Consider the following 241,628-nt stretch of genomic DNA (forward strand, 5'->3'; position numbering starts at 1 on the left):
GTCAGGAGATCCTGTGCTGGCGCCCCTGGTATTCCCTCCCCCCACCCCTCGGGGTAGCCTGGGCTGTGCGCCTGGCCCCGGCCTCCTCCCCTCTTCCCCTCAGGGTAACCTGGGCTGGGGGCTTGGCCCTTCCCGTAGCCCCTAGCACTCCCCCAGCCCAAGGACGTTTATAAATATGTGCCTGTGTGTCGTTGACTTTGAGTTCCTTGGTTGGTTTGAAAGGCAGGGTCAAGATATTTCATGTTGACCAGAGCTGCTGCTCCACACCTGCCTCTGCATCATCTTCAAGTGGAGTTTGGGGAGCTCTGGAAAAAAAAAAAAAGTCGGGCTCAGGTTGGGCATCCAGTCAGTAGCCACTTGTGAAAGTGGTGGCCCTGAGCTGCAGAGATGAACTTGGCAGGGGAATCAGGTGGGTTGTCTTTGTCCTCTGATTTGTGGCTTATTTTGTTGTTTACTACAAAATGCTTAAATCACCCTCAGGCTGTGTCTATACTGCAGACCCCTGGCAGCAGCATATAGGCTACGGGGAGTATACACGCTGCAGTGAAAAGCAAGCTGTGTCTACTTTGGTATGCCTACACTGCAATTAAAAACCCATAGCTGGCCTGTGCCTGCCGACTCAGGCTTGCTGGACTCAGGCTCAGGAGCTATTTAATTTAAGTGTAGAGGTTCAGGCTTCCCAAGCCTAGGCTTCGGGACCCTCTAACTTCATTGGGTCCTAGAGACTGGGCTTCAGCCCAGTCCAAATGTCAACTCCAAAATTAAACACTCCTTATCCTGAGCCAGCTGGCATCAGCCTGCCACAGTTTTATTTGCAGTGTAGACATACCTACTGTAGTGCATAGCTATAGATGGCAGTGGGAAGCTTCTGGAGCCTTTCCCCAACCACCTCCCAAGTGCATTTCCCTGCAGGACACTACACTGCTAAACACAGCAGCATAGTGGGGGAGGCACTGCTTAAGGGTGTAGAGACCCATGTAGAATATATGCAGGACCGGCGCTTGGGGTTTTAGCGCCCTAGGTGCATGGCAATTTTGCCGCTCTGCACCCTGGTCCCGCGGCTCCGGTGGAGCTGCCACAGTCATGCCTGCGGAGGGTCCGCAGGTCCGCGGCTCCGGTGGAGCTGCTGCAGTGGTGCCTGCGGGAGGTCCACCAGAGCCGCGGGAACACCCAACTGTCTGCAGGCATGACTGCGGCAGCTCCACCGGAGCTGCGGACCAGCAGACCCTCCGCAGGCACGACTGCAGCAGCTCCACTGGAGCCGCATGCCGTCCCCTCTGGCAAAATGCCGCCCACCAATAATCCTGGCGCCCTAGGCGATTGCCTAGGCCGCCTAAACGGAAGCGCCAGCTCTGAATATATGCCAGCAAGGTTTAGGCCTGTCTTTAAGTAGTTCCTCACTGTCTACACTGCTATTTATATCGGGGGCGGGCGGGGGACATGCTGTAAGATTTGTGAAATGTAGATGTACCATAAATCTTCATTACATCACTCTTTTACATTCCTTATTCTAGACTTACTGGGTCAAATTAATCCCCTTATTAAACTTCCAGATATTTCCCTCACTTCCAAATCCAATCTGGCACTGCAGACTGAGGACAGGGATTGCAAATTCTAATATTCAAGCACAGGTAGTTGAACTCAACTGCCAAATCCCAACTGCCATGGAACTTTCTGATCCCAACATTCCAAGCACTGGCAGTTGAAGTCCAACCACCAGGCCACCTTCCTTTCACTGTATTCCATAACCTTCTGGTAAAATATATTATTTTTACATTTATAGCAATGCATAAGATCTAACCACCTGAATCCTAACCCATACTTCTAGTTAAAATTAATGTAACATCTAAATACCCTTTGGGAAATTTTGTACGCCCTACAATTGGTAGCAGATAAGTTAGAATCAGTAAGTACTGTAGTGCAGCAGACAAAAAATGTTGATGTTTAGGTTTTCCACTTCTCACATTTGTCAACTAAAGAGGTGTGTCTGTTCCCGATCCCTTCTTTGAGTCTCTCTTATTAAAGCTACCCTCACCAGAATTTCTCCAGCTCCATTCAATGCTTTTCCAGCTTAATGTTGAGAATTTTTTTTTAAATAGCACAGGAATAAGTGTACATTTTCTATGTTGTGTTTAAACTATTCCCACTCTTGCTATACAATACTATTAATACTATCTTATTAAGTTGTAAGGAATGTACAAGGGAACCTACTCAGAGATTTTCCTTAGGATTTCAGTTAAATCAGCTGAGAGTCACTAGAGAGTGGGAGAGGTGTCTATTGTGGAATCACAACTCTATGTCGTAGTTCTGTGACTCGCTATTCACCCTCTGTAAAATGGGCTTACTCCGTATCTCTTATGAGGTAAACACTCATGAAGTACTTCACAATTTGTTATAAAATTTGCACTTGTATAATACTTTCCATGGAATAATTGCAATCCGGCATATTGTTAATAGTGAAACCGAGTAAGTTTAAAACTGAATGCATCACATCATTTACTATTACTGAGGTACGATGTATTGTTCAATGATCTTATTAAGCATTCACACTGTGGTTTTGCCTAGAGACTGACCAGGTCAAGGCCCCATTTGATAGGTGTTGTATAAACATCCTGACAGTCCCTGTCCCAAAGAGCTAATAATTTAACAAATAATGAAATTCCCACGCCTGGAGTTCTCCTGTGTGTGGATTGCAGACTATGTTGTGAAGAACAGCTTCGAAAATAATTCTGGGACCACTCACTTGATCTTACATCCAAAGACTGAGCTAAAGGTCTCAATGCCCTGCCTTTATGTATTAAAATACCCTTTCTGATTGCTTAGGAGATTTGTATACTACTACTATTTAGCACTTAAACAGCACTCTTTGCCTGAGTGCTTATCCAGTTTTTGTAAGGCATCATTATTTCTGTTTTATAGAAGGAGACAGCAAAGCACAGAGAGCTGAAGTGACTTGGCAAAGGTCACACACTCACAAAAGGGATTCAGGAATCCTGGGTCTTACAGAGCTACAAAGGTACTCTTTGTGCCACAGAGAGCTTGTGGGTATGGAGAGGTGTAAGTGAGAAAAAGAAACATGATACTGTAGTTAAAGTAAGAAAACCTGAAAATACGAATGCACTACTAGGTAAGGATGGCTTACTTGCATTGGCTATAAAAGGCATGAAGGGATTGATTTTCCACCCCATGCATCTTCTGTTGTTCACACTAGTGCAGAGTGTAAAAATGCTGTCCTTCTGATTTGGTAGCATTTTATACATAAGTGACAACACAAGAAATCAGGCCCTAAACATTTTGTTTTCTTAGTTCCTCTCTTCATGCTTCTCCTGATCTGTAGGTTCATTAATTTAGCTATATTTAATACATCAGAGGGCAATGATGGAGTCTATACAAACATGACCATTATTATACCTTTTTTTAAATTTGTACTTCATTTTTTAAACAGAGGTTACCAAACCAGAGAAATCAGATTAGTAACTTGAAGCTTCAGATCACATTTCCTGGGACTACAGGTTCCTAGCCCAGCAGAGTTGACCCAGCCCTTCATCCTTTCCCAATAAATAAATCAAATATTTAGTTTGACGAGACATGGTCTTTTGGTCTTGTCTGCTATATATGAGCATTAAAGCTCCCACAGCACCTGTAAGAGCATGGTTTGCCTTTAATTTTTTTTTCCTATCAAATGACTTACGCCCCACTGTTGTGTAATATGTTATGCATTGGTTGGTTGCTGCCCTCCACCACAGAGGGGGTTGCATCTCAGTACTTCTGTGTATATCTAACATCAAAGGCCATTTGGGTTAAAAGCCCTGTATAAGAAAAGAGTATTAACATTACTTTTTGCTCAGTTGTCTTTTACTTATGTAAGCACACATACAAAGAAAACAAGTACAAAGAACATTTTTAGTATTTCTCAACATACAGTACTGGGATTGTTCAAGACAACTAATTGCAAAGTCATAAGTAATACCCACATAAAGGTTTTAAATTAACTACCATGTCTTACTTAGAAAGCTGGTTACCAACAGGCATCAAATGTTTCCTCTCCCACCTCTTCAAACAAGAGCTTTTCAAGGCTCTGTAGTTTAGTCTGTGGGGGAATCTTAACTGTAAAAATATATTTGGGGTCAGTGTTCAAAGCCTATGAAAGAGCACAGCTCTACACACATAGATTACATTATCTAGTAGCTTTACTTGTAAGTGCACACAGTTTTGGTTGAACCACAGACTATTAAAGCAGCATAGTTAATCCCTAGTTTAGACTCCATTTCCCAAAATAAATTTATTTTAAAACAATTGTGTTCTAATTTATAAGGCTAATGCAAAAATCTGAAGTGGACTAATATCTGGAAAGGAGAAATTAATAGCATGAAGAAAACAGCTACAGAATAGTTAAGTCTGTTAGTTGCTCTATTCAACACTCCCTTACTATAGCTCTGTGAGCGATAATTGTTCTGATAAACAAGACTTTAGTTCTCTTTAGAAGTTATATTCAAAGTGGGCTGTCTACTACCATTTTGGATTCCCTAGGTGCAATTTTGGGGGATTATGCTGCTTGCAGAATTGTGTGTGTGTTTACTACACAATTTCACAAATGCTTTCCGTTGCCTGTAGTGCTATTTTTAGCTTTAATAATGCAATTAAGTTAAAATAGCAAATCCAGCATTCTTACTTCCTTTGTGATTTTAGGTATATACAAGACTGCTTTTAGTCCATTGTCTCTCTAGCCTGCCCCTCTTTTACATTTTACTTTAATAGAAGAGTAATTTTATTGAAACATACAATAATCCTGCACACTGATGCACCAAAGTCTATTAATGCATGTTCGTATACATCACATCCACATTTTCAAACAGCAAAAAGCGACCCCAATGTGGGTCAGACCAAAGGTCCATCTAGCCCAATATCCAGTCTTCCGACAGGGGCCAATACCAGGTGCCCCAGAGGGAATGAACAGAACAGGTAGTCATCAAGTGATCCATTCCTTGTAGCCCATTCCCAGCTTCTGGCAAAGAGAGTCTAGGGGCACCATTCCTGCTCATCCTCCATTAATTTATCTAGTTCTTTTTTGAACCCTGTTATAGTCTTGGCCTTAGCAACATCCTCTGGCAAGGAGTTCCACAAGTTGTGCTTTGTGTGGAAAAAATGCTTCCTTTTGTTTGTTTTAAACCTGCTGCCTATTAATTTCATTTGGTGGCCTCTAGTTATTGTGTTATCAGAAAGAGTAAATAACACTTCCTTATCTACTTTCTCCACACCAGTCAGGATTTTATAGACCTCTATCATATCTCCCCTTAGTCATCTTTTTTTTAAGCTGAAACGGCCCAGTTTTATTAATCTCTCCTCATATGGTAGCCATTCCATACTCCTAATGATTTTTGTTGCCCTTTTCTGAACCTTTTCCAATTCCAATATTTTTTTTTGAGAGAGAGAGAGATGGGGTAACCACATCTGTATGCAGTATTCCAGATGTGGGTGTATCATGGATTTATATAGAGGCAATACGAAACTTTGTCTTATTATCTATCCCTTTCTTAATTATTCCTAAGATTCTGTTAACTTTTTTGACTGCCGTTGAACATTGAGTGGATGTTTTCAGAGAACTATCCACAATGACTCCGAGATCTTTCTTTAGTGGTAACAGCTAATTTAGACCCTGCCATATTTATAGTTGTATAAATATATAGTTTATATGTATAACCCTACAAGCCCTAGCCTAGCAAAAAGCCACTACTACAAAACCAAGCATTGGCCTTTTAAAATAAACTTAATTTGATCTCCAGTTGTTAGAGGACAAACATCTTTTACTTTTACCAAAATATTAAAATTATAATATTGTCTACCTACATTTTTTCCTCTAGCTTATGTACAATAAACTCCAACTTGGAAAGAACAAACCCAACAAAGTTAGTTCTTTTACTTCTTTTCCTAACTGCGGTCGTTATAAACCTTAGGATTTCTCTTTCCATCCCAGCCTCCTCTTGAGGTGCTGAGCTTAATTAGAGTCAGCTGTACTTAATTAACTCTCAGCTGGAGGTGCTTCCCTTCGCTGACCCTGAACCCTTTCTGGGAATGAATGTACAAAAGCTCAGGCTGCTGTTTGATGTAGTGGGGTCTTTACATAAGGGGATAATAGGGATAGAATTCAGGATTCCCTCCCAAGGGCACTGAAAGATCTGAACATCCCATCACAGAGGTGCACCTTTAATTCTGTGCCAGAAATATACCTTTGTATGTCTTAGAATAGGGATGAACCATTGTAACCATCCAGCATTCTTAATGAGGTACAGTGTTTGGCACAGAAATAGAAGTGTTCATGCCACCCTCTTCATAGTGGCTTTTCTATAGTATATTGTTAGCCAAATAGTTGTTTCCATTTGTTTCTGTTATTGTTACAGAACAAAATTGTGTTCTTACAAAATAGAAATTAAAATGGAAGGTTTTGCATAAAAAATATATCAGGTAAAAAATTCAATAGGCAAATGAGGAAAGGATTGTCAGCAGTCTTAAGCAGCGCTAAGTCTAATGCCGTGTCTACACTATGTCAGCAAAAAACACCCTGTTGAGCACCGTTAAGTTTTGACAGCATAAGCACTCATGCACAGATGCTCTCTCGCCAACATAGCTACCGCCACTCGTTGATCTGGTTTTGTTATGTCGATGAGAGAACTCTCTCCTGTCGTCATAACACAGCTACATGCGCACTCTTACTGTGGTACTGCTGTATCAGTACAGTTTATAAGTGTAGACATGGCCTAAGGCAGAGCAGCCCTCCTTGGAAAGCTGTGGGATGTAGCTTGAAGTTGCAATCATTGAGCTTTCTAGGTGGGAAAAACATTGATCCAGGGGTGGCGGAGCCATCCCAAAAGTGGGGGGGGGGTAGGGGCTTCTGCCCCCCAGAGGCCCTGCCCCACCCTTCCCCTGAGGCCCCTCTTCTCCCCCAAAACCCCACCTGTGCCCCCTCCTTTTTCCCCAAGGCCCCTCTTCTTCCCCTGGAGGCCCCACTCCCTGCCAAGTCGGAAGCCAGAGCAGGGCTGGGTGGGGCCGAAAGTAGCCCCCAGCCCTTGTCCCCGCCCCCAGACCTCCCGCCCTACAGCTGCCTGCACAGCTCTTACCCCAACCCAGCTCCGGACAAGGGGCAGGGCCTAGAGCTGCAGCCTGGCAATGGTAAGAGCTACACAGGCAGCTCTGAGGGGCTGGTGTGCTCCACAACTGCCCAGGCACTTGGGCTGGGCTCCACCAGCTGCTGGCCTGACTGGGGCGTAGGTTGTCAGGGGGAAGAGGAGGGGAAGGGGGCAGGGTCCCATGGTGAAAAGTGGGAGGGCCATGGGCCCCTGCCCTTCCCTGTTCCAGTGCCCCTGCATTGATTTGGTCTGGCTAGACAGCCACAGAAGTATCTTTTCACATAGTGTCCAAAGGCAGTGAAATGTTTAAACATCTAGCTTTTCATGTCCATCCAGGATAAGATGCCTGACGGGTAGTCCATAGTTTATAAGGAAAGGAAAAGGGTTTAAGGATCTAATTTTAGCAAAATTTATTCTATTTATCAGAAACAAATTTTCCTGTGAGCTCAACAAGGGTGAAATTCATGAGTTGTGAGATACTAGGTGTTTTTCTTAAAGCTCCAGCTCTTACTGTCAAGGGAACATGGACAGGATGTAGCACATTGTGGGCATAATTGTACTGTAAATAATTTTACTAATGTTAACAAAAACATTAATTTTAGCCCATCTCCTAATGACTGAACCACCCCATGACAATATGAATACATTCACTAGTTTGTTTTATTTTTGTAAAGGAACACTGGAATTGTTGTACCAGTGGTTCACCTAATCCAGTACCCTGGTTGATAGTGGTCAGTATCAGATACTTCACAAAAAGGTGCAAACACTCCCCAGCAGACAAATAACCTGCTCAGAGGGAAATGCTTCCTAGCTTCATCAGTTAGGGGTTGACCTGTATTCTGAAGCATGAGGGTTTAATATCACTTATAATGTTTTTAATTCCATCTAATGCAAGCGTGGATGTTCTTATCATTCATATAAATGTCCAATTCCTTTTTTGGTCCAAGTTTTGTATTAATTATAACACAAAGTGAAGAAAATATTATTTTATCGGTAATATAAATATTTAAAAAAGAAACAGAACAAGTATTTTATTAAAATATTTGGTTGATATGATGAACCATAAAACGTCCTTATGAAATGTTAAAATCATTTCTGTCTCAATATAAGATTAAAAACTATTAGTGTTCTGATGCTAGAAGCCCACAGACTTAGACTTTGATACTTCTGAAACATCTTTACTTCCAGAATTTTAGTAACATGTGCCCTAGTTTCTCTGTATATGTGTGTTTAATATCCTACTTGGTGTGTTTGCTTGATATGCCAAAATTCCAGATTATATTGATCTGGGGGGGGGGGGGGAAGAAAGAGAAATGTTTTTCCTGTCTCTGTGGTGTCTTATTGATGGACTTTTTGTAACAGGGACTTATTTATTTAATTGATTGATAGTTTTGTTTCTGATGATTCTCTAATCACAGTTATTTATCTTGTACTCTAATACTCTGGCCCCAGTCCTGCAAAGATTTACATGTGTGCTTAACTTGAACCATTGTATTCCTGTCTTAAAGTTAAGCCTGTGCATACAACTTCAGGACTGGAGTCTTAAGGTATCAACTGATAAATATGCATATTGATATATAATAAACATCACAATACCTCACAACTCTTCATGTATTCATCCACATAACATCTCTATGGGCAAGAAAGACCTATCATTTCTAATTTTATAGATATAAGCTTTCCAAAAGAGACAAAGCTACAGATCCCCAAAGATATTTAGGTATTTAATTCTAAACAAATCAATGGGTGTGAGGGATCCTCAAACGTATTTAGGTGCCTACCTCCCAATGATTTAAATGGATGTTGGATGCTTACATTCCTTTGAGGATGTGGGTCTGAGTGACTTGTCCAACATCACACAAGAAGTCTGTGGTGGATCCTGGAATTAAACCTGACTGTCATGAGTTCTAAGCCACATCTGAACAGTCTTTCCTCTGGTCATTTGCCACAGTTCATTGAGTCTTCAGTCTTTCTAATTAGACTGCCACCAAGGCCTATCATGTTGGCTTGGTGATGTGTTAGTTATGTTTTGCACAATATTTTAATCTATCAATTAAAGTGTTAATTAACTCACTATGTACGCATAGGCGCTAAACAGGAGTCTATGTGAGTGACTGCGTTCTGTTGTGTAGAAGTGCACAGAAACAATAAAGAATGAAAATCTATTGCAACTAATTTTCTAGTCTAAATCTGTTTAATTGGTCTGGGAACAAAGCTATGCAGAATTACAACTTAATGTCTGCTTGTGAGGTTTCTATTGGCTTCTAAATTGGTCTGTGTGTTGTTTAGATCCCTTACTCTTTGGAATCTTTTTTTGTGTGTTTTTGTTTTATCTTGATAAAGGTTAAGCATTTTGTTAAGAAACGTCACTTAAGATATTTGTAATTCCTCGGTGTGCAACAATGTGGACACCTAGGAACTGATCCAAAATGTCTGCCTTGTTTTACACAGACCTCCAAACTGCCATCAGAGGATAATAACATTTGATCATTATCAACCTAATCCAAATTTGAAATGGTGTCTTAGATGTGAAAAACACTGGTTCCCTTACCAATCCTAGCATTAAGCAGACACCTAGAGCACTGGAAACCCAAAGGCTGAATGGATCATAAGTTTGTTAATATGAAATGGAGCCTTTTAGCACTACTTGAAATTCAAATCTAGCTTAATTCAATAGTACCATACTTGAAAGTTTTCCTGTGACAGTGATTTAGTAGCCTATATTAAATAATTTATTATGTAAGGAAATTATTTAAATACATTCTACTACAAAAAGGGTGTTTCAATCTCATAAAAGCATTTTAATAAAGCCAGCAAGAACTAAAAAAGAATAGATGCTACTGAAATAGAGCTAAAATAAAACCCATCTTTTTTATTGTGTAATCTTTTCTTTGTAGCATATAGACTACACCTTCCAAGACCAGAATTAATTAAACCTTCTCCCAAAGGACAAACATGTCGAGTTCCAGAATCTATAGAACTGTAACTGGGCAGCAATTTCTAAAAAACACATGCCCATATGACAGAAAACTTTAAATACATTAGTGCAATTCCTTTTAAAATAAAAGTGAGCAACTTGTTGCTTTTTTCACTGTCCTTGTTTCTTTATTGCCACTGTTCATCTCTTAAGAAAGCAAACTTCTGTGGAGACAAGCATAGGTTGATGTTATTTTATAGAGAGAGTTATGTGTGACTTTCTGAGTGTATGTTTCACATGCATCTCACATTTTTGTATGCTTTGTGCATGTAACGTTTTATGTGCATGTCATGCACCCTGCCTCTGTGCCTCGTCTGCAAATTTATCTCCATGTGTCTAATGTGCATGTTCCCACGTATGTGTCATGCATCCTAGGTACATGTGATTTTGTGCATCTTTCTATATGTCTTTTGTGCATGTGTCTAGGGATAGGTCTGTCTGTATGTTTTCATAGCTGGATCAGTGCTGTGCATGTCTGCATGTGTCTGTGTTGTACATGTGTATATGCAGGTCCCTGTATATGCATATTCTGTGCTTAAGCGTATCTGTACACCTGCGAATGTCTTCGTATGTCTTGTGTGCAACTGAAGGTCTCTGTGTGAGCCTGTGTACTTTGTTTTCTCCTCATATTACGGAGTGGCCGCTGCTGCCTCCAGTCCCTTCCAAACCCTGACACTCCAGCTCTCCCCATAACAAACAGCTCAGTGAGTCAGCGCCTGCGTGCAATGCCTGCTGCACACTCGTGACCTAACAACAACACACCAATATGAGCAGCCAGCCAGCGGCGGCGGCGGCAGCAGCGATCTTTAGCGCTGGGTGCAATCTGGTCCCCCCCCCAACCCCCCTCTGCAGCCGCCACATCCCCCGGGCCTCCCCCCCTTCCCCGAACGCGATCGGCAACAATGTTTACGTTCCGGGGATTATGACGCCTGCGCCCCACTCAGTGTCTGAAAATGGTTCCTTAGGACTTTGCAAAACGCATCGACTCCCCCTCCCCTTCCCTTCCCCTTCCCCCAAAAAGTGCTGGTGCAAAATTGCAAAACTTTAGAGAGACCTGGATGGCTTTTGTTTTTCCTCCTCCCCATTTGGGCCAAAAAATGCAGGACAGGAACTGTTGACAATTAAGAGATGAAACTCTCCAAAAAAATGGAGGCAGAGAAAGACTCTGGAAGAAGATTGGTGTGTAGCTGGCTTCTGTCTATTTCCTATTTGTACATTTTAATTGATTTTGCTTAATTATTTGCAAAGGGAGAAATGCATGTAAATATAGGCAGCAGAGCTTCTTAGTTTGCAAGAGATCAGCTTAAACACTTGGGAAGGGGGTGGAATTTAAGTGAGGGGAAAGAGAGGGTGGGACAATACTCTTTTTTTTCCTGTTGGTAAAGGATTGTACGGATGAAGTGTGTGTTTTTCTAGAACTAGCTGCTGGGGGGATTTTAAATATATGTATAGCGAGAGGGAGATCTGGATTGTAAAGTGTTCGGAACTGAGCAACCCCAATGGAGGCAGCTGGTGTATTTGGTTCCCAAAGGGAGCTAGCTTTGTGTATAGCTAGCGCTTCCTTTTGCAGGCGGGTGTTTGCATGCAGAGTGTGTTGTGTGTGTGAACGTGCGGTTCTGCCTTGTGTCCCTGCCGGAGAACCAGGGGCTGGTGTTAACAAGTTACACGCTGGCTCTGGGGGAAGCCGCAACAGCAGCACCGGCCTCTGCTGTTTTCACCCGGGCCTACTCCATACACACCCCTCATCGTGCATTTAACTCATTCCTGCCCTTTCTCCTCTGAATCCCCCCTTTTTTTTGTTCTTTAAACTGCATAGCCTGTGATTGAACAGAAATAACATGTGGATCATTGCAAGGGGGGAGAAGCGCAAATAAATCATTATGTTACATAATGCAATTTGTTTTTAAATCGTGGCTTCCGGTGTGACTATGGAAACACTTGGATTATGTAAATATTGCAACCTGAATAGCGTGTATCAGAGTAAATGGAGAATTTTATGCGAAATTATTTAGTTGTATTTTACACAAATAATAACATATGATCGGAGACGCGATGTGTTAACAAACAAATACTGCCTGCATGCCGTTCACTTTTTTACTGTCTTGCAAAGCGCAGCAGTGCTGGGCTTTGTGAATTAGTGATTTGTGTAAATCTCTTCACTTGTTTGGTGTTTAGAGATATCCCCCTCCCCCCCAAAAAAATAGTGCAAGGGTCTCCTGCAGCCAGACACCTGTTACTTTGGATTAGTACGGTGTTATAAGGAGAAAGGGAGTGGAGAGTCTTCTGTACTCAAGCTCACGTTGTATAAAGTATTGTTAATTTTGCAGCCTTTATCATTATTTACCCAGACCATGTTTATCCAAATATCCCCTAAGTTGATACATTTTTCCTTCCCCAAAGTCCACTTCCCACCCCGTCTATATTATTTGCTTTGTTTTCTAGCGATCTATTGGTAGAAGGAGATACGATGAGAATGAGGACCTCTCTGACGTGGAGGAAATTGTCTGCATCAGGAGTTTTAATTTGGAGGAGAAATTAAAGAGTCAAAAGTATCATGGGAATTTCGTGCGTGACATGGAAGGAAAAGGTAAATGCCTGGCTGTCTCAGGGATGAATGTGTTTGAATTAGTGGGAGTGGAATGGATGGGTGCCTCTTCTTTGCTTTGATTGCTCTAGAGAAGCTGGTGGTGTCTCCACGTGCAGTTTGTGGTTTGTTTCGTATTTCCCGCCTGCATCCCCCATTCCAGGGAATCCGGTGACGAATCCAGGCCGAGCAGCAGGGGAGGGGGTAGTGGGTTGGGTGTTGCACACTGGGGCCCTAGCCTGGACCTAGCCAGGAAATAAACACATGTATGCGTTTCTGTGTGCATTGCCTCTGTAGCTAGAGGTGGGTACGGGCGTTGGGACTGCTCACATCATTCCCATGTAACCTGGTCACGGGTGTGCAACTTTTGCTTTGACAATGACATGAGTGTATCAGGATGTAGCTTGTAGAGAAACCCCAATGTCTCCCGCCCCTTCATCCCAGCCTATCAGCGTGACCCCAGTTCAGCTTCCAATATTTTAGGGAATCAGGTTCGTAGAAAGGAGCCGCAGAAAAACCCCAGCCCCCACTCAGCCTCAGGGTGATTCTAGCTTCTCCCTCTCCGCCCCCTATTGAATCAAGGTCCCATTTGCTTCCAGTTTGTCAGTTTCAAGGGATGCAATTGATTATCCGGTTCTCTAGCGTCAGGGGGGTTTAGAGTAAATAACTTCTTTGTGTTTATATCATATATTAAATTACAGCTGTCCCTCCAAACTACCTGGATTTTCTTATGTGATTTAGCAATGAAGTAACAAATAATTGAAGCCAGCCAGTACAGCTAGCAGCTCTCTTGGCTTCTGGGAAGGGATGTGAAGGGGATTGGTTTCTTAGGGGGATCAGATGGATTGAGGGGTGCTGTTGCAACTGGTCAACATTATTTACTGCGCTGTTACTAAAATTAACACCAAATTGCACTTCTTCCAAAATCCAACCTCACTGGGGACACCACAATCTGAACCAGTTATCTCAGGAATGTCCAATTATTAGCTTTGGCTGTATTTCTCATCAGATGGCAACAGTAATCGAACCACTAATTTAATTTAGAGTATTTTCTTCTTTTTCCAAAGCTTAGCCTTGCAATGGACACTTTTAACTTGCTTCAGAAGGGCCACTTATGTGGTGAGGGAAATCCATGTCTGACTTCTTGATAATTTATTATTTTGTGGAAAAGTCTCCCCCTCCAACACCTGTTTCTTAGCTCTAAAAATGTTCAGTAATTTTCCAGAGGGGGATTGGATTCTCTTTTTCTCTCCCAAATTCTTAGGTTGCTTTAATTGCTACTTGCTAATAGTATTATAATCCACTATTTCTCTTGCTTAGCAGCTTTGAGACCTTTGGGTAGCTTCTCCCCTTCTAGGGAACTTGAAAATAAATGAGTGTCTTTTGTTACTTTGTTTTGGTCTATGTCTACTTCGTTCAGCCCTGCAAGATATTTGAATGCTTTGTTGGGTCTTTCTAAAGACTTTTATTTGCTCCGTTTTCATTTGTGCCTCTTTAAATTTTCTATAAAATCAAGAATTGAATGTAACCAAGGCAAAAATATTAACCTGCTGATCCTTTTGCTGAGTGAGAGTAGAAATGTCAAGATATCTTAACACATGGAATCGGCTGAATATTCTTAATCATCTGCTTCCTTGTTTTTATTTTTCATGGTAGCACCTCTTTGATCACTGGCCAGGACTGTGGGTTGGAGGTTTTCTTCAGAGGTGCTGCAAAGCTGCAGTGTGATTTTTGGCCTGAACACAGAGCCTACCAATGCTACTTGTTCACTAGCGTAATATGCTATGTATCTGCTGTCTGCTTCCTGAACTAATATTTGTCCTTGACATGCCTCACCCACTCAGATTTTGTCTTACATGTGGCGTCCCCTACTCAGAAGGGTTTTTTGTGTGTTTTTAGTTAATTTGTTACTAAAGCCAAATGAATTTTTTTAGTATTAATACATTGAGTAATAAATTATGATATTTTTGCTAATGGAGAAATGCTTTTTGTGTCTTCCATTAGTTGACTGAAAAATAGATTACAGAAGCTGTAGTCTGACTGTTCTAAAAACAAGTGCAATTATTAAAAGTTAGTAAAATAACACTAAGATAAACAATGGTCTAATTTGACAGCTCTAGGTGGGGATGCTTTAGCCACACTTCTTGTCATTGCTAATTGAATAAAAGAGGAAAAGTGTTGTAAAAAGAGAGGTTAAGAAACAAGTAAAAAGGGGTATTTAGTACTGATTTCCCTCACCCCCTTACAGTTGTTTTGATAGTAAACAGACACAAGGTGTATAAATCTGAGGATGGTAAATCTCATGCAGAGTCCCATGAAGGATGTTCTTAGATAATGAAATTACCTAAGCAATTAAAAGTGGTTATGTATAAATTGGGTGTTTAGAACTGTTGTATTTGGATTGCTGAGGAGTCAAACTATAAGTGTTTTTATTTTTAAGCTATTTACGTATTTATTATATGCAAGGCATCCTTTAGAGATGCTGCATAAGACTTACTCTCATTTATGGAAGGAGGATTACAGATCACAGATAGGTGTTATGCGGCCACTTCAAGATTTAATTTCACTTCTATGCTGCAGAGTCCAAATAGATTAAAAGTACCCCTGCCCCCTACCCCCAATCACTGCTTGTCACTTTTTCACTAGTCATTGAATCACATACACCATTGTTTCAGGTATGACATATGTCATTTCATACCACTGCATATAAACATTAACAGTTCAGCTTAGTCCTCAGAATGAAATAATAATGTGATACTGTTCAGTGTAAAGACAACCAAGTCTGTGTCCAATGTTCTGGTTATTTTGGCATTAAATTAATAATTTCTATTGAAAAGAGATTTCCTCGCTCCCTCTTATCACCTTAACTGTGTCAGAAATTACAATAAGATTTCCACATTATAAGCCCCATAGTGCAGACACACACCTGCTTAACTTTAAAAATGCTTAATTTTATAAATGGAAGAGATCTATATAGCTCAATAGCTTGTCTCACGAACAGAAGTTGATCTAATAAAAGATATTACCTCACCCACATTATCTCTGTAATATTCTGGGACTGACATGCTTACAACAAAACTGCATATAACTTTACAAATGTAAGTAATCCCGTTGAACTCGGTGAGATTATTCATGTGTAAAGTAATATGTGCATAAATATTTGTAGAATCCGGACCTTACACTGTACTTCTGTAAAGCCCAACAGAAACAGTATATTTCTTAAAACCCAAATATATAGCTTGATCTTTATATTTCCTCTGTGCATGCCAGGCTTCTTAACAGTTACTTAGCTGTGAATTTGCTGTAAGTGTTAATTTGGCATTTTATCATAACCAGGGCTTCTCAGCCTTGGACAACTGAGAATCTCTGAATGCATTCTGCTTTATATGCATCAGGGAATAGGAAAAATAGAGAGCAGCTGGGAGAGTATTGTCAATCACTCAGATTTTGCTTTTGACCTAAAAATGTTCACTCTCTTTGCAGTTTTGTTTAAGTGATAGTGATTTTTTTTTTTTGCTGCAGAAATTAAAATAGTGAATCTTGAAAAAATCTAGTGTGAAGTGAGGATGTCATTGTAATTGATTGTTTTTTATTCAAACAGATCTTACTTTTGAGTATGTGCAAAGAGAAGCTCTCAGGGTTCCCCTTCTCTTCAGAAGTAAAGATGGTCTGGGAATTAAGTAAGTTACAACAAAATCTTACTTGTTAGTAAATGTTTACAAAATTATAACTTTGCACTTGTATATGGTCTTTCATCTGAGGAACTGAAATCCATTAAAAACATGAAGCCTCACAACACCTATGGGAGGTGGGTAGGATGATTATATTTAATTTACACATGAGCAGATTGAGGGAGGGAAAGGTTAAGTGGCGACAGTGTCACAGAGGGAGTCAGGGACAAAGATGGAAACAGAACCCCAGATTTCCAGCTCCCAGTCTGTGCCCTAGTGACATAATATGCAATTCTCTAATTATGACTTTTACATTCTAATCTGTCTCACACAGTATAAACGAGCTGTCAGCTAAGTTGCAGAATCGTTATTACTGATGAAGCCTTAAGATTGAAAGAATGCAGTATGATTTTCAGCTCGCAGGTGGAGCTTGCAAAGGCAGTGGTTAGAAAAAACATCTTTTGGATTCTGAACTGGATTTGGAAGTATTTGGGAGAGAATACATAGGGAGTCCCATGATAACAATTTTAGTCATTTTTCTTACTTTAATGCTTATCAAAGGGAAGGAGCATGTGTGCCCTAGTCTGCTGTGATGAGCTTAAATAGTCTCCAACAGCCAGACTTGACTAGCCAGTTTCTCTGACCCTTACGAGCTACTGATATCATTCTAGTGTCTCTTTCCTTTTCTGGTGGAAAGGCACTTGGTTAACTGATGTTGTATTCTGTTTCCCCCTCCTACAACACTAAGCATGTCATGTGTGCAGCTTCTGCCAATAGATGGAATTCACAGCCAGAGGCTGTCAGAGTAAAGAACTGGGGCTAGATTTTTAAAGAGTCTAGGTAATTTTTTGATGTGTAAAATAGACACAAATCAAATCTGATATATTAGGACCTAAATGATCCATTGGAGGAGTCTGGAAGAGAATCCCCACTGGACATTTGGTCAGGTGTATTGATTTGCCTCTTATGGGAAATCCCAGGTTCTAATAATTTTTATTAAAATGTGCATTGATTCACATGTTAGCTTGAAATAGAATTTCTTGCAGGAAGTGTAAATATGTACTTAGGATTGACTGCCTCTTGGTCAAAAGAATGTTAGAAATGCAATTTATATTAATTTCCAATGCTAGGAGTGAGATACATAAGTACATTTTTGTTATTTTGTATTCTGTGGAATAATATAATTCCATCTCATCTAAATTTACACTTCTAAGTATATATATTTCTTCTTGCCAGGAGTAGTTGGTATGTGATATGTTTATATAAACCTACAAAAATTTGCATTAAAATACTATGTGATCATATAATTAAAAGCTATATCATAATGCATATGTACAAGAGGACTAATTAGGGTTGCACAGGCACTTTGATTCTGGCATTTCCTAATTTTTGAGTGCTTGACTTTGTGACCTTAATACTCTTTTAATGTAAGTGTATGTGTAATTTCCTAGATTTAAAGAGAACCAAGTAATAAAAACAGAAATTCCATCAAATGGCATCATATTGACACCGACATGGGTCTTGTCAGGGTTAGAATCTTTAGATCCACCACACAGACCTCTACCACTTCAGTTAATGAAGTAATTTATAGCGGTAGTAGGTTGTGATCCTTTATTTAGACCAGCACTAGAGGGGGATAGGACACTTCGCCTTGGGTTTCACAGATATTTGCTGCAAGCAGAGGAATGGCGAGACTCAAGAATTTTGGATTCCAGTCTGTGCTCTGGAGTGGAGTGTGCTATAGTAGACCAGAAAAGTCTGTGCCCATCTTCTTAAGTGAGACTCCTGCCCTGTCCCTGTCCTGTCTCTTTCCCACTTCTAGCGCCTCGTCCAGATTTTTTTCCCAGTCTTGCCTAGTCAATCCCAATCCCCCTGCCCCGCTCCTTGGCTCCTCATCTGATCTTTCTCTCCCTTCAGCTCTGTTCCCTGTCCCCAATGGCTCCCAGTCTCAATCTCCCTCCCTGGGATTCTCATCCAGTCTCAGTTTCCTCCCCTACCTCCTTATCCTAGTTCCTTTGCCCAGCCAGTAACACTCTTCGCCCTGTAGCCCCACTGCTTGTCAGATGTGTCTTCCCCCCTTCTTTTTTCTGCTTCACTTGTGCTCAGTCCCAGTTGTCTTGCCCATCCAGTCCAAGTCTCCTCCTTCAGCTTCTCAGTCTGATCTCAATCTCTGCCCTTACCTACTGGCTGCCTGGACTCTGCCACCTTACTCCTCCATTTCCCTCCTGAGTTCCTAGTTCCAGTCTCCTTGCCCATCCAATTGCAGTCTTGCCTTTCACCCGAATTCCTGGTCTCCTTCTTTCTCCCTTTTGGTCCCAGTTTCCATCCCTCTCTGTCCCCCAGATTTCTTTTCCCAAACTACTTCCCCTGCAGGCCCATCTCTTGTTCCTGCTGCATTCAGATCAGGAAGCTTCCTTTTCTACTCTGCTGGGCCCAGAGGGCAGAGCATTGAGCGCACAGGAGAGAGGCTCCTGGCTCTTAGGTCAGGTGCCTGGATTCACAGCAGCCCAGAGCTGCAGTTGCAGGGTAACTCCTGCTCAGCCCTGTTTTGGATCATGACCATTATGGATGGAATGTCTTGTAACTTGGCCAAATTTGAGGAGATTTTCACAGTAGCAGAAAAAGACACATTTCTGAACAAAGGCCAGATTTCAAGGCCCTGCTCCAAAGCATGGGGGCACAAGACCTTTTAAAAAAAAAAAGTCACCAGGATTACATCTTTTTCCCTAGCCTTGTTCTCAGAAATGGCTTAACCATTTAGGCTTAAGTTATCCAGAAAAATTCAGCCCGAGGCAGAGAGCCAGCATGGAAAATTTCAACCAAAACCGTTAAAGTTCAGCAAAGTTATAAGCAACTGAAAACAGCATCTTATAATGGGAAGTGTTGGGCAACATTAATAATTGCCAGCCCTGTCTGTCATTCCAAAATATTTTTTACAAGATTAGAGTCGAGTTTTTAGCCCCAGTGTCTTCACCCAATTCACATATAGATAAACACATTTGTTGACCTACATTCTCCCTGCAGTTTCAAATGATACAGTGTTGTTTACTTCCTGTCCCAGACACTTGTGTAGCATTGCTGTATCTTGCCCCAGAGGGGCAGCTTTTTCGTAGTTTGGTAGATGAAATGATCCCTATTTGCAGTATGCCAAACACTTTGAGATGAAAAGATATATTTGTGTGTGTATGTATAATGTGTTAATACTACACACACTGTATACAATCGTTTTAGATCTATGTGACATTTAGAAGTAGTTGTTGCTATGTACTTCCAGTTCTGTTTGCTGTTAAGCAGTCAGCTTGCATGTTTGTGGCTGGCAGATCTACGAAGTGTATTTGAACAATTCTGTTGCCATGTATGGTCCTCCTCTTGAAGAGCAGGAAGTGTGGTAATTGATGAAGAGATTATTAAGAATGAAAGTAAAGTTACAAAATTACCTTGGTGCTTTTCCATCTCATATTTCCAACCATAATGAGCTGTTATTTCTAGTGGTCAGAAGCAGGAAATAGAAGTCATGATATTTTAGCAGCCATGTCTTCCTTAGGGAGATATTTGGAACAATTAGACACTCCCATGATTATTGGCAGTTATAAGATGATTGTAAGTTGGAGAGATGGTGCTGTCTGAAAAGACATATTGTCTCTTTTAACCATCTGGCAGTCATACCACATTGTGCTGCAATTAATCAGAATTCGCAAGCTAACCAGCCTTGGCCCAGGTCAGTACATGAAATGGAGACCTTTCTAAGGAACAGCTATAGCAGGCCTGCACAACATGCGGCCCGCGGAGGCTCAGTGTGCGGCCCGCGACAGGGAATCAAAGGGCTCTGGGCTGCCCGCAGCGGCGGGGAGCCCAGAGCCCTTTAAATCCCAGCCGTGGCTGGGATTCAAAAGGCTCTGAGCTGCCCACAGCGACAGGGAGCCTAGAGCTCTTTAAATCTCAGCTGTGGCGGGATTCATAGGGCTCTGGGCTGCCCGCAGTGGCGGTGAGCCCAGAGCTCTTTAAATCCCAGCTGCGGCCGGGATTCAAAAGGCTCTGAGCTGCCCACAGCGGTGGGGAGACCAGAGCCCTTTAAATCCCAGCTGTGGCTGGGAATCAAAGGGCTCTGGGCTGCCCGCAGAGATTCCCGGCTGCAGCTGAGATTTAAAGGGCTCAGGGCTCTCCGGCGGCTGCAGGCAGCCCAGAGCCCTTTGAATCCCGGCCGCAGTTCCAGCGGATGGGCTGGGGCTGGGATTTAAAGGGCTCAGGCTCTCCTCAGTGGCAGGAGCTCTGGGCCCTTTAAATCCCTGCCCCAGCCCCGCAAAGCTCCAGTTTCCCGCAGCCGCCGGAGCCCCGGGCCCTTTAATTTGGCCCTGACAGCTCACAGCTACCTTTTCAGCTGGGAGCCCCTAACTGATTTAAAATCAAGTATCCTCCCCACCCCCAACTTTCCTTTTTGGCCCACAGCTGTTTTGGTGGGGCGACCGCTAGGGAAGGAGGGTTTGTTTCTGCAGGGCTGGGTGATGCTGGGGCAGGGTGTTTCCATGGGCCAGGAGGTCCGGGGGGGGGGGGGCTGTTTCCGCGGGGCTGGGGGGTTTCGGCCCTCAGATGTTTTCTTTGGAGTAATGTGGCCCTTGCCGCTTTACGAGTTGTGCAGGCCTGAGCTATAGCATTTCTTGAATGCAGCCACTATGGCTGCATTTGGCCACCAGGGGCTTTTCTTGCAGCCACAGCCTCCTGGGTGATGATAGGGGTGGGCGGAAGCAGTGGCTCCTCCCCCAGGGCCTGGTCCCTACACCCTTCTGGAGCCTCAAACATTGTAGGAGCAGGGAACCAGTATGTGTTCTCCAACTTCCCAGGGGCGATGGGGCTCGGGCTTCAGCCCTGGGGTAGTGAGCAGCAGACTCTAGCTGTGCAGCGGTGGGCTCTGTTCCCCAGCTGCCACGGTTCAGGCTCTGGCCCTGGGATTGCTTTCCCATGTTGCCTCTGACCCCACTGCCTCCTCCAGTCCCCAGCTGTGCAGCGAGGCCCCAGGCTCACCCCCCCCAACATTGCCCTGAGTCCCCTGCATCCTCCAGCCCTGTGAAAAATGATATTAACAACTATACTATCAAATTTCACAGTAGCAGGCTTACTAGCTACGAAGTCTGAAAAAAACAACCACCAAAAAAACAAAACATGCAAAGCATATTATATGTGTTTCTATTCTGTTTAGGTCTAATAAAGAATAGAGACAACTATACATTATTTTTATTACTGAGTCTGCAAAACCCTACATAAATAAATTACAATGATTTGGACATGTGTATTTGTATATTTATTTGTTTTTCCTAAAATTAATTATTTTAGGAAAAATTGTCTGAGGCCACCAAAAAATTTGTTGTGAGAACCCTTGAAGGTGTTTCAGGAAGAAATATTAATGACTGATCGTTGGCACTCTACTCTGTGCATCTATATCAATACACATCATATTATTTAGGTACTGTTTTGTTGGAGGTGACATGTTTTGTATAAAACAGAAAACTGAAACTGAACACTTACGGTCAGTACAGATCCCAAGGATCATATTTTATGTTGATGTTTTAACCCTAATGTTAGGCCAAATTCAAAGTCAGGTAATTACATTCTGCCTTCCTAATTTCTCCTGCAGTTTCAGCTGGAAACAGTAGTCTTCTCTCTCTGCTCTGAACTGTGGTATAGTGTTTCTGTACAACTGTGTTCTACCCCAGGAGTGGCTTCATTTTGGTGTTAGGAAAAGGGATCCTTATATATCCCTTACCAAATTGATATGGTTGTGTGAGTTTTGTTAACTCGGGCCATGTCTACAGCTGTGCCGATGTAAGAGCGCTCGTGAAGGCACGTTATGCCGACAGGAGAGAGCTCTCACGTCGACATAATAAAACCAGCTAAATGAGCGGTGGTAGCTATGCCCAGAAGCACTTACGCCGTCAAAACTTATATCGCTCAGGGGTGTGGTTTTTTCATGCCCCTAAGTGACAAAAGTTTTGCCGACAGAAGCGCCGTCGTGGACAGCGCTATGTCGGTGAGAGATGCTCTCCCACCAACATAGTTACTGCCTCTCACTGCGGGTGGTTTAATTATGCCAGTGGGAGAGCTCTCTCCTGTTGCCATAGAGTGGCTATATGTGAGGCCTTACAGTGGCACAGCTGCAGTAGTGCAGCTATCAGGTCTTTAGTGTAGACAGGGTCTTAATGCTTTTGAAGCACTTTGAGATCCTCTTTTACAAGCTGCAGTATAAATGAAAAGGATATTGCAAAGAAAAAGTAGCTGTTCTCTCCCTCCACCCAACCCCATTGTTGACATTCTGGATTTGTAATTAGACTTGACAAATGGATGGTGTTTACTGATGGGACAGAAAGTGCTGGAAGTCTGTGGAACTGCAATTTGTGCCATAGTGCAGGAATAAATCAGTCGTAATTGTGCAAGGGCTGAGCATAGCATGTATGGTGGGTGGAATAGGAAGGAAAAGGGTGTTTGGAGCAGCAGGGATTTTTGCTTCTGCGGCAGCATATCAAAGTTTACAGAGGGAGGTATAAGCAGTTAGTGGAGATGGTGTAAATTAAAGCTGGACTTCCCAGATGTAAATCTAGCATGAAGTGGGTTCCACAACATTGACCACTCAGTTTGCATTCAGCACTGTGGAATTCTCACTCTGGCACATGACACAGTCAGGAGTTGTAGAGAATAACAAACCAACTCTAGCTGTCCTCTCCAAAGTACTGAGCATGTAGTTTCATTTTGAAGGGAAGGAAGGTATTCCTCCACCTTGTCTGTTTCCATAAGTACTACTCACTTGTGCTAGGGCAGTAGGAGTTCTCAGCAGATTGGATTTGCCCACTTACCTCTTAGTCAGGTTTGTCTTTTATTTTCTTTGTTTGTGTGTGATGATTTATACAAATACTAAAGAGCACCCATCCATATGCTCTAGTTGCCTTGTATCTACAATATTTCTATGTTATGGTCAAGTGCACTAGTTTAAAATAGTCACCTCAAATCCCCTTTTTCCTCAAACAGTTCTCCTCTTCCCCATTTTCAAGTGATTGGGTAAAAATCTGAGCCTTGCAAATGAACGCTGAAGGTTATCAGGTTGGGTCTGTTTCAGACAAGGGAAATAGTGAATTCCACAGCTATGGGGCCCTTGCAGAGAGAATGCAAATCACTGAAACAAAAAGATAACACTTACCTCATGGGGATATTGTGAGGGCTAATTATTTGCTAAGTGCTTCAGATGGTCAACTGGAAGGTGCAATAGAAGTGTAGAATATTATTGTGTTTTGTTAAAAGACCTGACCACATGTAATTGTTGCTAGCAGGATTCTAGTGCAGACTCCCCACTTTTGAGCAGAGACAGTTTTTTGGCACTACTGCTAACCAAACTAGCCTCGAAAAGCCAAGAATATGTCTCGATACCATTCCCTGTCTTCCTCCCTCAAAAACAGCAACAACAAAATCTGGCCACACTGCTCAGAGAAACCATGCTTGATCCCTACTAATAATAACCATGTGTATTGCAATATCCACAGATAACACCATAATCTTATTTCTGGTTTATCCTTGTAAAGAAAATGTGATCACACTTTGATAGCATTTAACATTGCTTTTTTTTCTAATTATAGAATGCCTGACCGGGATTTCACTGTCAGAGATGTGAAGCTATTAGTGGGTAAGTTGTTTTGAATTTACTGAACTAACTCTATATAGTTCAGTATTGCTTTTAAATATTAACTTGGTGTAAGTGCCCAGATATGTTTGTAGACACATGTGATCACTCTCAGAATCTGGGAGGAGAAATGGAGAAGCAGTTCATAAATGGAAAAGGAGAAAAATCTTATTAGTAATTGTGCTAACCAAGCTGTGAAACCACATGCTGTATAAATGTCCTTTTGAAAGCAAGGGCTTGTTTACATCACAAAGTTGCAGCGCTGGTGAGGGGGTTACAGCGCTGCAACTTAGGAGGTGTACACATCTGCAGGGCATCAGCAGCGCTGCAACTCCCTGTTTGCAGCGCTGGCCGTACTCCCGTTTTGTCTCGGGTGTAGAGGATCCAGCGCTGGTGATCCAGCGCTGGTAATCAAGTGTAGACACTTACCAGCGCTTTTCTTGACCTCCGTGGAATAAGCAGGTATCCCAGCATACCTGAGGAAGCCTCTGGTAATCAAGCAGGTCTCCTTCCCCGGTTTGCTCTCGCGTTCCCCGAATCCCCGAGCAAGCAGGTCTCCTTCCCTGCGGTTTGCAGGGGGGTTCGGGGAACACAAGAGCAAACCGCGGCGAAGCTGGTCTCCTTCCCCGGTTTGCTCTCGCGTTCCCCGAACCCTCGTGCAAGCAGGTCTCCTTCCCTGCGGTTTGCTCTCGCGTTCCCCGAATCCCCGAGCAAGCAGGTCTCCTTCCCTGCGGTTTGCTCTCGCGTTCCCCGAATCCCCAAGCAAGCAGGTCTCCTTCCCTGCGGTTTGCTCTCGCGTTCCCCGAATCCCCGAGCAAGCAGGTCTCCTTCCCTGCGGTTTGCAGGGGGGTTCGGGAAACGTGGGAGCAAACCGCGGCGAAGCTGGTCTCCTTCCCCGGTTTGCTCTCGCGTTCCCCGAACCCCCGTGCAAGCAGGTCTCCTTCCCTGCGGTTTGCAGGGGGGTTCGGGGAACGCGAGAGCAAACCGCAGCGAAGCTGGTCTCCTTCCCCGGTTTGCTCTCGCGTTCCCCGAACCCCCGTGCAAGCAGGTCTCCTTCCCTGCGGTTTGCTCTCGCGTTCCCCGAATCCCCGAGCAAGCAGGTCTCCTTCCCTGCGGTTTGCAGGGGGGTTTGGGGAACGCGGGAGCAAACCGCGGCGAAGTTGGTCTCCTTCCCCGGTTTGCTCTCGCGTTCCCCGAACCCCCGTGCAAGCAGGTCTCCTTCCCTGCGGTTTGCAGGGGGGTTCGGGGAACGCGAGAGCAAACCGCGGCGAAGCTGGTCTCCTTCCCCGGTTTGCTCTCGCGTTCCCCGAACCCCCGAGCAAGCAGGTCTCCTTCCCTGCGGTTTGCTCTCGCGTTCCCCGAATCCCCGAGCAAGCAGGTCTCCTTCCCTGCGGTTTGCAGGGGGGTTCGGGGAACGCGAGAGCAAACCGCGGCGAAGCTGGTCTCCTTCCCCGGTTTGCTCTCGCGTTCCCCAAACCCCCCTTGAAGCCGCCCAACAGCGCTGCTGTGTGGCCACATCTAACACCACTTGCAGCGCTGGTTGCTGTAAGTGTGGCCACTCTGCAGCGCTGGCCCTATACAGCTGTACTAATACAGCTGTAACAACCAGCGCTGCAAAATTGTAGATGTATACATACCCCAAGGTGAATGCTTTACACTAACTTGTATCAAATACCTGTCCTCCCACCCAAATGGCACCAGTAATTAACTGCAAATACATTTTTATCTTGGAAAGCAACAGTTTCACTTGCTGAGCTTGTAGCTGTGATTGGTTGAGCAACTGTTGTTTGTTTTTTTTTAAAGAACGGTGATAGCCAAATCACCTTGTGCTGTGAACTCCTCATAAGCTTATCCAGGGTTAGGCTGGGTCAGTACTTGGATGGGAATTCTCTGAGGGCTTGTCTACATCAGAAAGTTGCAGCGCTGGTCAGGGAGTTACAGCGCTGCAACTTTGAAGGTGTACACATCTGCAGGGCATCACCAGCGCTGCAACTCCCTGTTTGCAGCGCTGGCCGTACTCCCGTTTTGTCTCGGGTGTAGAGGATCCAGCGCTGGTGATCCAGCGCTGGTAATCCAATGTAGACACTTACCAGCGCTTTTCTTGACCTCCGTGGAAGGAGGAAGCCTCTGGTAATCAAGCTGGTCTCCTTTCCCGGTTTGCTCTCTCGTTCCCGGAACCCCGAGCAAGCAGGTCTCCTTCCCTGCGGTTTGCAGGGTGGTTCGGGGAACGCGAGAGCAAACAGCGGCGAAGCTGGTCTCCTTTCCCGGTTTGCTCTCTCGTTCCCGGAACCCCGAGCAAGCAGGTCTCCTTCCCTGCGGTTTGCAGGGTGGTTCGGGGACGCGAGAGCAAACCGCGGCGAAGCTGGTCTCCTTTCCCGGTTTGCTCTCTCGTTCCCGGAACCCCGAGCAAGCAGGTCTCCTTCCCTGCGGTTTGCAGGGTGGTTCGGGGAACGCGAGAGCAAACCGCGGCGAAGCTGGTCTCCTTTCCCGGTTTGCTCTCTCGTTCCCGGAACCCCGAGCAAGCAGGTCTCCTTCCCTGCGGTTTGCAGGGTGGTTCGGGGAACGCGAGAGCAAACCGCGGCGAAGCTGGTCTCCTTTCCCGGTTTGTTCTCTCATTCCCCGAACCCCCGAGCAAGCAGGTCTCCTTCCCTGCGGTTTGCAGGGTGGTTCGGGGAACGCGAGAGCAAACCGCGGCGAGCTGGTCTCCTTTCCCGGTTTGCTCTCTCGTTCCCGGAACCCCGAGCAAGCAGGTCTCCTTCCCTGCGGTTTGCAGGGTGGTTCGGGGAACGCGAGAGCAAACCGCGGCGAAGCGTGTCTCCTTTCCCGGTTTGCGCTCTCGTTCCCCGAACCCCCGAGCAAGCAGGTCTCCTTCCCTGCGGTTTGCAGGGTGGTTCGGGGAACGCGAGAGCAAACCGCGGCGAAGCTGGTCTCCTTTCCCGGTTTGCTCTCGCGTTCCCCGAACCCCCCTTGAAGCCGCCCAACAGCGCTGCAGTGTGGCCACATCTAACACCACTTGCAGCGCTGGTTGCTGTAAGTGTGGCCACTCTGCAGCGCTGGCCCTATACAGCTGTACTAATACAGCTGTAACAACCAGCGCTGCAAAATTTTAGATGTAGACATGGCCTGAGAAAGATCAAGTGAAGAAGCTTAATGAAATAGCTTTGATGATTTGATTGATGGCACTTTCCCGCTGAATCAGTATTGAATTAGTGCCCTCTGATTGTCTTCAAGGATGCTGCACTGCTGGAGTAGGGTTACCAACTTTCTGATTGTGCAAACCCAAAGATCCTTGCCCTGTCCCTGATCCGTCCCTTCCCTGAGGCCACACCCTTTCCCACCCCTTCTCCAAGGCCCCGCCACTATTCACTCCCCCCTCCCCCCCCATCGCTCACTCTCCCCCACCCTCACTCACTTTAACTGGGCTGGGGTAGGGGGTTGAGGTGTGGGAGAGGGTGCAGGCTCTGGGAGGAAGTTTGGGTGCGGGCTCTAGGCTGGGGCAGAGGGTTGGGGTGCAGGAGGGCATCAGGCGGTTGGCGCTTACCTCGGTCAGCTCCCAAAAGCAACTGGCACATCCCTCTTGCAGTGGCTCCTAGGCGGGAGGGGGTGGGGGGGACGGAGGGGGTCTCTGCGCGCTGCTGCTCACAGGCACTCCCTCCACAGCACCCATTGGCTGCAGTTCCCAGCCAATGGGAACTGCGGACTCAGCACCTGGGGCAGGGGAAGCATGCAGTGACCCCCTGCCCCCACAGGGGCCACAGGGACAGTGCTGGCCATGTCCAGGAGTGGCACGGAGCCAAGGCAGATAAGGGAGCCTGCCTTAGCCCTGCTGCTGTGCCAGTCTGTTAGCGCCTTAAATCTCCCAGAGATAGAGTGTGATTCCAGGAGACTCCAGGCGAAACTGAGAGGGTTGGCAACCCTATGCTAGATGTGCTGCCTTTTGAATGCAACATAAAACCATGATCCCTGTTGTTATTAACAATTCCATGGCAATTTTTATAAATTGGTCTAATAAAAGATATTACCTCACCCATGTTACCTCACCTCCAACCCTGATATTCTATGATTCTAAGTTGTCTCTAATATCTTGGGACTGACATGGCTACAACAACACTGCCTACAAATAAGCTAGATAATTATGTGTTATCTAAATCCCCTTGCAATTTAAGAGAGAAATGTTATTCTTTACTTCCTGTCCTAAATTATTACATAGTGATACTTTGTTCTATTAAACAGTTGTTGTGTTTTATCCTAAAGTTGCTGTATTTCAGTGGTGGGTAAAGTGGTCACATAGCTATAATACCTCACAGGGATGGTTCATATTCTGAAATATTAATTATTGTTAGTTATTATTTCTATTGAGGCGGTGCCATAAGACCCCACATTTTAAATCAGTTTAATAAATACTTTACCCCAGAATGCACATTTCCAAAATTACTTTTGAGCTAAACAATAAGAATATAAAATCTGAAATGAGAAAAGAATCTAACCTATTTAAAGAGAGAGGCGTTGGTTTTTCCATCTACCAAGTAGAGAGTAAGCCCTGCTTCACAAGCAAAACTTAATTGTGTCAATTAATTAAGATTTATAAAGGGCTTTGAGATCCCTCTGTATAAAAGACACTGTGTAAGTGGAGTGGGAAGTATTATTTTGATGCCTTTATTAGAGCACATCCATGGTCTATGCATTGTTAGAATAAAATAGGAAACATGAAATCATATGAGAGAATGAGGTAGCTCTTCTTAATCTCATGTTACTCAGTCTGTAAATTCTTGGGGGGGGCAGAGATTGTCTTTTTGTTCTGTTTGCACAGTGCCTAGTATGACATGGTATCAGTCTGTGACTGGGCTTCTAGGTGCTACAATAATACAACTAATAAATAATAATTTAGCTGCTGAGAAAATCCGCATTTCGGAGGTTGAACATAGTTGAATCTCTTCTTTTGCAGGTCAGAGGCTTAAAGCAGGTGACTTCTGTTAATGCTAGTTGGTTGAACCCCAGAATAACGTTTTGTAGATTTATACCAGAGCTTCTAATCTGCCATTACTCTGTCTGAAACTGGTGAAGCCACTGAACTGGTTATGCGTAGACGTTCTGGGAGCAGTGTAGTGTTGCATAACAAACCGTTACACTGGAAAAACAATGTAAGTGGGAGAGTTGTCTCTTCCCCAAGATTGATGTCTCTGGAAACGTTAGCGGGCACAGATTCTTGTTTATATTGGCCAGGAACATTAGCATGAGAATGAATAGCAAAGCAGGAGGATATTTACAAATAATATTCCATTTGTAAATTAATGGAATGGGAATAAAAATAGTCAGTTTGAGAATAACTGATTTCTGATGTGAGAAACATGAAATTTCTCACAATTGGGTGGAGTGGTCTCTGTATACACGCCAAGCCAAATTTGGAATATTATGTAGTAATCCTGTTATTATATTTGGATAAGATCCTTATACAAATCCCAAGCCTAACCTATAACTTGGTCAATAACATTGTCTCCTATTGTTTGATTCTTTGATATCACAGGTGGAAACTTGATTTTAAAAAATTCCATCTAAAAATGTTTGGGGGAATCTGCATGTCTGCAGCTCATCTCTATCAATTCAAGTTTTTATGTCATTCAGCATCCATCACAGTAATATCTGAGTGCCTGACAATGCACACAGGTCCACATTCAGGCCTGGTGGAAACCGATGCAACTCCACTGACTGTGGCTAACTTCTGAAATGTGCATGAATAACCTCAAAGTTCTAAGCCTGTGGTTTTCAAACTTTTGTATTGGTGACTCCTCTAACAAAGCAAGCTTCTGAGTGCAACCTCCCTTATAAATTAAAACACTTTTTTTATATTTAACACTTATAAATGCTGGAGGTGAAGCGGGGCTTGGGGGTGGAGGCTGACAGTTCATGACCCCCCACGTAATAACCTCGCAGCCCTCTGGGCAGTCATGACCCCCAGTTTGAGAACCCCTGTTCTAAGCTGTAGTTGAGTGAGTTTTATACGAAATACTGTTTCAACTCATTTATCCAAGATTTTTGGCTTAGTGTGTATGGTGTATTTTCACGAGATCTTTAAAAACTGAGTTCCCGTCTGCTCTGTGTGAGAATTAAAGACCCATGGAACTTCTTCTTAGAGTTGGTGTATCCTTAAATGTCTTTGGCAAAAATCCCCCACCCTTGTAAACTTAGAGGTGATTGCATTTCAGTAATACTGTGTGTACAAAACTTGTGAAATGCCTGAGGGGACCTTCAGGATAAAAGGATTATTAAAATATTCATATCTTTGTCATAAGAATATTTTGAAAAGACACTGGGTAAAATTTTTCAGAGAACCTAAAATAAATCGCATTGAGCATTAATGGGATTTTGGTTCCTAAGTGACTTACATTCTTTTGAAAATCATGCCCTCCTGTTGATTTAAAAATCTTATGTTATAAAGAAACTTCTTTACCTTCCTTACTAATAACTCCTATGGTTGGGATTTCCAAAGGGACCTGGAAGAGTTAAATGCCTCAATCCCAGTGAAATTAATGGATTTTGGTGTCTAATCCCTTTAAATCCCTTTTAAAATCCCAGCCTCAATTATTAAAAGAGAATTTTAAAAATCCAGTTGACTTGTCACTAGGTTTGCTTTTTGTTTATTTGCATTTCTCCCTTCAGAATGACAGTGAAGCTCTTGTTGATAGCCAGTGTCACTTCTGGTACATAATGTAGCAATATTTGCATTTCATTGTTTTTTTTTTTTTTTTTAAACAACTGTGTTAAGTGGAATCTTAAAAAAATACTGTGGAAATATTATGATTGTTTTTGGGCTTTAGAAAAGCGTTATAACAAAATGTCATTATTGTCCCCAATTTGCCGGTTTAAAATTTGTCTAGAGACAGTGTATGTGTGTGTCTGTGTATATATAAATATTACAATTTTACTTTCAAAGACTAGCCACTTTAAATTAGAGAATTATAATAATAGTTCTAACTAAATATATTTGACTACTAACTCCAAATGAATGACAGCTCAAATACTCTTTAAACCTGAAGGCAGTGGATTAATTTCAGTGATTGGAATTTATCTGATCTGTGAAGTGGCTGTCAAGAATACAAATGGAGAGAGGGATAAAAACAATTGGCCTACTTAAAAACTTCAGACAATACTTAAAAGAGGAAAAACTCAGCTATAGTTTAATAACTAATAGGGCCTTACAACTTCATTCTGTAATGCGGATCTGAATGCTCGTTCTGAAGGACAGAATGTCATTGCCATTTGTCATAAAATGCTTTACAGTTTCAAGAACAGTGTTGGCGTCTACCTCATTATCTTCAAACTTACTGTTTAAAGGAGTAAAAAATGTTGTTTTATTTTCATTTAGTTATTGTGTTCTCTTCATGAAGTGTTTTGAAAAACTTTGTTGCTTTTGTCTTTGCTCACCAGGGAACCATTCATAAACATAAAAGGGTCTAATGCCCTCTTGAATTAAATTTGTGCATCTAGATACAACATTAAAAACTAGACAGGACAAAGCACTAGAAACTGTAGTGTTGACAACAATCCTTCCTGGGTCCCAGGGGATGATGTACTAGATGACCCTAATAGATCTCTTCCATCTGTGATTTCTGTGATTCTATCAACTCTTGCAGTCCTGGCTGCAGCTTTTGATCTCAGAACAGAGGGTTAAAAGAAAACCAAATGCCTATGTTCACATTCCTTTGCTTGCTTTGTTGGGACCAGATGAACAGACAGACATGTCTGTACCTAGATTTTGCTTCTGATTTGGCATTTGAAATGCCAAGAAATAGTTCAGCCAAAAATCTCAGATGCAAATTGAGCATTTAAAGAAATATGAGTAATGGCTTATGTCTCAACTGTGAGTTTATAATTGTGTTTTACTGACACGGATAAAGGGAGAAACTGTAACATAAGATCCTTGACATTCTGAATGGAAAAGACCTTTTAAATGGAAGTCTTTGGCCCCTGCAAGTGCAGGATTATTAAGTCTTCCATTTTGCCCTTTGATTAGTAAGACAGACTGCACTCAGTCATGTCTGCCATAAAGAAAGTCTTTATATCATAACTGGTGAAGACATTAAGGATCTGATCTTACTCCCAGTGAATTGCATGGCTAAATTGTCATTTGCTTAAGTGGAAATAAAATTGGGCCTGAAAGGTGAATACTGCTCGTGAAATTAATAGTAGTTCATAGAGCAAAGGCCCAAGCAAGCTTGCCCTAAGTTTGGCATTGGAGCATATTGTGCATTACTGTAATAGTGGAGAGTATGCTTCACAGACTTGGTGTGATGCCATGCTTGACAATGGGGCATGGTAAATAGTATTATTCTGCTTTTACAAAGGAGCAAACTGAGGCAGAGAGGTGAACTGATTTGCCCAGGTTTATGCAGCAAGTACATAGCAGTGTAAGGAACAGACCCTAACCATCAGATGACTCTTACATCTATGTGCAGTGTGTGTGTGGTTAATATATAACTTGTCTGTGAGCCTGATCATGGCCTCTCCTATGCAGAAGAGAAAGAGGGCATGAGACACCCCTTAGTTAATTTAGGCAGGCAGATTTTGTTTACCCAAGTTGAATGTGGTCAGGGCAAAAAGGGGTAACTCCTCCACTCCCTCCCCCCCCCGACAGTAACTTTTAGTTTATATTTAATGGCCACAACCTGTCAAGAGCTCAGTTGTCTCTCTCTCAACTAGTCATTCTGTTATTAAATATTTGTATTGCAGTGGTCCCGAGCAGCCCCACTTAAGATCAGAAACACTTGCTCTTGTTGATTTACAAATACCCTGCCCCAAATTATTATTGAAATTTGGTTGAATTCTCACCAAACTGTGAGAAGATGTGCAGTAATAATGGAGTGGGGAAGAGGAGTGTAAGAAGCATAATATATACACATTTTAGATATATAAATCTGCTATTTTTATATAAATTGCTAAAGTAAGTATCACCATCTCTATCTGCTCCTCATCCTTGTTCATTAATTGGTGGCTCTGCAGAAGTAGGTCTTGTGGTGAGATTTGAAGGACATGGTAGTGGCTTTGCAAGTCACGTCAGGGAAGGACATTCCATGCTTTAAGCAGCATGGAAGAAGGTACAGAGACAGTTACAAGAAACCAGTATTTTCACTTTCTGGTTCTTGGGCACTAGCATAGTATATCGTGAGCTGGGCTGTGCAGATCTGTTTCTACTTTGTGCTAGTAGTAGTCCAGTCTGGGACTTCTAGGATTGCTATAGTCCAAAAAAATAAGCCCTTCCCTATACTCTGGATAACTGCTTCCTAAAACATTTTGGTTCAGTTCTCCTGTGTGTTTGCTGCTCTTCTGGTTTTGTTCTTGTCTGAAAATAGTATCATGGTTGAATTCACACCAAACTCTAAAGTGAGTTGGAGAGATTTGAGCAGTGAGGTCTGGGCAGAACTAGGGAAACATAGTTTATAAATGTACAGTCCCACACTCAGGAAGATGAAATAAACAGTGCAGATATAAAATGGGATGAAGTCACATGACCATGCAGTATAGAAAAGGACCTTTGCCATGCAAAAAACTTGTTCTCATTTCTCCTTAATACAAGTCTGTTACTTTTTCCATTGAGCTGATGCTCAGGATGCGTCAGTGGAGGTTTGGAATTGGGAACTGGGAGGTAGGTTGGGGATCTTTTCTTTGGAGGAACTGTGCCATAAGGAGAGGGACCTAAAATTAAATTTAGGTTATGCAGGGAGGGAATAAGTCTGCCCCCAAATCCTTATGCAGGTTTTGATTCAGACTGGTTATTCTCCCTGTATATGTAGGTTTTGTCCTGTCAATGGGAGAGCCATATATAAAGGGGAACAGAAGACCTGAGTCAAGATTTTCTAGGCTGACCTTACAGAAGGCCCTTGGTGTGTAAAAATATGAATGTGAAATATTTCCATTCATGGTAACATTTCTCCTCTTCTTGTTCAGGTCAATGCTGTTTGTGTTCCAAAGTATGAATGGGTATGTGCTACTCTCTGGATTCTGCTGTCTTGTTATCCTGCAGTAGCACAATTCTGCAATGTCCACTTTGCAGACATCGTGGGAGGGTATTTAAATTTAAATGAAAACGTGTATTAAAAAAGGGAATTTAATGGAACCTGTTCCATTGTTTCTTGTAATTTAAAAAAATATAACCCCAGGGTTTTACAAAATCCAAGTTTTGGGCCTAATCTGATGGTGTTACATAAAGACAGAGACAATGGAATAGACTATGGAACTGGTTCCAAACAGTCAGCCTTCACTCTAACACAGGAGGAGGATCAGGAACATAACTAACTAACTAAGGGCTTGTCTACATCACAAAGTTGCAGCGCTGGTGTGGGGGTTACAGGGCTGCAACTTAGGAGGTGTACACATCTGCAGGGCATCAGCAGCGCTGCAACTCCCTGTTTGCAGCGCTGGCCGTACTCCCGTTTTGTCTCGGGTGTAGAGGATCCAGCGCTGGTGATCCAGCGCTGGTAATCAAGTGTAGACACTTACCAGCGCTTTTCTTGACCTCCGTGGAATAAGCAGGTATCCCAGCATACCTGAGGAAGCCTCTCTGGTAATCAAGCAGGTCTCCTTCCCCGGTTTGCTCTCGCGTTCCCCGAATCCCCGAGCAAGCAGGTCTCCTTCCCTGCGGTTTGCTCTCGCGTTCCCCGAACCCCCGAGCAAGCAGGTCTCCTTCCCTGCGGTTTGCAGGGGGGTTCGGGGAACGCGAGAGCAAACCGCGGGGAAGCTGGTCTCCTTCCCCGGTTTGCTCTCGCATTCCCCGAACCCCCGAGCAAGCAGGTCTCCTTCCCTGCGGTTTGCAGGGGGATTCGGGAAAAGCGTGAGCAAACCGCGGGGAAGCTGGTCTCCTTCCCCGGTTTGCTCTCGCGTTCCCCGAACCCCCGAGCAAGCAGGTCTCCTTCCCTGCGGTTTGCAGGGGGGTTCGGGGAACAAGAGAGCAAACCGCGGGGAAGCTGGTCTCCTTCCCCGGTTTGCTCTCGCGTTCCCCGAACCCCCGAGCAAGCAGGTCTCCTTCCCTGCGGTTTGCAGGGGGGTTCGGGGAACGCGAGAGCAAACCGCGGGGAAGCTGGTCTCCTTCCCTGGTTTGCTCTTGCGTTCCCCGAACCCCAGTGCAAGCAGGTCTCCTTCCCTGCGGTTTGCTCTCGTGTTCCCCGAACCCTCGAGCAAGCAGGTCTCCTTTCCTGCGGTTTGCAGGGGAGTTCGGGGAACGCGAGAGCAAACCGCGGGGAAGCTGGTCTCCTTCCCCGGTTTGCTCTCGCGTTCCCCGACCCCCCCTTGAAGCCGCCCAACAGCGCTGCAGTGTGGCCACATCTAACACCACTTGCAGCGCTGGTTGCTGTAAGTGTGGCCACTCTGCAGCGCTGGCCCTATACAGCTGTACTAATACAGCTGTAACAACCAGCGCTGCAAAATTGTAGATGTAGACATACCCTAAGAGTAGTTGTCTCATTTTGTAGCTGTGTTCAGGACATGAACCAGGCAGGGTGACTAGTGGTGTATAAGGAGCAGTTTCCTTAACCCTTCCAGGGCTGAACTGAAGTTATATTGGGGACACTGGAGAAAATCTAAACAGGGCCCCCTACATCCTCCACAAGGTCCTGAAAACTACACCCTGTTTAAGCCATGCTTCCACAGAAGGGTTCTTAGGAAATAAGGCTTGCAGGGTTTGCTGCTGCTGAAGCTTTCTACTGTCCTATCTTGCAATAAGATCCGCATGCATACAGGATATTGAAGCAACTTCAGTGAAGATAGGCTTCAAAACTGAGAAAAAGAGCCAGTCACAAAGTTTATGGGTATTTGGATTGGGGATTTTGGCCATGCTTTTTTGAAAACGGTTCTTTCCTTATGCTATAGTACTGTAGTGTTATTCTTCCCCATATCTTCCCTAGGATCATTCTAGTCGAGTTTAAATAATTGCTTCCTATTTTTCATCTAGTTATTGTCACAGATTGTGTTACTTGCATTCTTCAGATGAAGCTGTTGATGAAGTCCCTCTGTGATCTCTTTTATTATTTTTCTCTTTAGAGTCTATTTTTTGGTTGAGTTTGGAGTGATTTGTCCAGAGGGAGAAGCTGCTAAAATCAGCATCTTGTAATACCCCCTTTGAGGTTAATCTTATAATTTTATTTTCTTTACAACTCTTCAATTTTTTCCCCTTCCATGTGTTCCCCAAACAGTGCCCTTAATAAGAACTCCTTTGTAACACAGGACTCACCTCCACTTTCAAAGCCCAGGATGGTATTAAAAAAGAGAGAGCAGTCTCCCTTGTGAGTCACTTTCCAAAAATAGTAACTAGGGCAGCACTTCTAGTCTCAGAATTGTTCACTTTGCAAAACTCAATTGACCAGATTCTTCCTGTTATAAATCCAGTGACTTTAGTGGAGTCACATCCGGGAGGAATTTGGCTCACTGATATGTTAATCTGGTTAACAGTACAGTGGTGTCCCCCAGTGGATGATTGAAATTAACCCTTTGAAAACACAGAGAGACTGGGAGGTGAAGTAATATCTTTTATTGGATCATCTTTTGGGGGGTTTTGGGGGGACTAGAGTGTATCAGGCACTGGAATTCCTGATTGGTTGCAGCTTATCAGATCTAAGCAGGTAATTAAGATTAGAGGAATTCATGCTGGTACCCCAACTTTTGGACTCTGAGGTTCAGATTGGGGAAAGGTACTATGACACGCCCCCTCCCAGACTCCAGGCCTTTCAGCGTAAAGCTGAAATCGCGCATGTTAAATGCGCATAAGTTGCGAGAGACCTGTACCTCACTCACCTTGTCTCTCTCATACCCTGGTGCTAACAGAGCTACAGCAACACTACAAACAACCTTTCAAAAACTAGCATTTTACAGGCTGCCAGCCACATGAATTAACAGTCAGTCTGCATTTTCCTCACTCTTGTGTGTTTTAATATAATGTTTGGTCTGGGTATATTATAATAATCTGTTAATCTGCATTAATTCAATACTGGTGTGTTTGAATATTCAACCTTAATGTCACAAAATTAAAAAGTGAAGGTCCCAAAGCAACATGACCAGACCCATTTCACACATAGGCCACAAAGAATGTTGGATGACTGTGCCATCAAATGTATTATTTAAAGCCTGTGTGAAATAATATGCCATATTTATAAAATCAATCTCCAAATTATTGACTTTAATTTTGTAGTAATGACATTAGTCATTTGTGATTTGCTCCCTCTTAAATAAGGCAATTCCTCTAGAGCATATGGGGGCTCTATTAATTGTCATTGGGGCTAGCCAGTGTGAACTACAAGGTTCGTTTCCTAAGAGGCAGTTTGTGGATTATTTTTAAATCATTGCTTAATCTAGTGTAAAATCCATCTAAAGATAGAAGTCATTGGAGAAAGCTTGTGGGAAGAAGCTTTGATAGCTATACAGTTGGGGGATTCCTTTTAAAAGAAGTTGGATAAGAAGGGATTCAGCAAACAAGCTTGATCCCCTTTCTCCACCAGCCCCTATTTAAAAGCTCGCAGACACCTGCAGGAAAACCCCACCTGTTTATTTCTATTGCTCCATTTTTTCTGTGTGCACGCGCGTGCTTGTTTGTTGTGTGCAACTTGAAACTCCCAGTGAAATGCAGATAGGGCACAGTTTGTAACCTGAATGGTTTTGTCTTTGCCCCTCTAGCCCCTCTGGATATTGAAATGTCATTTAAGAGACTGACTTCAGCATACAGGCTGTGCTTCATCTCTCACAACTAAATAATATTTTGTAACTAAAAGTAATATTTAATCCACAGTTAAAATGACTTCTCCACCTAAAAATAACTAATGTTGCTGGGTTTTGCCTGTCCTCGGAGGCATGTAATTGTATTGTCTCTTTATCACTTAAAATGAGTTTTAAAATTCTGATGAGCTACATAATATCTCTTGATATAATTAAATGTGGGAGTTGTCCCTTCTGAGTAGTTTTCTCTGTCCCTTTGAAAGAGCTAAGGAGCATAGGATTAGCAGATCAAACCATTGCTTCAGCCAGACGGGTATTCTGCTCCTAAAGCACATGACTGGGTATGCAGTAGTCTCTACTGGTGGGACAGAAGGGCTATGTGACATCTGCTATAATCAGCAGACTCCCTGAAGCATGAAAACTGACCCTGCCTTAGCATGTCTAACTACACATACACCTTATCATTGACCACCTGTTGTAGGGAGTGTCAGATGCTCACAATAGGCTGTGTGAAATGTTTCCTGCTCAAATATATCTACCATTATGCTTGAGAGCCTTCTTCTTCTCATACTGTCTGGCATTATGAATTAAGGAGAAACTGATCAGTTTTCTATTTACTCTACATGTCCCAAAGTACCTCAGTCAAGTGTCATGTATAAATTCTCTTTTCAGGGCTAAACTCAGTCCTTTGATTGATTGATTGATTGATTGTCAATTCTCGGGTGCAAGCTCCCTGACAAAGCATTGAGGATACTTGTATTTTCATTGATACACTCTCCATCACTCTTCAGTCTGAGGTGGATTAGATAAAATTCTCTCCTGAGCTAATCTGTGTTGCTCAGCTGGAGAGGTTACTCTCACTCTTGCAGTAGGTTTGACTTGAAGTCCTGTTATTTCTCACACTGCAGCTGGGAACTGGATCAGCATCGTTTAGCTCTTCAGGAGTCCCAGGCCTATGCTAAACTTAAAATTTAGATGGACATAGGCATGTCTGTGAGAGGTGTGAAAAATCCACCTGCCTGACTGATGTAGCTATGCTGACCTAACCCCCTGGGTGGACGCAGTTGTGTCAACAGATGAATGCTTCCATCAACATAGCTACTGTTGTTGTGTAGTTCCTACACTGATGTAAAAACCCTTTCTATTAGTGTAGGCTGCATCTGTACTGTGGAGCTAGCAGTTAGGCCAGCATCGCTGCAGCGACATGGTTATGCTGATATAATCTCTGTAGTGTAGAAATACCCTGTCAGATTCTGTCATCTATCAATTTAATGTTTTAGAACCACAAAAAAGATCCGGAAAAAGAAAAGACCTAATCACTTCATCCCTCCATGCTTGTTAATACTGTTTAAGGGGTTAGCTTGGTCAGCATTTGTGCTGGCAACTGGTATGCTAGTCCAAGTAAGCCTGGACTAATAGAAGAGTGGTCACTTTGGCAACCAGTAGCACGTGTGACCTGCACCATTGGACTCTTTTGTTACTAATGTTTCTACTTGTGTAGAAGGCCAATTCTCTATCGAATATTTGCCATCTGAATTTAATTATATAAACTTGCTGGAACTTCATGAGTGTTTTAAAAGACGTACTTCTCAAATATCTGTCCCTACTCTCCCTGTAAATCTACCTTGCAGACAGTTGGGAGGCTAATTTTGGTCAGAGCCTGCATAACTCTCTTATGCCATGCACATGTTTTGAATTATAGTTCATTTCCTTAATCTTTGCAGTAACATGTACCTTGCTAAGATAAAAATACTGTTTGGCTAATGTCTGAACTGCTACATTGTCATCACTGCTAACTTGAACAATATCAGAAGAGAGAATTGAACACAGGGTTTCTTTCAAGCTGGCAAAGAACTCTTGGCTGTGGGAGTGTGTGGAGGTCATGCAATGTGAAAATCTTCCATGGCATCCCAATGAAGTCTGTCAGTGTATGCAGTGTTTAATATTGCATGTCTATAGTATTTTCTATTTGAGGATCTTGGATCACTTCATAAGTGTAAAGGAACGTATCCTGGAAGGATATGAGAGGTACTATCACTGCAGATGGGCAAGCAGAGGCAGAGAGAGATTAAGGGTCTTGCTTTTAGATGACCAATGTGCCCAAAATTTCAGTTGAAGTCAGTGAGAGCTGTCAGAAACTGTGTATTCCTGAAAATGAGGCCCTAAATGGTTAGGCTTGTCTTTGGTTACTCAAGATGCTCTGTCTACCTTTGGATTTCATACTGCCTCTCATCACTGTAGTATCTTGGTACCTTCTCCATAAAACCATAACAAAGTCCCTCCTGCACACCAAGGAGTCTCTGACTCTTTCATAGAATATCAGGGTTGGAAGGGACCTCATCTAGTTCAACCTGCTGCTCAAAGCAAGACCAATCCCCAGACAGATTTTTGCCCCAGATCCCTAAATGGCCCCCTCAAGGATTGAACTCACAATCCTGGGTTTAGTAGACCAATGCCCAAACCACTGAGCTATCCCTTCCCCCTTCTTTTTAAGGTAAAAACTCTGCTTGGGCTATTTAGTTGTTACAGCTCTTCCTCTGTGTGTGTGTGTGTGTGTGTGTGTGTGTGTGTGTGTGTGTGTGTGTGTGTGTGTGTGTGTGTGTGTGTGTGTGTGTGTGTGTGTGTGTGTGTGTGTGTGTGTGTGTGTGTGTGTGTGTGTGTGTGTGTGTGTGTTGTGTCTATCTTGCTATGGTGAAAGAGATTTTGTCAACATTTCCTATTGATGAGACTCTGCATTTGCCTGTTCTCCTCTGGAAATTTTGTCCCATAGCCAGATCCCCTTAACCGAGAATCCTTTGTCCCTATCTCTCTATCTTCATTGTGAGCTTTATGATCTGCATTATCCCAGAGGGCTGCAGCTGTCTGGCCAATTCATAGATTGAAATTTTCAGGCAGAGCCAGAAATAGAACCCAGTTACCCTTCCTCCTTGGCCTAGGGTTTGACTGCAAAACCATTCTTCCTCCTCTAAAAAAGAGTACCTGTAATAACAGAAGGTTATAATAGTTGGTCCAGAAAGAAATATTAAGGTATAGTCATTAAATGATTCACCATAAATCTGAAGTATCTTCACTTTTTAAACAATTGATTAGCTTCGTTAGAGAGAATATTTTCAGCCTAGTCCCAGATATTCACTAATGTGCATCATGGTTCTAAACGCTAATGGCAGACACTCTCTTAAGGATTTGAAATCCTTCCCCTCCTAGCCCCCCATTTTATGGAAACATTCTCCCCACATCTCCATGACTCCAGATGCAGTCAGTTCTTTTCTTTCATATGTGCAAGGATATGAAGGGGAAAGTGTGTATTGTGGTTCGTGTCAGAAGCATCCAACCAGCAGATATAAAGGAGCCTGCAGACTCCACTGAGGCCCTGGGATTTCCATTATATAAGTGCAATAACTACCAAAGGGGAGAAAGGAAAATGTGAAATTCAGGCTTTCTCTTTGTTCTAATTTGTGCTAGCGTAGGAATTCTACAGTCTGTTATTTGAGAAGATTTTGTTATTACTAAAAAGATTAATATTAATTTTATGTGAATAATCATCATGGTTAAAGGATTTTTTAAATACAAAAATTTAAAATCCACCAAAAAACAAAACCAGTCACCTAGAACTGGATTGGGACTTTCTCTCAAAAAGAAAACCAGTTCGAGCTTGGCTTTGAAAATCCCCTTTATATGTTTGTAATACCAACAAAAGCCCATTGGGTTAGTGAATGAGAACTGGCAAGTGAAAGTGACAATTTTGTTTTCATTAGTTAGTGAGTGAAATGCAGAAAGCAAACTTGACAGTAAAGGCTTTTTGAAAATATACTACAGTAGAACCTCAGAGTTACAAACACCTCATGGATGGAGGTTGTTCATAACTTTTTCAAAAGTTTACAAGAGCACATTGACTTAATACAGCTTTGAAATTTTACTGTGTGAAGAAAAATGCTGTGTTTAACCATATTAATTTAAATGAAAGAAGCACAGAACAGTTTCCTTATCTTGTCAAATATATTTTTAAAACTTTCTCTTTATTTTTTTAGTAGTTTATGTTTAACACAGTACTGTACTGTTCGCTTCATTTTTTTTTTGGTCTCTGCTGCTGCCTGATTTCATACTTCTGGCTCCAGATGAGGTGTGTGGTTGACCGGTCAATTCATAAGTCTGGTGTTCGTAAGTCTGAGGTACTACTGTATTTGTTTTATTGAAAAGATTCATTCAGATTCTGGACTCATAGACATTAAGGTCAGAAGGGACCATCATGGTCATCTAGTCTGACCTCTTGCACACTGCAAGCCACAGAACCTCACCCACTCACTCCTGTATTAGAACCATTATCTTTGGCTGAGTTACTGAGGTCCTCAAATAATGATTTGAAGACTTCAGGTTACGAAGAATCCACCATTTACATTAATTTAAATCTGCAAGTTACTTGTGCCTCATGGGGCAGAGGAAAGCAAAACCCCCTATAGGGTCTCTGGCAATGTGATTTGGGGAAAATTCCTTCCTGACCCCAAATAAAGCGATCAGTTAGAGCATGTGCATTTGAGCAAAACCCGCCAGCCAGACACCTGGGAAAGAATTCTCTGTAATAACTCAGAGCCCTCCCCATCTAGTGTCCCATTATTGGCCATTGGAGATATTTGCTGCTAGCAGTCGCAGATTGACCTCGTGCCATTGTAGGCAGTCTCATCACACCACGTCCTCGATAAACTTACCAAGCTCAATCTTTAAGCCAGTGAGGTTTTTTGCTTTCGCTGCTCCCCTTGGAAGGCTGTTCCAGAACTTCACTCCTCTGCTGGTTAGAAACCTTTGTCTAATTTCAAGCCTAAACTTGCTGATGGCTAGTTTTTAATCCATTTGCTCTTGTGTCCACATTGGTGTTTAACTTAAATAACTCCTCTCCTTCTCTGGTTTTTATCTTCTCTGATATATTTATAGACAGCAATCATATCTCCCTTCAGCATTCTTTTCGTTAGGCTAAACAGGTCAAGTTATTTGAGTCTCATATCATAAGGTAGGTTTTACATTCCCCTCATCATCTTGGTAGCCCTTCTCTTCATCTGTTCCAGTTTGAATTCATCTTTCTTAAACATGGGAAACCAGAATTGCACACAGTATTCCAGATAAGGTCTCATCAATGCCTTGTATAACGATACTAACACTTCCCTATCTCTACTGGAAATACCTCTCCTGATGCATCCTAGGACTCCATTAGTCTTTTTCATGGCCGTATTGCACTGGTGGCTCATAGTCATCCTGCAATCAACCAATACATCGAGGTCTTGCTCCCCCTCTGTCACTTCCAACTGATAAATCCCCAGCTTATACCAAAAAGTCTTGAATAGGAGGTTTTTCTTCCCAATTGTAGAAGTCATACTGCTCATCCTTTTGTCTTCATCTTTTCCCTTTCCCTTTCCTTTAATGACTTACCAATTTTCTTTTTATCCATTTTCTTACGATGAGACTGCTGTACTGTACATGCCTCATTTTATACTCTAATTTCATGATAGTCATCATGAAACAAAGCTAAATCATGCAAGAGTTGATCACTTGAAATTATCCTGTTCCTATAAATCAAACCAGCAACCAATAACCAGAGATTTACATATTCAGCAGTAAGCTGTGCCAATAGGACTTGACAGATTTTTTTTTCTGTTTAATGAAAAGCATTAGATCTTTGATGTAGCTGACTACACATGCAGTCCCATATGTTGTTCACATGGAGTAATGTGATTTCTCAATTGTTCCTCTCTCTGATCCCAGTGCCTGAGGGTCTAGGAAGAAATAATACAACCATTGATTCTCTGATGGAACTGGCAAAATTGTGGAACTCGACTGTTCCCTTTCTTGGGCAGAGTTAGAGCTAGAGCCGGAGGCTAGTCCCAGAGTTTGTGAATGTGTGTATCAAGTCAAGGCTGCATTAGCAGCTTGCTTGGAATCTGAGTGCTGTGCCTAATTTGTGTAAAATTGAAACAGTTTGTAGCTGCCCTCATCTAAAACTCGGGGACTACCTTGATTTGATTGACTTCTACTCATATCAATCATATATTCCTGAATAAGAGTGCCTTTTTTCCCCCCATTTTGTCTTAATCCACAAAGCGGATAAGACAATCCACATGGGGAGCTATTTCATAATAGCTGTTGCACTTTGAATTCACACACTATCTTAATCTGAAATAACTTTAAATGTAGACAAGCCCTTAGCTAACATGTGTTAAGTAACACATCTCAGCCCTTGGCTACACTCACACTTTACAGCGCTGCAACTGGGGTGTGATAAAACACCCCCCTGAGCGCTGCAAGATACAGCACTGTAAAGCGTCAGTGTAATCAGGGCAGCAGCGCTGGGAGCGCGGCTCCCAGCGCTGCACGCTACACCCGTAAGGGATGTGGTTTACATACAGCGCTGGGAGAGCTCTCTCCCAGCGCTGCCGCTCTGACTACATTCACACTTCAAAGCGCTGCTGTGGCAGCGCTCCCACAGCGCTGCCGGGGCAGTGCTTTGAAATTCCAAATGTAGCCATACCCTCAGAAGTCTAATGTGTTAAAGCTGTATATACATTAACTCAAGATAAACTTCTCAAATTTAAGCCTGAACACTAGATTTCGAGTACATTAGCTAATATGTTGACAACACATCTTTTAATTCAGGTCTAGACAGACTCTCAAAATTGCTGGCTTGATTTTACCGCTGATTGGTAGTGACTACAAGCTGTTGCTATCTGATGGGTATTTAAGGTCTAAGTCCAATTTGTAATGATTAAATGGTTATGACAGGAAACCACTACCGCAACTGGACCTCTTGTGGGCAGACTCAGCAAAAATGTCAAACATGGAAACAGACATGGGCTGGAAGCCCACATTAGCGATTCACCATTGATACTGCGATAATACCACCATTCTGTCAAATGCCTGGGCCATGTGTGCCACTGGTGGAGCTTCTCTGGTAATGAAATACAGGCTGCTGGAAAGTTTAGTAATGTAAAAAAAGGCTATGAAAACTAAATTGCTCTCTCCACCTATGGGTGTGGTTCCTCAGCACTAGGCACAATAGGAGTGGGGAGACGGCACTGCTCTTGTCTGTGCTCCATTGTACATACTCTGTAGGGAAAATAGATGACTTCAGTCTCTGTTACTGTCAAACTAGCCTTTCACTTATTTAAAAAGAAATAATTGCCCCAAATTATGTGTTATCATTGTGGGGTGCAGTAGGGATTTGGACCAGTACTGTAGGATAAAGGAATATTTTTTATCAGCGTTCCTATTAACACTCAGCAGTAACCTATTAACACTAAATTATTTAATCTGTATGAATGCATTTTATCAATATTAAACCTATTTCCTATTAAATAGCAGAGCTCTTTGCCAGGAATACCTTTTGAAAGGAATTGATGTCTCAAATAATGGAAAGGATATGGTAAAAAAAAGGTTAGAAAAGCTTTAAATCCCAGTTCCCCTTCATCCCTCAAAAAACACAACACAAAAAACCTTATCACCTCTCCTCTCCTCCTTCTCTGTATGTTGTCTAGTTAGATTGTAAACTGTCCATGACAGGACTCTGCCTTACTGTAGAGAAGTGGTGCTCAACCTTTCCAGACTACTGTACCCCTTTCAGGAGTCTGATTTGTCTTGTGTATCCCAGTTTCACCTCACTTAAAAACTGCTTTCCTACAAAATCAGACATAAAAATACAAAATGTCACAGCATACTATTACTGAAAAATTGCTTAGCTTTTCATTTTTACCATATAATTATAAAATAATCAATTAGAATATAAAATTGTACTTACTTTTCAGTGTGATCCGTACCATATAATACTATATAGAGCAGTAGAAACAAGTCATTGTCAGTATGAAATTTTAGCTTGCACTGACTTCACTAGAGCTTTTTATGTAGCCTGCTGTAAAACTAGGCAAATATCTAGATGAGCTGACTTACCCTCTGGGAAACCTCTGTGAACCTCCAGGGGTGCACATACTCCTAGTTGAGAACCACTGCTGTACAGCACCTAGTAAATTTGTAAGCTATATTAAATATAAGCAATGTCCTAAAAATGACTGGCTGTCGTATGAAAACATTTTCCTCCTTGATGTTTTGTCAGTGTGATGTTTACCCCAAAAGCTCATCTTGGAATTAGAGTGTATGTTTTTGATAAGTGTAAAGATATTAATTGGCTCTGTAAGGTGTCAGAGCATTATTCACTTTAAACCTCTCTCTTTAGTCCAGTCCCGTAAAATGCAGGTTTCATGAGACTTTTACTGGCTCAGAGCACGACTACAGGAAGAGCTTAAGTACCATAACTTTTGTTACATGAAAAACCTAATCACACGGGTTATTGCAGTTTGACAGTTTTATGGCAGATAATAAAATTGCAGACATCCGAGTGGGGGAAGATGCATGACAGGTACTTTTAAAGTTACATCTCCATAAGGAGGAGACTATAACTTCTCTGTGTAAAGGCTCTTTCTTCTGCAGGCCAGCCATATAGTGGCACTGTGAGGGCTGAAAGTAGGAACTGGGTGAGGATAGACATTTGGAAGGGGAGGGATAATGAGAAAAAGCAAAGAATTGCAAAGAAGCTGGTTGCTGGCTTTGGAATATTTCTTCAGTAATGAGGGGTTGAACTGCACCCTCAGGTTCGGAAAATGCTGGGCATGAAATTATTATTGTAGACATGCAGCAGAGATTTGTGAAAGTGTCCTTGTTAAAACTCTATTTTCCTTTGTTCTTTAATGCCCCCTGGTGGATCCTGTAGCTACTATATATAGTAATTTCATTTGTTACTCTGTTGCTAAAATCAGGAAGTGCCGACCCCAGTGCTGATCACTGGCATTGAGTGAGGACCTTTGGAACCCACTTTCCTAGGGATTATTCCCCTTCCAACTTGTGTGTGGTATTACAGTGCTTTCCCACAGCACAGAGGAGTATATGCTTGCCTTACTAGGAAGGATCAGGTGAAGTGTAGCTGTATATGGGATCAACACCCCACATTCTTGTCCAACTAACTGGTGAACTTGGGCTTTTTGGAGCCCTGCCAAAACACTGATTAACAGAGATGTCCCACAGTAAGTGACATAAATATTAGAGGGCTATTGCATCTTGATTTCTAAAGTTCGAGCCCCTCTGAAAGAGTTTTTTTTTCCAGCTAGCTTTGTCTCACAGGAGTTTGGCTCCTAATTTCAGCCAGATCAGCATCCTCCAGGCACAGCCCTCTACTAGTAGTTGTGAGGATTATAACTAATTCACTTCAGGTAGGCTCAACCCCATCATGGACCAGTTTTTGCATCATCCCTACCCATAGGACACATGGTCTTGCCTCTACTGGGGGAGACAGATTTCACCCTTTACTTGCAAAGAGTCTATACATTTGAGGGAAGAGAGGTTATATGCTGGACAAAAAACCCAAGAGGAAGATTTCCCTCTGATTCACCTTGGTCATCACTCGCTCACATATTCTGGTCACCTATTACATATTCCAGATTTGTTCAATCGCCACTAATATCAGTGTGAGTTCCATACCTGGAAAGAGAGCAGAATATATTGAGGACTGGAAACATGTGGCCTGGATAATACTCTCATACCATTTAAGGTCAAAAGTAGGGGAGTAGTTTTCCTCCAGTTGGAAACCTAGATTAAGTTGAAGCGCCTGCTCCACCAGCTCAGGATTAGGTATATATAGTCCCCTCATGGCTATCTCCCTCTTGCGAATTGTTGCACTAGTAAAGAAACACAGTGTGATAGAAGAGAATTTTGCCAAATGACTTGGGGCTCAGATCCAGCAGTTCCCAGGAACCTTTGTTAAGTACGCTTCATTTTCTGGAATGAATCTAGGCAAAATCATTCACAAAATATGCTTTGTAGAGACATTTGCTGCAGCAAATGAGGCACCTGTAATTAGCACTAGTGCCAGGAAGTGCAGCTCTTCCCCTCCATAGTTGTGAATATCAGTTTGCCTACTGTTGCCCCCTAGAAAGTGTGTTTTACCAACAGGCAGGGATTAGATAGGAGGAGAAAATTTTCAAAGCAAGATAGCATGGTCTAGTGTTTAAAGCACTGGAATGAGAGTCAGGAGCATTAGGTAAGGCATTTTCCCCTCCCTGCAACACAGCTTCCCCATCAGTATGTAATGGGAATAAAGATATCCATCCAAGTGTTATATTTAATTTGTTAATACTTCTGCAGTGCCTTGCTAACATATAGGAGCTACAAAGGATATTTGTATAGTTTGTCCATGTTTTTTCTTGAATCGCTGTAATGTGGATTATACCAGCACTGTGGACCAGAGCAACAACAGATTTTCTGTGTCCATAACATCATCCTTGAGTCCCTTTTTTGCTTTCTGGTTCACATTTCTACAGCTAAACTATTTTTTCTCCTTATTTGCTTTCTTTTGTTTCTAGGGTGTGGTGAAGAGCTTGTACCTCAGTCACTCTCCTTCTGCTCCTCAGAGGATTGGCTTGTGTTCCATGAATAAGCAGCATCACATGTAGACGAGAGATTTCTTTTTTATGAAGTAAAATGCCTTCCCTTGCTGCCTCAGCATCACTGTAGCTTTCTGCCTCTAAATCAAAGCCAAGCCTGCTGCAGAAAAAACAGCAACCTTTCCCCTTAACACAGTAACAGTCAGGCTTGCCCAACCAGGGGTTATATGGGCAACTTTCCAGGAGCCCAAGGGCTACATAGTATATAGCAAATCGCAGGCAGCTTCCCTAGGCTGTAATAGAATGTGTGCTCTTTGTAGACTACAGCTCCCAGCATGCAGTGCTCCATGTGGAGCTGAGTGGTATGATGAAGCATTCCACCTGTGACCTGTTGTTTCTGGAGCCTACCCTCCCTTATTAATTATGGGTACATCTACACAGCAATTTAATACCCGCAGCTGGTCTGGGTCAGTTAAATCAGATTTGTGGGGCTTGGGTTGCAGGGCTGTAAAATTACTGTGTAGCCTTTTGGGCTTGGGCTCCAGCCAGAGCCCAGATGTCTACATCACAATTTTTAGCCCCACAGCCTGAGCCCCATGAGCTTGAGTCGGCTGGGCTAGCCCAGCCGTGGCCATGCACAGGTTTTTTATTCCAGTGCAGATGTACCTTATGAGGGTGGCTGTGTCCCACATTGTAGAGCATTATGGTCTGCATTTGTCCAGCAGGCTGGACTTTGGGTTCCCATGCCTTAACTTATTCTTGATTAGCTAATACCTGGGAGCTGGCTAATTTTTAGGGACTTGATTAATTTTTGGAGACTCTGTGATAAAGACAAGGGGGTGATTTGTGGACCCCTGGAGAATGGTCAGGGTTGGGAGTCCAGGATGAAATAAATCCTGACCTGACCTGCCTCCCCACACCTGGAATCTGTCTCTGCTGCTTTCCAGCACTCTTGACCTGTCTCTCCTTACTGCTGGTTTCTAACTCCTTTCCCTTTCCTCTGGATGGGAACCAGTGGTGGAGGAGCAGGGTGTTATCAGGAGGTAGGAGCTGTAATCAGCATGAAACCCATGCAGCAAGGAGGTGGGTGGAGAGCATGAAGCAACTAGACCACATGGGGGAGGGTGGAGTGTTCTTGCACCTTGTGGTGATACTGTTGTAGGGAGGTTGAAAGGGTCTTGTTCTCTCTGGGGGAGGGAGGTGGGACTCCATTTAGGGAAAGAGGAAGGATAGGTATTAAAGAAGAGTATGGTACTCTTATCTTCCTCATCTCAGTCCAAAATGGTGAAGAAGGGAGTATTCAGGTACTTATCTTGAGTGTTCAGATGGTTGATCTAAAGATAGCTAAGCCATCCTGAGATTGCTTTTCTTTTGGACTGTGCCTTGCATTGCCATCAAGGCTGCACTTTAGTCTTCAGGGTTACAAACAGTCCCAGCAAGGTTAGCTCCTCAGTCCACAGCATCACTCCTTGACACAGCTCAGAGTTATATTCTTTGCCTTAAGGGCTGCCAGTCTCTATGTGTCCTCTCATTGCCTTGTGTCCTTCAGGATCTATGTAGCTTTCAGTAGATAGATTGGTTCTTTGAGCCCTGTTTGCACCCCCTATTGCTGTCTTTGGAAGTGCCACCTCTTGTGGAGGATGGAGGGAAGTCTCTCTCCACTGGTTTTACTGGTCCTCTTGTCACATTTTTCTTCCTCTGCTAACAGGGATGGCCTTACAGCTTTAATGAGGTTGTGCAGGGTTTACCTATACAGGGCACCAGATTTCCAGAAATTGATTTACTAGCGATTGCCTGAAGGTCTGGCTCCTTGTATTGTTTGAACTGTGTTCCCATCCTATGTAATGAGCCTGTGAAGAGAACATGTCAGCTCATTAGTGAGTTGGACAAGAATCTGAATGTAAAGATTAGTCTCCTTAAATTTTGCATCCTTGTAATATAACATAAATTACAATGAAATATCATCAGTTGGAGCGAAATTTTCAAATTTTGTGGGAGAAATAGTGCCTGCCAATAGTATGTGCATGAACACTGCATTCACATACACCGCTTTTCATGGTTGTTATATTGCACCATGGATGTACATCACACTGCACAATGCAGATAACAGAATTCCTGCGCTAAAGGAGCTTACAATCTAAGTTAGGATGAGAACAAAGAGGAGGTTAAAGGAAAGATTACAACAGGTCATGGTGAAAGGTAAACTCTCAGGTTGGAGAAAGGTTACTAGTGGAGTTCCTCAAGGATCAGTCTTGAGACCAATCTTATTTAATATTTTCATTAATTACCTTATCACAAAAAGTGGGAGCATGTTAATAAAATTTGTGTATGACACAAAGTTGGGAGTTATTATCAATACTAGAGAGGAGGAACAGAATATCATACAAGAAGATTTGGACAACCTTGGAAACTGGAATAATAGAATTGGGATGAAATTTGATAGTGCTCAGTGCAACTAACAAGAATTTTTGCTATAAGCTGGGGACTTCCCAGTTAAAAATAACAAAGAAGGAGAAAGAGCTGGGTGTGTTGGTCAATCACAGTATGAGTATGAGTCGCCAACATGACGTGGCCATGGGAGAGACTAATGCAATCTAGGATGCATCAGACAAAGTATTATTGCCTATAGAGATAGGGATGTGTTGTTACCATTGTACAAGGTACTGGTGAGACCCTGTTTGGAATGCTGTGTGCAGTTTTGGTCTCCTATGTTTAAGAGAGATTAATTCACACTGGAACAAGTGCAGAGGGAGTCTACTAGGAAGTTCAGAAGAATGGAGAACCTACTTTACTAGAGGAAATGTAAGTAGCTTGGCTTGTTTAGTCTAATAAAAGCAAAGGCAGAGAGGAGATACGATTTCTCTCCATAAATATATCAGAGGGATAAACACCAGGGAGGGAGAAACTGTTTAAGTTAAGGGCCAGTATTAGCACAAGAACAAATGGATATAAACGGGACGTCAAGAAGTTTGGACATCAAATAGACAAAGGTTTCTAACCATCAGAGGAGTGAAGTTCTGGAACAACCTTTCAAGGGGAGTAGTGGGGGCAAAATCTGAACTTGTTTCAAGCCTGAGCTTGGTAAATTTATGGAGGGGATAGTATGATGAGATTGCCTACAATGACCTATGGCCCGTGACTGCTCTTAGCAAGTATCTCCAACAGCCAGAGATTGGACACTATATGTAGAGGGCTACGAGTTGCTATAGAGAACTCTTTCCCAGGTGTCTGGCTGGTAGGTCTTGCCCACATACTTAATGTCTAACTGATTGCCATATATGGCATCAGGAAGGCATTATCCCCCAGATCAGATTGGCAGAAACCTTGGTGTTTTATTGTGGGGTTTTTTTTTTGCCTCTGCAATATGGGGGCATTGGTCACTTCCTAGTTTGAACTGGAGTAAACATTGGATTCTCTAACTTGAAGTCTTTTAAAACAAGATTTGAGGACATCAGTAACTCAGCCAGAGGTTATTGGCCTATGACTGGAGTGGATGGGTGAGGTTCTGTGGTGTGTGATGTGCAGGAGGTCAGACTAGATGATCATGTTGCTTTCTTCTGGCCTTAAAGTCTATGAGCTAATAGTGCAGGGGAGTGGGGTAGGAAAAAAGAAGAATGATCAAGAAGTCAATTGCTTTAAGTTGTTATAACACATTGACATACTGTCACAGTTGCAGGGCTAGCTGCACCTTTGTACCATTTTTGCTTTTTGAGTGCATCCTCAGGCCTTGTGCCTTTACCTATCCTGGTGAGGAATTCCACAATTTTCCTACTCTTAGGGTGGGCCCTGGGCTACAGCATCCTTTGTATCAACAGTTCTTACCCTGCAGGTCTGTCTGAGTTTGGGCACCTGCAGTCCTTCTCTTCAGGAGCCTGTAACCAGTAGTATACACAACCAGACAGTCTTCTTAAAACAAAATTATTGTTTATTGTAAAGTAGGAACAATGAATGAGAGGAAAAAAAGGATTTTTAAACAACAGTCTATGTGCATGTGTATGTTATCTAAAGCCCTACCATCCTTCGATGGTGACCTAGGCAGGCCTAGCTTCTCTGACACCCCAGTTCAAGGTCCTGTGTCTCAGGCCATGTCTACACTACAGACTTTGGTCAACGCAAGTTACCTTGGCATAAAGCTGCTACAGTTAGTGTATTGCTTGTGCACATGCACACTTGGGTCCTTGAGTTGCTGCTGAGCATAGTTACCAGGAGTGCTTATGTTAATGCACAGCATGGTGTACCGAGGTTAGGCATCCCTGTGTGCAACCCGCCAGTGTCCAGTGTGCTGTCTTTTGGGAAGTTTTTTGTCAATTTGTCATGGGGCAGAAATGAGTCACACAGAGGTGACTGAGAGCAAGAGTTCAACTTTGCAGAGGGCAACTTTCTCCATCCCATAATGTCATGTATATCCCATAATTTTCTTGTCTTTTTTTTTTAAAAATCCCACAAACCCATGCCACCCTCCTTACTGTCCACCATCTCTGACAGAAACATGGAACTGGCACAGCTCTGCACTAGTGTCATAAGCATTGCAAGCACAGGACTCACGATCCTCTGGTGTTTGCAGAGCTGCAAGAAAAATATGAATTAATGGGGAATATGAAGATTTCTTGGAGGACGGATTGCTGTGGAATATACCGAGAACTAATTCAAGGTTTTTGGTGGCTTTCATGAAGCAGCTGCAGATGATGGAGCGCTGCTTCTGGGCCCAAGAAATATGCACTGACTGGCAGGAACGTATTGTAATGCAGGCTTAGGATGATGAGCGATGCATACAAAACTTTCGGATGTGCAAGGCCACATTCCTGGATCTGTGTGCCGAGCTTTCCCCAGCCCTCCAGCGCAGGGAGACCAAAATGAGAGCCATGCTAACAGTGTGAAGAAGTGAGTGGCGATTGCAAGGTGGAAACTTGTGATGCTGGATTGCTACTGGTCACTAGGAAACCATTTGGAGTTGGAATATCCAGTGTGGGAGCTGTTGTCATGCAAGTATGCAGGGCCAGTAATCTCGTGTTATGCAGGACTGTGACCTTCGGCAATGTGCAGGACATAATGGATGGATTTGCAACAGTGGGGTTCCCAAAATGTGATGGAGCAGTAGATGGCATGTATGTCCCTATTTTGTCACCATTGCTCTTTTCCACAGAATACATCAACAGAAAGCAGGGGAGTCTCCAGGCACGAGCATGCCAAGCGCGTGCCTGGAGCAGAACGCCATGGGGGGCGCTCTGCCGGTCGCCGCGAAGGTGGCAGGCAGGTTGCCTTTGGTGGCATGCCTGCGGAGGGTCTGCTGGTTCTGCGGACCTCCCGCAGGTGTGCCGCCGAATCCGCGGGACCGGGGACCTCCTGCAGGCAAGCCGTTGAAGGCAGTCTGCCTGCTGTTCTTGGGGCGGCAAAATACCTAGAGCTGCCCCGATAGAGAGAGCTATTTTTCTCTGATTATGCAAGCTTTGGTGGGTCACTGGGAATGCTTCACTGACATCAGTGTTGGCTGGTCACAGAAAATGGATGATGCTCTCATCTTTAAGAACACAGGACTGTTCAGAAAGTTGCAAGCAGGGACTTTCTTTCCCAACTGGTGAATTACCATTGGTGAAGTTGAAATGCCAATAGTTATTCTGGGGTACCCAGGCTACCCCTTGCTCGTGAAGCCATATGCCAGCCATCTCGACAGCACCAGGGAAAGAGTCAACTACTGGCTCAGCAGGTGCAGAATGTGCTTTTAGTAGATTGAAGGGACCCTGGCATTTTTTACTCACAAGATTGGATCTCAGTGAAAAAAACATCCCAACGGTTATAGCTGCTAGCTCTGTACTGCATAATATCTGTGAAGCAAAAGGGGAAAAGTTGCTGCCAGGGTGGAGCTGGAGCAGCTGTCTGCTGAGTTTGAACAGGCAGACACAAGGGCTATTAGAATTGTTCAACACAGAGCTATGCAGCTCAGGGAGGCTTTGAAAGAGCACTTTAACAGTGAGTCACAGAAATGTATTGTGATGTACTATGCTCTACCTGGCCCTGCTGTTTTTGGGGCCTGTTAGGAATTGTGTATTGCTTGGTGAACATGTTTGACTATAACACTGTCAATGCGCCTATTCTGCCGTGCTCGCTGTACATTTGTAATCATTGCACTGGGTTTGCCACTGATACTGTGCGTTGTGTCGCACTATACGTTAACAAGTAAGTGGATGCTTTCAGAACTGCTAGGCACTTTGTAGCATATGTTATAAACTAATAAAGATGGATTATTTTCCAAATAATAGAATTTTATTCAGTAACAAAACCAGTGAAAAGAAAAATCTGTGCAAGTTAAAAGCAAATAGATTAAAAATATTAAAACATTGAATGGAACAGAACCTAACAAGGGGAAAGAACATTCATATCCATTTTATCCACACATACAGCAATTGTAGCTTTCACAAGTCGGCGTATGTGAAGCTGTGGTTGTCCGTAATGTCCTCTGGAGTGGAGTGGTAGCAGGGGTTGGGATGTGGAATGTTGAGAGTGGTGCTGTAATTGAGTTCTCCATGAACTGGAAAGGTAGGCAAGCCCGAGATTGTTGACCCTATAGGTTCACAAGAGTTTGCAGCTTCCATGTTGCTGCTGGAGAAGCCATTTTATGATCTCGTGCATCTTCCTCTTTTCCTGCTGGGACTCCTGGGCCTTTCTCCTATTTGCTCTTTCCTTCTTCAGGTTGTCTGCAGTGTTCACCTTCCAGGCCCCTTGTTCACGGTCTGATGCAGCGCTGCCTTGCAAGATCCAACTGAACATGTCATCTCAAATCATCTTTTTTTTTCCTTATCTGGCTCAGGTGTGGGTGTGGAGGAAGAACCCTCACGGTTGCAGCAGCTGCAGATAAAACACACAGAGGTCGATATAGTCCAGGGGTGGGCAAATTACGGTTCGCGGGCCACATCCGGCCCATAGGACCGTCCTGCCTGGCCCCTGAGCTCCTGGCCCGGGAGTCTAGCCCCTGGCTCCTCCCTTGCTATCTCCCCACCCCCGCAGCCTCAGCTCGCTCGCTCCACCACCGGCGCAATGCTCTGGGTGGCGGGGCTGCGAGCTCCTGGGGCAGTGCAGCTGCAGAGCCTGACCGGACCCGGTGCTCTGTGCTGTGTGGTGGTGGTGGTGGCAACAGCGTGGCCTGGCTCTAGCTGGGTGGCGTGGCTGTAGTGCCACCAGCCACCGGTGCTCCTGGCAGTGTGGTAAGGGGACAGGGAGTGGGGGGTGGCATAGAGGACAGGGGAGTTCAGGGTGGTGGTCAGCGGGCAGGGGTGTGGATGATGTTCTGGGGGGAACGGGGTTTAATGGGGGCAGGGGGAAGTCAGGAAGGAGAGAGGGGGTTGGATGGGGTGGCAGGGGGCAGTCAGGGGCAGGGGTCCTGGGGGGGCCATCAGGGAACAGGGAGAAGAGGTTGGATGGGGCAGAGGTTCCGGGGCGGGGGAGCAGATAGGCAGTAGAGGCCAGGCCATCAGGAATGAGAGGAGAGGGGTTGGATGGGGTGGTGGAGGTCCAGGAGCAGTCAGGGGACAGGGAGCGGGTGTGTGTGGATGGGGCAGGGGTCCCAGAGGGGTCATCAGGGAACGGGGGGGTTGGATTGGGCAGGAGTCCGGGGGGGGGGAGATAGGAAGTGGGGGCCAGGCCATGACCACCTCCCCTAACCGGCCCACCATACAATTTACGAAACCCGATGCGACCCTTAGGCCAAAAAGTTTGCCCGCCCCGATATAGTCACATTGTCAAGATAATTGCAATGGAAAGTGAAAGTTAAGCTTCAGAACTCCCTTCCCTTGCTCCCCTAAAGTTTTAAACAAGACATGCTTATTGACACTTCTGCTTCAGAGTGCTTGTGCCACTCACAGCACCAGCCAACGTGATTGTGGTCTACCAGTGGTGAGGGAAAGGTGGAGGGAACTGCTTGGTTGCATGAAACTATGAGTTGAGGGCAATGGCACCGAATAATGGCACCATTTTCCAAAGGCAGTGGCAATTTTAGCTGATATCTCACTCCTCAGGGGAGCAAAGGCACAGAGACCACTGCTGCTGCTGGCATCCCGAAGCTGCCTGGGCCCATATGCTGCTAACCAGTTTACTGCAATGACACCTGCTGAAGTTAGTGCTGACTGGTGTGGGAAAGAGCCTTTGGGAGAGGACTGCAGAGTACCTCTGCAAGAGTTTCATAGAGATCTCTCAGGAGGAATCAGTGGACATCCCTGTGTACAAACGTCTTTGCATGGCTCCACAAACAAACGGCTCCACAATTGCACTCCTTGTCCAACTCTACAGGGAGGTGAAAAGTAAACATTACCTCTCTTTGTTGTACTGCTACCTCTTCTGGTTCAAGTAAATTAATGAAAAGTTGATAGCTGTGTCTTCTTTAGTTGGGGTTGCCATCAGGATGTCTTTATAGTGGGAAGTACAATTACACACTTACCTGAGGTTCCTTCCCCTGCATTGGGCTTACTCATGTTCAACTGCTGGAATTGATTGGACTCTGGTGGAATCTCAAATGGGTCCTGGCTCATGGCATAGCTAGAAAGACTGCATGTCCCCCATTCTCCACTGCCTCCTGGTCCTTGCTGTTCATGCCAGGAACTTTTTGGCTCGAGATCCTTGGATGCATCCATGGTGGTTTGCAAGGTAGTTGTGGGGTCTCGACAAAGTATGTCATGCAGATCTTTGTAAAAGCAGAAGGTTTGCGGCTTGGTACCAGATCAACTTTTGGCCTCTCTGGCCTTCTGATATGCCTGATGCAGTTCATTCACTTTTGTGCGGCACTGCCACTGGTCGACGTCATACCCCTTCTCCTACATCCTCCAGGCATTCTGCTCACTGATGTCTGTAGCTGTGCTTGCACAGCCTTTTCTCCCCACAGGCCTGGGAGATCCAATATCTTATGTCTACTTGGAATCAGAGTGCATATGGAGGATGTAGTTGGCATGATCAGCTTGGCAGTTGCATGCAACAATGGAGAGCTGCTAGATGTGCTTGCCAGCACCTTCACTAGCACTAAATCCACACTAATTTTTTTAAGTGAAATTTGATTATATACAAATTATTTTAAATATGGAAATATTAAATAATTTACACACTTATGCACATGATAGAGACTAAATTACACTAAGCTCCCCCCTGCCCCCACCGCCGCCCCCAAAGGCAGTAACGCTAGGACTTAGATTCCTGAGACCAGACCAAGGAATTGAATCTTGGTCACTCAAAGAGCACTAACTGCAGGGCTACTGGGACTGACCCAGATATACATGCTATAAATCTTGCTCTTTGGTTATGAAACTGTATGGACTCTAGTTCCTTTCCAGAATCATCATCATGTCTGTCAATGGTATCAACACCAAAGGAAGTTTTTGATGAAGTCATACAATCCAAACTGTCATTCTTGCTGAAATATTGCTCCCAAGCACACAATGGGCCTGGTGCTGTAGTTATTAATGAGTCTCTCTGATGGCATTTGCAAACCTTTCATTTAGTTTTAATGAATTTTATTTAGAATTATTTCTTCAGATATGGAAACTGTATTGGAGGGTGTTTTTTGGAAGGTGATTAATTTATTTTCTGTCCTCCTTTCTTGGAAATGAGGCATGTCTCTCTTGGGTTCACTCTCCCTCAAACACAAATGAGCTGCTAATTAGACTCTCATAACTTCTGGGAGAGATGAAACCTCCTAATGGCCAAAGAGGACTGTATGAAACCGAAGACTGCTGAAACTGCTGTTCAGTATTCTGGAGCTAATGGGACTTGTGCATATGCCACTTGAGGAACCGAAAATAAGCTTGTATCCAGTGAGCCAAATAGAAGGCCCAATCCTAGAAAATGCTTAGTGTCCTCAGCCTCCTCCCCTGAGAGGTCAAGTAGGAATTTTTTAGAGCATTCAGAATCCCAGAGGTGATGCTCAAGACCTCACAGGGTCAGGCTCATACATGACATTTTTCTCTTTGTGAACAATTTTGACCACACTGTAGCAAAGGCACTTTGGATGTTTAGAAATGTAGAGAATGATCTATCTTAGCTAATTATGTGGCCCCCATTACCATAATATCTGAGCTTCACAATTTTTGATGTATTTTTCCTCACAACAGCCTCTGTGAGGTAGGGAGGTAATATTGTCCCCAATTTACAAATGGGGAACTTAGGCACAGAAATCACACAGAAAGTCTGTGGTGGAGCAGGGACTTGAAACCTGGTATTCCAAGTCCCAGGCTGGTGCCTTTCGTCTCTGCTGTCTCACTTTGTGCTAAGACCAGAGGGTGGGATGATATGGGTTCCTCTCCCCTGTTTCCAGCTTCACTGGGATTCCCCAGGATCCTCAAGTTGTGGTTGCCCTGGTTTAAGAATTCAAAATAAAACAAAAGAAATGTTTTCAAAGTGATCTGTGTGTTTGCAGGAAGCCGTCGGATTGTGGATGTGATGGATGTGAACACGCAAAAGGGCATTGAGATGAGCATGTCTCAGTTTGTGAGATACTATGAAACACCGGAGGCTGAACGTGAGAAGCTCTACAATGTCATCAGCCTGGAGTTTAGTCATACAAAGCTGGAGAACATTGTCAAGCGCCCCAATGTGGTAAGGGGTCCTGTCATTTTGTTGTTTATTTTTAGCCTCTTCACAGTCACCCAGCTGCTTTACAATATTGCACGTCTGTATATATAGGATACAAATCCCACAGCCCTTACGCGGGGCCCGATCCAGGGAGATGCTCAAATTAGGGCTGTCAAGCGATTACAAAAAGTATTTGTGATTAATCATACTGTTAAACAATAATAGAATACCATTTATTTAAATATTTGTGGATGTTTTCTACATTTTCAAATGTTGATTTCAATTACAACACAGAATACAAAGTGTATAGTGCTCACTTCATATTTATTTTTGATTACAAGTATTTGCACTGTAAGAAAACAAAATAAATAGTATTTTTCAATTCACCTAATACAAGTACTGTAGCGCACTCTCTTTATCATGAAAGCTGAACTTGCAAATGTAGAATTATGTACAAAAAAACTGGATTCAAAAATAAAAGAATGTAAAACTTTAGAGCCTGCAAGTCCACTCAGTCCTACTTCTTTTTTTTAGTTAATGGTGTGAGTTAACTGAGATTAATCAACAGCCCTAGCTCAAATAGCTGCAACTTCCATCAACTCCGGTACTTAGGACATCTGTCTTTACCCAGGCAGGTTGCTGTTGTTATTGACAGCAGAACTGGAGCCTAGGGAATGGGGTGGGCTTCAGAGTCTGCACTCTGGCCCAAGCTGCAATTTCAAAGCACTGTTTATACAGTTATTTTTAGAGCGTTGGCATGAGCCCTCTTAACTCAAGTCTGCCAGTCCGGGCTGAGAGGGTCACTCCAAAATGCTGTGTACACATGCCCTAATTTACACCATAATTATAGAATTGATTCCCTGGAGGATGAGGGTTGTGTGAGAGCTCCAGCATGCTCTCTGACCACATAAAACAGAGGCTGTGGGTTCAGAGTGCAAATCAGATGAATGCCATGGATAGCAATAGCGGGATGCAGGAATTGTTCAGGATCTCAGCTATCTAGCCACTATCTGTGAACACCAATTCTGTGTCACATATGGCCATGGTATTCATGGAAGTGGTATGTTTGGTATTTCTGTGGGCTGAATTATCTCCAATTGGCTCCCTTTGAGGGTTGTGTATGCTATCTACAATACCTGGTAGAGATGGGAAGTTTAGTAGCACATACAATTCTTGCAAAATTGGGTGTTGGGTCTGCCTCTCTATTGGGAAGCTAATCCTGCAGATCATACCATTGTGGAAGTCCTCTAAGAACACAGAGGCAGAGGGCTGGCTCATACCAGTAGCATCCTTGAAAGTCCTTTGAAAGGACCCACTGGTAAGGATGCTGAATGCAGTGATGACCTTTACTGGGGATGAGAGGACATGGCTCCTCTGGGTTGGCCTCTCTAGCCCCCATTACAGCAGCGCTGGATGGCTTCAGAGTTGAACCTGTATCATTTTTTGACCTGTGTCTCAGTTAGGTCTTGCAAAGTCCTCTGAGGCTTATTGATCCTCTTAGGATGGTAAGAATGACAGTTTTGAGTTGCAAATTCTTTTCCATATTGCCTTCTTTCCCTGAGTTGTCTTCTGCTCCACTGTGGTCAAATGCTGCACTACAGCCTCTGTCTTGTTCTTGACCCTCTTTTGTCCTCCCTTTTTCGAAACCTGGTTTGTGCATATGACGAAGTGGGATTCACTCACGAAAGCTCATGCTCCAAAACATCTGTTAGTCTATAAGGTGCCACAGGACTCTTTGCTGCTTTTACAGATCCAGACTAACACGGCTACCTCTCTGAGATTTATCCCTGCTTCACATGCCATGCTGGGATTTGAACATGGGTTCAAATCCCTATGGCACTCAAAGCAGCAGTTATTGCAATAGTCCATAAAGCTATTTTGACTCTCCATATCCTTCCCTTCATCTGTACACAATTCCCTCTCACTCTGTTTTGCTCAGCTCCCAATATTTGATGTTGCCCACATTTCTGAAAATATTTGGCCTTGAGACAAGAACTTTGAAGAATTCTGTATCCAAGTATTATTCAAGGAAATGTTAGGTAGGCAGTAATGTAATTACTCATGATGGAGTTTGGCCAGATCACCAGGGTAATGTTCCTTGAAAGCATGCAATATCAGAATAATTCCATTTTTTTTAAATTGTGGTTTTGATGTGCATGATCACAATTTCTGGGATACAATCTACACATATGCAATTGAATACCAGCACTGTGATGATCCCACACCAGCAGTGTCCCAATCCTGGAAGTGCACTCAAGTGCCATTGAGTCAGAATCTGTGCCCCTTGAATTCAATAGCATAACTCTCTTTGATTTGAATGTTTGTAGGATTTAGTGGGGAGTTAGAGTGCTCAGCCCCTCACAGGTTTGGGTTTCTGATTGAAACAGTGAGTTTTTATTAAGGAAGATTTCACTATCTCTGAGTATATGCAAACTGCTAATCTGCCATTGTTGCCAATCACTGTTCCAGCTCTGACTGCTGGGAGTACATCCCACCACATGTTTACTAACTAACCATTGGTTCTGGTGGGGATTTTAGGTGGACTTAGTCGATTGGGTGGATAATATGTGGCCGCAGCATTTGAAGGAGAGGCAGACAGATGCCACAAATGCTATTTCGGAGATGAAGTACCCAAAAGTGAAAAAGTAAGTTTCTTTTCGTTTCTAAAAAGTTCTAATCTTGACCTCCTTGGTTAATTCCTGTTTGAGCTCATATGCTGGTAGCTGAGAAAGTATTGATTTGTTCAGTGAGCAGGGATGGATGCTATCTTGACTAACCTGCTTGATCCACATAATATTAGTGGTCGTCAGCTTTTAAGGAGATTGATTTTGTATTTGAGAACTTTATAATGGATCATTCATGTTCTTAAGGCTTGTCATTGGTTTTATAACTGGGGTTACATTCTGTCTTTCATTCTAAAATATTACATCAAATGCTCAATGTAAAGTCTGGGATTCACTAAATGCACATAATAAATATTTTTAAAACCTTGAATTTTTCCTTTAATATTTTGGACAAGAATAGCCACTTGTCCTGCCCTGAGAACAGCAGGCTAGCTCTGACCTGGAATATTGGATCCTATTGGTAAAAGAATTGTCTAATAAATCACTTCTTAGGACAGCAAACAGATCAGAGGGAAGAATTGAGCCTTTCCCCTCTAGCCTGATGGTTCAAAACCATCCCAGGTGATTAATGGCCAAAGGTTGTAACAAACTGAGGGCTGTTTGGTGAAATGAGCTTTGAGTATCTCTGTTCATTTCCTAATGGGTAGGTGTCCCCACTGAAAACTCCATCACTTCAGTTGACCACAAATCACTTATGCTTTATAAAATGCTGTGATATTATTAGCATGGCTTTTGCTGAACGCTTTTGTTGTTGAGTATAGTAAGTGTACCCTTCTGGATAACTTTTTCTGTCTAAAATGTTTGATCATTTGGTATCATATGCAGGTGTCCAGTAAACTCATAAAATTTCCAACAAGCTTCCAGCATTTGTCTTAACATGGTCCTATGCACAATTAGAACTTAGATCTGGAGAGTGTAGATCCAAGGGGCAATGTTTTATTAATAAAGTCATAGCAAACCTATCAAAGTACACATTTCTAGACTATATAGTCATGGCTGCAACTCTGCTGAGACATTAATAGGGGGAAAATGTGCTGAATGGAAATACGTCTTTGGGTTGAGACCTGCATTAACTTATAAGCATAGCCAATACAAATCTGTAAGCACAGTAGTTACTTTGACATGAGTTTTGCTGCACAAAATACTGTATTTCAAACATCAAAGTTTTAAAGAAGCCTAAGCATTCTTATTTAAGTGATTGCTGTATTTTGCAACTAATTGAGCTATGAAAATCTCTGGCTGCCAAACAGAATAAATATTTGACCTGTTCCCTTCAAATTCAGGAATTACTCCAAAAGGGGAAGAGTGATAAACAAAGAAGGGAGGGATAGCTCTGTGGTTTGAGCGTTAGCTTGCTATACCTAGAGTTGTGAGTTCAATCCTTGAGAGGGCTATTTAGAGATCTGGGACAAAAATCTGTCTGAGGAGGGGGTTTACTAGATGACCTCCTGAGCTCCCTTCCAACACTGATATTCTGTGATTCTATGCTAATTGACTTTTTTGCAGGCATTCTCAACAGAGAAGTCAAGGATATAATAGGCCACAGAGACTGAACTTTATCACTTCAGAGGTCCTAGTTGAGGCATATTTGAGAGGTAGTATAGGAGAAGCTTGTGTTGTCTCTGCCTGTCGTATACCTATTATATGGATAAACTTATGGCATCACTGCCTATTATCATGATGTCACTAAAAGAAGGGGAGCTGGGTGTGTGGTAACTAGCCAAAATAGAGAAAAATTAAGGAAATTTCTGATGAGTGACTGGAATGAATTTTTCACCCCAGTATTTGATAGTTTACCCAGTTTGAATGTTTTCCTTGAAACTATTTTTCATGTAATGGTGGGGGGAAAAAGTTCTTCGAGTGCTTGTTCATGTTGATTCTAATCATGTGTGTGCATGCGCATGTTGTCCAGAAGATTTTTCCCCTAGCAGCATCCGTTGGGTCAGCCTCGAGTCGTGCCCTCGTGGCACCTAATATATAGCCCTTCAGTTCTTTCTTACCACTAGTGATGGTGGCTGGAACGTCCCTGGGCTCTTGCTCAGCAAGTTTTCTTCTCTATTCCGTGTATATAGTTAGTTAGTAGTGCTCCAGTTAATAGTTTAGTTTAGTATAGTATAGTATAGTAGTTGGGGTCCCGCCCCCCAATTCCGACCCTGCTGCCATGGCATGCCGTGGTCCCCGGGCTTCAAGAAGTGTGACTTGCACATGTTGTGTCTTCAGTGCCTTGGGGAGACCCATCAGAAAAATCGCTGTAAGATCTGCCATGAGTTCCACCTGAGAACACATAAAGGGAACAGCAGCTGAAGGTGATCCTCATGGAGGCAGCTCTACACCAGCCCGGGCTCGAGAGACCCAATCCCTACGGCATTGTACTCGACGAGGAGTGCTCCGGTGCTGTTGGTGACTTTGGTACTGAAGGACTCCTCTAGGGACGCTCAGCACCATGACAGCTCCTCGGAGGCCCATCTGATAGTAGGCACTGCTCCCACTCGCCGGTGCCTCAAAAGAAGGTAAAGCCATACAACTATTGTCCTCTGGCGAAGCCTCGAGATTTGTGACCCCAGGCAGGCCACTCCTTGGCATCTTCTTCCAGCCATGTTGACTCCTGTGTGGGTGAGGCAGTCGAGTCCAGCCCCACCTCACTCACCGGCACTTACGCAGCAGCTGCAGCTCCCATCCATGCCAGAAGCATACCAGGCCGCTAGAGATCTCCTCCACCTGACGGCAATCTTGCCTGCCAGGGAGGAACTCTCAGCACTGTCGGAGCCCCGTCCTCAGGTGCACTCTAAGGGAAAGCCGGCTATGATGTCAAGGCACTCCCCTTCGCCTTGTCTGTCGGCGCCTACACGCTCCGACAGAGAGCCTTACTGCTCCCCGAGCTCTTGATGTTTGAGGCACTGATGATCAGCTCCTCCGTGGCCATTAGTGTCTGAGACCTTGGAGTGGAGCCCGACTTCTATCGCTCAAGTAGGAGCAGAAGTCACAGAGCGAGGTCTGGCAGAGACTGAAGGGAGCATCAGTTGTGGCCTCTGCAGTGACAGAATCTGCCTCATTAGCCCTTCTGGACTTCCTGGACTTATCACAAGGGCCAGGGAGGAACCCAGGGCACACGCTCAGCGACATCTTCAGTGGCCTCTGCCACTTTTGTGCCACCTTCCGCTGTGCATCTGCCCCCAGCACCTATGGTCCCCATGCCCTTGCCTCTGGCACCATGCTCGGCTCCAACTTCAGCACTGGTCTTTATGACGTTGACACACCCGTCTCCCTCACCTGCACCGTTGTCAGTGTCGACCTCGATGCAGGCACCTATGGCCCCATGTCGATGTCAGGACCGGGCCCCCCAACCCCGACAGCTTCTGTGAGTGTGCTGATGCAGCTCTCTCCAGTGAGACTGATGCTGATGTTGACTATGATGCCTATGGCCCTAGCACCATCATTGGCACCACCTTCTCCAACGCTGCCCCAGGAGTCACGTGACCCCTCCAGGGTAGACAGTAAGGAGTTTCCACTACGGGAACACACTTCCTCCTCCTCGTCACTGGACGAAGTGTTGGCAGGGACGACCATAGCTCCTGCATTAGAGGATAACAGAGTCCTACAGCAGTTGCTCCTCAGGGCTGCCCAAGGTCGAGGAGGTGGTGGAGGACACAGATCCCATCCGCCCACAACCTCCTCAAAGGTTCCAGAAGCAGAACCACCAGGACAATTCTAAGAGGAGGAACTGGAGTGTTAGGAGAAGGAACATCCCTCCGCTAATCAAGGCCAGCCCAAACTGCCCTCTGGCCCTAAACTGGCCTTTTGAAGGTGCGGTTGAGGACGGCGCACCAGACCAGAGACTGGATCTACCCTGCCTTACCTTTTCCTCACGACTGTCCCCTTTCTACTGTGCATGGTCCCATATAACTTCGGACCGCTGGGTGCTTCGCACGGTAGAGAAGAGATACTCCATCAAATTCTGTGCCCTCCTGCCCTTCCACCCTCCTTCACTGTCCCTCTTCAGGGACCCTTCTCACAAGCAACTTCTCATTCAGGAGGTGCAATCGCTCCTAGCACTGGAGGCGGTGGAGGAGGTTCCCCTGGAGCACAGGGATGAGGGTTTCTATTCATGCTGTTTCCTAATACCGAAGGCCAAAGGCGCCTCAGGCCTATCCTGGACCTGCGCGATCTCAGCAAGTTCGTGAGGAAACTCAGGTTCTGCATGGTCCCCCTGACCTCCATTATCCCTTCACTGGATCCAGCAGACTGATATGCTGCCCCCGACTTGAAGGACATGTATTTTCACATAGCAATCGCACACAACCACAGAAAGTTCCTTAGGTTTGTGGTCAATGGTTCCCATTACCAATTTACTGTTCTCCCTTTCATCCTGTCAGCAGGACCTCAAGTCTTTACCAAGTGCATGGCAGTCACCACCGCCTTTCTACGGAGACATCAGGTCAGGTGTTCCCATATCTCGACGACTGGCTGATCAAAGGCCGATCCAGGGTTCAGGTGGCATTCATCAGAGACACCTTTGAGAATCTGTAAAAGCAGCAAAGAATCCTGTGGAACCTTATAGACTAACAGATGTTTTGGAGCATGAGCTTTCGTGGGTGAATACCCACTTTGTCGGATGAGAATCTGGGCCTGATGCTGATCGAGGCGAAATTGACTCTGTCCCCAGTCCAGAGGATAGAGTTCATAGGGGCGGTTTTGGACTCAACCCAGGCCAGAGCATTCCTCTCGCAGGAGAGATTCCAGGCTCTCTACACCATGATTCAAGGTCTCAGGCAGTTCACCACCATGAGAAATTGTCTCACACTTCTCAGCCACATGGCGGCCTGTATGTATGTGGTTCAGCATGCCAGACTCGGGCTTTGACCACTTCAGTTGTGGCTTGCATCAGTGTACAGACCTGCCAGGGACAGCTTGGACAGGATCGTGACCTTGCCCCACCCCATCCTTGACTCACTCCTGTGGTGAACAGATGCTCAGCAGGTGTGTGCAGGAGTTCCCTTCGCTGCCCCACAACCATCCCTAGCACTAGTGACGGACGTGTCAGATTTGGGGTGGGGAGCTCATCGGGGGGACCACAGGACTCAGGGCCTCTGGTCACAGACAGATCTCCATCTTCATATCAATGTCAGGGAGCTCAGGGCAGTATGCCTAGCATGTCAGTCATTCCACCCATATCTAGCAGGTCGATGAGTATCGGTCATGATGGACAATATGACCGTGATGTTCTATATCAACGAACGGGAGGTGCACACTTCTCTCCCCTGTCCCAGGAAGCCCTCAGGTTATGGGACTTTTGTATAGAGCACTCAGTTGATCCACAGGTGTCATACCTTCCAGGGGTCCAGAACGAGCTGGCGGACTGCCTCAGCAGGTCTTTTCACAGCCATGAGTGGTCCCTTTGCCCAGACGTTGCATCCTTGATCTTTCAGAGGTGGGACTGTCCCCTGATTGACCTCTTTGCCACGCGATGCAACAGGAAGTGTCAGCAGTTCTGCTTCTTCCAGAATCACAGTCCAGGCTCCACAGTGAATGTGTTCCTCCTCCACTGGGGGGTCTGCTTCTATACGCCTTCCCACCCATACCGCTTGTCCACAAGGTACTGCACAAGGTCCGCAGAGACCAGGCTTGGGTCATTCTCATAACACCAGCCTGGCCCCACTAGCATTGGTACATGTCTCTCCTAGACATGTCAGTGGGAGCCCCGATTACCTTGCTGCTCTTCCCGGACCTTCTCATGCAGGATCACAGGTGGCTCCTGCACCCAAACCTGCAGTCACTACATCTCACAGCATAGAGGCTCCATGGCTGAATCCATTCGAGCATTCCTGTTCAGAATAAGTCAGACAGGTTCTCCTGGGCAGTAGGAAACCATCCACTAGGGCCATGTACCTGGCCACGTGGAAGAGATTTTCAATCTGGTCAGCTCAGCGTGACTTTTCCCTGGTGCTAGCCTCAGTGCCCCAGATTTTGGATTATCTGTTCCACCTAAAGCAGGAAGGTCTTCTTGTCTTCTATAAGAGTACACCTAACTGCCATCTCTGCTTTCCATCCAGGGGCACACAGCTGCTCGGTTTTCGCTAACCTCCTGGTCAGTCACTTCCTGAAGGGCCTCGACAGGTTGTACCCGAACGTCTGCCAACTGGTTCCTGCTTGGGACCTTAATTTGGTCCTCTCTAGGCTCATGGGGCATCCCTTTGAGCCTCTAGCAACATGCTCCCTGCTCTACCTTTCCTACAAGGTCGTGTTCCTGGTGGTAATAACTTCAGCCTCGATGGTGTCTGAGCTCAGGGCTCTAACGTCCAAGCCACCCTATACCATGTTTTTTAAGGACAAGGGTCAGCTCAGGCCCCATCTGGCCTTCCTCCCGAAGATGGTATCGCAGTTCCACATCAACCAGGACATTTTCTTCCCGGTTTTCTACCCCAAGCCTCATGCAAGTAGCGGAGCAGAGGCTCCATACTCTCGATGTCTGCAGAGCGCTGGCCTTTTACACTGAGAGGACAAAACCATTCAGGAAGTCAGTACAGCTCTTTGTCACAGTAGCAGACAGGATAAAGGGCCAGCCTGTTTCGACACAGCTCATTTCGTCATGGATTCTGGCCTGCATTACCGAGTGCTACAATCTAGCAGGGATCCCAATGCCCCCAATGACGGGGCACTCTACAGGGCGCAAGCTTCATCAACAGCTTTCTTGGCTCAGTCCCCACCCACGAAATCTGCAGGGCGGCGACGTCATCAATACACCCTTTTGCCTCACACTATGCAATTACTAGGCAGGCCAGAGATGATGCGGCCTTTATAGAGCAGTACTCCAGTCAGTAGACTGCTCTGACTCCACCTCCTAATTTTGCTAGGCAGAGAGTCACCTGATTGGAATCAACACGAACAAGCACTCGAAAGAGAAAAAACAGTTACTCACCTTCTCGTAATTGTTGGTCTTTGAGATGTGTGGTTCATGTCCATTCCAATACCCACCCTTCTACCCCTCTGTTGGAATAGCCGGCAAAAAGGAACTGAAGGGGTGGCGGGTCGACAGGGCTATATATTAGGCGCCATGAGAGTGCGACTCCAGGGGACACCCAGGCCAACCCAACAGATGATGCTAGGGGAAAAAATCATCCGGCCAACGTGCACGTGCATGCGCTCACACCTGATTGGAATGGACATGAACAACACCCCTCGAAGAACAACAGTTACAAGAAGTGAGTACCCATTTTATTTGTGGCCTGAAAACACACATGACATGTTAATAACAGAAACAGCTAGTAACCCTTAGAGTGAATGAATATTACATAGTGCTGACCTTTTAAGTAGGTTTTGTACTGACTGTGTACTTCTGTTTAGAGGCATGTTCTAAATATTAAACATGGTACTAGAGAGACAAGGTGGGTGAGATAATATCTTTTATTGGACCAACTTCTGCACTATGTAAAACATGGTACTGAGAGCCAGGAATTACTTAGTTCTAATCCCAGCTCTGATATTAAAGTAATCCATGGGCTTTGCAATCACTTAGGACCAAATTCCTTAACTGTAGTGCCTAAAGTTAGTCATCTAAAATCTCATTTAGGCATTTAATTAAATGTCCAATTTCAAATGTGCCAAGCAGAGGAGACTCACATTTGATGTATTTCAGTTCCTACTTTAGGCATTCAGTTTGAAAACTGTGGTTGAGATTTTCAAAGCACTGTAAGGGATTTAGATACTTTCCCCATTTAAAATGTTTTAAGTTGGAAAAGTGTCTAATCCCTTGCCTGCTTTGAAAAATCCCAATCTTTGGCTTTACCCTCTCTCTACCTCTTTCCTCATTTGAAAAATCAGAATAATATTTACCTACCTTGCAGAGGAATAAATTAATGTTTGCAAAGTGCTTTGGAGATGGAAGGCATTCTATAAATGCTCTTTAGTATAATGATAACACAAATCTGCAGGTATCCTTTGGGGTGCTGAAGGACATTATACATATCTGCCACAGCACTCTTAGGGTTAATAAACTTCATCTGATATTATGCAGTCGTTATTTGGTGGTGAATCAACTTTCTCTTACTTGTGTGAAGTTTTCACTGATCGTGTCCTCTTGATTTGAGGAGCTGTAGATCTCAGTTCAGATGAGTACAGTGGAACTTTTCCATCCAGGTTCTTGTGATTATTTCTGATGGCAGAAATAGCTAAAGAGAATCACTGTAAATACCCATGAACCTTGGAATCTATATTCTGGAACTATTTGGTTTTGCTATTATTTGATTTTATCATTTAAATTCTGTTAAGAATTATTTTGTTTTTGTTGTTGTGTTGGCTGCAAAATAATTGGTGAAGTATGTGGGGTTTCAGCTGCCAGAAATAAGAACATTACTGTTGGGGTCTGTATGAAGACTGGGGGATTGTTTTCTCTGGAGAAAATGCTTAATACATTTTCCCCCTTAAATTAAATTTAAAAATCTTTCATCAGAAAAGTTGCATGGGAGAATTTTCATTAGAATATAAGAATTCCCATGTGGGTCAGAACATGGATCTATCTCATATGGTACCCTGTCTCTACCACTGACTCTGTACCGTATGCTTCCATGCTATAATTCCATACTGGACAATTAGGGCCTGATCCAAAACCCTTTATAGTTAGTGGGGTTCTTTCTGTTTATTTCACTACATAGTGACATTAAACACTTGGCAAGGTGAAAGCCCTAGGGCTAGGAAAAGTTCTTATCCAAGCATTGTTCACAAGCCCAATCCTGCAAGGTGCTTAGCACCCTCAATCCCATTGACTTTGGTGGATGTTGAAGGTGCTCTGCACTTTCATAAAATGAAAGTTTGTTTAGGTGCCTAAATATGGATTTGGTTTCTAACTTCAAGCACTCAAGTTTGAAAATGTTAAGGGACTTGACTAAGGCCACACAGTGAGTGAGTGGCAGAAGATAAAATAAAATCCAGACACTCTGTCTCCTGGTCTCCTACTCTAACCATTAGATCATGTCACCCTTACATTTATTTGTATTATAGTAGTGGCTAAAAATCCGACCAAGGTTCAGGGCCCCATTGAGATTGTACAGATAAATAAAAAAGAGTCTGTGCCCAAGAGAGTCTCAGTCTACATGCCAGATACGGTGCAGCAGACAGACAAAACAGACAAACAGGGTGGAAGTGTGGATGGGAACCCTATGGAGGGTCATAAAGGTGAAGTGATGTAATTGCAGTGACAAACTAGCAGCAGCTTTTTGAAGTGGCATGATGGGGGTCAGTGTGACTGTCATCAGGACCCTACAGGAGTGGATTACAGTAGTTGAGGTGCAAGATGATGAGGACTGAACAATCCATGTCAGTGCTGTTATCCATGTGATGCTGCTCCTTAATTTTAGAAAAACACTGGTGGTTATATCCTGTGCATTCCTGACTTCTGGAGTCTAGAAATAGGATCTGTTCTTAAGTGTGGTCATAATACTGGGAGCTCGCTGTATGCTATACCCACCCTTAGAATGATCCTTACAAACAGAAAGCACTCCAATAACAGTGACTGTGGTTTTGCAGACACAGATGGTATCACCAGACGCAAATATCTGTCTTGGCTACTGTGTGTCAAGTTCTGTGCTGGGAATGGAGTTAGAGAATACTCCATCTGCTATGCTTGTTCAGTTATTAAAATGCATTTGGAGACCTCTCTGGCTTTCACTTGGATTTGTACCATTAACTTTTTTAAAAAATTCTATATAGTGAGGTTATTATTTGCCCATAAATAAATGGCTAATATCTTAGAGAGAACCTAGCAAACTGCAGTAGTTGGACAGCCATATTAGATCAAAACTAAAATAAAATATAAAAGATTTCTAAACACCACCTCTAATTTAAAAGGATAATAAGATACAAGTAGGTGGGGACTGAATAGCTAAGTGATATAGTGTCTTTCATTCTCTTCTCACTGATTAAATTCAGGCCAGGGTAATAGAGTTTGAACATCGTTACAAGTGATGCCTGTTCTGTGGCTTATATTAATGAGTTTAGGAGGTCTTCAGTCCAGCTTCTAGTGAACAGGTGTTTCACATCACAGAAAACGCTACCAAATATTGGCACGATCTGCCTGCATTGGTCGCATTTTCAGCAGAGAGGCCCCTGGGTTGTATGGACATATAAATTGACTACTCTTGTGCCATAGAGGTGGCCCCTGCAGGTCAGGGTAGACAGCATAGGAAGGGTGTGCTGCTGCTGCCCCTTTTGTGGATACATGGGGGAATTCAATTTCCAGGGTTGTCTGTTTGGCACCTTCCATTACCACTGACACCCACATTTAAAACAAAACAAATCCCTGACAATTTTTGAAGATTTTCTGAATAATAAACCTGAGTAATTAACCAAGAAGGACTCTGCCATCTTGGCAGTGTGATGACAAAGTTTGAGCCCCAGGAGAGACAATTCAGAATTTGAATGAATGCTTTGCAAAAAAGCAAGAGTTTTTCAGAGCTTTTATGAGAGTAAGGACTGTGTTTTATTACTACACCTCTACCCCAATATAACGCTGTCCTCGGGAGCCAAAAAATCTTACCGCGTTATATCGAACTTGCTTTGATCCACCGGAGTTCTCAGCCCCGCCCCCCTGGAGCACTGCTTTACCGTGTTATATCCGAATTCATGTTATATCTGGTCACGTTATATCGGGGTAGAGGTGTATAAGAAATGTATAAATATTAGGGGCCAGATTCTTGGCCCCACTCTCCTCCTTTTGCACTACTCTGGTGACGTGACGAGGGCAAAAACTGCTTGTAGATCCCTAGCTGGAGATCCACCTGGCATAGGGGAATCCTCAGTGAGCACAGAGCCATCATAGCTGGTGCCTGTGCCAGTCAGCCCCTTTAGCCCAGCATAGAGGCTGGGGAGGGAGCACGGTCAAGCTGCAAGCTGGATTCGGTCTCCTATAATGCACTATGGCCATGAAACTGCCTTGATGTAACCCACCCTTCACCAGGAGGGGAGATTGTGGAACATCATGGGAGATGTAGTTGACTAGAGAGCCTGTCCTATGGAAATGAATAGGAGCAAAAGGCATCTGAACTACAACTCCCATGAGGCATTACAGCAGCATTTCTGACTTGGGTTTTCTATTTTTCACCAAAAACTAAACGTTTTCCATGAAGGAGGAAAAAAACTTAGTTTACAAATAGTTTAAATATTAAGCCACTGTTAAATCTCCCCCAAAAGATGGACTAAATAGTAACTTGCCTTATGAGTATTCTGAAACTCTCCTGGCTGTGCTTGTTTTCATATCCCGAGCTTCATCTTCTGTGTTAAACTGTGAGTCTGATCCTGCAAACCCTTATTTATACGAAGTAGTCCCATTGAAGTTAATGGGACTAGCTAACTGAATAAGGATTACTTACATGAGTAAATATTTGCAGGATTGGGCCCTATATCATTAGACTGGCAAGACTATTTGCCAGGTAGTAGTAATAGAGACCCTAGCACCATTCATAGTTATGGGTGTGATGAAATAATGACAGATGTTTCTAAAAACTGTTGAGAAAAATAATTTTTAATAGATTTTGTGTTGGGGGAAGATTTTCTAAGGGTTAGGGACCCACAACTGCACTTTGTGCTTTAGAAAATTTCCCTTTTACTTAATGATTGATCTTAGCTAATATAGAATAAATCATTGCTGTCTTTTGTTAAAAAAAAGATGTCTCCCATACAAATAATTCACCTATCTACTAAAATACGATGCTGGTCTGATTTCATATCCTGTATCAGGGTCAGTCTTATTCCTCCTCTTTTAGGCTCTGTTTCATCAGTATATCCCAATATATTCATCCCTTTGCTGAATAGGGATAGATTTAAGCATGTGATTAAATGTTTTGCTGAACTAGAATCTAATTATGAACTGGCGTCTGCCTCTAGAGGCAGAAATTTGTCCACTGTGTGGAGGGGCTGTTAATGAATAGTGGAACTGGTGATCCTGGAATACAGGCTGACACTATATTCAGCATGCTGTATTTCTGATGATACTCTCTCTATTTGTTTATGAATTGCTTTTGGTATGAAAATCAGTTATATGACTATAATTATTCTAAGTAAAAGAATATTAGGCTGATAGGCAAAAGTTCTTGTCCACACCCATTGGATAACAAAGCATTTCAAACAAGAGTGAACAGTGTACACTGTGCAAAAAAAGCAAACATCATTCTGGCATGTATTAGCAGGATAGGATTGCCAACTTTCTAATCGCACAAAACCGCCCCTTCCCCAAGGTCCTGTCTCCGCTCACTCCATCCCCCTCCCTTCCGTCACTTGCTCTCCCCTACACTCACTCACTTTCATTGAGCTGGGGCAGAGTTTGGGATGCGGAGGAGTTGAGGCTTCAGCTGGGCGCGTGAGCTCTGGGGAGGGGCCCAGAAATGAGGGGTTCAGGGTGTGGGAGGGGGCTCAAAGCTGGGACAGGGGTTGGTGTGAGGGAGGGTTGCGAGCGTGAGCTCTGGGAGGGGGTTTGGGTGCCGGAGGGGGCTCCAGGCTGGGGCAGGAGGTTGGGGTGCGGAGCGGTTTTGGGGTGTGGGCTGTAGCTGGGCAGCGCTTCCTCAGGTGACTCCCAGAAGCAGCTGGCATGTCTGTTCCTAGGCAGAGGGCCAGGGGGCTGCGTGCACTGCCCGTGCTCGTAGGTGCACCCCCCGCAATTCCTATTGGCCGCGGTTCCTGGCAATAGAAACTGTGGAGCCTGCACTTAGGGTGGGGGCACGCGCGCGGAGCTCCTGTGGCCTAGGATGCAGACATGCTGACTGCTTCCAGGAGCTGTACAGAGCCGGGCAGCAGGGAGGCCTGTGTTAGCCCCGCTGTGCTCTCAACTGAAGTTTTAGCAGCCCGGTCAGTGGTGCTGATCAGAGCCATCAGGGTCCCTTATTAACTGGGTGTTCCAGTCAAAACCTGGACGCCTGGCAGCCCTATTGCAGGAGTGTTGTAAGTAAGACACGAGAAGTAATTCTTCCACTCTACTCCATTCTGACTAGGCCTCACCTGGAGTATTGTGTCCAGTTCTGGGCACCACACTTCTGGAAAGCTGTGGACACATTGGATAAAGTCCAGAGAAAAGCAACAAAAATGATTAAAGGTCTAGAAAACATGACCTATGAAGGAAGATTGAAAAAATTGGGTTTGTTTAGTCTGGAGGAGAGAAGAATGAGAGGGGACATAACAGTTTTCAGGTATATAAAAGGTAGTTACATGGAGGAGGGAGAAAAATTGTTTTCTAAACCTGTGAGAACAGGACGAGAAGCAACGGGCTTAAATTGCAACAAGGGCGGTTTAGGTTGGACCTTAGGCAAAGCTTCCTAACTGTCAGGGGGGTTAAACACTGGAATAAATTGCCCAGGGAGGTTGTAGAATCTTCATCAATGGAGCTCTTTAAGAGTAAATCAGACAAATACCTGTCAGGGTATGTCTACACTATGGGATTATTCCGATTTTACATAAACCGGTTTTGTAAAACAGATTGTATAAAGTCGAGTGCACGCGGCCACACTAAGCACATTAATTCGGTGGTGTGCGTCCATGGTCTGAGGCTAGCGTCGATTTCTGGAGCGTTGCACTGTGGGTAGCTATCCCGTAGCTATCCCATAATTCCCACAGTCTTCCCGCCCATTGGAATTCTGGGTTGAGACCCCAAAGCATGATGGTGCAAAACCAGTGTCGCTGGTGATTCTGGGTAAATGTCATCACTCATTCCTTCCTCCGTGAAAGCAACGGCAAACAATCATTTCGCGCCTTTTTCCCCTGGATTGCCCTGGCAGACGCCATAGCACGGCAACCATGGAGCCCATTCAGCTTTTTTTTACTGTCACCGTATGTCTACTGGATGTTGCTAACAGACGCGACACTGTAGCGCTACACGGCAGCATTCATTTACCTTTGCAAGATAGCAGAGGCGGTTATCAGTTGTTCTGTACTGTCTGCCATGCCATTGTAAATTGGCGATGAGATGACGGTTATCAGTCGTTCTGTACCGTCTGCTGCTGTTATGGGTGCCCCTGGCTGAGGTCAGCTGAGGGCACAAAGATAAAAATGGGAATGACTCCCCGAGTCAATCCCTCCTTTATGGTATCTAAAAATAGAGTCAGTCCTACCTAGAATATGGTGCAAGTGTACTAGAGAACCAGCGTACCAGAGAACCAGAGAGCACAGCTGCTCCGTGTCAGATCCCGTAGAAATGATGAGCTGCATGCCATTCACGGGGGGTGCCCCTGCAACAACCCCACCCGTTGATTCCCTGCTCCCCTAACCCTCCTGGGCTACCGTTGCAGTGTCCCCCCATTTGTGTGATGAAGTAATAAAGAATGCAGGAATAAGAAACACTGACTTGTTAGTGAGATAAAATGAGGGGGAGGCAGCCTCCAGCTGCTATGATAGTCCAGGCAGGACATTAAACGGTGCAGGGGAGAGGAGCCCAGCATCCTGCTGCTATGATAGTCCAGGCAGTACAGAATCATTTCTTTACACATGAAAGGGAGGGGGCTGATGGAGCTCAGCCCCCAGTTGCTATGATGAAGACGGTTACCAGCCATTCTGTACCATCTGCCGGGAATGACTGGGAGTCATTCGTATTTTTACCCAGGCGCCCCTGGCCGACGTCACCTGAGGCCAGCCAGGAGCACTCACGGGCTGATGATGACGATGGATAGCAGTCGTATTATACTGTCTGCCACTGGGGAGGGGAGGGGAGAGGATACTGCTGTTCACTGCCGCAGCATCGCGTCTACCAGCAGCATGCAGTAGACATAGGGTGACACTGAAAAAAGTCAAGGAACGATTTTTCCCTTTTCTTTCACGAGGGGGAGGGGGATAAATTAACGAGCTATACCCTGAACCACCCCGGACAATGTGTTTGACCCTACAGGCATTGGAAGCTCAGCCAAGAATGCAAATACTTTTTGGAGACTGCTGTGGACTGTGGGATAGCTGGAGTCCTCAGTATCCCCTCCCTACCTCCATGAGCGTCCATTTGATTCTTTGGCTTTCCGTTACGCTTGTCACGCAGCACTGTGCTGTGGACTCTGTATCATAGCCTGGAGATTTTTTTCAAATGCTTTCTCATTTCATCTTCTAGAACGGAGCTGTGATAGAACAGATTTGCCTCCCCATACAGCGATCAGATCCAGTATCTCCCGTATGGCCCATGCTGGAGCTCTTTTTGGATTTGGGACTGCATCGCCACCCGTGCTGATCAGAGCTCCATGCTGGGCAAACAGGAAATGAAATTCAAAAGTTCACAGGGCTTTTCCTGTCTACCTGGCCACTGCCTCCGAGATCAGATCGCTGTCCAGAGCGGTTACAATGGTGCACTGTGGGATACCGCCCGGAGGCCAATACCGTCGATTTGCGGCCACACTAACCCTAATCCGATATGGTAATACTGATTTCAGCGCTACTCCTCTTGTTGGGGAGGAGTACAGAAACTGGTTTAAAGAGCCCTTTATATTGATATAAAGGGCCTCGTTGTGTGGACGGGTGCAGCGTTACATCGGTTTAAGGCTGCTAAAATCGGTTTAAACGCGTAATGTAGACCAGGCCTCAGAGATGATCTAGAAATACTTAGTCCTGCCGTGGGATTAGATGACCTCTTGAGGTCCCTTCCAGTCCTACTATTGTATGATTTGTTCTCAGATTAATGCATTAATCTCAAACACCATATTATATAAAGCTCACAGAACTTGCAGTATTACAGAGCTGGCAGAAATAACCATCAATATTTCAAACAAATACTATTGTCACAAAGATAAAGATGTGTGCTGCACTTTGACAGGTACCAAAAGGCCCTTATGATCAGTATTTGCCAGGGTAGAATGGGCTCGTTTGGTGCACATTGGCAATTTGGCACATTCCCTCGGGACTGCTATTTTAGGCACATTTCTTTTTTTTTAAAGGACTTATTTGGTTCTTAAAGCTAAATGGGAACCTTTTAAAGGTATATCAAGTATAAGCTGTGGTGCTGAGGTCTACAGGCAGCCTGAATTTATAGCGCTGGGGTATATACAGCAAAGAAAAACCTGCAGCTGGCCTGAGCCAGGAAGTTAACACAGCAATGAAACAGCCTCACAGCCCAAGCTGGCTGGCACAAGCCAGCCACAGGTTTTTCTTTGCTGTGTAGACATACCTTGAGAGGCATGAACTTCTCCAGTTCCTCTGTCTGGTTGACACCAATATCTTATGGCAGGGATTGGCAACCTTTCAGAAGTGCTGTGCCGAATCTTCATTTGTTCACTCTAATTTAAGGTTTCGCATGCCAGTAATATATTTTAACATTTTTAGAAAGTCTCTTTCTGTAAGTCTATAATATATAACTAAACTATTATTGTATGTAAAGTAAACAAGGCTTTTAAAATGTTTAAGAAGCTTCATTTAAAATTAAATTAAAATGCAGAGCCCCACGGACCGGTGGCCAGGACATGGGCAGTGTGAGTGCCACTGAAAATCAGCTCACATGCCGCCTTCGGAACCCGTGCCATAGGTTGCCTACCCCTTTCTTACAGTCTACATTTAAATGACTATTTCCTTACTAGTCACAGCACACAGGAAGAGGAATAATCATACTGTGAAGATTCGTACAGTGCACTGTGAGCAGCATTTTATTTTGGCATCGTGTGGGTGGAGTTTGAATTGGTGGCAGTGCTTGGGAACGTACCACTACTTATTAATTTCCAATCTGAGCTGTGGGTGTGTGTGTCCAGAAAGTCTGACTCTGCAGTTGCTTTACAAAATATAGGGGTCAACCTACGCACACCCAGAAAATACAGGCTTTCTCTTGTTATCCCCATTTGTTTTTGTCTGTCTGAGATAGATCATTAGCTCTTCAGGGCAGGGATCTCATCTTTTAAATGCTCTTAAGTGCCTTGTGTGTATACCATACTTAATGAATAATTGGCCAAACTTATCAGGCCACACTCTCAACTTGATGGCATTTCTCTATTATGTGATAACATTTGAATGCCACATTTGATCAGTTCCAAAATTGCACAGAATGTTCTTGGCATTAGTGGCTATTGATTCTGGGGAACACCAAAACGGAGAAAATGGGGGACACATGGATCTCCTGCCATCCTGTTAGCACAGCCACAGCTTCCAGCACCTCTGCATTTGTCTGTAATCAAACAACTTGTTGATAGCACCCTTATCCCTTTCCAATATGACAATACCACAATCTTATCTCCGCCACTCCTCCCAAGCGAGTTTAACATGTTGACAGTTTGAATGACTAATTTTCCAGACAAATAATAATGGGGGAGGGAAGGGGTGGCATGCACACAGGCCCTGGGGTGGGGGGAGATTGTAGGACCTTGGTCTGGGAGGGCGGGGGAATAGGGGTACACAAAACCCCTGGCAGAGGGTGCTTTGAGGGGGAGAGAGGCATGTGGAACCCACACAGAGACCTTGGCTTCGGGGGACAGGAGGGACACAGCCCCAGGCATGAAGGAGGGGTGAAGGGGAGAGTTGCAGGGAATTCCTGAAATAGAGTGGAATGGGAGGGTGGCAAACGGGGAACTTGTGGAGTGGAATGAAGGGATACAAGGAGACGCTGGTGTATGCAATGAACAGCCTTCAGAAGCTATGAGGTGTGGAACCTCCTAATTATTAATGGTCTTGCTGTAAGTGGTGCTTTGTTTTAATCAGATTTAGAAGCTTGGCTGTCTTCTATAGGAAAAGCTGGTTACGGTGGCTCTAGCTGCTCTGTTCCTGACTTGTGTAGTATGATAGGAAACATAATTAATGTCAGTTGAAAACAATGTCCTGGATGGCCCATTGTCCTGATAATGGTAAATGTTATTGATCTTGCACATCCTGCCCAGCAGGAGATGTGCATGCATCCTACCATGTGGAAGAGTCTGGTTAGGTTTCCTGGTGGGATCCCTTAGTTACTGTGGGAGGGAGGGAAGACGGTATGAAAAGCATCATGTCATGCAGGAGAGACACTAATAGCTAGATTTCCTGAGCGCTAAGTATGCTGGTGAGCTGGGTTCAGTTCTTCCTTCCTGCTTCTTGGAACCACCGTGCAGCCTGAATTTTATGTCCTACTTGCAAACTAATGTCTTCTTTGCTCCAAATGAAGGGAAAGGTGGGCTGCAGTACATGAAGAATTCAGCTTTGCGGGACTTGAAGCAGTGCTTAGAAGGGAGACTCTTGAGGGAGCTATTTAGCTGCTCTCTTTGGGCACAGGGATAGCCACTGCCATGTGGGGCCTTTTAGTGCACTCGTGTTGAGGATGGGGTGGAGTACAGGAAAGCAAAAGGGGTTGAGAGTGCTGGCTCCATGTCTCCTGGGTGACAATGGTTTCTTTTGTCTTGTGGTGTAATTTGTGGCTTTCAGTTATAGTGAGTTTGTGTCACTCAGTGGGTCAGGCAGTTATTGACGATTCTCTTAAAGGTATCTATTTCCTGTTTTCTACCATGTCACATTTTCAGATGCAATAAGTAAAGGCTACAGTAACAAGAGGAGATGTCAGGAGCTGTGCGTTTAGGATCCACCATGAGCTTTGGCAGGAAGAGTTAGATTCCTTGGAAGTATCAGTGTAATTATTAATGGGCTGTGTGTGTGAGCTACCTCCTTTAGGAAAGACATTATTGTTAACAAATAAACCAGCTGCCACTGCTTGTTTAAAAAAAAAAAATCCAACAAATAAACAGAAAGCTGTGGCCTGCTTCTGCTCTTTGGTTTGGCACTTGTAGTTGGCTCATGGTTTTGTGGTATTCGGTTTCAGGCTTAGGGATTTCAACCAGCCGGGGTTTGCTCCTGGGAGGACGGAAGAGTGAGCTATACTTTTCTCATTGGCCCGAACAAAAACAGAAGCATCTGCTGGGGTTTGGGAGTGGTTTATGGGCTGAGCTTAGTGGCAGGGGAGTCCTTGTAATGCCAGAGGGAATAGAGCCGTGTGCTGTGCTGTGCAGTGCTGTACTTACAACGAAAGAAAAGGAAGGAACTGAGCTCCGGGTAATGAACTTGTGTGTGTGTGTTTGCTTGTGTGTCTGCCTTCCTGAGTTTCTATGCATGTGCCTCTGCATCTCTCTGTTCTCAAGTGTGTTTGTAACTCAGTGTTTGTTTCTGCCTTTGTTTCTCTGCATGTGTCTCCTGCCGCTGGTGGGCTTGAAGCTGTGAATGTGGATTTGTGTGTCAGCACATGGTATCTGTGTTTGCTTTGAATCTGTCGTCTACATGTTGTCCCTGTTTGCCTAAGGGTTTTTGTCCATCAGTGCTGTTTCAGTATTTGTTGTTCTGTTTGCTTGTGAGTTTGTGGGTCTCTGTTTGTTGTCTCAATGGGTACTACATTTCCCCAGATCTTTTCAGAAAGAAAAATATAATAGTGCATCAACTAACAGTTGAACAGTTTCAGGATACTAGAGAGAGCACAAAATAAACTCTAGCAGGAAAGGGAGGCTTTTAAAAAAACTAGATTGCAAGCAGCTGCATATTTTAAAAACCCAACCGGGGGTGTATAGTGAGATAAAGTTGAGTCTGCAGGGACTGGAAATTACAGCACTTGTGAAGAAACATAGTTGGATTAATTGTTTGTGCTTGTATTGGGGTGTGTGTGTGTGTGTGTGTGTGTGTGTGTGTGTGTGTGTGTGTGTGTGTGTGTGTGTGTGTGTGTGTGTGTGTGTGTGTGTGTGTGTGTAACTCTGACAAGATTCTCTCTCTGTCTTACTTGAAAGTGCATTCCTACATTCACATTACCTGCTCCGGCCCAGAATGCTTAAGGCAGAGACTAGAGCTGTAACTGAAGGAAGCAGAGTAGATGTTGTTTCTAGTTTCTTTTCCTCGCGGACATTTTGTTGTGGAAAAACCTAAAAACTTGCTCTCTCTCTAACCAAATTAGCAGCCGTTAGTGTTGAGAAGCTGCCAGCTGAGGTTAGAGTGGTGTCTGTGTAAGATTAGCTGTAGCATGGAACTGTGCTGAGGAGACCATGTGACTGCAGTGTACATTGGAAGAGGAAGCTGTAGAGGTCAATGCAAAGGCATTGTGCCAGAGTCTGGCAACAAGGGAGATTGCTGTATGGCGGCAGATCGCTTTTCAGACTCCTAACGCTTCCATTAACTGTTGGGTGTTGGACAGAAGCATCCCTGTTAGATTAACAACAGAAATTTAAGGATGGAATAACTTGTTTGTGATTGGTTTCAGTTGTAGATGGAAAGAAAAACTGATCTTTCCAAATGCTTTATAGGTTTTATTAACCACCGCTTGTGGATCTTTCACTGAATCAACCTTTCTTGGGAATGGAAATTATTCTGTTTAGAGGAGTTTCAAGACAACATGCTATTAAAAGAAAAAAAAAAGTCGAATGTTTCCAGCTATCTCTGCATCAGCGTGTTCTCATTTGCAAAGCTCTTTTTGAGCATTTTGTGGTTTAACTGGAAATTTAATTTATATTTTTTCCACCTTCAATACAAAGAGACAAACAGCCTCAAATTGTGGGTTGAAGGTTATTAAAAAAAAAACAACAAGACAAATAAAAGCCCAAGGAGTATAGAGAAGGCCATTTGCAACAATCCAAAGTATCTGACTATCGATTGGCAATCCTGGGTGGGCAGTATTGCCTTGGACAATTTGTTTTAATTTGTTTGTTTAATAATGTTTTGTAATTGATTTTATGGAGACTGAAAATAATGGAGTCTATAATAATTTGTGTTTGATTTAAAATTTTTGTTTTTCCAATGTTTGTCAAGACCTCCTTTGAATTGATACATTCTCAGGTTATTTTTGTTTTATTAGCAATTATTCTACATCTGACTTTCTGCAGGCTGATATAAAGAAAGGAAACTTCCTTTATAAGCTGCTTCTTTGTTTTTAATTTCCATCTGACGTGTAGTCAGCAGCATCGTGGGAGAGGAGAAGAAAAGGAGAGATTTTTAAAAAATGTATTTGGGAATGAAGGACTCATATTTTGAAATGGAGCATATCTGGAGTCTAGGCAGCTTCTTGGCTAGCTGTGATTTTTTGAAGTATCTGAAATACTCCAAAGGTGGAAAAATCTCTATCCCTGCTTCAAAATGCTGCTGAAATTCCAGAGTGGGTAAGAGGAAAGCATTATTATTGTACAAGGAGAGGTTTTAATTGTGAGATGAAGGCACAGGACTTTTTTGAAGCACACAAATTGACTGTCTTCATGACAGCATTGCGTATCATTCTGTCAACTCCAGCACTGGATGGGGTTGCTAGGCAGCAGGCTCTTATGTATCCAACTGTCTCTCTGATTTGCTAGCCTTCTGCAGACACATGGTAAGGTCCCTTCTAGCCTATCATCTAGAGGGACTTTTGCACGCCGTCTGCATACCGCTGAGATTCTCTACCTGAATGTGATGAGAAAAAGACACAGTTAAATGAAACCTTTTTTGATCACTTTCTGATATTGTTTCCACAACTTAAAAAAAAAAAAGCCATGAAAGGGCGACTGGAACAAGGAAAAGAGGTTAGTGGGTTAAGTGGTGTGTGTTTTCTGCATTTGCAAAAGGTGCCTGTTGTGAGAAGGGCGGCTGTAATTCGGCCATTAGTTACAGATGGTGGCTGGAGGCTCGAGATTCATGCAGTGAGCTGAGAGCCGTTGTATACCTTTGCAGCAATGTTGACATTAAACTGCTCTGAAAAAATAGATCTAGAGGGCAAAAATTACAGTGATCTGGTACTTTGGAATACTGCATACTGATACCTTCAATTATTCTGCACAGATATACTTGGAAATGGGAATGAAAACAGTTTATTTGCCAAATGAAGCTTCCATCACTCTGTCTCCTGCAAAAGTTGCAGTGGTAGTAGTTAGGTAATTGATGTCCAATGGGATTTATATCCAGATGAGATTTTTTAAAAACTTTGTTCTTTGAATCAGTCAACACACAACTTTTGGTGAAGGTTATTGCTTTTAGTAATGGAGGAGATCACACCTGGAGTAGAGAATAGCGTGGAGATTATTTTTGACCAACTTAAGTTTAACATTTCCCAAGCCTTTTATAACTGATAGCTTTCTCTCCAGACAACTGAATAACATACAGAATTATAGGCATGTTTTTCCCAACAGAAGTCCAATTATAGTCCTGTTTTTGTCCTATTAAGATGACTAAATGAGGTGTCTGTAGAGATATAACAGCTTCGTTGGCTTGAGATCTCTACATAGGCAGCTACGCTGCAAATTAATAAGTAGTGTTGTTTTCAGACTGCTCATTGTAACTCTTGATGTTTGTATTCCCCCCACCCCACCCCAATGTGCTTTTCAGGTACTGTTTGATGAGCGTGAAAGGATGCTTCACTGATTTTCACATTGATTTTGGTGGTACTTCAGTGTGGTATCACGTTTTCCGAGGAGGGAAGGTAAGTAGACTTGACAGTGTAACATCTTTATTTTTGGGGATTTCTTGTGAGGTCTGCTCTGCTCGTTTGTTTGTTTGACTTTTGCTTGTAAGTAATCAAACTGTAAATCTTCTGGCCTGGCTGATGAACATGGAGTTTAACTAAACAGGGGAGACAGCCCTTCAGTCTGTGAAACAAGTACATTTGAATATTCCAAGGCACCAAAATATCAGAAAAGTTTGATATGAAAAGGCTTATTTTATGCTTCTGTATACTGGAAGTGTTGCGTAACATGTAACTGGCCATATACCACAGCTGCGTCCATGTGTCCATATCACATCTCCTTAGGTTGCCAGAATCTCTGAGCCTCTTCTTAGTTTTCAGGATCCTTTAACCATATGCATGAATATGCACAGGCACACACACTCATTCAAAAACAGAAGTATGCAAATTTGCAGCATAGATAACTATATCCACATTCTTCTAGGTATACTGGTTTAGATATAACTAGTCATATATTTGAGATTTCAGTGGAGATAGGTGCTATGTGTATTGAAGTAAGTGCAGCAAATAGAACATCTCTGTGCTCCTGATACTGCTCATCTACATATCTAATTGAGGTGAGAGTAATATTATGTTCCAAGCTTGTGTGGTATAGTAAGCTCTTAGTGGACTCAAGTTTACAGAGATGATGTTTTGTAGAAGCAGTATGACAATTGCGAGTAATCTTGCTGCTTCCGTCGTGTATACCAGTTACTGCTATAATCTGCTAGGGACCTCTGTGTACAGCACATGGAAAATTTATACTTTATGTTGAAAATATATTTGCTTATGTATATTCACTTAATTGCCACCCTTTAACGTTGCTGAAAATGCTAGCTCTTTATTTTCATTGCTTGTTTGTAAGAGTTAAACTTTTGTTTTATTTTTAGATCTTCTGGTTGATTCCGCCTACTCTGCAGAATCTAGAACTTTATGAAGAATGGGTTCTGTCAGGAAAGCAAAGTGATATCTTTCTGGGAGACAGGGTGGAACTATGCCAAAGAATTGAGTTGAAACAAGGCTATACGTTTTTTATTCCTTCAGGTAACTGTTAATAACTGTGACTATTTTTGGAATCATTAGAATCATTATGTTTACTAACAGTTCCTATCCATAATATAAAAACATCTCATCTAAACCTCCTTTTGGTTCTTTTTTTGGCCATCTCAGCAGGAAGGCTAGGGATTGAATGACTTAATCCCGTAGAGAGGTCCCATAAGGACATGCATGAAGCACATTGGTGAGGAAGTGTGTTGTACTTGGTCTGTGGATAAAAAGAGGGCTTTAGTGTGTAGCACTGTCAATCCAGCATTCTCATCAGCACTGAATTTACTGTAAACATCTGTAAAAAAAAAAAAAAAAAAAAGTCATAATGAATTATTTTTGCCTGCCTGTTTGGAAAACTACATGTTTCTTCTTCTTGTGAGATATTATTGCTCTTAAATATCTCCTGCATCCAGTCAGTGATCTTTTTCCAGGCAGGTTTCCCTTTCAGCTTAATAATCCTCAACCAGCCTCTCAGTCTCTGCTTATAACCAGAACTCAGAGATGGGGCTTGATTCCTTGAGACACATTGTAGTTGGGATTCTCTCATAGGGGGAGGGCAGGCAGTATCTATACCACTGCCCTCCCTCATGGGTTGTGTCTGGGAAGGGCAGCTTTAATCTCTTCAGGAGCCCAGTCAATGTGCTGAAACTACACATCTTCCAAGTAGCAAGGCCACACCTTCAACACACAGCCCATTTTTGGGGGCTTTAGTGCCTGGCTCAGGGCCCCCTGACAGAGCAGAGGTGGTGGATACTTTTCTGCTGATGGGGAAGCCTTAACCCTGGTTTATGCCAGCTGAATTCTGATTCAGGCCAGTGGTGCTCCTCACATTAGAATATGTCATACTTTCTTCTCTTTGGCTGTAGTGGTGCTGTGAGTTTGTTTACAGTTGCATAACAAGGCTACCTGCCTGTAGCAGATCTCACAAGGTAAATATTGGCAGCCTTCCTACTTGATGGCAATGGAAGTTGCTTTGGAAACGGGATCAGGTTTAAATCATGGAGACAGGAACAGTGCAGGGACTTCAGTAGACAGTCAGGGGATCTTTCTTGATAATGAGGGAGCAGTGTTTGTGTCAGCTGTGACTGCTTTGCTACTTTGGTAACAATTTGGCAAGGATTGTAGACTAGGGTGACAGGCAAAATGACTGTGGGTGTGGGGTAATGAATCCATTAAAGGAATTAGGTCTTCCTTTGAAGCGGGTCAGAATGTGCTATTACTGTTTGAATTGAATGTTTGAATGTGCCTATGCTGTTTGCATTGATCCTGTTAGTACCTTCACTACTTATCTTCACTCCCTCCTGGACAGCCTCCTACTGATAAGTCTTCTTATCTGTTAATTTAGTGATACTCGAAAGATGAAATGAAGCAAATTGTGTCCTCCTATTGAGAGCTTAAATAAAGGACAATGTAATATGGTGGAAGAAAAGGGGCCAATAGTTGCTGATTTCCTGAGAGAAGCCAATGTGCAGATATGCTCATGCTTCAACCATTTCAGGCTCCATACTGTTTATAAAAGGTTGTCCCAAAACATTTCTGAATAATTACCCCAGAATACTAAGCATAAACTCCACAAAGTTTTTACAGCGAGAATGTTTATGTTGGAAAGTTTATCGGCAGATTCCTTATTTCATTTATTGCGAGGGGATGGGTTAGCTGAGGAAAAGAGACTATTTTTAGGTTTCTATTACATACTGAAAGGCCCTATAAAAAAAGACACGGGCATGGTCTAGTGGATTGAGCACAGCCCTGGAGACCAGGAACTTTTGTGCACTTATCCTGGCGGTGACACTGACTGTTTCCGGTGGCTTTAGTCAAATCCCCTAACCTCTTTGCTTTGGTTTCACCTCATGTGGTTATGAACATTAATTAGTTAATGTTTGTAATGCACTTTGTAAGAACTAAATATTAAATTATTATTTATTTGTTTATAGTGTTCCTGTTGTCGTACCTGGTGCCTATTAAACAACCATGTGTAATCCAGAATTGGTATGGATGAAACCCACCCAGCCTGTATTTATTCATGAGACAAGTGATCTCTGGTTACAAATACAAACTAAGATTATATAGAATAAGCAAATGCATCTTGCACGGTTTCCTAATAAATCCCAATCTTGGATGGATTGTGGATGGAGGAAATTCTACAGCTAAGGGCCCTCCCCTAAGAAGGCAATGGTGCTCACTCCTGGAGTTTAGCCTTAAAATAAGTACCGTATACAGGTGGAATGCAACAGCTGTGATAGAGCATATGAGGAGAGTCTGTCCCAGGCCACTTATGGCTTTAGAGATGATAGCAAACACCTGAATTACACCTGGAAACAGGCCAGGAGCTAATAGAGCATTGTGTTATGTGTTTGTATTGGCCTGCTCCACTTGAGAAGCAGGACGACACATTTTGCACTAGCTGAATCTTCCAAGTGCTCTTTGAGAGTAGTTCTAGGAGCACATTATGTATCCCAGCCTGAAGATGACAAAGGCATGGAAGGCTGTAGTGAGGTGTGCATCAGAGATGTAAGGTAACAGATTCCTGGATGATAAAAGGCTCTTCTGGCCTCTGATGATCAGATAATCAGCAATGGATCACATAAAACCCTGAGACTGTACATGACTTGGAAAAGGGTGGTGGTAACTTTTACTGGAGGGAGCAGTTAGAATCCTCATCAGTGTTTCAGGGTATTTTTCTGTGCCCAGCATTATCGCCTTAATCTTTTCTGGATTGGTTTAAACCATGTGGCTTTCATCCAGGGTCCTAACTCAGCAAAGCACAGAGACTTCAGGATCGTGGCTAAGTATCATCAACGTACTAGTGTCACTGTAGCCAAGACATGTCTTAGTTTCCCTTAGCAGACTCACCCTAAATGTGTATGTATGTCTGCACTGCAGCTGGGAGGTGTAATTCCCAATGCAGATAGATGTACACGTCGTAGCTCTGCTTGAGTTAGCACCTAAAAAAGTAGTCTGATGGCAGCAGCATAGATGGTGGTATGGGCTAGTCACTTGAAAATGTACTCAAGGGTCATGTGGGATTGTATTTGGTTGGCTAGCCCAAGCTGCTGCCTGTGCTGCCACAACCACAATGTTCATTTTAGGCTCTAGCTGTAGCATTCCCTAAATGCGAGGGGACAACAGGACTGACTCCTGTGGGACACTGTACATGAAAGTCCTTGAGGAAGATTAACAGTGCCTCTCACAGCAATCTAGAACCTTCCCAAAGAAGTGACTGGAGCCATTATAAAATGGTCCCAGTCCACCTCTACCAGTTCCCATTGATGAGTTGGTGACACTTCAAGATCAACAGTATCAGCATATGTCTACACAACCAAAAAAAATCCCTAACTTGGACTTGAGCTACAGGGCTAAAACGGCAGCATAGATGTTCCTGCTCGCATTGGAGCCTGGGCTCTGAAACCCATCCTCTCACTGGTTTCAGAGCCTAAGCTCCAGCCCAAGTGGGAATATCTGCACTGCTGTTTTTAGCTCCATAGTCAGAGACCCATGAGCCCAAATCAGTTGATCCAGGCTCTGAGATTCGCTGCTGTGAGGCTTTATTTTTTTACCCAGTGCTATAAGACCTAATAAAATAAGTAAGGAACCTGACCTCTGTCTATTAATAAAATGGAGATAATCAGTCCACTGTCAGTATTTAACAGATAATAATAACCAAAGAAATAGTTCAGTCTCTGCAGTCCCAGGTCTAAAGCTAGATTGATAGGATTCCAGGAAAGTAGAGCGATCTAGGTGAAGCTGGACTTGGTTTGTCAATAACCTTCTCCCAAAATGGAAGGTTCAAGATTGATGTCATTGCCACCATCAAAAGATGGTTTCTTCTGTAGAGTCCTAGCCACCACTTGCTTTTGGATGGTCGGCCACTTGCCCTCATGGAAGAAGGCAGTAATAATTTCCGTTAATAAGGGTCCTAGTGTCACTCCTCTGGCTTTTAATAGCCATAAGGGACAATGTTCTGTCTTGCATGTGGCTGAGGCTGCAGCACACCCTGAACCTCCATCAGCCAAATTGGATGAAATTTAGCCAGGTAAGAGGGCCTGTTTGGTGGGTCTTGCTTTGATATTGAGTCCAGAAACTGCCACATATCTGATTGATCTTATCTTTAAAGTAATGGGAAATTCCTCATAATGAGAGAGAGTTGATTCTGTTTCCATTTGGAGGCAATCACAAGGCTGCTCACCACACTGAATATTTTTGCTGTGCTAAACTCTACAAAGATTATATGGGGGAGGAAAAGCCTTAAGATGATGACGATGATGCCTCTCAGCTTGCATCATAGCCATGAAATAGAAAAAAATGATCTCTGTCACAATCAGATCAAGAGCTTGTCCAGCAGTATTTGTGCTATAGATTCCTTCTCTCTTACATGTCTGTGTACTAAGGCAACATGCAAGAACAGTCTGTGGGCAGTGGGTTTTTGGAGTCCATTACTATGATGGTCATGGACAAAAGATTATAGCTTGCCCCTAGGCCGTTGATGCACTGGGCCAGTGGTTGAAGAACATTATCAGAGAGTTCTGTGAATCAAGAGACTACTTTAGCCACTTCTTCTTCTCTGGGCTCTCTCATATATGGATCACTTCCCTCCAGTCCATTTGAAATACTCTCCCCCACTCGAAAAAAGTAGTAGTAATCAGACAATGTCACCCCACCTTTGAATCTCTTCAGTGACTTCCCTTTGACCACTGCCTCAAATTTAAACTTTTTGTCCTTCCCTTTAGTGCCCTGAAAGCCCCCACCCCCCATTGACCTTCATCCAATGTCTTGTTTCTCACCTTGTCTCCTGCTACTCCTCCTCTCCACCTACAAATCCAGCTCTGGTGCCCTATTCATCTTCTTCACCCTTTCTCCTTCTCTCCTCAGTCACTCCTTGTACGTGGAATGCCATTCCCATTCTTGTTCTCCAAGCCACTACCCTTCACTGCCCTCCGTCAGCATACTTCTAAAAACTCACTACCTCAGAGTTACTCACAAAAAGTGAGTTATGTTACCATAATAAATAAAATGAAAAACTCTTCCTCTGGATCTCCAAGCATGTCCCATCTTTTCTGTGTATGTCACTTTAATTGTAGGTGATTTTACCATGCCAAAGGTGTGAAAACACTATACCTTCCCAAATATATTCCAGCAGTCATCATAATGATTTAGAAGCTTGGATTGTGTTGGTTCACTTCTTCTCCCTAGATAATTTGCAAGGCTTTCATGCTTCTGGGATCACATTTTCAAAAAGTGACCTCCATTTGTGTATCTTCTTGTGCATGCGCAGACAGTAGTGCATCAAATATGTATGTATGAGTGTTTGCATGCACAGAATTGCACAGGTAGGGGTGGAAGCCCCTTATGAAAATTTGGCTCATGATATTTCTGTGAGAGTTGTGAAAATGAAGGGGATGAAGCTACTAGAAGTGTTTGGGGCTATGGGATCTACAGAGGTGGACTGAAAACACCCTTTGAATTACTTGGTATCACTGCTTACCAGAATGTGGATGAAATAGCAAAAGCTGAATGCTTAGATTTTCTTTTCGTCCTTTGGATAGGGTTTTCACTGGCCTCAGTGAAAGTCACCCATGAGCACCATAGACAGGATTTGGCTCTGTATTTGACACTCGCTGTTTTGTCTCTAATTGCAGGGAGGATTAGTACAATTCAAGGGCTCAACCTAAAGAGAATCTAGAAAGCACATTGTTTATGCTCTTTCAGATGGTAAGCCTTCCATGTTCGTAGTTTTAATTTGAAAGCATAGAACAAATTAACAAGTTGCAGTGTGTAATTTGGAAATTTAGTGAGACAGCTTTGAGAGAGAGCAAATTCTTTAGTAGCCATAGTCATCTTGGGTTCTCCTCTGATCAGTTCTTATAAGTAGCAGTGATGAGCTGGGTCATTGCTTGGGTGGGAGACCACCAAGGAAAGAACAGGAAATTGTGTTGCTGACTCACTAAACAAAACTCTCCTCCTGAATTCATCGCCCAGCATAGCATTAGTAAGTCATTGTGCTACTGGAGGTGCCATTTTTTGTGTGATACATAAAATCCAAGTATTTGACCGTATATTCATATTGTCATTAAAGATCCCATGAGACTTTTACAATAATAGAGTTGTCAGCTTTGATGTCCTGTCAAAAATCCAAACCGGATAATATGCTTTTAACTGGATATGCCATTCTTCTTCACTTCCTTTCCTAATTTGTTTAGCGTTGCCGTATGTTGTTAAACAAAGCACACCTCACTCCAGAGCTGGCAGCATTCTACTGGCGGGCAAAGTGATTTTATTTATGTGCAGTTTGTAAAATGCCTTGGGATCTTTTAGAAGGAAAGACACTATGTGAATGTAGAATATTATTGTAATCACTGGAATTTTTCATAGAAGTGAGACTCTAACAAAGTGTGTGCAGCATTCTTGTTTTCAGTCAAACACAGCAATTATGACACTCCCTCTGATGAGGCTGTTATTAGGAGAGAAAATGGATGGCATGGGAAAATAAAATCATAGAAATGTAGTGCTGGAGGAAACCTCAGGAGATCAGGTAGTCCATCCCCTTGCACTGAGGATATGTGCTGGGGCCTTGGATGTGATTCACAAAGGTTCAGAGTGCCTTAAGTACGACAACAGTGATGTCTGATGTGGATGTAATTCTATTTCTTATTAGAATGTGGTCCCTAGATCATGGCCTCGTTGGCTAAGCCAGCCTGTATGTGAGAACTTTAATGAATAGTGTTTATACCAAGGGCAGAAATAATTTCACATTAAAAGTATGACTGTTAAATTGACTTGCCCAATAGGATGCATAGCCATGCTGCAGATTTTGATTTTCCAAGACTTTGCTGGTTGGGATTTTATACTGCAAAACTGAAACAAGGAGTGATTCAGATCTAGGTCTCATTATATATCTGTAATGGGGTGACCACCTCCAAAGCGCCCCCTTGTGGCATGGGGTAGCCCTGCAGCATGTCTGTCTCAGTTTCCCTTTGCTCAGGGCTTCTCACTTTCATGAAAGCTTTCTTGTAATCCATATCACCCTTACATGGGCTGGTTTAATATTACAAACAATTTCAAAATAAAGTCCTCAAAGTCTTATATATTTGCCCTTGATCAAGCCACTCCCAGGCCTGTCTGCCTGGAGTCTTCTCTGCCTTGGTAGACCACTCCCAGCCATACCTAAGTGGAATCTTTTTTCCCCTGCTGTTTCAGGGTCCTCTGCAGGAGCCATCTAACTCTCTGCAACCCTCTCATCCCTACTCTTAGGCCTTCCTGCCTAGGGTCTCTCCTCAGGCCTCTTCTTTATCTACCCCAGATACCTAATTGGGTCACATGATCCACTGGTCACATTACCTTCATTTTCCCTACCTGAGGAGGGTAGTTGGCTGTGTCACAAGTGCAGCTGACAAAGGCCAACCACTCTGTGGCAATATGTAAACCTCAAAAGTGCAAGGGTTGCAAAGGAGAGGGTTACAGATCGATGGTTCTGGTTTTGGCCCTGCTGTTTTTACAACCATCAGTGTTATGTTCAGTTCTAAATTCTTAGCAGCTTCTTGTTTGTGATGGAGAGTGATTGGTGGTAAGATCTGGAGACTGAGGGTCTAGGGGCCTGTGGCCTGTTCCCAGATCATCCATGGACTCGCTGGAGAGCTTAGGTAAGTTATGTAGGTTTTTTTGTGCCTTTATTTCCCCAGCTGAGGGAGGTGTTCTGAGATTCAATTAATATTTGTAAGGGGCTTTGAGATCTTCCGAATGGTCTTGAAGGGCAATATATTAGTGGTTAACTGTTCAATTTGCTGAAGACAGAATTTAAATGATGTAAGGCTTACAGTTGCTAAACTACTTGTGATGTTATTGGGGACAGTTATCTTTTTAATTGTCAAACATACGAAAGACTCACCGCAGGTATTTTGGGCTATGGGGCACTATCATGACCTAACCATTCCTCTCTGATGTCCCACCTTCCTGATAATACTCATTGATTGATTATCTCACTAGACAATCAGCCCTTTTGGCCTTTAAGACATATTTATTAGATGTTTGCTACCCAAAGTTCTGCAGAACTTTAGGAAAAGAACAGTATATATTCTTTACAATATAGCAAACAATTGTTCAGTTGCCAAAGAAAACAGAGACATCAGTGCTCTGGCTTGGAGCCTATGGTCTACTCCTTAGACTTATAAGTTAAATGCCCTTTATTATTCTCGGATGGCTGATTAAAGATACAGTAGGAATTTGCAAGCCCCTCAAATCTAGTAACAAGTTTTGGAATGTTTAATAATGCCTGTTTTATAGAACTTCAGAAGATAGAATCTCATTATCTTTTTTTTTTTTTTAAACCATTCAGAAAGGCCTTTGTTGTTAATTTAACTTCCAGGTTTACTGAAGGTGATAACAGCTAAATAATCGAGTGTATGGTAGGAGCATTAGAGTGATGTGTAATTGTGAACTAGATAAGGTTAGCTCTGAACTTCCTGACTAAAATGCCATCACTGTATTGACTGTGGACTCTACAAAGGAGGGAGTGTTGAGGGAAAGAGCAAGTGATCTTTATTATTTCAGTTCTTGAGGATTAATGAACAACTTTAGGAACACCCAACCTGAGTGGGCTTGTTTTCTTGTTGCTGCTTGATAATTGGTGTTACAAAAGGTGAATAAACTGTACTTTTTAATTCCAACCTCTTCTCTTTGTTGCTGGTGAAAGGTGCTGGGCTTACATGCCTGGAGTCTGAAGTCCTCTGCCTACAGAAAAGAATGGCACAAATAGTGGCAGTGTAGGATTTCTCTGCTGTACCCTGACAATTTGCCTCAACTCTGAGCTATAGGAACCATCTTCAGATGAATTAGAGGGTAGATCAGGTTCCATTTTCATTCAGATTTTCATCCCTTTTCTGAGACTGCCAATGCCTGGTGCTGCTTTTCAATTTCTGTCCATTAGAAATTAGACTGAATCTCATCAAATAGCTATCAAATTATACCACTACCAATAGGGGCCAGGTTGGAATGGGTGACTTACTGGGAAAAGGTTTTCATCCATTACCAGTCCATGGCAGGGCCGGCTTTAGGAAGTGCGGGGCCCTGGCAGAGATGACTTGGGGAAAAAAAAAAGTGTTTAAAAAAAAAAAAAGCCTTTCATTTCTTCCATGTATTATTTACTTTCCATAACTATATAAATAATAAAATTATATATTATGTACATTGCATCATATAGGCTGTTGATTGGTTATTAATGACTGCCGTTTCACATGTGTGAGTCCCCACCACTCCCTGGGGGTGTGCACGTGTGTGGGTCCGAGCTGCTCCCTGTCCCCCCTCATGGAAGCAGGTGTGCAGGTTACTGCCCTGGGAACTGCAGGGCAGCAGTGGACATGGGGCTGGTTTGAGGGACTGACTGGAGGTAGGGTCTGGCTGCAGGCAGGGCAAGGGGTGCGGGGCTGGCTGGAGACGGGAGTGTGGGGTGGGCTTTCTTCAGGCAGGGACACAGGAGGGTGCAGCAGGGGTTGGCAGGGCTGGAGACAGAGGAGTGTGGGACTGACTGGCTTCAGGCAGGGGGGTGCAGCAGGGTTGGCTGGAGGCAGCGTGGGCAGTGCAGGGCTGGTGTGGGCAGGGGTGAGTGTGTGGGGCTGGCTTGTTTTGGGCAGGGCTGCGGGGGTGTGTGGCAGGGGTTGGCTGGAGACAGGGCAGGGGGTTTGGCAGGGGCTGGCAGTGGGCAGGGGGTGAGGAGCTGGTGCGGGCAGGGGGTGCAGCAGAGGCAGCTGGAGCCCTGGCCCTTTAAATAGCCCGCAAGCCCCCTGCTATCCCAGGGCTCTGGGGGCTATTTAAAGGGCCCAGGACTCCCCTGCTTCTGCCCCGCCCTGGACCTTTTAAATAGCTGCGGGAGCCCTGGGGAATGCATGGGGGCGGCGGGCCTCCGGCGGCTATTTAAAGCACCAGGGTGGCAGAGGCAGCTGGAGCCCTGGCCCTTTAAATAGCCCCCGCTACCCCAGGGCTCTGGGGGCTATTTAAAGGGCCGGGAGCTCCATCCGGAGCTCTAGCCGGGAGAGCGGGGCCGCAGGGCTTGCCTCACTCTGGCCTGAGCTCCAGCTGGGGCCATGGGGCTTGCCGCTCTCCGGCCGGAGCTCCAGCCGGGAGGCCGGGGCCGCGGGGCTTGCCGCTCTCTGGCCGGAGCTCCAGCCGGGAGGCCGGGGCCGCGGGGCTTGCCGCGCTCTGGCCGGAGCTCCAGCCGGGAGGCCGGGGCCGCGGGGCTTGCCGCGCTCCGGCCGGAGCTCCAGCCGGGAGGCCGGGGCCGCGGGGCTTGCCGCGCTCCGGCCGGAGCTCCAGCCGGGAGGCCGGGGCCGCGGGGCTTGCCGCGCTCCGGCCGGAGCTCCAGCCGGGAGGCCGGGGCCGCGGGGCTTGTCGCGCTCCGGCCGGAGCTCCAGCCGGGAGGCCGGGGCCGCGGGGCTTGCTGCGCTCCGGCTGGAGCTCCAGCCGGGAGGCCGGGGCCGCAGGGCTTGCCGCGCTCCGGCCGGAGCTCCAGCCGGGAGGCCGGGGCTGTGGGGCAGCCACGCTCCGGCCGGAGCTCCAGCCGGGAGGCCGGGGCCGCGGGGCTTGCCGTGCTCCGGCTGGAGCTCCAAACGGGGCCGCAGGGCTTGCCGCGCTCCGGCTGGAGCTCCAAACGGGGCCGCGGGGCTTGCCGCGCTCCGGCTGGAGCTCCAAACGGGGCCGCGGGGCTTGCCGCGCTCCGGCTGGAGCTTTGGTCAAAGGAGCGGGGCCACGGAAGACCCCGGAGCAGACCACAGCCGGAGTAAGTAAAAAAAAAATAAAAAAGGCGCCTTAGGCGCGGGGCCCGATTCCTGGGAATCGGGTGAATCGGCCTAAAGCCGGCCCTGGTCCCTGGAGCCCTGCAGTCTCGCTCACACACAAATCGAATTTCAGTCTCAGGTAATAGTAGGTGTTTTTGGTTTTGTCCTTCAACCAAAAATGTGGTGTTCCTCCTGCTTTTGATTTTTTCAGTCCTTAATCCCTTTGTTCTAATATTAGTCCCAGGCTATTTTAGCGTCAAAGATGGAATGAACTTTGCTAAGTTTTTTGTGTGTGTGTGCTTTGCTTTTATGAGATAATATCTCACAACTAGCAATAACCCTTAAAAGATTTATGCTTGTGCAGTAATATCAGGGCTTATGTCCTTTATAGGATCTAGGGGGAAAATTGATTACAGACACACTTAAGAGATATCTACTGTAGCTTCCATAGCAGTATTTAGCCATTACAGGTCAAAAAATTCAAACATGCATGAGCATGTCTGACATTGCATCCACTAGAGGATGACATGATCATACATGCAAACAGATCTGATATTCCATCCAGTAGATAGTACTGCTGACCTATCATAGCAGGACTGAGAGATAAATGTAGTTTATTATTACATGCATGATGATAATGAGGGAACACCAGTGCCTTCAGATTATGACCTCAGTTGCCTTTGTAGCTCCATTTTGTTCACCTACTCAGGAAAACCCTCTTCCTTTTTAAAAACCCACTTGTGTGGATGCTGAACATTGGAATTAGGAAGCTCAGAAAGCCGCTTCATGTTCTTGTTTGCAAACAGTTATCTAGTTGTTTCATAACTTGCTGATGTCTGAGCTGTGGGAATGAATCAAATGTAGCAGCTGAGCTTGTACGTTCCTTGAACTTGTTTGCCCCAGTGTTACAATCAGGAAATGTGAAAGGTGTTTCCCACTTACAGCTTGTCTCTGTACTCTCTTCATCCCTTCCACACTCCTAGCACTGGCCTTGTCTCTCTTTCCCCTACATCCAGTCTGGTTAGTGATAGTGCAGGAGTCTTTACCTTGGAACGTCTAACCTTCTGAACCAGACTTTGTGTCATGCTAATTTGTCAACTTTCCATCTTATTTCTGATCTCATCTGTAAACATCTCTTCTCCCTTGTATACACTTCCTAATGTCAGTCTCTTTCTGTGCTATCATCAACTCTGTAACTGCTTTCATTAAGCAGGTCTAACCTATTTTAGGATACAGTGTCTCTCAAAGTGGTTGTACAACATTGGAGTCAGATTCTGCTGGACCCTGCATGGATGCACAAAGAAAAGGAGAGCACCAGCATCTTCTCTTTCTTGTTTCCTCTGCAGGTGCTGGCTTGAATCCAGTGGGGGAGCATAGTCCCTGCTTCCTCTTAGGTCTCCTGTGAGTGTTAATTGTGTAAAAGGGCTAGGAAGTCTAAAAGGAGAGCATGGACCTGGGTTTGGTCCCCTTCCTTACTAGCCAGCAGAGATGGCTGAGTGCAGAGAGAAGAATGTACTGTGTGCTTTCCAAGAAAGGCGAAGCTGCTGCACTGATTTGCACTGCCTGGGAGCCCACAGAAAGTTCTGGTTGACTTTCTGGTCTCCAGTGGCTGCATTGCCCGTCTGCACCCCCTGTAATGTGCCTGAAGGACATTCTGCCCCTACAGTTCTGTTGTGTGTTGTCAGCAGATCTGAGTGTAGCCTGCCCTCTGAGTCTTTTTTCTGACCTTAGTGGGTTTAATGCTGTTATTTCAATGTCTCCTTACTGGGTACAAGTCTGTTAACAGCACTACTGTCATTTCTTATTTGTTTTATAAAAAAATGTGTATTTAAAGGGCCTGATTTTCAGCCTGGCCTCAGAGTTTTGGGCTCAGATATTCTGAGAAGTCCTTAGCAGGACCAGTTTTGTTTCTAACAACTACAGGCACAGATATTATAGTAAGATAAGTAATTACTTGATTTGTGGGCTTAAGCAGGGATTTAAGCATATTACCCACAAAAGTAGAGGCTGCCTCTGAAAATTGTTCCTCAAATTCTCTGTTACCCTCTTTACTGGCTCTTCTGCAATGACTGGCTCAAAAATAGGCATTATTTACTCCCTTGTCAGTAATATTTCTGTTAAGGATTTATTGCGCCTGAGGCACTGTTCGCTGGAGCATTGACCTGATCGTCAGTGACTGTTCCTCTGGAGCTGTTACCTAATCACATCAGGGTCCACTACTAGCGAGTTTGGGGATCGTTAACACAAGAGCCCTTAATACCTGTTGGGGCTTGTGAGGCTGAGACTGAGAGGTCTGGGGAGATGTGATGAGACTAAAATCCATGGGGGGAAGAAATAACGAAAGCAGTAGCTCAAGTATGGATTTCCCCTGAGACAACATAATTTGAGCAACCTAAGCCACTTTTGATATTGTATGGTGGAATTAAAAAATGTATTTTAAAGTCTAACTCCTGTGTTGATATATTTTTGCCCTCCCTATAAAATGAAAGAACCAAAAGCAATAGCTTCTTTCTCTCCACCTCTGCTTGCTGTTGCCTCTAAGGTCAAGTTCTTCTTTGAGTGTAGGTGTTTGTGTGCTCCAGTGTACAATTGTTGGAGAGTTTTTATCCTTAGCTGTACCCATCAGGGTAGCCTCAGCACCCTCTGCTGACTTGTGTACATTGCTCAGGCATAAAGGGCTGAGCTGCCCTAGATCCCTCTCACCTCTTTCCTATCGCCTGTGATGATTGTTGGAGCTCCCTGTCCTTATTTTTGCAAGTCTTTTCTCTATGCCTGTAAATAGTACACATGTATAGTTACTGTAGTTTAGTAGTTAGTTACTTCATAGAAATTTTTTTTTGTTTTTGTTCTTTGGTGGTTCCGGCACCCAGTTTGGGTACCAGCTGTGGTACTGGACGTATGGCGTGCTCTCTGGCAAGGCTATGCTGAATAATGACCCTAACCCCAGCTGCCTAAAGCACTTATGGGAGGCTCACAGGAGTGACGTGTGGCATTTGTAAGGGCTTTCAGCCCCATTTGAAAAAAGACACAGGGCAGCAGGTTAAAATATCTGTTAATATTGGCATTATAGCCTCCATCTGAGCCGTGTACTTCGATCTGGGTACCAAGCATCTTGGCGTTGATCAGTAGCACAATTCCAGCACCTCTGGTATGGAGAGAGAGATCAGCAGTACCGAAGAGGAGAGATCAGAAATTGGACTCAGTACCAAGGTCGTGAAAGGAATCAAAGAGGATGAGCTCTGCTAAAGACTTGGGAGGGTGTTCAGAGAGTAAGCACTTCCCATAGCACACCTCTAAACATGGGAGTTCATTAACCCCAGAGCCCATTGTGGGCCTGTCGAGACCAACTCCTGACACACCTTCATTGGCATCTCCTTGTGCCGTGATATTGCAGATTGTCTTCCTGGTACCATCTACTCCTGAGGCATCTGAGGCTGTGGGAGAGCTGTTGAATCTCTCGGTTCATCCTTCACTGGCAGTTCAGGGGACTCACCTGGCACTGGTGCCCAAGGTACCACCCCCTGTGCTTTCAGCTCCACACCAACCAGCTCCACTGGATGTGGCAGTAAGGCCGGTAGTGTCTAGTGGAAAGCCATAGGTGATATCCCTGGCTCCAATTTCGTCAGAGTCTGAGCCTTCTTCTCTGGCACTGGTGGGTATGGCATTGCCTTGATCTCAAGAAGAAGCTTTGTCCTCATCAGACTCTGAAGTAGGTTCCTATGTATCCCAATTACCTGGTCCCGTCAGAGGGATATGCCGCTTGCTGGCCTGGTTTCCGCCTTAGTACCAGCAGGGAACTTATAGGAGGAACCCTGGTGGTATGCATAGCTGGGGTCCAGTGACCCTTTTGGAATCCACGAGGTTCCCCCCCTCCAGTCAAAATCTTTGCATCCATCTCAGTCGGCTCAATCTGCTGAGCATCAGGAGCATCATTGCCACAAGCATGATAGCGTTGGTACTGAGACCAGCACCAAGGGATCCCTCACACAGCAGTTGCATGAGAGCTAGGAACTGGACTGGCCCCCAGTATTGTTAACACCCTCTTCCTCATCTCCTGATAAGGCAATTGTGGCGGAGTTTGTTTTTCCACTTCTGGACAATGTTAAGACTCGTCAGATGCTGTTAAAGAGGATGGCTATGACTGGATATTCACCTGGAGGAGGTCCAGGAAAAATCCCACAAGCTGGTGGACATTCTACTGTGGCCCCAGCTAGAATTGCTCTTCCAATAAATTAGGTTTTTTTAGAGCCTACCAAGATCCTTTGGCAGAGCCCACCTTCCCTGCTTCTGATTGCTAAAATGGCTTCTAAAATGTGGAGAGAAGGTGCTATGTCCACTCCCATGGGTTCAAGCACATATATAACCCCCCTCCTCCATGCTGCCTTGTAGTGGCAGCTGCCAAGAAAAAGGAAACACAGGGACTCATGGGAGCAACATAGGCACCGGGCTTCAACCGCAAAGAATAAAGAGGGCAAGAAGCTAGACTTTTTTGTGAGGAAGTTTTATTCCACAGATGGATGGTACTTCACATTGCAAACGAACAAGCTTTGCTGGGACACTACAGTTTCACCCTGTGGGATACGGTTTTGAAATTTAGAGACTTGCTTCACTTCATCTGGGAGCCTCACTTCCTCATTTTGATAGTGGAGGACAAAATGGTTGCCAGAACAGCTCTGGTGGTATGTCTTGATGAAGCAGATTCTGCAGAGCACAGCATGGCCTCTGCCATCACAATGAGGTGCTCGTTTTGGCTGGACTCTTCTGTCCTCCCTCCAGAGGTGCTAGAGCTAGTGCAGGACTTACCCTTTGAGGTGTTGCTCTTTTCTGAAAAGATGGATGAGGCTGTGCATAGTTTCAAGGATTTAGAGTGAGCCTGAAATCCCGGAGCTGAAATCCCTCAGCGGAAGGCATTCTGCCATCATCAGTGTCAGTGATTTCAGGGATTTATTACTTGAGACCAAGATCTATCAAAGAAAAGGAGCAGAGGTTACAAATGGTGATCACCACCACTTCTCTCAGTCTATGCAACCACTGGTGTTTTGTAGAGGCAGGCGACTTCTTCCAACAGCTCATTTTGATAGATAGCTCAAGAGCCGTCTACCTATAATGAGAGTGACATCCTTTTCTGTTCTAATTTTTGCAAACTGCTTGTCCTACTTCTATCATGCTTGGACCCACATCACAACAGATCGGTGGAATTTAAGCATAGTGAAGTGGGATATTCGCTTCCTTTTATTTCTGCTCCAAATTTCTGTCCCCTTTCCCCCTCCCTCTTCAGGACCCTCTCTCACAAGAAAGCATTACTGCAAGAGGTACAATCATTTCTTGTAGGTGCTAGAGAGGAGATCCCATCTTTGTTCAATAGAAAGGGGTTTTACTCCAAATACTTCCTGATCCCGAAGGCAAAAGGAGGTCTTTGGCCTATTTTAGATATAAGGCAGTGGGTTTTGTTTTTTTTTTAAATAAGGAAATTCTGGATGGTCACTTTAGCTTCCCTTATTTCCTGGAGACAGGGGACAGGTATGCTGCTCTCAGCTTAAAGGATGCCTACATTCATGTGTCAATTCAGCAAGGCCACAGAACATTTCTAAGTTTCACTATCTGGGGCTGCCATTATCAGTTTACAGCCCATTCCCTTTGGTTTCTCAGTTGCCCCTCTTGTATTTACAGACCATATGGTGGTTGTAGTAGCTTTTCCTCTGGAGATGGGGGGAGTGGTCCATGTATTCCCTTATCTGGATGACTGGATGATAAGAAGTTGGTCCAGGTTGCAGGTGGTGTCCAGAATCTGCATAATCTGGTCCGCTTTCAACATGCTCAGCCTGTTAATCAACACAGACAAGTCAGTCCTGTCTCTGATACTGAAAATAGAATTTATTGGAGTGGTCCTGGACTCCACAATGGCCAGGGCCTTGCTACCATAGACAACATTTCATGCAATGCAAAGTCTCTTTCTGGACTTGAAGGCTTATCCTCTCTCCATGGTCAGACTTCTGGATCACTTGGCTGTGTGTACTTACCTGGTCCAGTACTCCAGACAGTGCCTCAGATCCATTTAAGGCTAGGTGGCAGATATATATTCTCCAAGAAGACACCACGTAGGCATGTTAGTGCACGTACAAAATTGCAAAAGGTGCAGGAGGTACTGCTGAATAGTAGAAAACTATCAATGAGGACAACTTACCTTGCTAAGTGGAAAAGGTTTTCCATCTGGTCAAGGCTGAAAGGTGTCTTCCTCGTCCTTGGTTCTATTCAGCAAAGGCTGGACTGTGTTTGTACCTGAAACATCAAGGATTAGTGATTAGTTAGGGTACACTTAGCAGCTATGTCAACATTTCACTGTCCTGGGGATAAACACTTCCTTTATTCCAGTCCAGTGGTTGTAAGGTTTTTAAAGGGCTTGGACAAGGTGTTTCCACACATAGTCTTATTCCACCTTGAAGCCTGAATTTAGTCTTAACTGTGCTGATGGATCCTCCCTTCGAGCCTGTAGTGACTTGCTGTCTGTTACACCTTTCAATGAAGGTAGCACTTTTAATAGTCATTACATTGGCCAGGAGAGTAGGGGAGTTGAGGGTGTTAGTATCACATTGCATTTGTGGACAGCAACAACAACTGAAATGAAGATCTGAAAGGTTTAGCCTGTTCCAGATAAAACACTGATGCTCTTCCAACATCTAGAGTGTGCAATAACTCTTCTCCCTTGTTAGCATGAGTCTTTGGAAAGAAGGTCGGTAAGTAAATTACTTGGATGATATGAAAAGAGGAGATCACTTTCATAAGGAAAGGATAGTATCACATTCAGCATAGATGTCCAGTTGTATTTGTTTATGTTACCACTACGCTAATGTGGAGCTGTTAGATAGAATATTGGGTCATTCAGCTAGATCCCAAGTGGCCTGTGCAGCATTTCTGGCTCATGTGTATTAGACAGTTGCAAAGCAGTAACCTAGTCCACATGTCACATGTTTACCTCGCACTATGCAATTTCTCAACAATCAAGAGATGATGCTAAATTTGGACAAGTGGTCTTCCAGTCCTTGTTCAAATAGAATTGCTCGTGAGTCACCTACAGTGGAATGGACATGTGCAGTCACTCGAAGAAGAAAAAATGATCACTGACCTTTCTGTAACTACTGTTCTTCTAGATGTTTTGCACATGTCTGCGATGCACCCTCCTTCCCATCGCTATTGGAGTAATTCCAATAGGAAGGAACTCCTGGGTGGGGTGGGGTGTGAGTCTGGGTTGGCTTGACCCTTTATGCTAGTGTAATATGCATCAGACAGCAGAGGGCATGCTCAGGCTGCCCCGATGGATGCTGCTGAGGGTGAAAACTCTCCAACAACCTTGGACTGGCGCGTGCGAACACCCACAGTGAAAGGGACATGTGCAGCGCATCTTGAAGAGCAACAGTTACAGAATTTTCTGCTCAGTGAATTTTTACATTAGTCATAAATCTCTGACAACAATGTTTTTTAAATAACCTAGAACAATTGACCGCACAATAAAATTCCTTAATAAAGCAATCATATCCAGTATTTACAATTCAGTGTGTTGGGATGTATTGAGGAGAGGAGTATGGCCTAATGGTTAGATCAGAGGACTGGGAGTTCAGGACTTATGGGTTCTATTCCCATCTCTGACACTGCTTCACTGTGACCTTTTTGAGCCTCAGTTTCCCTATCTGTAAAATGGAAATAATTATACCTACCTCATCAGAGTAGGTTAACCCTGAGTTGCCAGATACAATCCCATTCTACCCAACATGTCAGTCTCTGAGACCTGGTAGCAGCTTAATTTTTTACACGCAGTTCCAACCCTTTCCCTTATGTCACGTGAATCTTTGATCATCTGATAAAAGCAGTTAACTCCAAGCTCTGTAACTTTATTTAGGTTCCCTCTCTTTCTCACACCTCCATATGGACCAGGGTATGGAAAGCCAGTTATTTTTACAAGTTTTTTAATTACATTTGAATGTTTAATAGATATATTTAACGTGATCTGGTGCATTGATCTGCTTGTGAAGAGGCTTTATAGTCCTGCCGCATGTATCCACCAGAAGGCCATTACAGGTGTCAAAATCTTCTTTACTCAGTTGTTGTTGTTTTATAAATTTCATGGGCAGTATCAACTGCAGCTTTCATCCAAGCCAGTTTATAAGTGTTAACCCTTTTTTCCAGGTGGGGAAAGTGAAGCACAGAGAAGTTAGGTGACTTTCCAAGTGTTCACAGAGCCCGTGGGTGAGCAGGGAACAGAACACAGGAACCTTGTTTCCCAATCTATTGGTCTGATCACTAGGTTACTCTGCTTACTCAGTAGTTTTTTATATATGCATATCTAAGACTAGGGTATTATTTCTTATAGTAGTTGCCCCTGTGAGGAAGGAAAGAAGCTAGATTGATTTGGAGTGACAGACTTCCTTGTTGATTGTGAGTGAGTCAGAGAGGGTATTTACTATACCTATTGTAAGAAACCTGCAATAACCCAGAGTTGCCATTACCACTGGGCACTTGTAATTTTCACTTCATTAGATTCATCATGTGGAATTAGATTAGTAAAGTCAGAAAAATGTACCAAGAACCAGGCTTTGTGTTCCCTCTCCTACTAAATGCTTCTCAGTGAAAGCACTGTGAGCCAATGTCCTGTCATATATGATGGTTCAAGGGCTTCCCAAGCATAACTCAGCAGGTCCACAAACTCTAGCAGGGGAAATGCTTTTGTGCCTAGTGGCTGGAGAGTTCACCCTGTAGGCCCAGGTTACATTTTCCTGCTGCCTCACTGATCCTGAGGCGAATGAAAACCTCCCCAACTTTAATGGAAAACAGTGCACAGTTAGGAAGAAATTGACAGCCCCTTATGCTCTGCTTGCTGGTTTATTAATTGAAATGCTTTTGATTTAAAACAAGAATTCATGTTACAAACTCCCAGGGTCCTAGATCGTTAGTAGGATCAATTCCTTTGTCACTGCTGAGATCAGAGTCTAGAGTCCTATGTATCCTATGCATCAGCTAATCACGTGACAGGCAAATAGTGCAGAGGAAGGAACGCAGAGAAGCCAGCTGCCTGAACTGCTATGGCTTGATCCATGGGCGGTGAGCTTCCTTACCTCCCGTTGGAGTCCATTAAGGTAACTTTCCTTGCAGGATTGGGTTGTTAGCAATCTCATCAGCTGTAGTGGGAGAAACACTTTGGCAGGTCCTTATACAAACACTTTCAGTTGTTTCGAAGAATTGGTAATGGGATATGGAGTTTTTACCTCTACAGGATGGCTGCTAGTGACCTGAAGTTGCTACTGTCTGATGGCTGTTTGGGGGGCTTGTGTGATACATGTTTGGTGTGTCTCAATACATCTGCACATCACAGACCTGCCACCACTGTTAATATGATTTGTGCCCTTGTTTGGTGATGTCAGAAGAGAGATTAAGAGCCGAACGGGCCATGGAGAGTGAACTTCCTTCTTATCTGTGGGTTGTGGTTGACTCACGTTGGTGCAGCAGCGTAAGGGAAGCTTGCTTAGCCTCCACCCATGTTATAGCTGTTCTGTGGCTAAATAGAGGAATTCAGTCTCCAGAGCTGCTATTATACACACACGCACAAACAGTCTCTTGCTATTACAACAGTCTTGAAGTGTGACCTTGAGCAAGTCATTTAACCTCTCAGTGCCTCAGTTTCTCCATCTGTAGAATGGGATTAATAATATTTGTATTCCTCTTGGTGGTCTATGAGAATTTGTGATTGATTGTAAAGTCCTTTATGATCCTACGTAGCGTGAGGCATTCTCAGTTCTTTTCTTTTCCTCTTTTAGGATGGATACATGCAGTTTATACTCCAGTAGATTCACTGGTGTTTGGTGGAAATATCCTGCATAGCTTTAATGTTCCCATGCAGCTTCGCGTCTATGAAATTGAGGACAGAACAAGGGTAAGGATGCTTGATTCTCTTTTTAAGTGTGCAGTTCCTTGTGACTGTATCATGTATAAAATCCTTTTCATGTCCCTTTCTGAAAGACAAGAACTAGCGGTATCTCCATGTCACAGTGGTTTGAACAAGAAAGGTAAATGCCAGGCAACAAGGCCCTCCAAGTCCGTTTTTCTTGATGGGATTTGCTCACTTATTTGCCCCCAGTTCCCATTGACTAGTCACTGTTGAGTCTTTTGTCTGGTTTTATGTCCCCGTTGACCTCCTGTAGTGTAAACCAGGGGTTCTCAACCTTTTTCTTTCGGAAGCCCCCCTCTACCACCAATGCTATACAAATTCCACGGCCCATCTGTGCTCCAACAACTATTTTGCTGCATATAAAAGCCAGGACTATCATTAGGGGGTAGCAAGCAGGGCAATTGCCCAGGCCCCATGCCATAGGGGGCCCTATGAAGCTAAATTGCTCAGGTTTCAGCTTCAGTGCCAGGTGGCAGGGCATCAGGCCCTGGGTTTCAGCCCCATGTGGTGAGGCTTCGACCTGCTGGGGGCCAGGCAGCAAGTCTAATGCCAGCCCTGCTTGGCAGCCCCCTGAAACCTGCTTGTGGCCCCGCCAGCGGGCCTTGGACCCCTGGTTGAGAACCGCCAGTGTAAACGTCTTTCCTTTTACATGGAGATAAATTGACCTTTAGGGTACGCTTTCCCCTTCTCGTGTGGGCAAACAAGACCAAAGAACCAATGGAACTAGCATGGTTCTGCTGCCCAGAGTGGAATGGGGGAGCTATACAAAAGCTGCACAAGGGAACTACATTACTCATTGTTTGAATTCTGGGAAGCTTTCTTCCACAGCAGTTTCATGCTAGTGCAGGGGAAACTTTGGGGATTTGGGGGGAGGGGGAATTGAGTCCACACATCTGGCCAAAACACCAACATAGTGGGAAGGGTATCAGATCATGGAATAAGTGACTGTGTGGGTTCTACGCCTGGAGGATGAGAATTGGGCCTTTGGTTAGAATCCCAGTTACTTAATAGCTATAATTATTTTTAGCTAGATAAAATAAAACTAATAACAATCTCAAAGAAGTGTAATTCTGTTTTAGTTGCCCCATGTGGTGGGTTTTTGTTTTTTTTTTTTGGATAGCGTGCCACAGTTATGTAATGCAGATATTCAACCATCAGTTTATGTAAATTCTTTGCCCGAGGATGTTGTGAAGGCCAAGACTATAACAGGGTTAAAAAAAGAACCAGATAAATTCATGGAAGATAGGTCCATCAATGGCTATTAGCCAGGATAGGCAGGATGGTGTCCCTAGCCTCTGTTTGCCAGAAGCTGGGAATAGGTGACAGTGGATGGATTACTTGATGATTACCTGTTCTGTTCATTCCCTCTAGAGCACCTGGCATTGGTCACTGTCAGAAGACAGGATACTGGGCTAGATGGACCTTTGGTCTGTTCCAGTATGGTCGTTCTTATATACAGTCCTGATACAGTTATACTGGTATAACCCCGTGTGTGTGGACACTTTCATTCCAGTGTAAGATTGACTTTGTTCATTTTAGCTTATATCACTTGGGAAGGGATTTAAGCTCAACTGAAATAAGCCATTCTTACACTGGAATAAGTATCTACATTGAGAGAGAGGTTGTGTGTTAATGTTGTTTATACCAGGATAACTAGTAAATCTTTCCCATATAGACAAGGTCTATTTAATATTGTAATTTATTGAACACGAGCAGTATTCTCAGTGCTGTTCATTCCTACAAGAGGACCTGGTCCCTCCCCTAGGGATTTCAGTCTAAAATAAACACTTCTTACAGAGACACAATATACAGGGTGAGGACTTCAGCTTGAATCATGCACATTTTGCTTAGTGACTGTACACCATTTCCTCACCAGTGTGCAACCAACGCCTTTTTCCTGTGCAGCCTCTCTCATTCCAGTGTTCTGACACCAGGATGCTACTCCGTTACTTTCCAGGGGATACAAAGGCTGATAGGTCTTGTATTGCTAAGCATTGATAGAAGGCATTGGTTTCCTGGAGGGATTTGAATGGAGAGAGGGAATTTTTGGCACATAGGAAGGAATTCTCAGTGGGAGAGGTGGCATGGCAGAAAGGGGCAGTTAAAAGGGAGATCTGGGCAGAATGAAGGGCATGAGAGTGGGTGGAGGAGGAATCAAGAACAGAGACAAAGGCAGGAGTGGAATTTTTCATGACCTTGACGGGAAGCATGAGAAGCATGAACTTGATGCAAAAGGCAGTGGACAGATTTGAACAGGGGAGTGCCAGGAGGGGAAGCTGATCTTAGCAACAGCATTTAGAGTAAATCAAAGGGGGAGGTAAGATGAATTGCAGGGAAGCCACAGTGAAGGAGGTTGTCATAATCAAGGCCAGAGGTGAACAAGGGCTAGAGAATGGCATTAGGGATAGAGCAGAAAGGAAGGATTTTAGAGAGATTGTAGCAGAAAGACTGGCAGGGGTATATTGGAGCCTGGATGTAAGAGAGAGGAGAAAATCTATGAGGCTGGGTGATGAGGATAGTAAAGCTGGCAACAGTAGTGGAGACCAGGGGAAGAAGAGAGGGCTATAGAGGAAAGATGTAAACCAGAAACAGTGTGGGAATGAATTACATAGAAAGCCATGGAGAATATGGAAAAGAGACAGATGATAATACTGCAACAATAGAAGAGTAGGAGCGTCATTTGTATAGGGAGTTGAGCACCCACTGCTCCTGTAGACTTCAGTCAGAGCTGTGGATGCTCAGCACCTCTGAAAATCAGGCTCTTCCTTCCAGGGCAGTTAGGGTGGCTCTTAACTTTTCAAGTGTTCATCAGCATTACACCAAGGGAGACATTGGCCTATGTCACAATGAGCAGTTAGGTGTCTAACTTGCACTGAGAAGTTGGTCACTTACCTGCCATTTTTACCTTAGAAAATCTCCCTTAAATTGTTGTTTGGAAAAGGACGCTTTCAAGATCGGAAGCCCACATTTTAACCTTTAATCTTGTAGGTTTCATCTACGATTGTTTCTGCAAAGTACATGTAATACTTTATCATTCCCCCCATCCCCAAATAAATGTTTCAGTGCTTAAAAGGGGTGGGGGAGCGGGGGGGAGTCTGCCAATGGCCCAGGACTGAAACAACCCTACAGCAACAAACTCAGCACTCAATGCAGCTATATGATAATAATGTATTATACTCGTCTGGCACTCATGGGAAATCCTACAATAACAAAGACATGTAAATAATCAAATGCTCACAAGTAACCCTACAATAACAAAGATGTGTATGCAGCCCTACACGAACGAACTGACCTGCAATAAAACGTGACAGAAAATAAAAATACATGTTTTTTGTAAAATGGTGATTAAAAAAATCCTGAAATCATTATACAAGTCTCTCTTAAAAGTAAATGTTTTCAAAATGAACAGAATGCACTATTCAGTTTACTTTGTGGAACAAATATTGTAATTTCTTCTTTATTTGAATAATCCTCACTGAGTGGTATAGCCAGATCATGTTTAATGTACTTGAAAGCGAGTTCGCCAGTGAACAGACTGCAGATGGGTTTCTCCCGAGTATTGATCTTTCCATTGTGTGTAACACAGAAGTAAATTACATGATGTGATTCACAAAGTAATTGCCACACTCAAATCAGAGTGTAATCTGGGTGTGTTTCCCCTCTTGATTTTGCGCAGAACAATTTTATGGAGGTTTCACTGTGTTTAAACCTGCTGTATAATGCTTAATCATCTTTGATTGCTGGTATTCAAAGCCATTTTTATGCTAGGTGCAGTTGTTGTTGTTTTAGCAGCTAAGACAAGGATAATACATGGCTGAAATGGTAATGCTGATTTAGAGCCCAATAAAACCCCCTAGCTTGTACACTTGTCGTGCTTATTCTATCTTAATTTCTCATATCCCTGGGAGATTTTTAAAGAGGGTTATAGCCATTTAAAATAGTTTTTAGACATGTTTTTTATTACTCCTTATTGTTGGAAACAGCTTCTAATGTGCAATTGAGGTAAACAGTTATTCTTTAGCCTTGCAGTTTGTAGAGATTTTCATTCTGCCTTTCCTAGAGGCCAATTAACAGCTAGTCAAATAGGCCAAGCTGTTTAGCTCTCTGCTAGACCAGCTTGGGTAACTGCAAAGCAGGCTGCAATGCAAAGGTTCATCATTTTGGCTTAGGGTATTATGGGTTCAGTATTACGGAAGGAGAAGAAATGTTAAGCTATTTTTAGCTGATCTAGATTTAGCCACATTAATGTATTTGAACCTGTATGAGGATACAAGCATTCAAAATATATACGTAAGGTGGTCACTCACAGATGATGGTATTTGCTACTGATTCTGTTTTCTGGAACCTAAAGTTAAAATTTTAAATTGATAGATTAATTTTCCCCCAAATTAATTTAAAAAAATTGTTTAAAAAATATTGCGATGAGAATGATTCAATGTGAGTAGAAGACATAATGATTTTTTTAATAGCTATAATAAACTAATACTTTCTAGGGGAGAATGTGCCTCACATATGCTTGGGTTTTTTCGTTTTTTGTATAAGTCTCTAAAATAATTTCACTTTGAACTGTAGATACGATCATATTCCAGAGAGAATTTTTCTCACTGTACAGGAATAATTAAAAATGTATTCAGTGGATTGTAAATTATTAATCATAGAAGTTAGAGCTGGAAAACGTCTATTAGATTATCTAGTCTATCCCTCTGCTGGTGCAGGATTTAGTCCCTTGGCAGAAGATACGTTAGATAGTAAATTGTAAACTGATCACAGATAACTTTTGCCTTCGTAATTATTTTTTTTAAAAGTTCATTTGACCTACGGGTATGCAATAGGAAAAGATATGGGCATGTACATCATACAATTCACATCCATTACAACTAATAAATATCTAGGAAGGTCATAAATGATGTACTCATTTATGCTTTTGCATAAAGTACATTTAAGACATTTTTAAACCACTGTCAATCTTAGATTTGCTTCTACAGCAAAAGGCACTCTAGACCTTTGTACAGTATCTATTACTACATATGGTAGCTCTTACTTTTGAAGGTTTATAAAGCAGAGCCATCTCAGGCAAATAGCGGATTACAGAGGCATGGAGGGATTTTCTGTGGGTTGGAACATTGATAGTGAGGCAATTAGGAACTCAAATTGAATATTAAAGATTGATATACATAATGGGAGCACTGCATGCATTACTGCCTTGTCTTTCACATTGAATTAACATTGGTAACAACTAAATTTGGTGAAGCTCAGAATCTGTCAACAAATGTTGAGCAATGATGTCTTTAATATTCCCAGGCATGTGGCTGAAAACCTTTTGAAGGCTGAGGGGTGGAAGGCGGCTTCCTGTTTGTAAGTCAATTCTTTGCAAATTTTGTTTCCTGCAGTGCTCTCTTGGAAAAATTTGAGTTCCTTTATTAGCATATATTTTAGCATGGCTAATTTCCCTTGTGTTCTGTAATAGTGATAAGTGACATGATCTCTTCTTTCTGACATGTAACCAAACCAAAAGGAAAAAGGATTCTCCAGTACTTTAACACCCTGGGGTTGAATGTTGTTCTCGCATCTAGGTTTTGGTTTTTTAGAAGTACAGTGCTGTATAGCACGCAACTTAGGGAATTATTGGAACGATGCAGCAGCAATCAGTTGCATCACCCTCAGCAACATTTGACAGCATCTGGGTTCAGATTTGCCAGCTACATCTGTGCTGAGTTTATAAGGTCTCAGCTCTGGTAAACACTTTGGATTACTTATACTCTACCTTGCAATGCACTTAGTTTCCTTAATGACATGTTATTTTATTGTTTAAAGTGTTTCAGTTTCCCCTACAATGGGAGCAGATGCAAGTTTTTTTGACTGTCTATTCTGGGCACAATTTTCAAATGTGGACATTTTAGCAGAACATTTGAATCCCACAGGTGGATGCTCTGCTCATGGCAGGTGTGTAAATGTCTGTTTTGCACAGCCAAGTGCCAGTATGAGTTTCTAGATGCTGTATTTAGTCATCCTATTTAGACTCTCATGTTTAAAGAAAATGGACTGCCTGTAATAATGATCCTTTCTGGTGCAATGCAGTTTTCATTAAAGGTGGGCAGATACGTGTTAGACCTGTTGGTTAAGTGAGAAGTTAAACTGCATAGAATGTGTTAAGAGCTGTTTCAGATAATCCTGCTGCAATGTATGCAAGATAGGTTTTATCCATCCCACAAAATGCAAATTCAGTGCCTGCAAGGAGTAAGAACTATTCAGTGTAAGTACCTGTGCATGGAAGGTATATGGCATTCATTTGTTTTTTTTAAAAAAAACAAAGCGGATGTACATACGTATTCAAACACAGCAAATGTACATACATATTCCCAAATTGGAGGCTCCACAGTGTCTTCCTTAGCACAGAGATCTCCCTTACTTGGAAAACTATTAGAAGAAAAAATGCAGTTTCTTTTTCTTTTAAACATGAAATAAATATCACAGATATACAGCACTGAGACATCAGCTTCTAATACGAAAATGGCAAGGCTGGGAGATAAAGGGAAGGGAATAGAATTTTTTGGTAGAATCCCACTTTTCTGTTAGATTCAGGGCAAATGTTGATTGACTACCAAAATATTAAGAGTAGAACAAAGGTAGGGGCCTTTTTTTTTGTATTTAATGTTTGAATGTGATATACCAAGAATCAAAATTTTGTTTTTGTTCTGTTGTTTAATCAAATGGTGGTATTGTAAAGACCTGAGTTGACAAGGGTCGAGTTTCCTGCTTGGCTTTTTGTAGGTAATAATGCTGTTTTGACAAATCATGGAATAATTTTTAGGAAATCAAAAGAACCCACATTTATTTTAACTTGAATTTTAGAGACTAACATCTGTATGTGACCACCCTATGTTTATACAGTAGATAAATAATACCTTAGGGGGCCATGCATCAGTTTCATGATTTCACAAGACCACAGCTCCCTGCCCACCTCCCCCACCAACCCAAGAGGGTACAAATTAGTGAACCAAGGAATGATGCTATCATAGCAGGCAGGCAGGCAGTCTCCTCATTTCGTATGCTGAACGCATACATCTCACTCAGCTCCCACCCTCTTTCCCCTCCCCCTCCTGCATACCGTTTGTGCTCTTGATAACATGATGAGAATGATGACTGGCCCTTGTGCTGCAAACTTCTCTTCCTTCCACATGGATTGACAGTCTCAATCTTGCTTTCAGGTGCATGCCAAATTCCGTTATCCTTTCTACTATGAAATGTGCTGGTATGTTCTGGAGAGATACGTGTCCTGTGTGACCCAGCGCTGCCACCTCAGCAAAGAATACCAGAAAGAATCAATGTTAATTGGTGAGTGAATCCTTCGAGTGCGAATTCAGAATGGACGCTGGCACCTCAGACTAGTCATTGCTTTGGCTTTTGCAAAGCAGACTGTAAATTAAATTGGAGAAATGTAGAGATCCTAATGAATTATTTCATTATTTGAGGATGGAGAAGATTTGAAGCTCAAGCATTTCACTGAACCGCCACCCTTCCTTGAATGATATTTATTGAGCTTTTCCATGGCAAATGGATCTCAGAAAATTAATTTCAGATTTGTTTATTTCTTGGTTTCAGTAATGTTTGTGTTGCAGTGATCTGCCAAATAGCTGAGGATTTACTGTTGCATTTGGCATATTACCTTAGCAGCCAAAAAGTCTGCATTGCAAATTTGTTCTGTTGGTTTGGATAGTTAGCACTTCTATAGCACTTTTTGTCTACACAGTGCACTACAAGCAACCACTAAATCTGGCTTCTTTTTTCTGTTTTTACATCTCTGGTTTTATTTTTCCCAAACTGGTGACTAGTTTATTTAAAAAAACCAAACAAACTTACATTTTCAGTAACTTAAATGCAGGCAAGGCAAAGAAACCTTTAAAACAGTAGCTGAAAGTGAACTGTGGCAGAGATGGATGGATGGGATCGAAGTGGGAAAGTGTCAAGGGTTGATGCTGACATGAGTTTGGAGTAAGCTTGAGTTCTAGCAGACAGCTAGAGTTCTAGTCTTGCCCATCAGCTTTATTTATTTTATTTCAAAAGGGCCACTGGGCCATGCCGTCTTGCTTTTAGGTGCAGAAAGGCTGACAGTAGCACAAGTATCCGCTAGATCAGGCTGGTACATCTGGAAGTGGAGAGAAGCTAAAGTATTTCCATCCCACCCTTTTCCCTCCTCCCCTAGCTGGCCATCATTGTGAATATCACATGTTTGGGAGCCCCGGAGGTTTTAGAGAGAATGGCCAGCAGTCATGACATAAATGGCCACCTAATGCATCATGACATTTCAATGAGAGGGTTTGCATGGGTGGTAAGCATTGCTCTTTAGTGAGCCATGCTGCCAGAGAGTAGCATGGAAAAGCTGACTGACTGCAAAGGTACTCTGGGGTTACATCCAGACTACCCACCGTATCGGCGGGTAGCGATCGATTTTCAGGTATCGATATATCGATCCCCAAACACGCTCCCGTCGACTCCAGAACTCCACTGGAGCAAACGGCGGTAGCGGAGTCGACGGGGGAGCTGTGGACATCGATCCTGCACCTTGAGGATCCGAGGTAAATTAATCTAAGATACTTAGACTTCAGCTACGCTATTCACGTAGCTGAAGTTGCGTATCTTAGATCTATACCGCTCCCCAGTGTAGACCAGCCCTGAGATCTGAAGGAGCTCCCTGCAGATCTCAGCATATCTGTATGGATGGAGGGTCTCATTCCGCAGCCTCTCTGTGGGCCATCAAACTCCTCCGCTGAAGGATTAATAAGTCAGGAACTCCCATAGCATACTGTGTGGCGTGCTGAGTAACTCCTCGCTTCTGGCTGGTTTTGTTCTGGGGGAAGGAGCTCTTTAAAGAATCATTGACAAAACTGTCTGTCCTTGTATCCCTTGGAAAGTAAAGAAGCAGCACTTGGATGTCAGAATGCTGGCATGAGAGATGCTGTGCTCCAAAGAGGGTTTTCCTGACACTGAGGGCTGGTCCAGACTAGGGGGGGGAAATCGATCTTAGATACGCAACTTCAGCTACGTGAATAACGTAGCTGAAGTCGAATATCTAAGATCGGATTACTCACCCGTCCAGATGGTGCGGGATCGATGTTCGCGGCTCTCCGTGTCGATTCCGGAACTCCGTTGGGGTTGATGGAGTTCCGGAATCGATATAAGTGCGCTCGGGGATCGATATATCGTGTCTAGATTAGACACGATATATCGATCCCCGAGCAATCAATTTTAACCTGCCGATACGGCGGGTAGTCTGGACGTGGCCTGAGGCAGGGGTAGAGGGTCATTAAGTTGTACAGTGAAATTAACACATTTTAGAATGAATGAGGTGCATGGAGATGGGATGGCTCAGGACATTGAACGTAAGATATGGAACCTTCCCATCTAAGGGTATGGCTACACTTGAAATTTCAAAGCGCTGCTGCAGCAGCGCTGTGAAGTGTGAGTGTGGTCGGAGCGCTAGCGCTGGGAGAGAGCTCTCTCAGCGCTGCACGTAAACCACATCCCTTACAGGTGTAACTTGCAGCGCTGGGAGCCGCGCTCCCAGGGCTGCGGCACTGATCACACTGAGGCTTTACAGCGCTGTACCTTGCAGCGCTCAGGGGGGTGTTTTTTCACACCCCTGAGCGCGAAAGTTGCAGCGCTGTAAAGTGCCAGTGTAGCCAAGCCCTTAATCACCAGTGTGAATCCAGGTCAGCTCAGTAGTGACTGTTGGTGATTTGGTCAGCCATGCGGAATGGGTCTGAGGTTATGTCTACACTAGATAGCTTACAGTGACATTGGTACAGCTGTGCCACTGTAAGATCTCTCTTGCGTAGCTGCTTTATGTTGACGGGAGAGCTCTCTCATTGACATAATTAAACCACTCCCAATGAACAGCGGTAGCTATGGCGGTGAGAGAAGCTCTCCTGCTGACATAGTGCTATGCACACTACCACATATGCCTGCAAAACTTTTGTCACTCAGGCTGTGTGTTTTTTACACCCTTGAGCGACATACATTTTGCTGACTTAAGTGGTAGCATAAGCATAACCTTAGTCCAGTTCCTAGTGGTGAGGCATCCAAGTCATGTAAAAACACAGTTGTCACCAAGTTGGCCCATTTTGGCAATCTCAGTAGGCTGAATCAGCAGAATAACGGGCCATGGAGATCAAGTTGCCTTCTTAGCTCTAGAGGTGGTGCTTTTATGCCAGGATTGAGGCAGTATGGAAAACCTTGGACTGCCATTGCCCATTTGTAGGAATTCTGTGGATGCAAAGAGAACTTTTGGTGTCCCCAGGGCTGTCAGTTCAGCCCTTTGCACCAGCACTAAAATTACTTAGACTCAAAATTGTATTTTGGATCCAGAATACTGGGATGTCTGCTGCAAGAAGAAAATGTTGTGATGGAAAGAAACTGTTCATTGTGGGAAAGGAGATAGAAATGGAGCATTCAGGGTGATAGAGTAGGAGTCAGTGCTTAGGTGGGAATGAAGAGGGTAGCCATCTTTAATTGGGTCCCAGTTTTCCTCCAGACTTACCCCCAATTTTGAGAGACATGCTGCTTCTCTAGAGCTTGAACTGGAAAGGGCACTTGGAGCCTTCAAGGGAAAAAGCCTCAGTAAAAACAAGTCTGAAGAGCAGTAATAGTTTGAGCAATCAAAATAAGAGGTGGATGATGCAAGTCAGAGGTGCTTTTAAGAACTGCCGCCTATAGAAATACTTGGATTTAAAGAGCAAAATTCTATATCTCTGAGAAGAATGCTGGCCCTCTCCAATGTGTGACTATTGCATTGTCTAGGATCATCAAGCACCCTTTCATCCACCCAGGGGCTCTCTAGGACAGCACAAGCTTGGCAGGAAGAAGAGACCTGGGTCAAGAGTGGGACAGTTTGGAAGCCGAAGTTGCAGTGAGCACTAGAATGGGGCATGCCTTCTCTCTCTGGGTGCTGTGGGAAGGAACTTGCACTCCTGGCAAACCCCACAGTGAGACACATTGTCTCCTTCCTTGGCTGTTGGGCCTAGGGAATGAAAATGGGTTTTTTTGTAAGAAAGGCTCCTTTTCCCTATAGCTTCAAAGGTTTCTCAAATATTCTTTAAATAAGTTTCCAAATTCTTTTTAAATCTAACTCTCCCTGATTTTCGATAACCTGTTGGAAGCTTGAATTTGTTAAATTATTTTCATCATGCACACATGGATTTGTTATTCAAGGGGCTGTTTGCTGGAGCTGCACAATGGCTTGTTATGGCCAGTTATGTTAATGTGTGTGCGCATGCAGTGCACACTTGTCATCAGGTTGTTCGTGAGTTTGTTATTGTAGGGTTCCTCTTGAATTTTGTACTCTAGATTGTTGTTGCACAGTTGTGAAGGTTTCTTAATTATTATAGGAATGCTTCTCAGAGCAGGACTGAAGGTACTGATTCTCCTCCTTTTTCGGATTCTCTCTCTACTTCCTTGATCTTCATTTGCAGATTGGTAGTAGCAGCTAATGAAGAGCCCATCTCCCAGTTTGATTAGACCCTTCTGGAGTCTTACATTTCTCTTCTCCTACCTTTTTATTAGAACCTGAACCAAAACTCCAGGTCCTAATGTAGTGATACCTGCTACAATTCTTCAGCAGGAATAGAACCTGGGACCTTGAGCAGTAAAATCACAAACCAGTGCTACTTGAGCTAACGGAGCACTAGGCAATAGAATGAGGCATGATTACAGGCACTTTGACAGTGTATTATGTTAATACCACCAGACTTCAAACATGTTAGGATCTTAATCTGACCTTGCTCTCTTGGACAAACATGTACTTTTTACTCGCTTAAACAGTCTGTCTACAGCATATTTTATCACCTGGCTGCCACCTTTAGCTTCAGTTCACTAGCATACTAAACAGTGTCAGTCTCAGTGCTGATTTCTGTCATTGACTCCTAGGATCTTCTCTCTGTTCTAAGAAAAATACATTTATTTATGCATCTTTGTCATGATCTATTTTTTATTCCCTGTCAGACATTACCTTTTAACTGATTATATAGATGTGAGGGACCTTACTAACTGATGTTCAAAAGGGCAAGTTTATTATATCATCTGGAGTCCCATTTTTGGTATTTTGCTGTTTTTTTCCCCAAATAATTCTAACAGAATCACAGCTCCTATCAAGAGAAATCATACCTCTGTTCTATTTCCCTGTCATGTTTTATTGCTTAGGATATTTTCCTATCCTGCTCTTAATTATACTCTGTGCTCCCTGTATCAAGGTGAAGTTGTCTGGTCTGTAATTGTTCAATCACCTGTAGCTTTTTTTTTTTTTTAAAACAGGGGCACCACAACATTCAGGCACAACTGTTAAATGTAGAGGATTCAGTGAACTAGATGTTGTCACAAATTCTGCTCCTTTGCCTTTTTTAAACTTCCTTCAGGACTCTTAAGGTCCTCAGATTGCTGCCTCCTCTTTTCCTTAGAGACTTCTCTCTGTTAATGCCATGTCTTGATTTCCATAAGAGGTGCTCCTTTGAGGAAGGACTTCCTCATCACCATCAATAGTGAATACGGACAGAAGGTTACCTGCGACTCCTTTGTAGCTTTAATTGTCCTCTTTACTCCTTGGACTAGGGGAACTATCTTGAGTCCCATGCATTCTTATTAAAAAATTTCTAATGGTTAGTGTTAATGTTTGTAGCTATCTGCGTCTTCACATTTCCTCTTTTTCCACCGTATATCTTCCCTGTTATGGTTTGTGTTTGATTTCTACTTAACTATGCTTTTTTTGGCTCTTATAGTTTGCTGTATTTTACCCTGGAGATATGCTCTTTTATTCAGCATCTGCTCTGCTGCAGACAGTGTTCTCATTGGATCTCACAAGCTAAGAAGAGTCAGGCATGGGTAGCACTTGGAGGAAAGATCTCCAAAGAGAAAACAGTGCTGTAAGAAGTGGTCTCTGAAACTCTGGCACTTTGCTTTGAGTCAGTAGTGATAATAGATGTCTCTTTACTGCTGATAGGTGTCATCTTGGGAAGAAACAGAAAACCAAGGTCCTGATCACTTGTGTTAAAGATCTCATGACACATTTTTGTATAAAAAGGTATTAATTTCAGTATTCTGTCCTCTAACTCCTGTGTTTGGATAGAGCTATCTAGAAAGCAGTTTCCTCTGTCTGGTATTTTCCAGAATGAGCTGCTCAAAAACGTGTAACTGATGGTATCAATAAATACCTTCTCCAGAATACTCCCTCATATGCGAATTTCTCTTAATATTGCTCCATTTCAAGTCACCTGTCCAGGTTATTCTCCTAGATTTTGCTGCCTCCCTAATCTCACTTATCATTTGGTGATAGAGATCTTTGAGTATTGTTCCAATCTATGGGATGTGGGGGGGTTGGTGTACGTGTCCGATGACTACATTTGTCGATTTGTTGCATTGTATTTATACTTGAGTTTAAGGTGGCCAAATTCTGAGGTGAGTCTGAATCCAAGAGCTGGTCTACATGTGGAAATTGACTAATATAATTATTCCGGTTGAGTCATACCAGTATAATCCCCATGTGGACACTTATTCCAAAACAAGTGTTTCTCTTTTTTTTGGTTTGCAATTATTTTCACCTGCAAAATTGCAGGCACAAAATCAGAGACCCAGTGCTTGCCTGACTGAAAGCTTGTCCCTGTATTCTACTCTCTGTGCGAAAAACATCTACATTTTAAGTGGTATAGAAAAGGAGGCCTTGGTTCCTCTCTCCTTCCTCAGTCCCAGAATAAGTTTCCAGGCAATAGCTTTCTTAGATTAAGATCCTGGTTAGTATGTGAGAGTCTGTTATTGCTTTGATCTGTTCCATAGGAGGGCAGGAGCTCCGTGGAAGTGATGGCATTACAGCAATCACAGGCTTCTGTAAAAGCACTGAATCTTATTCTTTATGTCCCTCCGACTGTGGCATTCGTCCTGCCAGTTGGAATCAAAAAGGGCACTCTTATATGAACTTCCTACCAGATTTGAACATGTGCTGCTCTGAGATGGAAATGCTTACAGGATTCTTATCCTTAGAATTGTTGAGTCTATGCTGGATGTTTTCAACCGCGGTTGACCTACATGTGTCCTTCAGTCAGATATGAATTTTGAGACTAAACTGACAAAGAGTAATTGGGAGAAGATGTGGCCCTAGTCATAAAATACTCCGTATCCTGTAGCTTCTAAGATTCCCACTGTAAGATGTTTCACAGGATGGCTTGGACTGTACCTACAGTCTGATGAGTAATAGAAAGGTGCCGTAGGGAATGGTGGAGGAACCATTCCTTTTTTTCTTCAGACAGTATAGTGGATTTCCCATTGAAAGAGAATGTATGGATTATGTTAAGTGATTTTTATTTGGGAAAATTCTGTATGATCAGATTCCACGATGCCCTCATTTCCTTTTTAGACTAGTCTGCTATAATGAACTCACTCACTACCTCTTGCTGACAGGCCAAAGTGCCAGGCTTTGGAGCTGTGAATGGCAATTCCCATTGCAGCAGAAGAATATATATTGAACACACTGTACTGCTGAAGGGAAAGTTAGCAGCTTAATCCTCTGTTGAAGAAGGTAACTATGTATAATCATCCCTGTTTTGCAGAAGGGCAAACTGAGGGAGAGTGATTGTGATTTGCCTAAGGCCATACAGCGAGTTATTGCTTTAGAAATTGGGAGTTCCTATCTCCTTGTCCTGTGCTAAGACTGATTGCCTTTCTTTTTCTGGATTACAAAATGGTGAAGTCTCTCTGTTTTCCATATCCAGAATTGTTGTATTTGTGAGAATTTCCCCCCCATCCTTTTTTTGAAAGGATTTGAATTGTATTAAGGAGGAGACCCACAGTAGATGATCCTAGGCCTGGGGGTAGCCAGAGACTCACAGGATAATATATGATGATAAGAAAGTAAAGCTTGTATGCTGCAGTGTTTTTGATTGGCACATGAAGCAGTGACCTCAATTCACAGAGGATTACACATGTTCATGATGCAGGGAGACACCACTTCTTTATTTAATAGATTGCTCTAAAAAGTAAGCACAGTAGAAAGCATTTAAACATTTTAAAAAGACTCAATTAGGCCCCATATGCACTTGCGTGGAGGCCATTTAAACAATGTTCCTGGTAACATGACTTTAAAGTGGCAATGGGATGGACCAAACCCTGTTAGATCTCGTCTTCAAACTATATACCTATGCCAGGTGGGAGCCTGGGCTACAAAATAACTTTTAAAAAGAGTTATAATGCAGCGTTGGCTGGTGGAATGACTAAGCAGAGGAAACCACAATTGCAGTCAGCAGGGTCTTTTACTTTAGGGAGATTTATAAACAAGAAAAAGGAACAAATAACATACTCAGCAAGGGAAACAGAAAACTCCCAGTTGGGGGTTAACCCTTTAACACTTAATCATAATCCCCCCAGCTGCACCAGTGCAAACCCCATTGTACATGTGCTGTACCTGCACAGCTTGGGGCTTGCTGTACACCAGTTGAGTATATCTACACTAAGGGCTTGCACTATGTAAAAATGCCTAAGGTGGACAAGCCCTGGAACAGACCCCAGCACACCATAACTAATGGGATGTGTTGGCATAAAAGTCCAACCCTCAACTCTTACTGAACCCGTAATGGCCAGTCTCTGGTTGTAGCGTCCTGCCTCTTTCTCCCTCCAACGTTCTCTCTGTGTCAGGCAGCACGAGGGGCCTCAGCATGTGTGGGATGCTGAGCCCTGCTCTTCATCTTTGTAAATCATCCCTTTTCAAGACTCCCTGTTTATGCTTGGGAGAATAGGGGGGAAAACCCTAATGGGGAGGTCATGGGGCAAAAAGAGCCCAAAGAGAAAAAAGACAGCCCCAGGAGCAGGAGAATTGCTGAGGAAATTCCCCCTGTACCAGCTGTAAAACAGACTGGAGGAGTGGGACAGGGCAGCACGGACAGCTGCTCTGCAACACTTCAGCTCCATTGAGGTTTGCACCAGGTGGGGATGTGGAGAGATGCTGAATAACACTACCTACTGAGGCATAAGCACATTAGGACACATGTCTAGTGTCCCAGCTTCCAGAGTTGTGATATGCTGAGAGAATCTCTGCTTTCAGTGGAAAAAAACCTTATTTTTAGCCCTTGTGGTAGCAGAGAAAAGCTTGCAACCATAGAATCATAGAAGTGTAGGACTGGAAGGCATGAACCAAGTGTAACCAACACAACAACATTGGTTGAGTGCAGATTGCCTCCAGCAGAGGGAGGAACAGCAGCCAATATAATCAGGGAGGAAGGTGCCTGGCCCTACTGTCATTCCCAGGTTGGACCAGGGCTCCACTGCTTTGTTGGATGGGGCCTGGGTTTATCAGCAGAGTTAGGATGCCCCACTGAGCTCCGCGCCTTCCCTCTGGCCTTTTGGTTCCACTGATTAGATCCTAGATAGAAGGAGGTGGTGTATCTCAGATACCACTCACTAATGGCACTAAAACATCATTTCCTGTAGACGGTCACAATATGTTCTTCTCCTTTCTTAGCTGTAACTGGGTTAGGTCACCTGTCAGTGGCAAGCACCTAGCATAGCTGCGCCTATACAAAAACATAGTGTAGGCAGCAAAGTCAGTGTAAGCTACGATTTTCACTGTTCCACATGACTACAGGTTCAAGTAGATGAAGTTGCACTGGTGCAAATTGCAATGATAACTGCTTTCCATGCCCACACCAGGGTTTCTGCTGCAGCTACACTGGCCACCAATCACCAAAATCCCCCCCAGTGTAGACAGGACTTCCATACTTCAATCACCTGTGAAGTAGAGAACATTATTGAAATTTAAATGATCAAAAAACGTGTTTATGAATATTTTAATTAACAGAAAGACAATGTGGCCTCTGGGATAGGGCACCAGACTGGAGCTCAGGAGAACTGGGTCCAATTCCTGGCTCTGCTACTGGCTTTCTGGGTGACTCTGGGCAAGTCATTTCCTCTTCCTGTGCCTCAGTTTTCTCACCTGAAAATGGGGATAATGACTTTTACCTGCATTGTACAGCATTTTAAGGCATATGAATGAAAGCACCTAGTGTGGACAAAGGAAAAACAGTGTTAGCTGGTTGTGGGTAACCATAGTGGTGTTTAACTGTGCATTAATTAAAATATGCTAGCTTAACATGTTTTCTGATACTACATGGGCAGCCTGGCACTGGGGGGTTTTAGCAGGAGCCAAAGGAAGTGGCTGCTTCTGAGTCTTGTCATTCATCACTGTATCACACTGAATAAACAATTCAGTGCACTAAATATTTAATTTGATTATCTTAAAGCCCTTACGAGTGGTGTGTATTGGAAGGGACAGAGAGAAAGGGATAGAAAGGAGGAGGATATTTATCTTCACTGTAACCAGGGCCTGACTGGGTCAGTGGCCCAATACTTTTTTTTTTTAGGCTCTGTCTTGTTCTCCAGAAAATCAGTTCAAACCTTCTCCCTCCAAAATAATTCTCAATCTAATAAGATTGTGAGGAAAACATTCTGTGATGTCTAAGTTTGAACTAATAGCCCAGTAACCTTGATAAACGTAACTGCCCCCTTCATTTCTATGAGATGTTACCTAACTGAACTCATTGTCACAGCGTAGACAAAACCTTTTGAGGATTTTTTCCCAGCATGTCTGAATTCAGCAGTTAAGCAACAACTGTCTGCTTGCTGCATCTTTCTGTCTTTCAGCTAGTAAGTACAGTTTGTTTTCTGAGGAGATGATGGCATATTCTTTCATTCACAGTCAGAACCTTCTGTGGCTTAGAGGTTCACTTCCAATCTCTGTGATTCTTTGCTTCATTATTTGTGAGAAGCTTGCTTATTATTATAATGCAGCCAAATCCTGAAGTCCTTACTTAGGCCATGTCTACACTAGCAAGCTTAATGCACCACAGGTGTACTGACACAGCTGTGCTGCGGTAAGATTGCTCATATAACCTCTATGCTGACAGGAGAGAGCTCTCCCATCAACATAATTAAATCATCTCCAATGAGTGATGGTAACTATGTTGGTGGGAGGGCATCTTCCTCCAACATAGCGCTGTCCACACCGGCGCTTCTGTTGTGTGTAACTCAAAGGATTTTTCCCCATACCCTTGAGTGATAAGTTATGCCAAGTAAAGTGCTAATGTAGACATAGCCTTAGTGTTTATTTAGTCCTTTCTCAAATAAAAGGTTTGGGTGAAGAGAAACTGTGGAATTACTCAGAATTCAGATGGTTGAAAATAAGTAAATGAAAACAAGGAAATGAGACACTTCATTGCTCAGTCACATGTTTATTGCTCTTCTCTTTTTTTGCATATAATGTCTGTCATGGGCTGGATCCAATGGGCTGGACCCATTGACTTTGTTGGATGCTGCCTATACTAGCATTTTTAACCAGAAATTCCCACCAATTAACACCAGTTCATCTCTGCTAGTTGTAGTAATGGGGAAAGTGCTAATGTAGACAGGATAACCTTATTGTTTTGTAAAAAAGCAAGTATAAACAAAACTGCAGTTAAAAGGTTTTTGGAGCCTTGACCAGTATCCCTTTTGTAATGCTGTCATAACTGGCGCTGTTCTGGAGTCAGCAACAGTGGGCATTTTCAGGGGAAAAGCCTTCTGTAGACTAGACCGAAGAATGTAAATTCTTCGAAGCCAGGGACTTTGGGCTGAACGCTCAAAAAGAGTTAGGCGCCTAATTTCCATTGATTTCATGGGAGCCTAAATAGAAGTTAGGAGGCTAACTCTCTTTGCGCATTCAGCCTCTTGTCCTATTATTTATCTATAAAGCAACCAGCATGCATTTGGGGCTGTATTCATAATACTAATGGTTATACAGTTGTGTGACACTGGGTCAGTCACTTCACTTCTCTGTGCTTCAGATTCCCATCTTTAAAATGGGCATAATAGTATTGTTCTGTCTCACAGAGGTAATGAGTGTTCTTGCATGCTTTAAGGTTATTGGTTGACAGATACCATATAAAACTAAGTATTTGTACATTCTATTGACAATGACCTGCAAAGGAAAAAAAATAGTTTTTTGCTTCTTTGTAATCTATAAAGAAGGGCTGAAAGAACGGCAATAAGGTTTTTAAGGTGTTTTTTCCCTGCTTGTGTTTCTAGCTTAGAAATATGAAGAATGTCAAATCTGATCTCATCTGTTTTTTCTGGAAAATTAATGATACATCTCAAATATATGAATTGTGATTTTTTTTTCTCTGCCCTTAACTGAGGGAGTTTGGAGATTGAAACTTTTTGAAAAAGCCATACTGTTCCTAAATTGTTCAGTCATTTGTGCGAAATAGATGTTAATGAAAAACAGCAAAATCCGTTTTAAATTATCTGAACAAAACTCACTTCCTAGATGCATGTAAGAGTTACCAGGCACTACCATGTGCCAGTCTAATCAGGTGGGCACTAGTCCTGACCGGAGAACTGTTTAAACTGTAAATTGAGCAGGATAAAGATTTAATTTTCTTTGTGTGTTTTTCAGATGCCACAAGAAAACCCAGCGTAGACAGCTTCTCATCAGATTCCTGGTTAGACATGGATGAAGAATCTTGTGATGCTCATACCCGGGAGGAGAAGGAAGACAATTTGGATAAGAATCCAAAGTCCTTGGCTGATGGTTCCTCCTCACCCAACAGCACACACTCTGAAGGGAAGGATGTTGCAGGGAAAAAACAGAAAGCCACAGTAATGAGGTACCTCAAAAGAACTTTGTCCAATGAGTCAGATGACAGTGTAAAGTCAACAACCCCCACAGACTATCCCAAAACACCAACAGGGTCGCCAGCTACAGAAGTCTCAACCAAATGGACTCATCTCACAGAGTTTGAACTGAAAGGTTTGAAAGCCCTAGTAGAAAAGCTTGAATCTCTCCCAGAGAACAAGAAGTGTGTTCCAGAAGGCATTGAAGATCCTCAGGCACTTCTGGAGGATATGAAGGTGGGTATAACTGCTTTTAAAGTTATAAAATGTATATTCCATAGGCCGTGCACACAATAAAAGTACATAAAGTGAGGCCTGTAGAGTTATGCAAACACTTGTTCTCAATGTGAGGGAAGCCCAGCACGCATCGCTCCCATTCTGATCTGAACACCACTCAGATCTGGAAGGAGAATATTGCATGGTTGGCCTTCTTGTCTGCATAGACGACTCCTCCGTATTACGGATATGGACATCTACAATCTGATCTGTTTAATCAGGTCTGTTCTGGTTGGAACTGCCCTCAGTGTCACAAAGTTTGTGTAACCTTGCAATGCAGTGCATGGTATAGCTCATGTACATAAACACATACATAGAGTCCTATTTTATGTGTATCCATGTATTTTAAAATGCCTTTTTAATCCACTATGCTTTCAGGTATGTCTGATTAGCTGACACAAATGAAATCTACAAGATTTCAATACTTGATCCTGGTTCAAAAACCAGACCCATCTGACTTTCTGAATGGCATTTTCTTTCCTTACTTCCCTCCTTCTCTTTTTTGTTTCTCCCATTGCCCTCTGCAGTGTGATAGTTATTGCCTACTGGTACAATGTACTTTCCTTGGAGATGGTGGGATAAGTGAGCAACTGCTAAAACAGAACTAGTCTGTAGGTAATTGACATAGCATCTGGGATTGTGCAGGAGTGGTGACCTCATCTGGTTTAGGGGCAAAGGGGAAATCTCAAGAGTAGGCAAAAAAACTAATTTTCAACATGGTCTAGTTGATTCTAGTCCCAACTCTGTCATCTTAGGTAAGTTATTTTACCTCTGTCTTTTTGTTTCCCCTTCTCTAAAATGGGGATATTCATATTTCCTCACAAAGGTGATGTGAAGATGAATCCATTAGTGTATTATTTTTATGTATTTAATAATTCATGTTTGAACAGTTTCAGCTAGAAAAGGCAAAGTTAAAATTTCTATTAGCCCTTCCTTTCTAAAGTCCGTATAATCCATCCATAATCATTTGCCCCTGATTTGGAATGATGAATAGTAACCCCCACTCCTGTACTTTGACCACTAGTCATTGCTGCCTCTCTCTGCAATGTGGTTTTATTTTTTATTCTTTGCACCACAGAGTAGAGAAAATGTGTCCTGCTTATCATGGCTTGTGAAGAAAAGTGTGTGTATATGTTGAAGAAGTATAGGATCTGTACTTTTCAACATAACCTATGTCACAGCTGCTTAGAAGCAGCCCAAGTGCCATTTAAATAAAAAGGCTATAAACATATAGTGTGTAGCACAGCCATCTCCCACAAACTTGGAGCCTGGAATCACAGTACGTGGTACTCATTTTGGTAAGCCACCGAGAGAGCAATTCTGATGACTGGTGTATCATAGAATATCAGGGTTGGAAGGGATCTCAGGAGGTCATCTAGTCCAACCCCCTGCTCAGAGCAGGGCCAATCCCCAACTAAATCCCCAAATCCCTAAGTGGCTCTCTCAAGGATTGAACTCACAACCCTGTGTTTAGCAGGCCAGTGCTCAAACCACTGAGCTGTCCCTCCAGTTGACTACTGTGTATATGTTTGTGTATTTGCACACAATCATGGTACTTGATTTCACAAGTTGCTTTGTGATCTGCCACTATATAATCTGAAATCAGAATTAACCTCCGAGACCAGGGGTTGAATTGGTCAGAGAAGAAAGGTTGTGGTACTCATCCAAGCTCCACCCACAAACCAGGCTCCACTTACAAAATAATCTGCATCCTTTTAAATGCCAAACTGAGATGCTACTTATGGTAAACTGTGCAGATGTTCCAAATATGATTGTGTGTTGTCAGCTGTCCCTCGATGGGGTTTGTATATATCTATGGACTGTGCCGGCGTCCTTTGGCTTGATTTCCCCTTGCTAGAGCTCAGATGTTCTGTTAAGGTCCTTGGGTTTGGCTACTTCTTGATTGGGGAGAAAAATAAGTGGCACTATATCCCAGGTTTCATCCTCTTGGGGCACGAAAATTAAATGTCACTCTCAGTAGATTGTGCAGATTTTCAAAATATCGTCTCTGTCATGCTTTAATCAATAGTGTAATAGACAACAATGTTGAGATTTAAATTAGCATCACTGGGGAGTTAACACTTCACTGAGATGAACTGGGTCAGTTAACATCTCTTGGAGTGATTATTTTATGTTCATTGCAAACTCAGGCAGGCATCACTATGTTGATTAAATTTGGGTCATATTCTGTGAGTTATATTTGCAACCATGAGATATATATAGAGAGAGGCTATATATAAAGGTAAGGTGCTGGAGAACAAGAAGGCAGTTGGGGAGAGGTGTAGCTAAGGGGCAGATTAAGCTCTCTGTACTTCTAACTTCTTGAATTTGAAAGGCTATGAGAGAGTTTTCAGTGGAAATGTTAAGGTTTAAATGAAAGATTTTCTGTCATAGACTCAGATTTCGATAAAAATGGAGTACATTCCAGGCTGGGAATTTGGTAGGCTACTGAGAGGTCCTGGTTATCTTGTGTAGCATGAAAATATTATCCAAGAAGAAACTAAAAACCATGGCAGTTTATCACCACAGACAGCCAAATACAGCGAATGCCTTGGCAACACCCATCAGGACTGTCGTTTCAGATGTCAGGTTGCCAGGCTGAAGGGAACACCCTTTTGGTCACCTTCCAGAAGAGGAAGATTCAAAAGTTGAGGGGCTTCCGTCAGACAGACAGTAAGGTGCCAGCCCCATATGTCTACCTGGTTCATTACATTGTGAGAACTGCAGTGACAGCAGCAGATATGAAGGACAAAAGTGGGGGTGTAAGAATTCATTTAACTATTAACTTCACACACACAGCATAGAGAACTCTTCCTCAAAGTGCATATGTGGAGTTTGTTTCTTTCTGTCCGCAGAGTGAGAGGATGAGTTCTCTAAATATGCCAGTGTGCGTTTGTTGCCAAGAGAAAGCAAGAACACTCCTATTTCAGCAGCCATCATTGCTGTACCTGGCTTGGAGAGTCTTTGAATGATTTCAGCTTCTGGTGCTACCAAGGAAGTTGTTACTATCTGGCTTCTGTATAAATTCTACTCTGGTTCCTGTCTGCACTGAGAGATCCTAGTTTTGTGGTCTTTTCTGAGGTGGGGTTGGGTTTTTATTTTTTAAAGCATGGATTCTCAGACTTCCCCATTGCGTGGACCATGATGGTTTCATGGAGCATCTCCCCTCCCAGTCACAATTGCATAGACTAATTTCCATCCCACTGGCAATAGAATAACAGCCCTGGGGCAGCTACAGCAATGGCTTATGTGGGAAAGTAATGCTAGGAAAATAGGCAGTGGAATCATCACCATGTGACCAGTCAGCAATCCATGGACCACAATTTGGAAACCATTATTTTTCAGTATTCTTTCTTCTCTTTTTATCAACTGCTCACAAGGGGATGCTTTCTCTATATATGACAAATCAGCCAATGTTTAGGGATGTATTTTTAACTGACAGATTTTGTGCAGGAGCATATACTCTTTAATACATATGTGTGGGTCCTAGTATAGGGCGCATGAAACACACTCCACTACTTTCTCTGACCTGTTTGATGTAGTCTTTCATCTCTGATTCTTGGTCACTTGTTCAGATCTAATTTTGTTTGGTAGTACTGAAAGTTGTTACCACCTAATAGGTGTTGAGAGGCCTCTAGGAAATGTGCTTAGTGGTCTGAGCCCAGCTCTCAGTGGACAGGCATCCATGTCACAAAGACACAACCACCACCGACGCTAATTGACCCCCTTGCTGTCAGATAAATTAAGGATTGAATTGTGTGTGGAGGCGAGCTCTCCTCTTTTCTCGATAGAGCCACACTGGAAAGGCAGCGTGGGGAGGCTAACTCTGGCATTGTCCATCTGTCTTGTCGATAAATGGGATTTCAATCTCTAGGGCTGTTAGTTTGGCACCTTTCCTGATTGTAGTGTCCCCATTTGTAGTGTCAGATGACTTAGGAGCTCATATGATGTGTAAGGAACTTACACAAGTTTAGTTTTCAGTGTCCCTTCTTATCAGGAAAATGAATTATTTCACTTCAAAGGGTCTCCTACTTGATTAACAAATAGGCTTTATGTAGCTAATTAAGTTGTATTTGCACTACAGAACAGTAATCCAATCTCCTGTGATCTAAATATATCCCTGCTTAAGACAGGAGGGTATGAATTGTATATGATTTACCCCAGCTGATTCTGTGAAACTCCACATCACTGAATAAAGTAGTTTGTCTCACCTGTTTAATTACCCACAGAATATTGTCTTCCTGGAGCATAAAGAAGACAAATGTTATATAGAAAAAATCCTTTGAATGGACTACATTAAGAAATGAACTTGCTATAATATATTTTTTTATTATTATTACACATAGAAGAGACTCATCTGAGACTTTACAGATACAGCAGAATTTTTGTATATCCCTTCAGAGAAGTTATTTCTTTATATGCTTATCTCAAAACTGAGTGTAGAAAATTAGACACAAAAATGACATTAAAGGAACATTAAGAACATAAGGTCAGCCATACTGGGTCAGACGAAAGGTCCATCTAGCCCAGTGCCCTGTCTTCTGACAGTGGCCAATGCCAGGTGCTTCAGAGGGAATGAACAGAACAGGTTATCATCAAGTGATCCATCCTTTGTCACCCATTCCCAGTTTCTGGCCAGCAGGCTAGGGACACCATCCTTGCCCAAGAGTAGAAAGTCACCCACCTAGAAGTTAGGAAATGCCAGAATTAAGATTTCCTATGAAACCTCAGTTTTGCCCTCCGTGTGCATATGGATTAGGGTACAGTCTTCAGTTATATGATTGCATGGTATTTTTTCCACAGAATGCCAACCTCATTCAGGGTACAGAATAGTTGGTGCACTGGGGGATAAATCAGGATTGTGTAGTAAACTGCTATCTGGAGGACCCCTGCCTCATTTGTTTCAGAAATTGGAAAGTGGAATGAGGCAGAGGATTGCAGAAAGAGAAAGAAGGGTCTCCTGGCTAAAGGCAGTTGAAAGCCATCCTTGAGAATTGGATTCTATCCCTGCCTCTGCCGCAGAGTTCATTTGTGATGCTGGGTAAGTCACTTAATTCAAACTTTTTACAGGAGCTCACTAAATGTGTGTTCCTCATTTTATGGATGTCTGCCTTGAGATCCTGGGGTCAGATTTGCAGAAGTGTTAAACTGCTGAATTTGATCAGAGCTGTGCTTTGAACACATAAAGTGCTGTATAATGCAAAATATACTGAAAAATCAGGTCCTGTGCATGTCAAATTAAGCATCTAACATTAGTGGACATTTATGATCTTAATCTCTTTCTGCCTCGGTTCCTGAATATGTATAATAGGGATAATATTACCCACTCATCTCACAGGAGTAGTGTGAAAACAAATCAATTCATGTTTGTGAATCACTTGGTATTATAGTAATGAGCATCATAAAAAAGCCAATGTGGAAATTAATAATTCTGTCTTCAGAGCAGGATTTGACTATTGTGAAGTTAATAAGACCTAGGGCCACACATGGAACAGAGAAGAGAAAAGAAAATACTGAATAACTGCTCATTAATTCAGAACCTTCCATATTGTACACTGAATGAAACAAGGTCCCGTGGAAAAATTAGTATGTGATCATGTAGTTAAAGAATATTGTAACCCATGCATAAAGGGACCAAGTTTAGATTGTACAGGCAATCTTAGTTCTGGCATTTCTGAACTTTTGAGTGCTCAGTTTTGCAACTTCAGTAATTCTTTAGCATAGTTTGTGTGTGTAATTTCCTGTGGTTTTTAAAACAGAAAATTGGAAAAAAAAAATTCTTCTGTGAAGGAGCAGAGAGACTACAGCTGGGCACAGCAGGGATTAAAGAACACCTGTGGTTCAGTTAGTCCCACCCCGTTATACCTGCAACCAATGCCAGGCCTGGATGAGGAGGAAGATCCATCTCCCCTGGTTAGGAGTTGAGCAACACAGGACCCTGGGCCAGGTCCTGAGGCAGAAGGAGAGGTCAGGTCCCCCTCCAGTCCCCCAACCAACGATCTAGCCACTAGGCTGCCCAGCCACTGAGGGCCCTATTACACCATCACATGGCATCAGTGACACCCACATTGTTTATCAACAGGTTGGACCCTTTAGATTTTCCATACAGACCTCTGAGCTTAACAGAGTGACTGATAGCAATAGTAGGTTGGAATAGTAGAGGATGTCATCCTGTGTGTGGGCTGGCACTAGAAGGGAATGAGACACACTGTGCCAGTGGTTTCACACGTATTTGCTGACAGCAGAGGAAATGGTGAGACTTGGAAATCTTGGGTTCCATTCTAGACTCTGGAGGGAAATATTGTCTAGTGGCCACAGGCCCTCCTTCTGCTCTTGTTCCCCCCAAACCTGACCTTCTTTCCCTGTGTTCTCCAATTTGTCTTTGTCCCAGTCCTATATCTTCCTGACCCTGGCTACTTTTCCCAGTCTCCTAACCTAGGCAGTCACACTCTGAACTTCTCAGGCTTCTTATCCCAGTCTCCTTGCCCAACCAGTCCTGCTCTTCCTCTGTTGACTCCCCATCTGAGAGCTGGACTCTCTCCCTCATCCAATCTCAGTCTCCTCAGCTCCTTGCTTGTTTCTTTTGCCCAGCTAATCCTAGTTCCCCCTCCCCACACCTTGACTCCTCATCAGATCTATGTCAGGCATCCCTCTGTTCCCCATGCCTCCCATCTGGTTTCCAGTCTGTCTTCTTGCGCAGCCAGTCTCCCATTTTCTGTTCCCGCTGGCTCCTCATCTGATCTCTCTACTATCCTTGCTTGATTCCCAGTTCCCCTGGCTCCCGATAACACTCTCTTTATCCAACAAGTCCCAGTCTCCCTTAAAAATCCATTACTCGCTTGCCAAGAAATACTGCTTTTTTTAAAATGGTGGTGACTGTGTTCATGGTAAGACACAATGGACCAAGTTGCCCTGTCACATGGATGCAAATGAGGATTAATTTCTTTTATATCAATTTCACAACTAGGTGTTGCCATGTAATAAGGATCTTAACGGCAGCGCTAAGTTTTATGTGGTGGGAAGCCTCTCAAGTCCCAGACTCTTGGAGGCTTTAAAAATTGTTCCAGAAAGTTTGAACTGCATCCTCGACATACAAGGAGATGTTGTCAAAATGCACATAGCTGGTGGTGAAAGTAATTTTGCCTTTAAGCTTCTAAGAGGATATTACAAACAATAATGAGATTAACAGTTTACAGTTTTTATCAGACAACACTTGTGAATAAATGTCACTTTTAAGCATCCCAGCTCTGACAAACTACAGATTGTCCAGACATGCAGCACTTGCTTTACAATCTCAATAGTGGTTCTTCCAGAGGGAGCTGTTTTTGTGGCATGTATGATGTTAGCTATAGTCATGTGACTCTTCAACCAGCAAAGAGACATAAATATCCAGACATAGGACTGGATCCTACCTGTGCCTGCATGTTTCTGCAGGGAGGAGAAGGTTTTGAGCCAGTCACATATTTTTGTGCAGTTATCAAAAAAGGATGGAGGATCCAAACTGTAAATTTGCTATGGTGCACAAAAGACTAGGAGATCTGCCTGCCTAATGCCCAGCGGTGGGTCTAGCTTTTTTGCCACCCCAAGAACGGCAGGCAGGCTGCCTTTGGCGGCTTGCCTGCGGGAGGTCCGCCGGTCCCGCAGCTTCGGCATACCCGCCGCTGAATCCGCAGGACCGGCAAACCTCCTGCAGGCAAGCTGCCGAAGGCTGCCTAACTGCCACCCTCACAGGGACTGGCAGGGTGCCCCGTGCGGCTTGCCGCCTCAGGCATATGCTTGTAGCGCTGGTGCCTGCAGCCACCGTTGCTAATGCCATTTAAGGTGCAGTAAGGGACATGACCGAGTCACAGTACAGATGTCTATATGCTCCTATCCATATGCACAACAATCATTAGCCCGTGAACCTTTTGCTCTGCGAAGGCAGCAAACATTCCCCCATGGTGCTTTAAACCAGTTCTACATATGGCATCCTGCCTTCTCCTAGTAGGATGAGTATTTGCCACTGCCTGCTGTATTCAGGCTGTTAGTTGGGCCATGATCTGGTCCTTGGCTACATAGCACCACATCACTCGTTTCAGTTTGATCTTTACAGAAGGACAGCATGCGTAATTTCTTTGTGTTATTCCAAGTGTGTTTCCTATTAAAAACAATTAGTGTATTTTAAGATCCTTTTATATAGTGTGTGAAATTTCTAATGATTAAAACGCCACTCTGGGGACTGGGGATGCCTTGTGTTTATTGTTGTCTAATTAAGCTTTTTCAAGAAGTTAGTGTAATTGGGAGCAACGCCACTGACGTCTGTGGTTATCTTGTCAATTCAAATATGAGGTAATTTTCAATGCACAGATCTTGTTTTAAAAAAAAATCATTCCAATAAAGTAATGTATGAAGGCTCATTTGAGCTTCAGTTTTCAGCAGATCAGTGGAATCTTTGTTAAACTTTTGACTCTTTCAGTGGTTGTTTATAGATACTTGAATCCAAAGTGGAGGGCTTTGCTGCTCAGTTTGTAAATATAGGGATAAGCGCAGGGAGCTGATTATGGATATTCCCACTAGCACAATTTATTATATATAAAGACAATTTCTAATTAGAATAATCCCATGTCTCTATGTTGAGTTACGTGGTAATGAAAACTATTCCCCATGGCAGAAGCAGTATGAGCCAGTGAAACCCACTCGCAAGACATCCAGTACAGAGCATTAGAACAAAAGCATTCAGAAAAAAGCCAGTTTGAGGCCAGGGTATTAAGCATTGTCTGAAGCTTTGTTAGTAAGTGTTCAGAAACCTGAGGGCTTTACTTGATTCACAAAAAATTGAGCAGATTTCCACAGGAAAGGTAAGAATAGGTATAGAGTTGCTAGTGGAGATGACAGTTCTTCATCTGAATGCTGATAGGGCTGACAGATTACAATTTGCAATGTTCCATCTTGACTTAAGTATCTGAAATACTCAGATACTTTGATGATAGCTGTGGGACATGCAACTGATGATAGTGATTATTAATTATTTGTATTCCCGTAGTGCCTAGGAGCCCTTGTCATGGATCAGGACCCCATTGTGCTAGGTGTTGTATAAACAGAAAACAAAGAGATGTCTTATGATTGCAGGAGGTAGGATTGGTGGACTTGGGACTTTCCGTTGTCTTCATGAGGCTTCATTGCTTTTGGTCAGTGTTCTTCATGTGCCTTTGAACATGGTCTAACAAGCACACATACGCGGTATGTTGTGGTTTTTTTTTTTTTTAAAGGGTGCTTTAGGAACCTAATTTTCCATTAATAGTACATGGTGAGATTTGTAATTCCTTTGCACTCTTTGCAGAAGATTTCACTTTAAATGAACCATGAATCTTAGCAGCTGGATAGAGAGGTTTACAGTGGATTTAATGTTTAGAGGTTTGGACATTATCAAGTCATTTACAGCCACAAAGTTAACCTAGATAGGCAGAAGTAACATTCTTCCTACTATTCACCTCTTAAGTTTCAAAAATAGCTCTCTGACTAATTAAGCTGCATTCATTTGAAACAGAACATTCTGAAGGAACATGCTGATGACGACCAGAATCTTGCCATTTCGGGGGTCCCCGTGGTAGCCTGGCCTAAGAAGACCACAAAGGTAATAAGTCACATTTGCTATCTTTGCCTTTTAATCATTTCAATGCAAGGTTTCTGTGTTCACTGTTATAGTTTGATAAGGCATTTTAGGGGCTGTTAGCTTTCTTATGATTGAGCCTGTATGTTAATTGGCTTATAAGTCAATCAGATGGTGAAATACAGCATTCAAATGCCTCCATAGAGAAACTGTTTCACTTCCAGTTTTAAAAAAATCTGTTTAGTCCTTATTTACGCATTTGAATATTTAAAAACAACTAGAAATGGTACTGTTTTCAGACACTTTGCACATTTATGCAACAAGAGCATTAATGTAAAAATTTGAAATTTGACAGCCAGTTATTAAACCATGATAAAGTTTGAGAATGTTCCATGTGCAGGGCCAGTGAGATTCCATGTGCAGGGCCAGTTAGACAGATAGACAACTGCAGGGTTTCAATGTGTGGATGAGACGATGGTGTAGGGAGTTGGGGTTTAGATTTATTAGGAACTGGGGAAACTTGTAGGAAAGGGAGAGCCTATACAGGAAGGATGGGCTCCACCTAAACCAGAATGGAACCAGATTGCTGGCACTTAAAATTAAAAAGGTTGCAGCACAGTTTTTAAACTAAAGGCTGCAGGTAAAGCTGACAGGTGCGGAGGAGCACGTGGTTCAGACAGAGACATCTCTTAAGGGAGGATCTATTAATGGAGATTCTCTATGTCCTAGTAAGGAAAAGAGGATGGTAGATGATAAAATACGGGTAGAATATGATGAGAAAATGCAAAGTAAAAATCTGAAATTAACCAAACTGTACCATAGAATCTCTATGGATAGTAATTCCATGCTCTAATAATAATATAGCAGTAGGGATATATTACCAACCTCCTGACCAGGGGACGGTGATAGTGACTGTGAAATGCTCAGGGAGATTACAGAGGCTATAAAAATAAAAAACGCAATAATAGTGGGGGATTTCAACTGCCCCCATATTGACTAGGTACATGTCACCTCAGGACAGGATTGCGGAGAAACTAAATGAATTATTTCCATCAGTCTTCACGGCTGAGGATGTGAGGAAGATTTCCAAACCTGAGCCATTCTTTTTAGGTGACAAATCCTGAGGAACTGTCCCAGATTGAGGTGTCATTAGAGACAGTTTTGGAACAAATTGATAAACTAAACAGTAATAAATCACCAGGACCAGATGGTATTCCCCCAAGAGTTCTAAAGGAACTCAAATGTGAAATTGCAGAACTACTAACTGTAGTTTGTAACTTATCATTTAAATCAGCTTCCGTACCAAATGACTGGAGGATAGCTAATGTGATGCCAGTTTTTAAAAAGGGCTCCAGAGGTGATTCTGGCAATTACAGGCCGGTAAGCCTGACTTCTGTACTAGGCAAACTGGTTGTAACTGTAGTAAAGAACGAAATTGTCAGACACATAGATTAACATAATTTGTTGGGGAAAAGTCAACATAGTTTTTGTAAAGGGAAATCATCCCTCACCAATCGATTAGCATTCTTTGTGGGGGTCAATAAGCATGTGGACAAGGGGGATCCAGTGGATATAGTGTCTTTAGATTTTCAGAAAGCCTTTGACAAGGTCCCTTACCAGAGGCTCTTAAGCAAAATACATTGTCATGAGATAAGAGGGAAGGTTCTCTCATGGATTGATAACTGTTAAAGATAGGAAACAAAGGGTTGGAATAAATGGTCAGTTTTCAGAATGGAGAGAGGTAAATAGTGGTGTCTCTTACGGATCTGTACTGGGCCCAGTCCTATTTAACATATTCATAAATGATCTGGGAAAAGGGCTGAACAGTGAAGTGGCAAAATTTGCAGCTCATACAAAACTACTCAAGATGGGTAAGTCCCAGGCAGACTGTGAAGAGCTACAAAAGGATCTCACAAAACTAGGTGACTAGGAAACAAAATGGCAGATGAAATTCAATGTTGATAAATGGAAAGTAATGCACACTGAAAACATAATCCCAACTCTACATATAAAATGATGAGGTCCAAATTACCGCTCAAGAACGAGATCTTGGAGTCATTGTGGACAGTTCTCTGAAAACATCCACTCAATGTGCAGTGGCAGTCAAAAAAGCAAACAGAATGTTGGGAATCATTAAGAAAGAGAGAGATAATAAAATAGTATCATATTGCCTCTATATAAATCCATAGATGTGGCACTCCCACATCATGAGTACTGCGTGTAATGTGGTCGTCTGATCTCAAAACAGATATATTGGAATTGGAAAAGGTTCAGAAAAGTCCAGCATAAATGATTAAGGGTATGGAATGGCTGCCGTGTGAGGAGAGATTAATAAAACTGGGACTTCTCAGCTTAGAAAAAAGATGACTTAGGGGTGATATGAGAGAGATCTATAAAATCATGACAGGTGTGGAGAAAGTAAATAAGGAAGTGTTATTTATTTCTCATAACACAAGAACTAGGGGTCACCAAATGAAATTAATAGGCAACAGGTTTAAAACAAACAAAAGGAAGTACTTTTTCACACAATGCACAGTCAACCTATGGAACTCTTTGCCAGAGGATGTTGTGAAGGCCAGGACTACAGCCGGGTTCAAAAAAGGACTAGATAAGTTCATGGAGGATAGGTCCATCAATGGCTATTAGCCAGGATGGGCAGGGATGGTGTCTGGGGACCTGGCATTGGCTACTGTTGGAAGACAGCGTGTGGGGCTAGGTGGACCTTTGGTCTGACCCAATATGGCTGTGCTTATATTCTTATTAATGTTAGTGCCTGTTTTAAAAACTGAGAATTGCTTATGTATGCAGTAAATGCTTTTGACAGAAGAGAGAATGTTTAATGATTAGACCAGGAGATTGACTCCTGTGTTCTAATCCCAGGTGTGTAGCGTATTATAAGTCACTTAGGTTCTCGGTGTCTCAGTTTCCCCATCTGGATATTGTGAATAATACTCTTCTTCTTTCACAAGGGTATTGTGAGGCTTAATTAATGTTTATAATGCATTGGAACTCATTAGCTCAACGGTGATGAAAAACGACAGTGTATTTAAATAGTGGCATATTTACTAAATTCCACAGTTACACAACCCTAGCAGCAGCTCTGTTACATTAGAAAACATTTTATTGCTTATGTTTTTACTGTCCTTTTGTATTGTATTAGATTCATAATACATAATTTCTCCAAAATATCATTTTCAACAAAGATCACATTTCTTTCTGAAAATGTGTTTTACTATTGTTACAAGTAACTCATAAAATCACTAGAAAGAGACTAGAGAATAAAATAATTTATCTTTTTTTATCTTTTTTTTTCCCCCAGTTTATCTACTTTTAGCATAATCTTTCAGTCCTTCTCTTCTATGATCAATCATTTCTCCCAGTTTATGTGGCTCTTTCATATAGCAACAAGGGAGAGTAAAACTTAAAAAAAAAAATTGTTGTTGAGATTTTAAACCTCAAAAAATGTCAGGGAAGACTGAGGCAGATGTAAGAGCTGAAATACTTTTCAGTTATTTTTTCAACTTTTTATTTTTTAGATTTCAGATTGATGTCTCATTAAATACACATTTATGTTCTAGATGGTAATTACTTTATAGGAACCAGCAGTTTTTATAGTGTATAATATATATATATTTTTTAAAACCTTTCTAATTAAATAATTACCACAGAAATTAGGTGGCACCAAAGGAGCCAAATTAATAAATAACATAGGTCTTAAAAAAAACTGCCTAATTTCATCCTGACTTGGAAGAGTGGAATGACCTTCAAGATCTGCTTAATGGAAATAACATGTTTTAACAACCTGGGTAACTACCTGAGAGAGATGTTTTAGAAGCCTTCTATGGAAGTTTCATTTTTAAATAAACTATGAAATTATACAGAGTAAAAAACTATTAGCCTAATTTTCAAAGGGGGGGGCCAGTCAGAAATTGTATAAGCAATTTTGCACATGCAACTTTTTGCTCAGCTATTTCTTTCTGCATTCGTTTATGTGCCTGCCCATACACAAAACATCTGATCAGAAACTTGTAAGAGGCTGCTTTAGAAAATGTGGCCTATTATAATTAACTAATATTTAGGAGTTGACAAACTCATCAGAGCTGGGAAATTTAAAATGAGAGTCAACACTATCCTCGGCTCCTCAGCGAGTCTTTAATGGAGTATTTGCTTTACTTGTACATTTCCTGACTTTGGGAGTTTAAAGTTGTATAGATATTTTTGAAAGATTATTTTTTATTAGTAGAACCTCTATTCGGTTAAAGTCCACTTAACCAGAACTGTTGGTTACCTGAAATTAAATTGGCTGTACGGAGCTCAGTTGGTCAGAACACAGGGTTTATCTATCATCCAAAAGCTGTTGCTATTAAAAGTTGCTGATTAAACCACATCCTAGAGGGCATTTGGCACAAATGTTTTCTTTTAATTTCTTTCTTTTCCTTGGTTATTCTTTGTTGTTGCACAGATTCCACATATCAATTGGTCTATGGTAGTGCAAGTCGTACTCTGGATGCCACTGTATGCAGTGTGCTTGTGTTGCCACTAGTCCCTACTGCAGAAAATAAGAATAGTAAAATATTTTTATAGACTCTCTGTTTGACTATAAATGGGCAAATCTTTACTGGTAACATTTTAGTGCCTACGTGACATACTTTGACTTCGCTTTTGAAAATGTGACTTAGGCTCCTAAGTCACGTAAACATTTTTTAAAAGTTTATCTGACCGCGATAGGCAGATGGAAGGTGCTTAGATACTACAGTAATGGTTAGCAGTAAAAAACCTCAAGATATTGATAGGCAGCATACTCTCCACTCCACCACTGTTGATAGCTGCTTATTGTGTCACCTGTTGAGAGACATTAAATGGAGCAAGACCTCTGTGACCAGAGGACAAACAATGTGTGGGATTTATAAAATAAAACTAACAAAATTAGATCAAAGACCTTTTGTGCTGCATCCCTTGAGATTGTGGCTTAGGGTAACAACTAGGATCTTAATACTGATGTGTGGATTTTGTAGGTTCAAAGTTTGTTAGGCTTCCTGTCCACCTTTAAATTGGAACCCTTGATGTTTATTTACAGTAACATTGTTGAGGATGAGAAATGCAACATATTTGTGTTTTAATCTTACATCTTCTTTGAAAACCCATTGGCTATGTGTGTTTTAACCTTTTTGGTACTTCTTTTCCTTTAACTACTTTAAAAGTCAGTGCAAGCATCCCAGTGCTGAAGAACAACCCTGCAATAATAAATGAATACGCACAGCAAACAGTAACAAACATGGATGGAAAATCTATAAAGAACCAGGCTTCAGTTTCAGATTTCCAAACACGAACATAAATTACAAAATATGAAAAATCCCTTTTAGTGTTCTTTTTAAAATATGTTTTTTTAATCTGTAATTAGCATGAATCATGTCTTGAGATAAAGAAATGCATTTTGGGTGGATAATGGACAAATAATTGTGAGTTGGTATTTTCTCAGTAAAGTTCTGAATGGATAAGTATTAACGTCATAGAAACCACCTCCACAGTTGGTAATAGTTAGTCCTCTTGTATCGTAACAGAGAAGCCAAGGATTGAATGGGCTAGAGAGACTTGTCTTAGAATTGGTTCTTTGAGGCCAGAGTTGATGCATATTGTCTAGGCAATGTGGGGGGAAGCTTATGTAAGGAGAAAGTGGGGAGTATTTCACAGGCCTTGATTCTCCTTCCCCCTTTTCCATCCCAGAGCCCCTTTAATGAGGGAGAAAATTTGAAACAGAGGAAAAATCCTTCCGGGTGGTAAAACTGGTCAGTAGAATGTTGGGGCTTGAAGGTCTTAAGGGTTCCATGACTGTTGAACACAAGACAGGGCAGCTGAAGCCACATGGGAATTTTTGTTTTTGTAGTGCACAGTATACGAAGCATACCCAAATATGTAACAGCTTCCTTCTCGAGAGCCTTACAGTCTAATGGGACAGCAAGTATCCTACAGCACAGTACCACACAGAGAGAGAATGGCAAGAAGAGAGCATTGTAGCTGGGATGCTGGCTACAAGGATGAGGAGTATCATCTCATTCCAAGTTCCTGAAGAAAAGCTAGAGAAATGATGTGAAGATCAGGAAGAAGAGATAGTGAGCAGATGATGTGGTTCCTGCTGTCTTCAGGGAGAAGTCACCAGAAGAGATTTAGAAAGACAGAGCTACAGATGGAGAAGGAAGAATAAAGCGAATGCTGAATGCCAAAACTTACAAAAGAAAAGGGAAATGATTCTAAAGAAAAGATGGGAAAAGCCCAGAAATGAAGGGAAGAAGGAAGGAAGTGAGAAAGCAGAGAAAGGAAATAGGAAAAGTTTGAGAAGAGATGCAGAAAAACAAAGACCAGAGAAAACAAAGAGCAGAAGAAGAGGACCACTGGCAAAGCAGAAAACCCCTGTGGAGAAGGAAAGTAATTCAGTAGTATAAGGGCTTGTTTAATTATGATGATGATTTGCTATTGAAAGAAAATTCATTTAATAATTGGAATTGCATTAAAATACACTGCAAATAATATTTTCATATTTAAAATTGAGTCATAGTTTGTATTATGCATTATCAGCCTGTATGAAGAGCCACCAACATGCTTGGCTCTGTACAAGATGCAAAACAAAACTAGTCCTTGCAGAATCTAAAATTTTGGGGTCTCTTGCTGACCCTCTCTCCCAAACTCATGATTCACAATGAGTGAGCTAGTGGATACACAGGCATGTTAGCATAGCTGGGCATCAGGAAACACCTGCCACACATTGCAGTCCCCCTTCCTCCTTACACTTGTGCTGCATGGGAGATATTTTACCTTTCCTTTAACTAAAGAAGCGGTTCTCCGGCTCAGGTAGGGCTGTCAGTTTCATTTCATCTTTTCATGAGCACTAAAAAATAATTTGATTTAAAAAAACAGAAGTGATGATGGGGGGTTTAAAGTGAAAAGGTGATATAGAAGAGAGGAAGAATGGTCTTGGAGTTAATGTGCAGGAATGGGAGATGGGGAGCTTCAGTTCTGGGTTCTGTTCCCAATTCTGTTGCAGTCTCCCTGTGTGACATTAGGCAAATCGCACATTTTCTACGCCTTTGTTTCTCCATGTAAAATGAGGATGATGCTTCTGTACTTTACAAGGCTGTTGTGGGGCTGAATTCATGTTTATAAAGTACTTGGATATTATAGGAAATGGTAGAAGGTAGAAGCATGTGATTCATATCATATATAACACTTCTGGATCATATTTGTTCATTTTAAAGATGTAAAAGAGCCTTCATTCATGTTAATACTTCCAATTCATCCTAGTTTATAAAACTCCAACATCCACCCATCTCTTGCAATTAATCTTTCGATAGCAATAAGATTCTAACTTATCTTTTCCTGTAGCTGGAGAGCAAGTGATAGTAGCTGATTTTTAAAAATTGCCACATTTCAAGAGTGATTTGTTTAATAAAACCTTTGGCTATGCCCAGGAGCCTAGGATCCATACAGCAATTCCTTATTGAGAAGTCAGGAATATGGAGCTTTAATAGATTTCTGAAACCTGCATGATCAGTATATTTGACTGACGTATATTTTCAGACTCGGGGATGAGGTGGAGGGTGGGGGAATTTTCCAAATTGGCTGCCTAATTTGTGTGTGGTAATGGACATGTAGGGTCACTCACTCATTCTGGGTGTGTGCACGCATGTAGATTAGGTGGCCAGCTTTTTAACTGTGGCCCATTGCCTGTATATGTGAAAATGTGGTAGAATCCCAAGGTTGTGACTCACGTGGGGGATGCAAAGTTTTATCTGGAGAATTGGGACACCAGGAGACATGCTAGCACCTTGTTAGAGACGAAGGCTCAGATAGTCAGAATTTGGGTCCTGGAAATTCTACTGTATATATTGATTTAGACCCAGTCCTGGAGGCCTTACTTCAGGTATTTAGGTTCTGAGGGAGTGTGGCCTAAGTAAGGACTGCATGATTTGTTCCTTAAGGCATTTCTGCACTGTAGGTGGGAGGTGATTATTCCCAGCCAAGGTAGACAGACCTGTGCTAGCTCTCCTTGAGCTACTGTGCTAAAAATAGCAGTCTGGATGTTGCAACATGGGCAGCAGCTTGGGATAGCCCCCTGAGTTTGAACTCAGAGGATCATGTAGGCTTGGACTCAGGTGGCTAGCCCAAGCCACAGCCTGTGCCACAACATCCACACTGCTATTTTTAGCACATTAGCTCAAGCAGAGCTAGCATAAAACTGTTTACTTGTGCTAGGGATCACACCTCCCAGCTGCTGTGTAGACATATCCTTAGACTGTAAGCCCATTAGGGCAGGTACTGGTTACGTTTTCGTCTCTCTGTGCAGTGCTGAGAATATTGCTGCTGCTCCATAACTGTAATCTTCCATAAAAAAAAAAAAGTGGCTAACTCATGAATAGTGTCTTGTTGGATAATGTGCATCTTTCCCACCTCAAAGGTTTCTATCACGTGGGAAATCTTATATCTCAAGCTGAATTTCTTGGGGGATAAACTTTATAGTGGAATCTACAGTAGGAACTGGATAGCAGAAGTTTTATGCTTAGTTCCTTGAACACTCTTTGGATTTGACACAAGAATTTCTCATTATAAGTCAAGATGTCTGCATCCTTGATGCAGGACCTGATCCTGGAAGATGGTGAGCACTCTGAGCTTCCAGTGCCTTTCAGGATCCAGATTGACTCCTTTTCCCCTGGTCTTCACCTTCTTCCTCTTAGCCTTAATTTATGCCTTCCAACCTTCCATCCTGAAAAGACTGAACAGATTTCTTTAACTGGCAAAAGGGGTTGCTGCAGCATACTTTAGGTGCTCCCTCCCCATCCCTAGGGTTTAACCTTCCAGCTGACATGGAGGGAAAGAGACCCGGGCCTACAGCCTAGTAGCACAGAGCACAGATCACTAGCCCAGTGGGCTGATCAGGATCTCAAATTTTATTTGTCATGTCAAGAAGCCAAATCCTGAAGTCAACAGTTATGATCTCATATTGATCTCAAAACTTTCCATTTTGCCTTAGTAGGAACCAAAGATAACATCTGTATAAGGTCCACAGGATTTGGCCCCACCAGAATACGTGTAGTTTTCAAACTACTTCATATTTGCTGGAAGACAATAGTCAACTGCAATAGCATGTAATTAAAATCTATAGCAAAGTATTCTGGTCTTAGCTCAAGTTGTGTTGATAATGTCAATAACAATTTCTAAATAATTCATATACTGAGGGCCTATTATTTGTTGAAATAGTTAGAAACATAGACAGTGAGCCAGGTTCTGATCTCTGTTACACTAGTATAAACCCAGAGTATTCTAGATTTATACAGGTGTATATGTGAGCAGTATGTGGACCTGTAACTCTAAATGGCTGGTTTACATTACCACAAATTATATAAGAATATTTGCTGGGCCCTCCATAAATACATTTTTACAGTTTTCTCTCTTGATTTTAAGAGAAGATATTTAAGAAGTGTCATGTATAACCATGTCATTGGAGTTGTAAAGAAAGTCAGGAGGTGTATTTAAAGGGGCACTGCACTGTTAATTAGTACGGGCCAAAAAAATTAAAAAGTTTCCCTGTAGTGTTTGTATCTATTGCAGCTTTGTGCCAGTGCATGAGAATCAGTGAGGGAAAGCGACCAAAAACAAAAGTGAAACTTAGCAGACTTTCATGGTCTAAGATGAATAAATTGCAAAAAATAAAAAATAGGTTTCTACGGTGAAAAGTAACAGAGATTTTTTAAAAATTCTTTCAGTGTTAATAATAAAAGGCATGGCAGTGATGATCATGCAGCTAAAAAAAAAACGTTACTTTAAACCAGACAGTGCCTCTTTAACTGGTGTCTTGCCTTTTTGTGAGCCTAAATGCAACATTGTGCTTTGGATCAGACATGAGAAATACAAAATAAACTGACTATGAACTGAAGTACAAACTGGCAAGGCAGATCTGACTGTGTGCAAAACCAAGTAGCATATATGATGAGAAGTTAATTAGACTTTAATTCATATTTGTTTTAATAATCTTAGGTATGTTTAGTAATACTGTGATAGATTTGTATCTTTCACAGTGCTCTAGCTTTCTCATGTTAAGGACATTAAAATGTTTATGTGACAAGAGGAGATTTTCTGAAGTGCTCAGCATTGGCCTAAATCTGCTCCCAGTGAAGTCAACACAGAGTGCTCTTGAAAATGCCTCATTACATACTTTGTCTTTACTAGCCTTAGTTACTTCCTGTCAGTGCTACCCACCACTGCATTTCCACCATTGATAGCAACAGTGGAAGTGCTAGTTTAGACCAATTACAGTGTTTTAACCACAGTGTTGTCTAACAGTGCTCCAAGCATTTGTATATGGTACAGCATTAAAAACGCAGCTTTTGGAGCCTACCCTAGAACTATCACATGTGGAGCTACACTTACAGTAGCAATATTGGGAAAACTGTGCTAAAACCCTCATCAGGACAAGGCCTAGATAGCTGTTCTTGGGTAGTTGCTGTGCACTTCTCTTGTAAGGAAGTGAAAATAATAACGTGAAATGGAGATCAGCATTTGGGATTTAAAGCTGAGTCAGCTGAGCTAAAACTGAGTCAGTCTAGTATATAGGAACAAGAGAACTGGGAAAGGAAGGGGAAAAGGGACTCTCTGCATGGATTCTCATGCTACATTTTCTGTTGATTGTGATACAAATAAAATTTTGCATCAGTTACTCCAGTGCTACTGAAGTGGAAAGGAGATTTAAATTGTCAGATTATGTCTGCCCATAATTTAAGTGTTTTGAAGTACAGTTGATCTCACGTAATATTGGTTTAATTCCGTTTGCCATTGCTTGATGCCTGCTCTCCTCTGAATGGACTGTGGTTTTGGGCATGTGGTAAAACTTTATTCATGTCACTTTTTATAGAAGGGGGGAAGTTCAGCAGGGTGATTTCGTCATAACACTGACCACCACAGCTATAAAGACTAATATAGATGGCCATGAGTATCCATTCCTCAGCAGAGACTGCCTGTGGTAAGAGAGACTGCTCAGATGCAGATGCTGGTAGCTTTGCACAAGATTTTGAGTTTATTTTAATTGTGAGAAGCTGATCTTGTCACCATCCCTTCTGGGATGCTGTGTCCTTTGCATTTCTCAGGCTCAGATGGGAAGGTCATACGCTCTTACTCTCCCACTGAAGGAAAATTATTCCCTAGGTTGAGATGGTGAGAGGCAGGGAAAGACAGAGGTTACACAAACAGGAATGAAGTTAGATTGAGGGCATGTGTTCAACATGGGGCTTGGAAGTGTCTGAAATTGGAGGTGATGGATCTAGAGTTGCATGAGGGATCTCTCATTTTGTGAGGCATGTAAAGAGCTGTTGCTTGTGAGCAGGTGGCATAGAGAGGGATACAAAGGCAAATTTTGCTCTGTCTGCTATGAGCTGTAGTGATAACAGCATTGAAACTCAGAGGAGCCTGCTCCACTTCCAGCTGCTAACAAATCCTAAAAAAACCTCTTCCAAATATGTTTGTTTCAGAGTGGTTGAAATCCTTAAGCACAAGCAGGATGAGAAACTGCTTGGGGCACTCCACAAAGGCGTAAGAGTTGCTGAGGCTACTATGGATTTGCCTGCTCACCCTCCAGCAGCAAGACTGGACTGGAAAACAACTGTCAGTCTGATTTCCCACAGCCATTTTGGAGTCCTGCAAACCCTGAAGAAATTAATAAATTAATTACCAAGGCCAAATTCTTGAATATATGTCCCTCTGGATTCTCCACTGTAGGAAGTGTGCACACTAATGCACTTTTGACAGAGAATACAAAGCAGTGCCCACCGGCCCATGCCTGCGCTGAGCAGCGCCACGTGTCTCTAAGCAAGGACATATAAGGAGGCATAGGCCCGCCGCCATTCAGGTCTTTCTCAACCGTTTGCAGCTCAAGATGAAGCAATTGCATGTCCACTGATTCTCAGCTTCCCACCTTTCTGAACATAGCAATTTATCCTTAGGTTTTCTCCTTTATTTTGTTTAGTTACTTTATTTCTTTTTAGTTTCAACACACAGTTGTGTTTGGGAAGGGATTTGTCCCCTCACTTTTTTTTTTCCCTCTTAGCAATCCTGGGCTTGGTCCATTAACACTCCAGGTTATGCTGAAGACTCCAGGGTTTAAGGCCTGCCAGACCTACTACAGGTCTTTTTCCCATAGTGATGGACATTTGATGCCTCAGAGAAACCCATGTCCCATCACCATGTGAGGTCTGTATGGGGTTTAAAGACAGGTCCCAAAAAGACAGAGGCTAGACTGAAGTCCTGTCTAATGGAATGTTCACTAGCCCCAGCAAGGTTCCCTTCTGCCGCTGCCCTCTCCATGCCCCCTCCTTTGGTACATTGGCCTCAACATCCCTGGCCACTATGGTGGCTGTTGCAGCTTTCAGAGCATCTTTAGAGGCTAAGACATCTACGAAGAAGAAGCCTCTTTCCTCGACCAGGGAAACAAGGAAGCGGGGTAGGTAACCCCAAAAATCCCACTCTGAGACCCATGCGTCCCTCAAGAGGTACAGCAAAGACTGTCTGATACTGGTACCACACTGCAGGTACTGCACACAAAGACAGTATATGGAGAAGTCTAATAGACCGCACATGGAGCTACCTACCTTGGTATTGACTGACACCTCTTGGCACCAAGATATGCACAGGCCTCCTACTCATGCTTTGCCTTCCCTGCACCACAGGTGTTAGGTCAGAGAAGTTTCTCTACAAGCCTCTCTGGTACCACATTCACCTTCTCTGCACTGACCCTTTCTCCAGGCCCCAGTACCGACTCAGACTAGCACTCTCCAGATTTCTTTCTCCAGAGGGCCTTTTCATATCAAAGGAACTGTAAGCTGTGAGAGCCTCTTCTCCAGTACCATTCAGATACCTGCAACTGCAATCCTCCCAGTCAGACCTTCAGCCTTTGGTACTGTCACCTGTGTCTGATGCTCCCCTTTTGAGCCCAGAGGCTGATTCTACTTTGTACTCTGAGGTCTTGATACAGAGCTCCCTTTTGGCATCATACCAATACACACTGCTGAGTCAATGTTCTGAAGAGAATCTTTCGGACCCTACCAGATGTCTTAGATCCATGGGTTACAAGTACTCATGGGGACTCTTCGCTTATCTGCTGCCCCTGTGGATTTACTGGGGTCACATTGGTGAACAATTTTATAGAGTCTCAGCCAGAAAGAGATCCCAGTACCCACTAGTATCACATCATTCACAGACACGTATCAGCCTCTTCATTTGTCATGCCTCACATGAGATTGCACTTCAGACATGGCAAAGATTGTTTACTCCCTGAACAGACAGTCTCTCCAAATGCATCACAGCACCTCAGAAAGTTCTGGACTCTCAGGTGGTGGAAGGACACACTGAAGGTTTATGTAGGAACCCTATTCTCACATCCCTCACCCTCAAAGATCCTCACAACAGATGCTTCTTTTTCGGGGTGGGAAGATCATCTCCAAAGGGCTACAACCCAGGGCAAGTGATCCTCACAAGATGTCACACTCCACCTCATCCTCTTAGAGCTGAGAGCTGTTTGATATGCTTTTCAATGCTTCCTTCACACCATACAGGGCTGCTCTGTCAGGATAATGCTGGGTAATAGGCCAGCAATTTATTATACTGATGGATAGGGTGGAGTAAGAACCTGGACCTTCTGCTTGGAGTGGTTAAAAGTATGGAACTGGTGCATTTCCTACCACATAGAAATTTCAGCAGTTTATCCCCCATAATACAATTGCAGACTCCCTGAACAGAAACTTCTTTCAGGACCATGAATGGGAGCTGAACAAATCTGTCTTCCATAGAATCTGTCAGACCTGGAGTCACCCAGAAGCAGGCCTCTGCCACACCAAACAACACAAAATGTCAACTTTTCTGCTTCAAAGAAGGATTTGGACAGAACTCATTAGGAGATGCACTGATAACACAGGGGCCCCACATTCTGCTGTATGCATACTTGCCTGTACCTCTAATTTTTAAAGACTTTATTCAGACTGCATCAGGAAAGAGTGAGTTATGCTCATAGCACTGTCCTGGCCAAGACAAGTATGGTACTTGCATCTCCTTCACCTATCTATAACCATGCCTGTCCACCTTCCTCTCAGGAAGGATCTCCTGTCACAGAGCTCTTGGACCCTGATCCACCCCAACCACTCCTCTGTGAACCTGAGAGCATGGTTCCTAGATGGTTCTTGAACATGGAGCTAATCTGTTCAGATAAGTTCTGGTCAGTTCTCCTATCTATCAGGAAAACTAGTACTTGCAAAACTTCCCTTCAAAAGTGGAAACACTTCTGTTCCTGGTGTTCTCTTTACTCTACTCTTCTCAGGCATCAGAAGTTCTGCACTGCAAAATCCTAAACTATCTGTTGGATTTAAAGACATAAGATCTATCAGTGAGCTCAGCCAGAGTACATATGGCCACTGTGACAGTCTTTCTCTCACCCATCAAAAGCTTTTCAGTTTTTGCCCAGCCTGCTACAGCCAGATTCTTCAAGTGCTCACACACCTTGTTTCCTATTGTTTGGAACCCAGCCCCTCAGTGGCACCTTAATTTTGTTCTCAATGTCCTGAGGAAATCCCCCATTGAACTAATGTCTGCCTGCTCTCTTTTCCACCCTTTCATCAAGACCGCATTCCTTATATCCATCACTTCAGCTAGATGAATGGGAGAGCTTGGTGCTCTCAAGGCAGGTCCACCATTTATGTCCTATTGAGAAGAGGTTACACTGCATCCCCATCCTGGCTTCTTCCCTGAGGTCTCTTTAGAATACCATCTATCCAGTGTTCTACCCAAAGCCTCAAGCCTTCAGAGATGAAACCAGGCTATGTACGCTGGATGTCAGAAGGACTCTTGTCTTCTACCTTGAGAGGACTAAGATCTTCAGGGCCTCTCCCAGATTATTTGTATTTGCAGAGGATGAAAGGACAACATCTTTCCACTCAAAGAAGTGGGTTTCGTGGTGCATTTTAACCTGTTATGAATCCACTGGGATACAGCCCCCTCACAGAATGACGGCACGCTCCCCTAAAGCCCAGTCCATATCTATAGCTCTACTGAAAGACATTCCCATACCAGAAACCTGTAGGGGCTGCAACTTGGTCTTCCGTTCATACCTTTGCCAAGCATTATGCCATCTTACCTGTTTCCAAGGATGACACTGCCTTTGGTGATGCAGTCCTCCCAACCATCTTAGACTTGCCTCCTCAGCACCCATCTCCTTATTGAGTTACTGCTTGCAAGTCTCCTACAGTGGAGCACCCATAGGGACGTATACTTGAAGGAGAAGTTACTTACCTTGCAGTAACTTGAGTTCTTTGAGAAGTTTTGTCTCTATGAATGCTCCACCTCCCACCCTCATTCCCCTTGGCTGTCAAGGCTCTATTTTGCAGTTGAGAAGAAACTGACTGGCAGTGGGTCCACACTTCCTTATATGCCCTTGTTTAAAGGCACGAAGCATTGCTCTGCGCAGGCCTGTGGACACTGCTTTGCATTCTTCATTTGAGAATGCATGGGTGCATGCACATCCTATGGTGGAGCACTCATAGGGACAAAACATCTCGAATTCAAGTTACTGAAAGGTAAGTAAACTCTCCTTCAGCCTGTCAGTGATTCACTCCACGCTCCTAGATTTACACTGGTTGGAGCTTGGTGCTCCATGTATCACTCTACTGGAGAGCTTCACTTTATATTGCATACCAGATATTCCTCCAAATACTCTGCTTGGTGATTTGACAGATTATTTCTCAGCTCAAGAGGTTACACTTAGAACATTGTGTCCCCTGCAGGGAGTAATTGTAAACATAGAGAACGTGAATGAATGACTTTATTATCTACCATCTTTGATTTAATATTTTCTTTCTTATGAACTCTTAGCCACTTGCTTTGAACTTTGACAGATGCCTTTTTTTTTATGATTTTACATCAACACAGGCAAACTAGACCCTTTAGGATTAAGTGAGAATTTGAATGGAAGGGAAAAAGTGAATGGACGTCTCTGGTTTTTAAATTGGTGTCCTCAAAGTACCACTATATAAAAGTCACATTTTTTTTTCCCACTTGAGACTCGTCCCTCACACAAACATGAAGAGCCAAGAATGTGAATTCTTCCTAGGTAAGCCCTAATATTTTACAAAGGAGATGGTTTCTTTTAATTTTCAGGGCAGTAAATAGGCTGTTGAAAAATAGAGTTCAGTTTCAAGGCCCGGCTGTTTGAAATGAGTTGATGAGTCTCAGTCCAGTTGTTATCAGACTGATACCCATATCACCAGAAGCTTAATCACATTCAGTGCTAGTTGGCCCCTTTGTTGATACTCTCAGCATTGAGCCCGAGGGTTAAGCCCTCGATTCAGCACAGTATTACAACATGTATCTAACTTTAAAGTATGAGTGGTCCCACTGAAGTCAGTTGCACTACTTATGCTTAAAGTTACACACGTGCATAAGTACTTTGCCAATTTGAGGCCTAAGGAGTCCTATGATTCTATAGTCTCAAAGTGTACGAGAAACATTACCTTCATTCTGAGAATGGTCTTCATATTAAAGGATTCTCCCTGGACATCCACCATAAATGCACTCTGTTTTGCTTCCATTGGTCTCTATCTGGAATGCATAAAATAAGACAGGGATAAAAGACCCTGCTGCCTGTTAGTGCTCTAGGGCAGTGGTCCCCAACCTTTTCGTTTGGCGAGCACCAGACGAAGGACCATGGCGGTGGTGGAGCACCCGCAGAAATGCCGCCAAATTTCTGCAGCATTTCGATGGCGACGCCTCTTGATGATGTCACTTGTTGGCAGCAAGTGATGTCATTGAGAGGCATCACCGCCGAAACGTCGCTGAAATTCGGCAGCATTTCGGCAGATGCTCCACCACCGGCCAGGACACGGGCGCATTTAGATGCCCCTGCGGGTGCCATGGCACCCAGGACGCGGGCAACGCATTGGGGACCCCTGCTCTAGGGTTCTTGGAGACATACTGCTATATATGCTTTGGGGATGTTCCAGAGATAAAGGATTTGGGGAGGAGATGTGAGGCAAGATTCCCGCACCCTTCAGTGATACTCCCACTCTTGCTGCTGTTGCTGATATAGAGAGCAGTTTCAAGGGCTATGGCTCTCACAAATTACCACGTACTTTGGCATCATTCTGTCTCCAAAGTTCAAATGCTGCAGAGCTGGAAGGTTTCAGTTGTCTAGTACATGGAAAAATGGACTTGAAAATGTGATTTTGCAGCCTTGGAAAGCCACTCTTGCTTGATAGCAAAGAGAAGTGCTCCATTGATATGCACTGTAAACATCTGCATCACACTTCATTTTACGTTCTCCAGCCATCCTATGAACTACTCCTCTTCTCCTTCACTTTATGCTTTTTCTCTTCTTTCCCACTGGCTGTCCTTTCTGGGAAGCTACATTCCTGTATGTTTGGATTGCTGTATAACTTGATACTGACAGAAAATCCAGAAAAAAATTAACGGGAAGCCCCCCCACCCCCTAAACTAAAGGAACCCTAACTGCTAAGATTAGTACCAGCCCTTTGAATTATGCATAGACCAGGTCATCCAGTACTGAAATGTAACAACTGTGTATCAACACACAGGAACGTTACACTCTGCATGGAGCTGTATCTTAAATCTGTTGGGAAAGAGTAGTTGGTGCAGAATTTGGTATCCTGCTTGGTAAGCATTATTTCTTTTTTGTGAGCATGTTAACCATCTGAAGAAGTGGTTTTTTACCCACTAAAGCTTATACCCAAATAAATCTTAGTCTTTAAGGTGCCACCAGACTCCTTGTTTTTGTGAATACAGATTGACATGGCTACCCCTCTGCTACTATGCCATTATTATTTCATCTGTAAAGTTAGCCTATTATGTGAGTCTTCTATAGGCCCAATTCTGCAGATTTAAGCATCTTCTTAACTGTATACACTGGGTGAAATCCTGGTCTCTCAGACCTGCTCTACGCTATGTGTGTAAACCAAATTTAGCAGCGTTAAACCGAATTAACCCTGCACCCGTCCACACAACGAGGCCCTTTATATCAATATAAAGGGCTTTTAAAACCAATTTCTGTACTCCTCCCCAACGAGAAGAGTAGTGCTGAAATTGGTATTGCCATGTCGGATTAGGGTTAGTGTGGCCACAAATTGACAGTATTGGCCTCTGGGCGGTATTCCACAGTGCATCATTGTGCCCGCTCTGGAAAGCAATCCGAACTCAGATGCACTGGCCAGGTAGACAGGAAAAGCCCCCCGAACTTCTGAGTTTCATTTCCTGTTTGCCCAGCGTGGAGCTCTGATCAGCACGGGTGGCAGTGCAGTCCCAAATCCAAAAAGAGCTCCAGCATGGACCGTAAGGGAGATACTGGATCTGATCGCTGTATGGGGAGACAAATCTGTTCTATCAGAGCTCTGTTACAGAAGACGAAATGCCAAAGCATTTGAAAAAATCTCCAGGCTATGATACAGAGTCCACAGCACAGTGCTGTGTGACAAGCATAACGGAAAGCTAAAGAATCAAATGGAGGGAGGGAAGGGGTACTGAGGACTCCAGCTACCCCGCAGTCTCCGAAAAGCATTTGCATTCTTGGCTGAGCTCCCAATGCCTGAAGGGTCAAAAACATTTTCCCGGGTGTTTCAGGGTATATGTTGTCAGTTTACACCCTTCCCCCACACTCCCCGAAAGAAAAGGGGAAAAAAAGTTTCTCACCTTTTTTCAGTGTCACCCTATGTCTACTGCATGCTGCTGGTAGACGGGGTGCTGCAGCGCTGAGCACCAGCATCCCCTTCCCAGTGGCAGACGGTGCAATATGATTGCTATCCATCATCAGCTCCTGGCTGGCCTCAGTGAGGTCAGCCGGGGGTGCCTGGGTAAAAATGGGAATGACTCCCGCTCATTCCCGGCAGATGGTACAGAACGGCTGGTAACCGTCTTCATTATAGCAACTGGGGGCTGAGCTCCATCAGCCCCCCCTTTCATGTCTAAAGAAAAGATTCTGTACTGCCTGGACTATCATAGCAGCGAGAGTCTGGACTCCCCCCCCGCCCAACCCTTTAATGTCCTATCATAGCAGCTGAAGGCTTCCTCCCCCTCATTTTATCTCACTAACAAGTCAGTGTTTCCTATTTCTGTATTCTTTATTACTTCATCACACAAATGGGGGGACACTGCCACGGTAGCCCAGGAGGGTTGGGGGAGGAGGGAAGCCCAGGAGGGTGGGGTTGTTGCAAGGGCACCTCCTAGAATGGCATGCAGCTCATCATTTCTGCAGGATCTCTGGGGCTCTGACCTGGAGCAGCTGTGCTCTCTGTTTCTCTAGTACACTTGCCCCATATTCTAGGCAGGACTGACTCTATTTTTAGACAGAACATAAAGAAGGGAATGACCTGGGGAATCATTCCCATTTTTGTCCATGCGCCTCCGGCCGACCTCAGCAAGGCCAGCCAGGCGCACCCATGACAGCAGCAGACGGTACAGAACGACTGATAACCGTCATCTCATCGCCAATTTACAATGGCATGGCAGACGGTGCAATAGGGATGGTAACCGTCTCTGCTACCTTGCAAAGGCAAATGAATGCTGCTGTGTAGCACTGCAGTACACATACAGTGACAAAAGGCAAAACGGGCTCCATGGTTGCCATGCTATGGCATCTGCCAGGGCAATCCAGGGAAAAAGGGCGCGAAATGATTGTCTGCTGTTGCTTTCACGGAGGAAGGATTGAGTGACAACATTTACCCAGAATCACCTGTGACACTGTTTTTGCATTGGGATCTCAACCCAGAATTCCAATGGAGGGGGGAGACTGCCGGAACTATGGGATAGCTACCCACAGTGCAATGCTCCAGAAATTGACGCTAGCCTCGATACATGGACGCACACCGCCAAATTAATATGCTTAGTGTGGCTGCGTGCACTCAACTTTATACAATCTGTTTTACAAAGCTCTTTTATGTAAAATCGGAATAATCCCATAGTGTAGACATACCCTCAGAAATCAATTGCAAAATTCCCACTGACTTCAGTGGGACCAGGATTTCACCCTGTGAGTTAAGCCCATTAATTTCAATGGGACTGCTCAATCTCAGTGTATAAATTTAAGTACATAAGTCTTTGCAGCACTGGAACCTTCAAGGCACAAACCATGTCCTCATTAAGATGCTACTAGCACTGTGCGGCCCTGATTATGACTGGGGCCTTATATACTTCTGCAGTATAAATATTTAACACTTTAAAAATAGGAATGTGATTGTAGAAACACAAAAACTGGCAGGGAGACCCAGATGCAGAGATAGTACTGGAAACTGCACTTAACTCACGTTGTAAAAACCTATTGCATGTAAAGTTTTCAGTGTCCCTTGAAAAGGTGATCTGTTAAAGGAGATGTGTAGAACAAGATGGAAGCAGTAACAAATAGAATGCCTTCTTCTACTGGGCCAACTCTTACCCAGCTGTGAAGAATATTGCTGAATACTGATACTGTGTAAAAGGAACACATTTGTTCACTATCTTTCCCTCCAATTACAGCAGAACACTTAATGGTGTTCCCTGGCCTGGGAGGGGATTTGTTTTGTTTGCCGTTTGAGCTGCTTCTTCCACGTGCACCAGAATGTTGTAACTACAAAACCCACAGCTTTGCATTAACTCTGGGGCTCTAGACAGCTCTTTGCACTATCCGTAACAGCTACCTGCTGCTGTGCCTTGTAGGTATTTCCTTTTCTAAAAATAATCTTTTGCAAAAGACCACTCCGCCCTCACCTAAAAAAAAAATCGCAACCTCAGTTTACATTTGCTCCAGCAACATCAGCCCCTTCGCACTGTATGTGCATCTATTAGCTTAATTAACAGAAGTCTGTTAAAAATCATACTCTCCCCCAAGAACTAATTGAGGTAGGCAGCAACCCCAGATGTGTTCTCTCCAGCAATGAAACTGAGTGAGCAAAGAGACACCTCGGCAAGAAACCTGTTCTTACCATGCACGCCTTACCCCTCCCCTCCTCTATCTATGTCATCACAAGCACTGGCAGGCCTTCTTTGTGTAACCAAATAGCTGCTGGATGGCAATTGGTCAGTCAGTCAAGGCCGGCCCCTTCCTGGAGGGGCTTTATGAATATGCATATTCCCTTCCTTTTGCCCTCCCCCCTCCTGCGCGTGTGTGTATGTGTGTGTGCGAGAGAGAGAGCGAAGCTCTGCTTCTAGCAGCAGCAGCCTCCTTGCTCCAGCCATGTCAGATTGTTTCAGCCTGGGCCCACCATGAGAAATGGCCATGTCTGTGAGTGCAGACGAGGAAGATTATGAATCGGAACAGGATCAGGTTAGGATCTTGGAGGGTGTAGACGGGAGGGGGGTCTAAGGCAAAGTTTGCACTAGGAAGGAGGGGTTGTGGTGAGGAGGAGGTTGTGAGAATGCAGAGTTACTATGTGATCTGCTTTCACTAGAAGGGGGGGGAGGGGGGAAGAAACAATGTGAGATCAATGAATGTATCATCCTAGGGTTTCCCTGCCCTGCCAAGAGAAAAAAGAGTGGGAGCTACTCATGTTAAAGGGTAAACGTCTAGGGCACCTTATGTTCTGTATTTTAAGGGCAGGCTTTTGAACTTAATGGGTTTTTAAAAATCAGATGCAGTTTTTTTTCCCTGAGACACACAGCTTTCCCTCACCCCATCAGCACACTGCTGAGCATTAAAATGGACCCTTGTGCACACTGTACAAATTGATTTATTTAAACCTGTTTTTGGTATATGGCTGATCTGAGCTGCTTTATAAATACCCATGCATAATAGGGAAAGCGAAGTGGGTGGGATTATGGTCTATGCTGTTCTGTTTGTGACTGTAGATTTTTTTGCTGTCGGCTGGATCCCAGGAGGTACTGAGAATCCTCAACTGGTATTGATTTCAGTGGGTGTGCTAAGCAACTCCTACATGATATTCAGCACCTTGCAAGATCAGACCCTGTATTTTGAGTTGATAGGCAAGTACAGTTACTGTATATGGGGGATTGCTAAGTTTTTATCATATCTAGAATTACTTTAATAAGACTCCTCAAATATTTTGAGAGATCTGTGTCTTCAGTAGCCTGCTACTGTACTAGTTACCTCACCTTACTTTGATTTATACTCCATCTCCAGTCCCAGAGGTGGAATAAAATAAAACAAAGGATGTGTCAAAACAGAGAACTTAGCCAGTCCCTGCAAGGTTTGTTCTTCTGAAGGTTTTTTTCTCTTGGAGGAGGAGAATAAACTTTAAATTTATGAAGTAATCTGTGAAATAATCCAGAACATATGTTCTAGATTGCATACTGTACTCTCTTGAAGAGCAGCCTAAGTAATTAAAAATATGCTCTGAGTAGAATGAAACGTGTATACAGTTAAAACAGATAAACTTTTTTTATAACCTAAGCTGTTCTGCATTTTAAAATAGATTTTTAAAATGTTTATTCAACTATTTGACATACTCTGCCATAAGAAGATAGACTCAAAACGTAGCCTGTTTCATGCCTAGTAATTTTGCTACTTGTTTAACCATTAGTTATTGCACCAAAAGAAGTAAGGCTAAATAAAACATAACTTAGAATTAACAATTCCTTGTTGCAGTTCCAGGGAAACTGTAACTTTATTGTGTGTTGCCCAAAATAGTTAGATTTGTTGTATTGCCAGTGTTGTTAGATGTTTGTGCACTAAGGCTGTATTGGCTTGTGGAGTAGTGTTGTTCAAGAACTGTCTTGGAGGATTAACTTTATTAAGAGTACTCATGCATTCTGAGGACAGAGAGAGTTTACAGGCCACTATTCCTGCTTGATTCACTGCTGAACTAAATAAGGTGTTAAAAGTTTCCACCTGTCCTTTTTTTTTTTTTTTTTTAAACAATCCTGCATATACCCACCTGGTTGCTTCCATTAGTTTGCTTGATTTTGATGTGATTATTGTATACTTTTTAAGTAGCTGAGCTATTAGCAAGAGGCCAAGATTGGTGTCAGTGGCACTATGCTAAATGTAACATGGGGTGAAGTCACAACTGAAAATGATGGTGCGTAATTGATTAATTTTTAAATGTGGTTATCCCCCTTGGATTTTCACTTCTGATAAAATCTGAAACCTGTTAACATTTTAAATATTACTAGTTTAAAAAAAAAAAAAAGCACCCTAAAAGTAGAGATTCTTTCTGCACCATAAAGCTCTATGAGGCCTGTTCTATACTTAAGTTTTACTAGAAAAACTATTATGATTAGGCATGTGATTTTTTTTTTATTAAACTGAAATAGTTATACCAGTAAAATCCCTACTGTGGATGCAATTATATTAACAGGTATAAGGCATCTTTATACTAAATAGTTATCCACCTTCCCATATGGAAATAGGTCGACCAGTATAAAGCACCTTCATCATGATATAACTACTTGTACTCCAGAAGGGTTGTACTGTTTTCACTTAACCAGTAGAGTTAAACATAATATATTGACAGACTTGGTGTCTGCTGCCTTAAACTAGTTTCTTCCTCATTAGTGTCATCTTACCAAGAATTGCTGCAGTGCCCCACCCCCCCTTCACCAAATCAAGAGTTTCTATCTAGTGTGAGGTTTCCTACTTTAAATAATGGAGGGGAAAGGGTTTAACACTCAAGAATTGTTGACTTTGCTGCGTTTGTCGAATACAAGGTTGGGTATGTATAATGGAGCCACAGTCTTTTAGGCAGTTAATAAGGGCCTATTTTGGTTCAGGCTAATGCTTTTGTGGCTAGCTATACTTGGCTAGACCCTGATCTACACCCAAAAGTTAAATTGGCATAACTACAGTGCTCAGGGGTATGATAGCAATGCTGACCTAACCCTTAGTCTAGATGCAACTAGGTCAACAGAAGAATGCTTCAGTCAGTCTAGCTACCATCGCTCAGGGAGGTAGAGTTCTTGCAGTGACAGAAAAATCCCTTCCATCATTGTAGGAAGCATCTGCACTACAGTGGCAAAGCGACAACACTGGAGCTATGCCACTGCCATGCATGTGGTGTAGACGTGGCCTACATGTGGAATACTTGTAAAACTATACGTGTCTGTTTCCATCTAATGGTTCTCTAGTAGCCTATATAAAATTAGTTTATCATTCCAGTTCCCAGTGGACTTAGTGTTCACATCTCTGAGCCCACCACCACAACTGAAAATTGGTAACCTGGCTGGTGTTCTTAGCAGAGATCAGGAACTCATAGGTACTCTGGAGACCCAGCTCCCCTCTCATCCGTAGAGGTGGTCTTTGGAGGTTGGGGTAGAAGCATGTTGTTAGTGGGATATTCTAGGAAGCTTCTGCTGCTGTTCTGTGGATCAACAAGGAGGTTAGCTTTTCCAAGGTTTTCACTAGCACTAAATTTTGGTTTTTGTGTTTTTTTTAATTGAACTTAAACTCCCACTAAAACCTTGACACTTAGTAAATGATAAGGAATTAACTCAATCAGAGGTCTGCTCTACTCTGTTTGTTCGGTAGCCAGTAGGTTTCCATTGCACCGAGTAACATTGTAAAAGCTGATGGCAGCTATGTGCTGTAGTCAGAATTAAGATGAGTTTTTTTTCTGTCTAACTTCTTGGTTCCTTATTTACCTGATGATATAAAAAAAAAATTTGTATTTAAAATTTCTCTATGTTAAGGTTCTTTAAAAACTGTCTTATTGAGAGGCAGCATGGTCTAGTAGTATGAGCACAGGACTAGGAGCCAAGAACTTGTACATTCTAGTACTGGTTCAGTCACTGCCATCAGTTGTGGCCTTGATTAAATTATTTTACTTCAATTTTTGCCATCTATAAAATGATGGGTAACTTAACCTGCTATACAAGAAGACTGTGAAAATTGGTTAATGTCCATACAGCACTTTGAAGATGTCAGACCGTAGATATGTGTAAAGTGTTTTTGCTATGAATGATTTGTACAACGGGTGCACAGGTTTTTGTGTAATTAAGTTCAGATCCCACCTGAATCACAAGTGCAATGAGTTAAGCAGATAATGGGATGAGGCTCGTATAAATCTCAAAACCACCACGCAGTATGGAACAATCCTGACTCGTTTCAGGAAGGAAATCAGACTGGAATAACAGTAGAAGGTGTTGCAAGTCAAGGTTGAGGTGCATTGGGAGAGTTATGTGAAGGGGGTTTGCAGATCCCTGCTTGGAGTGGTAAGTGCAGAAGCCACTCACACAAGAGCTGTCTTCTGGGCACCAATATCACTCCTCTTAGGAGCAAGCTGGATCCTCCTTTTTCCCCAAACCAGCACCCCTTGTCCTTGGACCCCACCCTCCCAAGTAGAGGATGCTGTATGTGGGTACCTGTGCTGACATAAGCCCACCAGAGCCTTGATGGAGTAGTGAGAGCCCCCACACAGAGTCCACTGCTTGGGGAAGTGGGAGGAAGTCCACCCACTTACGATGCTTGGGGCAGTTTACACCTCTTGGAACTATTATTTCAGGCCCTCTCCAGAGTCAGGCTGGTCTCAGTGCATTGATTAACCTCAGGTCATATTTTTTAGCTTCTCTTCATGACCATGAAGTTTAGAAATTTTTTTTTTGGTAAAAATGCTGAGATTCTGATCAAAGCTGGGGTTCCAGGCATGGCCTGATGGTGCCTGTGCTTTAATTTAGCCCTGGTCTAAAACCTACTCAGAATGGGAATAATCTCTTTAGCATCTTCACTGCCTTAGGAAAGTGGGTCTCCAGCCATGATCTTAGTCCATTAATGATTCACAACAGGCTTGGGGAAGATGACTTTTCCAGTTATGTAATCCTAATCACACACGTTTAAAATATGTGTATATAACGTTAGACGCTGTCTTAATGAGTTCCAAATACTGTTTCTGCAAGGTGCGTTTAATTTTGAATGATTATCTAGAAAGCCTTAGAAGTATAACCTAAATTCTGTTTCTTGCTTCACTCTCTTCATGTCAGTCACTAAAGCATGTTCCGGTTTGTTGCAGGGCTGCTAATTAACCTAATTTTTCATTAGAGCAAACAGCAGGGAAACATTTTTGACTTTTGGGGAAGTAGGAAAATTTTGGGTCTAATAAACTTGACAAGCTTTCTCCCTTTTGTTCTCCTCCTCTAACATCCCCCACTACCACCAAAATTCAGGGTCTCCATTCATAAGCAAGACCGCATCTTGCTGTTCAAACTAGTAGTGTTTTTCACTGCTTAGTGCTCATAAGACGGATGTGTTGAAACTGCAACAAGGTATATGCAACCAGGCTGATGAGTAAAGGTTTCCCACCTCACCAAGTGTTCAAGCACATGTCATACCTAGGACAACTTGGTTTAATCACTGATGACCTGATTTTTAAGAGGTGCTGAGCACTTGCAGTTCCCATTGACTTCATTGAGGTTTGTGGGTGCTAAGCACTTTTAAAAATCAGGTTGCTAATCTCTCAGGGTATGTCTACACTGGGGGAACAAACAACCTCACAGCAGTGAGTCTCAGAGCCTGGGCATACAGACCCACCTGCTTCACTGGGTTTCAGCGCCTGAGTTCCAGCTGAGCAGGAATGTCTACACTGGTATTTTTAGCACTATAATTCGTGCCTGTAGACCCAGGCTCTGAGACTTGCTGCCATGGGTTTTTGTGTTTTTTCTGTGTAGACAGACCCTCAGTGCTGCCCCAGGTTTCCTGTCTGCTCAATGGGGATATTTACTACTTATGTCACAGTGATAGGAAGATGAAGCTAAATTTAGTTTTTGTAAGGAGCTTTGGAATTCACAGATACATGTTAGATTGTTATAGCCCAAATACATCTCAGATACACACATGTGGTTTGGGTATCGGGGTATGTCTACACTGCAATTAGACACCCACGGATGCCTGTGCCACTTGACTTGGGCTGAGGGGCTCAGGCTAAGGAGCTGTTTAATTGCAGTCTAAATGTTCAGGCTTGGGCTGGAGCCCGGGCTCCATGACCCTCCTACCTCACAGCGTTTGGAAGAGACAAACTGTTCTCTTGAGGGCATGGCACGTTCACAGGCTTTGGATCTCAACACAAGTCCCGTAGAGCGTTGATGTTAATCTTAGCAGATTTCAGTGGAAATCTGCGAGGCCGTTAGGGATAAGACAAAACATTTAACTGTGAGGGATTGGGGAGGGAATTGTCACTTCTCCAGGATCCTCTGCTCTTTCTCCGACAACAGCCCACTGCATCAGTGACCTCTCACTCTGGCAGAAGAGGCATGGGCACAGCTTCCTTTGAAGACCCCTGGAAATTGGAGAGGAAGTAACAGAATTGCTTGAGGTGGTCATTGAGGCAGATTTGGACTGGCCTCCTTAGGATGGACTTCATGAGCTGAAAGATCTTTTCAGTCTAATTTCTGATTCCTTCCTTCCACAGCCTTGGGACTGAGCCAGAGCTGACTTTTGGGGACTGCAAAATCAATGGGCACAGGGTGCGAATACTACCTTGTCAGTAAAGGATGGGGGCTGTGAGGAACCCCTTCTATCCTAAAGCCAATTCAAGACTGAGCTTGCTGCCTACTTCTAATTTGAAGATGGAGAGTCTGAGTCTCTTGGCTAAGAAATCCAGGTTGTGTGATTCTGTCTGGCTTCAGATTCAGTCTCTGTCCTCTCACCCCTCCTGCTTTGTTAGCTGCAGTTTTTGACCATGTTAAATCCCAGTTGTTAGATGTTGTGCCCCAGCTAGCTCCTAGAGGTTGAGACAGGCCTGGAAGTCAGGGAGCGTGGGTCCTTTTCCTCGCTCCGCTACAGTAAGCGCATCTAGCCTAGAAATGGTTTTAAAATACAACTTAACATGTTTTGATTGACACTAACGTAGATGGTGTTTAATACCTTTTGAAAAAAAAGATTAGCTGGTCATGGTCAAGCTTGGTGGGAAGAAAGTAGGCTTTTTCTGGCCACTGATGACAGATACGAGCCTTGTTGGTTGTTTGTGTATTTTATTACATGGTACACTCACTCTTTAAGGCCCTGTCTTTTGCTCTGGATTTTGCACATTGCCTGTGGGAGGATTGGGTTTTTGCTTAAAGGAAGTGCTAGACCATTGTGTCAAAACTAACTGAAAGATTGAGGTGAATGTAGTCAGAAGATGCCTCTGTTGGGGTAAGGAACTCATCCCTTATTTGGATACTACTAACCCATTCCTGCCAGAGCTGACTTTATCTCTGCAGTTCATACAAATGCTTCTGGAAAGCAAATATTCAGTCTTTTTAGAATGCCTGAAATGGTTTTTAAAATACCTGCTTTTGGTGCATTTTCTGGTGGGATGATGCCTCTCCTCAGTTTAATTTGCATACATTGTTTGCTGCTTTGCTATTGTTCCACGCCGTGTATTTTTCAAGAGCAAAACATGAACCTTCTAAAGTTTGCTTAATATAAGTGTGTGCACCACATGGTGTGTTCTTTCTCCTCAATTATGATGATGTGTCTGTTTGAATGGAAAAATAAGTTAATAGATGCCCAGTTCCCTCCCTTCTCCCAGCAGAACCCCTGGGACATGGGTTTCTCACAGGCAAAAGGAGAAAATGTTTGTTAAAATAATGATAGCCTATCACAGGTAACTATAGAAGTTAGATACAGAGGGAGCTTGTTAGGTCCAATTATATAGGGAGATTAAATATGGCTGTGTGTGTGAAGAAAGAATGGGGAAGTTTACAAAACCAAATTAAAATGTTTCCATGAGCCTTTCTTTTTTTAATTCCAATGGAAACTTTTGGTTCTGGGGTGGGATTTTTTTTTGGATTTTGGTTTGTGTTTTTAACCAAACCTTCCCCTGCAGTACTAGCTACCCAAAGTTACAGACTTGTGCTAAGAGAAAGTGAAACTATTCTGATCTCATTCGACATGCTGAGAAATGCAGAAGGTAGACAAATCTCAAAAGTAATAAAGTAAATGGAGTTTGCTGCATTTTTTTATTTGATCTAGAACATGGTCAGTAATGTAAGAAGGAATTGGGGAGAGTGGTTAGATATAGGGGCATTTCTTGCTCAGTTAACCTTTATGATCCTGTAGAAGTCACTACTGTAGATCTTTTAAATCAAGAAGAAAATTTGGCCTCTGTCACTTTCTCTTGAATGTGGAAGCACATTGCTAGATTTCTTGATCCAGGTGCCCAAAAGTGGATAAGTGAATATGTTGCAATTTCACAAAGAATCTATTAAGTTAAAAATTTCTCAGTGCTTCTCAAGCTTCTGGAAACATAGAAAAATTGTGCTTTGTACAGCTTTCCGGGCATCTCTGGTGAGAAAGTTGATTGCCCTTAATGTAGAATTCTAGTGTTTCATTTCTGAATACCTGTTTGGAGGTGATGTAAGAGGGATTGCTGGAAAGTATTCTATGGTGCCAAGGTCTCATATCCTATTTTATCTCTTACATGAATTCAAATTCCTCTTCTCCACCATGATTTCAAAGTTTACAATGTACCACCTAGCCTCTAAATTTACTTTCTTCTTCTCCCTGGATACCTCCTTTTCAGATGGAGGAAAATAGGACCACTGGCATTATCTAAACGTAAACCTGGGACCCAGGAACTCCTCACCTCTGACACAGATTCCCTCTGTAGCCTTGAGTGAATCACTTGGGCCCCAGTACTGCAATGAGCTGCATATGGGTACGCTTGTGTTGACTTCAGTGGGCTCCATCTGTGCAGAGCTCATTGCAGGATAGTGATCTTAATCTCTCTGCTTCGGTTTCTCATTTGTATAAAATGTGGTACTACCTCAAAGGATGTTGAGAGAGTTGGTGACTGTAAAAGCGACAATGTGTATGTGCTAAGTATTCTCTATCTATGTATATTTCTAATGCACATCTCATCTTTATAGCTAGGAGACCATGGCATCAATAAAATATTTTTTCCCCCCAAGTAAAAGGAGATTCTGTGGCTTAAGCAATAAATATAATGAGATATTCATCCTGTGTCTCTGGCATTTCCAGAACAGGGCAGTTGGACGACCCAAAGGGAAACTGGGCACTGCCTCTGCAGTGAAGCTAGCTGCTAATCGGACGACTGCAGGAGCACGCCGGAGAAGGACGCGATGCCGCAAGTGCGAGGCTTGTCTACGTACAGAGTGCGGCGAGTGTCACTTCTGCAAAGACATGAAGAAGTTTGGTGGGCCTGGAAGGATGAAGCAGTCCTGCATTATGAGGCAGTGTATTGCAGTAAGTGTCCACTTGTAGCTGTGGCTCTCTTGAGACGCCTTGACAAGCCTTGTTCTGGTGGCTTGTGTCAGAGCATACCCACCCATCTTTCAGAGGTCCTACTGTCCGTAGTGACTAGACATAGGTTATGGAACTCACTCTTTAAAAGCAAGTTAAACACCGTGGATCCCAGTTGAGAGCGCCTTCTCAGACCTTTTTCCTCCCCACTCCCTCCAACCTTATTTAAAAATGTAATTTTGGATTCTCAGTGGGAGGGGGGGAGCAGCATGAAGAGAGGATTATTAGAAATGTGCCAAAACTCACATCTTGAATATGAACCTCTTTGAATTTCAGGATGGAGGAAAATTCAAGTCCGATTCAAAGAAAAAGCATGGGTGCGGGGAGGCTGTCTTCTGCTTTGGATCTTGTCAGATTCAATGAGAATCCAACCAACCTTACCACCTCAACTAAAGAAGGTGGAAATATTGGGCTAAAATCTCCCACAATTTTGGCACTGTTGGAAACTGAATCTCAGACTAAACCAGATCCAGATTTCAATTTGCCGCCGCCTCAGTTGTTCCTTCACACTGAGTTATTGTGGTGTTCCAGTGGGTATACATCCACTCTCTGAAGGAAGGAAAGTCCAGCTTTTCTCTCCCATTTTCGTTGTGATTAGCTATATTTGTGAGAGTTTCCTCTGATGGGTTCAAAGACCTTGTCTGTGCTGGGATCAAACTGTGCCAGCTGCTATTGCTATTTGGTGTGTTGTTTTTTTTTAAAGGGGAAGGCACATTGTCTGCGGGTGGTGGTAATACTTCTATAGTGGCTTCCATCTGATCTTAGTTTAGTCTACTAGCACACCTATGAGTTACATACATTTATTAACTTTTTTTATTTGAGGAAACTGAAGCGGAGAGAAATTGTGCTTTGGTCAGGGTCACACAGCAAGTGAGTAGAAGAGCCCTGCATAGAACCCAGATCTCTTGGGCCTGATTTTCAGGAGTGTTTAGCACTTAGCAGCTCCCATTGTTCTCTATGAGAGCTGCTGGGTGCTGAGCTGTTCTGAAAATCTGGCCCTCTGACTCCCAGTTCTGTGCTAGGCCATACGTCCTCTTTAGAACAGGGCACTTGAATTCACTACTTCTGGGTATGTTCCTAGCTCTGTCAGACTTGCTTCATGACCTTGACCAAGATTTTTTGCTTCTCAGTGCCTCAGTTTTCTGATCTGTAAATTGGAGGGAATACCTACCTCTCTGTAAAGTACTTTTGCAGCTCTAGCATGCTTTTCATCAGAGTACTTTAAATTATTATTAACTGAGCTGTGACATGAATTCATTGACCAGTTTGGATGGAGAAATTTTTTAGTCATGCTAGTCAAATCTTGCTCCTCCTTCTTGTTGAGGGTCTACAGCGGGTTTGTAATATGGCTTCACGGTCTCCCTTGGTCAGGGAAACTGCTAGCAGCAGCCAGTTTCAATCACGTTGTATAGTCCTGATCCCTGTGAAGGAGAAGGTCAGCAAAGTTGCACTGTTCTGTTAGCCAGTAGTTGCTTGAGGGATCCTCCACCATTTCTTCTGAGCAGTCCTAAACAAAGCAGGGCCACTCCTGTTTTGGGGGGAAAACAGTGCTAATACCATCTTCCCTGTCTCTGACCAGTTCAGGTATGTGTCTAGAATGATCACAGATCTTCATGGAACTGGATTCTGTTCTGGGCATCTTTCCCTGTATTCTGTGGGAAAATATTTCTTCCTAGATCAGTTCAGTTTCAGCAATTTTATTTCAGAGAGCTATAGTCTGACCACAGGGTTGGGAGTCAGGATGCCCTGGTTCTACTCCCAGCTTGGACATGGACTCTGGGACCTTGTTTGCTCTGGGGAAATTCCCATTGGTGCTAGTACCAGTGGGACTCTTATTTCAACTTCTCCATTGCAAAGAACATCTGTAGAATTGTCTGATTACAGTTTAAAATGGTTCGTTTTGAACTGTTGTAGTTTGTAACAGTGCCTCATGTTCCCATTAGCCATTCTGCCTTATATAAACTTGGTCAGCATGTCCTCCAGTTATTGGAGTAATAGTGCATTGTGGGTACATAGCCCACAGCTTCCAGCACAGGTCCTCAAGGCAAGGCTTTGCGGAAGTAATAATCCACAGTTTGTTCTAGTGCTGTTCAATAGATTTTGTTTTCAAGTTTAAAAATATCAACTGTATACAGAACACAGGTATTTGATAACTTTACAAGCCATAAGAGAACCTGTACTGCATTTCATAAAACAGGAAACTAATCTGCATGAAATGACAGAAGCTGCAGTAGCTCAGAACAAGAGAGGAGTTGAGGATGTGGGATGTTGTGTGTTGCACAGAGTGGTTCTTCAAGATAATGCAGGGGCATTGTGCTGGGAAGACCAATTGTAATGGTTCAGCTGCAATACCAGCCGTTTGTCAACACGGGCATTTCAGTGGTGCGGAGTGACCTGGGGCAGGATATAGAACTGGAGACCCTTGCCCCAAGCAAGAACAATTACAATAATTCTAACAATGTCTGTGTGCTTTTGCAAGCACTTATGTGCATAGATATAGTGTGTTACAAGCATTGCAGCTACTTGCAATACAAACAATTTCTAGTAGGCAGAACTTCTGTGGCTTTGAACTTAACTTCTGTCAGTTTTCCCCAACTGCAGAATGGAGATAATCTCTCCATGTGTGTGTGAGGATTAATTAGTTAATATTTTCAAAGTTCTCTAAAGATGAAGTGCTAAGTATCTCTTGACCTGGTAAGGTTTAGAAGTGTTGCCAAAGCTAATACATCAAGTGTCAATGTATAGGGCAGGCTAAACAGTAGTATCTTCAATGCCAATCATTTTTTTTTATCCTGCCTGAGATTTCAATCAATGTAGTTATCCAGTGATGGTTTGTTAAGATTTGTATATACTTCTAAAATGAAGCCTTTGCCATGAAAGCCAGTTCTCAGCTCTTGAGGATTAATAGATAAGTAGTGATATATAATCTAACTGAATGCATTTCAGATTCTAGCCAGCTTCTCTTAAGTGTCTTTGTTCCCCTCCTTGTCACAAGACTTGCACCATATTGCAGCAAACTAAGTACTTGTGTAACCCCCGCCTGCTTGGTGTGGCACTCTGTCCTCCTCTAGTGGTGGCTGGGCCAGCTGTAGAGATTGAGCCTGCTACAGCCTTGGCTAAGAGAAAAGTATCTTTTAGCTCTTTCAGTAGAGGCTCATGCATTTAACTCAAGAGGTCCAAGGTTTGATGCTTACTCATGATGTCCCAGGTGGTCCGCTTACACTTGTGTGTGTCATTAGTGCAAAGACAGTTTCCTAATTAGACTGAAATTCTGACACTTCGACACCAAGGTTACAGAAATAACTAAAGTAGGTGGAGAATTGCAGCATCTTAACTGAGATCTGGCCTGGAAGGAAGAATCTCTCCATTGCTAGAAATTCACCCCATTGCCTCCTATCTTTCTGTGTTCTTATACATTGCCTACAAAATGATATCTTAATCCTGATAGTGGCCTGTAGGTGATACTATGATCTAGATCTAACCATGATTAATATCTATGAGTTGAGAGATTTGGGTTCTGTTTCTGGTTTTGATGTGGACTTGCTTTGCGACTTTGGTTGATTCCCATAACCTTCCTCTGCTCTTTATTTAAAATGAGGTTGCTGCCTACCTGCTAAGGGGGGTTATGAGGTATAATAGACCAATATTTTTGATCTAATGTCTCTTATTTCTTCTATGTCACTCTGTTACAGTAAACTGGCTCACAAGCAGGGCTCTGTATCTGTCAACTGTAAATTTCTAAGACCAAGGCCAATGTGCTGATGTACTTAGTGGGCAGGATTCATCCCTCGGGTTGTCCATTGACTTTAATGGTGTTACAGGGGGCCAGGATCATCCCTAATGTATATCATTCAGTTTGTTGCTCTAGAACACTCATCCTGCTGTTGAAGTTCAGTGCTTGTTACATTAATTAGAGTTGGTGGCTCTCAGCACTTTACAGAATCAAGGACCTCGTACCACAAACTGCTTTGAGATTAGCCAAATGTAAATTAAATGTCTTGGTCATCTGCTCCATTATGTTACCTATGCCCTAATCTCTCTTGTTGTGCAAACAGCCAGTGCTGCCTCACACTGCTGTGTGTCTCGTGTGTGGAGAAGCTGGAAAGGAGGACACTGTGGAAGAGGAGGAGGGCAAGTTTAATCTCATGCTAATGGAATGCTCCATTTGTAATGAAATAATACACCCAGGATGCCTTAAGGTGAGTCCAGAGAAATGACACTGATGGTAGTAATAAACAGTCAGTCACTTCCTTCAGTTAAAAACAATGAACTAAAACTAATTGCTTGAAAGCTTTTTTTGTGAAAACTGTATGAGAATGTAGAGCTGGCGCAAGGTGCAGGTTGGCAGTCTGGGAGCCCAAAACCCTCTCTGAGTAGGGAGCTTATTCAAGAGGATCCCCTTTGACATTTAGTAGCTAGTAACCCCAATGAGCAGGGAAACCCCTGCTTTCCAAAAGAGCTTTCATATTTCTTCAGCCTCCTTAATATTTGACATAAGTAAAGGTTCATCTCCTTAGATATTTCCGGGTAAATAATTCTGAGGTGAGGAGATGAACCTGTGAACAGCAGAGTTTCTTAGAGCTTTGGTGGTGTTTAAACAAAACAAGTTGGAAGTTAGGAGATTAGAATTTAGTGATTCAAATAAACCTGAATGTCGGTCTGGAAAGATTCAGTGAAAATTCCAGTGTTCACCCAACATCTAGCTCTTCCTCCCTTTACAAATGGTAGTAAATGTGTGCCTCCTACCCAGCCATCCCAGTTGCTATAGGAAAGAAACTGAATTTGTCTGTTTAGATGGATACAATAACATGGTCTGGCTGTAAAATAGTACAGCCTGCATGCTGTTCCTGCCTGGCCCTTATTGGGTGTAGGGTGGTCTTAGGACCAACTTGTGAGGGTGAGTAGGGTAAAGGGTTAATTGTGTGTTCTGTATGTTGTGGGTAAATGTGGGCAAAGTTGATCTCTGGCCTAGAGTTGAGCATGGAGACTCTGGGAAAACTATGCATGTCTACACTGTGATTTAAAAAAGACTCGTGGCACCAAGTCTCAGAGCCTGGGTCAGCTGACTCAGGTTCATGGGGCTCAGGCTGCAAGGCTAAAAATAGTAATGTAGAGGTTTGGGTCTGGGCTGGAGCCCAGGCTCTGAGATCTCTCCCCTTGCAGGGTCTCAGAGCCCAAGCTCCAGGCTGAGCCCAAACATCTAAACTCCAATTTTATAGCTTAAGCCTCATGATTCTGAGCCAAGTGACCTGGACCGGCCTTGATTGTGCTACAAGTCTTTTATTGCAGTGTAGACACACCCACTGTGACTGGGTGAGAAGCAGGATCTTCCACTTGGATTAAATCAGTTGTGATCCTTTGCCTGTACAGAGAAGGTTTGTCTCCCACCTTTAACTAGAGAGTGGTCTTGCAGTATGCGAGAGTGTGTGTGAGAAGGAGAGAGAGATGACTTCTTTAGGACAGTGGAAGGTGTATGACTGGAGTGTTCAGTGATTCCAGGGCAGAGTTGAAGCTGGCAATGAAATCTTAGCTAAGTATTTCTAGGCTCTGACATTTGTGAACTAAAAAGTCTGGTTTAGATGAGTTAAAACTACAATTCCCACCCTTCAAACAACATCCCTACTCCTCAGAAAGGACAAATAGGTAGCTCAGTTCATGTGTTTGTCCAGACGTAAACCTTGTGTTCAGCAGAGGCTGGCTATGAGCTCATTGAGCTTTCCCAGCAGTGCCTGTGTCCCGGTAGTCTCTAGGGAACGCAGCAGGTATGTTTTAGACTTCAGAAGTACTCTGCATTAGCCTAACTCTGCTCCCATTGACATCAATGGCCATACCCTTCAACGGGAGCAGAGTTAGGTCAATGCTGAGCACATCTGAAAATCCCACCCTCTGTGGGCTTTTACAGCCACTTGACTGGGAGACTTCTGAGCCACTCCATTCCAGAACTGATCCTGGGAGTGATTTGTCTAGCTTGAGCCACTCAGCCATTCTCTCCTTCATAGTCATCCCAATTTATGGTTAAAATGGTTTTGCTATTTCCACAGTAAAATGTATTCCAACATCCCCTACTCCCAGAAAGCCACAGTTGGTGCCTGTGGAACCCACTGTGATGGAAAAATACTTTTGTTCCAAAATGTAGGAACCACATGCTCTGTATAATGCTGTCTGTACTATCTCTCAGCTCCTTAATCTCTGGGTGAGGAATGGCACAATTTTTAAAGATGCTCAGCACCCACAGCTCCTGTTGTAGTCAGGACGGTGAAGAAGGGCAGACTGCAGTTGCTCGGCATTTCTGAAAATGAGGTCTTCAGTATTTTAGTGAAAGAGTGACTGATAGCTCCAGCCAGTGCTAGTGGTTAGCAGGGGAAGGAGCTGTGTAGTCTGTCCTGCAGGGTACATCAATCCTGACCTGCAGCACTGCTTCACTATTGCAGTGCACCAAATTCACATGCCCAAACTACTCCATGTTTTCCTCTGTCCTTCCATGCAGCATCACAGAGTAACATTATTCAGGATTTGGCCTGCAGGACAGAATCACTGTTTAGTGACGGCTGAAACATTGACTTCCCTAAACCAAATTTGGAGCTTGCTGATGTGCTAGCTGGCTATGCAGGATGTGGGTCAGACCTGTGAAATTCAAGAAAATACTACTGCTGTCCTGCATATTCGTGACCAGAGACTAACCACCCAAGTGCTGGTTTGGTAACATAGAAAAATCACTTCCAGTGTCTATGAAAATGGAGAAGTTAGAGATTTGCAATTCTGCCCTGGGCAACCAGGTGCAGGGTTTTTGGGTTTTTTATTTTTAAGCAAGTAAAAACAGCTGGCAGATAACACCCCCTAGGATTCCTTTGCCTATCCCTGGTCAGAAACACCATGTCAAACTGAGCTTTTGGGGGCCCCTTACACCTTGTCCTCAGAAAGTGTTGTGTGGGCTGGGAGCCTTGTGTATCTCCTCAGCTTCTCTGGAGCTCCCAGAATCCCTGGTGACCTGTAGCAGTGGGGTATCCTCCAGTGCCTTTTCTGTAGGTAATCTGCTCAGGGTGGCTGCCTAAGTGACATTTATTTACAGGATGAAAAGGACACCATCCCACCAGGGATTTGGGAGCCTCTGGAAAGGCAAGGCAGTGTGTACATTGAAGGAGAATGGCAGAGGGAAGATGATGCAATGGGAGCCTCTCTCTGTATTCCTTCTTTGTTCATGGGCACTACGTAGCCCTGTGGTTGGGCTCAACAATGTTTCATGAGACTGAAAAAACTCCAGAGTCCTGTGACACCTTATAGACTAACAGGTGTATTGGAGCAGGAGCTTTTGTGGGTGAATACCCACTTCGTCAGATGCATGTAGTGGAAATTTCCAGAGGCAGGTATAAATATGCTGGCAAGAATCAGGCTACAGATAACGAGGTTAGTTCAATCAGGGAGGATGAGGCGCTTTTCTAGCAGTTGAGGTGTGAACACCAAGGGAGGAGAAACTGCTTTTCTTTAGCCTGATTCTTGCTTGCATATTTATACCTGCCTCTGGAATTTTCCACTACACGCATCCGCTGAAGTGGGTATTCACCCATGAAAGCTCATGCTCCAAAACGTCTGTTAGTCTATAAGGTGCCACAGGACTCTTTGCTGCTTTTACAGATCCAGACTAATAAGGCTACCCCTCTGATACTTGAAAAAAAGTCTTACTTTTTGCACACTATTCTAATCCTTAAAGTAGTCTTAAATTCAGACTTTGGAACCAACTGGCTGCTGTATGAGTCCCCTGCCTACTGGAGCAGTTGCTGCCCCCACAATATAAATGCCTAGATAGTGTGAAGCCCCCTTTATTATGGGGATGACCTCTCATGCAAGCACCTCCTGCCTCCCATCATAAGAGAAGGTCCTTCCCACCCATCCCCCAATCATACTTGAAAATGTAACAGTAAGTAGGCAGCAGTGTATGTTGGTCTTGGGTGCCATCTTTGAATAAAATCCATAGACTGGAAAATGAACTCCCTGTGGGAGAATAAAAGAACAGGAAGGATTGGGATCAATTAGAGAGTGAACATCCTTGGACTCTAAGTTTCCATCATGTCTGATTTCTCTGGGGAGAGACTTGTTCCCTGAGCCCATTCTACTGAGGTGACTCCCCATCAGAAGAGCACTGCAGGAGCTGTGAACGGTTCAGCATGTGCTAGTGTAATGTCCACTCCCTTTCAGGCTGTTCCAGGTTATAAAGCCCACACTTTTCAAAGTTCCTAGCTTGGTCGCATAAGGGTGAGTTGGGTTTCTCCACTATCTAAAACTTACTTTCAGCGTGTGATCTTTTATAACCATCTCAGGCTTCTCCCATTGAGAGAAGGGAGGGAGTCCCCAGCAGCTGATCATATTGGCAAGCCAGTCAGACTGCAACAGTCAAATCTCAATTCCATGTATGAAGGAGTATATTATGGGCTCTGGGATTTATTGCCATGCTCTCATTTTTCTCCAAATTTGAGCTCAGCAGCAAAGTATCCAAGCTGAGTCTGTCTGCAAATATCACCCAGGTGTGTCCTCTGCAGACACAGCCATTTCTGCTTTGTTCCTCTCCACAGTGAATGTATGGATTTCTAAAGGAATCTGAATAGCAGCCTTTCATCACATATCCTTTACTGTTTCCTAAAGAGCGTTTAATCCATGCTGGTTAATCCAGTTAATGATCGACCGTGTTCCAAATCTCACTGTTAATGTAGGTGACTTACTGTGTTTTCAGATTTCTAAGGATCCAAATTTAGTTTTTTCTCAATAAAAGAATGTTCCCTCTTTTTCCTTTTAGTCGCTTAGTCTCAAGATGTATTCTTGGGGAGGCTTATATTTTCCAAACCTTGTGAATGAATTTAGTGCTAATGAGTGCAAGAGGATGAATAGCATTAGGTACACTGGTAGAGAAGCATGCATGGAGTCTAAGACCTTCTCTACACAAACACTGCTGTGCCAGTACACTTCATTCCCCACTTGTCATCCCCTTCTTATTCCAGCACTGCCATGGCACATGGCTTTTGCCTAATGTTGTCAAATAAACACTGTGATTCCCACAACCTTTAATAAGACAACTGCATAGTTGTATAGTCCCACATTTGTGTGTCTCATTAGTTTGTCTACAATTAGCCACATCTCTTCAGTGCTTTAAACTTCACACAAAGGGGCCTAATGGCCTTTGTCTCCCCTTTAAGTAGAATTTGATCTATTCAGCACAAGAAATAACTTGTTTCTGACTTGGGACTGCCCCAGGGACTGTTTCCTAAAGATGGAGGATCTACAGAACTCATTGTGGCACAGTACCACACCTGTGAAGGGGGAAGGGAGGTTTAAGTGATACAGTCAAGATAAAAATGTTTAAAATTCCTCCCCAGTTTGCTTACAATGCTCGAGATTATTAAAACTGAAAGGGCTCTTCAAAAACAAAATTGACTTATCACTCTGATGGGATAGTGAAACTAGAGCAGTCACTGTCTGTCTGGTTCAGAGACTTCAGACTGTAGCCCTCTTAGTACTGCAGGAGAATATTCAAATACAAATGAACTGTTTCACTAAATTAAAAAAAAATTATAAAGCTTTTCTTTAACAAAACCTGCATGAGTCCCCTAGGCCCTTTATAGCACTGCCCTGGCCTCTATTTCAGACTTAGTCCCCTCAGGTCCTTTACCCTGCTGGCAATTATAGCCTTAATATCTTATTGGCCTTGCTTCCAACCTGGCCCTATGTATTTAATGTCCTCCTTACAAGCTACTTTGCTTTCCATATAAATATAAATCTTCTGATGCATTTCTTCCACAATGCCAAGAAGTGAATCTAATTTTTAACAGTTTGGTTTTTTTAAGTTTGTAATTGACTCAGGGTATGAACATGCCATAAATGAGTAGCCATGTGCTCTTACTACCATAACCCTTGTCTTTCCTCACCCCATCCTGACCCTACTGTTTAATTCCATTATGCCAGATCTAAAAAGACTAAAGGTGCAATTTTCAAAAGCACCTAAGTCGCACTTTCAAAAGTGAATTAAGGGCTTATGAAAATCTATCCTATTACCTCTTTGGGGCACAACCATGTCGCTAATTATACCATACAGCCCTTAATGCAGTTGTGGAGACTGTCTTTAAAAAAAAAAAAAAAAAAAGAAACACAATACTAATAAACTGGATAGAATGAGCTTTTCTTCTCTGTATACTACCTGTTGAATTGATGAGGAAGGAATGGATAACTTTTGAAGGCAAGGGGGCTATAAAATAAAATTGCTAGGCACACTATATCTTTTGAATGAAAGTTTCAGCCTGTCCCCTGGAACTGACCTGGCAAGTTCCATTTTGTTGATATTTGGGCTGAAGCCTGGCATGGGGTTATTTTCCTGCATGGGTCCTTGATTCACATTTTAAGGAGCATTTTTAAGTACATTACAAAAATCCTCACTTTTAAAAACACATTTCCATGTTAATGGGGATAGGAAGGAATCCTTTGAATCTGTAAAATGAGGATAATGATATTGACTTCTCATGTAAGTGCTTTGGGATCTACTAATGAAAAGCGCTGTATATGAGCTGGGTGATATTTATTTATTTGTTTTATTATTAAAAGGCTGATCTTCTTGCCAGGCCACTGGAGAGAAATGAGTGAAAGAGTGTATTGTAAATTGGAGATGAAGGAGAGGACAGTCTTAGATTAGGTGATCGAACAGCCCGTTTCACTGCAAATACAGGATATATGGTCAAGGCCGCCGAGAGCGGGTTCGGGCCCCGGCAAAAATTTTTTTTCGGGCAGACCAGCTAAACAGGGCTGACAAAGGCGGGCCCTGTGCCCCCTTCCAGACTGCTGGGCCCTGGTAATTTGTACCGGCTCTCCACCCCGCCCCACCCCCTCGTCAGTCCTGTATATAGTATCTTAACAGAGAATGCATCAGCTATTAAACAGGGACTACCACTGATCTTAGCCAAAAAGCCAAGACTTAAAATCCATCTCAAGTACCAAACTGTGGTTTTGGTTTTGGTTTTGTTGGTGGTGGTTGGTGAGTAATCTTACAGGGTTGGGAGTATGCATGTCACAGTGCAAACAAGGTAGTGCTGTTCCTTAAGTGCATCTAGCCTAGAGCCACTGGAAGAGAAACAACTGATCTGAGAAACAGGGTAGCAGTGCAAAGAGTCTATCCCCTGCTATTGTAATGACTAATTTTAGATTATGATAATCTGTATGTGGACTTGCACTGCCACTTAACACTATTAACAGGTTATGCCCCTTTCGCTCTAGGTGAAGGAATCAGATGGTGTGGTTAACGATGAACTGCCGAACTGCTGGGAATGTCCAAAGTGCAACCATGCAGGGAAAACTGGGAAAGTGAGTTTCACTGGAATATATGAAATAAGCATGAGACACTAAATCTGGTGTATTCTCTATAACTTCCAGATCTATTTTTGCTATCTTGTTTTGGTTATGGAACAAAAGCACTATTAGTCTAAAAATCCATGTAGTAAACAAAGAGACACATTGTCAAAAAACTTGACTATTTAAAAATCTTCTCTGCTTTTCTTTATTATATGTCATTCAGCTGAGAAAAGAAAAGAAATTAGTCAGCACCCCTCTTGTTTGCAGTCATTTTCACTTTCAGATTCTGTGCACTGACAGAGTATAACCAAAACATTGTAGGAAATCCTGCAGAGGAGGGATGTTTAAATCCAAACTAAAAGCTGTTTGTGTTTTAGATTTTTGTAAAGCTGTATTCAACAAAATCTGAAGTGTCCCTTACAACTAGTGAAACATTAGATTCTTTATTATCTGAGATGGAGGTAGAAGGTATGTTACAAATAAGAAAAATGCCTTGGAGGTTAAAATTCATTACCACACTGACTGCTTGTGAATAGTCATTTTGTGGTTTAATCAACTGCTTGTAACCAGACAAGCTTCAGGTGAAATGCATTGTAAACAGCAAAAAAAGACATAAGATATAAAGTTTGTTTGTGTTTTCTCTCTCTTTGGCGTACAAGCAAAAGCGTGGACCAGGATTCAAATATGCGTCGAATCTCCCAGGCTCACTGCTTAAGGAACAGAAGATGAACAGAGATAATAAGGAAGTAACAGATGTAGCAAAACGGAAAGGGGAATGTGAAGAAACCCCCAGGCGGAAATCTGATGAACATTCCAAAAAAACCCCTGTTGATTCTATTTTAAGGAGAAAGTCAGATGATGTGCATATGCGAAGGAAAAGAAAATTTGAGAAACCCCAAGAACCTGCTATGAGAAAACGGGTATGAGAGGATAGAACCCCATTTCCTTAATGCATGCACGTACACAGGCACTTATTGTAGGTCAGGGGCTGATGTCTCTTGCACTTCTGCTTTAAATTTTCCTTTGAGTCTCTTGAATTCCAGCAAGTGATAGTTACAAAGGAAATTGCATAGCACTTTACATTTCTTTTTGAAAAGTATCCATCAAGCAGAACAGTAAAGTTTATCCACCTGAACTTTACCTTACTTTTTTATTCAGGGACAGAGAATACTGGGCAAAGAACTGGCTATTTACTTTAAAAAAGCAATTCTGAACGAAGAGAGCCCCACTGTCGGATTTTTTTTTTTAAACCAGGTGTGGGGTGGTCAAAAGTAGCTTCGATCAACCCTTGTCATCTCTAGCCACTGGGTGGCACTTGATAGCTTTCTCTAACTAGCCATAACTACATACAGCAGTAGTAATACTTCACTAAGTAACTGATCCTTACAGCATCTCTGAGATAATATCCTTCCCAACTTACAGAGAGAAGGAGGAATCTATCTATTGCTTTCAGCTGCAATTTAGGCAACTTCTTAAAATCTGACTTGCACAGTTTATTTGGGCCAGAAAGCATTCAAATACATTAGTTTTATTTAACATCTAGGGATTGCAGAGTATCTTGTCTGTGGAAGTGAAAGGGGGCACTTTGGTCATGAGTAAATGTGCAGTGATTTCGATCGTGTTTAATGGGAGTTTTTGTGCTAGTTTTGTAGTACACATAAATTCACTGTGGTAAACAGCCCAAGATTTGAAATAGGTGATACAGGTAGGGATTGAAGTTACAGACACACAATAGGGGGGCTGCATGCACAGTGTCTATCCACCAGCTTGATCTCTAGCCAGTGCTGTTATCTGCTTGCCTTCATGGCCACTAAAAACTATTTGACTTAGTAGAGGATGCTGGTACGCATTTCCTACATGCCTCCAGAATGTGGGAAACTTTGATGGTTCCATAGAGTGACACCACAGTGCACTGGGGTGGAGATTATGGGGGGGTGTTAAATGTTCTTTAATGGACTTCAGCTATTGAAAACAACAAACCATTAATATTCAGAAAGGCAAGAAACAAAGTGTGGCTTGATTATTATATAGCGGGTTAACCTGTCCGCTTCATTATGCTTTGCTGTAACCACTCACCAAATCAGCCACAAATTGAAGAAAATTGGTACAGTAGGAATTTTTACTGATACCTACACAAAAAATAAAACATTTGTTTTGTCTTTTTCTTTTCTGAAACAGCTAAAACTCGGTAAAGAAGAGAAACTCTTCAGGAAAAAGGTACCTCTTTAATTTGTGTGCTGCTACTTTTTTCCCCCTCTTGTGTTCTCTGAGCTGCATTGTTGTTCAGTTTCTTTAGCAATCCCATTGCTGTGTCTTTGCTGCCATTTTTACTGCATATTTGCATCTCAGAATCAGAAAACACCCTCTTTCTGAATGCACACAGAGGTTTCCACCTGAGATTAGTTGATCCTTTTTTTTTTTTTTTTTTTTTAAATATTTCCTATTCTACAATCCTCTACTAAAATGCTGTCAAAACATAGGCTATGTCATTTTCAAAGACCCGTGGGTAAAATTCTCTTCTCTGTACTGATGATCTGCTCTCCCTGCATGCACCAATCTTGCCAGACCCAATAACACCACCTGGCTATTTGTGTAATGGTGTAAGAGGTAAAATCTATCCCGACCTTGATAGTGATCTGTTTACCTTTTATACACTAGCATATGATTAGAAATGTTGTTGTAGGTCATTACATTATCCAGCTCCTACTTTCTGACTGATCTCCTAGGATGGAGAATGCCATAAGGTGACTATAGTCTTCTGAAGAAGTTTCCATATAATTAATCTAAATTACCTGTCACTCACTTTCAGTAACGTCTCTTTCTCCTGTAATCACTGTAAAAAGGGAGGGATGGATCATCTTTTGCTAATCTCTCTGTAATCTTAAATACCTTAGTCCAATCCCCTGTAATTTTTGGTTAAAGCCCAAAAAAAAGAAAAAGAAAAAAAAAGCAGCTGTGAAGGCTGTGCATTAATGATACATCCCCATTTAAAAGCTAGGAGCATGTCCTTTTTATTAGATCCATATAGTTTATTGAAGCAGCATAGAAATTCTGGCATAATAATCAGTGTGTTGATAGTGTCACACCTCCTTTTGCCAACCTCATCTGTTTACTACAGTGCTGTTTCATTTTAGTTTTAACAACTGTCAGCTTCTCTCTTGCTTGTAGTGATCAGATTAGACCTGAAATCTTCCCCTTTTTTGGCATGGTATTGCACATCTTTTGCAACTGTGTCTAACGTACGTCAGTGTGGGATTTGATTAAAGTAGACAAGTGATGTGTGATTCCTGCTTACGAAAAGTGACTGGAGCAGAGAGGAAGGTGCCAGCTGACCCCTTCACAGCCCCACTTTCAATCAAAGTTTCTGTGAACTTCAGGTCTCATCAGACTAGCAGTGTATCAAGGCTGTCAGTTGGATCACCCATTTGTATATATACACACTATGCTGGAGAGAGAATGAGACAATGCAGTGCACTCCTTGGGCCATAATGGGGTAGCTACCACTCAAGGATCCAGCAGTAAGTGGCAGAATAGCAGTATGCCAGGAATGTGGGTTAGTAATTGCAATACAGAATGTTCCAAAACTTGCTTAATCAAATGAACCCAGTGTTCTTAGCCTGCATTGCTGCTTGGGTGAGTAAAACCACTGGTCTTGACTGCATATCAGGAAATACAGTGGCCATCTTTTAAAATGGGAAATTTACTTTCTGAACCACAGTGTCCTGAGCCAGTTTTCTCCTACCCAACAGACATCTCCTTGAAGAGAGCATTTGTTTGCAATGTGTTGTTACCTGGTGCATATATTAATTAACTGGTGCTCGCTTGCTGTGCTACCAGCAGATCCTTAAAAATTAGATTGTCCTTATGTTTCAGGAATATCCATGTTAAATATAAAACGGTCCCCTGGAGTCTTCAGGGTTGCTCCTGAAGTTACGGTTTTTAATATACAATGCCACTTTAAAATACCATCTTAGGCATGGTGCCACCAGTTATTAACGTTCCACTGTAGTCAGGAGAATGTTTGGATGTGGTTCTTTACCCTGTTGCCCTCTATGCAGGCTGCTGGGAAGCATGTCCTCTTGCACATGTCCTCTGCTGTTTGCAGGCCCTGTGGCACTAACTCATTAATTATCAGCTCTACTAAGCCTCAACCTTTTCCTTTCAGAGGCGATCATGGAAGGCTACAGATGACCGACCTGCCATGGCCAAACCCCTGCGGCGTTTTAAACAGGAACCCGAGGAGGATCTGCCAGAAGCACCTCCAAAATCCAAGGAGAGTGACCAGTCACGGTCGAGCTCTCCCACTGCGGGCCCCAGCACCGAAAGTGCTGAGCCCAAGGACAAGAAGAAGATAAAGATGAGGCGGAAAAGGCGGCTTCCAAATAAGGAACTGAGCAAAGAGCTCAGCAAGGAGCTCAATCAGGAGATCCAAAAAACTGAGAACAGCCTTGCCAATGAGAACCACCAACCCATCAAATCTGAGCCAGAGAGCGAGAATGAGGAGCCCAAACGTGCTCTGAGCAATAGCGAGAGACTCCACAGGTTCAGCAAAGGGTTAAATGGGACTCCCAGAGAGCTGAGGCACCAGCTTGTGCCAAGCCTGCGAAGCACACCTAGGGTGATTACCCGGCCACCACCTTCGCTCTCTCCTCCCAAATGCATTCAGATGGAACGCCATGTAATCAGGCCACCCCCTATCAGCCCTCCTCCGGACTCACTCCCCCTAGATGACGGGGCAGCCCATGTGATGCAAAGGGAAGTCTGGATGGCTGTCTTTAGCTACCTCAGTCATAGCGATTTGTGCATCTGTATGAGAGTTTGTAAGACCTGGAACAGATGGTAAGGAGCGGAGGGGGACAATGCTGCTTGTATCTATCTTCATGATGCGATTCATGGAGGTATAGCATAATCAGCACTTACTAATTTCTCTTCTTCCTGAAGGGGATTTAAGCATGTGTGAAGTTTTAGGAGATGATGATGCTCTCCTCAGTTCACATGGAGTGTGGGTATGGCCACAAATGCTGGCCTTTAACAAAACCATAGCAGATATCTCTCTCTCAATGCAGTTCAATCAAAAATAGTTTAAATATTTCTAGGTGAGATATGTATGTGCAGGAGCTGGCCTGCTTTTTCTTGAGAACTCTAGATCACCTGCAAGGCTGGTAGACATATAATCACATAACATCTCTCATGCCAACTTTATTCCAAAATCCTCTGGTTAGACAACAGCAGAGAGAGCAGTGTACTAGTATAGGAAGTAGAGATTCCTGAATCTGGACATCATTAGATACCTGCCTGCCATTAACTTGAGTCTTTTCTCCATCCAGTTATTAAACACCTCCTGAGATTCAGACAAGATATCCCATTGCCCCCTGTTCACTGATTTCAGAGGTGCTTCAAGTTGCTCTAAGATTGTTTTTGCATATATAGGACACATGGTGGAAAGAATTTGTTTGTTGTATTCCCAACCCTCTGCTTTTTAACAGCAGTTTCATTAGTAGAGAATCTGAGTATATTTTCCATGCTAATTATTATATTGCCATTTATGGTGTCTCTCTGGGGCTCTTATATAAATTGACTCAATAGGTCAATGATCATAACCCACCAATAAGCTGTAATGTATATTATGACTCTCATAGCCATGTTTCTACACGTGGCTGAACTTCCAATAAAGCATCCTCTTGGCTGGCTGCTCAGATGTATCAAAACTCTAATATTTACCCAGACAGGCAGATAACAGACTATTTCATGGCACTCCCCAGTAATGAATAGGATAATTGACAAGCTGATAACTCCATGGAGAATAAGGTCCATGGAATTGCTTCCACTGTGGATTCCTTGATGATTTTACAAGATGCTTGTAAACAGATTTTCTCCAGCTAAGTACAATGTTTCCGAATGCTAGGTAAATCTTGCAAGTTCATTAGGATTTTTGCATGGCTCTGTTGCCCATAGCAAACTGTAGCAACATGGAAGGGACAGAGACACAGAAGCTGTGTGTGTAGGTTTGAAATAAGAGATGCAGAGCAAGAGATGGAGATTTCAATCTTATGAGACTCACCAGTTTAGCTAAAAGGAAAACTGGAGAAATCAGAACAGTCAGTAGCACCTCCTTGGTTAAAACTGACCTTCAAATCCAAAGGCTAAGAAAAATAAGAAATTGTTCTGGTTTGTTGAGGCTATATGATGGGATTTTCAAAAGCTCCTCAGTGATTTAAGAGCACAGGTCCCACTGAAAGTCAATGGGACTGTGCTTTTGAAAATCCCTCCCATAACAGGGTTTCATCTGTTGGGAAGAAATCCTTACATTTTGGCTTTGATGAAAACACTTGAAGCAGCTTTCCATTTGTGTAATAGTCTCTGCTTGAATGCATGCATGAGCTCTCCCTAGCCTCTTCAAACAGATCTCTCAGCTGCTGCCATTACATTGGTTTCTGAGCTAGTTTTCACTCCTTAAGGCATTACAAAATTCAAAGCAAATCCCAAATTAACAATTGTATTGTTGTTGTAGGTGCTGTGATAAAAGATTATGGACCAAAATAGATTTAAACCATTGTAAATCCATCACTCCACTTATGCTCAGTGGCATTATCAGGAGACAGCCTGTAACCCTTGATCTTAGCTGGACAAACATATCTAAAAAACAGCTGAGCTGGCTCATCAACAGACTACCAGGTAAGTGACATTGTGACTGGTGTATTGATCCCAATTTAGATATAAAGGAGGTCTCTAGGGAGAAATCTCTATGAAATGTGTAATGAAACAAAATTTAAAATGATACAAAAGGGATGTAAATGACTGGAAATTATGTGGTGATTGTTGAGAGTCCTATATGAAATGAGTGGGATAGGTCCTAGTGGAAAAATGTCCAAATCATTATTATAAGCACCCTTGTTAACCAGCCTCTTAAGATTAGGATCAAACGGGTGATGGAGAACTCTGTCTTCAGGGAGATAGTCACCCATAGTGGTGGATATTCCAGATCGGGGTGAAGTACAGTGACATGGCATTGCAGGAACTCTTGCCCTGTCACTGCCTGTGTTAGCTCTGTTCTGTGGGCAGAAGATTGCAGACTCTTGGGAGTTTTAGGATCTGTCACTAGTGCTACATTTATCCTTAAAATTAACCTAAATTGGACTCTACACTAGGATCAACTATGGCATTTCCCTTGTTTGTATTTCCAGGTCTACGAGACCTGCTGTTATCAGGGTGTTCATGGATAGCCGTCTCAGCACTTTGTAGTTCCAGTTGTCCTTTACTCCGAATCCTGGATGTTCAGTGGGTGGAAGGATTAAAAGATGCACAAATGAGAGACCTCTTGTCACCACCAACAGATAACAGGCCAGGTAACAGACTGATTTATTAATTAATGTAGCTTGGCAAGTATCTTTCATGTGCCAATAGGTGGTAGCTGATTTGTGGGACACTGCACTTCTTGGGGCCAGATCCTCCGCTATAATAAATCAGCAAAGCTCCCTGAAGTCAGTGATGCCACTACAATTTACATTAGCTGACCATCTGGGCCCTATTCTGTAGAATGCTGACATATGAGATGTGTGGGCCAGTACTGGTACAGTCCTTCTGGACATCCTGTGGTAAGTTCCTAGGTAACAGGCTATGGCCTCTGGCCACTCACTTCATCTCGTGTGCCAGCTTTCCCAGCAAATGACTTTCCTCCATTCAGGCTGCAAACATGTATACTTTAAAAACCTGGAAATCTTTTCTTTCAATTCAGAGGAGCAGTAGCTTTTTTGGCCTTAGCAAGGCCTCGTATCAGCTCAGAGCAGTATTGTGTGATCTACCAAACATGCTGGATCTGAACCTGCAAATACATAGTGCTTGTTCCTATGAATAATTCCATTTAAAGTCTTTGGACCCTTAATTTATGTTACTGGGACCACACTTTTTCCCCCATCAGGGTTTGGATTTGTCCATATGCCTGTGCAAACAGGACATTACTGTAGACTCTTGCATGCTGATGGTTACAAATAGCTCTATCTCAATCATTAACAAAGCTATCATCAAAAATATTGAGCCAAAATGCATTTCACATCTCACAGACTGCACTCCTGGAGCTGAAATAAGTCCCAGTCTTCCATTTTGACTCACAGTTGAGTTGGGCTTGGGTTTGTCAGACCTCAGTTTTTGTTCTTTTGTTCCCATTGCTGTGTGGAACCCTTGCAAAAAGGGGAAAGTGATTGACTGCAGGGGAAACAGTGAAAAGGACTTTAGGTAAAGTGCTGTCAAATGTACAAGCTAAAAGTGAAAAAACAGGATGAAAATGTACTCTCACTGATGGTCACCTTGAGGGCTCCTTGAAACAGTAGGTAACTTAAATCACTTCTGTGTATTAACTGTCCATTTAAGTAAACTGAGGGCATTGGCACCATAAGTTACAATGCATTTTGTATGGGATTGTTTTTAATCTGCTGCTGATTGCAAAACTGGAGTGAAGTTTAAAAAAGCAAACAAAAAACTCTTTTGTCTTACAGGTCAAATTGACAACCGAAGTAAACTACGGAACATAGTTGAGCTGCGTTTGGCTGGTCTGGATATTACAGACGCTTCTTTGCGATTGATCATTAGACACATGCCTCTGCTTTCCAAACTAAATCTTAGTTACTGTAACCATGTGTCAGATCAGTCTATTAACCTGCTGACTGCAGTAGGAACCACCACGCGTGATTCCTTAACTGAAATTAATTTATCAGGTAGGTGGTGGGAGGTCTGAATGAGGCTTTGCCTAATTGTACCAGAGTTTGTAGTGGCATGAGAAATGCTGGATTTGTATGAAGTATAAGAGTACAAATTGCTGGGGAGAGTGAGTAGTGAGTTTACTTAGCTATCTCCCTCCTTCCCCCTGAAAGAGCTTCATATACTCTATTAGCCGTAGACCCCCCACCCCACCCCGCTAGCTCATGTGACCCTTCCTGGGGAAAAACACAACCTGCATTTCTCCTTTTGTCCACTTTGAATTCTCCAGCATAGAAGAAAGCGCTCTCCCTTGTCTTCAGGCTAGAAACCCCCACACTTTACTTTATCCATCCTCCCCTCTGCCACCAGTCATGAAACTGGCTTGTTTTGCATTTTTATCCAATATGTTACACAACTGGCTGCAAAGATCAGAGAATCGTCATCAAGCTGGTGGCTTTAACTCATTGATTTTATTGACCAGTGCAATGATACAAGAGCAAATGGGGGCATGTCACAGTTGGTATAAATTGTCCTGATACTGACAAATTAAGACAAACTGATTAATTTTTCTCCCCTTTGTTGTTTTTCTGACAGATTGCAATAAGGTTACTGACCAGTGCCTGTCCTACTTTAAACGTTGTGGAAACATCTGTCAGATTGACTTGAGGTACTGCAAGCAAGTGACAAAGGAAGGCTGTGAGCAGTTCATAGCAGAGATGTCCGTGAGTGTTCAGTTTGGTCAGGTGGAAGAGAAACTTCTTCAAAAACTGAGTTAGTTAAAGGACAAGTGTGTAAATATTGGGGCCAGGGGTGGGGAAGGGACTAAGAACATGTAGGGATTTTATTTTCAATTGGGAAATCAGAAAATATCAAAGATTGGATTTTACAGTCCTGTCAAGGAGAGGAGATCATTAAAACTACCCATGTTAAGAATTTCAACCTGTGCCACTTAATTCAGTCTACCTGGGATGTCCTGCACTGACTCTTATGCAAATTCATAAGGCGACTGTTATTGATGATAAATGTTCACACCTGGAAGAAGACTGATCTGTTTAAAGTAACACCGCATGTGCTTGGGTAGTATAAATTTAATTTCTGCTCTTCATTTCTTAAAACAAAAACAAAAGTTGGTGTCATTAAAGTGGACCACACACTGCATTTCTGCCTTCTTAACACATTTTGTTTTGTTACATCTAACATTATGCAGAAATATTTTTGTACAAAATTGTTTAAAAGTTATTTATGCAATGTTTGAATGCATTACCAGTGTTTTGGTTTTGGATTGCCAGTTTTTATCTTTACAGTAGGCGAGAACTTAACCTATACTTCGTAGACGAAATATCCATCTGCAAACGTGCCCAGGTCAGGAAAAGTAGGTTAATACTTTCAATTTAAAGCATGTTTTAATGGAAGTTTATATCCTGCTTTGTATACTTCAGAAGTGACATAAGCATGTTGTGGAAACAAGGTGTAAATGATAGTTGAAGTAAGACACTATGCCAAGTTTTATCTGTATAGAAATCACCTTTTTCTCAAAATTTTAAAAATTCCAATTTCAGCTTTTGCACATAGGAGGGTTTCACTTTGTAGCATGAGCTCTTGTACTCAATATGAAATTAATTTATACAGTGAGTCAAACAGTAGAATAAATGGTCAAGCATAGTCTTTTTTTCCTCTTTCTTTGAAGTGTGAGTTGAGTTCTCATTTAAGGTTTATAACATGGTTATTTCCTGATTGTAAAATTCTGCATTAATAAGTGCCATTGTTGTAAGGTGTTGTTTTCGTAGAATTTCCTGATGCAGTTTTACCTTTGTTGAATTTGTATAAACAATTGTACAAAAACAGATAAAGCCTAAGAGGGTTTCTATTCAAACTTGAATTGATAAAAATTGTTCTGTTTGATGCAGAGTCAAAAGTATTTACAGTGCAGTTCTCATCTGAAGAGTAACTTTATTAAAAACAAAACAAAACTGCAAACCACTTTCTTACTTAACACCTGTGTGTACTCAGTCATGACTTTCTGCCTTTAGGAACAAAACCAGGTTGTTTACTGTGTTTTGCTGTTAGCCATGCAAAGCCACCACCTAAGACTGAGGTGAGATGGATTTTTTCTTTTTGCATATGATCAGTCGTGAGGTTTCAGTTATGCATAAGCAAAACCACTGAGCAGAAAATGGCACAGTGGACACGGAACACTCTAGGGTTGCAAGTGTAAAGTGACCTACTCTGGCCTGAAGCATCTTTCACTAGTTAGGATACATAGTCATGTATCTCTAATATACCAGAATTCTCTAAGCGTGCTGATAAAATTATCAACTCTCTCTCCTTTATTTCCAAAAAGTCTGACAAGTTCTGGTCCAGAACCTTGGAGCTTTGTGGTGTTTACCATTTTCTCAGGCGATGTGTATTAAACAGTATAAAATGGCATAAATTCCAGGTAACACAATTATTTAGATGAGACAAGACTAAAGCTCATGAGCAATTTCAGAAGGACCTAACGTCTCTCTAGCTGGGAAGCAAAACTGCTAGATGAAATTTTTTGACAAGGGAAAGGTAATGAATGGTGGAAGGATGAGTATACAACTACCTATATATTGCGGGGAACTCAATTTATTATGAGAAGACCTGGATGTACTCCTGTGGGCTGTTCAGTGAAACCATGTGCACTGGCAGTCAAAAATGAAAATGGTAGGATAGATAAAACCTGGAAAATGTCAGAACAGATAGAAGCACCTTCACTGTTGGAGTCGAGATGTGGTCCATCTAGGTTTGCATCCTCAACCCAGCATGACTCATCTCTCCTGTTGTGTTTGCAGTGCTGGTAGTTAAAAAAAACATCTTTACCTATAAAGTGAATACATCTTGATGTGGAACCCCCTACTGTCATTCTTAATTGCTTTTATTTGAAATGATTTTATTCTGAAGAATGACTAATTCTGCTACTTCAAAATTCAGCTTTAATGGAATATCTTTCCTGTGATATGAACATTTTGAGAACCAACAGTGCGCTTGACCATTACAGAATGTACAAGACATAATCTCTGCTCTAAGAACCTTCAGGTAAGTAAACAGTACAACTTGGTGTAATGCAGCAAGTGACCAAACAATGGGGGTAGCCAAGCAGCACGGATTTTGTAACTGCTGCATTAGTTGCTGGATTAATGAAGAGCTTTATAGAAGTGTTTTGTTTTCAAACAACTGGTAAGATGCCCTGCATAAAAAATTGACATCAGGCAAGCTCACTCAGTTTCACCATCTGTAAAATGGGCATAATATTTTTTGTAAAATGCTTTAAGATCTATGGATAAGCACTATGAGATCTCTGTCTGTGTGTGTGTGTGTGTGTGTATATATGTGTATATATATATGTGTGTATATATATATATATATATATGGGATAATCAATTTGAAAAAGTTACTATGATCCTGGTTTCCTTTTTACAAATTTCCTGTCTGTAATGCTTGTGTAGTAGATAAAATAGAGGCAAGTGACTGACTTCCCCTGGCAGAAGCAGCAGCAATCACCTTGGGGGAAGAGGGGAGTTGTAGAATGGGGAACCAATTGGGGCCTGCCTCTCTAGAAAACTTTGGACTTGCCTGAGAGTTATGGGGAAATGGTACTGATGATTTTTTGTAGCTGATAAAATTGTGTACCAGTAGTTGTTTTGCTACATTCTTTTGGGCTCTTTATTTTTTGGCCCATCAGGGTACATGCTACTACAGCTAGCATGTTTATAGTTCTTGCTGAAGTTTCACTTTCTATACTTAATTTATAGGAGAGGTAGAGCTAGATTTTTCATTCACAGGCTGCTACTTGTCCCCATTGCAGAAACTCACAGCTTCTGGAGGGCAGATACTTTGTCTTAAAATATAGCTTGCTGTCAATTTTCTAATTCACATCTTTCCAGCTGTCAGGCAGACCATACCAAGTAATTCTAAAAGAGGCTTATCAGCCTCCAGTTCCATGGGGATTAAGCCTGCAATTGGAATTGATAAAGGATTTTTCTGTTCAACTGCAACAACTGTAACCCAGGCTGTCCTCCTTGAACCTTCTCTTTAAACTACTGCTGAGTTTCACTATAAGGCATGTTTCCTAATAGTTTAATCATTTTTGTGGCTCTTCTCTGAACCATCTTCAATTTTCCAACTACTTCTTGAATGGTGGACACCAGCCCTAGACACTATGCCAACACCAGTTACCCCTGTGCCAACTAGAGCTAAAATAACCTTTCTAATCTTGAGATTTCTCTGTATGTGCCATGGAGTGGCATTAGTCTGGTGGCCAGTGTCATACTGGAAGCTCATGTTCAGCTGATCATCCACCACAACCCCCAAATTTTTTTCAGTGTCACTATTGCCCAGGCTGTAAGCATAGCATACATTTTTTGGAGATGTATATTTAGATTCAGCCATATTAAAACATGTAAGTGTTCCCATCTTACTAAGTAATTGAGATAGCTCTGTCTGATCTGTGCTCTTCATTATTTGCAGATTTTCAGTGATTTTTTTTTTGTTTAAGGTGATCAATGTTTATCAAATAGCATAAGGCCAAAAACTGATCCCTGTGGAACCTCACTAGAACCAGAGCTGTTCAGTGATGATTCTCCATTGGCAGTTACACTGAGACCTGCAAGTTTAATCAAAATGTCTCATGGTGCCAAGTCAAATGCTTTAGAGAAGTCTAAATATATTAGGTCAGTTACCTTTAAAAAAGAGCGAGAGATCTTGTCTATTTTCTGTAAACCCATGTTGATTGGTATTTTTGTGTTACATGTAATTATTAAGCCCTATATTAGCTGCTCCATTGTTTTCCCTGGGATTTATGTTAGACTGACAAGACTTACCTGGGTCACCCTGTTTTGTTTTTTTTAGTAATGGGAACCACCTTAGTTTTGTTCCAGACTTCTGGAATGTCCCCACTGATTGAAGACTTATTGGAAAAGTCAGTTCAAGCTTCTCCATCAGCTCTTTTAAAACTCTTGGATGCAAAGTTATTGGGACCAGCTGATTTTGAAGTGTCTGACTTTAGCAGTTGCTGTTTCTCAGGAGGATATTAAACTTTCCACTCCATTAGTATATCATGTACTTCAGTAAATATTTCTCTATTTAGAAAAATAGAATACTTCTACCACTTTCTTCTAGTAATGGACCAGTGCCATTAAGATTTTATCCTTAACATCCTTAAGGATGTTGGCCCTAAGTTTCTTGCTGTAGCCCACTGGTTTCCTTATCAATTTTCTACAATTTCCTACCTGTGAGATCTATATGCATTACTGTCAACTTCCCCTTTTCTATATTTTAAGTAGCTACCTTCACTCCATACTGCTTGTGAACAACAGCAGGATGCAAGATGGGCTTCAGGCAAGGCCAGTGTTCCACCAAAGGCTTTAGATATTGCAGGGATGTGATTTTAGAAGGGGGCTGGCTACATCAAGATAGCATTGAAGCTTATTACTGTTATGGGGTGGTTTCTTGTTCCTTGTGTATATAAGACTCCTTATTTGTCATTTACAAGGTGGTACTCAAATATGAATACTGTGCTCAATCTTGTTACATCACTACAGAGTCCAGTTTAAGGTGACCTGTGTAGTGAGTGTTACAGGTGAGGGTTGTGCACACCTGGCTAAATCTAGGGAGTGTATGAGATTCCTTTATACAGCTGCTCAAGAGCTTGCAGTCTGGCCATTCTAACCCCCAGAGGGGATTTAGTCAAAGCCTATAATTCCTTGTTTTTAATAAGGGGGGGGATAGTGAATAGTTTTAAAAAAAAAAAGAGACATAAGACTAACCCCAGACCACTTCCAAACCTTTATTAAATTCAGCCATTGTTCAGAATGGAAGTAATGTGTGTGCGACATTCCCCTACATTAACTTACCAGCTGAAGAACTTTGAGTCAGTAACTTCAGAAAGTCCTAAAATAAAGCCAGAGTTTTGCTCCCTTCTCAAATAAGCAGTAATGTCTGTTACTGAAGATTCTCTGTAAATTGCATGTTTTATTTTGAATTGTCCCAAACATCAGCAGCTGTCTTTATACTTTCAGAATATTAACAAGTTTGCTAGTTTATACACAAGCTGGATATTGGCTAAAGTTTTGAAGGAGTTTTCTTCAAGAATGATAGAAGGTTGTACAATAATTCTTTAAAATAAAGAGCCAAAAACAATCCTGAAAACCTTTAAGTAGCATACAGCAAGCTAGGCACGGAGGTTGTCTTCCATTTCCAACTCTTACCATCTCTATGGAGCCCTGTGATTGAATTGCAGCACTTGAGTCTAATTTAAAAACAAAAACCTAGCTTTAAAAAACAAAACACCACCCTCAAAGTAGCTAAGGTAGAGAAGCTAGCTTTAGCACTGCTTTGCTCTCTCACACACACCCCATCCATTGAAGATGTGAATCTAGCTTAAGATTCCTGCACTTACTCCCCTACTTCAGCAGCTTGTACTTATCAAAAACACCACCACCACACACACAGAAATCCAACCCCCCCACCCCATTCTAGGCCCAAGTAGATGGAGGTACATTGCCTCCCATACCTATCTACTGTACAGAAAACCAAAAGTATTTTTAATGTACTAATTTCTCCAGTTGCCAGCAGTTGCCTTCTCAAACTAGGTGAACACCTGGGAATTGAATAGTGGGCTGTACAGAAAGTTGAAAGAGACCCAGGTATAAAAAAAAACACCTATATAATATGGTAATTAGTTTTTGTGCAACACCATTTGCCCAGTAAAATTCAGCTCAGATTAAAGTTGTCACTGGATAATGTTAAAGGCATTTCAACTGCCATTAGAGGGTTTTTTTTTTTTTTTTAGGAAGTGGTTATACTGTTAGATATCTAGTATTAGAACAGATTACAGCAAAGGTGGTCGGCTATACTGGCTTCCTACTACACTCCATTATTTCCTTCACCTAGGGGACCCTTTAAGGGAAATGTTTGTATTCTAAAGGAACAGTTTTACTGCCCCTGATGGTGGTTTGATACTATCTAGAAACTGGACCAAATAACTTATTTCACAGGGGTCACCAGAGTGTTAATTGGCAATTTTGTTCATTACCCTAGTCTTGATTCAACACACTTGTGAGCAAGCAGTAGTTAAACAAAACTACAATTCCTCTTAATCCTGTTCTTCCTTCCTCTCAACCCATCCCTACCCCAGAAAAGCTAATAAATTAAGGTTTGAAATACTATAACTCCCAAAAGTTAGCATCTACTAGTTTTGCCATAATTGACCTGTATTCACTTTAAAGTTCCCAGTATGTGGAATACAGTCTTTGCAAAATATAATAGGCTTGAATGAATTTGGGACCACTGAAGTTAACTTGTTCCCTCTAACTACATTTTATTTTACATTTTATTTTTATTAGCTCTGTTTAATGGCAGCCAAATGCTATGTAGGAATACACAGTTCACTTTTATAAAGAATGTTCAAGGACAGCATACAATATACATGTAATGAGACAGACATTCTGAATGAAGCAATAAGCATGAAAATAGATTAGCTGTACCTGCACAGAAACACTTATGTAATGGCAGTGCTTTCTACAATCTTGTTTTGACTGTTAACGCTATTGTAGCAATAGTGTCAGAACAGTTACATTCTAATATTAAAAACTTTATTAAGGAGTAATATGAGTGGTGCTTATGTATTGCTCTTAGTGAACCAGACTATAATCATCCAACAAGATGGTTATGGTAAAGCACTTTTCTGTTGACTATACTGGACCCTTCAGTAAATTAATGATTAAGGTGATGTTCTTCAGAAGAGAATAATAAGTGATGCTAGATCTGCTGTAAACAGTTGGACTTAAGCAGTTCATGGCTTTATAAGGTAACTCAGGCAGCTCCTGCAGTACACATGTTGCCAAACTGCAATTTTAATTCTGTCACAGGAAAGTGTTTCCAAACGCTGCTATAGCCTGCCATTCAAAATGTTTGATTCATATTGAAACTGTTTGTCATAACAAGCTTCATCAGTCCTGCCCCCAGAAATACAGGAACTCAGGGTGGCTATAAAACATATTTTTGGTCTTAAGATTTAAATACGTGCACTGCTCGTACAACATACTGTCTACAGATGGGACACTCACTCATTCTTTTGCCGCACTTTGTGCAAGTGACCATGTGACCACATTCCAGAAGAACACAGTCAATTACTGCATCCATGCAGATCCTACACAGATTATCATCACTCTCATTCAGTTGCATCTTCTCTCCCTCTGCAAAGCAACAGATGGGGTTAAGATTTAGAGAGATTCAGGCCATGGCAAAAGCAGCTAAATTCTGTCCCAGACATGTAGGAAACTAAGCCAACTCATTTCAGTATCACTTCATTTTCATCTGCATTTACAGTAAAGCTACTGGTAAAATAAAGCTTTAGGTTTATAAATAGAGTAAGATTAAGCTAACTGATGCAGAGTATGGTTTTGTCCTATATTTAGGATCAAATACCTCTGTCACATAGTCCAAAGAAGAGAGTACGGGACTAGGATTCAAATACAGGTATCATTCCAGCTCTGCCACACCCACTGTCATTGCAGGATCAAAGTCATCCCACCTCTGAGCCCTATCAGTTTCATCACTTGTCAAACATGGATAATACTTACCTCCCCTCTTTGTAAAGGACTGATCACTACAGGTATGCAATATTATTAACAGGGCCAAATATAATCTTACAAAAATTGCTATTGGGGTACAAGACTGACACATTTAGTAACTATGTAGAATTAAAGAGCAGCCATCTTGTATGATGGAAAGTAGATCCGAGTATTCATCTTTCATATTTTGTAAGATGTTAGAGAAACAGGAAAAAAATCTTGAAGTTTACATTTAACTGTACCAAAATAATGCTGTAACTGAGTGGTATAATTGTGACACTTTAACTCAGTTGTGCTCAGTTTAGGACCATAGTGCAGCCATTTGTTAAAATGCTAATTTTAGGAAAAAGCCACCAGAAACTTGATAAGAAAACCATCACTTGTCCGAGCAATGGCTTCACAGCTAGTCCATAGAGAGACTGGTCCCCTGGAGGAGGGATTTTTGCCAGTGTAGCTTTTATCATTGAAAAGTAGTAACATCACTAAAGTAAGAGTTCTCTAAAAGATTTTTTTCTATGCCAAAAAAATCCCACTAATACTTAATTTACACCCTCATGCCTTTCACCGGGGTTTCACAATTTCATTTTCTCTAGTGGGTTGGTTTTCAATAGTGTAGTTGTTACCAATTTAACAACTTGAGAATAGCTGAAGTGAGAGTGATCAAGTTTACTTAGCTTCAGCAAGTCACCAAAACAGCACAATTTTAGGAGCCAATGCCACATATTGATCAATAGTGTAACTCACATGCCAGATCTAGCACAGCTTCAGCTATTCTGGACACAGCTAGTACAGTTAATAGTTTTCCAGTTGTTGCAGCTGACAAAAGCACTCAATACCCATCGTCAAAGCCAGTCACTAGGGAACAAGAGTTAGTTTCAAGAAAAAAAAAGAACTAAACACCTACGTGTCGTGTGATTTTCCTCACTCTCTCTGTACAGCCTGCTCACTTTCTCCACAAGTTCCCATTTTTCACAGCATCCTGAATAGTTGACAAAATTTCGAGCAAGTATTTCCTTCAGCTGTCGAACACTCAACCCTTCAATATCTTCCAGACTTGAAATATCAGACAATGATGCTCTTGCTCGCTTTCTGGACATGCTAGGGGTCTGAAACACACCAATTATTTCTTATGCTTTTAACTTTAAGTCACCAAAAAAAAGTTACTGTTCTAATTTTAGCTAATCCCTGCTGTAGTTTAAAGAATTTCATTTTATTTTATTTACAATATTTTCAAATATCTGTTAACATGCAGCACCACAGCCTAGTTCACTTAAACTAAATTAAAAGCATGAAGGCTCTATATGGTTTTCTGTGTCAGATGCCAAATAGGGCTAGTTTACTCTTTAGGCGATTCATGTGTCTCACCTGCTCTTCTGTGTTTTCTTCTTCTTCTTCTTCATTATTTGAAGAAGGCATTCCACTTTGTCCCTGCATATACAATTAATCAGATCATGACAACAACCCCCTCTGGTACAGTAAGGAAAATGCTTTAAATAGGTCACAGATGACACACATTGGAAAGCTTATGCTAAAGTTGCCATTACAGTTTTAAGTGATCAGAGTCTTGTCCCAGTTACCCATGTTCTTCCATTTTCAAGCACAGGATGTAAAAAAGGTATTTCCTGAAGACCCTACACCCGCCCCTTGGTGTGTGTACATAAGTGTAGCAGACAGCATTTATAAGGTCATTGTAAGACCAAAACTAGTGGTACTGTACCTGTACAGGTGTTCCATTTTCTGTGCTTCCTCTTCTATTTGTAAGACCTCCTTGAGAGGAGGACACTGATACAGAGAGAGAAAATGGATGTGTAAAAAAACTAGAAGTCTGTGACCTTGAAGAATGCAAGCTACTAGTGTCTGTATCCTCAGAACCTAATCCATGATGGCAGAGTACAAGATCCACCAAGTCTTCTTTTTCTCGACAAGTATCTGTTGGTATGTTTCTAAGGATCAGATACTGACGCAGATCCTTGATTTTCAATTGCATTAACTGAGGCCGCTGAAATGCTGTCTCTTGTAATAAGTGACAAGTAGAACATCTTCTGAGATTTTCTTGTAAGATTGAACAAACTGAGCAAAAATCCTTCTTGCAGTCACAACACACATGCTAAACAGGAAGACACAAAAAAAGCCATTGAACTGTATGCCAGATAGTCACAGGAGTAAAAAATAAATCTGTTTGCTATTTCCTTCACACACACCCTCCATCACCCACTGCTATTCTTAATGCTTTCAGCTGACAATCTTAGTACATGTTTTCTGAGATGTCTATGAAACTGGTCTGTCAAACAGTTTTGCAGGTACTCTCCAGAGCAGTTGTAGGGTTAGTACATTTATCAAGACATTTAATCAATTTTAACAAGGAAACACTTAAATACACACTAAGTTGTAGTTAACTCAAAAGGACATCCACTTGAAATCTAGTCAATTTCAAAGTGAGTTGCAAGTAATTTCAAGTACTAAACCTGCCACCAAGTCTGTTTTTATTTTCTGAGGAATTTAGTGTTTCTCTCTCACACACCTAAGGGAAATCTGACTACAGAGGAGAAAGTATGATTATACACAAGGTGCTGGCAAATGTGCCATGTAAAAATGATAAATCTGATCTTTCAGGTTTAGTGATCTTCGCCATTAATTCTTACAATTATAAGAGCAATTTGAGAGAAGATTGATATAAAATGAGTCTCCTTTTAAAATGGTTTTCCTACTTTCAGCAAAAGATAGATTTACCTAAGAACTATCATCGTCCTCAAGTACTAATTCTGCAAAGCCATGCAGACCTTCCATCCCCTCTACTTTAACTTCGGATACATCAGCTAAAATATATAGAAGAACCAGACAGCTGTTGGAGATCGCTTTTTACTTCCAGAATATAGAACCAAGGTATACCCCCACAACAGCTGCATATACTAAAAAGTGGCAGGTCACAAAGCAAAACAATTTGGAGAATAGCCGCTCTGTGGTTGGAAAGCTCTTTGTCCTTCATGATACAGTTTCTGCAAATTCTGATTGTGAGACTGTATACAAGGCATCCTCTTCCTGTGATGACATAAGTGTGCACAATTCCACAGGCCTCATCTTGACTAGAAGAGATGTTTTTAAAAATGTTAGCCAACACATTCTAAAACATTTTCCCTTGACAAGACAGTGAAGACTACAGGGGCAATGTCACAGAAGACAACGTATAATGACTGCAGTGTAACAGTCATTCAGCACCATTAGAAACACTACTGAAACCTTGACGTATTGTTCCCCTTCCGTTCCCAGAGAACTACATTAAGATATTCAAAATTGAGTGTAACCTCATTAGCTGGGATAAAATTACTAAGACTCAGTTCTGATGATTCAAGATACTAACCAGGTTCTAAGATGGAATCATGAAGATACCATTTTCTGCACTGTGCTACTAGGAAATTCAGTCATGGGAGACAATTATGCCTTCCTCTGAGGTAATGGCTAGAATGTCACTTATGGGTATTTCACTGGGGGGAGGGAGGAGCGCAGCAAAGAGAACTCCACAGCAACAAGTTTTATATCCTAGACTCAGGCTCATGCTACAGCACTGAAGATAGTTGTGTAGACATTTTGGCTCAGGCTGGAATGGGGGCTCTGAAGCCTCCCATCCCATCCCAGGGCAGCAGAGCCCAAGCAGCTACACAGCTATTTGTAGCATCATAACACAAGCTTTAAGTCTGTAGACCCGGGCTCTTGAGAGACTCAGCTGTGGATTGGTTTGTTTTTACTATGTAGACATACCCTGTACTTTTTTCCAGCTTGCAAAAGCCTCTCAAGCAAGAATGTGACAAGAATATTTTAAGGGAAGCTATGAAGATATGTAAAGAACAAGGTAATTTTCTAATTAGACTATGTCCCCTACACTCTAAGTCAGGGGTCAGCAACCTTTCGGAAGTGGTGTGCCAAGTTTTCATTTATTTACTCTAATTTAAGGTTCCACGTGCCAGTAACACATTAACGTTTTTAGAAGGTCTCTAAGTCTATAATATTTACTTTACATACAACAATAGTTTAGTTATATAAGATTTTTAATATGTTTAAGAAGCTTCATTTCAAATTAAATTAAAATGCAGAGCCCCCTGAACTGGTGGCCAGGACCCAGGCAGCGTGAGTGCCACTGAAAGTCAGCTCGTGTACCGCCTTCGGCACCCATGCCATAGGTTGCCTACCCCTGCTCTAAGTAGAGCCAAACACTGTAATTGAGCTACAAAGCACTACCAATGTATCCGTTTCGCTCAAAGCCATGTAGGATAACCTTGGTATACAAAAAGAAATAACTATGGACACCACAAACTTCAAAAAAAAAGCTCTTCAATTAGATTTACTATTTCTAATATGAAAACAGAAGAGTCAATGTTACATACTCAGCCCTTCCTGGAGACATGCTAAGTTCTTAGGTTGGCACCTAAACTCATCTCTCCTACTACAAGAAACTAGACACCATAGGAAATATCTCCACAGCAAAGAAAAAATATCTGTAGGGAAAAAGAAAAAATTCTCTTTCCACATATCACAGGTCAACCTTACAGGGGAATAAACTGTAAGGGACACATCCACAGTAGCAAATAGAAGATGCAGAAGTTAGAGTTTAAAATCAGAAGTTCACTTTTCCTGAATCTTCAGGCTGACAAATCTGAATTACAATTCTTCCAACAATGAAAAAAAAGGGAGGTAGACTGAGGCAAGGATGGTTTAAGGCAGAAGTGGACAAACTTTTTGGCCTGGGGGCCACATTGGGGTTGCAAAACAGTAGGGGGGCCAGGTAGGGAAGGCTGTGCCTCACCAAACAGCCTGCCCCCTGCTCCCTATTCACCCCCTTCCACTTCCTGCCCCATCCAACCCCCTCTGCTCCTTATCCCCTGACCACCCCGTCCTGGGATCCCCTGCACCTAACCACTCCCCTGGATCCCCCCCCCTCCCCATCCCCTTTTGGAATGCAGCCCTGCGAACATGGGAGGAGGACTCAGGAGGAGCAGGGGCAGCCGAAGAGACGCAGTGGTTTCCCCTTCAAAGGGCCGCTTCTCTCCAGCCGGCTGCGCAGCCACCCAGTGCTCCTCCAGAGTCCTCCGGCCGCGTTCCCACCACCCGCCTGCTCCCCTACCTCCGCAGTGCAACCCCCTCTGCAGGGGGTGTGCCAGTCCTGAGCTGCACCCTGTGTTCACTGTTAAATCTGTCCCTGAGCCATGCCACCCAGCTGGAGCTAACCACACCACTGTGCTCCTGGCATGGTGAGCTGAGGCTGTAGGGGAGGGGGGACAGCAGGGGAGGAGCCGAGGTTGGCCAGGAGCTATGGGGCTGGTCAGGATGGCCCCACGGGCCAGATGTGACCTGTGGGCCATAGTTTGCCCACCCCTGGTCTAAGGGCAACTCTGATGATCACTTGAGGCACAAGTGAAATGGTTCTGCATTTAACAACCAACTTGGAGGACAGGGATGGTGGGAGCTCTAGCAATTAGCCTCAGATTCCTGATTCTCCAGTCACAACAGCCCTGATCTGAATCCCATTAAAGTTAATGGGAGGGCTCCCAGTGATTTCCAAGGACCGTGAATCAGACTTAAGTTCTGAACAGTGTTTAGTTTACAGAACCTGAGATAAATAGCAGTCCTAATTCAAGAGATCCATTTGCATACAGGCAGAGGAAATTGGTACAGCCAACAGTCATGAGTCCCTTAACACAACTACCTCAACCACAATGATTAGTGTAGATCCTTCTCTCCCCACATTCTTTGGAATTTTAATAAATAAGCCCTAGGAAAGCTTAGATTGAGACATTATGGACCCTCAGCTGCTGCTCAGGCAGATTGCCACAAAAGGAATGCAGAGCACAGTAGATTAAAAAAAAGGGGTGGGAAATCTCTGCCAAGAGATTGATCTGTTGTAAGAATCTCTGAATATTAGATTTTCTGTAAATCAGAAACAGTTGGGCTTCAGTTTATTGTAAGTTCACTGCAGAGAACTGGGTCACCTGAGTGGTCAAGATAATGTTGGCCTGCCAAATTGACTCTAATCTTACAGATTTCTATGTATTTATATAAAAATAATGTACAGTCAGTCATCTTTATGCGTTGGGTTTTTGAAATACATCCATAGTTTAAACAAAATTCCAATCAATTTTATGTGGTAAATTTTGTTGACTCACTTGTTTGACTGTAAGTGAAGTGATAACCTAATTCAGTGCAGTAGCCTTTCAACTTCCTAACCAACCGTATTCCTCTGACACAGGGCTAAGACTGCAATTAAGTTCACTTGGTTTCTAAGGAAAATGCTATAATACTAATTGTGAATTTGAGGCTCTCTGTTGCTCAGCTTCTCCACTACTCAGTTGTTCAAAATAACAACCAATGAAGTTGCTGAACAAGCAATATAGGAAAACTTCTAATCCTGTCTGACATCAACTTCCTCTGTGACCTTGAACAAATCATTAAAACCCCTCCACCTGGTGCCTCAGTTTTATCATCTGTAAAAGGGGAAAATACTTCTCTCCTGACAGGTCTACAGATTAGTTACTGTTAGTAAAGCATTACTTAATAAATTATACTCACCTTTTTCCTAAAAACTGAAAATGAAAGCCCACAGGCTTTGCAGACTATATTGGCTCCTGAAGATGGATATGCTGAGAAGTCTGTATTTGGTGCAAATCTGAATGGGCCAGTTCCTCCCCCAAATCCTGGCTGTTGGCCACGGACAGCTCCAGTACCCATGACTTCATTCAGCAACCCACAGCAGGAAGCCCACATGGACGTGGCTCCCGCCTGAAAACAGTAAAGGCAAAAAGGAAACTTAACTCCATTTTAAGATTCTTACCCGTGCGTTACTTGTTATTGAAGAGGTGCTTCATTCTGTTACACCATCATCCCACTAGTGCGGTGTATGAATTCCCAGAGTATTAGTAATTTAACACAGTAATAACTCTTAGAATTGTCTTAGTCTTGTGCTTCCCAACTTGGGTCTGGACAGTTAAAATAAGCAAAGGGCCTCTTTTGAGAGCAGTTTGGTGGGGGGCATTGCACAAGCAGGCAAGGTAGAGAACCTGAAAAGGTAATGTTTTAGGAAAATGGACCAGTGAAAGAAGCAGACTAAGGATCAGTCAGCAAAGACACAGGAACCCACAAGGAAGACTGGCAGTTAGTGAGCAGAAACACTCAAAGGATGAGAGAAAAACCAGCAAAATCAGGCCATAGCCAACAGCACAGGCTCAGCAAAGAATCTGCTGCTGGAAATGGAGAAAGGTGATTTGGTGGAAGCAGATTACACCCAGACAAGAATACCCAACAGGTGGGGTTTCTGCACTGGAGAGCAGAGGCACTGGAGCTACCGGTAGCCTTTACAATAAAATTGCTAATACACACTGACCAAGTTTTGATTTTTAAAATCAAGCTGGAGCACCCAAAACATTCACTTTTAACATATGCACATTTCAAGTGTGAATTACTTGTTATCCTTGGAAATATTTTATACTGAGTGTCTTGCAAGGGGGAAGGCAATCCACTATAATATGTATTCTACTTAAAATCTACACTTAGAGGAGGCAGCTACTTTTAAGATTCAGACAAACTGTGCAAGTCCAATTACAGTTTTTAGTTAAACTCAAAAATGATTACACAAAGAAAAAAAGAAAGATGTGTTCCTTGATCAGGCCAAGACCACAGTTCCTTCCTTCTTGGAAGGAAAACAGAGTGATATGACTGAAGGATTTATGCACTTTTAAGGAAAACACCAAGCAATGAATTTTAAATTGGTATGTTTAAAGCTATTTTGTCTTTCAAGCCTTTACCAAAACCACTCTGGAATACACTAAAAAGGGAGATGGTGTCTTACAGCTAAAGAGAAAGAAAATGGAATACATAGGTTTGTGATTTCAAGGTTAAATGCTAGTGCAGGAAGGAGCCTTTATCAGTTAGGTGTGCATGGAACTGTGCGGGCATTTTATCTGGAGATTGAAGGGTTTCTAACTCACAACTCACATTTTAGCCACTAGCTAGACTCATTTTAAAGTGAATTTATAAACTTATTCTAAAATTAACTGAAAACATTCTGATTTGTGGCAGTTTAATGCAGAATTAAATATATATAACCCAGGAATTTTGTACCCTTCAATATGGTAGGAAACATTCCGTTAATTTTGAGATTCCAGTTTATAATAAACCCTGTCACAAACTAAAGTTATTTTATCTAAATCTTTCCATGAGAAAGACTCAGATAAACTTGAAAATCAATGAGAAATGCCCCTCATAGTGATTCTGTACATCTCCAGCCCACACAAGCCTTGTGCCTTCACTTTTCCTGTAGGAAGTTTTCAACATCTCTAGTTGAATGCATCACTGAGGTTCTAAACGTTGTCAGGGCTAGGACCTTGCGTTCCTTTACAGCACCTAGCACATTATAGGCACCATCAGAACCAAATATTCATAGACAATAAATCTACTCAGCCCAATCTTGCAATCACACCATGTGTAGAATTTACACTAGACATAACAGGAGACCTGCACATGGAGTGCTCCCAGGACACTACCATCATTTAAAGTTTCCCACACACTCTTGTGAAAAGGAGTTAAAAGATGTTCACCCTGTTACAGGAATACCTGAGAACACTGGATTTTTCAACCCATCTTAAAATTCTTATGTCACTGTGTTTCCTTTAGCAACAAGATCAATTAATCTAAAAACTCCGTCTTTTTGTCCGTAAGCAGCCACATCACATGTCTATTAAAACCTTATGTCCATGCCTGTGTGGGTTAAGTTACTGTCAGTATATTTTAAAGAATCTTATTTGCAGTGAAAATGGCAATAAATCCCCTCTAAACTGAGCAAAGTGTTGGGCAGTAATGATTTAACTGCCATATAAAAATCCCTTTAATGTACATTAATAGACAAATGTTCCCGCTGAGGCATGTAATCAGACATTCATGCTTGTTTACACATGTTAAGCCAGTCTTCAAAGAGCTACCAATATACAGTCAGCACCTCAGAAACGGACAGTTACGGAACTTTAGTTCTTCTTAACCCAAACCTCAATTTTCTACATTTAATACCAAAAAGAATGTAGATTAACCAACACTCATTTTTCTGTGCAAATTTCAAGTTGACCCTGAGCATCCCAGTTTTACTAGACAAGAATGAGTTGTGCTGAGATTTTTTTTTTTAAAGCAACTCACAAGATATACACTTTTTAATCTATGAGGACTAAAACACTTGTAACAAGCACTTTTAATTATTTCTGTAATAGACATGTGAGACTCTGACAAAAATAAACTGAAATTTAAAAACCACAACTGCCAGCCCAGCATTCCTGAGTAATAGTTTATAGTTCATAAGACAGTTAAATACATTAAAGTAACTGCAATTCCATGGTTCAGTGAGGATAGTACTGAAGTAAGGATTAGCCAGTATCAGAACCTGGGCATCTAGGAATATTGTAGGATATAAATGATTAAATTAATTTTAAAAGAAAATTTTTGTAGATCTTGTAGATCTTGTAAAGTGCAGGTTTATTAGCAGTCATGAGAAGGCCTTGAAAGAAGGTGGCTTAACTGAAAAAATGGAACTGAAAGGTAACTGATCAGATTGAAGGAAGAAGATGCCCCAATTATCAGAGTTAACTATCTCCTCCATGCCCAATTGTTTTCTTTACAGGACCTGTGCTCCATTTTATTATTATTTATTATGTATATAGGAGTCCTAAAGACAGTTTTCAGCTTGTTTTTTCTATAGGCAAGTTATGTCCTAATTAGAACTTTATAAAAGGTGACATCATAAGAGTCAAGAAGTGACAGTGAAGCAGGGTGAGGAGAAGGGATTATTAGTTCTGGTTTAAAACTTGAGTTTGTTATCAATATAACTTCAATAGCTAACTTTGAGAATAATAGAAGCCTTTGCTAAGGATTCTGCACCTTTGTGCACTCAAGGCATTACACTTTCACAAAACAGATTCCCAAGACTTCCAGACATATTAAGTCTGGTCATCCCTAGTTGGAGAATCTCTGGGATTTCTAAATAAGAGAGAGACAGAGTCAGAGTCTGTGTGTGTCTAAGTAAGTATAAAAATGAGGGCAGGGGGTTCAAAGACTGTTTCATGGCTTCTTTATCCATTAGACACATACCAAAGAGGACAAGCCCAACTTTTTTTCCAGGTCCCCCCGCCCCCCCCGAATCCCCTACAGTTCAAATTTAATGAACTGCAGCTTCTGTACTGTGCCCTAATGTCCACCATCACATCTACCTAGCACAAATACACATGAATGCTCTGAGCCATAAAGAAGTTGTACTAAATCTTGGAGCATATGCCAGATCATGACACCAGGATCTGGTGCAACCCAAGATCTATGAACATTCACCAACATCAGGAGGCAACACTATAGCAAGACCAGGTCTCAAGTTCATCATTAAAACAGGTCCATTTACAATCTGTAAGCCCTGAACAACTCCTGCTAGGGTACTCAAACTTTTTTTTACTGGTGACCCCTTTCACAGAGAAAGCTTCTGAGTGGTAATAGAGTGTTTTTATTTATATTTAACACCATTATAAATGCTGGAGGCAAAGCAGGGTTGGGGGCGAAGTTGAGAGCTCACAACCCCCCACCTCCCATATAATAATCTCGTGACGCCCTGAGGGGTCCCAACCCCCAGTTTGAGAACCCTTGAGCTAGCGGATGGTATCTGGCAGAGCTGCCTGCATCTCTTCCAGGTCCTGTAGGACAGGGGAAGTCAGCTCAAGCTAGCCCCTGAGAGAGGCTAGTCGATACTGCCCTGTAAACTGGTGTCTGGCTTACGGACTGTCTCCAAGCACATGCCTGAGCAGCCACCCTGTGATGTCAACAACTGCTGGAACTGGGTCTCAGAGCCCTACTAACGCCTCCATACAGCCCTACGCACACCTTCTGCCCCGGCGGTGCTGCGTCTGCTGCAGCAGCCAAACTGCGAAATGTCACACCAAGCCTCAGGCCCTGCCCCTCCTCACTGGCCGGATCCGGAGCGCCTGCAGCGCTGACCCAAGCCAGGCAGAGCGGCGTGTGGCCAGGGCGGGGCTCGGCCCGAGTGGCAGCCTGGACGGGGTATGCAACGCAGCACAGGCGCCAGGTCGGCCGGGCCCTGGGAGAGGCGGGGCAGCCCCCCGGGGGAGAGCGCCCCTGTGGGCTTGGCTCACGGGCTGCCAAGTCACGGGCGCTTCCTGGCCTGGCCTGGCCCCGGCCCCAGGCGGGCCCGCGGCGGGAGGGGGCGGGGGACGACGCAGCGGCGGCCGCGGGCTGGGCACTGGCACAGGCGCCCGCCACTCCCCGCCAAGGGGACACAACCCTGGCGGCTCCCCCCAGGCCCGGGACCCCGCTCACCTTCATGACCGCTCCCGCCTCTCCTCCTCCTCCTCAGGGGGCAGCGAGCCCAGCACCGTAACATCCCACGGGGCCCCGCCCTGCGCGGCAACTGAGGGGCCGCCTCACGGAGGGCGGGACAGGCCTCCTCCCACCCCCATTGGTCGCCCCTCAACCAATGAGAGCGAGAATGTCCAGCGGACTCTCCAATCAGAGGAGAGGGCGCGTCCATTCCATGGGGAGGGGGACGAGTCCATTCAATGGGGGGTTGCGAGAGTGAATGTTAGGGTCTCCCCAGTCCCCACCCCCAGGGAGGAGCTCGGGCGGGCCGGGGCAGGGAGGGGCTCGGCCCAGGGGTGGTCCCAGCTCAGGGGCCGCCCCATGACTGCAGCGCCTGACGGGACAGCGCAACGGCGCTGCACCTGCATGACCGGGGCAGATCGTCTCTGGACCGGACCGGACCCGAACCGCCCGGGACACCCCACCAGGGCCCGTCTCTAGACCGGACCCGAACCGATCTCCCACCGGCCCGGACACCCCACGTGGGCCCGTCTCTGGACTGAACCGGAACCAGCCTCCCAGCACCCCGGTCAGCCCGCATGGGCCCATTCGCCTCTGCACCAGCCTGGAACCGACCTCCTAATGCCCCGGGAACCCCCCGTGGGCCTCTCTCTATAACGGACTGAAACAGACCTCCCACCGCCCCTGGCCTCCTGTGTGGGCCCCTCTCTGCTACAGAGCGGAACCGACTTCCCACCGCTCCGGGCACCCCGTGCGGGCCTCTCTCTGCTACAGAGCGGAACCGACTTCCCACCGCTCCGGGCACCCCGTGTGGGCCCATCTCTGTAACAGCAGAACCAACTTCACCCACTTCCAATGCCTCAGACGTCATGTCTGGCCCGATCTCAGTAATGGCCCAGAACCAACCTTATCCCTGCTCCAGGTGCCCCAGATGTCAAGCCTGGCTCCATCTCTGCAATGGACCTTTATCAACCTCCTCTTGATCCCAATATCTTTAATATTATGCCTGTCCTCATCTGTATAATGGACATGGAACAACCTTGCCCATTTTTAATCCTGACATACAATATTTCCCCCCCCAGGATAAACTAGAGAGAGTTATAGGTCTGTGAGCAGCCTCCAGAGAAGTGATATCCCTGCTCCATCCTGATGAGAACAACCTCCATGAAAACAGGAGATCACAACATGCCCTGCACTACTTTTAACAAATGACCTATAGAGGCAATGGATCACAGCATATCATGCTCCATCTTGAGCTAATCTGCCTTTCATCTATCTACCTATAGTATTTCTATGGTGCCCCTTTACACCCAAGTTTGACTCTATGATAGCAAGGAAAATTCTATACAACCCTGTCATCCCATGTTAATGGAACATATTGATTAAGAATTAATATGCTCAGAAATCTGGAAATCCACAACAAATGTTTTCACAGCAAATGCACATATACTGTAAAGCATAAAGTTAATAGCTGATACAGAAATACAGACTATTACATAAATTGAAGGGGACAGAGTATAATTGCTATGCAACTATAATTTATTCTTCTGACCTTTGAACAACAAATTATCCACTAAAACATTGTTTTATTTGCAGCGAATGCATAAAATAATACAGTGTTCTTTGAGTTTTTGGCTCTGTTGAGACATAATCAACTGTTTTTTTATTTTGGAACAGGTATACAGCAAAATGCAAAGTGATTAAAGAGAGTAAAAAAAAAAATAGGAAAGTGAAAAGAGAATATCAACATCTGGAGTTAGTAAAAGGCAGGACAGGTAAAACCATCCTCACTATCCTGTAACAAAGTGTGACTTTTTCATCTTGAGTTAATGTAAATGGAATAGAGGGCCATAAGAAAAACAGTTAATAAAAGGCATGCAAATTCTCTTTCATAAATGCAGGGATGCAAACAGCTCTCTGAAGCCAACTGGGATGTAATCAAGAATCCCTAGTTATTTAAATTTTCATAGTACAAACAATCTAGTGTTTAAACACATTTTGGCAAGTAAAGAATGCTTCCACAAATATTACCTGTTCAGACAAGCTCAGAGGTCTCACCTGTCACATATAATCTTCTGGAGAATTAAGATGCCCCCTATGCTGAAGTGGGATTTTTTAATATGTTTATGAATCCTACACATTCCTTGTTACTGTGCTTGGTATGGCTACTTAACAGGGGCAAAAGGGGTTGTATGTGTGCTCTTGGGGCAGAACAGGAGACAGTGGAAGTCCCAAGGACTGAACAATCAACACTTAACAGCTGGAATTTCCAGCAGGTGGTATGTGAACTCAAGAATGGTTCACCTTGAACTGACACAGGAGACAGAGCCTGAAATGGAGTTCATAGCAGCTTGGCTGGCTGAGGGCACTGGCTTGGCTAAATGGCCTATGTTGCAACCTTTATTCTGTATGCTAACCTAAGGATCCCGGATTGCTGTGTTCCAGTTGACTAATCTACCCATGTTTTGAAAAGGTTGCTGGGTGTCACTGCATATACTTGCTGAGGTGCTTGAGTCCCAGAAGAGTATACAAGTCTGACCAGAAGTCTATCTCATTTGGATTTGCTGGGCAGAACTCATGGTGTGATGGCTCAGAGGCTCATCTGAGACAATGAGGCTGTATGTCCTACCCTAAAGGCAGAGTGCAGGCAAGGCCTATCAGAATTTCCCCACATGGCTATGACAAGCACATCAGTTCTGATTTACAACCACCACTCACTGACAGTTCTAGTCCAGAGATAATGTTAAGGTTATGTGACAGACCCAGACCAGTGGGGTACAGGAGTCTGGCAGAGGGCAAATATACTGGTCACTGGATGAGCAGTTTTCTGTTCCCTGAGTGACCAGAGCAGGGGATGCACTAGAGTAAGGCAGACAGGCTGATTAGAACACCTGCAACCAATCAAAGCAGGCTAATCAGGGCACCTGGGTTTAAGAAGGAGCTCACTTCAATTTGTGGTGGGTGGGTGGTGGTGTGTGTTTTTTTCTTTTTTTTTTTTGCTGGAGGACTAAGGAATAGAAGTGTTATCAGACACCAGGAGGAAGGTCCTGTGGTGAGGATAAAGAAGGTGTTTGGAGGAGGCCATGGGGAAGTAGCCCAGGGAGTTGTAGCTGTCATGCAGCTGTTACAGGAGGCACTCTAGACAGCTGCAATCCACAGGGCCCTGGGCTGAAACCTGGAGTAGAGGGTGGCCCCGGCTTCCCCCCAAACCTCCCAACTCCTGATCAGACACAGGAGGAGTTGACCCAAATTGTGGATTCCACCAGAGGGGAAGATCACTGAGTGAGCAAATCTGCCAATAAGTGCACGACCCACCAAGATAGAGGAGGAACTTTGTCACAGTAGTTCTATTACCAAAACAGAATTAGAAACCAAAACTCGTAAGGGCAAAAGGCAAGGCGTTCACTGTTCCGCCAAGCTCTCTGGTCATAATCTTTAAGTAGAAGAAAAGAAGGTTTACTATTTGGCATCCAGTTTCAACTAACTCCTAGATTCCTACTGCTAAATAATCTTTCTACCTTGTGCTTTGAATACATAAAATCTGTTGATTCTGCACATGTGGAGCCCAATCATTCAGTTTTTAATGGGAATTTTGTCCTGAACCAAAAAGTGAGTGTTTTAAAGGAGAGCATAACACACACAGTAAGGAAGGAAATTCCTACCATAAAAGGATAACCAGGAAGTAAAATTTTGGCCAAGAACACCCAGGCAAACCCCTACTCTGCTACAAAGTGTTATGGGATCTTTAATGTTTGTACAGAGCAGACTGGACATTGAACATTCAGATCTTACTCAAGCATTAGCCTAAAATTTCAATGCAAAACTCACATCAGAATTACAGTTTCACCTGCTTTGGCATCAAGATGACAGGTCTTGTGATATTGATGCAAACCCAGAAACCGATCAACATTTTCACTCTAAAGTGGGCCCAGGCTCACTGGAAAGATTCATGCTCCTCAGCAAGCTTTCAACGAACATACCCAGGGCTTTTTATATGATGTAAATAAAAAACAATCAAGTTTTGCATAATGTCAAATTTTGCTGTAAATATCTTGCACAGCTGGTTAATGCACTCCAAAAGCAGAATTTTATTTAAAAAGCGTAACGGGTATAATGCAGGAACAAATAATGGCATGTGCATTGCTATTTGATGGTGCTTTTCCATACTCCCTTTATTCTGAAATGTTTAATTTATTCTGCTAGTGTGCTGAATTCTTGCCAGGTGTGACTGTTTGCTTTTGCTGTGAATTCATTTTTTTACTCTCTGCTGTCCTCTCCCCATCTGCCTGTCTGAAAGGTTATTTGAAACTGTTTTTGACTCCAGTTATTCATGTTATCTGTTTAATCTGCACTGTTCCATGAACCATAGGGTCACTGCAAACAGAAGGTTACAGCATCAGAGTGAGCAAGGAGGCTGTGAGGTCAGCAGCTTCAGAGATCAGTGATAGTGTCTGTAAAGAAATAAAGAACTCTAATTGAATGTTCCTAGTAGTGACTTTTACTTTACCTAACCATGACTGCTTTTGAGAAGTGCACAATAGGACCAATCCTTGAAGATCTATGGTGCAGGAATTCCTGAGAATCAGAAGAGTAGTAACTGTTCCCTGAAAAACACAGTCCACACCCAAGAGAAAGGAATTAGGAACCCCTTGTTCAATAGTTTTGGAATACCTTTTAAATTGTTGTGTTAACATTTTAAAAGCCTATTAAAAAGTTTTTCCCATCTCTACAGACACAGAACAAATCAACATGGACAGTAAATGGATGTGGTGTGAGAAATTACTTTTCAGTATAGGACACTTATCTGGGACACATCCAATGCTTATGTACTTTAGCCCTGGAAGCTAGGTGTATATTATTTCAGTGAGTAAACCAAGGCAGAGAAATTAACTGACCCACCTACGGCTAAGTAGCAAGCCAGTATCAGAGCCAGGAGTAAAACCCAGTAGTCTTTTCTCCCATTTTTTCCATCTGACAACTAACAATCACCTTCTCACTTAAGAAATTGCTTACGTCCATTTTAATTAATATTGGTGTCATTTTAATTTTTTTAAAGCTTTCCACCAAATTCAGGCAAAATATAATCAGAGAAAACTGATCCCTAAAAGATGAGGTTATTCATCAATATTTCAAATTAATCAGCATAATACCGTTTAACCTAATTCTGATCTCATTACACCACTGAAGTAATGGGAACTACTCTTGACTTACACTGGCCTAACTGAGATCAGAATCTGACCCAAAAGCCAGAGCTCCTGGAATTCTGCCCTTAGCAATGGAGCTTTAGATGTGGATTTAACAAAAAAAAAAATCTCCAAATATTGAGTATTGTGTATTTGAGCCTAAAGTGACTCAGAAAACTCAAAGCCATGCTATTTAATTAGTGACAGAGTCCTGTGGCACCTTATAGACTAATAGAAGTATTAGAGCATAAGCTTTCGTGGGTGAACACCCACTTCGTCAGACGCATTTAACTATTTAATTGCCATTCTAACCCTAATGTGAAGTGATTTTGATTAACTGATTAGAATTGTAATACATCATTTGGTGTTACTTCTCACGTAGTAAGATACCTAAATTGCATTTGTATAGATTATTTTTATGCAGGAGACTTAATATCCACCTGGGAGCCATTATACAGTTGAAAAGTGATGTATGCCAAGGTTCTATTAATAAGAGACTTTCCCTCACTGGGCCCTCTGGCTTTGCCAAAGTGGCATTAAAAGATTTAAATGTTTTATTTACCTCTGCCAGGATACAAAAAGTAACAGTGACATGTGACAACCTCTTAATCCTCAGAGGTTTTGCACAATTCCAGACAGCAATCCCAAGAACAGATTACTAATGGGAATCACCTAATTTTTTGTTTCCTTCTGCAAATTTACTGAACCTTGAATGGCGCATCTGAAGAAGTGCGGTTTTTACCTATGAAAGCTTATGCCTAAATAAATCTGTTAGTCTTTAAGGTGCCACCGGACTCCTGGTTGTTTTTGTGGTTACAGAGTAACACAGCTACCCCTCTGATACTTGAACCTTCAATGGAAATTCTTGTGGGTTTTTAGCTAGAAATTGCAGTTCATATACTACTTCCTTTGCACAAGACCTGGCTCTTGGGATAGGTTTACACTGCAAGGTAAATCCAGGGTTAGTAGAACTTGAGTTACCAGACCCTGGGTTTGTTAACCGAGGGCATGAGCATCTACGCTCATTTATAACCCCAGGTTAGGAATTGTTGAACTCTGGGGCTCCTGCATTATGCAGGCCCATGTCCAACCATCCATATCCCAGACCACTCCCAAAATCTGGCTGCTCTAACCCTTTGTTCCTGGTGCAGTGTGGGAACACATTACTGTCCAGAGGACAAAGAAAGTCAGTCTATGCGATCCTTTTGGTGGGGCTGCATCTACACTGCAAAGCAATAGGGCTTCAACCTTGGGTCCTGGCTTGACTCAGGTTTGGACCCCCCACCCTCATGAGATCTTGAGACCCTGAGTCCTAGCCCTCAGTTAGCACAATTTATGTGAAGATGGAAGGCTTGAGCCTGGGTTCAAACCCTGGGCTTATATTGCAGTGTAGACATACCCTTGGTGTTCAGAATTTTATGCTACAAACCAGGTATTCTTAAATTACCCTTTGAGCAGGTTTTTAAATCATTGATACATAATCCAGTGAATTAAGCATTGGATTAGGAGTCAGAAATTCCTGAACTGAAATGCCAACTATGACATGAGCTTGCTTTGTGACCTTGAGCAAGTTACTTAACCTCTCTGGCTCAGTCTTAATGGGTGTGTTTTTTAATTGTGTAATCTTAATTGAGTTGGCTTAACACAATTGAAAAGTCCTCTCAATGCTCATTAAGGACTTCTCTAAACTAGTAAGGCCTGGGCTACACTTAAAAATTACATCATCCTAGCTACATTGCTCAGACCTCTGAAAAATGTCATAGCCTGAGCACCACAGTTAAGTCAGCCTAGCTGCTGGTGTAGCACAGGTAGGTCAACAGAAGAATTTTACCGCCTCTTGATGAGTTAGGCCTGGTCTACACTACGCGTTTAAACCGAATTTAGCAGTGTTAAACCGATTTAACCCTGCACCCGTCCACACAACGAGGCCCTTAATATCAATATAAACGGCTCTTTAAACCGGTTTCTGTACTCCTCCCCAACGAGAGGAGTAGCGCTGAAATCAGTATTGCCATGTCAGATTAGGGTTAGTGTGGCCGCAAATCGATGGTATTGGCCTCCGGGCAGTATCCCACAGTGCACCATTGTGACCAATCTGGAAAGCAATCTGAGCTCAAATGCACTGGCCAGGTAGACAGGTAAAGCCTCGCGAACTTTTGAATTGCATTTCCTGTTTGGCCAGCATGGAGCTCTGATCAGCACGGGTGGCGATGCAGTCCCAAATCCAAAGAGAGCTCTAGCATGGACCGTACAGTAGATACTAGATCTGATCGCTGTATGGGGAGACAAATCTGTTCTATCACAGCTCCATTACAGAAGACGAAATGCCAAAGCATTTGAAAAAAAATCTCCAGGCTGTGATATAGAATCCACAGCACAGTGCTGTGTGACAAGCGTAACGGAAAGCCAAAGAATCAAATGGACGCTCATGAGGAAGGGAGGGGGGACTGAGGACTCCAGCTATCCCACAGTCCCCGAAAAGTATTTGCATTCTTGGCTGAGCTCTCAATGCCTATAGGGTCAAACACATTGTCCGGGGTGGTTCAGGGTATATCTCATCAATTTATGCCCCCTGTCCCATGAAAGGGGGAAAAATCGTTTCTTGACTTTTTTCAGTGTCACCCCATGTCTACTGCATGCTGCTGGTAGACGCAGTGCTGTGGCACTGAACAGCAGCATCCTCTCCCCTTCCCTCCCCAGTGGCAGATGGTACAGTACAAATGAACTGATAGCCGTCCTCGTCAGCATCCCGTGAGTGCTCCTGACTGGCCTCAGGTGAGGTCGGCCAGGGGCGCCTGGGTAAAAATAGGAATGACTCCCGATCATTCCCGGCAGATGGTACAGAACGGCTGGTAACCGTCCTCATCATAGCAACTGGGGGCTGAGCACCATCAGCCCTGCCCCCTTTCATGTCTAAAGAAAAGATTCTGTACTGCCTGGACTATCATAGCAGCTGGAGGCTGCCTCCCCCTCATTTTATCTCACTAAAAACTCAGTGTTTCTTATTCCTGCATTCTTTATTACTTCATCACACAAATGGGGGGACACTGCCAAGGTAGCCCAGGAGGATTGGGTCAGGAGGGAAGCAACAGGTGGGGTTGTTGCAGGGATACCCCTAGAATGGCATGCAGCTCATCATTTCTGCAGGATCTGACATGGAGCAGCTGTGCTCTCTGGTTCTCTGATACACTGGCTCTCTAGTACACTTGCCCCATATTCTAGGCAGGAGTCATTCCCATTTTTGTCTTTGCGCCCCCAGCTGACCTCAGCGAAGGCCAGCCAGGAGCACCCATGACAGCAGCAGATGGTACAGAATGACTGATAACCGTCATCTCATCGCCAATTTACAATGACACAGCAGACGGTACAAAACGACTGGTAACCGTCTCTGCTACCTTGCAAAGGCAAATGAATGCTGCTGTGTAGCATTGCAGTACTGCCTCTGATTTGTTGAGATGATCAGCTCTTTAATGCTGAAAATTCGGTCATTTTCTTACATGGAATTTTACCCACATCAGTTCATCTAAGGCAGGGGTTCTCAAACTCCATTGCACTGCAACTGATTCTGACAACAAAAATTACTACATGACCCCAGGTAGGGAGGCTAAAACCAAAGCCCACTGCAACAGGACAAGTAAAACAACTAGGGAAGAGGGCGCTAAGAGTAAGAACATTACATTTAGCCCATAAACCCAATACTTAAGTCTTTTGAAATGTTTAATCCACAACTTTTCATCAATGTACACATTCCTGAAAGAAGCACAGTACAGATTTTTAATGAGATCTGCCAATTGTGTCTTCTCTTTGGAAACATTACATACTGTATACAATCATATAGTAACTAGCACATTTTAAGAAATCTTTGCAAGCATTCCAAATAAATATATATCATCACACCCATTAGTTAAACTAATTTCCTTGCAATGGAGGGGCTCGGTTCATTTTATGTGCCTTTGAAGACTGGAGTTCTAATCTGTGTCTGGAATGTTCAGAAATGCTAGTCAGAACACAGATCAAGCTCTTCAAGCAGCTCAATTAACTCTCATTTTCTTTATTGATTGGGTACTGAGACTCCACTGCTCTTTCAAAGACAATATACATCTAGTGCCAAGAAAGACTGCTTTCTTTGTTCATGCATAGTTATTAACCCCAGTTCTCTTTGAAACAATAACCAATTTGTTTATCCATTTCTCATATTTAGTCACATACGAAATTTTCCTTGGAAACTCTGAGTTATTCATGATAGCTTTTAAAGCTATCAAAGCAATCATTGTTTCCCCTAACATGTTACCTACAATGGCAAAACAAGTACAGTTATAGTTTGTAATTTTCCAAGAATTAGTACGATGCTGACTGAGACAGCAGGTAATGCATAAATTCTATAACACTGCTGCCTTCCCATCTGTTGAGGAAGCAGAAGAATCACTGTTAATATTTGGCTGTTGGTGAACCATTGTATAATAATGTATTCCAAGTTTTAGTAAGGATAAAACTCTATATTTAGTATGCACAGTGTGTAGAGTGGCATATACAATATCACTGATCTACTCTACTCACCCTGTTCCTAATGTCATAATAATGTCATCATTCATTCATGACATATTCAGAAATTATTAAACTATTTGAAAGAGAGTGTACTATATATACCAAATGAGGGGTCAAGTGCAGTATTACTGTAACATTTTAAATGCTCTTGGGGTTTATATTAGGGCTGTCAAGAGATTAAAAAAATTAATTGCAATTAATTGCATTGTTATGAATAGAATACCATTTATTTAAATATTTTTGGATGTTTTCTACGTTTCCAAATATATTGATTTCAATTACAACACATAATACAAAGTGTACAGTGCTCAGTTTACATTTATTTTTATTACAAATATTTACACTGTAAAAAAGAAATATTTTGAATTCACCTAATATAAGTACTGTAGTGCAATCTCTTTATCATGAAAGTTGAACTTACAAATGTCAAACTGCATACAAAAAAAACTGCATTCAAAAATAAAACAATTCCATTCAGTCCTACTTCAGCCAGTTGCTCAAACAAGTTTGGTTACATTTGCAGGAGATAATGCTGCCTGCTTCTTGTTTGCAATGTCACCTGAAAGTGAGAACAGGTGTTCAGAAGGCATGCGTCCACTCTGATGACGAGTTCTGCTTGATAACGATAAAAGCAGAGCAGACCAATGCATGTTCATTTTCATCATCTGAGTCAGATGCCACCAGCAGAAGGCTGATTTTCTTTATTGGCGGTTCAGGTTCTGTAGTTTCGGCATTGGACTGTTGCTCTTTTTAAGACTTCTGAAAGCATGCTCCACACCTTGTCCTTCTCAGATTTTGGATGGCACTTCAGATTCTGAAACCTTGGGTCAAGTGCTGTACCTATCTTTAGAAATCTCACATTGGTACCTTCTTTGCATTTTGTCAAATCTGCAGTGACAGTGTTCGTAAATCAAGTGTGCTGGGTCATCATCTGAGACTGCTATAACATGAATTATATGGCAGAATGCAGGTAAAACAGAGCAGGGGACATACAATTCTCCCCCAAGGAGTTCAGTCACAAATTTAATTAACACATTGTTTTTCCACAAGTGTCTTCAGCATGGAAGCATGTGCTCTGAAATGGTGGCTGAAGCATGAAAGGGCATACAAACGTTTAGCACGTAAATACCTTGCAACGCTGGCTACAAAAGTGCTATGCAAACACCTGTTCACACTTTCAGGTGACATAAATAAGAAGCAGGCAGCATTATCTCCTATCAGTGTAAACAAACTTGTTTGTCTTAGCGATTGGCTGAACAAGAGGTAGGACCAAGTAGACTTCTAGACTCTAAAGTTTTACATTGTTTTGTTTTAGAATGCAGTTATGTAACAACAAAAAAGTCTACATTTGTAAATTATACTTTCACAATTTGAGATTGCACTACAGTACTTGTATGAGGTGAACTGAAAAATACAATTTCTTTTATCATTTTTACAGTGCAAATATTTGTAATAAAATAATATAAAGTGAGCACTGTACACTTTGGATTGTGTTGTAATAGAAATCAATATATTTGAAAATGTAGAAAAACATCCAAAAATATTAAATAAATTTCAATTGGTATTCTATTGTTTACCAGTGTGATTAATTTTTTAATCACAGTTAATTTTTAAGTTAATTGTGTGAGTTAACTGCAATTAATCATCAGCCCTAGTTTATATTTTACCTTTTTCTTCAGAAATACAGATGGTTAAAGCAAAATAATTCTCAAGTTGTACCAAACAATGCAAAACTTCAATACAGTAGAACCCCGATTTTATGAAGAGCTCATAATATCAAAAAGTTAATAAAACTGAACATCTCAGAATTACAGTAGGCATGGTGTATACGTTGCAGCATGGTGTACTGCATTCTTGTCTTTCAAACTACTGCAAAGCTATTTCCAGTGCACTGAAGGCAAGAGAATGAAAGGAATATTGACCTGTTTGTCGTTGACATCACCTCTGTTATGTGATTTTATTTTTCCATTGGGAAAAATGGTTCATATAACTGGTTGTTCACAGAACTGATGTTCATAACAATTGAGATTCTACTCCCTAGGCTAAAATACTCAATTGTCCACATACCATTGAGCCAGATCCTGCTGTGCAGCTGATCTACAGTGGAGATCAAGATGTTTGTGAACAGCTAGCTCTGTGCAAAGGCAGTTGATTCCCTCCAGATTTAAAGCAGTCTGATGGGTTGTTCTAACATACTTTGGACAGGCAGAGCCCCAAAGGGCCAAAACTACAACCAAGAAGAGGCAAGGCACAGAGGAAGCCCATCTTTTCCTCAGTCCCTCATCCTGGTACACTAGCCATAATGAGGAAAAGTGGTACATTGGCTCTATACCATTGGAAGGCAGCCTTGAAATGGTATAATCCTCCCCCCCCCCATTTCAGTGGCTTTTTTTTTTGTCAGATTGCACCAGTGGTGCAGCACGAAGAAGCTCCTTCAACGAGGCTCTTAGGAGATACAAAAAAAAGAGAACTATGAATGTGTGAAAAAGGTCTCCAATCCCTCCACCTGCTCAGACCCCTTCACCCACCAGCAGACTTCCCACTCCCCCCTCTGCCCAACACCTCGGCGCCCCCAACACCTTCCCCTCACCCAGATATCCCCCCTCCACTCAGGGATCCCCAAGTGCCCCCCCACCTGCGCTCCCCTACTCCGCTCAGCGCGCCCCCATGTGCCTCCTTCTATCAAGTCTCCACTTCCCCTCCCCTCCCAGTGCTCCCCCCCATCTCTCCCGGGCCCCCCAACCTCACCGACAGCCCCCAGCTATCAGTCTCCCCTCAGCGCCGCTCCCTCCATACTCCCGTCCCCTCATTCAACCTCTCGACCGGGCCGGGCTCAGGTTTCCCGCCGGAATTGCAGAGCTCTGCACCTCGTCACCGCCGCCTCGCTCGCTGTGTCTGGTTGGCTGTTTGCCGGCTCACGTGACTGAGACCTGCTCCTGCGATTGGCTGTTTTGGGGAGAAGCCTGTTGCCCGGGTGATGGGGCTGGCGCTCCGGCGAGTTGGTGGAGGCACCTGAAGCGAGCTGCGGTAGCGGCGGCTGCCTGGGCCCCTCTCGGCCATGGCCAGCGTGCACGAGAGTCTCTACTTCAACCCGATGATGACCAACGGGGTGGTGCACGCCAACGTGTTCGGCATCAAGGACTGCGTCACCCCCTACAAGATGGCGCTGCTGGTGCTGCTCAGCGAGCTCGGCCGGGCCGGGGCTCAGCTCAGCCTGCTGGAGAGGCGGCGCCTCAACCGGCTGCTGCTGCCGCTGCTGCAGGTCGGGGGGCAACGGGCCGCCTGAGGAGGGGAGCAGGCGAGGGCCGTGGAAGGGGTTGTAGGGAGGGGATGAGGGATCTTCCCCAGGTGGAAGGAGTTGGGCTGCCCCCAGGTAATAGGGGGCCTGGACATCACCAGTGCGGGGGCGCAGGAGAGAAAGGCAGCAAGTGTTTCTAGAGCGTCGATCTTGCTCCTGGATCTAAGGGAGGGTGGAGAGGGACTGTCACTAGATAAGGGCTGGGGTTGGGAGTCTGCTGCAGAATAAATGAATAAAATATAAATAAATAAATTAATGGAGATATAGCCATCTCCTAGAGCTGGAAGGGTCCTTGAAAGGTCATTGAGTCCAGCCCCGTGCCTTCACTAGCAGGACCAAGTACTGATTTTTGCCCCAGATCCTTAAGTGGCCTCCTCAAGGATTGAACCCTGGGTTTAGCAGGTCAATGCTCAAACCACTGAGCTAGCCCGCCCCCGTAAAGAAGAGCCTTACACAATTCTCCCTGCTCCTCACCTAGGGCAGGTGAAATGTTGCTACTGTAATAAGGTGACTAAGGATTTTTGTGATTATTATGGAATCACAGAAGTCATAAGGTCCAGCCCCCTGTGCTGAGGCAAGACCAAGTAAACCTAGACTGTTCCTGACAGATGTCTGTCCAATCTATTCTTAAAATTCTCCAGTGACTAGTATTCCGCAGCCTCTCTTGGAAGCCTATTCCAGAACTTAACTACTTTCCAGATGTTCTCGTAGATAGAAAGCTTTTCCTAATATCTAACCTTTATCTCTCTTGCTGTAGATTAAGCTATTACTACTTGTCCTGTCTCCAGTGCACATGGAGAAAACTGATCACAGTCCTCTTTGTAACAGCCATTAACATAGAATCATAGACTATTAGGGTTAGAAGGGACCTCAGGAGGTCATCTAGTCCAACCCCCTGCTCCAAGCAGGACCATCCCCAGATTTTTACCCCAGTTCCCTTAATGGCCCCCTCAGGGATTGAACTCACAACCCTGGGTTTAGTAGGCCAATGCTCAAACCCCTGAGCTATCCCTCCTCCCAACACGTATAGTGATGCAAAGTTGCTGTTTTTTCTGGGTCCAAGTTGACTGTTTGGATTTCTAAAATTGATTTATCATTTTGTATAGGGTCCTGATATGATGCTGTCACGATTGCATAAGGCTATTGAAGAATCCTGCCCTAACTTAGCAAATTCTGTGCAAATAAGGTAATTTATTTGCTCTATCCTTTGGCTGGGGATTGTATACTGCTTTACCAGAGAGATGGGGCCATGTTGTTTAATCACTTTTTTCCTTTAGCTTCTGTGATTTATATGATTATTACCAAAGAAAGTGATTAAATCATAAACATAACTGATATTTTAAATTTAGTTGATTTTTAGAGAATGTATTTCTTTGGAGACTAGAAAGGGAAAAAAAGAGGGAAAGGAAGTGTAGCATACAGCATAATTTTTCCTTACAGTACCTACCACTCAACCTATACTTTGATGATTTAACATGTTGTGATTTGGTTAATTGTAAAGTTCTTCTTTTCAGATAGAAAAAATAATTACATGCAATTTCTTTTTTTAAAGTGATTGGTAATCATTTTTTCCAGATGTTCAAAAATTTAGAAACACTTTTGGTATAAGTGAACTAATAACCATTTGGTTTAATTTAGGTTTGTGTCTCGTTCTTCCAATACCTGAAATGAGGAAGAGTTTTTCATGTGAGATTTATTTTGGTGGTCAGGATTGGAAGGGAACATTTCTATAAACTTCTTTTCCCTGTTTAGGATAAAACTGATGGCAGAAGGGGAGTTGAAAGACATGGAACAATTTTTTGATGACCTTTCAGATTCATTTACTGGGACAGAACCAGAAGTTCACAAAACAAGTGTAGTAGGTAAGTATTTTATATTCTTTCACTTTTGTCCTGGAAATCCATTCATAATACAGATTTTCTTTTTATATTTGAAAAACAATTACAAGCACACTACTTAAGACAAATACTCAGTCTTTGTATAAAACCATATACAAAGAATGCATCTGTTCAGAAATGTTTCACATTGCAACGCCATTAGCAGTTCTCATTGATCTTAATAGGCGTTCTGTGATCAGATTACCTGTGGAATTGGGCCCTAAAGTAAACTTGACAATGCACCTGAGAGGCAGTGAGAATTATTGGGCCATTTTTATAGATTGGTATACTGAGTCGCTGAGGTGAAGTGAATTGCAAGTTTACATTCCCAGTTAGTGCTGGAACCAAGAATACTGAGTTTCAGTCTCTGATCTAAAACTACTAGGCACCAGCTATCTTTCTCTGTGTTCAAATGTAACTAACAAATATTTTCCTCGTATAGGTTTATTTCTGCGCCACATGATCTTGGCATACAACAAGCTTTCTTTCAGTCAGGTCTATAAACTTTACACTGCACTTCAACAGTACTATCAGAATGATGAGAAAAAAAATGGAATTGATGAGACCGATATGGAGCTGACAAATACTGAAGAACTCGAAGGGAAAATGGAAAAAGAAGAACTCGATGTACCTCTAAGGTAATTATTAATGATTTCTGTAAAGTCTTTCCACTTTCTAGAGAGTCTTCCACTCTAATCATATTAAAAATTCCTCTTTACATGTCAAAACAGGGATTCAAAACTTTGACCAAACAAAGGACACACTCACAGTAAAGAAGTATCCTATCTTTGTTAATATCATGATAAACCTTTATGCATGTGTTATCACAGGTAACTAGGCAGGCACAGCCTTTGGGATTCTAACTCAGGTAGTAGAGCAGATTGCAACTGCTTTGATCTTCAATGTGGGGGCATAACCTCCTATCTAGATTACAGGTTCCAGAAAACAGTTTTCAATTACTATGTTTTTATTTATTTAGATTAAAATAATAAAAAGACACTTATAAAAGGTTCTAGGTACTCTTAACGTCTAATTAGTAGTACAACAAAACTCCCAGCAGCATTAAAATGATAGATCAAATAGGAACTCAACCAGCCATCTTAAAAAAAAAAAAACTAGAAAAATCAACTCTCCTTTCCATCCCTTCATCATTCTTAGAAGCTAACCTCAGCTGTCTCCAAAACCCTGTGGAACAGTGTGCTTGGATGGAACATCTCATGCTCCTGCTGCTTTTATTATGGGGTGGCTTGCTTTATATTATGGTATGAAAGGAGGTAGATGGGAATTTGATACTGTACTCTCATCTTTCTATAATGGCACCCTTCATTAATGGTGAACTCCATCATATGAAGAGGATGGGTCATGGTTGGTTTTTTGCAGAGAGAAAGATAAACTTTTTTTTTTTACATTTTAGTGCTGGGATGGCCACTCGGTTTCTTTGGTGCCACCATGTGGCAGCATTTCTAAACTGCAACTCAAAAATCTGCAATAATTCTATTTTCAATTAAGTACAGTACCACTGTATATGTTAGCGGTGCCACTTTCTCTCCCTTCACTTAGCACTTTTGATTTGTATGTCCCCTCTTAATAGTATTATTAATGCTAACAATGAAGATTTTAATGCAATAAAAGTGACTTTTTTTTTCAGCATGATCTTTTAAATAAAAGTAGTTTTCATATACATATTAAATTGTATTTTCAGTAGTTGGACTGTTCTGTGTCCCTGAGCTTTTCTGTGCCTTCCTGACGGTTGGGAATCTAGCTAATTGTCCTCAGAGTTTTACTTTTTGTTGTATATTTCTGTTTTCCCTTTAAACAAGGTTCTGTTTCTAGCAAAGCAGTTGCTTTCTGGAACTAATCTTGCTGTGCAGAGTACTATGATCCTCTGTGTGATCAGCTTCCTTGAGATGATCATGAACATTGCTCACGTTGCTCATAGTCTCTGCTGATTGAAGATTAAAATTCAGCCATGGTCTCATTACCAGTTGAGACATCAAGGTGGTATGTCTGTTTTTCTTCAGACATATCTATATACTGTATTTAGTCTTTTGTCTAGTAAAGCCTATGATTGTGTGTCTGACTACTATATTGTGGCTTCCATGTGCCAGGTTTTATTCTTTCTTAAAGTTTAATCTCTGTAATCCTGGTTACTTTTCACGCTTCCAGTTGACCACTGATGATGTACCATCATACTTTGTAAACTAAAATTGTGCATGTGTGTGTGGCCTCTAATAAAATGTACTTATTTTTGTATCTCCCTCTAATATACCTACTTTATTATAGCTACAATATAAGCTACACAGCTGTAGCCTTCTGATTCCTTTTCACTGCTTTTATTTCTCACCATTGTTCGTTTAACAGGGAAGAAGTATCTTGTAGTGGGCCTCTCTCCCAGAAGCAAGCAGAATATTTTCTTTCTCAGCAGGTATGTTGTTTCTGATTAGAGCTGGGAAATAATTCATAATGTAAATTTTACCTCTGTGTTTATGAATTATCAACAAACATCACACTTTCTTGGATTAATTAGAAATTATTTTGTTGAATAATTCTCGGTTTATATCTCGTGTGTGAATAGTTCATTGTGAGTACTTGAAATTCAAACAGTTTTAACAGGAAACACAAGTCGTGGAATGATTCTGTTCCTTGAGATGAGTGTTTCAGAATCAGCTTTCCAATGGGAATATTTGTAGTTTATACTTTCCAATTGGTTTCTCCAAAATGTGTTTAAAACTTTCTGTTTCATTGATCATTCCTGCAAGTAATTATATGCAGAGAAACTAAACACACAAAGAGCACAACCAGACCTCTGAAGCATGGTAGCAATATTAAATATGTACAATAGCATAAAGTACTTCTTATATATTTGAAGGTCTCTAAGTAATTGTTAAATGCTACTAGTCTCTTTAATTCTACATCTACATCTAGTGTACAATTTTTGTTTACACTCTTGCTGCTGTGCTATTATGTAAATTTATGAATTTAACTACAGTGGCATCATATTTTGACTTTGTTCTAGATTTTTAACTAATTTATTGTGTACTGTCCTGCATGTGTATAGAAATCATCTCTCCAAATAAAATGACAATATTATGGAGCAAGAGAAATCAAAATGTTCAGTGATTTTCCTGAGATCTGGAGTCTTGTGATAATTTATGATTACTATAATAACTGGATTTTTTTTGTTTGTTTCCCATTTATCAGTATTCTTCCCAAAGCAAATAAAATGATTTGGTTTTGTATCGCTACCTGAATTTTTGCGAGCAGTCAAATATAAATTTAATCAGAAGTCCAATATAATCAATCTCCAAAAAGAAAAACTTGCAGAAATCGCTGTCTTAAACTGGTTTTTCCATGTTAGTCAAAGCGATTGTGGTCTCTCTAAAAGTGAATACTGCATTTTAATTGAGAGTAAAATTGCTATTGGCAATATTTAAAAATGATAGCAGACATAACCCTTATGAAATTTTATGTAATTGAAGCTATACAGATAATAAATTGAGTAGCATCTATTTATATAATATTCTACTGCTCCATTCCTAGTTACTTAACAACAATTTACCCTTTTATTCTAGGCTTCTTTATTAAAGAATGATGAGACAAAAGCTCTTACTCCAGCATTTTTACAAAAGGAATTGAACAATTTGCTGAAGTTTAATCCAGACTTTGCTGAAGCAGTAAGTGTCTTTCCCCCTCAACCCAACATGCTCACAGGGCAGTTCTTCCTATTTCATAGACTTTAATCATAGAATCATAGACTTTAAGGTCAGAAGGGACCATTATGATCATCTAGTCTGACCTCCTGCACAACACAGACCACAGAATCTTACCCACCCACTCCTGTATCAAACCTGTGTCTGAGCCACTGAAGTCCTTAAATCATGGTTTAAAGACTTCAGGATGCAGAGAATCTTCCAGCAAATGACCCATGCCCCACGCTGCAGAGGAAGGTGAAAAACCCCCAGGGCCTCTGCCAATCTGCTCTGGAGGAAAATTCCTCCCTGACCCCAAATATGGTGATCAGCTAAACCCTGAGCATGTGGGCAAGACTCACCAGTCAGACACCCAGAAAAGAATTTTTTCTGTAGTAGGGAGACCAGATGGTAAATGTGAAAACTCGGGACAAGGGGTGGGGGGTAATCAGTGCCTATATAAGAGAGCCTCAAATATCAGGACCGTCCCAACAAAATCGGGACATCTGGTCATCCTACTCTATAGTAACTTAGATCCCATCCCATCTCAAACCATTGGGCATATTTACCGCTAATAGTCAAAGATCAATTGCCCAAATTAGGCTATCCCACTATACCATCCCCTCCATAAACTTATCAAGCTTAGTCTTGAAGCCAGATATGTCTTTTGCCCCCACTACTCCCCTTGGAAGGCTGTTCGAGAACTTCACTCTGATGGTTAGAAACTTTTGTCTAATTTCAAGTCTAAACTTCCTGATGGTCAGTTTATATCCATTTGTTCTTGTGTCCACATTGATACTGAGCTGTATTAATTCCTCTGATATATTTATAGAAGGCAATCATATCTCCCCTCAGCCTTCTTTTGGTTAGGCTAAACAAGCCAAGCTCTTTGTGTTTCCTTTCAAAAGACAAGTTTTCCATTCCTCAGATCGTCCTAATAGCCCTTCTCTGTACCTGTTCCAGTTTGAATTCATCCTTCTTAAACATGGGAGACCAGAACTGCACACACTATTCCTTGTCTCACCAGTGCCTTGTATAATGGTACTAACACCTCCTTATCTCTACTGGAAATACCTCGCCAGGTGCATCCCAAGACCGCATTAGCTTTTTTCATGGCTATATCACATTGGCGGCTCATGGTCATCCTGTGATCAACCAATACTCCAAGGTCCTTCTCTGTTACTTCCAGCTGATGCATCCTCAGCTTATAACAGTGATTCTTGTTATTAATTCCTAAATGCATGATCTTGTACTTTTTCACTATTAAATTTCATCCTATTACTATTACTCCAGTTTACAAGGTCATCCAGATCTTCCTGTATGATATCCCGGTCCTTCTCTGTATTGGCAATACCTCCTAGCTTCATGTCATCCGCAGACTTTATCAGCACATTCCTACTTTTTGTGCCAAGGTCAGTAATAAATAAGATTGGTCCCAAAACTGATCCCGGAGGAACTCCACTAGTAACCTCCCTCCAGTCTGACAGTTCACCTTTCATTACAACCCATTGTAGTCTCCCCTTTAACCAGTACCTTATCCACCTCTCAATTTTCCTATTGATCCCCATCTTTTCCAATTTAGCTAATAATTCCCCATGTGGAACCGTATCAAATGCCTTACTGAAATCGAGGTAAATTAGATCCACTGTGTTTCCTTTGTCTAAAAAATCTGTTACCTTCTCAAAGAAGATCAGGTTGGTTTGGCACGATCTACCTTTTGTAAAACCATGTTGTATTTTGTCCCCATTACCAGTGACCTCAATGTCCTTTAACTACTTTCTCTTTCAAAAATTTTTCCAAGACCTTGCATACTACAGATGTCAAACTAACAGGTCTGTAGTTGCCTGGATCACATTTTTTTCCCTTTCTTAAAGATAGGAACTATCTTAGCAATTCTCCTGTCATATGGTACAACCCCTGAGTTTACAGATTCATTAAAAATTCTTGCTAATGGGCTTGCAATTTCATGTGCCAGTTCCTTTAATATTCTTGGATGAAGATTATCTGGGCCCTCCGATTTAGTCCCATTAAGCTGTTCGCGTTTGGCTTCTACCTCGGATGTGATAATATCTATTTCCATATCCTCATTCCCATTTGTCATCCTACCATTATCCCTAAACTCCTCATTAGCCTCATTAAAGACTGAGGTAAAGTATTTGTTTAAATATTGGGCCATGCCTAGATTATCCTTAACCCCCACTCCATCCTCTGTGTTTAGCGGTCCCACTTCTTCTTTCTTGGTTTTCTTATTTATATGGCTATAGAACCTTTTACTATTGGTTTTAATTCCCTTTGCAAGGTCCAACTCTACGTGGCTTTTGGCCTTTCTCACTTTATCCCTACATGTTCTGACCTCAATAAGGTAGCTTTCCTTGCTGATTACTCCCATCTTCCACTCCTTGTAGGCTTTCTGCTTTTTCTTAATCACCTCTCTGAGATGCTTGCTCATCCAGCTTGGTCTACAACTCCTACCTATGAATTTTTTCCCCTTTCTTGTTTGTACTATACACTGAAGTACAAAACATTTGTACAAATCTGTATTATCTCTGTGTATGCTAATATAGTATTTTAGGATGGGACTCCTTTTAAAGGCACAGAGAGCATAATTCAGTTAAGTACTTACATGTGTCCAACTTCAAGCATAAGTTCCCTTGACTTGAGTGGCACTACTCAAGTGCAAAAAGTTAGGCATGTGTTTAAGTTCCTTTTTGAAATGGGGCCTGAGACTTACTTGTCTTTCTGACATTAAGCTGTCTTGACTAACATGAAATAGTTACGGTCCTAAACATTGTGAATGTAAGAAATGTACCAGTGATCAGTACTAGATGGAGTGTGCACTGGCTATTGATTACTTACATTGATTTCTGGTTATTAAAAGAAGTCTGAACTCTGAAAGTGAAATGCATTTGACAGAATAATGTCAGTCTGGGCCTGTACTTCATTTTTGGGCCTGATCCTGTAGCCCTACCCATGTGAGCAGTCTCACATGAGTAAGAGCTGTAGCTTCATGCCTTCTATGTAGACATCTTGCCTCAGGATCACTGACTGGTGAGAGATGTTGAAAATATTAACTGTGGTGAGCAAGCCTTTCCTTGTTCCACTTTGGAGCAGGTCATTTGATATAAAGGAAACATGATCAGCTTTATCCCAGTAGTTCTGAACTGTATAAATCATGTTGTTTGCATTGATATTTCCTGCTGAACTCTCTCTCATTCACAGAAGATCCTACTGCCACCTTTCTCAGTAAGATACAACATGCATCTCAAAATTGTGTTACCAATTCTGTTTTAATTAAAGCTGATTCTGCTTTAAATTTTAGCATTATTTAAGCTACTTAAATAGTCTTAGAGTACAAGACGTCTTCAGTTCAACACACAGCCTCCTTCACTATTTTGACCGTTTGATTCTCACTGGAGCAGAAAGCAAAAGCAATGGAGATGAAGGTTATGGCCGAAGTCTGAGATACGCTGCTCTTAATCTAGCTGCACTGCATTGTCGATTTGGCCATTAGTAAGTTAATACATCTTGCTGCATAGTTAAGAAACACAAGATAAACTTTGTGCTGCTATTGTTTTCTGAAAGTTAGATGAGGAGGAGGAGGAGGAGGACTCTGTAGTTGGGGAGCAAGCACAGATAGGCTTTGTTTGTAACTGTCCTTGAATCTTGATTTGATTTTAACGTGCGTTCGGTTCGCCTGTTGGCTGAACCATTTGGAATATACTAAGATTTGAGGTTCTTTTTATGTCCAATTACAATGGTTTCCCAGGGAATTAGATCTTTACCTGCTCACTTCCACGACCATACATAGGTCAGAAGGTGTGAGTGCTTATTTATACCTAATACATGTTCAGGAGCAACTCTAGCTGCCAACCTATTACTCTCGCAAAGATAATGATCAGATGAGTTGGAGAGAGTACTTTGCAGGTGTTTTTTTTGTTTGTTTGTTTGTTTTTTTAAATCCCTTCTTGGAGTTGGGGTATTGTTTCTGCAGTGCTGTAGATATGCATGGTGTTCTGCAGACAAATGAGAGCAGTCCCTGCCCCCAAAGAAACCTGTAATGTAGGCCTGCATACATTGCCACATGACTGGACAAATCACGGTGATGATGGGAGTGGGTCAGGAAGATGATGAGTACAAACACTTTCTACCTAGGCAGGTATTTTATATGGCACTCATCAGAATAATCTCAGAGCATATTTGAACATATACATGTGCTTTAAGGCTCATTAATGGTTTACAATTAATTTCTCATGAATTGTAGCGGCTATCTTTTATATATCATCAGCCTGAAGACTAACAAAAAAGTGGATGTGAGGAAATTCTCTCTCATCTGAACTGTTTAATTGGAGTTCACTTCTGAGTGGGATATGTATCATTTAGATCAGTGTACGTTTGAGACTTCATAATACTACTTGTCATTGTTAACAGAATATTAATGTGCTGTATCTTTGATTTATTGATAGTCAGCAAGCTGAGCTTGCTCTCCAGGAAGCCATCAGAATTGCACAGGAGTCCAATGATCATGTTTGCTTGCAGCACTGCTTGGTAAGGCAGCCATGCTTAGGGGATACATTGCCTTTGTCTTAGCCATCTGTCTCTCAACTCAGTTAGACTTTTGATGCATTTTCTGTAGCTATATCTAGTGTTTGTAGTAGTTTTAATATTATTTCACTGCCTCAGGATGACTTTTTTGGTTCTTAATTTCTTCAGTAAATATCAAGGAGCTGTCCAGAGATTTTGGGTTGTTTTTTTTTAGTTGTGCAACTCTGGTTCATTTTAGTGGGAGTCATACATTTAAACCCATACACAATGCTTTGAATGTTTAGTCTTTGCACTTTTAAGAACTTTGTTCAAGATAATTTATAGAAGCCTTTTTTCCCGTATCCCTCTGTCCTGAGAGTGAACATAAGGCTCTCAGCCAAAAGAAAGAGGAAAAAGGCAAAGATCTTAGTCTCTCTCTCTTTCCCTTTCCCTCCCTCCCCCCTTTTTTTGGCAACTTCTTTTTCAGCTCTTTCCTGTCCATAATAGAATGTGTTTATAGTAATGGGTTTTTTTTATTTACAACCTAGAGAGCACTCAGCCGAGGTTCCTGTCTAAATCTATGCAGTGTAAACAGTGCTCTTGCTAAGAGGGGTGATCCACTTGATAAACTGCTATAGACTAGGCCTCTTCCTCTGCCTTCCCAAACACACTGCAGCATAATAGCTCAGTTTTAAGCTCTGCTTTTTGGCTCAGGAAGTTTCAAGCACTTGGTTATATTCAACCCATGAGAGGAGAAAAAAGAGCTCTTATTGTCCACTTGATATGAAGAAGGGTTAAGATATGTATCTGAGGGAGCTGTCAGAGTGACACAGGTCACCTGTTTCTCCTTGGAGAAACAGAGCAGGTTCTAAGGCTTCTGTGTCTTGCTGGTTTTGAGACTGTATTGAGGAAACAAGGTGAAAAGCACCACTTTCTAGCAAGGCTCATTCCATGAGAGTCAAACTATCTCTTGGACTGAGAGAGGATGTTATCCCAGAAGTCCTGTGGAAGGTAACCCTATGGGTGCCTTGCATAATTTACTATACCATTCCAGACTTGACATGGAAGCGTCCTGGGCTGCTGCCTTTCATAGGAGGGACTCTGATTCTATAGTCAATTGTGTTTTGTTTTGTTTTTTAAGTTACCACATACATTTTTGTGTCCCCCCTCTTTTTTATGGTTGCACAAAAATATTGTACATGACATTTTACATCATGCCTTTGCAATGATCTTTTGATCTTGTTCCCATACCAGAGTTGGCTGTACATTTTGGAGCAGAAGAGATCAGATAGCTGTGTCCTGTTAGAACACTCTGTGAAAAAAGCTGTACATTTTGGATTGCCAGTAAGTCTCTCAGCCCTCAACTTTATTCTAGGACAAGGAGAAGGGTGTGTGTGCACTCACATATAGCGTATGATCTGTAGCTTTTCTTTTTGCTGATCTTATGAGTATGTATAGCTGAGATTTACCCAGTCTATTTTAGATTACAAAATCTGCCTTTTTCTTTCTTTTTTAAAAACATAATTAAATTAAAAATCACAGTAGACTTGCTCCCATAGGGATCTTTGGCTTTCACCCCCATTTCTCCCTGTCCCAGCTGCTCGGTCTTGCAGGGCAGCCCTCTCTCAGCAAGTCTCATGCCAACTTCCTCCCCGTCTCCTGGCTGTTAGAGTGTGGTTCGTTCGTTCTCTCTCTCTCTCTCTCTCTCTCTCTCTCTCTCTCTCTCTCTCTCTCTCTCTCTCTCGTTTTTCTGTTTGAGATAAGAGAACGAGCTGCACTACACGAAATAGTGTAGCTCACATTGGGGAAGCTGAGAGCAGACGTTAGATTATTTAGAGAGCGGGCTACCCTCTGATACCCAGGAACAAATAGAGAACCCAGCCACTAGATTGCTGGGAGTGAGGAAGTAAAAGTCATGGGGAAAACTGGGTTGGGGTGAGGAGTCAGGTGGGGTGCATACGACAAAGGATTGGGAACTAATTGTGTAGATGGTGTATGAGCCCTGAAAGGGGGAAATTGTATTTTTTGAGGGAGTGTCAGGGGAAAAGCAGAAAGTTCTGTGTGCGTGCACAAGTGTGCGTGTGAGTATTTTATCATTGGAGTGACTCAGATATAAACACCAGCTTCCCAGCTGCAGGACTGGCGGGGTGGGAAACTACAGATCCCCCTTCCGTCCCATTACAAGATGGTATTATTAACTATGTATATGAAGAAATCCCTGTAGTGGCATTTTGCCATCTGTACTGAATAATAACTTGGGTTTTTTAGGTGGGAATTTTGATAGTTTGTGCTTCCTGCTTAGTTGTAGCGTGTATATATGTTTGTTTTGATTTCCCTCTCCTTAGTATCTAGCTTCCTTGGGAATACAGTCCTTGGTTCAGCAAAGAGCTTTTGCAGGAAAGACCGCTAACAAGCTAATGGATGCCTTAAAGGACTCTGATCTGTTGCACTGGAAACATAGCTTGTCAGAGCTTATTGATATTAGTATAGCACAGAAAACTGCCATTTGGAGACTATATGGTCGCAGGTATTTTCTCTCATCAAACTTTGTTTCTTATATATGTTGTAAATGTTGCAAGCAATGCCTTTACTATCTGTTGTACAAGTGCACAAGCAACTGCATCTGTTTAATGTGCTGAAACCAAATGTATAGGCTATTATTCAGGAGATGTTGGGAGAATTTTTGTTTTCCTAGTTCGGCTCATTTAAAAAACAGTCTGAAGGAACTATGAGGAGTCTGGTGGCACCTTAAAGTTTAACAGATTTATTTCAGCAGAAGAAATGAGGTTTTTTTACCCATGAAAGCTTATGCCCAAATTAATCGGTTAGTCTTTAAGGTGTCACCGGACTCCTCGTTGTTTTCGTGTATGCAGACTAACACGGCTACCTCTCAGATACAGTCTGGAGAGATTTTAGTCCCTATGTTATATCTGTAAATAGAACAAAGTTTTAATGTCTCTATTTACCCATCCTCAACATCACGTCATAGAAACTGTGTTCAGCTCTTAGCTGGGTTGATGCCTTGTTCATGAGCACTTGATGTGCTGGCACAGTGGGGGAGGTCCTGGGCAGCAGTTGCTTACAGCAAAAAGGGGAAGCTCTAAAGCTGGAAGGCCAGAGAAGCAATCTGTGGCAATTTATCATGACTTTTGGAGTGTAGATTAGAAATCTCTGATGTTTGTTGTATGAAAGTAAATGAAGCTCTTCTCACTGTAGCACCATGGCACTTCAGCAAGCCCAGATGTTGCTGAGCATGAACAGTCTAGAAGCTGTAAATGTGGGTGTTCAGCAGAATAACACGGAATCTTTTGCTGTAGTATTGTGTCACCTGGCTGAGCTACACGCAGAACAGGTGAGGCTTACATTGAGTTGCACAAAAAAATCGTGGGTGAAGATTCAAAGGCCTGTGATAAAAGGTGGCTTTTGTTGATGAATTGGGTGCATGTGTGGTTCTGATCAGCGTTTTGGCAGGTGAGGGAAATTTAGTTTTTCCTCTTAACAGTTGTTTGTGTCTCATAGTACAGGGATGAAATTAAGGAAAGGAAAATAGTGCTTGCACTATTACTTGCTCTTCATACTCCTGTTCTTGTGTTGTAGGGATGCTTTGCTGCTGCTTCAGAAATATTGAAACATTTAAAAGAGAGATTCCCTCCCAGTAGTCAGCATGCACAGGTAAGGTGTGGCTTTTATTGCATAGAGAAAATACACATTCACATGACAGAGTTATATGTTGGGGGTAAGATCTGATTTTCTTAATTCCTACTGTACCTGTATAAAATGTGTTTTCATTAGAAAATCTGAATTGGTTTCATATACATCTTGTCACTAGTGAGAAAACTAAAAATTTTTGCACAAAGTCACAAGCCATTAAAACATTATGCACCACAGTTGGAAACATGAGGAAGTTATCTCATTAGTGCCTCCAGAGTAAAGAGCTATTTGTATTTTCATTCCATGCCCTCTGTTCATTCTGTGCAGCTTACCTGTAATGCTAGCTATATCATATTTAACGCCCTCTGAGGGAGTTAAATATCAGGATTAAATGTTTGTAAAGTGCTTTGAAGTTCAAAGTGCTATACAAGTACTCTGAGCTAAGAGAAGAGGCTGTGATTTGTGTGGCACTGGGAAACACCCTAATGGAGTAAAATCTGTAGGACAGCATCTATGTCATTTTAAGGCTTTTCCAGATCCAGCAAACTTATTTTTTTCCAATCTTTTCCTTTTCTATGTTACAAAGGGAGCCATACTGTTCAGAAACAATTATTCAGGACATAACTAGAGGAAATAATTTTGTTTTAAATGTGATCCTGTAAGCTTTGTTGGGGTTCTTTTGCCATATTTCTTTAGTAGACCTACACATGTCTGCTGAAGTTGTTTATTGATACAATGTGTAACATCCAACAAACTGGGACAACTTCTTTTAATAAACAGGAGTATAGTCAGTTAAGTCTGTAAATAGCATGCTTTAATATTAAGGCTGTCAAGCAATTAAAAAAATTAATTGCACGATTAAACGATAATAGAATACCATTTATTTCAAAAATTGTGGATGTTTTTTACATCTGCAAATATATTGATTTCAATTACAACACAGAATACAAAGTGTACAGTGATTACTTTAAATGTATTTTTTATTACAAGTATTTTGCACTGTAAAAAGCAAAAGAAATAGTATTTTTCTATTCACTTAATACATGTACAGTAGTGCAATCTCTTTATCATGAAAGTTGAGCTTACAAATGTAGAATTATGTACAAAAAACTGCATTCAGAAATAAAACTATCTACAATTTTAGAGCCTGCAAGTCCACTTCTACTTTTCACCCAATCGCTCAGACAAACAAGCTTATTTGCATTTGCAGGAGATAATGCTGCCTGCTTCTTGTTTATAATGTCACCTGAAAGTGAGAACAGGCGTTCTCACGGCCCTGTTGTAGCTGGCGTCGCAAGATATTTACGTGCCAGATGCACTAAAGAGTCATATGTCCCTTCATGCTTCAACCATCATTCCAAATGACATGCGTCCATGCTGATGCTGGGTTCTGCACAATAACAATCAAAGCAGTGCGGACTGATGCAGTTTCATTTTCATTATCTGAGTCAGATGCCACCAGCAGAAGGTTGATTTTCTTTTTTTGGTAGTTTGGTTTCTGTAGTTTCTGCACTGGAGTGTGAATTCTGAAAAACATGCTCCACACCTCGTCCCTCTACGATTTGGGGAGGTACTTCAGATTCTTAAGCCTTGAGTTGAGTGCTGTAGCCATCTTTAGAAATCTCACATTGGTACCTTCAGTGAAAGTGTTCTTAGAATGAATGTGTGCTGGGTCATCATCCAAGACTGCTATATCATGAAATATATGACAATATGCAGGTAAAACAGAGCAGGAGATATACAGTTCTCCCCCAAGAAGTTCAGTCACAAATTTAATTAATGTATTATTTTTTTAACAAGCCCCATCAGCATGGAAGCATGCCCTCTGGAATGGAGACCGAAGCATGAAGGGGCATACGAATGTTTAGCATACCTGTCACGTAAATGCCTTGCAATGCTAGCTACAAAAGTGCCATGCAAATGTCTGTTCTCACTTTCTGGTGACATTGTAAATAAGAAGCAGGCAGCATTATCTCCTGTAAATGTAAACAAACTTGTTTGTCTGAGCAATTGACTGAACAAGAAGTAGGACTGAGTGGACTTGTAGGCTCTGAAATTTTACATTGTTTTGGTTTTGAGTGCAGTTATGTAACAAAAATCTACATTTGTAAGTTGCACTTTCATGTCAAAGAGATTGCACTACAGTATTTGTATGAGATGAATTGAAAAATACTATTTCTTATCATTTTTACATTACAAATATTTATAATAAAAAATATACACTTTGATTTCAATTACAACACAGAATACAATATATATTACAGTGTACAAAAATGACCAAACTATTTAATAAATTTCAATTGGTATTGTATTGTTTAACAGTGCAATTAAAACTGCTATTAATTGCAATTAAATTTTTTAATCACGATTAATTTTTTTAAGTTAATTATGTGAGCTAACTGCGATTAATATCTGCTGATTTAACTTTGAATCACAAAATGAACATTCACCATTTCGTCTTAAAACTTATTTCTGTATACTCTTGGTTTAGCTGTGGATGCTGTTTGATCAGAAAATACAGTTTGATAGAGCTATGAATGATGGGAAGTACCATGTTGCCGATTCTTTTGTGGCAGGAATTACAGCACTTAATAGCATCGAAGGCGTGTACAGGTAAGAAACCATCCATCTACAGAAAAATTTTGCAATAATATCCCACTGAAATAAAGATGGAATAAAGTGCTTGCTGGAGATAATACGTTATTTGTCTCAGCATACCTTTCTTCAGTGAACTACAGTAATGTTTCCTTCTTCCTTAACTCTGCCATAATTATCCTAAAACAGTGATCTTGGTATAATCCATTTTACCCACCTCCCTGGGGTTATTTTAACGGTTATAAAGCATTTAAGCCCTAAATTTATAAATTATTCTATGACTATAGATCCCTTGCTCTCAGAGAATGCATTAATCTATTTATTTTGAAATCTGTTCACTGTGGCTAACCCAGGAGCTACTGCAATACAGAATTTATATAAAACAATTAGGAGAGTTGGGGCCTGGTTTGCCATTGACCTACAGTGTGACCATGGGCAAGTTGCTTCATTTTTGGCTGTTACCCCTTCTGTAGAATGGAGAGAATACTTCCTTTCCCTTATAAAGTGCTTTGAGATCTGTGGATGAAAAGTGCTATATAAAAGCTACATGTTATTAACAGAACATGCCCACCAGGCCCTGGTTATAATTTTACGCATTTGGGTAGAAAGTAATTTTACGACTGTAGAAGCTGAGTACACAAAACACAAGTGTGCTTTTCCATTGCGTCCAAGTGAAGGATTTAGTCTAAAATATTATCATCTGGTAATGAAATTCTTTTTATTGTAGAAAAGCCATTGTATTGAAAGCTCAGAATCAAATGTCAGAGGCGCACAAACTTTTGCAGAAACTATTGATCCACTGCCAAAATATAAAAAACACTGAGATGGTGATTAGGTAAGAACAGTTAATTTCCAGAGATTTCCTTGAATATTAAAACTACTTTACACTAATTAACATCAATGGTCACAATCTGTTCTGTATTTCTTTGTTAATTTGTAGTTTATCCACCATTTGGATAAGAAAATACTCTGATTTATTAAATGTCGTATAGAAGAATTATTAAATGTAAAACTTGTGTTGATAAGATGAAACAATACCATGGCAGTACGAAAGTGCTTTCACTTGCTGAGCTAAACGAACTTGCTGGTAGCAACACTGTTTTAAAAGAAAGTCATTTGGAATGGCCCCTAACTACACATGTTTGCACTCAACAAACCGAGTTTTAGCTTTGAAATGAAGTATGATAGATAAACTTTCATTATGAAAGTGAATGTATGAATTGAATTCTTCATAGACAGTGTGAAAATTCAAAGTTAGTTTGTTTTTTTTTCCAGGGGTGGAGTTGGGTTTTGGGTTTTTTTTTCTCCCTATGGCATGTGTGGGATGTGGGTGGTTTGTTTGCAGGGTGTTTTTTAATAACAAAATTAAAAAATTGATATAAAGGATACTGTGAAGCTGAAATTTAGAAGTCTTTTCAAAACTAAATTCAAAGTAGTTTCAAGTACTAAATCTGCCCTGAGTGGATGTTTTGCAACCACAATTTCCTATTTAAAAAAAAAAAAGAGGGTGGGGTGGAGTTGGTTTGTGTGGCTCTTTCACTCAACAGGGAAACTAACTGTGCCTAAAATAAACTGGGAGATGTTTTCTCTCTACTCTGTGTCATCATAATCGTCAGTGTTACTTATATAATAGTGTTTTATTTGTGGTAATTGGTGGGATCCTTTTTAAGGATGAACTTCAGATTTATTGTGCATGTGGTATTTTAACTTATTAAGAATAAATGAGAGACTGCTATTAGGGATAAATAATTGACATCCACTTGCTTGTTCTCTGGAGGTTAGTGTGCTGGGGAAACACTTCAAAATTTTCAGCAAAACTGTGTCACTTTACATTTTTCACTCCTCTCTTTGGTTAGTGTACTTCTGTCAATAGCAGAGCTTTACTGGAGATCTTCATGTCATACAATAGCACTGCCTGTCCTGCTTCAAGCTCTTGCTCTCTCTAGAGAATACCGTCTACAGTACTTGGCCTCTGAAACCGTTCTGAACTTGGCTTTCTCCCAGGTAAGTTTGATTCATGTTTTCACAGGCTGCAAATCAAATATTTTAGGTTGTCAATCTGGATATCATTGTTAGATTTAAGAACATAATCCTGTCGGGGTTCAGTTATTGCGTCTAACGAATGAAATATATTTCAAAATGTGAAGTCTTTCAAGGAAGTTTATAACAATTGACTGTCATTGAGGCTTTTAGACTCAGTATGTTATAGAATATGCAGTTATAAGTTGGCACTGCCTTCACTTCTCCAATTGATATTTCTTATGCCATCTTGTTGACTTTGCGGTACCGTAACTTGTTGACATGAGTTGGGTTTAAAAAGAACACAGGTTAATGGAGTTCATTCGTATTGCTTATTCTGGGCATATAGGGATCCTCGTTGTCAACTCTGGGCAGTGTCTACCAATCAATTCAGATTCCTACTGGCACTCACTGCCACAGTGCCTCATCTCTGTTAATGGAAACAGATTAGAACGTCATGGGAAGAAACTAAAAATCTTGTCTGGACTATCAATTCCTTTTGAAACAGATGTGGCATTTGAGTGGCTTATGTTGGCCTCACCAGAAGTGGCTGTTATTTCATGTGGGCACCAATTTCAGACCAGCAAAGTATGTTTTTCTTTCAGCTAATTCTTGGTATTCCTGAACAAGCGCTGAATATTCTGCATACGGCAATAGAACCTATCTTGGCTCACGGGGCAGTACTGGACAAAGGCTGTGCCATGTTCTTGGTGGCCAAATGTCAAGTTGCTTCTGCAGCTTCCTACTCTCAGCCAAAGAAGGCAGAAGGTAGAGTGAAGAATAATTATGCCTATTTATACTTCTCAGCTTTGAATGAGCTACAATCCAATTTAGATATTTGAATTTTAATATACAGAGATATATTATCATTGGTAATAAAATCTAAAGAAAAACAAGGCAGGTAGTGTTATTGAATGGGAAGATTGGGGGTGGGGCAGGAGGGTCTGAGTCTGGACTCACAATGTCACTGAGGCCAAAAGAACAATGTCCATCTTGAAAATTTACAATAGAACCTTGTTTATCTGCACACTTTATCATCCACGCCCTGCAGCAAAGCTTGAGTAGCAGAGGCTGTAGTTGTATGCCCATGTTGCCAAGACCATTATTTTTACAAAAGAGGCAATAAAATGTTTTCTCCCACATCATGAAATGAAGTATTTTAGAAATTGCTAAAACCTGTGCTTTTAATTTGAAAAATGAATTCATAATGGGCCTCCCTAGTGTGGGATTGTACTGCAAGTGGTGTTTATATGAACACAATTTTAAATGTTAGACTTCCTCACCCTTTTGACAGCTCTGGAATCTGCTATTCTGAACCTAAATGAAGCCAAGACTTATTTTGCAAAAGTGGACTGCAAAGAGCAGCTCAGAGACGTTCTTTACTTTCAGGCCAGACTCTTCCACACCCTGGGAAAGATTCAAGAAAGAAACAAATGTGCCATGCTATTCCGTCAAGTGCACCAGGAGCTGCCTGCTCATGGTGTTCCGTTAATTAATGCCTTCAAGTGAAGTGTTTTAAAGCTGGGGCTTCCCTCTGTGTTTTCATGCTACCCCCTCCCCCGCCCCCTTTTTGTGAATGTCTTCATTATGTTCAGTCATCACTGTTTGGAAATAATTACCAATAAACTATGTTCTTCTGTTTAGAAAACTTTTTTGTTTTTTACTTGTAATGATTTGTGGAAAGTAGATGTTTGCACACATCTCATTTCTGTAAATGAGTAGTCATCTTCTGTAGTCACAAAATAGGAATCAGATTTTTGAAGAAAATGCCTGCAGTTCACAGATTTTATGCTAGAACCAACACTAAGAGGTATTGGCAGAAAGGGTGTGTACGTGTGGAGGGGGGAGGGGTAGTGATGCAAATAATTCCTGATGTAACTAATGAGATGTTCACGCTGGTAAATGCAAAACAGCATGCAGATATTAGAGTAGAAATTACAGACAAAAGCTTCTTTTCTGCTAACTTTAACTGGTATTTCTTTGAATGTAGAATTTCATTTAAAACGTGTCTTTGCCTTTTATATGTTTGCAGGCACTATTTCTAGAGATGATGATAGCAGAAAGGAAAGAAATAGAATCCTATTGATGCAGGACCTTTGTCCCACTGCTTGCCCTCTCTATTGTACTAAACAGACACATCTATGTGCAAAGAAAGTAAAACATGGTAGATTCATTTGGTGCAGTGGGGAAACCTATATCAGCTTAAACGTTTTTATTGCAGATGCATTAATGAGTGTGTTTCATGGGCACCGGGGTGTGTGTGTGCACGCACTTTACTCACTCTGATTTATGTATCGATAAATAAGGACAACTGCTAACTTAGGGCTCAATTCACCTATTATTGGATCCATCCTTAGAAGAAAACTTTTTAATGCTTATATAGTTTGTGTTGGGAGGCAGTCTGAGTCCAGAGGATAGAGATTCAGGACATTCTGAGTCCTATTCTTGGCCCATTAGGGTAAGTTGTTTGACGTCACTGTGCCTCAGTGGGATACTTTTTGTTCCTGTAAAGCACTTTTAAGATCTACAGATGAAGAGTGCTAGAGATTAAGCGGTAGTTATTGTTAACTGGTGCAAACAAGATGAAAACTAAATCTACTGACTTTAGTGGAGTTACTGTGATTTATTTGGTATAGATGAAATTTTAAGGGAGGTTGAATAAGTGCATCTTAGTATTGCATCACAGCTTTTAGTTTACATCATGCTGTAGATGTTGGCAGATAACTCGGTGTTTCAACTCTTAAAACAGTAGCTGTATTTCGGACCTCAGTGAAAAGCAACTCGGTTTTACACAGGAAGCTTTATAAGGACACCATTTTAAATAAAGCCAGTGTTTTGGCCATGGAAGCCCTTCCTCTTACATTATTCAACCCCTCTGATGGGAAAGCACTTGAACTTCAATCCATAATCTTGTGAAATAGTCTGGAACACCTCCTAGCTCTTACATTACAATTGTAGGTCTGTCCAGCTTCTATAATGATAAAATTTCTTGTCAAAATAATACAGCTCTGTCATATAGTTAATATTGATTTGACTGATGTTGAAGTGTAGAATCTTGAAGTGATGCCTTTGAAGGTGTCTGAAAGCAAAACAAGGTGTGAGGCGATGCTGTTTTCACTCTGAAGCTCACCTACCTGTCTCACTTTGTGAGATGGTCCAGTTAATCTGATCCCTACAGTTTGAAAACAAAGTTATTGTGGTGTTAAATGGGAGTGGGTTTGGCAAGAAAGAAGACCTCATTAGAATTAATAAAGCAGGAGGTACAAAGGTTGGTACTAGATTTGGGATTGACATGCAGATATGGCCAAGGAGAGAAATTTAAGTTTTTAAACTACTTTTTTTTCATAATTTAAAGAGAGGATGGTTGCTTTAACATTCCTGCTGAATTTTATAGCTCCTTTTATCCAATCTTGAAGTGCTTCGCAATCATTTTAATCGAGTTTTTCTCAGAACGTCTTTTAAGAGAGGTAAGCAAGATACTGGTAGGGCCAAAACTTGACACACTCTGTTTCCAAAGTACACCTCTACCCCAATATAACGCGATCCAATATAACGTGAATTCAGATATAACACGGTAGAGCAGCGCTCCGGCGGATCAAAGCAAGTTCGATTATAACGCAGTTTCACCTATAATGTGGTAAGATTTTTTTTTTGGCTCCCGAGGACAGCGTTGTATCGAGGTAGAGGTGTAGTTGTAATCCTGGATGGGAGCAGGAGGGCGATGGAGTGTTTAAAACCTATTTCGGTAATGTGCAGGATGGTAATGCATTTGTCCCTCGCATTTTCCGTGTTTATATTTTGTGATGTACAGTATGGTGTATATGTTTTGAAGTACATTGTGATCTGTCTCTTTTCATATGGAGAGTGCCAGCTGCTGCTGCCAAACACTGAGAGCTGTTCCGTAATGTAATGTCTGTAAGCGTGTGTACGTTTTGCTGAAGATTTCACTGTTACACTTCCAGGACTAGTTTTACAATGTGTAGGGCCCCATGTTGCTTCCTACTGTACTTGTGGGGAAGGGGGAATGTGGAAATCTGGATGTGAACTATCTGCAGTTGTCTTGCTGCTGCAGGCAGGAATGAGGTTGACTCATGAGCTGTATAATCTGCAGTTAGAGAACAGATGCTGAAAATGTCCACTTCTTTGCTTGTGCTTAAAATTGTCTAGGATCAAGAAGTGGAGATGGAAAAGACCTGTGCTACTGGGGTCACACCAGCAATTGCTGAACCTCTCCTCCCCTCTCTCTCACACAGCTACTCACACAAAGTTTTAAAGAAGACTCCTTAAACATAGTTTTTGCTTTGTTGACAGCAAACAGGAATTCTGTCACAGCTTGATGGGTCACTGTGGCCAGACCTAAGTAGTGTTCAGAAACAGTGATGTACCCTGATTCTGTATGAGCTTCATTGTTTAAACATGGCTTGGTCTTGTCTGTGTTGGCTGCCTATTCATTAGAACCTGGTTTGGCCAAAACATAAGTACAGGGTGAAATCTTGGCCTTACTGAGGTGAGTGGCAAAACTCCCAGGGACTTCAGTGGGCCAGGATTTCACCCACCGTTTTTAAATTGATTAGCCTGTGCATACAGAATCATGGATAAACTTTTTCTGCTTGCATGGGATGGACTTGCACTCCTTTTAAAGGCGACATTACATTGGCACTTAGGCCAGGGTGGTGAGCTGAGAATTCCAGAGATTTGGGTTCTGGTCTCTGTTCTGCCTCTGATTTACTGTGTGCCTTTGGGTGAAGTTACTTCTTCTCTGTTTCCTCCATCATCAGAATTAAGATCATTATATTTTCCTTTGTAAAGCTGTGTGGGGCTCCCTCGATGAAAAGCTGGACTAACTGCTGAGTATCATTTTGATTGATAAACCGATCAAACTGGTTGAACAAAATTTATTCTTAGCCAAAAGACCAGAGAAGAAGTTATCTAAAATGGTATTATGAGGAGGGAGAAAACTTGTTCACACTAGCCTCTAAGGATAGAGCAAGAAGTAATGGGCTTAAACTGCAGCCAGGAAGGTTTAGGCTGGACATTAGGAAAAAGTTCCTAACAGTCAGGGTGGTTAAAAACTGGAATAAATTGCCTAGGGAGGTTGCGGAATCGCCATCTCTGGAGATATTTAAGAGCAGGTTAAATAAATGTCTATCAGGGATGGTCTAGACAGTATTTGGTCCTGCCATGAGG

General features: G+C 42.5%; 3 protein-coding genes and 1 long non-coding RNA gene across 15 annotated transcripts; 2 read left to right on the forward strand and 2 right to left on the reverse strand.

The window, feature by feature from the left end:
- Positions 1 to 10,927: 10,927 nt before the first annotated feature.
- KDM2B (lysine demethylase 2B) lies at positions 10,928 to 186,967 on the forward strand. 6 transcript variants are annotated; one of them, XM_030583398.1, is made up of 22 exons: positions 10,928 to 11,280; positions 12,544 to 12,688; positions 16,287 to 16,365; positions 23,973 to 24,019; positions 58,514 to 58,692; positions 61,207 to 61,313; positions 83,508 to 83,601; positions 84,513 to 84,666; positions 105,239 to 105,354; positions 112,578 to 112,704; positions 124,829 to 125,283; positions 134,849 to 134,935; positions 164,823 to 165,047; positions 169,160 to 169,303; positions 176,355 to 176,441; positions 177,089 to 177,349; positions 178,608 to 178,646; positions 180,595 to 181,268; positions 182,941 to 183,104; positions 183,614 to 183,775; positions 184,922 to 185,140; positions 185,718 to 186,967. In XM_030583398.1, the coding sequence occupies exons 1-22, from the start codon at positions 11,230 to 11,232 to the stop codon at positions 185,897 to 185,899; spliced, it is 3,798 nt and encodes a 1,265-aa protein (XP_030439258.1). In that variant the 5' UTR covers positions 10,928 to 11,229; the 3' UTR covers positions 185,900 to 186,967. The 6 variants fall into 6 exon arrangements, with proteins under 6 accessions (XP_030439258.1, XP_030439257.1, XP_030439259.1 ...); XM_030583397.1 differs by having other exon boundaries at positions 10,929 to 11,280; positions 177,080 to 177,349; XM_030583399.1 differs by lacking the exons at positions 10,928 to 11,280; positions 12,544 to 12,688; positions 16,287 to 16,365; positions 23,973 to 24,019 and adding an exon at positions 53,005 to 53,225 and having other exon boundaries at positions 177,080 to 177,349.
- On the reverse strand, positions 99,992 to 112,544 carry LOC115661160. Its single transcript, XR_004003023.1, has 5 exons — positions 112,478 to 112,544; positions 108,262 to 108,376; positions 101,617 to 101,711; positions 101,105 to 101,254; positions 99,992 to 100,396 (listed from the first exon to the last, which is right to left on the reverse strand). It is a non-coding gene; the product is annotated as an uncharacterized LOC115661160 (long non-coding RNA).
- Positions 151,452 to 205,176, reverse strand: RNF34 (ring finger protein 34). Of its 6 annotated transcripts, none has more exons than XM_030583405.1 (7): positions 205,064 to 205,176; positions 200,279 to 200,488; positions 195,438 to 195,827; positions 195,086 to 195,148; positions 194,625 to 194,826; positions 193,214 to 193,342; positions 151,452 to 151,534 (listed from the first exon to the last, which is right to left on the reverse strand). In XM_030583405.1, exons 1-7 carry the CDS (start codon positions 205,067 to 205,069, stop codon positions 151,467 to 151,469), a joined length of 1,068 nt encoding a protein of 355 aa, XP_030439265.1. In that variant the 5' UTR covers positions 205,070 to 205,176; the 3' UTR covers positions 151,452 to 151,466. The 6 variants fall into 6 exon arrangements, with proteins under 6 accessions (XP_030439265.1, XP_030439263.1, XP_030439269.1 ...); XM_030583403.1 differs by lacking the exon at positions 151,452 to 151,534 and adding an exon at positions 190,919 to 191,394; XM_030583409.1 differs by lacking the exons at positions 151,452 to 151,534; positions 205,064 to 205,176 and adding exons at positions 190,919 to 191,394; positions 204,611 to 204,692.
- A 12,569-nt stretch (positions 205,177 to 217,745) lies between these two features.
- ANAPC5 (anaphase promoting complex subunit 5) lies at positions 217,746 to 238,089 on the forward strand. Of its 2 annotated transcripts, none has more exons than XM_030583081.1 (17): positions 217,746 to 218,053; positions 219,196 to 219,275; positions 219,842 to 219,951; positions 220,409 to 220,604; positions 222,328 to 222,391; positions 223,539 to 223,640; positions 226,975 to 227,165; positions 228,119 to 228,200; positions 229,431 to 229,520; positions 230,522 to 230,703; positions 231,393 to 231,528; positions 231,774 to 231,848; positions 234,319 to 234,440; positions 235,150 to 235,257; positions 236,279 to 236,426; positions 237,047 to 237,209; positions 237,736 to 238,089. In XM_030583081.1, the coding sequence occupies exons 1-17, from the start codon at positions 217,850 to 217,852 to the stop codon at positions 237,948 to 237,950; spliced, it is 2,268 nt and encodes a 755-aa protein (XP_030438941.1). In that variant the 5' UTR covers positions 217,746 to 217,849; the 3' UTR covers positions 237,951 to 238,089. The 2 variants fall into 2 exon arrangements, with proteins under 2 accessions (XP_030438941.1, XP_030438942.1); XM_030583082.1 differs by having other exon boundaries at positions 237,831 to 238,089.
- Positions 238,090 to 241,628: the final 3,539 nt, after the last annotated feature.

Source organism: Gopherus evgoodei, chromosome 13, assembly GCF_007399415.2.
Source record: "Gopherus evgoodei ecotype Sinaloan lineage chromosome 13, rGopEvg1_v1.p, whole genome shotgun sequence".
Taxonomy (NCBI): Eukaryota; Metazoa; Chordata; order Testudines; family Testudinidae; genus Gopherus; species Gopherus evgoodei.

Coding starts and splice junctions, on each gene's coding strand:
- KDM2B (XM_030583397.1), top strand. CDS start 11,230: ATGAAACTCTCCAAAAAAATGGAGGCAGAGAAAGACTCTGGAAGAAGA. Junction 12,689..16,286: donor GCGTGACATGGAAGGAAAAG/GTAAATGCCTGG, acceptor TTATTCAAACAG/ATCTTACTTTTGAGTATGTG. Junction 112,705..124,828: donor GAAAGAATCAATGTTAATTG/GTGAGTGAATCC, acceptor TGTGTTTTTCAG/ATGCCACAAGAAAACCCAGC.
- RNF34 (XM_030583403.1), bottom strand. Junction 195,828..200,278: donor TTTCAGTTTTTAGGAAAAAG/GTGAGTATAATT, acceptor CTTCCTGTTTAG/CATGTGTGTTGTGACTGCAA. Junction 194,827..195,085: donor AAGAAAACACAGAAGAGCAG/GTGAGACACATG, acceptor GGTGTGTTTCAG/ACCCCTAGCATGTCCAGAAA.
- ANAPC5 (XM_030583081.1), top strand. CDS start 217,850: ATGGCCAGCGTGCACGAGAGTCTCTACTTCAACCCGATGATGACCAAC. Junction 220,605..222,327: donor GAACTCGATGTACCTCTAAG/GTAATTATTAAT, acceptor TTCGTTTAACAG/GGAAGAAGTATCTTGTAGTG. Junction 230,704..231,392: donor TGGAGACTATATGGTCGCAG/GTATTTTCTCTC, acceptor TTCTCACTGTAG/CACCATGGCACTTCAGCAAG.